This window comes from Prionailurus viverrinus, chromosome B2 (assembly GCF_022837055.1).
Source record: "Prionailurus viverrinus isolate Anna chromosome B2, UM_Priviv_1.0, whole genome shotgun sequence".
NCBI classification, from domain to species: domain Eukaryota; kingdom Metazoa; phylum Chordata; class Mammalia; order Carnivora; family Felidae; genus Prionailurus; species Prionailurus viverrinus.
This window is the reverse complement of record NC_062565.1, coordinates 17,428,180-17,673,222: the sequence shown is the minus strand read 5'-3', so window position 1 is coordinate 17,673,222 and position 245,043 is coordinate 17,428,180. Positions and strand designations below refer to the sequence as shown.

The 245,043-nt window shown below is 41.1% G+C and overlaps 3 protein-coding genes and 1 pseudogene across 3 annotated transcripts; 1 reads left to right on the top strand and 3 right to left on the bottom strand.

Moving 5' to 3' along the window:
- Positions 1-37,081: 37,081 nt before the first annotated feature.
- Positions 37,082-45,082, bottom strand: GCM2 (glial cells missing transcription factor 2). The gene is made up of 5 exons (XM_047858035.1): positions 44,993-45,082; positions 40,405-40,657; positions 40,180-40,292; positions 39,663-39,788; positions 37,082-38,017 (listed from the first exon to the last, which is right to left on the bottom strand). The coding sequence occupies exons 1-5, from the start codon at positions 45,080-45,082 to the stop codon at positions 37,082-37,084; spliced, it is 1,518 nt and encodes a 505-aa protein (XP_047713991.1).
- A 4,176-nt stretch (positions 45,083-49,258) lies between these two features.
- SYCP2L (synaptonemal complex protein 2 like) lies at positions 49,259-164,472 on the top strand. Its single transcript, XM_047859581.1, has 31 exons — positions 49,259-49,267; positions 51,278-51,346; positions 53,200-53,337; positions 53,714-53,833; positions 56,781-56,885; positions 58,168-58,192; positions 71,173-71,258; positions 71,376-71,464; positions 73,638-73,672; positions 74,527-74,669; positions 76,694-76,746; positions 77,354-77,399; positions 79,278-79,370; positions 79,468-79,528; positions 94,878-95,023; positions 97,184-97,277; positions 97,786-97,886; positions 98,627-98,684; positions 98,782-98,860; positions 126,020-126,068; positions 127,618-127,765; positions 128,385-128,434; positions 130,782-130,911; positions 131,925-131,998; positions 132,169-132,238; positions 146,165-146,266; positions 147,334-147,440; positions 148,335-148,426; positions 150,430-150,529; positions 157,649-157,711; positions 164,335-164,472. The coding sequence occupies exons 1-31, from the start codon at positions 49,259-49,261 to the stop codon at positions 164,470-164,472; spliced, it is 2,673 nt and encodes an 890-aa protein (XP_047715537.1).
- LOC125165537 (tetratricopeptide repeat protein 19, mitochondrial-like) lies at positions 82,895-90,584 on the bottom strand (annotated as a pseudogene).
- Positions 164,473-174,897: 10,425 nt separating the features above from the next.
- Positions 174,898-242,382, bottom strand: ELOVL2 (ELOVL fatty acid elongase 2). The gene is made up of 8 exons (XM_047860770.1): positions 242,258-242,382; positions 196,737-196,800; positions 191,934-192,121; positions 187,313-187,390; positions 183,551-183,722; positions 180,513-180,637; positions 179,892-180,026; positions 174,898-177,887 (listed from the first exon to the last, which is right to left on the bottom strand). The coding sequence occupies exons 1-8, from the start codon at positions 242,258-242,260 to the stop codon at positions 177,762-177,764; spliced, it is 891 nt and encodes a 296-aa protein (XP_047716726.1). The 5' UTR covers positions 242,261-242,382; the 3' UTR covers positions 174,898-177,761.
- Between the last annotated feature and the right edge of the window lie 2,661 nt (positions 242,383-245,043).

Sequence of the window (245,043 nt, the reverse complement as noted above, 5' to 3'; positions counted from 1 at the left end):
CCCCATGCTCGGAAGGACACTGGAAAATAACAGGCCAGAAACAGTGAAGGAAAAGAAAGTAGGAATTCAGGAGGAAGACAGTCTAAGTGGAGCTCCCTTACGAGAATGAATTCCTTACTTCAGAAATTCAATGGGATGATAGCATCATCTTTTCTTTCATGTTAATACCTCACTGAGGACAAGCACCGAAGGTCTGATGGGCAGGAAGTAATGTAGGCAATTCTGGAAAAGGACATATTGCGTGAGAAAGGAATGAAAGAGGGAGCTGCCCGGGTTGGAACAGAAAGGCAGAGGTGAGAGTGTGCAAGAAACAATAGTTAAAATTCTCCCTCGCGGTGACTTAACCCCCAAAAGTGGAATTAATCTTTCCTTTCCCTTCCACTGTTAAGACCAACCACCACCACCATCACCAGTGTTATTAGCATTACAGATCATTCACTCATTGATGACTTTCTGCACTGGCCTGGAAACCCCAACCGTTTTTGGAATGGAAGCTATAGAAACTGCATTCCAAGCCTAACCAACCACGTTCCAAATAAACACTAGAAACACAAGTTTGTTTGTTTGTTTTGGTTCTGTGTGGGGGGGGGGTTGTTGTTGTTTTTGTTTTTTTTGAGAGACAGAGCACATGCACGTGGGACAAGGGGCAGAGAGGGAGAGAGAGAGAATCCCAAGCAGGTAGCATGAAGCCCGACATGGGGCTCGATCTCACCGATGGTGACATCATGACCTGAGCACAAATCAAGAGACACTTAACCAACTGAGCCACCCTGGCGGCCCTGGGAACAGTTTATTTCAAGTGAAGGTGGCTATCCCATGGGGTCTGCTTACATTCAGGGAAGAATGAACAAGGGACTTGGCCGTTTCCCAGCCATGGGGTGAGTGACGAAGATTATGGCTATCACATTGATTTTCAAAAGGTCTGATTGGTGGCTCTCAGAGCCTCTGTCCAGTTTGAGCCCTGCTTAACCTTTACATAAAATTTTAGAAAGGCCTCTTTGGGTCATTTGAATTGGAAAATAAATAGTTCTCCAGAGTCAGAGGCTGACCATTCCAGCTGTCCCCTTATCTTCCCTGAAAATACAAAGACAAGGGCCTAATGGAAAGAGGCACAGATACAAGGCGAAAGGTTTTTCTTGTTTTTTAAAATAATTTCCCCCATGTATCTACTGACTGATAGCACGTAAACAACTGCTTTCATCGGTGTAATGTAGTAAGGTCCTAAACGAATTACTAGTCAAAAGCAATAGATATAACTTAAGAAACATACATTGCCTATGGTCCCCAGTTCACACACAATAATATTTCTCCGTAGGTTACATTTATTCTTCTCTGTTCATCTATAGAAGACTAATCCTGCAAGACAGAGATGTATCAACACATCTTATGTATGTGAATATTTCCATCTGTAGGGTTGACTCTTGAACACGTTTCAACTGCACAGGTCTACTTACATGCAGATTTGTTTCTGATCAATACCATACAGTGCTGTAAATGTATTTTCTTTATGATTTTCTTGATAATGATTTCCTTTCTGTCATTTACTTTATTGGAAGAATACAGCACACAATACATATAACGTACAAGGTATGTGTTGATTAACTCTTTATGTTACCAGTAAGGTTTCTGTCAACAGTGGACTGTTAGGTCTTGGGGGTTTCAACAGTTATACTAGAATTTTCGACTGTTGGGGGCTCACACCCCTAATCCCTGTGTTGTTCAAGGGTTAAACTGTGTATATATTTCCATATGTATGTATATATACACAGCGAGGCAGAACACAAGTAAACATAATACAACTACGATCCTTATTTAACAGAACTGTTAGGAACTTGGAATTTTTTTTTTTAAATTTTTTTTTTTTTTTCAACATTTATTTATTTTTGGGACAGAGAGAGACAGAGCATGAACGGGGGAGGGTCAGAGAGAGAGGGAGACACAGAATCGGAAGCTGGCTCCAGGCTCTGAGCCATCAGCCCAGAGCCTGACGCGGGGCTCGAACTCACGGACCGCGAGATCGTGACCTGGCTGAAGTCGGACGCTTAACCGACTGCGCCACCCAGGCGCCCCTGGAACTTGGAATTTTTTACAATAAGGCTACGATATTTAGTGACTTTCTATGGCTAAGCAAACCTTATATTTTGATTTAAAGAAAAAGACTTAGAGGCTCAATTACAGACCTACATTAAGTAAATACCCTTATAATTTCTCTCCCATTATAGTTTTCGTATTGTTATTTAAGTGTACAATTACTGTAAACTTAAGCCGGATTCTCAGGAGCTTCTGCCAGCTAACAGGGATTTAGATAGGATTAAAGAAGATTAACATAGAGGGTAAATGGAGGGTAAAACTTGTCTGCCAATCACTGAACAGATAACCTTTGGAAGTCTGCAACTTGTCTTTGTAGAACCTACTGTAATTCTATCACTCCAAGGCTGGCATTACTTATATTTAAAAAAAAATAAAAATAAATAATAATAACGTCTTAAAAATCACTAACTTGTTTGAAGAGCAAAACAGGAAGGAAAAGAAAGGATCTCAAAGTAAGACACGTATTTACAGAAATTAAAAGGAGAGTTTTGCAATGGGAAAACAAAGCTGCCAGGGTTAAAAAAAAAAAAATCGTGCCGTGTGCTAATATTCACCAGGTATTCCCAAATTAAACTAAACAAAGCAAAGAACCACCCCAACGCGGAGATCGAGCATCCTTGCCCAAGGCCAGCTTCGCTGGGGCAGTTAAGTGGCCGCCTGGGGGTGGAGGAGGAAGAGGGAGCTTCTCCCTTCCCCAGTCGCCGCGGTGAACTGGGGGGTGGGGTCACAGAGGAAAACCGAAAGGCTGGAGAGTAACTCGCTCCTCCTCCGAGGCTTTGACAGAATGAGCAGTTTTCTGAATGAAGGAAGTCCCACAACTCTGACTCTAGGAGAATTTCGTTGTCCTCGGGACAGATGTTTGTCTGCTCATTAAAAATGATCACTTTTAAATATAATGAATCCCTTTGAGAACGGAAACGACAAGCCCCTAAAATCAGTTTTGTTGCTCCCCCCCTCCCCGCCCCCGACTCTGTCCCTAAATTTGAAAATCGTATCTGCAGGAGGAAAGTTTTCATTAAGCCGAGTCTCGTCCTTTTTCGCTCACAGCGATTTAAAGCCTCCTGGGGCGGGGGTCCTGCGGGTGTGCGGGGAAAGGGGTCCGTCCTGGGGCCCTGCGCCGGGATCCCGCTTTTACCTGGGAGTCCCTTGGGGTGCACGAATGAGGGCGGAATTTAGACCCAGTTTCTTTCTACCGCCTTTTTAATTTTAGTCGTTCGGAACTCAATTCGGCTGCCTTCCCGAGACCCGACCCCGCTTCTCACTCGCGAAAGCAGTTTCCCCTCCAGACTGGGGGTGGAGACTGGGGGAGTTGGGGGCGGGGCGAGTAAGGGAGAGGTTTGGGGGCCGGGTCCCTCAGACCGACGGATGCCCGCCGTCATCCTCCCACCCCGAACCTTCCCCGCCGTCGAGGAGCGCGGAAAAGTGGTCCGGGGGGCCTGGGGAGCACGGATCGCAGCAGACGCAGAAGGACCCCTGCCGCTCCACCCCCGCTCGCGGATCCTCCTCCCCGCCGTCCCTCCCCCTACCAGTGTCCAGGCCCCTTCTCTCGGCGGAGGTTGGCCCTCGTAGGACAGGGCGCGGAGGGGACATGCCGGGCAGGCCTCGCCGGACAGGCTGGGGCTGGGCTCGGACGGAGGGTGGCAGCCCCGCCGCCCGCTAGGGATTACCTGCCCGCACCGGCCGCTCACCTCGTAGGCTCCCTTGTGAAGCTCTGGCGCCTTGTGTGTTTCGTCTCCTAGGAAACCGCAGGGGTGCGCGGGCTGCTGCGCGGCCCGCCTGCTTACGCCCCGCCCAGAGAGGGCGGGGTCGGTCCGGACAAATCCCGCCCCGCACTTCAGGCCCCGCCTCCCTTGGGGCGGGGCTTCCGTCAGCACCTGGGCGCCTATTGAGTGAGCTAGTGCTCTCTGCCATTCGTATTTGGGGCTTGGGAAAGTCTTGATTACCTTTTCAGTGCTTTGTAGGAGGTTGGTTTGCCCTTTATTTTGTCTTGGTTTTGTGTGGATTCATTCCAGAAAAGAATTTGATTCATTAAATCTGGTTCTCGGACGTGGAGAGGGCAGGAGAAAGATACAGGTTGCCTGTACTTATATTGGTTTATGCATATACCACCTGGGGGAAAAGTTGCTCTTGGAGTACAGTCCTTTATATTAGTCAATGCTTCATGTATGTGTTACCTCCTAGGCCACACTTCTAAGTTTGTTTTCATTTATTCATCCAGAGAACCTTCTATGTATCAGTTACAGTGTTAGTGGTAATTCCAAGATGGACTAATGAAAGTGTGAATAAATGAGTAAATAGTAATTAGCCTACAGTTGTGCGAGGAGGGCAGACTGTTGTCATAGCAAAAAATGTCCAGATTGGCTAGGAAAAAGGGTCCATGAATCAGATGGATTGAGATGAGGCAGTGATGTACCCATTTAGTAATTATCTGTGAGGTCTCAGCCCTGGGCTTGGCACTAGCCAAAGTAAACAAGATGGATATGCTCACGGCCTTCTTGCAGCTTAAAGAAAAATAGGCAGGAAAGTAAAAAGCTTTTTAAGTTAGTTCATGGAGGTCTCACATGCCCAATTATGAAACCTAAGATTTACCATGCATTAATGGGAGAACCGATGAGCAATCTTCCACAGATTCTTCCACATTCATATCTGCATTTCAGAAAGATCACAAAAGCAGCATTGGGTCAGGCAAATTTCAGCAGTGAATCTGGAGGCAAGAGAAAGAAAAGGAGGCAATTGCAACTCATCAGGAAGTAACAATGAAGATCTAACTACAGCAGTGATGATAAGCACAGAGGAGAAAGAGAATTCAAGGGCTATTTAGGGCCATCTGGCTTCGGTGAGTGGTGGATAGTGGTGTCCAAAAGTTGAGAAACGTTGGCAGAGAAGCAGATTTGTAGGTGGAATATGGGGGAGATCATAAAGCCAGTTTTGAAAATTTTGAGTTTGAGGAAAATCCAAATGGGGATTATGAGAGGGTAATTTGAAATATAGATGTATCATTTAGGGTTATGTCAGAGCTAGAAGTACAGCTGAAGTCCAAGCGTGTAGATGAGATCAACTGAGAAGGAAGGAGAACATTCTGGAAAACCCCATACTTGAAAGAGTGGGGAAGAGAAATGGAGGTGAGGGAGTGAGAAGGACTGAAAAAGAAAACTCAGAGAAGTAGCAGATCCCCGGAAAAAAAAAAAAAAAAAGATATTTCGGAATGAAAAAAGGTAGGTTAAAAAAAAAAAAGAAGAAGCAAGGAGGGAAAACAAGAAGAGGGCGGGATGGTAGACTAGATCCTCTGAAGAGTCTTCTTGATTTGAAACAACTCCATCATGCTTAAGACACAACTTTTATCTCATCGTTGCAGTAGGAAGAATGGAAGATCACCAAGCACTCCCAACTCCTTCTAAGAGGTACCTGATCCTCGACTAGGAGCAGTAAATACATGTGAAGGCAAAACTGGCCTGAAGGCAGGTTCACTTTCAGCACAGCAACAAGAAGACGAAGCCGTGGACCAGTGGCCATGGGGCCAAGCTGAACCAGACACTAGAAAATCAACCTGAGAAACTGGGAAGGGGCCAAAGTGGTCCCAGGGCAGTAGCGTCATCTAAATCCCAGAAGAAATAGACATGAACCTTCTCTGGAGAAAGCATCTTCAGTTTAGGCGTCCAGGTTTTTCACAAAAATACCAGCCAGTAGCCACATGAAAAACGGAGCTCCTTAAATGCACATTAGCAAAAAAAAGCAATAATATATTTAGGCTTTCGAGGATTTCAGACATTGGAGATATCAGCTTGAGTATAGAATAGCTATGCAGGCAAAGCATACAAGAAAGCATACAGAATCACAAAAATGAACAAAAAATTGAGCCGGAATATTAGAAAAAAATAGTTAAAAATAAACATAACCATTAATAACATACTTAAAAAAAAACCAAACAAACAAGTGAGTTAAACAGCATGTTAGAACCAAAGAAAGAATTATGGAACTGGTCCAAAATCTGCAGAAACCACTCAGAATGTAGCACAAAGAGATGAGAAAGGAGATTTTAATGACAGACTAAGAGATGGGATGGAAAGGCCAAGAAAGTCTAATATATATCTAACTAGAGTCTAAGAAGTAGAGAATAAAGAGATTAGAAGAGAGGCAACTTTTGCAAAATCATGGCTGAGTATTTTCTACAACTGATTAAAGACATGAATCCACAGGGGCACCGGGGTGGCTCAGTTGGTTGGGCGTCAGACTTCGGCTCAGGTCGTGATCTCAGGGTTCCTGGGTTCATGCCCCGCGTGGGGTTCTGTGCTGACTGCTGGGAGCCTGGATCCTGCTTCCGATTCTGTGTCTCAGCTGCAAAAAGAAAATATGAGCAAAGAAACTGACGCATGTATAAATGGAAAAGCATTCTCCGTGTAAAATAACAGTTATTCATAATTAGTAATAATAATTTTTGGAGTTGAAAATATGACCCACAATACAGGTTTCCCCTGCTATACAAAAGTAGAGTGTTCCCCTGAAAAGTTAAGCCGAAATGGCATAAAACAAAGACACGATTACCATTAATTTATATGGAAAAAAATTTTAAGAATTCCCAGACCAAAAAAAATAACCTTTCTTAGTTAGGCTTTTCTGATACTTTAGGATACATCTTGCTGACGGAATAAAATGTGTTCATTAGAATTGTTATTTAGAATTTGCTGGTGGCCTCAGGGATGAATATTTCAGTGGAGACGCCTGGTTTGGTTGAAGGTATGCAGACTTTTGTTTTAATCTCTCTACCACCTCTAACTGACAATGTTTATTATTTTTCTCTGGGCGAAGTATGTAGGATCTCTGATACTCCATGTTTTGTTTTGTTTTGTTTTTCTGTGAAATGGGCTAATGATGCATCACTTTGAAAGTTGTTAGAGGAACTCAAATACTGCCCAGCTCATACTAGTCAGTCCTTAATATCTATCATGGCCCTTACAATTAACATCATCATCATCATCATCATATCATCATCATCATCATCATCATCATCTCTCTCTCTCTTTCAAAATAAATGAATAAATATTTAAAAACTTAAAAACAAAATCACTTTCTCCATGAAGTGCTCCCGGACCATCCCAACTACCTCACTGCTAATACTCCATGCACTTTGCTTTATTTTTTCTTTTTAGCATCTCTTACCATTTAATATACATTTTACTGGCTTACGTTGTTTTCTTTCTCCCTCTCCCACTGGAACAGAAGCTCCCTGAAGACAGAGATTTATGTATTTGGCCAACAATGGATTTGTCCCTTAAGCAGTCCCTGTCACACACCAGGTGTTCAATAAATATTTGTTGAGTGAGTAAAGGGGTATTTCCTCTGGCTGCTCTCTGGGGAATGAATCGTAGGGGGGCAAGCGGGGAGTAGGGATGCTGGCTCATCAGGAGGCATTTGCCCTTGAATGGCTAAGATACGATGGTAGAATGGACAAGCGCAACAGCAGTAGAGACAGGGAGACTTTGCAGTGTCCAATAACAAAGTGATCCATCGATTGATTGATTCAGTGGATTGATTGAAACCTTAGCAACCTTAGAAATGCAAGTCTTTGAACTTCCTATGACAGAACTCACTGTCTCCTGCAATCTCAATTTGGGATGGTTCCAATGCTTTACATTGTCCTTTTATTGAATGGCAACATGTTACTTTGTAGTTCCTGACCATACTCTGAATTTTACCCTGTATGATCTGCAGTGGATCCCTTGTTTTTGCCTATCTAGCATTTACTCCTTCCTGTCAGGTATCCCTCAATATCCCCCTGGGGAGACACCTTGATCCTTTTGTCACTGTGGTTCAGCTTCCGGGATGTCATGTGAAGCCACTCAGTCTCAGAGATTGGCTTACGTAGATGGGCACATGATTCTGAGATACTGGGGAAAAGGTACCCTTTCTGCGATGCATCCTTAGCATAAAACGAGGGCCCAGACTGGCTGGGGGCCATCTTTGCTGCGTGTCCTTGCTGAAAATGAACACAGTCAAATGCAGAGATGAGAGGGAATGAGACCATTTCCAGACAACATTTGAGTACCTGCAGAAAGCTATCCCTGAATCTATTCTTGGTCTTTTCAACTGTAAGAGCCAGAAAATTCCTCATATTGCTTGCTCACTTGATTTTTCACTTCCATTTTCAGTTGAAAGCATTCCTTAATTATACAGGACCATAGAGAAGACTTACTTTGTGTCTCACATGTTGACCCTGCCAGTATTTGAAGTTAGCTGCTCCATCTTTCCATGCTTTCCCCCTGTCACCCTGGAATTCAGAGTGCGGGGACATCCAGCCCCCCTATTCGATCCCTCCCTCAATCTCAATGCCAAGTGTGTAGCCCTGAAGTTCAACGAATGACAAAGGGATCAGAACATTCCTGATTCAATACGCTTTTTACCACGCTGTCCTGTTTAGCTTTTTTCTCAGCTCCCAACTCTGATCCAGCTAACCTCAAATGATTTAGATTTAAATGAAATTATTTTCTAAAGAAACTTATCAACTATATAAGATCATGGTCAAATTTTAACGAAAGTCAAAGCAAATTCTACATGGTCATAATTTTAAGAATGACCCCACTCGCTTTATTTTTCTTTATAGCACATTACCACCTTGTAATATATGATATAATTAATTATTCACTGTGCCTATTGCTTGTTTTGCCCTCCATCCCCGCCAGATTATAACCTTCACAGGGCAGGGATTTCATGTGATGTGTTCATTGTTGTTTTTCTAACATCTGGAAGGGTGCCTGGCACGTAGTACCTGCTCAGTAAACATTTGTTGAATGCATGAATGAATGAATGAAAGATACAGATTCTGTCCTTGAGCAGTTCATGTTCTAAAAAAGGAATTTGCAGTTTTCCAGAAGAGCGTACCGTTCGGTAAGTGCTACATCTTTTAGGTTTGATTCAGTTGCATTTTTGTAGAGATATTCCTAACAAATTGTTTCTTGGATTTGTTTTTCTGAGCAACTGCTTTGCATTAGAAGCACTTAAAATTTTATCTTAAAAAAAGATAACATTTATGTTCGCTTTCTCAAATATAAACCAATTGGAAAACTCGGGGCCAGCTTAAAAGAAGAAAATAAGTATTGCTGTTTAATATTTTGCTGGATTTCTTTCCACTTCGTTTTTAAAGCAAAAATTTTATTACACAAAAAAGCTGGTATCACTGAAGAAACCAGTTCGTCAAGCAAAGAGTTTCCACTCTAAACAAAGAAAACCGCTCTATATCACCATGTAAGCAGATTTTCCACTATAGCAAGAATATGTGTGGATGTGTTGATTTTTCCCTGTGTTCACAGCCTGCAGCTTTTTACCAGAGCAAGGACATCGGTGTCATTCAACGATATACAACAGCATCTTGGCTAAGTGCACCTACCTCTGGGAGGTCCCAGGAGTGGCCAGGGAGGGCCCACATCTAAAAGATCAAAAGACATTAAGCCCCAAACACTTGATTGGAACTTTAGTCACAAAACAACCTGTGGATGACCCTAGCTGTCTCGCAGGGCCACAGGGCAGGAATGGGAACCTGAGATCCGGCCTGTCAAGAAGCAGCCGCTTGACTGCATGATGTTTAGCCAGACTATTCAGTTCACTTTGTTTCTTTCATGAGTAAGTCTAGAGGCTGTGGAGGAAGTAATAAATTATATCACTTCAAGTATGTTTGCTTTCTGTCAAATGGATTTGTGGAACAGATCTTTATCAATATGTTTTTGGGTCCAGCAACTTTGTTTATATGTTTTATTCACTGACTTAGAAGATTTTATCGTAAGATGATATATCATCAAGTTCCTGCCCCCAAATGAAGTTGAAAAAAACCTCTGAAATAAAAATGTAAAAATACTAGTGGGACATCATCAAGACAAGTGACTACTGACATTCCAAATTTCATTCCCAGCGTCTTTGGTTTTTTAAAAATGCATACTTCTTGATTTGGGTCACATTTAGGGGGTAGATTATGTTAAAAGAAAAAAAAGTCAAGAAACCAATGCAGGGTTTTTTTTAGGCACAGGAAGTAAATTTAAGCTTCATATTTTAAAAACACCACACAAGTCTTTGATTGGTAAGTATAGTTTTCAATCAACTTCATAAGGAGATTTTAGAGGTATTTATTTTTATATGTGTTTATTTGTCAAGACTTATAGTTTTGTTTTGTTTTTTAACAGAAAAGAGTTTGTTCAGTTATGAATGAAAAGTTAGACTTAACCCAACCCACTTGGGATTTTAACAACTCATGCTTATTTTTTGTTTACTTGTGAACAATCTCACAAAGCCTAAATCTTGGATGAATCAAGAAAAGTAAAGTACTTTTTCCTGAGGATAAACGTTCACCATTCCAGGAAAAACTGTAACTTCAAAGACTGTCAGAGCAGCAGAAAGCTGATTTACACTGCCAAATTCAGATGAAGTTCAGCCATCAGATGTTTCGAGGGACCCCAGAAAGTGGTTGGAGTGGGGCTGAAGAAAGGAGGATTGGCTGAAAATCCAGAAAAGAGGGGCACCTGGGTGGCTTAGTAGGTTAAGCATCTGGATCTTGGTTTTGGCTCTGGTCATGATCTACTAGCTCGAAAGTTAGAGCTCCACACTGGGCTGTGTGCTGACAGGGAAGAGCCTCCTTGGGATTCTCTGTCTCTCTCCTTCTCTCTCTCTCTTTCTCTCTCTCTCCAAATAAGTAAATAAAATTTTAAAAAATTAAAAAAAAAAAAGAAAAGAAAATCTGTAAAAGACCCTTAGATCTTATTCTCTAGCTCCCAACTAGAGACCGCCCCTCCCTTGGACAGTCGAAGGCGGGACACTGCACCTGTTGACCTAGGCAGATTAAGAGTTACTTGGATTCTCAGGAAGGAGACCTTAGGCCACTTTCTTTGCTGGGTTTCCAGAAAAATGGCCTCTGCCTTATGCCATAGGTAATAGATGAGAACATTACTCTCTGGGAAAGTGGATTGGAACAAGAAGAAATCCTGCAGATCCTGATAGTTAAATCACCTAGTTCACAAGTGCCACCCAACCAAGGAATGTGAGAAACTTGACGGAATTATCTGATTCAGAAGAAAGAAAAAGAACACAGGGAACGTTAAAAAAAAAAAATAAGCAAAACAAACCAAATGACTAATATTGTCCAAGACGCAAATGGAAAGTGATGTGTCTATGAAACAAAGATGATTCTATAAAAAGTAATAATCAGAAAACAAAGAACTCTTAGAAAATGAAACTAAGATAAGCAGAAATTAATAAAATAGTGGAAGATACATTAAGAAAAACTCTTGGGAATCAGAACAAAACAACATATAGTTCAAACATAAAATACACAGGAGAGAAAGGATTAGAAAATAAAAGGATCAAGTCTCTCATCTGATTAATGAATGTGGAGAAGAAAGAAAAGAGGAAACAGGATCAAAGATCGAAGAAATAATGCAAAATTATACAGAATTGAAGGACACTTGTTTTCACATTGGAAGATCCCAGCAAATGCCCAGTAAAAGATTTGGGAGTAGGGACATGAAGATACATCACTGTGAAATTTCAAAAAACAAAACAAAACAAAAAACTAGTGACAAATGAAAGATTCTAAAAGTTTCTGCAAAGATAAAAAACCAAAACCAAACAAACACAAAAACAGGTCACAGGGCGCCTGGGTGGCTCAGTGGGTTAAGCGTCCAACTTCAGCTCAGGTCATGATCTCATGGTTTGTGGGTTTGAGTCCCACATCAGGCTCTCTGCTTGGGATTCTCTCTCTCTATCTCTCTCTCTGCCCCTCCCCCACTTGCATGCATGCTCCACATGGGGCTTTGTGCCCAGGGCAGAGTCTGCTTGGGAGTCTCTGTCTCTCTGTCTCTGTCTCTGTCTCTCAAAATAAACATTAAAAAAACCAGACAAACAGGTCACACACATATGATCAGAAATCACAGTGACAGCTGATGCTGGAAACTGGGGAAATATCCAAGCAAACAAAAGACAGCAATGTCTTCAAAATCTCAGGAAAAATTGATTTCCCCCTTGAAGTTGACACTCTAGTTTGAGATGTGTGCTCTTTCTCCTAAAGAACGCTCCTATGCATCCTTTCTCAGGATGCTAAAAAATGTGAGCCACTGAAAGGAGAGATAAATCAGAAAAGGAGGTATAGGATCCTGGAATAAGAGAATCTAACACAGGAGAGAGGAAAAAACTCAGGAAAATGGTAGAAGGAAGAAATAGCAGTATAAACCTGTAGTTTAGAAATATGGTAATGCCAGAAGAAATACTTGAAAGATTTGAAAATGGTTGCTTCACGGTAGTGGGAATCAGACATAGGGCAGGGTAGCTCAGGGACTGGTAAGCTTATTATATATTTAAATATTAATATATTAATATTTTATACCATTACGTATAATAAAATATAATATATAATACAATGTACACAATGTACATAGCATATATGATATATTCTCTCACTACATATATATAAAATATATGTATTTTGTGTATATATTATATAAAGGAAAAAATACTTTTAGAAAAAAATAAAATTAGCTTTCAAAATGTAATGGCTTACGTGTAGGAGAATGAAACTGGACCACTTTCTTACACCATTCACAAAAATAAACTCAAAATGGATAAAGGACCTGAATGTGAGACAGGAAACCATCAAAACCCTAGAGGAGAAAGCAGGAAAAAAAACCTCTCTGACCTCAGCCGCAGCAATTTCTTACTCAACCCATCTCTAAAGGCAAGGGAACTAAAAGCAAAAATGAACTATTGGGACCTCATCAACATAAAAAGCTTCTGCACTGCAAAGGAAACAATCAACAAAACTTAAGGGCAACCAACGGAATCGGAAAAGATACTTGCAAATGACATATCAGATAAAGCGTTAGTATCTAAAATCTATAAAGAACTCACCAAAGTCCACACCCGAAAAACAAATAATCCAGTGAAGAAATGGGCAGAAAACACGAATAGACACTTCTCTAAAGAAGACATCCGGATGGCCAACAGGCACATGAAAAGATGCTCAACATCGCTCCTCATCAGGGAAATACAAATCAAAACCACACTGAGATACCACCTCACACCAGTCAGAGTGGCCAAAATGAACAAATCAGGAGACTATAGATGCTGGCGAGGATGTGGAGAAACGGGAACCCTCTTGTACTGTTGGTGGAAATGCAAACTGGTGCAGCTGCTCTGGAAAACAGGGTGGAGGTTCCTCAAAAAATTGAAAATAGATCTACCCTATGACCCAGCAATAGCACTGCTAAGAATTTACCCAAGGGATACAGGAGTGCTTGATGCATAGGGGCACTTGTACCCCAGTGTTTATAGCAGCACTTTCAACAATCGCCAAATTATGGAAAGAGCCTAAATGTCCATCAGCTGACAGATGGATAAAGAAGATGTGGCTTATATATACAATGGAATACTACTTGGCAATGAGAAAGAATGAAATCTGGCCATTTGCAGCAATGTGGATGGAACTGGAGGGTATTACGCTAAGTGAAATAAGTCAGTCAGAGAAAGACAGATATCATATGTTTTCACTCATATGTGGATCTTGAGAAACTTAACAGAAGACCATGGGAGAGGGGAAAGGGGAAAAAAAAGTTACAGAGAGAGAGGGAGGCAAACCATAAGACTCTTGGATACTGAGAACTTACTGAGAGTTGAGGGGGAGCTGGGGAGAGGGGAAAGTGGGTGATGGGCATTGATGAGGGCGCCTGTTGGGATGAGCACTGGGTGTTGTATGGAAACCAATTTGACAATGAATTATATTTAAAAAAATGAATAAGATCGGGAAAAAATAATAATGAAAACATTTTAAATTACTAGGAAACTATTACACTCTTACACTTTGCTCGGAAGACTTAAAATGGGAAAAGATATGTAATTTTGCCTAGGTTCTTATATGAAGCAATTTGTAAAAATCAATTATTTAAATTATAACACGCTTTAGTTGTAAATTCATGTTAATATTATAATTGCATAGCTTCAAGTATTAACATAATATAAATCTAAAGTTTCTATAAAGGCAAAGATAGTACGTTTAAAGAATTGCCACCAACGTGACTTTAAAATATGCCATGAACTTTCATTTTCTAATATTCTATAGCTATTCCTCAACATGGGGTTACATCCTGATCAACCCATCATAAGCTGAAAATATCTTATGTCCAAAATGCATTTAGTACACCTAGCCTACCGAACATCATAGCTTAGCCTAGCCTACCTTAAACGTGAACACTTACATTAGCTTAGAGCTGGAAACAATCATCTAACACAAACCCCATTTTGTAATAAAATGTCGAAAAAAAATGTAATGGCTTCTGTCACATTGCCAATTGCAGTGAGGATGTCAAAATACCGATTCTAAGGGATTCTTTATGTTGTCTGGCTTCTTAGTGAACCATCTTAGAGTAAGCTGAAGTATGTTTAGAATTTGAATCCTGGAAATATTTGCCGCTGAGCTAAGCCTACCCTGCTTCTGCTAGCTAAAGATAATTACAACATAAAGCAAAGGTGGCCCACAAACATTCACTTACGAGAAATGAGAGTTTGGAAAATGTGTTGCTTTTGTTTTTATTAGAATCGGAGACGGTAAACAATTCAACAGCTCCCCACTTCCCCACCCTGACAAACGCAGTTCCAGATTTTTAACTTTGGGGCCACCTGAATTATATCAACAATGGCTTCATTTCCACATTCGCTTTGTAAATACGGATTTAATTTATGCTTGAAGTCAAATGGGAAATGTTGGAGGAGGAATATCATTGAGTATGATCAGTGGGTTTCACTTGCTTTAGAAAGATCATTAAAAAAATTTTTATTTTTTTTTTTAGTTTTTAGAGAGAGAGGAAGCGAAAGGGGGAAAAGGGACAGAGGGAGAGAGAGAATCTTAAGCAGGCTTCATGCTTAGAGTGGAGCCTGATGTGGGGGCTGATGTGACAACGAATACATCTTTTCATGTATATACTGGCCATTCACAGGTTTTCTTTTGTGAAGCACAGATTCCAGTTTCTTGGCAATTTTTTTATTGCACTGTCTCGTTACTGATCAGCTTGAGTTCTTTACATATTCTACATATAGGTTCTTTGTCAGATACACATTTCGCAGATATTTTCTCTCTGTGGCTTGCTTTTTCATTTCCTTAACAGTGCCCTTTGATGAGCAGAGGTTTCAGATTTTGATGATGCCCCATTTATCATTTTTTGCTTTAGCAGCTAGTGGTCTTTGTGTTTTCAGAAATATTTACCCACTGCAAAGTCACAAAGATATTCTCTTGTGTTTTCTTCTTGAAGCTTTATTGTTTTAGCTCTTACATTTAGGTCTCTACTACATCACTAATTAGTTTTCATGTACAGTGTGATGTGGGGGTTGCGATTCATTTTTTCCCCCAGGTGGATATCCAGCATACATCAATTTTTTCAATGTTAAATCAAACTTAAATGGGGATAATGCTTTACTTGAAAGTGATGTGTTACACTTTTTATACATTGCTGGATTCCATTTAATGATATTTGGGGAAGGATTTTTCAATTATGGTCATAAGGGATATCGGCCTGAAATTTTTTTCTTGCAGTGTGTTGTCAAATTATCATATTGTGGCCATGCTAGGCTCATGAAAACAGCTAGGAAATGTTCCCTCCTCTTTTGTTTCCTGAAAACATTGGAATAGACTGGTTTTATTTCTTCTTTAGAAGTTTGATACTCTTCATCAGCGAAATCCCCAAGGCCTGGAGTTTTCTTTGTGAGACGGTTTCTAATTACAAGTTCATCTTCTTTAATAAACATAGAGGAATTCATAAATTTTTATTTCCCTTTGCATTAGTTTTGGTAAGTTTGTTTCCCAAGAACTTTTCTCATTTCATCCCAGTTGTATAATATCCTGGCTCTTGGTTGTTCATATTTCCTTATTATCCTTTTGGTGCCTGTAGGATGTGTGCTTTCATTTTTTAAAAACATTCGTGCTGGATGTAGAATTCTGGGATGACACATTTTTTTGGCCTCTTATAATTTTGCAGACATTATTCTGTCCTTTATTATTTCTGATGAGATGTTAGAAACTACACTGATAATTTTCCTTCAATTTTTATCTGAGGATTTTAAGATCTTTTTAAAAAATTTTCAGCTATTTGACAGTCCTGGGCCCAGATATGGTTTCCTTCATATCTGTCCTTTCTGAGATTCACCAAACTTTTTGGATATGTCTCTGTGTGTTTTTCACCTGTTTTAGGAAACCTAATAGAATGTCAACTTTTGCTTTACGTAGTCAATTACATTGCCGACTAATTACCATGAACTTGTGAATGCTTGGTATTACACTTTTAAAGATGGGTTTATTTTAGTTTTGCCATTTGTTTTAGGGTAAATTCTTTAGAACTAGGATATAAGCTTTACTCCCTGTGGCCCTTCTAGGGTTTTGGTGGAAAGCCTGCAGTGTTGACCAGACCCTTCTGACTGGATAGCAGAGGACTCATTCCTCTTTCCAGCTGTCATTCTATGTTGGTCTACTTGGTGTCTCGTCTAGGCAAGTACAGCTCAGGGTTCAGGCAAGAATTTAAAGTGAGTTTATATACAGATTTGGGGCATTGTCTCTGTGGCTCCTTATTTTCCAAGACTCTGTCCCCATTTTCCAGGACTCTGTCCCCAGAGTCTTGTAAAATAAGGAAGCAGCCCCCAACTGCTTTGTCAGCCCCAGACTCCATCCTCTGAAAAGCCAAAAACATTGCAATGTTATGCTCTACCTCTAGATGTTCCTCGTCATGTGGACTATGGTGAGCTCTCAGGAGAGGAGTTGTATAAGCATGAACCACAGCCAGTGTGGTTCCTTTCTCTCAAGGGTCAAATGCCCTCCAATATCTACCTAAATCTGTTGAGTTTCCAGGGCCTTCAAATAATGAAATTTGATATTTTCCCAGAGTTTAGACCTGTTTACCAAGAGTTAGTCCAACACAAGCCACTCTACCATTTCTAGAACTAGAAATTCAAGAATTTACTTTGACATATTGATACTTCAAAAACTTCACAACAAGATTGTATTTTATTGACGCCCAAATACTTCTCTTTGGACTTTTATGAACTGACGTGTAGATTATGTAAAAGCAAATGTGTATTCTGCTTCTCAACATAGCATCAAGATTTCAGTGATTGAATAGAATCAGTATTCTTGGAATTCTCCCATATATTCTCATCCTCATGTTTCCCATGTGTTGTTTCATCCTCAAATCATTGTCTTTTCAGTGGTTAAAGCCCAGTAGAGGTTTCGTTCAATTCTTTTCATGGGATAGAGTGTTCTAAAGTGTGTATGTTTTTAACTACCAGCATATTTCTTATCAAAGATTGGCAGTATATCCTTCAGTACATGATTACTATCAAGACAATGGCTGATCTAGCAGCTTCATGCTCCTTTAAGACTGTGCATTTCACATTTGAGCTTCTCGGTCCCTAGGAAGATAAGCATTCTTGAAGAGGATGCCATTACATGGCCGTCTCAGAACTTCCAGTTGATAATACTTGGCAAGCCTAAAGTTAATTAGGAAGCTCTCAACTTCTTAGCATTTAAAACCAGCAATAAAGTAGCTGGGAAGTAGAACAAGAAAAAATTACCCCTTGCATGTACCCTATTTTCCGGAAAGAAAAAAAATTGTGTTCTTTTAAACCAGTATCTTTTAAAAAATATCTTTGGTGATCCGAACAGGGGTTGGTGGGGTAATGATTGCTGTTGTGTTATATTCACGAGGAATTGCTAAGTAACAATGCTGTATATTGGAATAGCATTTTACAGTCTATAAATGCCTTCTATCACAATATGCTGATGATTCCCAAATTTTTATATCCAGCCTGTGCCTCTATCCTGAACTCTAGGCTCATATAACCAACTGCCTACCCAATACTTCCCTTAGAAATCAAAAAGCTTGAAATTAACATGTTCAAAACTGAGCTCCTCATACTCTCTCCTTCCGCCATTTCCCCAAAGTGCTCCTCCTTCTGCCTTCCCCATCTCAGCTAATGGCAACCCCATGATTTTAGCTGGCAGATTAATTATTTGATGTGTCATGCTCAAATCTTCTCTCTCTTACTCTTCGCATTTGCAAAATTCATAGGCTTTAATTTGTGATATGTCCTGAACTCGATCATGTCTTACCACCCCTGGGACCCGTAATCGTGGTCCAAACCGCCATAATTTCTCACCCATATTATTGAAATAACCTTCTAACCTGCTTCCCTGCTTCTACACTTACCCCTCATCAATCTATTCCCAACGTATCAACCAGAGCAATTCTGATAAAACACGTATTAAAACCCTCCGCTCAAAACCCTCCAATGTTTTCCTATGTCACAGTTTTTATGAAGACTTTCAAGGCCCTACGTTACTTGTACTATTATCCCCTTACTTATCCAGGTACAGAAAAATGGCCATTCCAAACATGCTGAACAGCCACTGTTTTCTCTGCGGGAATGCTCTTACCTCATATATCTACGTGGCCAGCTTTGCAATTTCTTCTGATTTTTAACTCAAAGGGCTCGTTCTTAATGCCCTCTCCATCTAAACGTGCATACCTCCTACCAACACATGCTTCCCAATCTCCCTTGTCGGCTCTGTTTTCTTACTTAGCACTTAGTAATATATGCCATACTAGATAATTTCTTACTGAGGTCCTGTGTATCATCAACCTCCATAACTGGAATGCAAACTCAGTGAGGGCAAGGATTTGAGCTAGCTGTCCTCTGTTCTATCTCTAGTGTCAAGGCAATGTCTGGCACACGCTAGGAGCTCCAGACTTATTTGTTGAATGAATATACAAAGCATTGCCATAGCTGATCCTTCCAACAATACAATTCTATCTCCAGATTCTACTGAGGCAGAAAGTACATTCAGAGTGATCATATGACTTAGTAAAAGGCAATAATTATACACAGTTGTTTTCCAGAGGTATTTCCATAACCCTAGGTTGCTCCACCCCAAGTTCAAGAACAGTGTGACTCCTGAATCTGAATCCAATGAGTAAACATAGACGTTGTTTTCTATAAACCAGTAAGAGAAGGATTCTTGGGCATCTCTATTTCCATATTATTATAACACTTCCTCTGAATTAGTAAAACCGATTTTTTAAAAAATTGAGTTGATATTTACATAATATAAATTAACCATTTTAAAGTGAACAGTTCAGTGACATTTAATATATTCGAGATGTTGTGCAATCACCACTTCTAGAAACACAAGATTTTCCTTGTATTCCTTCCTTCTTTCCTTTCTTTCTTTTCTTCTTTCTTTACTTCCTTCTTTCTTTTCTTTCTCCCTCCCTCCTTCCTCCGTCCTTCCTTCCTCCTCTCCTCTCTGTTTTTCTCTTTTTTCAGACTGTGCTATGACAAATATAGAGAATAAAGCCAGAAGACAACTTAGAGAACCCAAATTCTTTTCTGTGGATCAGTTGCTTCTTTTCTAAACACTAATATTTTTCTACCATGTTCACTAGACTATTCCTAGGCTCTAGTACTTTTACGGTTTGAGAAGGAAACAATGCTATATGCATTTTTGATGTGTGATTAGTTATTACTATTCACAGCATCTTCTTGATACTTACATTAGAATTACCCATAAACTTTAGTTCATATTATCTGGTGTTTGCTAGGGCTTTCCTTAGTCTGTAGGCTTTCCATAAAACTTTAATTTTACATTTACAAAGTCAATTTTTATAATTTTATTAATTGTATATTATATAATATATTAGTATTTTATATAAATACCATCTATTCTTGTGAATTTGTCTCAAGAACATGCCATGCTCTGTCTTGTCTTGTGGTCTCTGAGAAGCCCAGTTTTCCTAACGGCCGTCTCTGTCCTTCATCTGTCAAATTCGCTCCATACCCCAAGGCCCAGGCTTCCTTCTTCTGTGAGGCTCTTACCAGCAACTCAAAGGGCTACTGATTTTCTTACCCTCTGAATTTCTTTTATTGTTCTTATTGTCTGCACCACGTGATTGATGATCACTCAATCACATTCTGTTCCGTCTTGTTCGTTATCATTTCATCACTGCTCTGGGACCCCACTGCCTTTTCCATCAACGGAGAGGAAGTGCCTAGATGCCCTTGAAACTTTCTTCCAACTCTGATTTTGATTATGTGAAATAGTTTTTTTCTTCTTGGATTATAAACTTCTTGAGACAGATACATACATGTGTGTATATACATATATATATATATATATATTTTTTTTTAAATGTTTGTTTTGAGAGAAAGAGAGAGAGGGTAAGCAGGGGAGCGGCAGAGAGAGAAGGGGACAGAGGATCCGAAGCAGGCTCTGCACTAATAGCAGAGAGGCTGATGCAGGGTTTGAACACACGAACCACGAGATCATGACTTGGGCCAAAGTCAGACGCTTAACCGACTGAGCCACCCAGGCACCTCACAGATGCCTCACAATCTACTCTGCTCAGCACAGACAGGTGTTCAGCAAATTTCTGGTAACCATAAAGAGGCATTTTCTGTGTATATAGGAGGGTGATACGGCTCCTAGAAATGATCATTATCTGTTCAATCAAATTAATAGGGTTATAACATTCGGGTCTCCAACGTGGCATTTTTGGTACCTGGAGTAGTGTGTTCCATTCTGGCAGGCTTGCCTTAAGATAGAGATCTTGGGGCGCCTGGGTGGCTCAGTCGGTTAAACGTCCGACTTCGGCTCAGGTCACGATCTCGCGGTCCGTGGGTTCGAGCCCCGCATCAGACTCTGGGCTGATGGCCCAGAGCCTGGAGCCTGCTTCTGATTCTGTGTCTCCCTCTCTCTCTGCCCCTCCCCCATTCATGCTCTGTCTCTCTCTGTCTCAAAAATAAATAAACATTAAAAAATTTTTTTTTTTTTTAAAAAGAGATCTTTCTGTTGGATACAGACAAATTAGGGTAGACTCTGGAAACCATAATATAGGAGGTGTTGAAGGCACGTAGCCTGGATAAGAAGCAATTAATAAGAGCCCCACCCCCCCAAAAAAAACCCCAACAACAACAAACAAACCCACAACTGTATCCAAATGCTTAAAGATATAGAATGAAAAACAGTATTTGGGTGGTCCGAAAGATAAGTCTAGGACAAGTGAATAGCTTTTCATAGAATGGTGATTTTAGGGGCGCCTGGGTGGCGCAGTCGGTTAAGCGTCCGACTTCAGCCAGGTCACGATCTCGCGGTCCGTGAGTTCGAGCCCCGCGTCAGGCTCTGGGCTGATAGCTCAGAGCCTGGAGCCTGTTTCCGATTCTGTGTCTCCCTCTCTCTCTGCCCCTCCCCCGTTCATGCTCTGTCTCTCTCTGTCCCAAAAATAAATAAAAAACGTTGAAAAAAAAATAAAAAAAAAAAAGAATGGTGATTTTAGCTTAGCATAAGTAACAATTTTTTGTAAGTTTCTTATAAATTAGCTATTTAACAATGGAATGAGTTATGTGCCTCATTGGCTGTATTGATTAATTCTAAGATGTTCACTGAATGCCTGCTCTATGCCAGTACTGTTTTTGACATAAGCAAGTGATGAATGTGATAGTCAGAGTCCTGCTGTCATAGAACTTATATTCTGATGGGACATAAGAAGCAATAAGAAAAGGGGCACCTGGGTGGCTCAGTTCGTTGAGCGTCCGACTTAGGCTCAGGTCAGGATATCACGGTTCATGGACTTGAGCCCCCTCTCGGGCTCTGTGCTGACAGCTCAGAGCCTAGAGCCTGCTTTGGATTCTCTCTTTCTGCCCACCCCTGCTTGAGCTCCATCTCTCTCTCCCTCTCTCTCTGATGAATAAATGTTTTTAAAAAATCTCATTTTGGGGCGCCTGGGTGGCTCAGTTGGTTGAGTGTCCGACTTCAGCTCAGGTCACGATCTCCCGGTTCATGAGTTTGAGCTCCTCATCGGGCTCTGTGCTGACAGCTCAGAACCTGGAGCCTGCTTCCGATTCTGTGTCTCCCTCTCTCTCTGCCCCTCCCCTACTCATGCTCTGTCTCTTTCTCTCAAAAATAAATCAATGTAAACAAATTTTTAAAAAAAGAAACAATAAGAAAAAACAAAGAACTCCACAAAGAAAAGAAAAGAAAACAGGGCATGGTGATAGAAAGAAGGGAGGTGGGAAGGGATCCAGGCAAGAAGAGAGGGGGTGGTCATGGAAACCCCTGTGAAGATGACATTTGAGATGAGACTGAAATGAACAGAAGAGCCAGCCACATAAGTATCTCAGGGAAGGGCATTCCACGCCATCATGCAAGCGTGGGTGTTGGAGGACCCACAGCCAATGACCCTGTGACGGTTCAGATGTGTGTGTCCACTGGGTTAGGCTCTGGTGCCCAGCTGTTTAGCCAAACACTAACCTGGATGTGCCATGAAGGCAGTTTGTAGATGTTACTAACATTTCCAATCAGTTAGCTTTTGAAGGAGATTATTCTCCAAGATGTGGGTGAGTCTCAACTAATCAGCTGAAGGCTTTAAGAGCAAAAACAGGTTTTTCTGGGAAGAAGGAATTCTACCTCAAGACCACAGCATCGAATCCTACTGAGTTTCCAGCCTCTCAGCTGTCAGCCCACTCTACAGATTTCAGACTTGCCAGTGCTCACCATCACTCAAGGCAATTCCTTAAAATAAATGTGTGTGTGTGTGTGTGTATACAGTATATATATATATATATATATATATATATATGCACACACACATACATATAGATGTATATCCTATTGGTTCTGTGTCTCTGGAAAACTCTGACTTATATAGACCCCTTCCTGGGAGCTTCTGTATTTCCTGGCATGAAGGGTCTGTGAATCCATAGCTGATTGTGTGGGAGTGGGGAGTAGACTCTAACAGGTTATGATACCAGAATTGTTTAGGGACCAAAAAAGGTATGAATGTAACTCGTAGAAAGCATTCCTACTTCACAAATATCCCTGTTGTCTGTTGAATCCTACAGTGTAGGAGGGTAGCCTGCCATTACAAATGTCCGATAAAACATGGACATTTCATTCCTTACTCTATTTCTACATTTTAGAATTGATTCCTTACTTTAGAATTTCCCTTGAAGCGCAATTTAAAGAAGGGGTAATTAGGGGAGCCCAAATGAGATCTTTCCATTCTTTGCTGGATTATTTAAAGTAGACCTATTTATGTGTTTTGGGCTATCTGTACAGCCCAAAGACTAATCAAGAAATTCAAGGTGAAGTGCATGATCTTCTCAGCCAGCAGCCATTTTTGATGTCTAATCTCTGACAAATACCTGAGAAATCACCTTGAAATTATTTTCCTGGCATTTGCACAACTGATACAGGTCACTGATAGCATTTGTTATTCTGTCACCACCTGCTACTCCCTTCAAGCTCAGCAAATGCCTCATCAAACATTTCACAGACTCGAGACAACTTTCTCACCAGAGAACCAAACCTCCAGCGTCTCTTGGCCATCGCTGACAGGCGAACCTCCAGTATTTTCCACCAGCGGTGCAGAGTGCAGAAGAATGTCATTAATTCCCAGATAGCTACTGGCAGAGTGCGAATTACAGATTACCATGGTAAACGCACCATTTTGATGAGTAGACAAGGCCTTTATCATTAACTTTGCAGATTATCAGTCCTCTTTTCTTCTCCATATAAAATGTGTTTTAGTTTTTTTAAATGCCTAATCGTTTAGAATCTTAAAATATGCTAATTAAATTTTGTCAACATAAATCCAAACTTCAGAGTGTGAGGAATCTAAGCTGTGTTCTATGGGTAGGCAGTTTGTAGGTTTGAACGAAATTTTTGTCCCGAATGAGTCATGAAGGAACGCAAAACAGGGGATGTGGGATGGAAATTGATATTTGGAACGTTGGAGTCTCCCCTCGTATCTTCCTTCTAAGGATGTGCTGAGTCCCGTATTCATAGGGCTTAGCTTGATTCATGGATTCCGAGGCCCATGGAAAAGGCTCTATGATAACAAAATGCTTTGCTTAATCTGATGCATTTTTCTCCACTCTTTTCTTCTTTACTTTCGATGGGTTGCTTCTGCGGAAACTTCTAGACGCATCCTGTTTTCTGTCTCACCGGCACTATTTCAGATTATAGAACACATATTTCGTATGTTCCCATACATGTCTTCCAAGTAACTTAGGACAGTTGTCCACAAGCATGGAGGAGAGATGCCAGGTACCCCCGAGGGGAGGGAGCTGTCGCCCTCAAGTCGTTCCACAAAAGGAACTGCCTACTCCATCTTCGCAGTGTACAGAAATGCTGGGTCCAAACACCAGCCCCTAAACAGCTGTGTGAGCACTGGCAGGATCCTTTCTTATGCTCACTCTTTGCAGTGTTGTCTGAAGATCATGCCCCCAAACTTCACATACTTAATCCCATCTCTGCGTGTAGTACTTAATCCCATCTCTGCGTGAGCTTACGTCTAAGTATCTCTAGACTTTACCATGTCCCGTCTGAGTCTTTTCTTCTAGCTAAATATTCTTGGTCCCTTGAAACTAAGTGTCCCTTTATCAAGTGTGATGATTAATTTTATGAGGTAACTTGGCTGGGCTGCGGTCCCCCATGGTCCACCATTATTCTAGATGTTTCTGTGAAGATATCTATAGATGCAGTTAACATTAAATCAGTGGACTTTGAGTAAAGCACATTACCCTCTGTCAGGTGATGGGCCTCATCCAGTCAGAAGAAGGACTTAAGAGAAAAGAGGAAGGTTGCCTGGAGGTGCAAGTTGGCCTCAAGACTGCAACGTAGAAACCCCGCCTGAGCTTCTAGCCTGCTGCCCCGTGGAATTTGGGCTTAAGACAACCGCAACATCAGCTCTTGCCAGAATTTCAAGCCTGTGGGCCCATTTGACAGATTTATGACTTGCCAGCCCCCACAATCATGTCTGCCAATTTCCTAAAAGCTCTCTTTCTCTCTCTCTCTCTCTCTCTCTCTCTCTCTCTCTCCTTCTCTTTCTCTCTCAATCTCCCTCTCATATATATCTAGAAATGTACCTATTGGTTCTGTTTCTCTGAAGAACCCTGACTAATACACCGAACGACAAACTATTTTCATTTTTCTCATCCTCCTCATTATTTCTGAATATGCTCCAGGTTACTAACACCTTCCCTAATATGCACGAGGTGTGATGAGAACAAGGTTGAGCAGAATTATTTCCACCGTATCCTAGCTCCAGTATCAGTCCGTGCACACCTTAGTAGTCCCTAAGAATAGAGCCTTGGCAATAGAGAGAGCTGGATTTAACTTAACAATTTTATGACTTAAACAAGTTACTTCTTTCAGGTTCAGTTTCTTAAATCTCTGGATGACGATAGTAACTACCTCATGGTATCTTGTGGTGGGAGAATAAAAAGATAGTCTACTTTAAGGAAAGAAACAGTTGTTCTTTGGCTTTAGAAACAGGTAATCACCAGAACCAGGTTTAAACCCATCGTAATTGATCAATGACAACTTGCTACAGTAACAGGAAGCCAACCGGTGACAGAGCAACGCTTCTTAAAAACAGCCAATTAGCAACAGCCTCCCAGCAATGACCATACTTCTGAAGGTCAGCCAACCAACAACCGTCTTACTTGAATAACTCCATTTCCAGGCCCAAATACCAACTCATCCCTAAGGCCCCTGCTTGCGCACACGCTTGATCCCTGAACTTGACGTTTGCTCAAACCCCGTACGAGTGCAGCTGTCTGCTTTGCTCAGAGACACTGCATTTTATAAGTACAGCGCTCCCCTGTTCAGCAATAATTTCAACATTTTGTTTCAGGCATTGAATGGTGGTCACATCTTTTGACAGAGGATAAAGTTGGAGCATATGTGAAAAGTATAGTGCCTGGCATAGAATAATCATTTGATGAATGTTAGCTGTTTTCTTGAGTGTGTAATCTGTTGATGTCCTCTAATGTTGCTCTGGCTTTTTTGATAGCAAATGCTGCCAGCCCGGGAATGATATTTTGATTGTTTGGCATGCCTGCACACAAAATGGGCATGTCTGGGGCATGAAATCAACATCCACCTAGGCCTGTGACAAGGAAAAGGAATGCCCTAACAAGCAGGATGATCAGGACAATAGTGGCTCGTTGGAAATATCCATGACCATGGCTACACCTTGTCCAGCCATACTCCCGTCTGCTTCACAAGCTGCCGTCTGAGCCTTGCTACATTACAGTGTAGACTCACAGTGTCCACTAAACTCCAGGGTTCTCTCCACAGGGGCTACTGATGACCCATCAATTCCCAGCTGCATGTATTTGGTTTTTTTAAGACCCCAAAAGAGCAGGGTAAGACCTTTATCACATTCAATTTCATCTTGCTAAATTTAGTCCAGTGCATCAGTCTGATCAAAATCCTAGATGGGAAAATGCCTTCGAATATACATCGAAGTGGGAAACACTAAGGTTTTAGACACATAGAAGGATATTTTTGCCTTCCTAGTGAAAGGCTCTGCTCTGTCATCACTTTGTGCATGAGATTCTGCTGTTAAAGATGGGATCCAGGAAGGAGGAATGTTTATTTTTTACTTTATATAGACATTATTTCTTTAGCGTTACAGAAAATTATTGAGAAACTAGTAAAGAGTTCATGTATGCCAACACCCGGTTTCCTCTATTATTAACATCTTACATTCATGTGGTATCTTTGTTATAATGATTGATACATTATTGTCAACTAAAGTCATACTTTATTCAGACTTCCTTAATTTCTACCTAGTGTCCCGTTCTTCTCCAGGATTTCATCCAGGATACCATATTACTGTTAGCTGTCTTTTCTTTTTAGACTCTTCCAGATGGTGGACCTTTCAAACTTTCCTTGCTTTGATGACCTTGACAGTTTTGAGGGTTGGCCAGGTATTTTGTGGAATGCCCCCCAAATCTGTGTTTTTTCTCATGATTACATTGGGATTCTGGTTTTGGAGGGGAGGAAATACCCAGAGGTGAAGGGCCATTTTCATCACATCACATCAAGGGCCCGTACCATCAACATGACTTATCACTGTTGATGTTGGCCTTGATCACCTCACTGAGGGAAAGTTTGTCCGACTTTTCCCCTGTAAAGTCACTCTTTTATTCCTTTTTTCTATAGTATTCTTTGGAAGGAAATCACAATGCAGAGCCCACATTTAAAGATTGGGGAGTTATGGTCCATCTTCTTGAGGGAGGAGTGCCTAAATGAATTATTTGGAATTATTCCGTATGGGACATTTGTCTCTTCTCCCCTGTTTGTTAGTTTCTTTATTCCATCACGTATTTATATCAGGATGGCCTCATGGATTTTTAAAAACATTTTGGATTATAATTCAAAATAATATAATTCAAAAAAAATTTTTTTTAAATTGTGCCAGCTTTGACCATTGGGCCCTCTTTCAGTTGACTCTTGTACCCTTTTGACAGGATCCCATTGTTAGGGGATCTCATTTGTTGTTTGGGGTTTGTTTGCTTGTTCAAGCACTTATTCTCCAGCAGCACAAAATGCCCCAGGCACATCTTGTCCACCTGGGAGTAGAGGAGACCTGTCTTACTGAAGTTGTGTAAGACACCGGCAGGCAAGCCGTGGGCTGAGATCCCTTTCACCAAGTCTAACAGCGTGGTCTAGAGGCTCTCCTCCACTTCCAGACTGACCACGGTCAGACTTTGTGTTCTCCTGTCCTTTCTCTTCTTTTGCAAGACAAGGTCTCAAGTGTCTCAGGTTCAAATGGGGGAGGGGGTGGTCCCCAGTGGATGTCCAGTGCAAGATGGTAGGATGGACAGGAGTGAATTTCTTCAGGAAGGACATTCGCTGAAAGCCAATTTCCCCAAAGGCCAGTTCTCTGCGTTTGTTTTGTTTTTTAAACAATGTATAAAGTTTACAACAATTACTATTGATTGGGATGTGTGTGTGTGTGTGTAAGTTTTGAAGATTTCTGCAAAATTTTGGTGGGCTTATTTCATTTTATGTTCATAATAGCATCTTCAGGAATATTCTGTTGAATATGTCACAATTTTTTCAATCACTTTTGCAGATATATTCTCTAAGATGAACTTGATTTTTTTTTTAATCACAAAATCAAAACATAAGGTTGTACCTGTATTTTACAGGGCTCTCTTGGAGTCCCACGGCGATTGTGATATTCTTGCAATAAGGATAATAACACCCCAAGCAGAAATGGATTGGTTCAGAAGCCCGCGAGGCCAGCAGTCGAGCCTGAAGTCAGAGACCTCAAGAGATGACTTCTATACATCCCTTTCTGGTGTCGCAGTTCTGGGTGCCCTTGAATTAAGGGGTTTTATTGCTACATCTTGACAATAGCCAGAAAAGATCTTTAAAAGCATAGTGCTTAGAGTAGCTAAGAGAAGGAATTCAGATGGCTTATGGAAACCTGGATCAGTAATATAGTCTATTAAACAAGCCATCTGAGGGCAGAAGCCTTTTTCAAGTGGGGTTTTCAAAACCTCCCCCGTAAGAAGCATTAGAAAAGAGAATGTTTATTTTCCACATGCAGAGGCCTCCATAGGCAGCCAGGTGGCATTTTTACTCAGTAGTGGCCTTTGGGCACATCAGTCAGAGAGTCACAGGTGGCTGAAGCCACGGAGGGGCTTCTTCAGCCTCTTCTCCCCACACCCACAGCCCCAGAATGCCTCATGTTTCAAAAGATTTATCAAACCATAAAACACAAAGTTATATGGGTGGCTCAGCTGTCTGAGTGTGGATCAGAAGCTCTAATGGGCTGATTCATGGAAAATCCATTACCGATGTCAGATATGAAGAATTTTGTTGTTGTTGTTGTTGTTGCTTTAACCAAGTGGCCTGGAAATATGAATCAATATGGTGACTGTCAGCTGAAGAAGTTATTGGTAGGACCTCTGGTTGTAAATAGAAATGTTAAAGGGTGGTTTTTTGCTTTAGAAACATTTATTAAGTTTATCTATGATATTTATGCTTTAAAGGATTATAAAAATATATTCTCTCCCATTAAGTAGACTACTTCGTTAAAATAAATATTATTTCCCCGTAGAAGTTCGGCAACCAAATCATTTTCTGTAAAGACATTTTGAATCTCCTAGTTCATCAAGTGTCATTTACCATATTTTGAACAGTGAAATTATAACATCCGAACCAAGTAGGAGTGCCAGATGAAGGATACCCAGTTAAGCTTGAATTTTAGATAAACAGTGAATATTTCTCGTAGGTCCATGAAATATGTTTAGGATGTATTTTTACTCAAACTTTACTTATTTCAAATTTAACAGGGAATCCTGTATATTTTTTGCTAGCTCTAGCAACCCTCTCACCAAGGCAAATTTCCCTGGAAGAAATTTGAAGCTATCCACGTAATTTCTAATCAAGCACATCGGCTTTTATTTACACCGTGATATCAACTTTACACAATCCATGGAATAGACGTGTGTCCGACACCTTGCAACTCATTGGCTCTCGGCCCATTCCGATCCACCTCACAAAGCCCCATCGCACCAGAGAAATGGCTTTTGTCACGGCCACCAGTGATTTCCATGTTGCCAGATCCAACGGACACTTTTTCGTCCTCCACTTCTCAGCAGCTTCCAGCGATGTTGACCTCCCTCCAGCTTTTGAAAGAGCTTTGGCTTCTGTGACCCCTTTCTCTGTCCTGCTTTTCTACCTACCTGACCACTAATCCTCATGCCTCAGTCAGATCCTCTTATATTCTAACTACAAATGGGGAATTCCTGGGGCGCCTGGGTGGCTCAGTCGGTTGAGTGTCCGACTTTGGCTCAGGTCATGATCTCATGGTTCATGGGTTTGAGCCCCATGTCGGGCTCTGTGCTGACAGCTCAGAACCTGCAGCCTGCTTCGGATTCTGTGTCTCCCTCTCTCTCTCTGTCCCTCCTCTGCTCATGCTCAGTCTCAAAAATAAATATAAACATTAAAAAAAAATTTTTTTTTAAATTGGAAATTCCTTATGGCTCCATACCAGGTTCCCCTTTCTTCTCTTTCTATACCAACACCATCCGATAGAAATTTCTGTGAGGATGAAAATATTCTATATCACTTATCAATGCAGCAGCCACTACCCACACGTGGGTGGCTGAGGAAATGAGGCTAGTTATGACCGAGGAATTCAATTTTTATTTAAAAATGTTTTAATGTTTATTTATCTTTGATATAGAGACAGAGAGATAGTGTGCAAACAGGGGAGGGACAAAGAAAGATAGAGACAGAATCTGAAGCAGGCTCCAGGCTCTGAGCTGTCAGCACAGAGCCTCGCATGGGGCTCAAACTCACCAGCCATGAGATCATGAGCTGAGCCAAAGTTGGATGCTCAACCGACTGAGCCACCCAGGTGCCCCTGAATTTTTTATTTCATTTGATTAATTTCTATCACGACATATAGCCAGCAGCTACCATATTGGATAGCACAACTCCAGGCTGCCTTACAAGGCTGAGCTATGATAAAGCAGCTTTAGACTTAGGACTTCCTGGGTTTTATCTGTAGCTCTGATCTCCCCACGGAGCTACAGTGTTATATTCATCTGATAACTCAGATGACTCACAAGCATGGACTGATCATAGCTGGTTTTTTTCTCAGCTGCCACTATTCGGAGAATGGCACCACCAGCCACTCGGTTTGTTGAACCTGGAAAATGAGAGTTGTTCTTGATTTTTTTCCCTTTTCCTTACTATCTCACGTCCACACCGTAAGTGACTTCCATTGATTCTACCTCCGACTTGCATTTTGCGTCTGTCCACTTCCTTTTATCTCTGCCGCTACCTCTTAATTCGAGCCATCATTCTGTCATGCCTGAATAACTTGCAATAATCTCCTGGCCTCTTGAACCCCACTTCAGCCCCCTGTCTAAACATGATCGTCTCAAAACATGAATTGGATTGTGTCGTTTTTCTGCTTATAATTCATCCCCGGTTCGCCTCTGCTTTGGGAATAAAATGTCAATTCCTTGTTTTGGACTTCAAGAACCTGGACCCTGCTTTCCCTTCCAACCCATCTAATACTGTGTGTCCTCTTGTCCCTTTGACTAGGACTTCTGAGGCCACATACGCTCTGCTGCCTCAGGGCCTTTGCACTTGCTACTTCTCATCCGCAGCCTCTTCCCCACCCATCGACCTGGACAGCCTTTTCTTACCCTTTGGTTCTTTTTTTTTTTTTAAGTTTTTTTTTAATGTTTATTTATTTTTGAGACAGAGAGAGACAGCGCATGAGCAGGGGAGGGTCAGAGAGAGAGGGAGACACAGAATCTGAAACAGGCTCCAGGCTCTGAACTGTCAGCACAAAGCCCAACACGGGGCTCGAACTCACGGACTGTGAGATCATGACATGAGCCGAAGTCGGACAGTCAACCGACCAAGCCACCCAGGCGCCCCTTACCCTTTGGTTCTTGACTACGTACTGCAGGGAGCTCTCCCCTCACCACTTATCCCAATGGGTTTCGCTTCCATTTTCTTATTCTCTGTGTCCTCATATGGACCGTTTTCTCCTTCATGGCCCTCCCCATCTGTAGGTACATTGTGTGCTTGCTTCCTGAATGTCTGTGTAGCCCACCAGCCCACATGCTCCAAGAGGGCAGAGGCTTCTATTTCACTCACTGAACATATGTAATACTTGCACATCACTGATGCCTAGTGGAGTTCAATAAATATTTGTTGAATGTATGAATGAATGAATGAGCTCATGCTTTGACTTATAGGCAGGGTACTATATCTAATTTTGTCACTTTCAAAATCCAATTTTTAATTCGTATTTTACAGTGCAAATGACACGACTCCTGTCAACTTCCTCCCTTTTCCATTAAATGAACACAATAACGGCATCCAGAGAAAAGTCAGAGATGATAGAGCTTAATTACACTGAGAATGCTGTCTTTCTTTCAAGCCTCCATGAGACCATATTGTGTTGAGCTTCCTGGAACGGCTTACACTAAAGAGGTTTCCAGTACTATTGTGGCAAATTAGAGACCCTGGTTGCACTTTGAAATCATCTGAGAAGCTTTAACGTATCCTGGCTGGGTGTCAGCCCTGGAGATTCTGATTTAGTTGGTCTGGGGTGCACCCTGCATACTAGAACCACTCAAGCTGCCCAGGAGATTCTAACATGTGGTCAGGGTTGCGTCTCGCAGAGGGAAGTTGTGGACCGAAGAAGGACGAGTGCAGTGAGAGACTGTCTTTCAAATCCTTTTGTCAGTTGTGAATTCTGCCATGGTGCTCTTAGTGCCACATCTCACAGATTAGTTAACGGTGTCTTATAAGATGTTTTTATTATGATAAAAGCCCATTGGCGTTTCTGACAAATGTCCCATTGAAACTGTCTGTCAGAGGTTAGATTCACTATTTTAAGACTTTAAGATTCTTCCAGGTAAGTCTACTTCCAGACTATTCATGAAGGGGAAAGAACGATTAGCTAGTGAATAACTTGTGTTTCTGTTTAGTGCCTCTTGGCACTTGGCAAGTCCAATGGTGGTCGTCTGCCTCGATCGAAGGTGTCAGTGGCCAGCCTGGCCTCACCTCTTGTGCTTTATCTCCCTCTGTGCTCAACAGCTGATATTGTCATGGCTCTTGCCGCAGGCTTGGGCTCCTCCTGGTTCATAAGGTGAGCAGAAACTTTGGCTGCTTTAACTTACACTCCCTATGTTTGAAAGCTAATAATAAGTGAATAAGCAAAGATCTATTAATAGCTAGCATGAATAATTAATATTACTATCCATTAATAAATTAATCAATAATGTTAATCATTTTCATGATAAATATTAATACTAATAACAATATGACAGCTAGGTCTTTGCGAGTTTCCTACTTTCATTCATTTTCCACAAAGCTTTTTTGCCTCCTAATCAGTGTTTCAGAGCAGTAGATATGACCCAGAGTCTAAACCTTCCTGTGCTTTCCTCAGTTGGCCCAGTTTGCAAGAGCTGATCTGTGCTGCATAGTCACCCACCCTGTAACCCCTGGTTCTTTGGAGGATGGCATGGCTGGAAGCCCTGGCCAACACTTGGGGTATGTTTCTGCACCCGCCTCTCCTGGGATCAACTCCCACATCCTGGCTCCTGAGTACTGCCCACCATCCAGACCCTTCGACACTGTGGTTAAACTTCCAGAAACCAAAAGTCATGTTTTCTCCATTGGCTCCAGCTTTATACAATCTCTTTTATTGTCAGAACCATTTATCCTTTGCACCTGAGCCCCCACTGTCCCCATGCTCTAGGAAAATGTGTCTCATTATTCAGTAGTTCTCACCCATTTTGATAATCTTTCAACATTTCCTTGCAACATCTGCACTATTGGCTGCATAAATCTTCTTAAACACCCCCAAACTATCTTTGTCTCGGCAAAAATAATTTGAAATCATAGGTTTGATGCGTTACTTGTATCTTTCCCTATTACACATTAAAATAAATCCAGGGGCGCCTGGGTGGCTCAGTCGGTTAGGCGTCCGGCTTCGGCTCAGGTCATGATCTCGCAGTCTGTGAGTTCGAGCCCCGCGTCGGGCTCTGTGCTGACAGCTCAGAGCCTGGAGCCTGTTTCAGATTCTGTGTCTCCCTCTCTCTGACCCTCCCCTGTTCATGCTCTGTCTCTCTCTGTCTCAGAAATAAACATTAAAAAAAATTTTTTTAAATAAAAAAAAATAAATCCATAACTATTCATATAAAGTATTTGTGGACTATTTAGAATTGCTCTGTAACCAGGGCACCCTTGTACCACACTTTGGGAAATGTTCGCCTCAGGGCTCCCACCCCGGGTGTGCTCACTCCCATCCCTGCCCTGCCCCTTTCCACCTGTCCTACGTGGATCCCTCAGGCCCCATGTTGGGACAAAAATACTTAGAAGTAGTAAAAGTCCCTGCTTGGTGGAAGGTGCACACGTGTTCGGCACAAATGGAATCAACGTGATATGCTGGTTATGAGCACAGACTCTGGAGGGGACCTGAATTCAAATCCCAGCTGCTGCTTACTGCATAAGCCACTACACCTCTCTTAGGTAGCTCAGGGAAACGCTGGGAGGGTTAAATAAATTAACGTATATTCAGAGCTTGGAACAGTGTCTGCCCCTGCAAGTGCCATATAAATGGTAGATATTATTATCAACTGTATGTTCGGGCGACGGAAGTCTAAAGAAAGAAGTAGTCCATGAGTATACTACGCATCCTTTCCTCTGAGAAAGAGTTGACTAGGGAATCACAGGAGTATACTCATCTTTTTTTAATCTTGAGGTTAGTACTCCATGTATTTATTGGGGTGGTAAAATACATATATAACACTCAATAATTTAAAATGGTATCTATCTGACGTACTGAGATTTAGTGATACAAATTGAGTATTCTATGCAACGAGAATACTCCATTCTTAAAAAAAAATTTAGGTACTTTGTATTAATTTGAAAACTGAATGATTTTAGTAAGTATTGGAAGCTATGCAAAAATGTGTGTGTGTGTGTGTGTGTGTGTGCATTCTGAATATTTTGAATTGGCTTTCTGTTATTAGCATAGCAAGTAGTTCTTTCTAAAGTAAACTACTGGAATACATAGAAATAAATTTATCTGAGAAAGTGAAAGACCTGACCCACACACTGAAAACCATAAGACATTAATGAAAGAAACTGAAGACATAAATAAATAGATATCCCATGTTCATGGATTGGAAGAATTCATATTATCAAAACATTCATATTACTCAAGGCAATCTACAGATTCAATGCAAAAATTCCTATCAATATTCCAATGGCGTTTTCCACAGAAATAGAAAAAACAATTCTAAAATTTGTCTGGAACCACAAAAGATCCCCAAACAGCCAAGGCAATCTTGAGAAAAAAGAACAAAGCTGAAGGCATTCTGATCTCTGATTTCAAACTATATTTCGAAGCTGTTCGTAGCTAACAATATGCTATTGGCATAAAAACAGACACATAAATCAATGAAATGAATAGAAAGCCCAGAAATAAATCCATATATAAAAGGTCAATTAATTTACAATGAAGGAGGCAAGAATACACAATGGGGAAAGAACAGTCTCTCCAACAAATGATGCTGGGAAAACTGGACAACCACATGCAAAAGAATGAAACTGGACCACTGTCTTATACCATACACAAAAATTGACTCACTTGAATTAAGAACTTAAGTATAAGACCTGAAACTGTAAAATTCCTAGAAGAAAACAAAGGCAATAAACTCCCTGACATTGATTGATCTTGGTGATGATTTTTTGGATTTGACACCAAGAGCAAAGGCAACAAAAGCAAAAATAAGCAAGTGAAATGACATCAAACTGAAAGGCTTTTGCACAGCAAAGGAAATCATCGACATGAGGCAACTTACTGAATGGGAGAGAATATTTACAAATCATATCTCTAACAAGGGGTTAATACCCGAAATACATAAAAAGTTCATACAAGTCAATAGCAAAAGAAACAATCCAATTTAAAAATGGGCAGAGGATCTGAAGAGACATTTTTAAAGAAGACACACAGATGACCAACAGGTACATGAAAAGATGCTCAGCACCACTCATCATCAGGGAAATGTAAATCAAAACCACAATGAGATATCATTTCACATCTGTTAGAATGGCTATTATTAAGACGAGAAATAATAAGTGTAGGCGAAGATGTAAAGAAAAGGTAACCCTTGTGCATTGTTGGTGGGAATGTAAATTGGTGCAGCCACTGCGGGAAACAGTATGGAGGTTCCTCAAAAAATTAAAGATAGAACTACCATGTGATCCAGCAATTCCTCTGCTGGGTATCTATCCTAAGAAAAGACAAACACTGATTTGAAAAGCTATATGCACCCCCATGTTCATTGTAGCATCATTTATAATAGCCAAGACATGGAAACAATTGAAGTACTTGTCTTCCTATGGATGAATGGATAAAGAAAATGTGGTATATAGATATGATTGAATATCATTCAACCATAAAAAGGAACGAAGTCTTGCTATTTGTGACAACATAAATGAACCTTGAGGCATTATGCTAAGTGAAAGAAGTCAGACAGAGAAAAGCAAATACCATATGATCTCACTTACATGCGAAATGTAAAAAATAAAAAACAGAGTTCATAGATACAGAGAACGTATTTTTGGTTGCCAACAGTGGGGGCGAGCAAAATGGGTGAAGGGAGGCAAAGGTATAAAAAATAAAATGAAATAAACTATAAAACTGTCAAATAAAATGAATATGGTTTTATATATTATAACAACTGTTTTCCCAGGTCATAATATGAACATTTTTTTTCCTATTTCTATTTCAAAATTGCACAAGCATCAGCTACATTACTTTAAAACTCCTTTATTACATTTAATTGAACATTATCAATGACATTTATGAGGAGTAACAAATGAACAGTAAATCTGTGTTTGAATAAAACATCTCAGTTCTAATTCTGAAACCGAATCAGGAAAAAAACCCATATTTTAGCACAATAATAATCCATTAACTACACATCACCGTTAGGTTGTGTCTGCAATGAAAACATTCATCAATGTCAAGAAAAGGTATTCCGATGATACTGCAAAAGAAGATTCTCTTAAAAACGATGGCATCTTATCACTGCAATACTGTAGATTTTTTTTTAAAGCAGTAGATCTATACTTGGGATAAAATGATCAAATGTATTTCCTGAAGCTCTTTTAATAGATTATAAAATTTCTATTTAGCACTTACAAAGTGACTCGGGAGAGAAGATTGTAAATATTTCTTCCTGACGCTATTCTGACAACTTCTAAGGCCAGAGAAGGATTTGTGAAACTCTCTATGGTCAACTGGGAAAGGCTTAGAAGGAGAACCAGGATTCCTGGCTTCTCCTCCAGTGAATTTAGCTCATTGATCATCATGGTATCCAGTTTGCTTGTAGGTTCATTTGGGAGAGTCACATTTCAGACCTAATTCTATGTCATGTGATAGGTTTTAAAATGCTGTGCAAAATTTCCCTATACTTTCTAAACACCCCCAACCCATAATTTTCTCAACTGATCAACATTTTTATTATTGTATGTGTCTCCTAGGTCAATCTTCCAACTCAACAAGAGATAGTTCCTAGTCCACGTTTCCTGCCTGCATGGACACCAATACTATGTCGTGCCCAGGACTATGGTTCAAAAGTCCTCACTGCCATAGCTAAAGAATGGACTAACCCCATCCGAATAACTGATTGCCGACCCCAACCTAGGTGGACACACGTCCCAAGTCTCTGCTCCGTCTGTCCCGGAGGGAGCCGACTCTTGAGGAAAAGCCAAAGTGGGTCTCATGGCTCTGCAATCACCTGGAATTTTCAAAGGCAGTGGCCCTGCTGGAGAGGCCCTGGCCCCTGTGGTCGGCAAGTCCAAACCTTCCGGGTAGATGGACACGGGGATGTTTTCAGAAGCATAGTTACACCCCGAAAGGCTCTTAACTTCCTTTATGTTGTCACAGTATTTCAGAGCAGGGGGCTGGTAGGCCTGGTAGGACACTTTGGTGGTGGTGGTGATCACAGTCTGTAGTGCTGGAGCACCTGCGGAGGGAGTCGTGAGGTACCGACAGGGAAGCTCCGTGTTACAATAAGGGTGAGTGGACGCGGCCTGGAACTGTCCATGGTCCGTCCTCTCCCCAAGGCCAGGTTTTCCAAGAGCTGGTTTCCAGCCATGTTGTTTACTGGCGAAATCAAAGCTCCTCTCAAGGCTGCTGTATGAGTTGACATTATATTGCAGTGCATTTAGATGGACCCAGTCTGTGTCATTTGGGAGATTGCTGGAATTTTTACAAAGGGTGGGATGTGTGTTTGGATTTGTGTAACTAGGACCCGCCAATTCGTAGCTGCAAGGTGCCCTGGGCAAATAGATTCTTGGGTTTGGATATTTCTGAAAGGGTGGCATTATGTCCGCTTGAAAGGTGGCAAGGTCACAGGTAGCTCTGTAAGCATCCGAGCTCGGGAAGGAAAAGCAAGGCTGTGCTGGAATAGGGAAGCCGGTGTCAGTAATTATATCAAAGTCTTCTGAATCTTCCAAGGAAGATATGTTGTTGAAATGTCCACTGTTGTCTTGATTCTCCCCCACCTAAAAAAAAAAAATGATATAAATTTTTATTTGTAAATAAAAATGTAAATTACATGGGCAAGCTCATCTGTAAGAGTAGCCAACCACCGAATAAAAACAAATTCCAGGGGCGCCTGGGTGGCTCAGTCGGTTAAGCATCTGACTTCAGCTCAGGTCACGATCTCATGGTTTGTGAGTTTGAGCCCCATATCGGGCTCTCTGCTATCAGCACAAAGCCCGCTTCTGAACCTCTGTCCCCTTCTCTCTCTGCCCCTCCTCTGCTCTCTCTCTCTTTCTCTCTCTCAAAAATAAAAATAAAACCATTAAAAAACCCACTTCCAATTAGTGGGTTCTGTGCCGTGTTATAGCTGCTCAGGTACGTGATTTGGGCACACGGGTCCAAGAGCTGTAGAACTTAAGCTTGCTCGGGCATGAATAGCCTGCTGAATGAAGAGGGTTCATCGGTAGTTGGGAAGGGTGGGTCTGAGTGGTAGACGGTTCTGTGTTTCCTCATCCTATGTTTATAATCATAGAGACACAGACCTGGGTTCAAATCCTGCCTCTGTCCCTCATGAGTTGAACAAGTTACTTAACCTCTCCGAGCTTCAGATGCCTAATTAAAATTAAAAAAAAAAAGAATTAAGACAGTTGAAGAAGAAAAAATAAAGTTAGCACAGTTGATCTGGTGTCTTTGCGCATAAATAGAAACTTTTAGCCTCCCAGAGCCTCTTACCCCTACCTTGCAAGTGCTGAGAATTGCAGGCAACTCTAATTGGACAAATAAAATTAAAGTTAGTACGGGAAAGATAAGTTCTAACCAAAGGTAGAATTGGCAAAACCGCAAAAAAAACAAACGGGGCTCAAAAATAATAACCTTCTCTTTAGGCTTTTGTGACCATTTCGTGCGTGAAAGCTCTTAGACCCTGTGTGCCTGGCACATAGAAAGTGCTCAAACATCACTTTCTCCTACCCCCAGACTAACATGTCTGCTTGGCATGCTTTGGTTGAAAAGCCAAACTGGATCACTTTGCTCCAAGAAATTTTATCTGTTCTATGTAAATAAGGCCAAGGACCCTACCCTCTTAAGGATGTGCTGTTAACTCACTGTTGGTATGCACATGTTTCTCTCGTTATTAAAAATGGGTAATTGCCCTTGTATATGGATGTCCACACACACCCTCACTGTATCATTGACAGTAGAGATGGTTTGCTTTTTTTTTTTTTTTTAGAAGAAGAAATTAGAAACCCTGCCTGAAAAAGGGTGTCTCGGTGGCTCTGTCGGTTAAGCATCCAACTTCAGCTCTGGTCATGATCTCATGCTTTGTGAGTTCAAGCCCTGAATCGGGCTCTGCACGGACAGTGTGGAGCCTGCTTGGAATTCTCTCTCTCTCTCTCTCTCTCTCTCTCTCTCTCTCCCTCCCCCCTCCTTTGCTCTCGGCCCCTCCCTCCCTCTCTCTCTCCCTCTCCCAAAGTAAATAATAAGTAAACTTAAAAAAGAAAAGAAACCCTATCCAAAATGGTGACTCAATGACATTTTGTGGGACATATAATTTTCACATAAAATCAAACCTTTCTAATTAATTTATGACATTCATGTTTTACACAATCAGTGTATTTTCTGATGACAATGAACACAGACTACAGCGTAATGGCAGCTCCCCATTACCTCTGGTTCTCGAATTCTCTTTTTCTGGGGTTGGTAAAAAGAGGCCATTTGTCTCTTGATGGCACTTCTTCTAGCTTCCGTCTCTGATTTGCTCTCCGGTCTTGGGTGATCGTGGACTCCCTTGGCCTGCATCAATAAGGAAACAAATCATACGTTTGTTCCTCGGAAGGAAGTTTGCTGTGTTTGTCAAAAATTGACTGCGCCTTTCCCAAGATCGCGAGTTGTTTTTTGTTTTCTCAAAACAACAGAGGAAAAAACTATTGAGCAGCGTAACAGAAATCTTAAAAGGTTACTTAGCAATCCTTTCACCGTATTAACTCAGCTATAACTATAATTTGGCTCAGAGCCCTTAAAGAGCACACACAAGGTGAGCTCTTTTCCCCAGCACCGACTTCTGGCCACGGCGCTGCATTTGGGTTAGTCCCGAGTTTCTAAGGCACATGGCAGGTGGTCGGGTCCCTAAGCAGGATGAAAAAAATCCACCACACATTGGAACACCCCCCCTTCCCCCACCTACTTGAAAAAATATCGCGTTGCCATCAAGCCTCCAGAAGTTGGTTACAGGGTACCCACTGTGCCCTCGACAGGGGATCAGCTCCAAAGCCGAGTGGCAGTTGGGGCACGCTTTCTCTGCAAAGCCAGAGGGAGTGAAAGATTAATAGCAACTCGGACTCGGCTGCTTTGGAAGGAGGACAGGGCACAGGTGTCGGGAAAAGGGATCTCGAGGCCACAAGGCCCTCACTCTGTTGCTTAAGCCGCGCCTTGTCGCAGATGGCGGGCCGCAGCTGCAGGCGGGAGCCGTCGGGGAGGGCGCAGGCCCGGGCGCACACCACCACACCCAGGCACGACTTCTTGAGGATGTGGCCGTTGTGGTTGTTGGTGTTTCGCATGGCCCAGCCGCTCAGGTGGCGCTGGGCCTTCTTCTCGTCGCTGCGGTAGATGAAGCGCACGTAGCCGTCGGGCCACTCGCAGAAGTGGTCGAAGTGGGCCGGCTCCTGGAAAGGGGAGGGAAGGGCCGTGGAGTTGGTCCAGGCCGCACCTGACACACCACGCTTTGCATTTGTCCCGAGCACGGCAGCGTGAAGAAGGGCCCCTTTCCATTCCAGAGATGTCAGAAACCACGGAAACTGCTATCACACAATGTCACCTGCCGTTCTGTCGACTGGCTGTTCATCGATTATCCTTTAAATGCTGTCCATGTACTAGTTCATCTGGCCTTTCAGAACCCACACGACAGCAGGTACTTTTATTGTCCCAATTTAAGCCCATAGTACACGGAGACCAGAGAGGTTATTTGCCGTGCCCCAGGTCACACAGCTAGTAAGACGTGGCTCTAGGATTTTAGCCCTAACAGTTTGATTACAGAGCCTCTTTGCCTTACCATCGTGGTATACCACTTCCGGGTATCTTTAAATGTTAAATTAAAAATGAAGACATTTTGGGGTGCTTGGGTGGCTCAGTCAGGTAAGCATCAGACTTCCGCTCAGGTCATGATCTCACAGTTCATGAACTTGAGCCCTGCTTTGGGGTCTGTGCTGACAGCTCAGAGCCTGGAACCTGCTTCGGAGTCTGTGACTCCCTCTCTCTCTGCCCCTCCCCCACTGTGCTCTGTCTCTCTCAAAAATAAATAAACATTAAAAAAATTTAGATAAATACTGAGCACTAAGCAAAATCAGTCAGAGAGAGAGAAATACATGATTTCACTCATATGTGGAATTTAAGAAACAAAACAGATGAACAGAGGGGAAGGGAAGGAAAACTAAGATAAAAACAGAGGGGGAGGCAAACCATAAGAGACTCTTAAATACAGAAAGCAAACTGAGGGTTCCTGGAAGGGTGGGGGGTCGGGGGTGAGCTAAATGTGTGATGGGCATTAAGGGGGGCACTTATTGGGATGAGCGCTGGGTGTTATACGTAAGTGATGAATTGTTAAATTCTACTCCTGAAACCATAAAACAATAAAAAAATAAAATACTGAGCACTGCTTCGGTATTCGTGGTTGGTGGTCTTTGCCCATGATACATGGTATGGATACTGTAATGTCTTTCTCGCACAGAAGTTGAATATAAGATTGCCCTTTACCAAGCACTTAGTATTTACCAGGTCCTGTCTGGGGCGGGGGTCGGCACACTTGGAGCCCTTGGCCAAATCCAGCTTGTCACTTATTTTGGTACACGACTCACAAGCTAAGAAGGATATTTATATTTTTTAATGGTTGGGGGGAAATCCAAAGAATTATATTTTGTGACACATGAAAACTATAGAAAACTCAGGGGTGCTTGGGTGGCTCAGTGGGTTAAGTGTCAGCCTCTTGATTTTGGCTCTGGTCATGATCTCACATGGAGCCCTGTCGAGCTCTGTGCTTGGCATGGAGTCTGCCTGAGATTCTTTCTCTCCCCATCCCCCTCTGCCCTCCCTGGCTTGCTCCAACTCTTCCTCTCTCTCTCTCTCTCTCTCTCTCTCTCTCTCTCTTCTTCCTTCCCCTCCCAAAAAGGAAAATTATATAAAATTCAAGTATCAAGATCCATAAAGAGAGTTGTATTGGGACATGGCCACGCACATATGTCTACGTATTGTCTAGGGCTATTTTTTGTATATGGCAGAATTGGGTATTTGGCACAGAGACAGTGTGGCCCACAAAGCCACGTTACGAAGTATCGATGATCCTTACAACAACCTTCCATGACGGGCATCCATACTCTTATTTCGTAGACAAGGAAGCCAATGTTAGAGAGATAACCTTCTACAGTGGCATTACTCGTATTTAAACAGATCTGTGGCAGCCAGACCCAACTGGCTTCACCCGCAGGGTAGAGGCTGGAAGAGTATTATCATAGTAATAAGCCATTTGCACCTTCTGTCTCTCCCACCACCCCCAAGTAACGAGATCTAACATTTGCAGAGCAAAAACTATTCTCGGTCCGACAATTCTGACTTGGCTACATTGTTAGTATTATAACATTTCAACAGTAATAGGTAAATGGGCAGTTTGGGGTTCCAGTGGGTTCTAAAACCACAGGGATATTGTCGAAATCATCGTTATTACAAATAGGCATCATTTATCTTTTCTCAGAAATATTGCCATTGACATAAATTAATATGCTGACTTAAGGTAAGTCACAAATGAAATATATAATGGTGTACTATCAACTCTAATATCTAAATGCTAATATCTTTGTTTTTATTTTTATTTTTTTTTATTTATTTATTTATTAAAAAAAATTTTTTTTTCAGCGTTTATTTATTTTTGGGACAGAGAGAGACAGAGCATGAACGGGCGAGGGGCAGAGAGAGAGGGAGACACAGAATCGGAAACAGGCTCCAGGCTCTGAGCCATCAGCCCAGAGCCCGACGCGGGGCTCGAACTCACGGACCGCGAGATCGTGACCTGGCTGAAGTCGGACGCTTAACCGACTGCGCCACCCAGGCGCCCCTCTTTGTTTTTAAAGCGAACACTTCAATCTAAGGATGTTAGTAAAATAGACAATTTTCCAGAAGAGAGGATTCCATCAGCGTCCCCCCGTAGGGATAGAGAATCATGCCCCCCCCACCCCGTCTCATGCCAGCTACCAAAGCGGTGACACTGAAAATGAAGCCGCAGAGACCATGTTTTAAAATCACAACAAGAACAGAGGACTCCAGGATTGAGTTGCATTTGTTCAAATGTGTCAGCACATGTGCACATGCAGTTGAGCATGCACACACTGAACTTGACAGGAAATCTGGATGACAGCTTAAGATTGTTATCTAGTTCCACCACCTGATGACAGATCGTCTTAGCCTGAAACTCAGGCAAATTCAGGAACTATCTCAAGGTCATCCAGCCAATGTCACTCTTGCCCCTTCAGTTAGCCAGAGCAGGGCCAGGATCCTGTTTCTCCACTTCTACTTCCCAGTGCACCTGCCCTTTTAAGAGGTTACATGCATGCCCTGCTTAAGAACCAGTCTCCCAAAGGAAAAATAATTCACATTTGCATCGCAAGTCTAGAAAATGCTTGAAAGAGGAACCATCTTCCCATTATTTGGAAGTGGCTCTTTTCTGAAATGCAAGATTCTATTTTTTTTTTTCCTATGAAGATTTCCGGATGGAAGTCAGTGAGAATGAGGTGTCTTTGCTATGCCGTGGTCCACTTTCACACAAATGGTACCGGTTGACTGTAAGGTAGCAGGCTTTACAACGAGTTACTACAGGGGCACCTGGGTGGCTCAGTCAGTTAAGCATCTGACTTCGGCTCAGGTCATGATCTCATGGTTCATGAATTCGAGCCATGCGTTGGGCTCTGGGCTGACAGCTGGGAGCCTGGAGCCTGCTTTGGATTCTGTGTCTCCCTCTCTCTCTCTGTCCTCCCCCACTTTCTCCCCCCCCCTCTCAAAAATAAACATTAAAAAAAAACCCTGAATTACTATACATATATACATCCAAAAAAGCGCTGATCTCTTGCAGAGGCTACTTGACTTTGCTAATGAATTGCTATCCATCTGAATATCAATATGGCAGATCATAGATGTTGAATAAACACCATGTCTCTTACCCCTAGGCCACAACATTGCTAGAAGTCCACCTTTGCAAATTCTTGGGAAGCTACTCCCCTTTCCTTCTACCTAAACCCAAGACTTCAAAGGCATCTCCTCAGCTTTTGCCCCAAGCCAGTAACTGCCCAGCTCGTTCCCTGGACTTGACCCTAAACTACTTTGTTCCATTAAAACAAAACAAACAAAACAAATCCACCCTAACAGAAGGTGATTTCCTTGTCATTAGAAAAGTAAGCTCAGAAGTTATGTCCAAAATCTGGATTCCAGAGTCTCTCTGTGCACCTATGGTCTGGTTAGCATGACCATGCAGGCAGCCACGGCGTCTGAATAAATCACCCAAGTCATGCTATTTGTTTAAGATTCGAGCCACCCCGATTTGTAGTCGCATCTTGTAGTTTTGCTGCGTGAGAAGCAATGGAATCCGCATTTGTTGAGACTCTCTGCTACCCTTCTCATGAATTTCAAAGAACGGATCAAGAAAGAATCACCTGATTTCTATCTGGGATGAAGGAAAGTGAGAGACAGGCATCCTGCTGTCGTCAGATGACTGGGAACCCAGGTCCTGACAGTCTCAGGGCTATGGGTGTGTTTCAAATAAGCGCAAGGAAAGAGCTGGGAGAAGGCAGATCACTAAAGCCAGCTCTGCCCTTTGTGGGGTCCCTCTAACCATTGAGGACTCTCGGGAGATGTGGGGGTGGGAGGGGGAGTCTCTCCTCGGTCCCTACAAGAACTTGAACGCCACCAGCCCTTTTGTGGATGGCCAGAGCCACATGCGCGCCCACACCGGTTTCCCGCACCTGAGGCATCTGCGGATCGTTGATATCCCAACTGAGCTTCATTCCGTAGGAGCACACGGCGTCCTCCTTCTGCCCTGCCTCCGCCAGCATCCGCCCCACCTCGCCTGCGCTCTCCGCCAACGATCCTGAAAAACAGAAGAAAAATCTAGAGATGTGCAAGGTGATGTTTTCCTCTTAAAAAATGAATTGGATAGAGACAGAGAGAGACAGAGAGAAATTTATTGAGAAATCCGGAAGTGGTGACCGCGGTGTAAGAGCCCTGTTCTCAGCCGCGGTGCTGAAAAGTCTCCACTCGGACCGCGGCGTGCGCGCCTGACCGCTGCCCGCGCATTTATAAAGACACACCTCCCCCTGCTCCGCCTTTCCCAGCTCCTCGTCAGCTCCCACGCTCCCGGCACCTGCAAGGCGGGTCACCGCCTCCCGGACAGAACTAGGAACGGAGGGGCAGGTGGACCCGAGCCCTCGGGAAAGGGAAGCCAAGATGTCAAGGGGCGAGGGTGCAGGTGGGAAGTTGGAATGTCTCTTTTAAGTTGAAATCTACCCCCCCCCCGCCCCCCACCTCGCCTCGCCTCTGCGGTTTCGGATTGGGTTTAGATGGAAGGTTTTGAGACAGACGCTTTCCAGACAAGTCCTCTGAGAACCGATACTCAATTCCCGGGCACCTTATTTAAGACCTTTGCTGTCTGGGTAACTGCGCCCACGCCAGCTAGCCTTTGGCTCGCGCGCTCCAGGTCTCGCGCTTTGTCGTAGCTGTTGTGAGCGTCCGGGAGTCCGTGCTCGTTTTTAGGGAGTAGTGGTGTGGCGTCCGAAGGAATGCCGAAGGTCCCCGTGAGCTCGCGGGCCTAAGGTGTCCTTATACTTCGGAGGGACTGCGCAGGGACGTGGCCTGGTGGGACAAGAGTCCCGGAAAGTGAGCCCGGAGAACCTTAGGGAAAGACGGGCTAAAGGGAGCTGGACGGGGAGGGGGATGGTGGTCTCTGCGGGCCCCGGGAGCTTAAGCTCCTGCAGGACACTTAGCTCGCTCTGGCGCTCTCGGGCGCGCGCTCTCGCCTTCTGTCTCTCTCTCTCTCTCTCTCTCTCTCTCTCTCTCTCTCTCTCCTTCTCTCGTCTAGGCTCTCTCTGAGCGTAGTTTCCTTATCTGCTTAAACAGGGGATGGGGACTCTCAGTTCTTAGTCGCCATCCACCGGAAAACAACGTTTTAAAGAACGTCTTTACTGGTATTGTAGAAGTACCCCCATTCCATCTGGGGACGTTTTCTGGAGAATGCTGAAGCCCGGTGACGGGCCCAGGACGCTGTGGATTCCCCAGGACCGAGACAAGTCGTCTTCATCTGTTCTTCCGCCTCCGTAGGGTGATTCCGGTACCTGGAGGCGCCCAACAAAAGAAATCGATTGAAATGACTGACTTCGCTCTTTGGCCACGCTGGGCGGAGGCCAGCCAGAGGCGGAGAGAAGACGGTCTCCGGAATGTACTCTCGGAGCCTTTTTCTGCAGGCGGCACACTTCGGTTCCCAGCCCCATCCAGAGAAGGGCCGTCCCCGAAGGCCAATCACTGTTAGAGGGGGATTCTCCGACCTATATCCGTCGGAACCCCGAGGCCCGAGCGTCCTAGACCCAGGCATCGCCCTGCGCGCTCGGGGCGCGCTCACTGATGCTGCGTGGGACGCGCCGGGAGCGCGCAGGCCACCACCTCTTGCCGGACCAGTGTCTTCCTCTGGCCAAAGACAGAACAAAGCCGATGCGCGCTAAGCTCACAACCTGCGCCAGATAACTGCACGCTCGCGGTCTTCTTACCTCCCGGTCAAGGGCACAGTCAGGTTTGTTTGGAAAGTCAATTCCGTGGTGAGATGCTTTTCGGGGCCACCAGCCTCTGACCGCGGACAACGCCCGTGACGGAAAATGCCAGCTTTGGGCAGTTTCACGAACTTTCTTCTTTCTCTAGTTCCAAGCTGGATTCTCTCCCACAAGCAGAGGCAAGAGTCCACGCAGAGGAAAGTGACTCACTCGTCCATCCCGCAGTCTCTCCCCGCCTCTCAAGTTCTCTTTCCGATTAACATCACTCTCAGGTAGTCGCCACGAGGATCGGGGAGGAAACCAAGAGCGTGTCCACTCTTCCCCCAGGGATTTCGTCCGCAGGTTTTCATCATATTAACCTACTGCCAAAAGTCTGACCACTCTTGGCATTCAGTTGCGTTTTATGTCGTTTGTCTTCCAAACGTTAAGGTTATTCATACTTTTCTTTTACAAATAGTCCGTTAATTGTGATAGGTTAAGATATGTATACTTTAAAATATTTAAACACAGCTTCAACACTAACTTAGGGGCTCCTGGGTGGCTCAGTCGGTTAAGCGTCTGACTTCGGCTCAGGTCATGATCTCACAGCTCGTGGTTTCGAGCCCCGCGTGGGGCTCTGTGCTGATGGGTCAGAGCCTGGAGCCTGCTTCGAATTCTGTGTCCCCCTTCTCTCTCTGCCCCTCCCCAGCTCACGCTCTCTCTCTCTCTCTCAAAAATAAATAAACCTTTAAAAAAATCAAACTAATTTAAAATCACCTCTGAGACTACATAGGAGTTAATTCCAGGTCTTACTGTAAACATTTTTTAGAATTGTTCTTGTCCCTCTAATCTTAGAATGTTCCTGGAGAGTCTTTACCCTTTAAAAATACAAACAAATATGATTTTTAACGTTAAAGCCAAATCAACAAATCACATACTTTTTTTCTAAATGGATTCTGGTGTCCAAAGAAATGTCATAGAGTCTCCATCATAGTTTGAGCAAAAGTAAAGCATATATCTCAAGTTGCTCTAAAATTATGTCTCTGTAAATAAAATAGGTTAGCAAAAGAAGTTAGTCAAAGTGAAAATATAAAAATAAATAATTAGTGGTGTTGTCTATTGTATTGTCTCACATTTCTCCTGAAAATTCCACAACAACCATGTAGTTTGGAAGGATGAATATCCCCCCCCCCTCAAATTCTGTAAATGATTGATTATAAAGATTTTGCCTAATGTTAAGAAAACTAATTTTATTATGTTGTTTATCATATTCTTATTTTATTCTCTAAAATAAAATGCACTTAAACTGTATTTTGGTTATTGTTCGTTACCATCCTTGAATTTTTTTTACTGCATTTGTATTTTTATTGGTTCAGAACACTTTATTGTCACAGCTGGCTCTTCCTTGATTACAATTTTGGTAGAGTAAAAGCCCACTAATTCAAAAGCAAAGGAAGAAGGCTTTGCATTTGCTAGGCTTAGATTAAAATCGGTAAATTAGTGTAACTATATTTACATCCTGTTTGTCAGGGAACAGCTATCAAGATCTCTGAAATAAGTATCACTTTGAAAGCACCGCAAAGACAGACTGGGCTTTGACACAGATTCGGGTGCTATCAGGTCTTGCTTGGATGCAAAAAAGTATCTTCTGTAAATGTCGTGGCACGAAATATTCGTAGCTTGTAATTAAAACACAAATAGATTTTTACACGAGGAACGTTTGGATCTGAGGGGTCGTTTGTTCGTTTGTTTTTTGTTTTTTGTTTTTTGTTTTAAGAAAACGCCAGTCCAACTTCCTTTTGCCAGGGTGTTCGCGCAAACAGGCTAGGCTACCTAGTGGCTGAAACCTGGCCGTTGGTACACACTCTTGTCGCCTTAAAGCAAGTAGATAGAAAACAAGCAGACTGGATGAAAACATTTGTTTGCCTTTTTTGGTTTTGTTTCGTTTGGTTTTTGACCGACTACACCGTCGTGTTCAAAAAGGCACAACACCTTCTTTTGTGATATCAGGAAAATTGTCACCCTTGCAGGCGCAAATCAGCTTCCAGTGGGGAAAGGCCACCTTTAGTCCGTATCAATATCAATGGACCAAAGACAGCCCAACCAGCCGCTGAAGGTGGAGAGGAAACCCCTTCCCGCAAAGGGGAAAGCCAGCAGTTTAGAATTTCGCCAATAAAGAATGCGTACACATTCTTTATGTAAAGATGTAAAGAATTGTTCACATCGGCCGAACAACCGCTTTAAGGTGTGCGTGCGCGCGCGCAGGTGGCCTGAAGACGATTGCTAGTTACTCGCAAGTAACGATGTTAGTGAATTTCAGGTGCAGGTTCTTTGATTAGCGTTCCCGGCGAGGATTGGAATCCAAACGCGGCGGGGCTGCGCGGGTCCTCACCGCAGCGCTGCCCAGCCCGCCCTGGCTTCGGGTTGAAGAACCGCAGGAGGGGGCTGAAGGCGGCCCAGCGGCGAGGCGCGCCACGGGCCGGGAGCCTCGGTATGCTGGCGGTGAGTGACCCTGGGCGGGCCCGGGCCCCCTGTGGTCCCCGCGCCCTCTCCGCGGTTCCAGGCGGGCGCAAGGGCGCACGCTCCGTCGGGCTGGGGTTGCAGAGGCTGGCGTGGTCGCCCAGAGACGCGGCACCGGCTAACACCCCGGACGCCGCCGGGAAACGAGCTGGACGCCGGGGAGATAGCCTGGGGGTGCGGGCTGGCTTGAGCGTTTCAACCTCCTTAGGTTTGCTGGGCAGTTTATTGGGAGCTTTCAGTGAGGCGGCCGGGCAGGATAGAAACCTCTGGTCCCTTGCCCAGTGAAGGGGAGACTAGAGGATTAATGTTTGGAAGGCAATGAGATGGCTCTTCTCAATTTGCCCTGGATGTTTTCCCAGCCCATTTCCCCTCTTGCTGCGTAGACCATGCAGTGACCTTCACCCATGTGGGCCCCAGACTTATGGTCCCAAGCGCTGGGACTTCAGGCTACCTGAACTGTAGATAAAGGTCCCTAAGACGCCCGCGGCCCCGGACTTGGGGGGTGGATTGGTCCCTCCAGCGTTCCTACCTCTCAACGTTCGTTTCACCGAATACGCTGCTGGTGGAAAAAAATAAACAAGTCTGGATTTGGGACTTTGAATTTACCCAGTTTTTCATATCTATAAATAATGACGATAATATTGCAAAGTATGCTGACCTTCAAGGAGTTTGGTCAAGTCCATATCGAAGTAGGACTGCGCGCCCAAGCTATACTTTAAAAAAAACAAAAAACAAAACCTCTTTAAGGGCGCCTGGGGCTCAGTCCGTTAAGCGTTGGACTTCTGCTCAGATCATAATCTCTCTCACGGTTCGTGAGTTCGAGCCCCAGGTCGGGCTCTGTGCTGACAGCTCAGAGCCTGGAGCCTGCTTCAGATTCTGTCTAGTCTGTCTGTCTCTCTCTGCCCCTCCCCTCCTCGCGCTCTGTCTCTCAAAAGAAAACATTAAAAAATTTAAAATAATTAAACCTCTTTAGAAGACATTAAAGGATGTTTTTTTGTGTATTGTACTTTTAATTAATTGTTGGGATGCGGTGAGCAGAGGAGATGCTGTTACGTAATGTAGCACAACGTTCGGTGAAAACCAAGGTGGTAGACCGGGATTGCCCTTGAAGAGAAGTGTAACAATCCTCTATGTTTGGTGAATTCTCTTGCGGTGGTGGTTGATATTTGATGCTTGGAGTTGCGGTAAAAGTCCTAGAGGAAGACTTAAAATTCGTGCAAGTCAGAAACCTAAAGCTTAAACTCCTGATTGGGCTTGAAACCCACTTTCCAAACCTCTATTTACGAACTCCCATTCTACAAATAGTTCATTAATCCGAAGCCTTCTGTTTCATCGTTGTCACTCCAATTTGCTTATTTTGTGTGACTGCTTATTCCAACGATGTTTGTTTTGTTTCTTGTGATAGTCTGTAGGTGTCATAGATGGTACTAAGGAAGGTTGGAGAGATTGTTTTTAAGTAGTAATTTACTTTAGACCCGTCATCAGTGGCATGGGGAACAAAGTTTTTGTTCAGGATGACAACACGAAGCTTCGTTTCTTTTATTTTCTAAAGTCCTTTAAGTTAAAGTTAACATACAATGTAGTGTTGTTTCAGGAGTAGAACCCAGTGATTCATCACTTACATACAATGCTCAGTGCTCCTCACAAGTGCCCTCCTTAATGCATATCACCCATTTTCCCCATTCCCCCACTCCCCTCCCACAACCCTCTATTCTCAGTATTTAAGAGCCTCTTATAGGGGTGTGTGGGTGGGTGACTCAGTTAAGCTGCCAGCAGGGGACTTTGGCTCAGGTCAGTATCGCCTAGTTCACAAGTTCAAGCCCCCTGGGTCAGGTTCTGTGCTGACAGCTTGGAGCCTGCTTCAGATTCTGTCTCTCCCGTTCCCCCCCCCCCCAAAGAAATAAAAACATTTAAAAATAAAAGTATTTGATGGAAACTTGAAAATGCATTTCTTTGAAACATTTTTTTAAACAATATTTTTATTGCACACAGGAAGAGGACGATCCTTTGCAGTCCCTTCAGGAAGAAGATGGGAGCAGAATTGCCCCGGATGCTTTCTACGTAAAGATCAAGCTTCTTTCCGCGGGTGGGGGAGGGTGTGCAGGCGTGCTCTTTCTAGTTCGGTGTTTGCCGGGCTGTCCCCGCAATCGGTTTCTCCAGTTGCTCAAGCCAAGCTCAAGGTCAAGAGGCAGAGAAACCTTGCTCCTTCTCCTTCCCTCATCTTCCACATTCAGTTTATCACCATGCTTTCCACTGTCCTACCAGTATCTTAGTCTAATCTATCTTGGGCCAGGTACTAGTCTAGGTAGACGGTATTGAACAAAACAAACAATTCCTGTCCGCAGGGAGCTTACAGCCTGGCAGAAAGCCAAAGAAACAGGTTACCGACCAAAGGGAAGGAGTAGGAAGAAAAGAGAGTATCATGTGGAGAGAGGCACTTGCCTTACTTGAGATAAAGTCCCGAAAGATAGGACTAAAAAAGGTGATCTGGAAAGATGAGATTAGAGGATAAGGAGCCAGCTAGGTAGAAAGTGGTGGTGGTGGTGGTGGGGGGGGGGGGGGGGAGCGGTCCAGCTTCTTGTGCAAAGGCCCTGAGGCAAGGCACAATTTTATTTTTTAGGACTTAATAGGGAAGTCAGGCAGAAGTTGACAGATTAAAAAAAGAGAAAAGTTGATCGACCAAATCATGCAGAGCCCTAGAGACCAAGGCAAAGGGTTTGGATTTATACTGAGCACAGAGAAGCCAGGTGGAGTTTTAAGCAGGCAGAAGTCTAAGTTTCTGAGTCTGAGAATCTGACTGTAAATCTCAGCTGAGGGATCTCGTGCAAGTTCTTAAGCTCTCCCAGCCTTGCTGCTACCCCCAGATAAGGAATCTGTCCTCTCCGGGTGGTGGTAAGGATTAAATGGGAACATCTGCAGAACACTCAACACAGCTGGCACAAAAAGGTTCACTTGTAAATGTGCTGTTGGCACGTTTAATTTCAAATGCTAGCTTTCCATTTGCCAGTAGTGAGAATAAGTGGAATTTGGGGCTGTATGCACTAAACTGCTTCCTTATTAAAATAATATTGTAGGGGCACCTGGGTGGCTCAGTCGGTTAAGCGTCTGGCTTTGGCTCAGGTCACGATCTCACAGTTTGCGGGTTCGAGCCCCGCGTTGGGCTCTGTGCTGATGGCTCAGAGCCTGGAGCCTGCTTCAGATTCTGTGTCTCCCTCTCTCTCTCTGCTCCTCCCCTGCTTACACTCTGTCTCTCTCTCAAAAATAAGTAGACATTTAAAAAAATTAAAATGATCTTGTATATTGGTAATTTAGCATGTAGGATTGGACTGAACTGAATGAAAAAATCCTATCTTTATAGTACAGACATTTAAGGAAGTGTCTCTTCAAATATATGTATTTAGAAGTATATCTTCCTAATGTTCAGGCAGAAGAAGAAGTGCATTCATTATGACAATTTGCATCCTTAGTCGACTTCCATCTGTAATTGTTGAGTTCATTTTCTTGTATTCTGATCATTTAGGTTGCTTTTAATAGGTTTGAATTTTTTAGTGTTTTAGAATTTCTAACATGACTGAGGATAAAGTCTCTTCTGCAGATACCTGTACTTAAGTATAATTCTCCTTAAGTCAGTGGCTCTCAGAGTTAGCATGCATGAAGGCTTCTACCCTAGAGTTTCTGATTACTAGTAAGTCCCCAGGTGAAGCCCATGCTGCTGGTGGTCCGGGAACCACATTTTGCAAACTGCTATCTTAAACCGGCAAACTCAACCATTGGCTCAATGATTTACTGTTCAGGAAATAACGATCTATATTTGCCCTCTAATTTTCACACTGAATTACTATTGATAATGCTAGAAATGTTGCTATGAAATGTTCTTGGGGGAGGGAATAATTTGCAAACTATCAACTCTCCAGCTTCAGTCGCTTATTATTGATGCCTTCCATGGTAAAGGATTTCAGAAAATAAAAGACTATTTTCAAGAGGGAGCAAGCCACAGTCCTCAAAAATACAATCATCTTGTATTCTACCATCTTCATAGGTCAATAACTAAGGCAAGTAAGTTGTTTTGTGGGTGGAACAACAATGTGTAGTTATTTGTAAGGCTTCCCCCCCCCCCCCATTGAGCTATAATTGACGCACATTATGTAAGTCTAAGCTGTATGGTACAATGACTGGGCTTGTTGTGGTAATCATTTTATAATGCATGTAACATCCGTCATCTCCTGTAGATACAAAATAGATAATATTTCCTTGTGATGAGGGGCACCTGGCTGGCTCAGTCAGAAAAGGGGTTGTCAGTTCTAGCCCCACGTTGGGTGGCGAGATAACTTAAGTAAAATTTAAAAATCTCCTTGTGATGAGGCCGCTTAGGATCTATTCCCTTAACTTGCATTGTAAGGCTTTATCTTTGTGTGGTCTAATACCCAGGAACTGGATAAAAAGGAATTTCAGTATGTTTCGCTGTTGCTGAAATGTATTCAGCGATTCTGCATTGATGGTGTCAAAGAAGATGAGCCTTTGCTAATTCAGCAGGGACTGATCCCAAAGATAAGTGTCCTGTTTTGATCTTGTGTGGCTTTGGGTAATTTAAACGGGTGTGAAATCCGTTATCTAGTTTGGTGTTTTCTGTTCCTTTGAAATCAAATTTGAGCCGAAATTGATAATGTGCGTACTGCCTGTATCCATCAAAAATTCTGCATAGGTTTCCTGATGTATGTGCTGGGCAGGGCACTTGGGGAGTGTGCAGGAATGAGTCGGTCATACTCTCTACTCCCCTTGACAAGCCAGTTGCTGTAATAACATGTTTAAATTGGTGAACTGAACTTGGAAATACAGGATGAGCAGGGAGTAAGCTATTCTCCATCCCCCCCAACCCCCCACCAAAGGCTCTATAACTATTTTAATAGAATTAGTAACCACATTGGACCCGGATAAAGGATCAAATACTTCCCCTCGCCATAGCCCACTTTTCCAACTTCAGAGATCTCAGTTGAGTCTGAAAACACAAAGAGCAAACACATTTTTTTGTTCGTTCTAAGTCCTGCAGTTGTGAAATTTTATCCTGGTTCTTAGGGGTTAACCAGCGGGTACTATTATGAGTGCCTTTATATTATTATGTTGCTGGAAGCAACACAGACTAGGAAATCTCTTGGTGCCTCTCCCTTTTATGAGATGAGATTCTGCAGCTGTTAGATGTTCCATTTGTTGGTGAGGAGGGAAGGGAAGGTAGAGCGGCAAGAGGGTGATCTGGCTGGCTCTAAAATCTTTGATTTTTTTTTTTTTTTTCTCCCACCCCCTGGACTCTAGTACCTGAAGTTTATTAAAGCCAGATTGGCTCAGGGAGATTGCTCTGTTTTGTTTTTGTTTTTGTTTTTTTCTTTACTGTAAATTCCTCTCTGTGGGAAGGAATAAAGATCTCTTGGTGGAGACCAAGTAAAGACCAGGCTTTCCTTAATTCCTCTCAGGGACTTTAAAAGAGCTTACAGGGCGGGGGTAGATCTAAGGATTATGCTTAGGCAAATTGTATATATTTCATTTTGCATGTAGTGCTACCTAATTCCTTCCTACACTTACCAGTGCAGATAACAGGAAATGGGGAAAAGGAGGTAAAACTTGAAAGGAAATGGAGCAGGATGTCTCACGGGTAACTTGGAACCACGGGCCGATGGTTTTCTTTGGGGGGGGGGGGTGGGGCGTGCGGAGGCAGGGGGATGAGTTAAGAACTATCCCAACCTGAATTTCCTATTTAGATTTTAAAATACCCTTCCAAGATTTAAAGAGTCCAATCAAATAAGTCTCCACTGGAGTTTTTGCAATCCGAATTCCAGTGGAATATGGAAATTTCTAATTGGTGATGGAAATTTCTGAGCCGTAACTTAGACACATTCTAAAGCATGTTTTGTTTCATGTAGGTGTTGGTCAAGGAAAATACATTGGTATGATCAGAGGGGCTGGGATACTAGATTCTGTACTTCTAAAGCCAATTATGTTTGCAGGTCAGCACAAAATATACTGGGAAGTTATTTCTCTAGAATAAGAATTTCCCATGGAAAGGAACATGTTTAGTCCTGTACCCTAGGATCCAGGAGGATTAAGCAACTTGTTCTATACCGTGTGCATAATGAATACTAGCTATTACCTCTGTAAATAACCATTTTGTCTCGTGTTTCTGGTAATCACACAACTGTGGGGGAAACTGGTGAATCTGTTAGACCATGTATGATCATGGCACATAATGGGTCCAGAGAGTGACTTCTGGTAGCAAGTCTCAATCAAATACTGTGGCTTTTCCCTCACATCTCTTTACCTGTACTCAGTGTATTTTGTGGGCTTGGGAGGGGGATACGATTTGGGTTGGTAAGTGGAGTGGTGACAAAAATGCACTTAAAAGCATAAAATTCTGCCTATGAATATAGGAAGGGGGAAATGTGGCATTAGCGGTGAATTTCATTGTATAGAGGGACACTTTTCAGGCTATCAGAGAAAAGTTTGCCCCAGCAGGTGGACGATTCAGTTTAATGCAAATCTTTGCTTGGTGTGAGATAAAAGGAGCATCGCTGGGAGCACAGCAGTGGCCCTCCAACCTTGCTGTACGTTAGAATCACCTGGAAAGCTTTAACGCGCACTGTCTGTGTCCCACCACCAGCAAGTCTGATTTCCTGGGTCTGTGAGGGGCCCCAGGCATCAGGGTGTTTCAAAGCCTCCCAGGTTTTCCTAATGTGCGGTCAAGGTTGGGACCTGATTGCTATGTCCATGGTCCCCAGCTGGGGGTGCTTTGGGTTCTTGGCTGCCAAGTGGACGAAGTTTCCAAGGCCTCACTCCTGTAAGCGTTTTTCATCACAAACTCCTCCTACTCCACGTTCAGTTGCGGATTTCAAACTATGCCCACAGGATTTTGTTGTTGTTCTTTTTTCTAAGCAAAAATAAAAGTGGTCCAAAGATGGCCTTCGCTTTTTTGAATCAATGTTGTAGGAGTGTATCTTAAATCCTACCAATCCTAGCCGCTTAATATGAACTTGCATATACGTTCCTGTAGAAAAACAAATCTCCAATTGGCTGGACGCTTTTGACAAAAGAAAGGCTTGAGGCATAGTTACTGTATTAACGTACTTCTCTAGCATGTTCCGAATTCTGCGCCTCCTTTGATAGTACGTTTTCTACAGCTTTCAAGACAAGAATTGCTCCTGTGTGGGGAGGCTCATTTATCTCTTAATCTTTAATCACTAGCCCCCCGCCTATGACTTCCTGGCATCCCTCTTGGCCAAATCTCCAACTCTTGCTGGTATCTGAGAGCTTCTTAGTGCCACACTGTAACAATAGGTCTTCATTCTGGAGAGTTCTAGACGGAGGTCTTAGAGCCAGGTCGAATCAAAATGTCCTAGAAAAACCTTAAACTATTTTGCTCTAGTTCTTACTGGAATTATGAGACGGTATTGAATAAAGCCTAGAAGTTTGAGTCTTAGAAGGTTGAAACTGTGTTTCTTCTCTTGTGTACATGGTTTCCTGGTTTGAAAGAACAATAGAATTTCTGACCATGGCAGATCCAGTGTCTGACCCATCCCTGATTAATGTGATAGAAGACTTCTTTGACACAGCCTTGGTAAGGATGGGGGTGGATTCGTCACTGAACAGATACCATTGGTAATTTGCAGGAATCTTCAAGTTATTTATAACACTTGTCTTTTCTTAGATGTGGGTTTTACCAAGACTCCTATCTAGTATTTAGAATATTATATGAAATTGGGGCACCTGGGTGGCTCAGTTGGTGAAGCATCCGACCTCAGCTCAGGTCACAATCTCACACTCCATGAGTTTGAGCCCCGTGTCGGGCTCTGTGCTGACTGCTCAGAGCCTGGAGCCTGCTTCGGATTCTGTGTCTCCCTCTCTTTGACCCTCCCCCGTTCATGCTCTGCCTCTCTCTGTCTCAAAAATAAACATTAAAAAAAATATTATATGAAATAGAAACTATGTAACCAATGCTATGGAAGAAAAATTATTTATTTTCATATATACATTATTCACCTGTTTAAAGATGATATGCTGATTTTAATAGTGCCTGAAGGTCAAATAGGATTTCTCTAAACTTTAAAACAATTTTTTTAATGTTTTATTCATTTTCTAAGAGAGAGAGAACAGGGGAGGGGCAGAAAGAGAGAGAGACACACACACAGAATCCGAAGCAGGCTCCATGGCCCAGAGCCTGATGTGGGGCTCAAACTCAGGAACCATGAGATCATGACCTGAACTATCGTTAGACATTTAACTGACTGAGCCACCCAGGCACCCCGGATTTCTCTAAACTTTTAAGTTTATTTATTTTGAGAGAGTGCGAGCACACAAGTGGGGGAGGGGCAGAGGGAGAGGGAGGTGACAGAGGATCTGAAGCAGGCTCTGCACTGACAGCGGAGACCCTGATGCGGGGCTTGGGCTCGTGAACCGTGAGATCATAATCACGGAGCCGAAATCAACAGTCGGACACTTAACCCACTGAGCCATCCAGGCACCCCTAAACTTTTTTTCTACTGGATTTAAAGTCAAGTCCAGGGGTGCCTGGGTGGCGCAGTCGGTTAAGTGTCCGACTTCAGCCAAGTCACGATCTCACGGTCCGTGAGTTCGAGCCCCGTGTCAGGCTCGGGGCTGATGGCTCAGAGCCTGGAGCCTGTTTCCGATTCTGTGTCTCCCTCTCTCTCTGCCCCTCCCCCGTTCAAGCTCTGTCTCTCTCTGTCCCAAAAATAAAATAAAACGTTGAAAAAAAAAATTTAAAAAAAAATAAAAAAATAAAGTCAAGTCCCGCCTGTTAGAGAAATATCAGCATTAATGGATTAAAGTTATAGTTGATAATGCTTCTGAAACATAATATAAGGCTTTTCTTTTTTTACTAGGTTATTTCCAGAAGTAGTAGTAAAGGTAAGTATATTATTTGCCACTGATTGACTATCTTTCATTAGTAAAATATTCTGGCATACAGTAAATAAATATTTGCCTAAATGACCTATAAAAGTACAATAGGTTTAAGTACATGGATGTATTGACCATCTAATGGTAGCCATATTGCAATGCAGAGATTTTGTTGTAAAGTATGTCTCTGCCTTTTATTTAGTTTTAAATATTGTAAATTCCTATTTTTAGTAGAAATACAGCTGACATAATTTCAGGTGTACAACATAGTGATTTGACAGTCACGTACCTTATTTGATGCTCTCTGTGATGAGTATAGTCTCTCTGGCGTCCTACACCATTATTGTAATGTTATTGAGGATCTCCTCCAGACCAAGAAGGTACTCTAAGACCAAAAAACAAAGCAAACCACTCCATCCTGTTTACATAGTTTTAATCAGAGTAACTTACCAGGGGGGACTGGGCGGACAAACGATCCCTGAGCTATGTGGCTATTATCCGCCAAGTCCGGACCTTAATCCCCAGCTTCTATAGGGTGAGGGGCATGGTGGTGTGGTCACAGGGTGGTTATCTGAAGTGGGGTCTTCTGTGCGCCACTTCAGGGAAGGTCAGAGAAAGACTTCCTGCATTCTGGTCAGGTCACGGGGCACGTTAATCTCCTCGGGGCACGTTAATCTCCTCAGGGCATGCAACACGTAGCCTTGAGCGAGGTCATGGTGTAGATGTGGACAAGATGGAGGCCAGAGATGGAATTAGCGTTGTCAGCACTCTTACAAAGCTGTGCTTGTGACTCTCTGTCACTTGTAACTGGGAGTTTGTAACTCTCAATCCCCTTTATTTTGTCTGCCTCCCCAATTCACCTTCCCAACTCCCCTCCCTTCTGGCGACCACCCATTTATTCTTTGTACTTAAGAGTCTTTTTGCTTGTTTGTTTCTTCATTTGTTTGTTTGTTTTTTAGATTCCACATAGAAGTGAAATCCTACAGTACTTGTCTTTCTCTGACTTATTTCACTTAACATAATATGCTCTAGATCCATCCATGTTGTTGTAAATGGCAAGATCTCCTTTTTAGATGAGTAATATTCCATAGTGTATATCATACCCTTTTTATCCATTCATCTACTGTTGGACACTTAAGTTGCTTCCTGATCTTGGCTCTTATAAATAAACATAGAGGTGCGTGTATCTTTTCAAATTAGTGTTCTAATTTTTTTTTTTTTTTTTGAGTAAAGACCTAGTAGTGAAATTACTGGACCATACGGTATTCCTATTTTTAGGTTTTTTTTTGAGGAATCTTCATACTGTTTTCCACACTGGTTTCTCCAATTTACATTTTCACCAATCGTACACAAGGGTTCCCTTCTCTCCACATCCCCAGGAACATCCACATTGGATATTCTTGCCTCCTTGGGTGTAGATTGACTAGATAAGCATGGGTTTATCCTGCGTTTTCTCTTCTGTTCCATTGCTCTATGTATCCGTTTCTTGGGCTTGTACCACACAGCTTTGATTACTGTAGCTTTGTGATATAGTTTGAAACCTGGAAGCATGATGCCTCCATCTTTGTTCTTCTTTCTCAAGATTGCTTTGGCTGTTTGGGGTCTTTCTTTGGTCCCATACAAATTTTAAGACTATTTTTTTCTAGTTCTGTGAAAAATACCACTGGTATTTTGATAGGAATTGCATTGAAGTTTTAGATCACTTTGCATAGTATGAACATTTTAACAATATTTTTTCAGTTATATCTTTCTACTTATTTGTGTCTTCAGTTTTTTTCATTTATGTCTTAGTTTTCAGAGTACAGGTCTATCGCCTTAGTTAAATTAATTCCTAGGTATTTAAAAAATGGAAATTATAAATAGGATTGTTTTCTCAATTTGTGTTTTCTTCTAGTTCATTATTAGTGTGTAGGAACAAATTTCTATATATTGACTTTTTTTTTTAGCCTGAAAATTTACAAATTCATTTTTTCTAATATGTTTTCTGATTTCCAGTTTCTTTCTGCCTTTTATTAAAAAAGTAATTCCAGGGGCGCCTGGGTGGCTCAGTCAGTTGAGCATCTGACTTTGGCTCAGGTCATGATCTCGCAGTTTGTGAGTTGGAGCCCCACGTCGGGCTCTGTGCTGACGGCTCAGAGCCTGGAGTCTGCTTTGGATTCTGTGTCTCCCTCTCCCTCTGCCCCTCCCCTGCTCATGCTCTGACTCTGTCTTTCAATAATAAATAAACGTTAAAAAAAATTTTTTTAAGTAATTCCAGTATAGTTAACATACAGCGTTATATTAGTTTCAATAGATTAGTACAATATAGTGATTCAACAATTTTATACATGACTTAGTGTTCATCATAAGTGTGCCCCTACTCCACTTATTTCACCCATTCCCCACCCACCTCCTCTCTGGTATCCATCTGCTTGTTCTCTACAGTTACCAGTTCATTATTTGGGTTTGTCTTTTCCCCCCTTGTTTGTTTCTTAAATTCCACATAGGAGTGAGGTCATCCGGTATTTGTCTTTCTCTGACTTATTTTGCTTAGCATTATGCTCTGTAGATCCATCCATGTTGTTGCAAATGGTAAGACTTCTTTCTTATGGCTGAGTAATAGTCTACTGTATATATGCCATGTCTTTATCCATTCATCTATTGATGGACACTTGGGCTATTTCTATTAAGTGGTTATTGTAAATAATGCTACTGTAAACATAGGGGTGTATATATCCTTTCAAATTAGTTGTTTTTTTGGATTCTTTGGGTAAATACCTAGGTAGTGTGATTACTGGATCATAGGGTAGTTCTATTTTTAATTTTTTGAGGAATCTCCATACTGTGTTCCACAGTGAGTACACCAGTCCGTATTCACCAATAGGGCAAGAGAGTTCCTTTTTCTCCACATCCTTACCAACACTTGTCTCTTGTGTTTAGCCATTCTGACAGGTGTGAGGTGATAGCATATTATGGTGCTGATTTGCATTTCCCTGATGAGTGATGTTGAGCGTCTTTTCATGTGTCGGTTGGCCATCTGTATGTTGTCTTAGGAGAAATGTCTGTTCATGTCTTCCTACTTTTTTAATTGAATTATTTCTTTGGTGTTCAAATTTTCCATATATTTTAGACACTAACCCTTCTTGGGGATAGGTCATTTACAAGTGTCTTCTCCCATTCAGTAGGTTCTCTTATAGTTTCATTGGTTGTTTCCTTCACTGTGCAGAACCTTTTTATTCTGATGGAAGTGCCAGCTGTTTATTTTTGCTTTTATTTCCCTTGCCTCAGAAGATCTGTTTAGAAAAATGTTATGGCTGACATCAGAGACCTTACCACCTGTGCTCTCTCTCTTCTAGGGTTTTAATGGTTTCAGGTCTCACATTTAGGTCTTGAGTCCATTGAGTTTATTTTTGTATGTGGTGAAAGTGGTCCAGTTTCATTCTTTTGCATATGGCTGTCCAGTTTTCCCAATACCATTTGTTACTAGACTGTCTTTTTCCCATTGCATGTTCTTATCTCCTTTGTCAAAGATTAAATAACTTTATAATCATGGATTTGTTTCTATGTTTTCTGTGGATCTATAGGTCTATTTTTGTGCCAGTACCATACTGATTTGTTTACTACAGCTTTGTAGTATAACTTGAAAACTGGGATTGTGATACATCCAGCTTTTCCTTTTTCAAGATTGCTTTAGCTATTTGGGGTCTTCTGTGGTTACCTACACATTTTAGGATTGTTCTAGTTCTGTGAGAAATGCTGTAGATATTTTGATAGGGATTGCATTAAATGTTTAGATAGCTTTGGGGATACTATGGACATTTAAAAAATGTTCTTCAAATCCATGAACATGGACTATCTTTTCATTTGTGTCATCTTCAATTTTTTTCGTTGGTGTTCAGAGTACAGGTCTTTTACCTCTTAGGAATAAATTTAACCAATTTTGTTTGGTACAATTGTCGACAGGATTGTTTTCTTTGTTCCTTTTTGTCACCTCATTATGAGTATATAGAAATGCAATGTATTTCTGTATGCTGACTTTTGTATCCTGTGACTTTACTGAATTCATTTATCCATTCTAGTTTTTTGGTGGAGTCTTTAGGGGGTTTTCCAATATATAGATAGCATCATGTCATCTGCAAATAGAGTTTTAGTTCTTCCTTACCAGTCTGGATGCGTTTTATTTCTTTATGCTGTCTGATTGCTGTGGCTAGGACTTCCAATACTATGTTGAATAAAAGTGGTGAGAGTGGACTTCCTTGTCTTGTTTCTGACTTTTAGGGAAAAAGCTCTCAGTTTTCCCCATTGAGTGGGATCAGTGTATCCCAGGAATAAATCTTACTTGATCAGGGTGAATGATTTTTTTTTTTTTTTAAGTATCCTTGGATTCTGTTTGCTAGTATTTTGAAGATTTTTGTGTCTGTGTTCATCAGTGCTACTGGCCTGTAGTTCACCTTGTTGTTTGTTTATCGTTGTCTGGTTTTGGTGTCAGGGTAATGTTGACCTCTGAGGATGAATTTGGAAGTTTTCCTTCCTCTTCTAATTTTTGGAATAGTTTGAGAAGAATAGGTATTAACTATCCCTTAAATGCTTGGTAGATTCCCCTGTGAGGCCATCTGGGCCTGGAATTTTGTTTGTTGGGAATTGTTTGATCACTGATTCAATTTCCTTGCTGGTAATAGTCTGTTAAGTTTTCTATTTCTTCCTGATTCAGTTTTGAAAGTTATGTTTCTAGGAATCGATCCATTTCTTCCAGGTAGTTCAATTTGTTGGCATATTATTTTCCATAATTTCTTATAATCATTTGTATTTTTGTGGTATTCTTTCATTTGTGATTTTATTTAGGTCCTTTTATTTGGATGAGTCTAGCTAGAGATTTATCAATTTTGTTCTTTTCGAAGAACGAGATCCTGGTTTCAATCTGTTCTATTGGTTTTTTTTTTTTTTTTATTTGTTTTGGTTTGTTTCAGTTTGTTTTATTTCTGCTCTGATCTTTACTATTTCCTTCCTTCTACTGGTTCTTGGTGTTTTTATTTTCCCCTAGCTCTGTCATTTGTTTGAGACTCTTCTTCTTGAGGTAGGCCTGTATTGCTAGAAACTTCCCTCTTAGGGGTGCCTGGGTGGCGCAGTCGGTTAAGTGTCCGACTTCAGCCAGGTCACGATCTCACGGTCCGTGAGTTCGAGCCCCGCGTCAGGCTCTGGGCTGATGGCTCAGAGCCTGGAGCCTGTTTCCCATTCTGTGTCTCCCTCTCTCTCTGCCCCTCCCCCATTCATGCTCTGTCTCTCTCTGTCCCAAAAATAAATAAACGTTGAAAAAAAAAATTCTTAAAAAAGAAACTTCCCTCTTAGAAGAGCTTTTGCTGCATCCCAAAGATTTTGGACCATTGTGTTCACTTTCCTTTGTCTTTTATTTCTTCTTTAATTTATTGACCCATTCATTGTTGAGTAGCACGTTATTTAACTTCCATGTATTCTCTTTCCAGATTTTTTTGTGGCTGATTTCTAGTTTCATAGTGTTGTGTTCAGAAAAGATGCATGGTATGATTTCAGTCTCTTTTGTATTTGTCGTTTTGTGGCCTAATATGTGATCTATTCTGGAGTATGTTCCATGTGTACTTGAAAAGAATGTGTATTCCATTTTAGGACAGAATATTCTGAATATATATATCCGTTAAGTCCATCTAGTCCAGTGTGTCATTCAAAGCTACTCTTTCCTTGTTAATTTTCTGTTTTGATGATCTGTCCATTGATGTAAGTGGGGCATTAAGTCCCCTACTATTGCATTACTATTGATTCTTTTATGTTTTCTATGGATTGTTTTATGTATTTGGGTGCTTCTATGTTGAATATATAAATATTTACAATTGTTATAAAGGAGACCATCCAACAAGGAGACAAGATTATAAGGTGTCCTTCTTTGTCTCTTGTTATAGTCTTTGTTTTAAAGTCTATCTTTTCCTTTTTTTTTTTTTTTAATTTTTTTTTCAACGTTTTTAATTTATTTTTGGGACAGAGAGAGACAGAGCATGAACAGGGGAGGGGCAGAGAGAGAGGGAGACACAGAATCGGAAACAGGCTCCAGGCTCTGAGCCATCAGCCCAGAGCCCGACGCGGGACTCGAACTCACGGACCGCGAGATCGTGACCTGGCTGAAGTCGGACACTTAACCGACTGCGCCACCCAGGCGCCCCTAAAGTCTATCTTTTCCTATACAAGTGTCGGCACCCTGGCTTTCTTTTCACATCCATTTGCATTATAAATGTTTCTCCATCCCCTCACTTTCAATCTGCAGGTGTCTTTAGGTCTGAAATGAGTCTCTTGTAGACCGCATATAGATGGGTCTTGTTTTTGTTTTTGTCTTTTTTCCATTCTATCACCCTGTGCCTTTTCATTGGAGTGTGTTGTCCATTTACATTCGAAGTAATTGATAGGTATGTATTTATTGCCATTTTGTTACTTTATGGTGTTTTTTGTAGTTTTCCTGTGTTCCTTTCTTCTGTTCTCACAATTAGTTGGCTTTCTTTAGTGATACACTTAGGCCAAAATAAAGAGAAAGGAATCTATTTCTAGTTTTTGACTTGTGGTTTCCATTAGTTTTGTGTATAACATCTTCATCATATAGTGGTCTATTTTAAGTTGCTGGTTGTTCAATTTTGAACCCATTCTTTATTCCTCTTCCTGCAACCCATGTTTTAGTTATGAGTCCTACTTTACATCCTTTTATTTTAGAAGTCCCTTGACTGATTTTTACAGATACACTTATCTTTACTGTTTTTCTGTTTCCTCCTTTTATTACTCCTAGTCTTTGCTTTCTATTCAGAGTCCCCTTTATCATTTCTTGTAGGGAAGATTTAGTGGTCATTAACTCCTTTAACTTTTGTTTGGGCAAACTCTTTATCTCTCTTTCTATTCTGAATGCTAGCCTTGCTGGGTAGAGTATTGTTGGCTGCAAATTTTATCCTTCAGCACTTTGAATATATCCTACCACTCTTTTCTGGCCTGCAAAATTTCTGCTGAAAGATCAGCTTATAGCCTTATGGGTTTTTTTTTTTTTTTTTTAATATGTAACTTTTCACTTGTTGCTTTTAAAATTCTCTTGATCATTACTTTTTTTTTTTTTTGCCATTTTGATTATTGTAGGTCTTGGTGTAAATCTCCTCGGGTTAATTTTCTTGGGAGCTCTCTGTGCCTTCTGGATCTGTTTCCTGCCCCAGATTGGGGAAATTTTCAGCTATTGTTTCTTCAAATAGGTTTTCTGCCCCCTTTCCTCTCTTTTCCTTCTGGGATTCCTATAATATGAATGTTAATGTTTGATGGAGTTGCTGAGTTCCCTCAATCTGTCTATTCTCATTTTGCATAACTTTCTCACCTGCTCTGCTTGACTACTCTCCATTGCTCTGTCCTCCAGCTCACTAATTCACTCCCCTCCTTTCTCTAGCCTGCTGTTTATTCCATCTAGTGTATTTTCAATTTCATTTATTGTGTTCATCTCTGATTGGTTCTTTATCTCTTTGTTAAGGGCCTCCCTGATGTCCTCCATTCTTAAGTACATGGAGTATCTTTATGATGGCAACTTTAAATTCTCTATCAGGCATATTATTTATATTCATTTTGCTTACGTCTCTTGCTGTGGTTTTTCCTGTTCTTTCATTTGGAACATTCCTTGGTCCCCTCATTTTGTCCAATTCTGTGTCTGTTTCTCTGTGTTAGGAAAGTCCGCTATGTCTTCTGATCTTGAAAGTAATGGCCTTGTGAAGAAAAGGTCCTGTATTGCCTTGCAGTGCAGTGCCCCCTGTTTACCAGAACCTGATGCTTCAGGGATTGTCACTGTATGTGTTGTGTGTGGCCTGCTGTTGTGTCCTGTCTACTTTTTCCTTCGGTACAGTTATCTGCAGAGGCTCTCTTTGTTGTGGGCGGTGTTTGGTACCCCGCCAGGATGGGTCCTGCAGTTTTGACCAGGTGTGTGCCAAATTATTTATGAAATGAGACTGGCAGCTGCTGCTGGGACTTGGGTGGCCTGGGCAGATCCACAAAGTGTGCAAAGTGGGCAGGGTGTGCAATTTTAACAAGGTGTGCCTCCAGCTTCTGCTGGGCTCCCCACCACCACCACCAGGACCAAGGCCCCACAAAACATTTAGGTTGGGAGTCGTGGTGTTGGCAAGGTTTGTGCCAATCTTTTGTGGGAGGGGACCTGCAGCATTGGGACTGAGGCAAGCCTGGCAGGGGGCAGGGTGTGGTGTAAGCAAGTTAGGTAGTGAATGCTGGTGCTGTGCTGGTTCCTTCAGGTAGCTGTGTGTTTATTCTGGGGGGGGGAGGTGGGAGTGGAGGAGGAAGATGGTGCCTTCCAGCTCCTTTGTGCCTGGAGAGACCCTCATCAACCCCTGCCATTCCAGGACATGCTCCAAAATATATAAACTACTCTTTCCCGTATTTCTCAGGAGTTTTTCAAACTGCTACTTCTATGCTATAACTCCGTGGACTGTTTGTACTGTCTCTTTAAGGGTGGAGACTCAGCTTTCTAGGGCCTTCCAGGCTCTCCCAGAACAGAGTCCACTGGTTTTTATAACTCCAGGCTTTAAGTCCCACTGGTCATAAGGCTCACAAAGTTTATCCCCTTTGCTCCCAAAGCCAGTTGTTATGGGGACTTGTCTTCCTGGTGTGGGATCCCTAGCAGGACAGTATGTTTCTCTCTCCTCTCTACTTCTGGCCCCCCGCCCCAATGTGGATGGCTGTGATCTGTTTTGTTTCCCACTGCTTCTTTGCCCTTCCCACCCTCTTCAGTAAGGCCTCTTCTATACCTTTTACTTATGGTGTTTGTTGTGCCAGTCTTTGGGTGGTTTTCTGGATTATCTATGCTGTTGAGTATGATCAAGTTGTACTGTGGGATGAGGTCGCCTTAGGGTTCTGTTACTCTGCCATCTTCTCCGTGATGGAAATAGTCCATTTACATTTAACGTAATTTGAGAGGGATGTGTTGGCATTTTGTTCGTTGTTTTCGGGTTGTTTTGGTAGCTCTGTTTCTTCTGGCTTCTTTCCTTGTGGTTTGAAGGCTTTCTCTAGAGTTACCCATACATAAAAAATAGAAAGGAACCCAAGTGTATCTGTTAGAGGTTTTTGATTTGTGGTTACCATTAGGTTTATGTCATCTTGTGTGTATAGCAGTCTTTATTAAGTTGACAGTCACTTAAGTTTGAATGCATTCTAAAAGCACTAAATTTTTACTCCCCCACCCCTGTTTTATGTACGTGATGTCATATTTTTATCTTGCATATCCTTGACTGTTTTTTGAGATATGACAAACTTTATTACTTCTGTGTGTGAACTTCCATACTGGCTTTATAAGTGATGAATATACTACCTTAATAAAAGGTCTGTTTTTACCTGTGACTTTTTTCCTGTTGTAATTTGCTTTTAGTTCTAGCCTTTCTTTTCCACTCAAATAATTCCCTGTAATTCTTGTAAGGCTGGTTTAGGGGTGATGAATACATTTAGCTTTTGTTGGTCTAGGAAACCCCTTTTCTATTCTGAATGATAACATTGCGAGGTAGAGTATTCTTGGTTATAAATTTTTTTTCATATCATCACTTTGTATCATCCCTTTCCCTGCTGGCCCGCAAAATTTCTGCTAAAAAAAAAAAAAGCTGATAGCCTCATGCGGTTTCCCTTGTATGTAGTTGTTTTCCTTTACTGCTTTCCGAATTCTTATTTTTGCTATTTTTAGTTATTATGTGTCTTGGTGTAGACCTTCTTGAGTTCATCTTGTTAGGAGTTCCCTGTGCTTCCTGGATCTGGATGTTGGTTTTCTTCCCCAGTTTAGGGAACTTTCCATTTATTTCTTCAAATAAGTTTTCTGCCCCTTTCTTCTCTCCTTCTGGGATCCCAATAATGTGACTGCTACTACGCTTGATGAGTTCCCTTACCTATTTTCATTTTTTTTTTTTTTTTTTTTTTTTACTTTTTGCTGTTCAGCTTGGCTCTTTTCCATGACCTTGTTTTCCAGATCCATGAGCTGTTCTCTTGTCTCCTCTAATATGCTGCTGATTCCCTCGAGTGGTTTTCTTAAATCTTGTTTTGTTTTTCCAGTCACTGGATCCTTCATCCCTGACTGTTTTATATTTTCTGTCTTTTGCTGACCTTCTCCCTGAGTTCATCCACTCTTCTCGCAAGTCCAGTGAGTATCTTTGTGACCATTGCTTAGAATTCTTTAGTGCTTATCTGTTTCTTCCAGCTCTTGTGTTGTGATTTTTGTCCTGTTCTTTCATTTGGAATACTGACTCATTTTGTCTGTTTCTATGTGTTAGGGAAGACCGCTACATCTCCTCCTGATGAAAGCAGTTGCTTTGTGTAGAAGAGGTTCAGTGGTTCCCTGTAGGGCTGTGTCCCTCAGTCATCAGAACCAGACAATCCAGGGGTGTCTCCTAGACAACCCTACAAGTGATGGGCTGAGTTACTATTGTGTCTCGCTGTGTTTGCTTGTAGCCCGGTCAGCGGCAACGACCCATTTTGCCTACCGTGGGCACACTGGGCAGGGTTTGGTCCATGCCGTGATAAGGGGCCTGTGCAAGGCCACTGGGCTCCTATATCGGCAGGATCAGCAGTCAGGCTAGCTGTCGGCAATTAGCCTCTCTGTGTGGGTCTATCAGATGACTGGGCTTTCTCCCCATGTGGCTCACAGGGCTTTTATTGGTGGATGGGCTGGTAGTCAGACTAGGTATCTGCAATCAGCGTCCTTGCTGCAGTCACTGCTTTCTTTCTGCGTGACCAGCTGAACAGTTTAGCTGCTGGAAACGGGGGCGAACTGGTGTGCGAGATTATCTCCTCTTCTCCCCAGGGCAGTACACACTTTGGAGTGGTGCTGGTCCCCACCGGGGCTGCCTGCCTGGTGTCGGGGCAGGACCCACTTTGTAGGGATGGCTGCTGAGGCAGGCGGGTTGGATGGAGCAGGTCCGTAAGGGAGCTTTGGGGGTGGGGCATGGGGTGCTAGCAAGATTGAGAGGGTCGCTGCTGGCTCCCGTACGTGTCCAGCTGTGTAAGCTGGGAGTGGGGAGAGAAATGGTGCCCGCCGGCATTTTTATTCTTGGAGAAATTTCCTAAAGATACCTGCCCCTCTACCACACATTCTGAGATTAGTAAGTAAGTCTCTTCAACATATAGTCCCCTCCCCCCAGGTGCTTTTCACACTGTTGTGTCTCAGGCCAGGTGATTTATTATGCTGGCTCTTTGAGCGTGGGGCCTCTCTTTCCTGCGCTTTGAAGTTTTTTGTGACAAGATGCTTCCTAAATTTTTGTTTCCTGAAGTAAGCACTTTTTTGAAAGTCCCTCTTCTGCTACGTGATGGCAGTGCCCCCTCCTTCCTTTTTTGTAGCGCTGCGTTTGTCAGTTTCTCTTTACTATTTAAAGGCAAAGATTGGCATCTGGTATTTGCTAATTAACCTGGTACATAAAGGTCTTTAGGATCCCTGCTGTCCATCTGAAATCTCAAGTTTTTTTTTTTTTTTTTTTTTTTTTTTATGAAATTTATTGACAAATTGGTTTCCATACAACACCCAGTGCTCATCCCAAAAGGTGCCCTCCTCAATACCCATCACCCACCCTCTCCTCCCTCCCACCCCCCCATCAACCCTCAGTTTGTTCTCAGTTTTTAACAGTCTCTTATGCTTTGGCTCTCTCCCATTCTAACCTCTTTTTTTTTTTTTTCCTTCCCCTCCCCCATGGGTTCCTGTTCAGTTTCTCAGGATCCACATAAGAGTGAAACCATATGGTATCTGTCTTTCTCTGTATGGCTTATTTCACTTAGCATCACACTCTCCAGTTCCATCCACGTTGCTACAAAAGGCCATATTTCATTTTTTCTCATTGCCACGTAATATTCCATTGTGTATATAAACCACAATTTCTTTATCCATTCATCAGTTGATGGACATTTAGGCTCTTTCCTCAAGTTTTAAGCTGGCAGGCAAGTTGTTGGCTCAGCCATTAGCGAAATTTCTGGTTCCCAAAGATCATCTAGCAGTATCCATCTGGCTTGCTTTTTTTTTTTTTAAATTTTTTGAGAGAGAGAGAGCACGTGCGAGAGTGGGCAAGTGTGTGAGCGAGCTGGGGAAGGGCAGAGAGAGACAGAGACAGAATCTATGACAGTTTCAGGCTCTCAGCTGTCAGCACAGAGCCCGACGCGAAGCTCGAACCCACAAACTGTGAGATCACCACCTGAGCCGAACCGAAGTTGGACGCTCAACTGCTCAGCCAACTGAGCCACCCAGACGCCCCTGGTTTTTGTTTTTGTTTGTTTTTTGTTTTTTGGTTTTTTTTGATGAAAGAGGAATCTCTTTTCTATTTTCTGGTTTGGGTTCCTATAGTTTCATGAATTATATGGGGGTTGAGTATATTACCTATGATAATACATACATCAAAATTGCACGTTCGAACCTAGCAAAGTAATGCTATCACCTTACCATAAATTTTTGCACTTATCAGAAGCTTGTAAACTACCACCATCATTTTATATCTTGATGTGCATAAATGAAATCGCAAATCTAGTTTCATAAGCATGAAGGATAACCACATATTCATTTTACCATGCACTGACATAAGTAGCTGTTGAAATTTCTATGATTGTGCTATTTCATAGAGGCCAACATTTTATTAAAAGCCTTCTGTTTGAATAAGACATTACAAATATCTATTTTTTAAAAATGCACAAACGTAAGCAACAACAGAAAACTGTGTGTAGGAGCTGCCCTTTGTATATTTGTCCCTCAGTCTGGACCAAAAAAAGTATCTTTGCTTGAGATAGGATAATCCCACACAGTCACACTTCGTGGATGCTGCTGTTTTGCTGAATGAGAGTCTATGCAATGCCGGTGCGTTTTGTCCAGGTTTTATTGCCCAGGCTGTTTTAATTCCTAACATGTTTACTGCCCTCACGGCTTTTCCAGTCTTTGCCTCTTCCTGTCGTGTGGGAGTCTCCTTATTTGTCTTAGCGTCAGTTTGATTCTTTTAAAATTGTCATTTCAGGAAAAATTCAGATGCTGAGTTCCTTCATATTTACCTTAGGATTTCTGGTGACAGAAAAGACTGTGAGTCATTTGATTCAACAGGAGGTGAGTTGCGAGTAACAAATCAGTTGTTAACCGTTGCTCTAGAGACCTTAGAGAAGGTTGTGCCCAGCTCTCCATGTTTGTGTCTTCCCCGTGAATACTTTCTCCAACTCCAAACAGGCTCTGAAGACTTTGAACTCCATTTTGCATGCTGTACCTCGGGAAGAGAGAAAACAACTCCCCTTGTTGGAAGGCCCATGTCGTCTCATGTAAGTGAGGTTGTACTCGATGATGGAATGACGGAAGGGCATTGTACAATTGTACAATCTCTGGATTGTACTACCTCAACCTTTGTTCTCCTTAGACTTGACGACTTTATTGCTTCTTTTCAGTAAATGCTTTGTGCACCTACCCTATATCAGGCACTATGCTAAGTAGTGAAGGAGGACTGGACTTTGCTAGGCTTTTCTTTTTTAGTAATATGTTTATCAGGTTTGTGAGCTGAAGTGCTTTCTTGGGCTATAGACCATTTTTTCCCCACTGTGAATGTGAATTAGTGACTCACGTGTTCAGGGTACAGACTCTGGAGCCAGACTGTGGGGCTTCAAATCCTGGTTTTGCCCCCTTTGTTTGCTCACCTGCAAAGTGGAGCCTTGACTGACAGTTTTTATACAGGTCGAATCCGGCAAACCATTGGCAGTGATGAGCCTATTATCTGGTAAAGAGCAAATGCTCAAAGGCTACCGACTTTGAGCTACGCCAGTAAAGCGTGGAATTTATATTGTTTTTCAACAATGAAATCAATGGATTCTTAATTTTTTTGACTCTGTTACAGTTCTGTAGTTCTTGGGACATTGACATTTGGGGGTAAGGTTGTACTGTGTGGCTGCGGAAAGGGGAAAACGAGTACCCTATTCTAAAATGTGAACCTGTATCCGTGACCGTGCTAACCGCTACTAACCAGCATCGCTGACCTCGTGCGGCACACCCTCATTCCTGTGACATGCAGCCGTGACTGGTGAGATGAAGGGCAACCAAGTTTGCCATATTGTAGGCCCAAATGAGGTTATCGGTGACCATGAGCCCACCTCTATCATGTTTGTCTGTTAACTAGTGCATGCAGGTTGCAGGGTATCTACTAATTCCTAAAAAAAAAAAAAAAAAAAAAAAAATTCAACTACATTCATTTAATCACTATTCTCAGCGATATATTTAGATTTGGAGAACAGCTGCCCTGATCCTTTTCTCCTAAGTTTTCAAACTAATCCTATGGTCCCGCCTTATTGTTTGTATGTGCTAGAAAGTCTGGAATGCTCTGGACTTCAGGTCAAATATAAAGTCTGCAAGCACAAAGCAGTGGTCCTATTTAAGGCCTCTTTTTAATATTCTTTTTAATTGATCTGTTTATGAGAAACTGAACTAAAAGATTTCTTGGCCAGTCTATTTAAAACGGGTGTTATTTCAGATAAGAAAGATCCACATCCTATATGTTGATATTTAATTAACTGAAATTGTTAAAGGAAGATATAATATGGGGGTCTATTATAATTCAACCAGTTAACCCCATTACATCTAATAAAAGGGACACATTTGTCAGTTTTTTAATGCTTCTCTATTTTTGAGAGACAGGAGAGAGAGGCAGGGAATCACAACCAAGCTTCAGGCTGTCAGCTCTGAGCCCGAGGTGGGGCTCAAACTCCCAAGCTGTGAGATTACCACCTGAGCTGAAATCAAGAGTCGGACACTTAACCGACTGAGCCACCCAGGTGCCCCTCTCCATTTGTCCATTTTTAAAAGTAGTTCAGAAGCTCATTAGATGGGGCGCCTGGGTGGCTCAGTCGGTTGAGTGTCCGACTTCGGCTCAGGTCATAATCTTGCGGTTCGTGAGTTCAAGCCCCGCATCAGGCTCTGTGCTGATGGCTCAGAGCCTGGAGCCTGTTTCAGATTGTGTCTCCCTCTCTCTGACCCTCCCCCGTTCATGCTCTGTCTCTCTCTGTCTCAAAAATAAATAAATGTTTAAAAAAAAATCTCATTAGAAAGATTTAGTACTTGCTGTACCATTTTTTTCCAGGTGTCAACTGTATTTTTTAAACAGATTATATAAGAAATATATCCTCACACGTTGATGGGGTGATTATAAAATTGCAGACTCTTAGCATTTGGTAAATCTTCAGACATCATCCAATTGAATTCATTTTATAGAAGGAGGAATAGAAGCTCAGAATCTATAACAACTCTCGCTTCTTTTAAAAAGTGCATTTAAGTCAATATATAAACTGTGTTTCCATAAAAATGTATTCTTGACATTTCAGAAATTTTGATGCTGAATTTGAAATAATTTCAAAAATCTACATCTTGATTTTAAATGTTAATGTCAAAACAGTAAAGTTTTATGTATGTTCATTCACTTCAGTAAAATGTTAATTTATTTAAATGTTTCAGGAAAGACCTTGCAAGGACAATCTTGACTGTGGGTGGTAAGAAGTGTTCAGAATTTTAAATGTTACAGTATTACATATTGGCCACTTGGGGCTTTATGAGCATCTTGGAACTGTGGATAATAAATTTTGGTCAAGCTGAAAATAAGAATTAGCATTTTATTTGTAATTTATTGTGAAAGGTTTTAACATGCTAAAAGCCATAAAGAATAATTCACGAATACTCATTTATTCAACCAACCAACCAACCAAAGTCAGATTTTCATTTTGCTGCATTTACTTAGTCTTTTTTATGTAGAATCAGAGTTCCATGTAAAGCCCCCTGTGTACCTGTCCCTGGTCCCATTCTCTCCATTGGTAGAGATAATCCTTGACTTAGATTTGGTTTTCATTCAAAAGTAGGTTTTTATACCTTTATTTTATGGATTCATAAGCAACATATATTATTTTACAAATTTTACAAGCATTCTGTAAATGTCTTTCTGTTGTGTACATCCAGCTGCGATGTGACTTTTAAATTATTCAAAATTGAAACATATAGATTTTTATCGGTTGTGAAATACCACAATTTATCTTGGGCTTTTATTTTTGTAGTAACACTTTTTAAGGCTGTTTGAGGAGCTGCTTCTTAATATTTTAATACTTCTAAAATATAAAATGCAAAGAGTTTTTTAATTGTCATATGGTAGCTTATTTAGATTTCCTCCTGATGTTTAAATATTGAGTTTAAATAATGATCCAGGTTACATTATAATGCTTATAGCATACAATGTTAGTCTTCCAAGATGGAATTTCTTACAACAGTGCTAATTTGGAGAACCTTTTTTTTGTTTTTTCTTTTGCTTTGTGCCCATCCCGGAATGATCTAGGTCTATCATGCTTTTAATCTCTAGATTATGACCAGCAGGTTGCTCTTTCTGAAGCATTGTGTAGACTGACCTTGAAAAAATCCAGGGGGGACCTTGTCCATCAGTGGTTTGAAGATGACATCATTGCTGAAGCTTTCAAAGAAATTAAGGATCGAGAATTTGAGACGGTGCGATTCTTGGTCATCAGAATTCCATTTAATCAATGCATCCTCACACTGTTTTCCTGAGCATTGGGCTCAGGGGAGGAGTTTTTCTTCAAATGTGATTAAGTTGCCATTCTTAAGCTTCCTGTTCTCCATCTCTGTGAAATGATTTGAGGACCATGTGAACACCAGATTTGTGGGCCAAATCTGCACATACAGATAAGGCTGCTTTATAGGTAACTTGTACTGGACACAGAACAATGCGAATAGGATGGATCCAGTTAGAGAAAACATGGAGTAGGGAGCCATTTTAGCGACCCTCAGATGGTGGTCAGAGCTGTAGAAGAAAGAAATGTGCATTTCAGTCTTGCATGGAGCAGCTGGGAAGATGAGGGAAGGCTGAAATTGGCATGGGGTGCTCTACAGTTTTGAGGAGTAAGAATTTTCAGTGCTTTCCACGCAGTCTGGCTCGCCGTGGTTATATCCTTGAGTAGCACAAAAATAGCTCATAGCTTGGCTGCATATTCACCCACATCTTAAAATAGCTAAAATATTTTCCCTCTTTTTTCAAAACACTCTTAAAAAAATTTTTTTTTAACGTTTTATTTATTTTTGAGACAGGGAGAGACAGAGCATGAACGGAGGACAGTCAGAGAGAGAGAGAGGGAGACACAGAATCTGAAACAGGCTCCAGGTTCTGAGCAGTAAGCACAGAGCCTGACGCGGGGCTCGAACTCACGGACAGTGAGATCGTGACCTGAGCCGAAGTCAAACGCTTAACCGACTGAGCCACCCAGGCGCCCCATCAAAACACTCTTAAAATGAGGGGTAGGCCCTTGGGAAAAAGTAAAATTCTTAATAACCATGAAAGCGTTGAACCAAGCCTTTCTAGTCAACACTGCTATGTAATTAGAATTTTATTAAATCTGAACTCTTAAATATCTTATTGAAAATACATTTAACTTTGAGCCTGTTGCCAGATACACAGTAGTTGTCTAGCCAGTTTTCCGTTTGATCTAGATGGAAAGCCCATAAGCCTCGGGTTCGAGTACTACCTCCCTGGCTTACAAAAATGCATACATCATGTAAGGTAGTTGACTTATGAAGGCTTAGGGTTGTTATCTGTGAAATGGGAATAAAAGCCACCTTAAAATTGTGAGCACTGAATGAGAGAAACCAAAAGTGCCGGGGATGTGGTGGGCATTCAGATGCTAGTTTCCTTTTTCCTCTGTGTCATTCTCTCCTCTGCAGGGAATTTTTGTGAAAATCGGTCAAAGGTAGTGTTTCTCAAAACCTCTTCCCCACAGAGCCATGCACTTCTTAATTGAGCTACTTTGAGGTCCAGACTTACATTACTGCTGTCTACTTAGTGCTGAATAAATGTATAAAGTGTGAGGATGTACTACAACAGCCAGTCCTTGCTAAGAAAAGGGACAAAAGCCTGGGTCAGTGTCTGTTCAGCTTTAGCATTTTGGAGGCAACAAATTTACCTTTCTACTAGCTTCTGGTCAGGAGAACTTTAAAAAATAATCCTTATTCTCTGAACTTGTATCAGGAAAGAGAAACTAGGAAGGAATAGGCTAGAGAACTCCTCATAAGGAAAAATGGCAACGGGTAACACACCCAGATAAACTCCAAGTTGACAAGTTTATGGATTTGTGGTTGGCTTGAGCTGGGCAGATGTTAGCAAGATGGACGCCCGGTGCGTTAGCGAAACGAATCTAGGTCACTAGTTAAATGTATTTCTCTTTCTCTTAACCCAATGAAATGTGACTGTGCCTATAACTTTTGGAGACTTAAAGCATTCCTCTGCTGAAAATCTGCTGGCTGGGGGTTCCTTCCAGAATTTGGGTCTGAAGCTGCCTCTTTATAACACGAAGCATTGTTTTAATTAACCTGTAATAATGAATCTTGGTGAAACCTTGAGATGTTACTGGGTCCTGGGAGTTTCAAAGCAAACACTAGCTTCTTCATGCTGGCAAAAATAGTATTTAAATAAGACCTCTGGTTTTTTTTTTTAATTAAAGTTTGCATTATTTCCTTTGAAGGATAGTAGACGATTTCTCAATCACCTAAACGACAGACTTGGTGATGAAAGAAGGTAAGATATTTCTCTGGGTGTTATTTTATTGACTAGTTTTCTGAAAATGTCTAAACTAAAGAAAAATCTAGGATCTGTTTTATTTCAGGAGAGAATATAGGATACATGACTTATTGATCACTAATGGGTTATCCATTGAATAGAAACATCAGAAGATTAGATCCCTTCTCCCTAGTGATTCGTTTGTATGTGTTTATCTCTATCAGTATTTGAGCACATTTACTTATAACTTGGAACATTTTTTAACATGTCCAGAAGATTTTATGAAAAGTGACTTCCTGAAGGTTTGAGGCACTGGAGATAAATTTATTTCACAGACACAGTCCTTGATGAGAATTTTCTGAATTCACTCCTACCATTGGGAATCTTGCCACACAACTGGGCTGAGATCTAGTACCGATAAACCTGACTTATAGACTGCCAGATGGAGATTGGAAACCTACTCATAGTAGTATCCATTTGCAGGCTTGAGACCCTTGTCCATACTTTGTGCTAAGCGACTTAATTGCCCACCCTAGTTACAAATTCTTGTTCCAGAACATCTGTAGGTTGTATTGAGGCTCCAGCCACGTTTTATTTTGCATTTTAATTGTGAAGTGTTTTGCAGGGTCTATTCCTTCCCGTGTATTGCTGCTTTTGCTGATGAGCATGAGGTAAGTTTACCTCTGGGGGCCCTGGGAGTGGTATATAATGTAACCCATAGTTCGGCCAAACTGCTCTCCCCACACAGAAGGGCTTTTTAAAGAAGGAAGTTTACGTCTAGAGGCCGCAACTCTGAAGTCTTCTTTCTCCTGTATCCTATCCGACCATAACTGGAATGCATTACTAATACGTTTAAGGACCCTACTGTTACTACTAGATGCAGGAATTTTAGGGTTGATGCTGCGTTCATGAAGTCAATCAGAGGAATCTGGCCTTATTTTACCCTGTTAATGAGTACCATTGTTCATGCCTAGACTGTAGGAAAAGGGCAATTCCCTTTTTTCCATCCAATTGATATTCCCCATTTTATCCACAGAAATTGGGAGCACTCTGTTTTTTCTAGATCATTCTACCTTGTACTTTATAGTCTAAGGGTAAGGTCTCTTTTCACCACCTTCTTTGCTTCCTAAAGGAACAATGTCCACCTATAGCACCTCCATTGGGGATAAAATCTTCAAAGATCTCTGAACCTTGACTCCGTTGATGTTTCCTGGATCTCGTCTTCAAAATACCCTAATTAACCATTTCTCTGTTTTGGGTTCAGAGCCCCTTTCTTGGGCTCTGGGAGCTAAGCCTTTAATGCATGACTATACCACAAGTTTCTCCTCCCTAGGATCTCTCTCCCTGATTTTAGTAGCTTCTTTGATTCCTTTATCTCCATTCTTTTTCTTCCTGGTTATCTGAAGGCTCCAACATCTGCTTGGTGGTTCTTCAATTTTTTTTTTTTTTCCACTTCTAAATTTTCATCAGTTTCAATCAGGGCCCTAAACTGGCTTCCAGTAACATACATCATAGCTTAAAACTTTCATTCAACTCTATGGCTGTTAAAGAGTAAGCACCTATGATGGAAAGATGTCTAAGAAATGCCATTTTTGGAAAAGCAAGTGGTAGAGTAATAAATCTAGTTTTTTTTCCATTGTTAAGGAATAAAAACTCTTTATATATTTCCTGATAGGTCTAGAAAACAGCTGAGAGGAAATAAAGGCATTGGTAACGTGCCTTCAGAAAGGTACCTAGGTGGAAACTGAAAGCCAGAGAAGGACACATACACTGTTTCTCTAAAGGTCATACTGTTAGAAGCTTTTTTAAAAAAATGTTCTTGTAGTAATCAGTTAAAATGAAGGTAATTTGAACTTAAGTCTTAGCTCTACTTTAATGGATACGTTAAGTTGGATAGCAAATAATCACTTATATTTGATCATAATACCTCCTTCTCTAGAAGTTTCCGTGCATCTGCAGTAAGGATTGTTACTGCTTCAACATATGACTATTTTCTCATGATTCTCACCGGGGGGGGGGGTGGGGGGGGGATTTGTGTGGAATAGAGTCCTCAGACACATTTAAACATCTTTTATTTATTTAAAAAAAATTTTTTTTTTCAACGTTTATTTATTTTTGGGACAGAGAGAGACAGAGCATGAACGGGGGAGGGGCAGAGAGAGAGGGAGACACAGAATCGGAAACAGGCTCCAGGCTCTGAGCCATCAGCCCAGAGCCCGATGCGGGGCTCGAACTCCTGGACCGCGAGATCGTGACCTGGCTGAAGTCGGACGCTTAACCGACTGCGCCACCCAGGCGCCCCTAAACATCTTTTAAATGTTAAGCTAAGGATAGTGGTTGTGTCCCCCGCCCCCTGAAGAAATAGCTTAGTTGTATAAAGTTGAGACCTACCTCTCATTTTGCAGAAAAGATTAAGACCATCAAGACATACTATAATATTAGGGTAGTGTTTTTTCTATAAAGAGCAGAAGTTGTTTTTAGTGGAATAATTTTCATCTGACCCTTTAACATGGTATCTATACAATTTATGCCTTAATTATGTATTATAGATGAGAAAACCAAATGATGAAAAACTAGAGAAATTTTGGATTGATTTCAACCTCGGAAGTCAGAGTGTAACTTTTTATATAGACAATACTAAGGTAACTGCATTTGAATCCTATTTAAACCTAAGTGCTTAGAAATCGTTCATATGCAGGTATATTATGTGCTCACGAATTTAACTTATTTTTTTCCAAGAGTGCTCTGTGGGACTCAGTAAGAATTTTGAAGGAAGCAGTGATTAATTTCAGCATAATAGGTAAGATGATGAATTCTACCCCACATTTAGTTCTGATTCTAGAGGAGACTATTCTTTGAGGTGGAAGGGAAATGGTATAGCGTGGTGGAAGGAACACTATGTTCAGGGCCAGGATGCAGAGGTATGGGGTTGGTGACTCTTTCACTCTGTGATTTTAGGATTTGGTTACGTGCCTGGTTTTCTCATTGTAAAAATAGTTACAGTTTTTGAAAACCTTAAAAATAGAATCACCATATGAGCCAGCAATTTCACTTCTAGGTACACATATCCAGAAGAAATGAAAGCAGGACTTGAGCTATTTGCATACCGGTGTTCATTGCAGCATTATTCACAATAGCCAAGAGGTGGAAGCGACCAAAATGTCCATCTACAGATGAATAAAGAAAAGTGTGTGTGTATGTATATATATGATGGGGTACTATTCAGCTTTTAGAAGAAGTCTGACACATGCCACAACATGGATGAACCTTCATGACAGTATGCTAAATGAATAGGCCAGTCACTAAAAGACAAATATTGTATGATTCCACTTTATAGGGTATCTAGAAAAATGAAATTGATAGAGACAGGAAGTAGAATGGTGGTTTTCAGGCGCTGTGGGAAGGAGGAAGTTCTGGAAATCTATTGTATGACAATGTGAATAAATTTAATGCTATGAACTAGCATACTAGTGCTATGAACTAGCATGGTTTACATGGTAAACGTTTTATACCACAATTAAAAAAAAAAAAAGGTGGTAGTACCTGCCATCCTTCCCCCAAAGATTTATAGTAATTATTGATGAGTTCATGTAGGCATATCCACTTATATTTTCTTTCTTCTAGGTTGGTAAGTAATGTTGAGGGGCATGAAATCAGGAGTTACCCTTTTTGAGTGGGGGGCCATTTGGACATTTGGGCTACTTCAATAATTTGGCTATTGTACATAATGCTGCAACAAACCTAAGGTGCATATATCTTTTTGAATTAATGTTTTTGTATTCTTTGGGTAAACACACAGTCGAATTACTAGATCGTATGATAATCCAATTTTTAACTTTTTGAGGAACCTCCATACTGTTTTCCACACTGGCTGCACCACTTTGCATTCCCACCAACAGTGCAAGAGAATTCCTCTTTCTCCACATCCTTGCCAATACTTGTTTCTTGTGTTGATTTTAGCCATGTTGACGGGTGTGAGGTGATATGTCATTGTGCTTTTGATTTGCATTTCCCTGATGAGTGATGTTGACCATCTTTTCATGTGTCTATTGGCCATCTGTAGGTCTTCTTTGGAGAAATGTCTGTTCACATCTTCTGCCCAGTTATTAATTGCATTATTTGTTTTGTGGGTGCTGAGCTGTATCAGTTCTTTATATATTTTGGATACTAACCCTTGATCAGATAGGTCATTTGCAAATATCTTCTCCCATTCCATAGGTTGCCTTTTAATTTTGTTGATTGTTTTCTTCTCTGTGCAAAAGTTTTGTTTTGTTGTTTCCCTTGCCATCAGAAGACCTAAAAAAAATGTTGGGATGGCTGATGTCAGAGATCTTACTGCCTGGGCTCTTTTCTAGCATTATTATGGTTTCAGGTTTCACATTAGGCCTTGAATTCATTTTGAAAGCAGTCCAGTTTCCCCAATACCAAGTGTTGAAGAGTGTCTTTTTCCCATTGGATATTTCCTGCTTTGTTGAAGATTAATTAACCATTCAATTAATATAATCAATTGATCATGTAATTGACCATATAATTAACATAATTGACCATGTTGTGGGCTCATTTCTGAGTTTTCTATTCTGTTTCATTGATCTATGTGTCTTTTTTTGTGCTGGTACCATATTGTTTTGATCACTACAGCTTTGTAACACAACTTGAAGTCTGGAATTGTGATGCCTCTGGCTTTGCTTTTCTTTTTCAAGGCTGCTTTGACTGTTTGGGGTCTTCTGTGGTTCCATATAAATCTTAGCATTGTTTGTTCTAGCTCTGTGAAAAATGCTGTTGGTATTTTGATAGGGATTGTGTTAACTTTGTAGTTTGCTTTACGTAGTATGGATATTTTAACAGTATTTGTTCTTCCAATCCATGAGTATAGAAGGTCTTCCCATTTCTTTGTCATCTTCAATTTCTTTTTTTCAATTTCTTTAATCAGTGATTTTTTTTTTGAGAGTACCGTGAAAGGATTCTTGCAGTATGTACACAAGAAACAAAAATATCTGTTTATCATTCCCATTCACATCCTTACCCCCAAAAGCTTACGAGCAATAACAGTGTTCCCTTATGGTGCTTATAAAATTGCCATTCCGCTAGGCAAAGAGCTCTTTTCCAGACTGCTAAGGTAAAGACCTCCATCTGCCTATCTTGTATGTATATACTTTTGAAGCAGTGTGATAAAGATCTTTCAACACAGTAGTCTATTAAGGTCAGATGATTAAATATGTTCTCCCATGGCTACCATCTCCATCCCTACTTTACAGATGAGGATATTGAGACCCAAACTCAAAAGGCCAGGACGAGGATCCAGATTGGTACTAGCAGTACCTATCAGAATTACTGCAGATATTTTGCATGTTAAATTTGTAAGGCCCTACCCTGAGACAGAAGGTTTGGGGGTGCAGCCTGGGCATGTGTGTCTTTAAGAGCTCCTCAGATGAGTCTGTTCAGGGACCTAGGTTGCAGAGGAAATGGAGTGCTCAAATAGCATTGACAGGAGTTTGTAGCATTCCTTTCTCCCCTTTTTCATAGTTGTATAGAATCAGATATAAAAACAGATAGTCCCTTTCATTTATAATGAAATGGCCATATTTTCAAGGTCCTAATTCCTACTTTGAAACTTCATGCTGGACACTGGTGTAAACCAAGATAATACTTTGGGTCCATTATGCATTAGATCCCACACTGGGCTTCGTGAAATAAGAAAACTCACCATTTCTTATTTTTCAAATAAGAAAACTCCCCATAATCCCCCTTTGCCATGAGACATAGCTGTGATCAGCCAGATATTGATAAAATAAAGGGTGGCAAGTCAACAGACCAAAGTGTTAGGATAGAGATGCTTGGGAGGGGGTATCACCACACACCCATCCCAAGGGAAAACTGGCCCATCTCCACCTATAGTTAGACCAGCACAGCTAGCACCTAACTATAGGTTACAACTGAAAGCATCACTTATCTGTCCTTAGAAGTCAAAATCAGTCAGGGCTAAAAGTTGTTGTTCCTTTTTAAAAAAACAAAAGAGGTAGTGTCTACAACTAGTCCTTCACCATAGGTAAGTTGATGACACTTGAATATCAAGGAAAAAAGATTTAAGTCAATGGTTTGGGTGCCACTGAGACTGACATAATAGCTGTTGCTGAAAATTCCCTACAATAGAAAGGGAGTTACTGCTTCATAAAATTAAGTTAAAAGGTCTACTTTTTCTTGACAGCTCAGCCAACTCTTCCCTGAGGTGCTGTATGGAAACCTCCTCTCTTTTCAGCTCTGCTTGCTTTAGTGTTTCCTGGAAGATCTCTTTTGCTTATGCGTATCCTTCTCTGTGCATCAGAATTGCAGCTAGATTCCTGAGCAGCATGGATTCCTGAGCAGCTCAGGATGTTCTGTCTCACCGGATCTGATGCCCATTGCACATAAACACAGGCCTATCGAAGTGGCCCTGTGCATCCAGGGTGGTAGCCATGGCACTCATCAGCATGACGGTCTATGGGTGTCTTCCTCCTAGTATCTCTTCAGAAATCTGCAAAGCTTTTTCAAACCTGTTCTATTTCACACATCTTCTGTTCTCTGCTTGGAGAATAGAAGGTAGCAAGTATAGGTGTCTAAACACATGCCAAGGAGGAGGTGGGTGTTGGCTTTCTCTTTTGCCGACAAAATGTCTTCTGCTAATTCCTTTCCTCTTTCAGTTTTTCCCTCTAGAGTTGACATGTAGAATTCACAGATGGGAATTTTCTCGTGCTGGCTATCTTGAGCAGCATAGGTAGCGGTCAGCTTTAGAGAGATGTGAATTATTGCATTGTTTTCCTATTGTATGTCCCTTCCAAGCAGGTAACTCATTATTGCTTTAAAAAGCTTTTCAGCATTTTCAAGCTGGCCCCATATAAATGCTAAGTTGGCCATCAAATCGGAAGTGTAAGTGATGGCCTTTCCATTATTGGTCTGCTAGGCAAGATGAGTGTCATGTTAAATTAGCTCAGCCCTTTCTGGCTCATCTTTGGTGATGCTCAGCTTGGCTGTGTTCAGGAGCTGGATGATCTCAGCCTCCTCCACTGTGCCCTGGGAGGCAGCACTGCCTGCTCCCTGTCTCCTTTCTCTCTGTTGCAGTAGGCCTCGAGAACTAGGTGAGCACTGCCAGAAGCCACAGCAGGCCTGGGCCAGTGGTGCAGCATGCCTCGGGATGAGGGCACCCCCACTTAAGACGCCTGGTCTCTTGCTGCCCCAGGAGCAGGGATGTGGAACGGGCCCTGTACCACCATCTCCCAGCCCACAGGAGGTCTCGATCCAGGCGCAGGAGCTGGTATATGCTTACATAGGGGGCTCAGTGTCTCATCAGGGTTTCAGAGTTTATAGGTCTTTCACCCCTTTGGTTAGGTTTATTTATAGGTGATGAAGTTTTGGGGTGATGGTAGGGTTCGGAGCTGATGGCCAAGAAAGAATTCTTGAAAACCTCTTTGGTGCAAGAAGGTGATTTTGTTGAAGCACAAGGACAGGACCCGTATGCAGAAAGAGCAGCACTGGGGTGGTAAAGAGTGACTAGTTACATATTAAGGTGTTGGGGGAGATAAAGTCAGGAGGAAGTTTCTTAAAGGGATTTTCATATGCTAAAGACTCCCAGATTACTGAAGGTCTAGCTATTGTCAAACTAAGGTTGTTTTCCCTCTAGTAAAGCATTAAGACAGTAGGGAGTACCTGGATTTTAGGCCATTGATAAGATTGACCTTTTTTTGGTAATTGCACTAAGATATTTGTGAATTGATGGAGACTCTTAACAGTTTAACTATCTGTTTTCTGTCCTTTCCTTTGTTCTTGGGTACCAGGAGCTCCTATAATATTTTAGTACCTTGGGTGGGGGGAGGGTGTGTGCTAGCTTGTGCTTGGCCCTCAGCTTGCCTTATGGTTCCTCATCATAAGTATCTTATTGTTTTTGGTGCAATTATAAATGAAATTGATTTCCTAATTTCTCCTTCTGCTGTTTTATTATTCGCATATGGAAATCCAATATATTTCTGAAGGTTGTTTTTGTATCATGCGACTTTACTGAATTTGTATCAGTTCTAGCAGTTTTTGGTGGTCTTTTGGATTTTCTATATAGAGTATCCTGTCACTGGTGAATAGTAAGTTTGACTTTCTTGCTAATTTGGATGCCTTTTATTTCTTTTTGTTGTCTGATTGCTGAGGCTAGGACTTCTAGTACTATGTTAAATAACAGTGGTGAGAGTGGACATCTGTGTTTTTCCTAACCATAGTGGAAAAGCTGTTTTTCCCCATTGAGTATGATGTTGTTAGCTGTGGAGTTTTCATATATGGCCTTACTGACATTGAGGTATATTCCCCCTAAACCTACTCTGCTGAGGGTTTTTATCATTAATGTGATGTGTGCTGTTCTTTTTCAAATGATTCTTCATCTATTGAAATAATCATATGGTTCTTATACTTTTATTGATGTGATGTATCACGTTGATTTGTCAATATTGAACCACGCTTGCATCCCAGGAATAAACCCCACTTGATTATGGGAATGATTTGGGATATTGGCCTGTAGTTCTCTTTTTTTAATGGGATCTTTATCTGGTTTTGGTATCAGGTAATGTTGACTTCACAGAATGAATCCAGAAGTTTTTGTTCTATTTTTTGGAATAGTTTGAGAAGAATAAGGTTTAAATCTTCTTTCAATGATATAATTCATCTATGAAGCCATCAGTCTCTCGACTTTTGTTGGGAGTTTTGATTACTGATTCAATTTCTTTGCTAGTTATCAATCTGTTCAAGTTTTCTATTTCTTCCTGTTTTAGTTCTGGTAACTTGTTTCTTGGAATTTATCCATTTTTTCCAGGTTGCCCAATTTATTGGCGTATGGTTTTTTATAATATTATAATTAATTTGTTTTTCTGTGGTGTTGGTTGTTATTACTCTTCTCTCATCTGATTTTATTTATTTGGGTCCTTTCTCTTGTCTTTTTGATAGAAGTCTCAATAGGGGGTTATCCCTTTTGTTAAGTTTTTCAGAGAAGCAGCTCCTGGTTTCATTGATGGGTTCTAGTGCTTTTTTAGTTTATATATCACTTATTTCTGCTCTAATCTTTATTATTTCCTTCCTTCTCCTGGCTTCAGGTTTTGTTATTCTTTCTCTAGCTCCTTTAGATTTAAACTTAGGTTGGTTGAGCTTTTTCTTGAGGTACCCCTGTACTGCTATAAACTTCCCTCTTAATACCACTTTTGCTGGGGGCGCCTGGGTGGCGCAGTCGGTTAAGCGTCCGACTTCAGCCAGGTCACGATCTCGCGGTCCGTGAGTTCGAGCCCCGCGTCAGGCTCTGGGCTGATGGCTCAGAGCCTGGAGCTTGTTTCCGATTCTGTGTCTCCCTCTCTCTCTGCCCCTCCCCCGTTCATGCTCTGTCTCTCTCTGTCCCAAAAATAAATAAACGTTGAAAAAAAAAATTAAAAAAAAAATACCACTTTTGCTGTATCCCAAAGGTTTGGGACCATTGTGTTTTCATCTTCATTTGTTTCCACGCATTTTCTTATTTCTTTGTTGATTTCCTGGTTGACTAATTACTTAGTAGGATGTTCTTTAATCTCCATGCATTTTTGGTCTTTCCAAATTTCTTGTGGTTGATTTCAAGTTTCATAATGTTGTGATCAGAAAAGGTACATGGTATGATTACAGTCCTTTTATACTTGTTGAGGCCTGATTTATGTCCTAATGTGATCTATTCTGGAGAATGTTCCATGTGCACTTGAAAAGAATGTGTATTCTGCTTTAGGATGGAATGTTCTGAATATGTGTTAAGTCTGACCCAGTGTGTCATTCAAAGCCATTGTTTCCTTATTGATTTTCTGCTTAGATGGATCTGTCCTTTGCTGTAAGTGGGGTGTTAAAGTCCCCTACTGCTATTGTATTAATGATTCTTTTATGTTTGTTATTAACAGGTTTCTGTATTTGGGTGCTTTCATGTTTGGTACATAAGTATTTACAATTGTTATATCTTTTTGGGTTGCTCCCCATTATGATTATATAAGTGTCTTTCTTTATCTCTTGTCATAGTCTTTATTTTTATTTTATTGTTTTTTATTTAAAAAAATTTTTTTTAATTTACATCCAAATTTGTTAGTATATAGTGCAACAATGATTTCAGGAGTAGATTCCCTAATGCCCCCTACCCATTTAGCCCATCCCCCTTCCCACAACCCCTCCAGTAACCGTCTGTTTGTTCTCCATATTTAGGAGTCTCTTATGTTCTGTCCCCCTCCCTGTTTTTATATTATTTTTGCTTTCCTTCCCTTATGTTCATCTGTTCTGTGTCTTAAAGCCCTCATATGAGTGAAGCCATATGATATTTGTCTTTCTCTGACTAATTTTGCTTAGCATAATACCCTCTAGTTCCATCCACGTTGTTGCAAATGGTAAGATTTCATTCTTTTTGATTGCCGAGTAATACTCCATTGTTTATATGTATCACATCTTCTCTATCCATCATCCATCGATGGACATTTGGGCTCCTTCCGTATTTTGGCTATTATTGATAGTGCTGCTATAAACATTGGGGTGCATGTGCCCCTTCGAAACAGCATACCTGTATCCCTTGGATAAATATCTAGTAGTGCAATTGCTGGGTCGCGGGGTAGTTCTATTTTTAATTTTTTGAGGAACCTTCATACTGTTTTCCAGAGTGGCTGCACCAGCTTGCATTCCCACCAACAGTGCAATAGAGATCCTCTTTCTCTGCATCCTCGCCAACATCTGTTGTTGCCTGAGTTGTTAATGTTAGCCATTGTGACAGGTGTGAGGTGGTATCTCACTGTGGTTTTGATTTGTATTTCCCTGATGATGAGTGATGTTGAGCATTTTTTCATGTGTTGGTTGGCCATCTGGATGTCTTCTTTGGAGAAGTGTCTATTCATGTCTTTTGCCCATTTATTCACTGGATTATTTGTTTTTTGGATGTTGAGTTTGATAAGTTCTTCATAGATTTTTGATACTAACCCTTTATCTGATATGGTGTTTGCAAATATCTTCTCCCTTTCTGTCAGTTGCCTCTTAGTTTTGCTGATTGTTTCCTTCGCTGTGCAGAGCTTTTTATTTTGATGAGGTCCCAATAGTTTATTTTTGCTTTTGTTTCCCTGGTCTCTGGAGACGTGTTGAGTAAGAAGTTGCTGTGGCCAAGATCAAAGAGGTTTTTTGCCTGCTTTCTCCTCGCGGATTTTGATGGCTTCCTGTCTTACATTTAGGTCTTTCATCCATTTTGAGTTTATTTTTGTGTATGGTGTAAGAAACTGGTCCAGGTTCATTCTTCTGCATGTCGCTGTCCAGTTTTCCCGGCACCACTTGCTGAAGAGACTGTCTTTATTCTACTGGGTGTTCTTTCCTGCTTTGTCAAAGAGTAGTTGGCCGTATGTTTGTGGGTCCATTTCTGGGTTCTCTATTCTGTTCCATTGATCTGAGTGTCTGTTTTTGTGCCATCATAGCCTTTATTTTTAAGTCTTGCTACTCCAATATAAGCCTTGCTACTCTGGCTTTCTTTTAACATTCGTTTGTGTATCAGTGTTTCTTCACCCCCTCATTTTCAATCTGCAGGTGTCTTTAGGTCTAAAATGGGACTCATATAGGTAGCATATAGATGGGTCTTGTTTTTAATCCATTTCGACACCCTGTATCTTTTGGTTGGAGGATTGATCCATTTACATTCAAAGTAATTATTGATATGTATTTATTGCCATTTTGTTGCTTGTTTTTGTCAATGTTTCCGGAGATTATCTCTGATCCTTTGTCACTTTTGGTCTCTCCTTTGCACTCGTGAGTCCCCTGTAATATTTCCATTAGTGCTGGTTTAGTGATCATGAACTCCTTTTAGTTTTTGTTTGGGAAACTTTATCTCTCCTTCTATTCTGAATGATAGCCTTGCTGGACAGAGTATTCTTGGCTGCAGATTTTTCCCAATTAACACATTGAATGTATCATGCCACTCCCTTCTGGCTTGTCAAGTTTCTGTTGAGAAGTCTCCAGCTAGCCTTATGGGTCTTCCCTTGTATGTTAAGGACTTCTTTCGTCTTACTGCTTTTAAGACTTTTTATCACTATAATTTGCAAATTTATTTACAGTATATCTTAATGTTGGCCTGCTTTTGTTGATTTTGATGGAAGTTCTCTGTGCCTCCTGAGTCTGGATGTCTGTTTCCTTCCTGAGATTAGGGAAGTTTTCTTCTATTATTTCCTCCAATAAATTTTCTGCCCCCTTTTTTTCTCTTCTGTGACTCTAATAATATGAATGTTATTATGTTTGATGAAGCCGTTGAGTTCCCTAAGTCTATTCTTGTGATTTATTCTTTTTCTCTTGTTCAGCTTCATTACTTTCCATTATTTTGTCTTCTAGGTCACTAATTCCTCACCTTCTTCCAGCCTGCTGTTAATTACATCAAGCCTGTTTAAATCTCATTTTATTGCACTCTTCATCTCTAATTGATTCTTTAACTCTTTTATCTTTGTGGTAAGGGTCTCTCTGATGTATTTTCTCCAACCCAGTGAGTATTATGATTGTTGCTTTAAATTCTCCAACAGGAATGTTACTTACGTGATTTACTTAGATCTCTGGCCATGGCCTTATCTTGTTCTTTCATTGGGGATAAATTTCTGTCTTTGCATTTTGTCTAAGTCTCTGCCTTCTTCTTTGTGTTAGAAAAGCCAGTAATGTGTCCTCCTGAAAGTAATGGCTTTATTAAGAAGAGGTCATATAGTGTCCAGGGCCTGGTGCTTCAGAGAGTGTCTCTGGTGCATGCTTCATGCACTATGCTGTTGTGTTTTGGCTGTTCTATCCTTCAGGCCAGTCATCTGCAGAGGCTCTCCTTGTCTGCTGTGGGCAGTTGTTGTAGATTAAGTCTAAAGTTCTCTCTTGTTTAGCAAAAGAGTGCGACACAGGATTGAAAGCGAGAGATGGCTAATGTCCAGGAAAAGACAATAGCCCTGAATAAGGGTCCTTGCCCCGTTTTTATTAAGATCAGAAGGCTTACAAACATGGCGATGGATATGAACAAAGGGACAATGAATCTGTGAATGCTAACTTGTGGGTGTGAGGGAAAGGGGATCTTGAGGATATTTGTGGTTAGGGGTTTGGGTTAATATAAAACAAAATCCGGGCACCGGGCAGTCAGGAGGAGGGTTGTTTACAGCGGACATGAGGCAGCACCTCTGTTTACCTTAGCTAGCCTAGGGGATAAGACAGGGGGAATAACCTCAGGGTTGACAAGGCACCTTTTCTGCTTTGTTAACCATTTCTGCTCTGGGCAGCTTTGCCTGCAGCGCAGCAGTCCATAGTCCAATTCACCAATTTACCTAACCTAGCCCTATCCTCCTGTGAAAGCAGCTTTTCTGCTATAGTACTAAATTGGGAGTGCTTCCACCCTGAACATCTAATCTTATTTATTTCATATACCTATGTATTGGGCACTTTTGCACTGTTTCTGTTTCAGGCCTTTGCCTCTCCCTCTCTGTTTTGGGGGCTCTGCACCCCCTCTTTATTTTGGGGTGCCTTTGCACCTCCCTATTCCTGGCACCTTTGTGCTTCCCTATTCTTGGGGTGTCTTTGCACCCCCCTATTCTTGGAATGCCAATCTGTTTTACCCAAACTCAGGTGTGAGCATTTTATGACTTTGTATTTCTTTATGCCTTGTCAACCCATTGGTGTAAGCCTGGGGGGTTCCTAAGCTTATCCCCCACAGGCAGTGTTTGATCCCTGACCTGAATGTGGTGACTTTTAACCAGGTGTACTCTGATCTACCTGTGAAATGATACTTGATACTGCTTACACAAAAACTGAGACCCTGCAAAACTCTGATCAGAGATGTGGTTTGGGCAGGGGTTTGTGTGGCCTGCCATGTTGTAACTGAGGCAGGCTTGACTGAGAAGGGTAGTGCCACCAGAGCACAGGAGGTGGGGCTTGGTGTAAGCAAGGTAGGAAGCCAGTGTGGGCACCATGCTGCTTCCTGCAGGTGTCTCTGTGTTTATGCTGAGAGGCAGGGGAGGGAAATGGCACTGGCCAGCTCCTCTGTCCCTGGAGAAACATCTCCATGAACACTACCTCTCAAGGAAGTGCTCCTAGAATAGTGAATAATCACCTTCTATGTGTCCTAGGTGTTTTTCAGATTGCTGTTTCCAAACTGCCCCTAAGTTGTTTACCTGCCTTCTTTCCAGGAGCAGTCAGTGCCCTCCACGCTCTATTCAAGCCAAGCCCATTGACTTTTAAAACTCCATGTCTTAAGCCCTGCTGATTTCAAGAACTCTCAAAATTCAACCCCTTTCATTTTCCAAGTCAATGGCATTAGGGAAACATTCTCCCTGTGTGTTCCCCTGTGTGCTCCTCCTTTTCCTGCCCTTGTTTATGGCCCCCTCCCTTCTGTGGCTCCTGAGATCCATTTCTCCCCTAAATCGTGGCTCCGCACTTTCTACCTTTCTCTATATGGCCTCTTTTCTCCCTTTAGTTGTGAAGTTTGATCTGTCCATGTTCAGGTCAATTTCTTGGGTATTTGGGATGATTTGGTATTTACCTAGTTGTGTTTGTGAGACAAGATGAGCCTCGGGCCCTCCTAATCTGCCACCATCTTTTCCCCCCACTGAGCATTCATAGCATCATTTATCAGATCCTGGAGAAAGTACCCGGTATACCCCAAGGGCCACATGGAAAGGTCAAGGCAGAATGCGGGCAGAGCCAGTCTTTCATGTCTTTTTTTTCCAATAGAAGTATTGTTACCCCAGCTTTCTTTTCACATCCTTTTACATGATAAATGCTTTTCCATCCCTTCACCTTTAATCTCCATGCATCTTTAGGTCTGAAATGAATCTCTTATAGGCAACATATAGATAAGTCTTGCTTTTTATCTATTCTGTTACTGTCTGTCTTTTGTTTAGTCCATTTACATTCAAGGTAATTATTTATAGGTATGTACTTATTGCCATTTTATTATTTGTTTTATGGTTGCTTTTGTAGTTTTTCTCTATTCCTTTCTTCTCATGCTCTTTTCTTTCAGTTTTCTGGCTTTAGTCAGATGCTTGGATTCCTTTCTCCATTATTTTTACAGATCTGTTACTGATTTTTTGATTTGTGATTACCATTAGGTTTGTATATAACATTTTTTGAATATAGTAGTGTATGTTAAGTTGATGGCTGCTTAAGTTTGAATCCGTTCTTTATTCTTCTCCCCACCATGTTTTAGGTATATGATGTCATACTTAACATCCTTTTATTATATGAATCCCTTGACTGATTTTTATAGATATGCTTCATTTTACTGTTTTGTGTTTACTTACTCTTTTGTGTTTTCTTACTCTTAAGGTCTTTCCTTTCCACTCAGAGAGTCCCCTTTAATGTTTCTTATAGGGTTGCTTTAGTAGTCATGGATTCCTTTAACTTTTGTTTGGAAACTCTTTATCTTTCCTTCTATTCTACATGATAGCCTTGATGGATGGAGTGTGCTTGGTTGTAGGTTTTTTTCTTTCAGCACTTTGAATATAGCATGCCACTCCCTTTTGGACTGAAAAGTTTTTGCTGAAAAATCAGTCGATAGCCTTATGGGGTTTCCCTTGTATATAACTGTTTTCTCTTGCTGCTTTTAAAATTCTTTATCACTACTTTTTGCTATTTTAATTACAGTGTGCCTTTGCCTGGACTATTTGGGCTAATTTTGTTGGGGACTCTCTGCCTCCTGGATCTGTAGTTGTTTCCTTTCCCAGATTTGGGAAGTTTTCAGCTATTATTTCTCAAATAGATTTTCTGCACCCTTTTTTTCTCTCTTCTCCTTCTGAGATCCCTATAATGCGAATGTTGTTACACTTGGTGGTGTTGCTGAGTTCCCTTAGTCTATTTTCATTTTTAATTTTCTCTCTCCTCTTTAGCTTGGCTGCTTTCCATTACCCTGTCCTCTAGGTCACTGATCTGTCCTTCTGCTTCCTCTAGTCTACTACTTATTCCATCTGGTATATTTTTAATTTTGGTTGTTGAGCTCTTCATCTCTGATTGGTTCTTTAGGTTTCCTGTGTCTTTGTTGAGGGCCTTACTGAGATCTTCCACCCTTTTCTCCTGTCCAGGGAGTATCTTTATGACTATTACTTTAAATTATCTATCAGGCATATTACTTAGCTCATTTTTATTTAGCTTTCTTGCTGTAATCTTATTTTGTTCTTTCATATGGGGCATATTCCTCTGTGTACTCATTTTGTCTGTTTCTCTGTGTTAGGAAAATCAGCTATGTCTTCAGTTCTTGAAAGTAGTGGCCTTATGAAGAGGTCCTGGAGTGCCCTGAAGGGCAGTGTCCCCTGTTCACCAGAATCTGGTACTTCGTGGGTGGCTCCTTTATGTATTGCATGCACCCTACTGTTGTGGGTAACCACATTTTTGCCTTCAGTACAGTTGTCTGCATTGGCTCTCTTTGCCTGTTGGAGGCAGGGATTTTAGTTCTTCTGTTGTTAGTGGGCCAGTCTGGGGCCACATCCGCGTGAGTTGAGTCAGACCAGGGGTTTGCAAAATGCCAAAGCACCAAAATGCAGGGCACTTTTCCTGTGTTGTACCCTGAGAAGCTTTCATTGGTGAGTGGGGCCTGCATTCACACTGGATGTCTCTTCCCCTGTCCCTGCCCATGGTTGGGGCCTGCAGTGGGTCTGGTGTATGTGGTTATCTTTTCCACCCCCACTCCCCAGAGCAGGAGTCCCTTTGGAGGAGTCATGGCTCCTATTGGGCCTGCTTGTGTACTTCCAGGCTTGTGGCACCTCTTTGGATGGACTGCAGCCAAGGGCATATTGGAGGGGGGTGGGGGGGTGAGGGCAGCTGGAGGGGTGGTGCCATCAAAGGAGCCACATATTTAAAAATCTTATAGTAGTCCATTAAAAAAGGTAAAAAGCAAATTTTAACATATTTTACCCAATATATTCCAAATATTACTATTTTAATAATCACTATAAAAAATGAGAGATTCTACCTTTTTGTGTGTGAAGTCTTCACAAACTGATGTGTATGTTATGCTTCTAAGACATGCCAGTTTGTACTAGCCAGGTTTCAGGGGTTCAGTGGTCACAGATCCAGGCCCCTGTGTGTCTCACTCTTCTCTCCATTCTCCTTAATCTGTGACCCTTAGTTTTGTCTGCCTTTTCAGGGACTTTCTTGCCTGGTGCCTCTGACTCAGCTTATAGTTTTTGTGGTTTACTCTTGAACTCTCCATGAATTTTGTTCTATCTTGTTTTCTGAAACCAGTTGTTGTTCATCAGTAAAGAGTTGATGTCCTGGTAGGAAGCCCTCAAGGTGACTGTTGTCTGAGACACAGGTGCCTCTAGGATGTTTTAATTTCTCTTTCTTACATGGAGTCTATTGAAGTAAGATTATTTCATTTTTGCATATGGGGAACAATGAATTTTATTTCGAATTTTAGAAGTGAGATCTGAGATTAAGAAGGAGAATGAGTGTTGTGGTTTATACGTTGGGTGGTAAAATACTTACTGCAGGTAAAACTTTGTATTCACAAAATGATCTTTAAAAATCAGATTGAAGGGACACCTGGCTGGCTCAGTTGGTAGAACACACAACTCTTGATCTTGAGGTTGTAAGTTTGAGCCCCACATTGGGTGTAGAGATCACTTAAAATTAAAAAAAAAATCAGATTGGGGCTCCTGGATGGCTCAGTTGGTTCAGCTTCCGACTTTGGCTCATGTCATGATCTCACAGTTTGTAAGTTCAAGCCCTACATCAGGCTTGCTTCTGTCAGTGTAGAGCCCACTTCGGATCTTGTGTCTGCCACCACCACAACCCCCCCCCCCCCCCCCCGATCCACCACCCTTTCCTGCTTGTGCTCTGTCTCAAAAATAAATAAATCTTAAAAATTAAAAAAATCAGATCAAATTTTAGAAGCCAAAACCATCTCCACTGCTTGGCTGCTAAGATAAGTAACTTCCTGTCTTTGCAGGATTAACTACATAATCATACTGTGTGTATTTGTATGTGTAAACACACAAATGTGCTTCTAATAAAAATGAGTTCAAAGTAACTTTAACACAATTTCTTTTCAACTTCTTTTTGCAGACAAATCTGAGCAGTTGACAAATATCCCAGTGCGGTTGTTTACAATTCTAAAATCTTAAAACCTTTCAGTGTGTTGATATGCATTTGTATACTTTGTTTTTTGTTAGAAACTGGAAATGTGAAGATGCTTATCATTTACCTGAAGAAGCCTTTGAATATCAGCAACAAAGAAGTGATGAAAATAGAAATCCATTTTGATTTGCAATTCAACATCTCACAAGCTTCTATCAAAGCTTTAGGAGAAGACAAACAGGTGGCAAACTTAATTCTTTTGGATCGTTTGGAAATGTTTTAGCGTGGTTTTTTAAATTTTTTTTAATGTTTTTATTTTATTTTGAGAGAGAGACAGAGTGTGAGCGGGGAAGGGGCAGAGAGAGAAGGAGACACAGAATCCGAAGCAGGCTTCAGGCTCTGAGCTGTCAGCACAGAGCCCGACGCGGGGCTCGAACTCACAAACTGTGAAACCATGACCTGAGCCGAAGTTGGTCGCTCAACCAACTGAGCCACCCAGGCGCCCCTCTTTTAGCATGTTTTTATGTCTTTAACTTTCTTGTTGGGTTTTGATGTGAACATCTGCTCAAGCAGATAGCTTGATCTTTGGAATATTCTGTAACAAGCACACGTAGGACACAAAACCCCTTTGTGCCTCAAAATGCTTTTCCTCCACTTATTGTGAACAGTTAAAAATCTTCTAGGATAACATTACCACCTCGCCACATTCTTCCTGAAGTTCTGAGGATACTTGCTGTGGGCTTCTTAGTATTTCCTTCTCTCTCCCCTCCTTGAGGACCGAGGGGAATCGCTAGAAATCGTGTCTCTTAGGGAGTTCTGAAATTTTATCTCCTGGTCTAATGCCGAAATGGTTTATACCTCTTCTAGACTGATACGGCCTCCAGATCATTGACTGTGATGTTTCCTGTTGACACACAGCAAAGATCACAAAGATTTTCTCTATCACAGATGATAGGCAGAGCAAAGAAATTAGTGACGAGACCTATGATATTATGGTAATGGCTGATAGGAGGTTGAATTAAGAAGTCGGGGGTGGGGGGAAGACTTGGGCCCATTTGCTTTTGGCACTGAGTTGCATATGAAGACCTCTCATATACTGTTAAGTGCTCTGTGGTAGTGTTCCCAAAGACTCACCCTATGAAAAGACCATTTCATGGGTGAGGACGAGAGAAAGAGAATCATTTACTGAAAAATTACTTCCTATAACATATTACATATGAATTGGCCTAACACTGAGGCTACATAGGCTAAGGCCCCCACAGAGACGGTGTATAGACCCTCACCAAGAGGGTTCTTGGCTTTATGGGAGAAAGAATTCAAGAGAAAACCATTTAGAGAAAGGGACAAAGATTTGTTAAACCTAGAAATAAGAAAAGAGCTACTTCACGGACAAAGTAGTGGCCCCTCCTCCAAGATGAGGAAAAGGGACCCTGCTTTGCCTCTGGAAAAGGGTTTTATGTTTTTAAAATTACCTAACTCTATAGGGAGGGGCTGTGAAGCTTTGGATTTATCATTTACACTGGGAAGTAAGTTTTTTCCATTTTCCTAGGGTCGTGAGATTACCTATAGGGACCAATTTTAACAATGGCCTCCGCCTTTTACTGCCGGTTGGAGTGGAGTCTTACAGTCTTCTATGAGTCAGATCTTATGACTCTTCTTATGACCTGCTGACAGGTTAAGGGTCAGTGGAAAACCAAAATGACTTTGCTTTGGTGAATTAGTCTTCTGAGCCTCCCTTCCTTTCTGCCTCAACATTAGAGGTTTGCCTTTATTTGGTGAAAAACCTCAGGGGGCTCCTGGGTGGCTCAGTCCATTAAGCATCTGACTCTTGATTTCAGCTCAGGTCATGCTGTCCCTTGTTTGTGGGTTCAAGCCCCACATCGGGCTCCACGCTGACAGTGTGGAGCCTGCTTGGGATTCTCTCTCTTCCTTTCTCTCTGCCCCTCTCCCGTTCATTTTCTCTCTCTTAAAATAAACAAACATTAAAAAAAAAAAAAAAAAGAAAAACTTCAGAATTGTATGTATTTCCATGTCTCCTGAAGTGAAGAAAATGTTTCGGGGTAGAACTAAGGTTTTCCTGTGATTAAGCTGCAGTTCCTAGACCGTGAGGCCCTTGTGAGGAAGGAGTGGGGATTGGAGAAATCCCACAGTTGGGAACTCACTGCAGGCTGTGAAGACACGAGGATGGAGTGAGTGAAAGAAGGGAAGTGGTCAGCCAGGGCTAGTCCTGGAGGGAAGGGGGTCAGAGAGGTGGAAACAGTAACATTATCCTTCAAAAGAGGACAAACCAAAGACTAACTTCGAATTTATCACTTTGCTGTGTTCTGAGCCTTAGCTTTTCCTTAAATTTTTAAGAGTTTAGTCCTTTTAAAGGTCATGTGAATTTTGGCTTGCATTTCAGATGTTGCCTGACCAGAAAAGAAGCTCCTCCGAACTTTCTGGTAAATTTGAGAAAGCAGACACTGACATTCCTAGCAGTCATGAAAGAGAGACAGGTATACTGGGAAATAAAATTTCTTACTCTGAATTCCCTATAAAGACAACAATAAAACCTTACTTGGAAGAGGTCACTGAAAACCTGTGGTCCTATAAGAGTAATAAATGTTCCATTGTACCTACAGAGAAAGAAAAGTTGCTAACATCTTATATTATTTTCCCAGTCTGATACATTCTCTTGTGGGTCAATGGAAATGGAAAAAGGAGAAAATATGATAGGGGTGGCTGGAGGCAGAATATGGGGGCACGGAAAGGCCTGGCCACCCCCAAAGCTGACCCTGCATAGATCCTGTATCTATTAGGAGTCCCATCCCAAAGCTGTTTCTTTCTCAAAGTGCAGGTAGATTTCGGACTGGAGATTTGAGACAGGATGTGATTACCAGCTCTTACCAATAGATGGCGATGTACTGTCAGCATGGGGTCCCATGAAGAACGATGGGAGAATGTGGTCACCATGGCATATGGTTATTGTTTCCACTTTTAATGTTCTTTTCTCTATGTGTATAGACCAGACAGAAGAATCCACTAAGCTGGCAGAGGTAATGAGTGCTGGAGATGACCACTGCTCAACAGCTCTCCCCGTAAATGATCAGTCTAATGAGCCTGTTGTGAGTATGGGATGCTGGGCACAAAGTTTTGAACTGTATCCACCAGGATGCTGACAGGTGGAAGGCATCTCTCCTGGCTTATAGTCCATTTTTTCCCTGACCAATGGATCTCCCCCTTTTGAGGGGGGGGGCACTCCTCTCCTTTAGATTATTTTTGTTTGCCATGTTCATGGGTTCTCTGCTTCCATGCAACTTGGCTCTCCAGAGGAACATGTGACTTGGCTGCCTCTGCCTTGTTTTCTCACGGAGACTGAGACTGTAGGGAAAAGATTATAGGGAAAAGAGTCTAATGTTTGGAGTCGGACCTGGTTTTCCCTGACTAGATACAGGAACTTGGGGAAATTAACATCACTGAGTCTGAGGCTTCTCAGCTATAAGATGGGGGTAATAGCTGGTTCATACTATAGCCCTCCTGGATGCTAGGCATACATTTTATTTTCATCCTAACACACCTCTTGGCATGTACAGGTATTCAGTCCGGTCCCCATTTTGTTTATATTTGATTACATGGAGATTATATAGAAGCGTAATGATCGTGTTTTTGCGAGTGGCAAATCTTTGCCTAAGAGTGAATATCAATTTTTTGGAGCAGTCAGCAGTCATTAGGAGCAAAGTCTAGCGAATGAAAAGCCTGGTATCTCATTCTTTAGTGGAAATGCTTTTCTGTGGATGTGTGAAGTGGCTCCAAGAGCATTTCAAAAGAGGGACCTCAAAGGCACTGTAACTATTTTTTTCTACAGCAAACAAATACAGGAGATGGTTCACCTGAAAAATTGAAACCGGATGATGTGCAACAAGGTCAGATTTTTTAAATGTCTCCTAAGGCTTTTGAGTATTATTCTTAAGTGTTTACTTGAAAAGCTTAATTTTTGTTTTTAATTTTCATGATTGGAAGTTACTTCAAAATATGAATCTGCAGATTTACAAGAACCATCAGTAAAAATTCAGGATCCTAAATTAAATGACAAATCTAGGTATGTGACTTTTTTTTTAATGTTTGTTTACTTTTGAGAGAGCATGTGCACAAATGGGAGGGGCAGAGAGAGAGAGAGGGAGGCACAGAATCGGAAGCAGGCTCCAGGCTCTGAGCAGTCAGCACGGAGCCCGACGCAGGGCTCGAACCCACGAACCATGAGATCATGACCTGAGCCGAAGTTGGACATTTAACGGACTGAGCCCCCCAGGTGCCCCGCAATTTTCAAAATTAATAAACCATGTTGATTGCTATTAGGGTGACTAGTTAATATATATGTCAATGGCCTGGGCTCTCTGTCTTTTCTGCATCTGACCACACCCACGCAAGGAGAGAGTATTGTGTGCATTTTCCACATAATGATTTGAGCTGTGCTGGATTGTTCTCCTGACCTATAGATCTCTACCATTATACCTCCAGTGATATGCTTGGTGATGTCTTTTTCTGCAGCAAAACACTGAATATTCCCAGCCCAGGAAACATATATCCATCTGGCCATTAATTTGTCACTTTTCCATATAGGCCTATGAAAAATGGGTCATAGGACAAGTACTTTTTATACCTTTATTGAAATCATTGGAATTAAATAAACTGTACGTATTTAAAGTGTGGAATTTGACTTTTGACATATGTCTACACTGGGACCATCACTGCAATCAAGATAATGAACAGAGCCATCATCTCCAAGATACTCTTGCCCCTTTGAAAGCCTTCTTCCCTTTCCATCCCCCTCACCTGCCCCTTGCAATCACTGATCTGCTTTTTGCCAGGATAGAAGAGATTGCGTTTTAAGAAATCTATCAATGGAATCAAAGAATAGGCACTCTTGGGTGCCTGGTGGCTCAGTGGTTGAGCGTCTGACTTTGTTTGGTTCAGGTCATGATCTCACGGTTTGTGAGTTCGTGCCCCACATCGGGCTCTCTGCTGTCAGCACTGAGCCTGCTTTGGATCCTCTGTCCCCTTCTCTCTGTGCCTCCCCCGGTGACGTTTGCTCTCTCTCAAAAATAAATATTTTAAAAAGTACGCACTCTTTTCTCCCAGCTTCTCTCATTCAGCATAATTATTTTGAGATTTATCCACATCGTGTGTATCAATAGTTCGCTTTCATGTTGCCAAGTCCTAGTTCCTTCACGGATATACCACGATGTGTTCAGCCAGTCGCCTGTTGATGTGTTTCCAGTTTTGTGTTATAAGTAAAGCACTTGGGATCATAGATAAGTCTTTGTACGGATATATATTTTCTCTGGAGTAAATACATAGGAATGGAATGACTAGATCATGGTTGGCGTACATTTAACTTTTAAAAAGCTGCCCAAACAGTTTTTCTAAGGTGGTTAAACTATCGAACACTCCCAAAGGTCTATGTGAGTTCTAATTGCTCACATTCTTGCTAGTACTTGGTCATGTTAGTCTTTTTTTTTTTTTTTTTTTTTTTAGTTATATATTCTGAGAGCACATGTGCAAGTGGCGGGGGTGGGGGAGCAGAGAGAAAGGGAGAGAGAGAATCCCAAGCTGATAGCGTGGAGCCCAGTGCAGGGCTTGAACCCATGAACTGTGAGATCATGACCTGAGCCGAAATCAAGAGTCACATGCTTAACCTTGAGCCACCCAGGTGTCCCAGTAATGTTAATCTTTTTAATCTTAGCCATTCCAGTGGGAGTGTAATGGTATTTCATTGTGGTTCTGATTCGCATTTCTGTAATGACTAATGGTGTCGAACATCCGTTCATGGGTTTATTATCCATCTTTCTGTATGTTCTTGGGTAATACATCTTTAAATCCTATACTATTAAAAATGGGTTATTTGCTTTCTTGACCGGAAAGTTCTCTTTATAGGGGTGCCTGGGTGGCTCATTTCAAGTGTTGGACTCAACTTTGGCTTAGGTCGTGATCGCATGGTTTGTGGGTTGGAGCCCCAGTTTGTGGCTCCAAGCCTCACGTTGAGCTCTGTATTGACAGTGCGGAGCCTGCTTGGGATTCTCTCTCCCCTTCTCTGTACCCCTCCCCTGCTCGTTCGCTCGCTCTCTCTCTCAGAATGAATAAACTTAAAAAAATTTTAAGTGTTCTTTGTATATTCTACATACAAGTCGTAAGTCCTTGATCAACTATGTTTCGTGTTTATTTTCTGTATGTGGCTTCCTTTTTATTTTTATGTCTTTTTGAAATTTCCATGCGTATTTATTTCAGGCCTGCTGGTACATAGCTAATACAGCTTAGATTTTAGACTAAATGCTAAATGCATTTACTAAAGGCATTCACTTCCATAGGTTAGTCTTCACCCTAAGGAATATCCCTAAAGGAATGTATTATTTTTACCTCCCTTTGCTAAAGGAAGACACCAGAATGACTCAAGGGTGTATCCCTAGAAAGTTTTGGCTTAAATAGAACAGTGTCTTTAAAGAGAAAAAGTTCTTTTAATTTTTTTAATGTTTATTTATTTTTGAGACAGAGAGCATGAATGGGGGAAGGGCAGAGAGAGAGGGAGACACAGAATCAGAAGCAGGCTCCAGGCTCTGAGCTGTCAGCACAGAGCCCAACGCGGGGCTCGAACTCATGGACTGTGAGATCATGACCTGAGCTGAAGTTGGATGCTTAACCGATGGAGCCACCCAGGCGCCCCAAGAGAAAAAGTTCTTAATTTTTATTAAGCCCAATTGATTTTTTTCTTTTATACTTCATGCTATTTTTGTGACCTGCTTAAACAATCGTAGGCAAATCATGCTCAGTCATATGTTTCCCTACATTTTCTTCTAGGAGTTTTACAGTTTTAGATCTTATTTCAGTTATGAACCATTTTCTGTTAATTTTTATATATTGTGTGAAGTAAGGGTTGAAATTTCTTTTTCCTTTTCCCTCCCTGCCTTCTCTTTTCTTTCTTTCATATGGCTGTCCAGTTATTCCAGATCATTTATTGAAACAATTACTACTTCCATTGAATTTTCCTGGAAACTTTGAAGGAATAAAAAAAACATATGTGTAGCTCTTTCTAGACCGTGCACCAGCATGCATGTTGCACGTTCAGTTCCAGATCGCCACAATAAAGTGAGTGTTGCAATAAAGCAAGTCAAATGAATTTTTGGTTTCCTGATGTATATGGAGGTTATGATTACATTAAACTATAAAGCATGCAATAGCATCATGTCTGGACAAACACTGTATATATCTTAATTTAAAACGTTATTCCTAAAAAAAAAAAAATGCTCTCTGAGCTTTCAGGGAGTTATTTTGTTGGGAAAGGCTCTTGCCTCCATGTTGGTGGCTGCTGAAAGTGGGGTGGCTGTGGCAGTGTCTTCAAATAAGGCAACGGTGACGTTTCCCACGTTAATTGATACTTTGTTTTATGAGCAATTTCTCTGTAGTAGAAGATGCTCTTTCATAGCATTTCACCCACAGTGAACTTCCCTCCAAATTGGAGCCCATCTTCTCAAACCCTGCTGCTGCTTTATCAACTAAGTATATGAAATGTTCTAAATCTTTTGCTGCCACCATAACCATCGTCACAACCTCTTCACCATGAATAGATTCCATCCCAAGAAACCACTTTCTTTCCTCATCCACGAAGATCAACACCTTGTCTGTTCAAGTTTGATCATGAGGTTGCAGCAATTCAGTGCATCTCGAGGCTCCACTTCTAGTTCTCTGGCTGTTTCCACCCCACCTGCAGTTACTTCTCCACTGGAATCTTGACCCCCTTCAAAGTCATCCATGAGGGTTGGAATCAACTTCTCCCCAAATCCTGTTCATGTTGATATTTTAACTTATTCCTATGAATCATGAATATTCTTACTGGCATCTGGAATGGTGAATCCTTTCTAGGAGGCTTTCAACGGATTTCCCAGATCCATCAGAGAAATCCCTGTGCATGGCAGCAATAACCTTATGAAATTCATTCATTCATTCATTCATTCATTTATGAGAGAGGAGACAACATGTGAGCAGGGAAGGAGCAGAGAGAGAGAGACACAGAATGCAAAGCAGGCTCCAGGCTCCTAGCTGTCAGCACAGAGCCCGATGCAGGGCTTGAACCCACGAACTGTGAGATCATGACCTGAGCCGAAGTGGGACGCTCAACCCACTGAGCCACCCAGGCTCCCCATATATTCTTAAATAAGGCTTGAAACTTGAATGACTACTTGATCCATGTGCTGCAGGATAGATGTCGTTAACAGGCATGAAATAACATTCATCTTGTTGTATATCTCCACCAGAGCTCTTGGGTGACCAAGTACATTGCCAGTGAGTATTAAATCTTTTGAAAGGAATCTTTTCTTAGTAGCAGTTCTCAGTGGTGAGCTTAAAATTTTCAGTGAGCCATGTTGTGAACAGATGTGCTCTCATCCAGGCTTTGTTGTTCCATTTATAGAGCACATACAGAGTAGATCTAGCATAATTCTTAAGGGATTTTGGGATTTGGGAATGGTAAATGGGCATTGCCTTTAAGTTAAAGTCAGCAGCTACATTACTCCCTAACCAGAGACCCAACCTGTCCTTTGAATCCAGGCATTGACTTCCCTAGCTATGGAAGTCCTAGATGGCATCTTCTTCCAATTGAAGTCTGTTTTGTCTGCCCTGAAGATCTGTTTAGTGTAGCCACCTTCAGTAATTACCTTAGCTAGATCTTCTGGATCTTGCTGCAGCCTCTGTATCAGCCCTTGCTGCCTAACCTTACACTTTTATGTTAGGGAGATGGTTTCTTTCCTTAAACCTCATGAACCAACTTCTGATAGATTCCAGCTTTTCTCCTGCAGCTTCCTCACCTCTTAGCCTTCAGGGAAGGCTGAAGGGAAGGTTCTGGCTGGCTTGATCTTCTATCCAGACCACTAAAACTTTCTCTAGATACGCAATTAGGCTGTTTTGCTTTATTATTTTTATTTTTATCTTTTTAAATCACTGATCACTGGAATAGCACTTCTAATTTACGACTTTTCCTTTGCATTCACAATTTGGCTGACTGCTGCAAGAGGCCTAGCGCTTTCAACATGGCTTCCTGAGAAAGTTTAATCATTTCTAGCTTTTTAAAGCTTTGAGGGAGAGAAAGTGTGCCTCTGCATATGAGTGGGAGAGGAGCCGAGAGAGAGGGGGGGAGAGAGAATCCCAAGCACCCTCTGCACTGTCAGTGCAGAGTCCCATGAAGGACTCAATCTCACAAACCATGAGATCATGACCTGAGCCTAAATCAAGAGTCGGACATGTAACTGACTGAGCCACCCAGGCACCCCTAATCATTTATAGCTTTTGATTTAAAGTGGAAGACATATAACTCTTTCTTTTACTTGAACACTTAGAAGCCATTGTAGGGTTATTAGTTGGCCTAATTTCAATATTGTGTCTCAGGGTGGCCTGAAGAGAGATGTGGAAGCGGATGGTTGTGGCATGGGTTGTGGTGCCCGGAAACAATCATGATAGTAACCTCAAAGCTCACAGATCACCAATAACAAATACAATGGAAAAGTTAGAAATATCGCAAGAATTACCAAAATGTTACACAAAGACCTAAAAGAGCAAATACCATTGGAAGAACAGTACTGAGAGACTTGCTTGATTACAGGGTTGCCCCAAACTTTAAATTTGTAAAAACAACAAAAGCCCAGAGTATCTGTGAAGGGGAGTAAATCCAAGTGCAATGAAGCAAGTGATGCCTATATTCTGTAACATTGATCTATCGATCGGACTTTACATATCATCTGAATTACTGTAGCTTTACTATCTTAACTGTATCTCATTTTGAAATGAGGTAGGGTTAGTCTTCCAACTTTTTTAAGTTGTTTTGACTATACTTAGTCCCTTTCATTTCCGTATAAATTTAATCAGTTTTACAAAAACAGTCTTATAGATTTTGACTGGGATTGTATTAAATTTGTAGATCAATTTGGGGAGAATTGACAGTGTAAGACTTTTCATGGTCTCAAATCTGGTGTATGTCTTCATTGATGTAGGACTTTCCATTTAAAAAAATTTTAACATTTACTCAATTTTGAGAGTGAGAGAGACAGAGCATGAGAGGGGCAGAGAGAGGGAGACACAGAATCCAAGGCAGACTCCAGGCTCTGAGCTGTCAGCACAGGGCCCGATGTGGGGCTCGAACTCAGGCTGTGAGATCATGACCTGAGCTGAAGTCGGACGCTTACCCGACTGAGCCACCCAGGCCCCCCTATGTAGGACTTTTTAAATTTTGTTCAGTAATGTTTTATAGTCTTAAACCTATAAATCAGGGGTAAATTTAAAAAAATATATAAGTTTTCCATACTTTTATGTTCTTTTAAAATTTCAATTTCTGGTTGCCTATCCTATAGAAACACAGTTGATTTGTATATATCGATCTTAGATCCTACAACTTTACTAAACCAACTTAATATTTTTCATAATCCACCTGATAGAATTTTATTTAACATCCAGCTCCTCGTAAAATTATAACTGCCTTTTCCTTGTGATGAGAACTTCTGTGGTCTACCCTTAGCAACTTTCAAACATACCATGCAGCAGCATTAACCATAGCCATCATGTACATTACAACCCTGGTATTTGTCTTCTAACTGGAGGTTGATAACTTTGGACCATTTTCCTCCACTTTTGACCACGCCCACCCTCCCAACTTCCACCTCTGGTGACTACAAAACTGGTCTTTGTTTTCTCTGGGTTTGAGTGCGTTTTTATTTACTTTTGTTTTCATTCAAGTATAATATACAGGGTTAGGGTAGGTTTGGGAGTACTGTATAATGATTCAACAATTATGTACATTTCTTAGTGCTCATCAAGATAACCATACTCTGAACCCCCTTTATCTTTTTCACTCCTCCTCCTCCCCACCTCCCCTCAGGCAACAACCAGCTCTTTATATTTAAGAGTCTGTTTTTTTGTTTCCTTTATTAAATTCAACCTACGCGTTGCAATCATACAGTATTTGTCTTTCTCTGACTTCCTTCACTTAGCCGTATACCCTCTAGGTTCATCCATGATGTTGTAAATGGCAAGATTTTATTTTTTTATGGTTGAGTGATACTCCGGTGTATATTTACACCACATGTTTCCTCATCTATAAATGGGCATTAGTGTTGCAATTTTAAGTTGATTTTTTTTATTCCATATATGAATAACATACTATAGTATTTGTCTTTGACTTATTTCACTTCGCATGTCTTCAAGGTCCGTCTGTGTCATTACAAATAGCAGGATTTACATTTTTATGGCTGAATGGTGTCCCACATCTTCTTTATCTGTTCATCTGTCAAAAGGCAGGTTGTTTCCATATCTTAGTTATTGTCAATAACACTATAATGCACACGAGGATGCAGATATCCCTTCCGCAGTGATTTTATTTCCTTTGGATATATATCCAGAAGTGGAATTGTTGGATTGTATGGTAGTTCTATTTTTAATTTTTTGGAAACCTCCATACTAGCTATTCAGTCTTCCATAGTGGCTGTATCAGTTTACATTTCCACTAATAGGGCACCAGGGTTTTCTTTCTTCCGCATCCTCACCAACACTTGTACTCTCTTGTCTTTTTTTTTTTTTTTTTTTTTTTCTTTTTTAACGTTTTTTTATTTATTTTTGAGACAGAGAGAGACAGAGCATGAACGGGGGAGGGTCAGAGAGAGAGAGGGAGACACAGAATCCGAAACAGGCTCCAGGCTCTGAGCGGTCAGCACAGAGCCCGACGCGGGGCTCGAACCCACGGACCGTGAGATCATGACCTGAGCCGAAGTCGGAGGCCTAACCGACTGAGCCACCCAGGCGCCCCTCTTGTCTTTTTGATAGGAGTTCTAACAGGTGCGAGGTAATACCTCATCGTGGTTTTGATTTTTCTTTCCCTGAGTAGTGGTGTTGAGCACCTTTGCATATACACATTCGCCACTTGAATATCTTCTCTGGAAAAATTTCTCCTCAAATCCCCTGCCTTATTTTTAAATGAGGTTGCTTGTTTTTTTCTGTTATTGAGTTGTAGGAGTTCTTCATATATTTTGGATATCAACTCCTTACCAGAACAGGATTTGCAAATACTTCCTTCCTTTCTGTAAACCGCATTTTTTATTTTGTGTTTCTTTTGCAGTGCACATGCCTTTTAGTTTGATGTAGTCCCAGTTTTTAAATATTTGCTTTTGCTGCTTTTGGTGTTCCATACAAAAAAATTGTTGCAAAGACCAATGTCAAGAAGTTTTCTTCCTGTGTGTGTGTGTGTGTGTGTGTGTGTGTGTGTGTGTGTGTTTTCTAGGAGACATGTGGTCTCAAGTCTTACATTTAAGTCTTTAATCCATCTGAATTAATATTTGAGTATTGGAAGAAAGGGGTCCAATTTAATTCTTTTGCATGTGGCTATCCAGTTTCCCTGCATCACTTATTGAAGAGACTGTTTCCTCATTGAGTGTTCTTGGCCCCCTTTTCAAATATTAGTTGGCCAAATATGTCAGAATTACCTCTGGCAATATTCTTTGTTCTGAAAACTATTTAGTATGATGTTAGTATGCTTTCTTTTTATTAGTGTAACTATGGCAAATCTTTTCCTATCATTGTGCTTTAAACCTCTTTGGGTCTGTATATTTAAGGTGGGTTTATTATAGGCAGGATTTGGTTGTGCTTTGCTATTTATCTCAGTATGACAGTCTGTTCTTTGGGATAAACCATTTACATTTCATATGATTATATGGTTGTATTTGTATTCTATTACCTTGCTATTTGTTTTCTATTTGTCATGTCTGTTTTTTGTTCCACTTTTCCTGATGTGTTTTAGATAAATGGAGTATATTTAATGACTCCATTTTATCTCCTTTGTCAGTTTATTTGGTACAACTTTGGTGGTTTTTAATAGTTTATCATCTATATACACATTTAACTCACCATCCTCAATCTTCAGGGAATATTATATTGCTTTACACATCAGCCTTAAACATGACTTGAGTTTTTGCTACTTTTATCATGCAATTTACTTCTACATAGGCTATAAACTTCTAATTTTATTATTATTTCTAATTGTTATAATTTGTAAAAACTTTAAAAGTAAGAATTTATGTTTTGTCACATACTAACTAGTTCTGCTCTTCATTCCTTTGTACAGGTAGAAATTTTGATCTGTTATTATTTCCCTTTAAAGATTTTCAATATTTTTGTGCAGGTCTGTTGCTGATGAATTCTTACAATTTTTACATGTCTGATAAACTCTGCTTCAACTTTGTTTTTGAATGATATTTTCACTGGATATAGAATTCTAGGCTGAGTTTTTTATTCCAATAATTTAAAGATGCTGCTGCATTGTTTTATCACTTGATTGTTTCTGATGAGAAGTCCGTTATAATTCTTATTTATTCCCTTATGTGTAAGGTGATGTTTTTCCCCGATAGTGCTTTTCAGATTTTCTCCTTATTAATAATTTTAAACAATTTCATTGTGATGTGTCTTGGTGTAGCTTTTTGTTTTTGTTTTCATGTTTCTTGAGCTTAGGGGTTGTTGAGCTTCTTGGATATGTTGGCTTATAGGTTTTTTTTTTTTTATTAAATGTAGGAAATTTTAGCCATTACTTCTTGAAAGATTTAGTCTTATTCGCTTTTTCCTGTCCTTCAAGGTCTCCAATTCTATGTGTTAGCCTATATTGTACAGCTTACATATGAATTTTTAATTTATTGTGATTTTTTTTACTGTTTGTTTTTTAAATTTAATTTCAAGCTAGTTAACATACAGTGTAGTCTTGGCTTCAGGACTAGAACCCAGTGATTCATCTCTTACATATGACACATAAGAGATGGTTTGCCTCTTATGGTTTGCCTCCCTCTGTTTTTTCCTTTTCCTGTTTTTTTCCCTTTATCTTATTTTTTTCCCCTTCCTCTGTGTTCATCTGTTGAGTTTCTCAAATTCCACATATGAGTGAAATCATATGATATCTCTTTCTTTGACTGGCTTATTTCACTTAGCATAATACCTTCTAGTTCCATCCATATTGTTGCAAATGGCAAGATTTCATTCTTTTTTCATCACCAAGTAGTATTCCAGTGTGTGTGTGTGTGTGTGTGTGTGTGTGTGTGTGTGTGTACATACATACATACATACCACATCTTCTTTGTCCATTCATCAGTTAGTGGACATTTGGGCTCTTTCAATAATTTGGCTATTGCTGATAGTGTTGCTATAAACACTGGAGTGCACGTACCCTTTCAAATCAGCATTTTTGTATCCTTTGGATAAATACCTAGTAGTGCAATTCCTGGGTCATAGGGTAGTTCTATTTTTAATTTTTTGAGGAACCTCCACACTGTTTTCCAGAGTAGCTACACCAGTTTGCAGTCCCACCAACGGAGCAAAAGTGTTCCCCCCTCTCCACATCCTTGCCAACATCTGTTGTTTCCTGAGTTATTAATTTTAGCCTTTCTGACAGATGTGAGGTGGTATTTCATCGTGATTTTGATTTGTATTTCCCTGATGATGAGTGATGTTGAGCATCTTTTTGTGTGTCTGTTAGCCATCTGGAGGTCTTCTTTGGAAAAGCAGCCTTTGATGTCTTCTGCCCATTTCTTCACTGGCTTATTTGTTTTTCCGGTGTTGAGTTTGGTAAGTAGTTTATAGATTTTTGGACACTAACCCTTTATCTGATATGTCATTTGCAAATATTCTTCTCCCATTCCATCATTTGCCTTTTAGTTTTGTTGATTGTTTCCTTTGCTGTGCAGAGCTTTTTATCTTGAGGTCCCCATAGTTCATGTTTGCTTTTATTTTCCTTGCCTCCAGAGACCTGTCAAGTAACATGTTGCTGTGGCTGAGGTCAAAGATGTTGTTGACTGTTTTTTCCTGTAGGATTTTGATGGTTTCCTGTCTCACATCCATTTTGAATTTATTGTTATGTATGGAATAAGAAAGTGGGCCAGTTTCATTCTTCATGTCGTTGTCCAGTTCTCCCAGAACCATTGTTAAAGGAACTGTCGTCTTCTACATTAGATATTCGTTCCTGCTTTGTCAAAGACTAGTTGGCCATATGTTTGTGGGTCCATTTCTGGGTTCTCTATTTCATTGATCTATGTGTCTGTTTCAATGCCAATACCATACTATCTTGATAACAATAGCTTTGCAATACAGCTTAAAGTCTGGAATTGTGATGCCTCCAGGTTTTGGTCTTCTTTTTCAGCATTACTTTGGCTATTCAGGTCTTTCCCTGAATACAAATTTTTGGATTGTTTGTTCTAGCTCTGTGGAGAATGCTGGTGTTACTTCAACAGGGATTGCACTGAATGTGTAGATTGCTTTGGGGAGTATTGACATTTTAATAATATTTGTTCTTTCAATCCATGAGCACGGAATATTTTTCCATTTCTTTGTATCTTCTTCAGTTTCCTTCATAAGCTTTCTATAGTTTTGAGCACACAGGTCTTTTACCTCTTTGGTTAGGTTTATTCCTAGGTATCTTATGTTTTTGGTGCAATTGTAAATGGGATTGACTCCTTGATATGTCTTTCTGTTGCTTCGTTATTGGTGTATAGAGATCAACCAGTTTCTATACAGTGATTTTATATCCTGTGACTGTGGAATTCATGTGTCAGCTCTAGCAGTTTTTGGGTGGAGTCTTTTAGGTTTTCCATGTAGAGTATCGTCTCATTTGCAAAGAGTGAAAGTTTGACTTCTTTCTTGCCAGTGTGGATGCCTTTTATTTCTTTTTGTTGTCTGATTGCTGAGGCTAGGACTTGCAGTCCTATATTGAACAACAGTGGTAAGAGTAGACCTCCCTGTCATGTTCCTGATTTTGAGGGGAAAGCTCTCAGTTTTTCTCCATTGAGGATGATGTTAACTGTTTTCATATTGGTTTTTATGATGTTAAGTTATATTCCTTCTATCCCTACTTTCTTGAGGGTTTTTCTCAAGAAAGGATGCTGTATTTTGTCAAATGCTTTCTCTGTATCTACAGGATCGTATGGTTCTTATTCTTTCTTCTATTAATATGGTGTATCATGTTGATTGACTTGCAAACGTTGAACCAGCCCTGAAGACCAAGAATGAATCCCACTTGATTATGGTGAGTAATTCTTTTAATGTACTGTTGAATTCGATTTGCTACTATCTTGTTGAGAATTTTTGCATCCAGGTTCATCAGGGATATTGGCCTGTAATTCTTTCTAGTGAGGTCTTTTTCTGATTTTTGGAATCAAGGTAATGCTGGCTTCATAGAATGAGTTTGGAAACTTTCCTTCTATTTGTATTTTTTGTAACAATTTGAGAAGAATAGGTCTGTTCTTTAAATGTCTGGTAGAATTCCCTTGGGAAGCCATCTGGCCCGGGACTCTTAATTGTTGGGAGACCTTTGATAACCGATTCAATTTCTTTGCTGGTTATGGGCCTGTTCAAATTTTCTAGTTCTTCCTGGTTGAGTTCTGGTAGTATGAGAGTGTCTAGGAATTCGTCCATTCCAGGTTGTCCAGTTTGTTGGCATATAATTTTTCATAGTATTGTCTTATAATTGTTGGCATTTCTGTGGTTTTGGTTGTGATCTCTCTGCTTTCATTTGTGATTTGATCTATTTAGGTCCTCTCTCCTTTTGAGGAGTCTAGCTAGGGGATTATCAATTTTATTTATTCTCTCAAAGAACCAGCTCTTAGTTCATCTGTTCTACTGACCTTTTTTTTTTTTATTCTGTATCATTTATTTCTACTCTAATATTTATTTCCTTTATTCTGTTGGCTTTGGACTTTATTTGCTTCCCTTTTAGGTATAAGGTTAGGTTGTATAGTTTGGGACCTTTTTGCTTCTTGAGATAGGCCTGAATTGCCATGTATTTTCCTCTTAGGACTGCCTTTGCTGCATCCTAAAGGTTTTGGACTCTCATGTTTTCATTTTCATTTGCTTCCATGTATTTTTTAATTTCTTTAAGATCCTGGTTAACCCATTCATTATTTAGTAGGATGTTCTTTAACCTCCATATCTTTGAGGGCTTTCCAAATTTTTTTCTTGTGGCTGATTTCAAGTTTCATAGCATTGTGGTCTGAAAACCTGCATGGTATGATCTCAGTCTTCTTGTACCTGTTGAGGGATGATTTGTGACCCAATATGTGATGTATTCTGGAGAATTTTCTCAGTGCACATGAGAAGAATATGTATTCTTGCTGCTTTAAGATGAAATGTTCTGAATATTTCAGTCAAGTCTATCTGGTTCAATGTGTCATCAGAGCCATTGTTTCCTTATTAATTTCTGCTAAGATGATCTATCCATTGTTGTAAGTACAGTATTAAAGTCTCCTACAATTATGGTATCTTTATCAATCAGTTTGTTTATGTTTGTGATTAATTGGAAGCACCCAAATATATAAACCAAGTTGGGAGTACTATTTTACAATTGTTAGCTCTGCTTGATGAGTAGACTTCTTAATTATGATATGATGCCCTTCTTTATCTCTTGTTACAATCTTCATTTTAAAATCTAGTTTGTCTGATATAAGTATGGCTACTCCAGCTTTCTTTTGACATCAATTAACATGATATATGGTTCTCCATCCCCTCACTTTCAATCTGCAGGTGTCCTCAGGTCTAAAATAGTCTCTTGTAGCCAGCATGTAGATGGATCTTGTTTTTTTAATACATTCTGCTACCCTATGTCTTTTGACTGGGGCATTTAGTCCACTTGCGTTCAGAGTGATTAGAAGATATGAATTTAGTGTCATTGTGTTGTCTGTATATCTCATGTTTGCAGTGATGTTTTCTGGTCCTTTGTAGTCTTTTCTGCTTTCCACTCAGAGTCCCCCTTAGGATCTCTTGCAGGGCTGGTTTGGTGTTTACAAACTCCTTTAGGTTTTGTTTCTCTGGGAAAGCCTTTATTATTCTGAATGACAGTCTTGCTGGGTAAGGATTCTTGGCTGCACATTTTTCCTGTTCACACTGAATATTTCCTGCCACTCCCTTCTGACCTGTCAAGTTTCAGTGTACAGGTCTGCTACTACCCTTGTGTGTCTACCCTTGTAGGTTAAGGACCTTTTGTCCTTAGCTGCTTTCAGAATTCTCTATCCTTAGATTTTGCAAGTTTCACTATGCTATGTTGTGGTGTTGACCTGGTCCGTTGATTTGAAGGCTGTTCTCTGTGCCTCTTGGACTTGAATGCCTGCTTTCTTCCCCAGATTATGGAAGTTCTCAGCTATAATTTGTTCAAATAAAACTTCTACCCCTTTTTCTGGCTCTTCTTCTGGGACTCTTATGATACAGATACTGTTTCATTTCGTGGAATCCCTTGGTTCTGTAAGTCTCCCCTCATGATCTAGTAACTTTCTTTCCCTCTTTTTTTTTTCCAGCTTCATTATTTTCCATAGTTTTATCTTCTATTTCAACTATTCTCTCTTCTGCTTCTTCCATCCTCGCTGTCACTGTATCTAGTTTGTTTTACATCTTAGCCATAGCTTTTTTTTTTTTTTTTCAATTCATCCTGACTAGTCCTTACATCTTTGATCTCTGCAGAAGGGGTTTCTCTGGTGGCTTCTATGCTCTATTCAAGCCCAGTTATTAGTCTTATGACTGTTGTTCTAACTTCTAACAGTAAGTCCCTGGTTATGATTTCTTGACCTTTCTTTAGGGGAGAATTCTTCTATCTTGTCACTTTGACTAAGCTTATGTCTTTTGTGTTTTAAAAGCTTGTTATGTGTCCTGCACCTGAGAGTACTACTATATTAGAAAGGGGTTATACGCTGTTCAGGGCGTAGCATTCCAGGAAGTGTTTCTGTTGTATGTTGCGTGCACTCTGCTGTTGGGTTTTGGCTGCTCTATCCCACTGGTCAGTCCTCTGCAGAGTTTCTCCTTGTTTGCATTGGTAGGGTGTTTGGACTTTTAATTAAGTGTACTTTTATTTATTGAAATAACCCTGGGGAAAAAATGGCGGTGAGATGGGGAGGCCTAATCCCATAAAAATAGACAAGGAAAGGGAACAACAACAAAAAGGGAATCAAAAAACTTTAAGGCTGATTTCAAGGAAAAGAAAGGGAAAAAAAAAGAGATAAGAAGGAAAGAGAAAAGAATAAAAAAGCCCGGTCCAAGGAAAAAAAAAAAAAAAAGATAAGATGACAAAAAACAAATCAAACTATGAGCCTGACTGCAAAAGAAAAAAATGAGGAAAAAAGAAACAGCTGTCTGTTGGTGCCTAGGGATGCTCATTGTGTTAGTCTGAAGAGGAGGTTGGCTATGTTGGCTCTGTCCATCTCGCCCCCATAAATAAGCAGTTGCCAGACATGGAGGGGCAGGGTTTGATGTAAGTGGATCCTGCCTCCGCTGGGGTCCACTGTGCTCCTCCCTGAAGTACCACCTTTTTGGTTTTGAGAAGGAAAATGGTGCCACCCCACTCTCTCATCCCTAGACCAGGGCTCTCAACCCCCACTGTTCTGGTAGCCCTCCCAGAATAGCAAGGGCAGTCACCTTGCCTGCATCACAACGATCCTGTACTTCCTCTTTGGCACACATCAGGGATTCAAAACCCAAAATTTTAAAGGACTTGGCATGGATCCATTCCTCTCCTGAGTGGAGCCTCTCCACGCTGCTGATGAAAGGCCTTTGGCTGACACCTGCAGGGTCTTCTGTCTTTGGGGAGGCAATAAACAGTCTCCCAAAGGTACTCCAGGAAGGGGACTGTTCTCTCCCAGTGTGCCCCAGAGTTCTCTATACCACGCTATGCACTGCATGGCCAGCTCCCTCCTTACCAACACGCACCATGGCGCCACTCTGGAGAGTCACGCACTTCCGAAACCTCAGAGTTTGATCTCCAAAAGATGTTTGCAAAAATGAACTAGGACATTAGCACTTCTTGTTCCCCAGTCCATGCTCCAGAGAGGTTTTCCTCCTGTGGTAACTATATGCCACACTTTCCCAATGCCTCCTTCACTTGCTCTCCCTTTTATCTCTCCATAGAAAGGATTCCCTCCCCTCCATGGCTCTGCCATTTTTTTTGCCCAATTCACATCACATACCTCGCTCCTGCCAAGCTATCTCTCTCGAACTGTGGAGATCCTTCTGCCACTCCACAGATCTATTTCCTGGGTGTCCCAAGTAATCTGACCTCAATACAGCTGTGTTTGAGGGACAAGGATAGCCCAGGGTCCCCCTAATTCTCCACCATCTTAGCTCCTCTTTGTCTCTACCCCAATTCTCTCTTGCTGCTTTAATTTTTTTCTTTATAGCTACTTTTGGTCACTTTAATTAATATGCATCTTGTTGTGAATTTTAGGTGATTGAATTTTTGGGAGGGATCTTGGGTTGAACTTAGGATGGAATCTCTGTACCTCCTGGATCTGGATATCTGTTTCCTTTCCTTGATTAGGGAAGTTTCCAGACATGATCTCTTCAAATTTCTGCCCCCTTTTCTGTCTTCTGGGATTGCCATAATATGAATGTTACTATGCTTGATGGAGTCAGAGTTCCCTAAGTCTATTCTCATTTTGCATAGTTGTTTTTCATTCAGCTTAGACTTTCTATTCTGTCTTTCAGGTCATTAATTCATTTTCTGCTGCATCTAGACTGTTATTTATTCCATCAAGTATATTTTTCAAATTTCATTTATTGAGTTGTTTGTCTCTGTTCTTTTTAGTCTCTGTGTTAAGGGTCTTACCGATGTTCTCCACTCTCAAGTCCTGTGAGTATCTTTATGATCATTACATTAAATTCTCTATAAGGCATATTACTTCTGTCTGTTTTGCTTTGGTCTCTTGGTTTTGGTCCTATTCTTTCACTTGGGAGATGTTTCTCTTATTTCGTCTGACTCTGTGTCTATTTCTATGTGTTAGAAAAGTCAGCTACTTCTCTTGTTCTTAGGAGGTTCTGTTCTGTAGTGCCCTGTACTACAGTGTCCCTTGTTCCCCAGGGACTGGGACTTCAGGGAGTGTCTCTTATTTGTTTTGCATATGCTCTGCTATTGAATCTTGGCCTCTTTTACCTTTAGTCCAGATCTCTGCAGATCTCTCCTGCCCTAATGTGGGCCAGCAAGGTGTCTGGTGGTCTGCTTGCAAAATGAGACCCACCCATGCCGCTACTGGAACTGAATTCCCACAAAATGTGGGAGTCAGGAGATGTGGTATTGGCGGTGTTTGTGCTGGTCTTCTGGGGAAAGCGGTCTGTCGTGATGGGGCTGAGACCAGAGTGACTCAGAAAGGCTGATGCACTGAAGTATGTGGGGTTGGGGGTATGGGATATTGTGGTTTGGTGCAAGCAAGTTAAATAAGGAGTGCCAGGGCCACTTAGGTGACCATTGTTTATGCTGGGGCATGAGGGAGGGAAATAGCATCTGCCAGCTCCCTTGTTGTTGGAAGGGTACCCTCATGATCCCTGTCCCTCAAGGCTGCTCCCTGAAATGAGCAAATCACCCTCCCACCTGCCCCCAGCATTATTCATATTCCTAGTTCTAGCTGTATATACACAGGCTTTTCCCTCCTGTTGTCTCTTTAATGCTGTCTCTCTAATGTCATCTGGGCTCCCCCAGATCCAAGCTTGCCAATTTTTAAAATTCCAGGCTTTAAGTCTGGCTGATTTTACAAACTTATAAATTCAGCTTCTTACTTTCAAAGGCAAATGTTACAGAGATCTGTCCTCCCTATTTGTGGGCTGCCCAGTGCCTAAGTCTGTTTTCTGCCCTTCTCTGCAACATTGGTCCTATTCCTGCTGCAGATGGCCACTGTCCGTTTTACTCCCAGAACTTGTCTTTGCCTTTCCTACCTTTGATGTGGCCTCTTCCCTACCTTTAGTTGTGTAGTTTGTTCTGTCAGTCTTGGAGTTGTTTTGGGGGTTTATTCTGACATGGTTCTTGTCCCCTTGTATCCACGGGACAAGATGAACTTAAGGTCTTCCTACTCTACTATCTTCCTAGCCAAGCCCCCAAACTGATGGTTACCAGAGAGGAGATGGGGGAAATAGGTGTACTCTTTAATCCCCATCCCCTATCGAAAAGTACGTTTATTCTATATGCTAACTAACTTGGATATAAATTTAAAAATCAATAAAACAAAACAAAAAATACATTTATAATGATGAAAAAATAAATGATACTAGATATAGAAAACCCTATAGTTTCCACCAAAAACTACTAGAGCTGATAAATGTAAAGTCAATATACAGAAATCTGTTGCATTCTTTTACAGTGATAATGAAGCAGGAGAAAGTGAAATTAAGAAAACAACCCCATTGACAACTACACCAAAAACACTAAAATAGGCAGGAATAAACTTAACCAAAGAGGTGAAAAACTTGTACTCTGAAAACTATAAAACACTTGTAAAAAATTTCAAGTTGATGCCAAGAAATGGAAAGACATTCCATGCACATGGGTTAGAAGGACAAATATTGTTAAAAACGTCTATACTACCGAAAGCAATCTATACACTTAATGCAATCCCAATTAAAATGCCCATGGCATTTTTAATGGAGCTAAAACAATTCTATAATTTGTATGAAACCATAAAAGATAGTGAATATCCAAAGCAATCTTAAAACATAACAAAACTGGAGGTATCACAATTTCAGACTTCAGGTTATATTACAAAACAGTAGTGATAAAAACAGTATGGTGCTGGCATAAAAATTGACTCAGATCAATGGAATAGAACAAAACCCAGAAATAAACCCACAATTATGTGGTCATTTAATCTTTGACAAAAGAGAAATGGATATACAGTGGGAAGAGGACAGTCTCTTCAACAAATAGTGTTGGGAAAACTGGACAGCCACTTGCAAAAGCATGAAACTGGACCACTTTCTTTCACCATACACAAAAATAAATTAAAAATAAATTCAAGACCTAAATGTGAGACCTGAAACCAAAAACCTCTAGAAGAGAACACAGAGAGCAATATGACATTAGCCATAGGAAAATTTCTGTTTGTCACCTCTAGAGGCAAGAGAACTATGGAGTAAAAATAAACCATTGGGACTACTGCAAGATAAAGTTAGTGTGTGGTGAAATGTTCAACAAAACCAAATGATAACCTACAGAATGGGAGAAGATATTTGCAAATAACGTATCCAATAAAGGGTTAGTATCCAAAATATATAAAGAACTGATAAACTTCAACACCCAAGAAACAATCCCATTTAAAAATGGGCAGGTGCCATGAACAGACATTCCTCCAAAGAAGACCTCTGGATGGCCAACAGACACATGAAAATATGCTCAACATCACTCATCAGAAAAATGCAAATCAAAACCAGAATGAGATATTACCTCATACCTGTCATAATGGCTGAAATCAAAAACACAAACAGCAGGTGTTGTTGAGAATGTGGAGAAAAAGGGAACCTCTTGCATTCTTGGTGGGAATGCTAATTGGTACAGCCATTGTGGAAAACGGTATAAAGTTTCCTCAAAAAAATTAAAACTGAAATACTATATGATCCAGTAATCCCATTACCGGTTATTTACCTGAAGAAAACAAAAACACTAATTTGAAAAGATATATGCACCCGTATGATTATTGTACCACTATTTACAATAGCCAGGATATGGAAACCAAGTGTTCATCAACAGATGAATGGATGAATGTTAAAAATAAAACTATCCTATGATCGAGCAATCACCCACCTGGTATTTTCCAAAAACACAAAAACACTAATTCAAAGTTATCTATGCACCTGTATGTTTATGGAAGTTATTTACAACAGCCAAACGATGGAAGCAGCCCAGGTGTCCTCTTGTGAACTAATAAGTTTTAACATAAAATTAAAAAAAATTTCGAATATGCAGAACAAAGAAATGGTTGAGATAATTTTTAGTGTATACTTCAGTAGCATTAAGTACATGTACTTTGTACAGCCATCCCCACTAGTCAATCCATAGAACTCTTTATCTTGCAAAACAAACTCTTTACCCATTTTTGTATAGTTGACATGCAGTATTTCAGTTGTACATCCTAGTGATTCAACAATTATATATGTTTATGTATAAATTGGATACGTTATATAAATCACATAGTATTTCTCTTTCTCTGACTTCTTTCACTTAGCAGAATACCCTCGAGTTCCATCCATCACAAATGGGAAGATTTAATCGTTTTATGGCTGAGTAATATTCCATTGCATATTGTACCATATCTTCTTTATTTTTTTAATCTGTCAGCGGACACTAAGGTTGCTTCCATATCTTCGCTATTGTAAATGTGCTGCAGTAAACACAGGGCACATGTGTCTTTCAAATTATGTCTTTGTTTTATTCAGGTAAATACCTGGAAGTCGAATTGCTGGGTTGTATGGTATTTCTGTTTTTAATTTTGAGGAAACGGCATACTGTTTTCCATAATGGCTGCACCAATTTACATTCCTACCTTTTCTCTACATCCTCACCAACACTTGTTATTTCTTGTTTGATACTAGCATTTCCAACAGGTGTGAGGTGATATCTCGCTGTGGTTTTGATTTGCATTTCCCTGATTAGTGGCATCTCTGCATGTGTCTGTTGGTCATCTTTATGTCATCTTGGGGAAAGGTCTATTCAGGTCCTCCACGCATTTTAGAATTACTTGTCTTTTTGGTGTTGACTTATATCAGTGCTTCATATATTTTGGTTATTAACTCCTTACCCGATAAATCAGTTACATATATCTTCTTTCATTAAATAGGTTGTCTTTTCCTTTTGTTGATGGTTTCCCTTGCTGTGCAAAACTTTTTATTTTGGTGTAGTCCCAATGGTTTGTTTTTGCTTTTGTTGCCCTTGCCTGAGAAGACCATGAAAAATATTGTTATAGCTGATGTCCATGAGTTTACTGCCTATTTCCTTCTAGGAGTTTTATGGTTGCAGTTCTTCTGTTTAGGCCTTTGTTCCACTTGAGTTTATTTTTTTGTATGGTGTAAGAAAGTGGTCCAGTTTCATTCTTTTGCATGTACCTGTCCATTTTTCTCAACACCACATATTGAAGAGATTGTCTTTTCCCCATAGTATGTTCTTTACTCCTTTGCTGTAGATTACTTGACCATATAACTGTGGGTTTATTTCTGGACTGTCTGTTCTATTGATCTGTATGTCTGTATCTGGGCCAGTACCATACTGTTTTGATTACTAAAGCTTTGTAATATAATTTGAAATTTGGGACTGGGATACTGCCATTTTCCTTCTTTTTTTCTCAAGGTTGCTTTGGATATTGGGGGTCTTTTGTGGTTCCATACAAATTATTCCAGTTAAAAATACTCTGGTATTTTGATGGAGGTTGTATTGAATCTGTAGATTGCTTTGGATAGCATGGACATTTTAACAGTATTATTCCAATTCATGAGCACAGTATATCTTTCCATTTATTTATATCATTTTCATTAGCTTTCATTAACATTCTACAGTTCTCAGAGTATAGGTCTTGCACTACTTTGGTTAAATTTATTTTTAAGGTGGTTTTTTTTGGTGTAATTTTATATGGGTTGTTTTAACAACTTCCCTGGTAGTTCATTATTAGTGTATAAGAATGCAACAGATTTCTGTACACTTTGTATCTGCAACTTTACTGAATTCATTTATTCTAATAGTTTTTTGGTGGAGTCTTTATGGTTTCTACATGCAGTATTATGCCATCTGCAAATAGTGATAGGTTTTTTTTTTTTTTAATGTTTTATTTATTTTTGAGAGAGACAGAGAATGTGAGTGGGTTGGGGCAGAGAGAGAGAGAGGGAGGCACAGATTCTAAAGCAGGCTCCAGGCTCCGAGCTGTCAGCACAGAGTCTAACACGGGGCTTGAACTCACGAGCTGTGAGATCATGGCCTGAGCTGAAGTCGGATGCTCAACCAACTGAGCCACCCAGGTGCCCCGAATAGTGACAGTTTTCCTTCTTCCTCATGAATTTGTGTTTATTTCTTGTCTGCTGCAGCTAGGCCTTCCAGTACTATGTTGAGTAAAAGTGATGATAGTAGGCATCCTTATTGTCGCTGATCTTAGAGTAAAAGCTTTTGGCCTTTCACCATGGTGTAGGATATTAGCTGTGGGTTTGTCATATGTGGTTTTATTACGTTGAGGTATGTTCTCTTTAAACTTACGTTGAGAGTTTTTATTACAAATGGATGTAGAATTTTGTCAAATGTTTTTTTCTGCATCTTTTGAGATCATCATATTACTTTTACCCTTCATTTTGTTAATGTGTGTATCACGGTGATTGATTTGTGGCTATTGTCCCATCCTTGCATTCCTGAAATAAATACCACTTGATTGTGGTGAACAATCCTTTTCATGTGTTACTGAATTCAGTTTGCTGATATTTTTTTTGAGGATTTTTGAATCTATGTTCATCAGGAATATTGGTCTGTTTTTTTTTTCTTTTTGTAATATAACTCTGTACCATTAAACTATAGCTCCCAATTTCCCCTCCCCCATCCCCTAGTCTGAATTTGACTAGCATAGGTATACCATATAAATTTGTCCTTTTGTGTCTGGCTTATTTCACTTAGCATAATGTTTTCAAGATCCATTCATGTTGTAACTTTTGTTAGAATTTCCTTTCTTTTGAAGATTGAATATACATACATACCACATTTTGCTTATCCATTTATCCTTCAGTGGACACTTGGGTGGCTTCCACCTTTTAGCTATTGTGAATAATGCTGCTATGAACATGGGTGTTTGAATACCTGTTTGAATTCCTACCTTCAATTCTTTTGCATGTATCCAGAAGTGGAATTTATGTAAAACAGTCTAGTTTTAATTTTTTGAGATTCTCCGGAACAACTGCATCATTTTATATTCCTACTAACAGTGCACAAGGGTGTAAATTTCTCCACCTCCTTGCCAACACCGTTGTTTTTGATAATAGTCGTGCTAATGCACGTAAGACAGTATCTTTCTGGGGGTTTGAGTTCTTTTATAATTACTGATGTTGAGATTCTTTTCATGTGCTTATTGGCCACTTGCATATGTTACTTGGAGAAATGGCCAAGTAATTAAATTTGCTTATTTATTGTTGAGTTGTAGGAGTTCTTTGCATATTTTAGATACTAACTGTATCAAATATGTGATCTGAAAATATTCCACTCTATGGGCTGTTTTTTCACTTCGTTGATTATATATCTTGGTGCACAGAAGTTTTTAATTTGATAAAGTCCAATGTATTTTTTTCTTTTGTTGGCTATGTTATTGGTGTCATACTCAAGAAATCGTTGCCGGCAAGGTCCAATGTCATTTAAGTTTTTCTCTGTTAGGAGGTTTATTGTTTCAATGATTATGTTTCAGTCTTGGATCTATTTTGAGTTTCTTTTTGTATTTGTAGAAGGTCCAGCTTCATTCTTTTGAATGTGAATTTCTAGGCTTCTCAACACCATTTGTTGAGGAAATTATTCTTTCCCCCGTTGAATAGTTTTGGTATCTTTGTCAAAAAATCATTCGGCCATACGTGAGAAAGTTTTTTTTCTGTGCACTCCCTTCTATTATTGGTCTGTATGTCTGTCTTCGTGGCAGCACTGCAGTGTTGTGACTGTCATTTTGTAGTAAGTTTTGAAATCAGGGAGTGTGATGTATTCAGTTTTGTTCTTGTTTTCCAAGACTTTTTTTTTTTTTTTTTGCATTTCTGAGTTCTTTGAGATATCATATGACAATTAGGATGGGTTCTCTTCTTTCTGAAAAAATTAGGATTTCTATAAGGATCGTATTGAATTTGTAGAATGCTTTGTGTAGTGTTGGCATCTTAATAATATTGTATTCTAATCCATGAACATGGGATATCTTTCCATTTTTCACCTCCTTGAGTCTATGCCTAAATAATTTGTTTTTGATGCTGTTGTAAATGGAATTATTTTCTTCATTTCCTTTGCAGATTGTTCTTTATTGGTGTATAGAAACACAACTGATGTCTCTGTGTTCATTTTGTATCCTGCAACTTTGTGGAAATTATTTTTTTTATGTTGATTATTATTTTTGAGAGACAGAGACAGACATAGCACAAGTGGGGGAGGGGCAAAGAGCGAGGGAGAATCTGAAGCAGGCTCCAGGCTCGAAGCTGTAAGCACAGAGCCAGACATGGCACTCAAACTCACAAATCATGAAATCATGACCTGAGCCGAAGTCAGATGCTTAATCGACTGAGCCACCCAAGGAGGGAGCCCCTGGTGGAAATTAATTATTAAAGGACTAATAAGTAAATGTAACAAAATTGAAGCATACAAGATTGATATAAAAAATCGTTTCTTTCAATCAAATTTTTTAGCATCACCATTTACAATAGTATTAAAAATGACATAGATAAGGATTAATTTGGCAAAAGATTTGCAAGACTTTTACACTGAAGAGTACAAGGTATTGCTAAGAGCTATTAAGGAAGATCTGAATAAATGGAGAGAGATAACTCTCTCTCATCATGGGATGGCAGCCTGAATGTTGATAACATGCCAATTTTTCTCAAATTGATCTCTAATAGGTTTCATACAAACCCAGTTCAAATCCCAGCAGAGATTTGTGTTTTTGTTTTTAGAAAGTGGCAAGGTATTTTTAGATTTCAGATGGGAATTTAAAGAACCTGTAACTCCCAGAACAAATTTCAAAAAGAAATACAAAGTGACTAATATGTTATGTATTTCAAGACTTGGTATAAAGCTAACAGTAATCAAGAGAGTATGTTGTTGCCATAAAGGTAGATAAGTGGAACAGAGCGGGAAGTCTTCCTATGCCTATATGGACAACTGCCATGTGACAAAAATGCAAAGACAATTCAGTGGAGAGATCACTTTTTCCAACAAATGGTGCTAGAACCATTGACTCTCTGTATATGCAACAAGATCGATGGTATTTGGGCTTTACATGCCACCACACACACACACACACACACACACACACACACACAAATAACTAAAAATCAATCATAAATCCAAATGTAAAAACCTAACTGAAAGAAAGCATAAGAAAACATCTTTGTGACCTTCCATTAGGCAAAGATTTTTTAGATATAACACCAAAGTGCGGGCCATAAGAAAACAAATTGATAAATTGAACTTAATCAAAATTTAAAACTTTCAAAAAAAAATTTAGAATGAAGGGAGCGGATACACACTTGCAGAAAAAATTGGTAAAACCTGTACTTGTTAAAGGACTTGTACCCAAAATATGTTAAGTACTCTCAAAATTCAATAACAAAACTACAACCCGGTAAAAATATAGGCAAAAGATTTGAACAGCCACTTCAGTAAGGAAGATCTACAGATGATAGCTAAGTACTTGTTCAATGTCATGAACTATTAGGGAAATCTAGATTAAAATTATGCGATACTAGCACACATGTAGTACAGTGATTAAAATGAGAAATACAGACTATACCAATTGTTGGTGAGGATGAAGAACAACTGGAACTTTATACACTGCTGGTAGTTTTTTAAAATGTTAAATATGTACGTGTCTTACAGTCTCGCTTCTCCACTCCTAGCCATCTACCCGAGAGAAGGAACAGCATATGTCCACACAAATGAGTGTTTAGAGCAGCTTTATTTGTAATTATCCTGAACTGGAAACAACCCAAATGCCCATCAACAGATGAGTGCATAAACAGATTTTAGTATATCCACATGACGGACTACTACTCAGGAATAAAAAGAAATAAAAAGTTGATACACACAACTGAATAATCTCCAAATAATCATGCCAAATGAAAGAAGCCAGACAAAAAAGAGTACACGTTGTATGATTCCATTCATATAAGATACTGGAAAATGCAAACTAATTTATAGAGGCAGAAAGTGGATCAATGGTTACCCAGAAATATGGTGCGTTAGCTTTTTCGTTTGTCTTTGATTTTGGTTTTCATTATGACAAAAACACTTAGCGTGAGTTCTACCATCTTGACACATTTTTAAGTGCAGAGCACAGTATTGTTAACTGTAGGCACAGTGTGAAACAATGGATCTCTAAAACTTATCCTGCGTCTTACACAATGTTATACCTATTGAAAAATAACTCCATATTTCTCTCTCCATCTCCTTTCAATAACCTCTCTATTGTTTCTATTGTTTGACTATTTTGGGTATCGGATATCTAAAATATCAGATATGTAGATATCACGTTAGATATTCTAGAAGTAGAAGCATGCTCTATTTGTCCTTTTGCGGCTGGCTTATTTTATCAAAATGTCTTCCAAGTTTATCCATGTTGTTACATATTTCAGGATTTTCTTTTAATACTGAATAGTATTTGTGTGTGTCTGTCTGTAAGTAATGTATATAACACCACATTTTATCCATATTGTCTCCATAACTTGACTATTGTAAGTAATACGTAAATGAATATGGGATTGCCAGTATCTCGTCAAGCTCTTGATTTTAATTCTTTTGGGTGTATACCCGGAAATACAATTGCTGGATCATACGATAGTTCTACTTTTAATTTTTTGAGGGATTTCTATAGTGTTTTCCATGGTGGCTATACCATTTTACGCTCCTACAAACAATTTGTAAGTGTTCCAATTTCTCCGCATTTTCACCAACACTTGTTATCTTTTGGGTGTGGTTGTTTTTTTTTAAATCACAGCATATATCCAATAAGGAGTTAATTACCAAAATACCTAAGGAACTCCTACAACTCAATAGCCATAAAATCAGCCCAATTTAAAAAGCAGGCAAAGAGGTCACGATCTCACGGTCCGTGAGTTGGAGCCCCGCGTCGGGCTCTGGGCTGATGGCTCAGAGCCTGGAGCCTGTTTCCGATTCTGTGTCTCCCTCTCTCTCTGCCCCTCCCCCATTCATGCTCTGTCTCTCTCTGTCCCAAAAATAAATAAACGTTGAAAAAAAAAATTAAAAAATAAAATAAAATAAAAAGCAGGCAAAGGACTTAAATAGACACTTCTCCGAAGACCATAAATGGCCAGCAGGTATATGAGAAATTGTTCAATATTCACTAATTATTGGGAAGAACTTTCTTGTTGAGCTTCCTTGTTGATTCTAAGGAAGAGCCAGGCAGGAAATGCCATTCTGCAGCATTGCCACACCTCCCTGCTTCCCTGCTGGTTTTAACTTGGCCTTCCCAGTTCTCTGTATGCCCGGCAGAGAAGAGTCCAACAAAGATTCCTTTGCTTTAAAGAACCAGTTGTTGTCTGGTAGAGAATCTATAGAAATGGGTTATAAGATAAGAATTCGGTCTGCAGGATTGGGGGTGGGGGGTACCTCCCACGCACTGGGCTCACAATCAGACAAAGGGCACAGAAAGGGGGGAAAAATGTCTGGGCTGGGCAGTGAAGGGAGGGAGAAGGCAGTGTTGATACAGTTCTGTTCATCTGACCTATTTTGTTTTAGGGCAGATTCTGCTTCCGAGGCGGAGAGAAAGCCAGAAACAAGGATGTCGGTAATGGAGTAACTTTACTTGTCTTAAGGCAGTTACTTTCAAAATTTCAGTTATCTGCAAGTCTTCTTCAAAATGTGTCCCCGCCCTGGTCCTTCATTATCTCTAATTAAATTGATCTGAGACTTATTATAAAAAAATTATTTCACTTTTAAAACGAAAGTCCGTTCTTGCTTTGTTAAAAAAGATTAAGTAGGAGAAAAGTGTTAAGGACCCTCTAGCACCTGTGATTTATTCTGAATTGAATCAGAAGTGTTGATGAACTGAAATGAAATTATTTACTGTGAGTCCATAATGTGGTTTTTTTTCATTCCTATTTGCACCAACTTACACCCTTTCTGTGTGCCTCTCACTTCAGGAAGCACACTGCTCCAAGTCCATAGTCAGTGCATTTTAAAAACTCTATAATGAACATTAAATGAAATTTTTTTAATTGAGATCATGGGCTTTCATCAAGTTAAGTCTCCATCTGGCTTGCTTTTAGCAATGGTCCTCACTCTCTGCTGCTCAGTCTTTGAACTGGAAACACGCTAGGAAAGCTGATGAGACTATTGGAGCCTGGGTCCCTTCCCCCAAAGATTCTGACTTAACTGATCTAGGGTGATATTTAGGCCCTGGAAATTTTTAAAGCTCTCCCACCCCCATGATTGTAACATGCAGCCAAATTTAAGAGCTACTGCTCTAGATTTTTGTTTTGTGAATAACAATACCTTTTTACATAAGCTAAAGAAACTGGCCAAGCCTTGCCGCATGGTTTTTTAATTCTGTGCACGAAATGAAGGAAAGCTTGCTCTTGTTTTTAAAACATTTTTTAATGTTTATTTATTTTTGAGACAGAGTATGAGCAGGGGAGGGGCGGAGAAGGAGACACAGAATCTGAAGCAGGCTCCAGGCTCTGAGCTGTCAGCACAGAGCCTGGCCCCGGGGCTTGAACTCACGGACCATGAGGTCATGACCTGAGCTGAACTCACGGACCATGAGATCATGACCTGAGCCGAACTCACGGACCATGAGGTCATGACCTGAGCCGAACTCACGGACCATGAGATCATGACCTGAGCTGAAGTTCGATGCTTAACCAACTGAGCCACCCAGGCGCCCTAGGCTAGTCTTACTTTCAAAAATACTTTGAGGTTTAAATAGAAATTATTCCCTTGTTTGACTTTACTCTAAATGACATGCTTGTCATTGAAAAAAGTATTTTTATAAATTCTTCTGTCACTTGCAATAATATTTTGAAGTTAAAAGTGTTGGGATGATATTCAGGTATGTCAGCTTCTGAACAGTCACCTATGGTCTCTTCAGTTGCAACTATTTTTGATGAGAGAGGACTCCCATCCCTCACAACAGCAGTTTGGTTGAGAACTGACTGATGAAACCTGTTCTTTTTCTCCCCTCTTCTTACTTCTCTGCCTTTACACTACAGGAGAGCCCAGTCTTCTAGAAGGAGTTACTGGTCTTTTGTCTGACCCTGTAGCGATACGTTTAATTGTACATAAAGGACACTAACACCCTGTGAATAGGGCTCATTTCTCATCTGTGCTTGTGAAAGTTTAATTACAGGAAACACCTCTTCTCAGAGAGTGATCAGGATTCGAGTACTGGGACCAGTGAACGATCTTGGACCAGTAACCAAAAAAGGAAATCCCTAAGACCGTATTCCGGGAGAAAAAAGACGAGAATTAGAAGTAGTGTGAGAAGTGAGTTTGGTCCGTGTCTTCTTTCAAGTCGTTTTTCCAATAAATCAGGCATTTTTCAGTTATGTGACGGAAGGAGGGAGGGTACCAAAGACAAACTGATGACGTGCCCTCCCTTCCCTGCTACGATTACGTTGGAAAGGCCAACATGTACGTCCACGAAACCATACGAGAGAATGTAGAATTGACCGATAATTAAATATGAGCTGCAGATAAATGGAGTAGGAGTTCAGATAAGGATCATCTAGCATGAGCTAGAAGAAGGAGCTAGGAGAAGCTTCAAGGAAGAGGCAGGTGGGATTTGAGCGAATCCTTGGGAAAGACCAGCACTCAGAGAGGTGTGCAGAAGAGGAGATGTTTTAAATGAGGTAAAATTACGAGGACAAATTGACGTGAGGACAGCATCAGAGGTAGGGTCTGGAGCATAAAATTCATGTCAGGGGGTGAGGTCTCAGGAACAAGGCGGATATTAGAAAGGGATCTTAAGAGCTACACATGTGAGCACGCTTCAGGATGTGGGAATCACTTCTAGTATGGGCATGTATAACTGGGAGAGAGGGAGAAATGAATTTTTGTGTGTCTCATAAGCAAACTTCCCTGTTGTACACTTCTTTTCTTTTAGTTTTGCCATTTTCCCCTCCCAGCAGCGGCAGTGACCATGAGAAGGACGAAGTAAGTAAATTTGATCTGGGCTGCCATGTGCCCCTAGGGCATCAGCATGAAACAGTTCAATCTGTTTAGGGTTAAATGTCATTTATTTCTCCAAAAAAAAAAAAATCTTCTTTCAGGAATAGGAGAATAACCAGTAGTTTGTTGGTACATAAATCGCTGTCAATAGAAATTGCAAGGTCTTATAAATGGTTATTTAGTGTGAATCTTGGGTAAACAGTTAAGGATCTTTGTTCACTGTTGCCAAATTTGTTGAAAGATGTTTATTACGAATGATGCTAAAATCTGGGCTATCCTGACTTCCTGTAAATATACGCTCTCTGAATTAACACTTGGAAATAAACTTCTTGGTTTAATTCTTCCCTTGGTTTTCAGTTGGCTGACCTGTTATTTCTAAAGCTTTTAATGACTTAAACATTTAAATCTTTGTAAGTGGTTGAAATGACTTCAGGCTTACATAAATATTGAATAAACCCTCAAAGTTTCTGAATTCACTTTGGTTATTCTTGTTTTAAAGTAACATAGTTAAGGGGGCACCCGGGTGGTTCAGTCGGTTAAGCGTCTGACTTCGGCTCAGGTCATGATCTCACAGCTTGTGAGTTCCAGCCCCGTGTCGGGCTCTGTGCTGACAGCTTGGAGCCTGAAGCCTGCTTCTGATTCTGTGGCTCCCTCTCTCTGCGTTCCTGCCACCCCTCTCACACTCTGTCTCTCTCTCTTTCTTTCTGTCTCTCAAAAATAAACGTTAAAAAAATAACAAAATAACATAGTTAAAAATATTGGACCCTGGGGCATGTGGTTGGCTCAGTCAGTGAAGTATCTGGCTTCAGCTCAGGTCATGATCTCGCAGTTCGTGAGTTTGAGCCCTGCATTAGGTTCTGAGCTGACAGCCCAGAGCCTGGAGCCTGCCTCAGAATCTGTGTCTCCCTCTTTCTCTGCCCCTCCCCCACTCATGCTCTCTCTAAGAATAAATAAACGTTAAAAAAAAAAAAAAATTGGACACTAGTGTTGTCCAGACAAATTCAAAGCCAATTTTTCCTGTTCAAGCTGAATTACTCCTCTAAATAGTTGGTTTTTGTTCTTTGTCAAATGAACTATATAGGCTACACATATAGTGCAAAGTATATGAGTTTTCTAAGGGGAGGGCTTCTGGGATTCTCAGGGCATCAGCAGCACCCTGCCCACCCGTGCAGAAATCTAATGTGCTTAGTACTCCCATCACAGCTAGTTATCTGTCCCCACCTGCCCCTTCCATCCGCTGTCCTCTGTGAATCTAAGGGACTGTCCTGTTCTACACCGACAAAGATAGTTCATAGTTTAAACCTGTGAGCCAGAGTGAGGACCTAAATATTTGTTTGAATAGTTCAAACTAATAGGAGTTATCCGTTAGCAATAGGCCAAAAGAAAAATTTAAAGTACATACAGCTTTTGTTTGAAATAACCTCAAACATCAAAGCTTTGAGAATCCATACATTTAAGCTCTGCAACTGACAGGAAGTCTGTTTATTTTCCGGCAAGGGCGTTACTGAGTTTGTACAAATATTAGCATCCAAAATTCATTTCTCTGTGTTGGAGTATAAGAGGATAATTTAGGGCAGGAATCAGCAAACTTTTTCTGTGAAGGGTTAGATGTAAATATTGTTAACATTCTAGACACAGAAGATTGTAAATATTTTCTGTGGTGACTATACATCTCTTCCACCGTAGCATGAAAGCAGCCATGAACAATACCTAAAGTGAATGGGCGTGTTGCGTTTCAATAAAACTTTATTTATAAGACATGGTTCTCAAACTGTAGGGATCATCAGAATGACCAAGAAGGCTTGTTTAAATGCAGATTGCTAGGTTCCATCCCATTGTTGCTGACTGAGTAAATAATAGATGGGGCTCTGGAATTTGCATTTCTGTCAAGTTCTGGGGTGCTGCCGATGCTGTGTTCCCTACTTTGAGAACTTTGATTAGACTTATCTTTGAGTTAGAATTATGAATTGATATATGACCATGTGCTTCCAATTCTAGGATCTTATGGTCTTAGTGTTTATTTTCAAATGGAGCAAATCCAACACTTAAAGCATTTAATTTTTTTTTTTATTTTTTAAGTTTGTTTATATATTTTGAGAGAGAGCGAGTGAGCAAGTGGGGAACAGGTAAAGAGAGAAGGAGAGAGAGAGAATCCCAAGCAGGCTCCACATTGCCAGCACAGAGCCCAACACGGGGCTTGAACCCACAAACCATGAGATCATGACCCAGGTGCCCCCTTAAATTATGTTAAAAGTTATTAGAAATGTATTGGAATTTCTAAAAACTATTTTGAGGGCAATGTTAACACTCTTAAAAAGGTACTATATTTTAGGCTAAACTTCTAATACCGCTATGGAAAGATACCTCCAACCAAAATAATTCCATACCTCCAAAAATTTCTGGAACAAAATTTCAGAGTGGTTCTGCCCTTTTAACTCCTGAAGATTCTGCCCAGAAAGCAGGTACCTGATTTTCTGTTGATTTACATAGAAAAAAACTTATATTTTAGGAAAAATACTTAGAACTAAACAAAAAATTGTTTTGAATATCTGTTAAAAGTACAAATACTATCTTTTCTTTAATTTACTCATTAGCAAAAAACAGAGGATATTGTTTTAATTTTGCTTTAACATTTGAGATTAGCTTGTGTTCATCTTTAAAGAAGCACGAAAACTCAGGTGATGACTTATAACAGGGATTGGTAGACCTTTTCTGTAAAGAACCAGATAGTAAATTTCTTTTTTTTTTTTTTTTTTTTTTTTTTGCTTTTTGGCCCCTATAGTTTCTGTTGCAACTATTCAACTTGGCAGTTGTAGCCCCAGATGAACCACAGACAAGATGTAAACCAACGGGCATGGCTGTGTTTCCATAAAACTTTATAAAACCAGGTGGTAGACTGGATTTGACTTGAGGGGCCAGTTTGCCAACCTTTGTTCCGCTAGGTGTATCTTAACCTCCACTGTATTTTATTAAAAACTATTCACATCTCTTGTAAGGCTAGGGATTTTGGTTTGTTCTGCTTGATCAATTCTGCAGCTTAGCACGTTGCCAAGCACATGATAGCAGTCCGTAAGGACGTGACTGACAACCTCTTAGCTTGGCCGCCACCAGGACGAAAGGAGTAAGGAGAAGAGAAAAAGAAAAATATACTGTTAGAGAGTAAGAGGAAATAAGGAAGTGGAACTATGAGAGGAGGAAGAAAGGTCACAAACTTGAGGTAGTAGGAGCCTTGCCTGTATATTTGGGGCCAGGTGGTGGGCAGCTATGAAAGGGGCTGATTTAGTTGAGGCTCTTGATTTTATCTACAGATCTACAAACCTAATAACCATACATGCCCTGAAAGGTGCAAGTTTTTTTTGTTTGTTTTCATTTAGTACCATTTTTTGGATGGTCATATTTAATATAGAGACTGACGTTTATTACCTGAAGTTGCTTCTAAGCTTGTTTATTCCCTTGAAACTGTTCTAACACTCAGAACTTCAAAGTCCCCACCCACTGAGCGATCTGTCTTCCTTGGAGCACTCAGAAGTTGAAGAAAATGTATCTAAGGTACTATTTAATTGTTATTCAACTGGTTTTCCAGAACTAATATTATACTTGCATAATGTACTTATTCCTTCTTAAGGGATGATGTAGCACCATTTGTTTCTTATTTTAATAGACATTTATGGCCTTTTTCTTTTCTTTTCTTTTCTTTTTTTTTTTTTTTTTTTTTTGAGACGGTGGACCAAGAATCGTTGACGAAAAGTACTGGGTTCAAACATAAGCTGCAAAACTTGGAAGACAGAGGTGAGAGAGCACTAAAATCTTTGCAGAATAAAGCAAAATTAATTTGCTTTTGACAGGCTGGGCTGTTATTCTAATTGCAGCAGAGAAAAATCACTCTACAGAGTGTTGGAGAGAGCACTGTGATCTGCTTACCTGCTCAAAAAGTGCATGAAGGTCAAGGAGACACGGGGGCGGGAGGTGGTTTGTTCAGGACCAAGAAGTTTCAAGAAGCATATAGCTTGGGGCCAGCTACCTCTTCTCCAGCCTCAAAGGAGGCCTCAGTGGGGGCACTTTGCTAAGGATCTGGTCCAGGGGTTCTTTCCACTCTCCAGTAAGTTGGTCACTTACAATTTATGATAAGGTTTTCAGGCAGGCCTATTCACAGTGCTGTGAATTAGGATAGCACCTAGCCACTCTTGATGATGTTCCTGAATAGTTTGTTTTCTCCTTACATTTTAAATGAGGTATCCGGAAGATTCAAATGGCTATATATTGTACGTAGCGTATATTATGTGCGGTATGTCAACGCAACAAACATCTGTGAATCAACATCCAGGTTAAGAAAAAGAACATTGCTGTCTCACGGTCTTGGTAGGTGCCACCCCAAATCCATCCCTGCCCTTTCCCCCTTCATGGGAGCCCATTAGCCTTAATTTTGTGTTGGATTCCACTGCTTTTCTTTTTTTTTTCATTTCTACATCGTGATACATATCCTACCCTCAGAAGAGAATGTAAAATATGTGCACAGTTTAAAGAATGGTTCTAAAGCGAACGTGTGTGTAACCCCAACCCAGAGCGAGAACTAGAATATTGTCGCTGACCTAGCATCTTCCACACCTTCCACACTGGATCATGTGCTGTTACTTCCCTCCATCCCTTGAAGAGATCATGACAGTCCTGACTTTCGTGAAAAGGTTTCTGTTGCTTTTCTTTATTATTCTTTCTTGGTATGCATCCCTAAATAATATGTAATGTAGTTTTATCTCACGTAAAATACAAACAAGTGTAAATTTCATGTGGCCTGCTTCTGGTCAATATCATTTGTAAAATCTATTCATGCTGATGGGTGTGGGTGAAAGCGTATTCGTTTTAATCACAGCATAACGTTTGGTTATATGAATAGAGCATATTTCATCTGTCCTAGGGCGGTGGCACATTTGGATTGTTTGCAGTTTGGGTTGTTTCTAAATAATGCCACCGTGCAGAATTGCACACGTTTCTCCTGGTACCTATGTGTAAAATGTTCTCTAGGTATATTTTTGGGAATAGAATTGGTAGACCACAGAGTTTATATATCTTTAACTATTGAAGATGTGCCAAACCGGTTTTCCAAGCTGGTTGTATCAATTTGCTTTCTCGTCAGCTGTGTACAAGAGTTGTGTTGCTTCATGTTACCCAACCCTTGGGATTTTAAAATTTCTGTGTGTGTTTATGTATGTACACATGTTGAAGTTTTCATTTGAATATCCCCGAATAAGATTAAGCATCATCTTGTACGTTAGCCATCTGAATTTCCTCTTTTGTGTAGTGTCTAAAATGTCTTGCCCACTTGTCTAAAGGATGGTCTTTTTATATCTCTTCCTAGGAACTCTTTGTATGTTGAGGACTTGGTTATAGGTCTTGTAAATGTCTTCTTCCACTATGTGGTTTGCACCTTCTCTTTTTGTGATGCTCTCACTGTAGGTTTTTATGGCTGGTTTTTCGGATAAAGTTTTTAATTTTGATGAATTCTAATTTATTAATCTTTTCTCTATGGTTAGCACTTTTTAGTCTTGAGAAATTCTTCCCTACCAAAAAGTCAAAGATAGTCTCATACATGATTTCCTACATTCTATATTTTTAATGGTGTACATTTCTTATCATTATAGGTGAGTGCCACACATTGTAACATACATTATCACTTTGAAGTATTTTCTATTTTTAAAATTTTTTTCTTTGACCCAAAGATTACCTGGAAATGTATTTCTTTTCTTTTTTTTTAAAGTTTATTTATTTTGAGACAGAGAGAGAAAGAATGTACGTGAGCAGGGGAGGGGCAAAGAGAGAGGGAGAGAGAAAATCCTAAGCAGTCTCCATGTTGTCAGTGCAGAGTCTGACTCAGGCTCTAATCACAAACTGTGGGGTCATGACCTGAATTGAAATCAGGAGTCAGATGTTTTAACTTATTGAGCCACCTAGGTGCTCTGGATGTGTATTTCCTGATTCAAATGGTAGGGGATTTTCTTTTAGCTATGATTCTGTTACTCTTTTCTGGTTTGTTTGCATTGTGGCTAGAGGACACATTGTGGCTAGAGTCTGTATAACTTAATCCTTTGAAATCTTGAGATATACTTTTTGACACAGTATATGTCAACCTTTTTAAAAAGCTAACTTGTTAAGAGAGTATATTTCACAGTTACTGTAATGTCTATACAAATGTACATCCATTAAGTCACTTTTCTTAACTATGTTCTTCAAATTTTATATTCTTACTAATTTTTTTCAGTCTAATTGTTCTATCAGTTGTTGAGAGTAGTACGCCAAAACCTCTTATTATGTTTGTGGACTCACCAATTTCTCTTTCTGGTTCTGTTCAATTTTGCTTTGTATAAAATATATTTAGGTTCTTATGAATATAAAATGGTGTATCCACATAATACTGAAATTTTTATTACAAAGTGACTGCCTTTATCTTCAGTAATGTTTTTGTCTTGAAGTTTCTTTCTTTTGTTAAGCATTGGCATGGTATAAGTTTTTTATCCTTTTATGCGTAACATATATATACTCATGTTACAGATATCCTTTGTAAGCAGCCTATAATTGGACTCCCCCAGCCCTCATATAATAGTATGCATTTTTACTGGAGTATTTAGTCCATTTACATTTAATGTAATACTCCTGTATTTGGGTTGTATCTACCAATTTATTTTGTACTTTCTGTGTGACCCAAACATTTTGTTTGTTTCTCATATTATTTTGCTTGAGTGTTTCTCATTTTGCTTAAGCATTTTATGTATTTTATTCTTAATTCTATTTCTTCTTCTAATCATTTATATACTCTATTTCTTTTCATTTACTGGTTGACTTAGAAATCATAACATGCATAACTTTTTAAAGTCTAATCAATAACATTATTTTCCTCCTAGATTATGTATAGGAACTTAAGACTCTTGAATCCCATTAGCCTGCCCCAACCACAACATGTGGTAGTGTCCTTTATTTTAATTTTAAACCTTAAGACATTGTTTTATGTAGTAATGTCCATTTTTATACACCTATATATTTACCATTTTGCTTACATTTTTCCTGTGTCTTACACTTCCACATTTTGGGGGACCTCTTTCTGCCTAAAATATATCTTTTGTGAAGGTCTGCTTGTAGGAATGAATGTCTCAATTTTTGCTTGTATGAAAATGACTCTTATTCTTGAATAAATTTTCACTGGGTAGAATACACATTGATTTGATACACTTATATATTGGAAAATGATTACATCAGAGCATTTACCATTTTCTTTTTTGTGGTGAGAACAATTAAGACCTACTCTCTTAGCAACTTTCAAGTATATAACACTAAAATCTGACCTGAAATCGCCATGCTGTATATTGCTAACTAAAATCACCATGCTGTACATTAGATCCCCGGAATTTCTTAATCTTATCACTGGAAGTTTGTACCCTTTGACCAATATCTCCCCATTTCCCTCACCTTGTAAAATGTTTAATACTCAACTTTTGTTTATATATGTTCTTATAAAATAGTAAAGCAAATGCATGTAATTTTATGTAAATAGTATTGTTATATCTCATTTCTTATTTTACTCAGCAGTTTTTAAGATCTATGTTCATTGCTCTAGTACTCCTGTTATGTATCTACTACACTTTGCCTATCCTCTCTCCGTAATGGATACCAATGACTTTTAATTCCATGTCATCACCAAAAGTAATGGACACCTTATGTGTATCTTCTTATGCACCCTAATGAGATTAATTGCTCTCCTGAATGGTATGATTATAAATTCCCACAAGAAGTGCAAAGTGTTTCTAAATTTCTGTACCCCCACTAATAGTTGGCATTACGCAGCTTTCCAAGTTTTGTCAGTCTAATAGGGCAACCTGGTATTTCATTGTTTTACATTTCCATTTCTCTGATAACTAAGCTAGATATCTCTTTATATGCTTGTGTGTCTTTGGGGTTTCTTCTTCTGTAAATTCCTTTTGATATCTCTTGCACTCTTTTTCATTGAGGTTTCTGTCTTGTCTTTTTTTAAAGTAGCTGCTTGAATATTCTAGATGTCAATCTCTTTTGCTTTATCTTTTTGTATCTGTTTGTAGTATTGCAAACATCTTCCAATCTATTGTCTGCCTACTAAAATTGTGTTAAGTTTCTTTACAGGGCAGGATTGCTCAACTTTAATGTAACCCAATTATTTGGGTTTGTTTGCTTTTTTTCTCCCCTTTGGTAATGCTTATCTGTTTCCCTAGATAACCAAGATACTCTTTTAATTTTCTTTTAATTTTAGACTTCTGTCTTACACACTGAAATCTCTTATCCAGGTGGATTTCTTAGTTTCATATGGCTTTAGTAATGATCCAGATGTTAAAATCATTTAGTGATTTTAAGTCTTTTGTGTCACCTCTAAATAATTTTTATTGTTCCCCTGGTGTTAAAATGCTTTCTGTCAAATATTAAGTTCCCATATAAATGTAGGTCAATCTCTGGGAGCTCTTTAGCGTTTCATAGGTCTGTCTGGATTATCACACTAATACTATCTTTTTTTTATTACTCTAATTTCATAGCACATCTTGCTATCTAATAGGGAGAGTTGATCCTCTTGACTCTTCTTTAAGGTTGACATAGTTGTTCGAGGAACTTTTATGCTTCTATAAATTTTATTTTCCAGCTTTATTGAGATTTAGTTGACAAATAATGAATAAGGTATACAATATGATATATGTATATGTTGCAAAAGGATTACCACAATAAGGTCAATACATAGGTTACTTCAAATAGTTTTTTTGTGTGTGAGAATTTTTTTAAGATCTACTCTTTTAGCTACTTTCAAATATTCAATGCAGTATTGCTAACTGTAGTCATCATGCTATACATTACATTCCCCAAACGTATTCATCTTATAACCTCATTTGACCATGAAGTATATGCCATTTGACCAACTTCATCCATTTCCTCCCTACCCCCACTATTGGAAACAAACAATTCATCTTTTGAGCAGTTCGGTTTTTTAGATTATACATGCATCATCATATAGCGATAGAGATCATACAATACTTTCTCTATCTGGCTTACTTAGCATAGTGCCTTCAGGTCCAACCATATTGTCACAAATGCCAGGATTTCCATCTTTTAATCACTGAATGATACCCCATAGTGTATATATGCCACATATTCCTTGTCCATTCATCTGCTGATGGACACTTTCATTATTTCCATGTCTTGGCTATTGTTAATAATGCTGCAGTGAACATGAGAGTGAAAATATCTCTTAAAGATAGTGATTTGTACCTTGTTGTGATACCTCCAGTTTTGTTCTTCTTTCTCATGATTGCTTTGGCTTTGCAGTCTTGCATGGTTCCATATCAACTTTAGGATTATTTGTTCTGAGATGTGTGAACAATGCTGTTGCTGTGTGGATAGGGATTACACTGAATCTATAGATTGCTTTGGGTAGTATGGACATTTTAACAAATATTAATTCTTCCAGTCCATGAACATGGCATATCTTGGCATTTATGTTGTCTTTAATTTCTTCCATCGATGTCTTACAGTTCTCAGTGTACAGGTCTTTCACCTCCTTGGTTACATTTGTTTTACTAGGTAAGTTCTTTGTGGTATAATTATAGGTGGGATTGCCTTATTAATTTCTCTTCTACTTTATGAGTGTATAATAAATGCAGAAGATTTGTATATATTCCGTCTCTGGAAACTGCTAAATCTAGTCATTCTGAGCATATTTGGTAGAGGTTTTGTTGGGTTTTCTATATACCTAGTATCTTTGATGCCATCTGTGAGTAGAGTTTTATTCCTTACCAGTATGGATGCTTTTTTTTATTTTATTTTTTTAATTTTTTTTTCAACGTTTGTTTATTTTTGGGACAGAGAGAGACAGAGCATGAACGGGGGAGGGGCAGAGAGAAAGGGAGACACAGAATCGGAAACAGGCTCCAGGCTCTGAGCCATCAGCCCAGAGCCTGACGCGGGGCTCAAACTCACAGACCGCGAGATCGTGACCTGGCTGAAGTCGGACGCTTAAGCGACTGTGCCACCCAGGCGCCCCTGGATGCTTTTATTTCTTTTCCTTGTCAGTTGTGACTGCTAGGGCTTCCAGTGCAGGGTTGAATGAAAGTGGTAGGAGTAGACATCCATGTCTCATTCCTGATCTTAGAGAAAAAGTGTTCACTTTTCACCATTGAGTGTGATGTTAACAGTGGGTTTTTCATGACCGGCCTTTGTGATGTGAGGTATGTTCCTCCAAACTAACCTTGTTGAGACTTTTTAACATGAATGGATGTTGTATTTTGTCAAATGCTTTTTCTGCACCTGTTGAGATGACCATATGGTTTTGATCCTTCCTCTTGTGAATGTTACGTATCCTGTTGGTGTGCAGATATTGAACTGTTGCATCCCTGGAATAAATCGTGCTTGATCATGACGATCATTTTAATGAGTTGGTAAATGCAGTTTGGTAATACGATGTTAAGGAGTTTTGCATCTATGTTCATCAAGTACACTGGCCTATAATTTTCTTGTGGCCTCTTTTTCTGGTTTTGATATTATAGTAGCACTGGCCTCATAAAATGAATTTGGAAATGTGCTCTCCTCTTCTGTTTTGGGGGAAGTGTTTGAGAGGAGGATTTATATTCTTTCCTTTTCCAAATGTTTGTTTATTTTGAGAGAGAGGGAGAGACCGCAAGCAAGAGAGGAGCAGAGAGAGAGAGAGAGGCAGAGAGAGAATCCCAGGGAGGCTTCCTGCTCAGCTTGGAGTCCAATATGGAGCTCAGTCTCACAATAGTGAGATCATGACCTGAGCTGAAATCAAGAGTCCGGTGCTTAACCTATTGAGCCACCCAGGCACCTCAAGGATTAATATTCTTTGATAGAGTTTACCAGTAAAGTCATGTAGTCATAAAGTTTAGCTTGCTGGGAAGTTTTGGGCTACTTGTTTGATCTCCTTACTTGTAATCAATCTTTTCAGATTTTCTCTCTTCCTTACTCAATTTTGCTCAATTTTATATTTCTGGGCATTACCCATCTCCTGGTTTGCCCAATTTGTTTTCATAGAACCTTTTATAGTATTCCTTTATAATTTGTTTTAATCTCTGTGGTGTCAGTAGGGTTTTTTTTTCATATTTTTCAAGTTTTTTGATGTGTCTTGCTCACGGTTTATCAATTTGTTTGTCTTTTCAAGGAACCAATTCTAGGTTTCAATGAGCTTTTAAATTTTGCTTGTACTTCATTTATATTTGCTCTAATCTTCCTTTTCTGTTTACTTCGGTCTTTATTTTTTCTAGTTTCTTTAGGTATAATCTTTCATTCTTTGAGATTTTTGTTGTTTTTTTAGGTAGATCTATGCCACTATAAACTTCCCCTTTAGAACTGCTTTTGCTGCAATGCAAAAATTTTAGATTCTTGTGTTTTCATTTTTATTTGTCACCAAGCATTATTTGAATTTTTCTTTGATTTCTATATGGAGCCATTCGTTGTTTAATAGCATGTTATTAGCTTCTATGTGTTTGTTTTTTCTATTTTTCCTTATTTGATGTAATTGATTTCTAGTTTTATACCATTATAGTTGGAAATGACATTTGATATGATTTTCATTTTATTTTTTAATCAAAAGTGTTTAATAGAACTTTTTTATTTTAAATTCCTGTATAGTTAACATACAGTGTTATGTTAGTTTCACATGTACAATATAGTGATTCAACACTTCCATACATTACCCAATGCTCATCATGACAAGTGCACGCCTTAATCACCATCACCCATTTCACGCATCCCCCTACCCACCTCCACTCTGGTCACCGTGTTTGTTCTCTATAGTTAAGAGTAGATTTCTTTTTTTTTTTTTTTTAATTTTTTTCAACGTTTATTTTTGGGACAGAGAGAGACAGAGCATGAACGGGGGAGGGGCAGAGAGAGAGGGAGACACAGAATCGGAAACTGGCTCCAGGCTCTGAGCCATCAGCCCAGAGCCTGACGCGGGGCTCGAACTCCCGGACCGTGAGATCGTGACCTGGCTGAAGTCGGACGCTTAACCGACTGCGCCACCCAGGCGCCCCAAGAGTAGATTTCTTCATTTGGCCTTCTCTCTCTCTTTTTTTTTTTTTTTTTTTTTGCATGTACCTCTTTCGAATTAGTGTTTCTGTATTTTTTCACAAATACCCAGTAGTGTGGTTACTGGATTGTAGGGTAGCTCTATTTTTAACTATTATTTTATTTTAGAGAGTGTGTGCAATCAGGGGAGAGGGTCAGAAGGAAAGAGAGATAGAATCCCAAGCAGGTTTCATGCTCAGTGCAGAGCCTGATGTGGGGCTCAATCCCACGACCCTGGGATCATGACATGAGCCGAAATCAAGAGTCGGGCACTCAACTGACTTAACCACCCAGGCCTCCCTCTTATTTATGTGTATATGTATGTATGTTTGTATGTACGTATGTATGTATTTATAACTTTTGGGGGAACCTCCATACTGTTTTCCATAGTGGCGGCACCAATTTATGTTCCCACCAACAGTGCAAGAGGGTTCCTTTTTCTCCACATCTTCGCCAACACTTGTTTCTTGTGTTAATTGATTGTAGCGATTGTGACAGGTGTTAGGTGATACCTCATTGTAGTTTCGGTTTGCATTTCTCTGATGAGTGATGTTGAGAATCTTTCATGTGTGTGTTGACCATCTGTATTTCTTCAGAGAAATATCTGTTCATTTCTTTGGCCTATTTAAAAAAAATTTTTTTTTTAGTCTTCTACACATAGGGTTTTTATTGCTACCGTAACGAGTTACCGCAAACTTAAAACAACTCAGATCAAATACATGCTTGGAACCATACAGATCTTTTATCTTACAGTTCTGTAGATCAGGAGGGTGGGGGGGCTGCCTTGGGTTCTCTGCTCTGGGTTTCCCAAGGCCGAACAAGGTGCCAGAGGATGAGGTTCTGGAGGAAAATCCACTTGAAAGCTCATTCAGGTTGTTGGCTGAATTCAGTTCCGCATAGCTGGAGGATTTGGTCTTCTGTTTCCTTGCTGGCTGAGTGCCGGGAGTCCTGCTCAGCTCATTTCTTCTGCCCATTTTTAATTGGATTATTTGTTTTGGGGGGTGTTGAGTTTTATAACTTCTTTATATATTGTATTTTTTATTTTTTAATTTAAATTCAAATTAGCTAACATATAGTGTGATAATGATTTCAGGAGTAGAATTTAGCGACTCATCACTTACATATAACACCCGGTGTTCATCCCCACAAGTGTCCTCCTTAATACCCATCACCCATTTAACCCATCCCCCGACCCCTCCAGCAAGCCTCAGTTTGTTCTACTTAAGAGTCTGTTATGGTTTGTCTCCCTCTGTTTTTATCTTATCTTTGCTTCCCTTCCCCTATGTTCATCTGCTGTGTTTCTTAAATTCCACATATAATATACACACACCTCGTACCTTCCTTATCCATTTGTCTATTGATGGACACTTAGGTTGCTTTCATTTCTTGGCTGTTGTAAATAATGCTGCAATAAACATAGGGGTACATAGATCTCTTCCAGTTTATTTTCTTTGGGTAAATGCCCCTCAGTAATGGAATTATTGGATCCTATGGTATTTCTATTTTTAATGTTTTGAGGAACCTCCATACTGGTTCCACAGTGGCTGTACCAGTTTACATTCTCACCAACAGTGCATGAGGATTCCTTTTTGTCCACCTCCTCGTTGACACTTGTTTCTTGTTTCCCTGATTTTAGCCAATCTAACAGTTGTGGTGATAGTTCATTGTGGTTTTGATTTGCATGTCCCTGATGATGACTGATGTTGAGCATCTTTTCATGTGTCTGTTGGCCATCTGGATGTCTTCTTTGGAAAAATGTGTATTCAGATCCTCTGCCCATTTTTTAAATCGGTCTATTTACATTTAGCCATTGATAGGTAAGGAATTCCTAATGTCATCTTATTGTTCTCTGGCTGCTTTGTAGTTCCTTTGTTAATCTCTTCCTCTCTTTTGTGAATTGGTGATGCTTGTATATTCCCTTTTGTGTAGGTTTTGCTTTGTCATTGCTAGGAGGCTTACATATAAGGTCTTAGATATCTAATAGTCTATTTCAAGCTGGTAACAACTTAAGTTTTATTCCATACAAATTCCCCCAAATTTTATGTTTTTGTCGTCACAATTTATCTCTGTTCCTGTTGGGCACACATTACATTATGGGTATAGTTATTTCCGATATTTTCATTCTTTGTACTAGAGTTAAGTGATTAACATACCACCATATTACAGTATTCTGATATTGACTATATACATACTTGAAAGTGTGACATATTTTCACATGTTCTCATGTTACTAATTAGTATCCTTTCATTTTTGTCTTGATGAAGTACTTTCAGCATTTCTTGTAGGGCAGATCTTGTGGTGATAAGCTCCCTTAGCTTTTAATTGTCTGGGAGCGTCTTTATCTCTCTTTCCATTTTCTGAAGGACAACTTTTCTAGGTCAAGTATTCATGGTTGGCCTTTTTTTTCTTTCAGCACTTTATACATAGCATTCCATTTTTCTTGGCCTGCAAATTATTTGATGAGAAATCTGATAGATAATATAAAATGATTATACCTGTAATACCCAAACTGCTCAATATAAACAGAGGTAAACATTATGGATGTTCTCCTTTTTTTTTAAGTTTATTTATTTTGAGAGAGAGTGCATGTGAGCAGGGGAGGGGCAGAGAGAGACGGACCGAGAGAATCCCAAGCAGGCTGTCTGTTGTGAGCACAAAGCCTCCTAATGGTGGGGCTCAATCCCATGACCCTGGGAGCATGGCCTGAGCTGAAATCAACAGCTGGATGCTTACCGAACTAAGCTACCCAGGTGCCCCAGTTTGTTCTCTATAGTTAAGAGTCTGTTTCTTAGTTTGTCTTTCTTTTTTTTTTCTTTACTCCTTTGTTTCTTAAATTCCACATATGAGTGAAATCATATGAAATTTGTCTTTCTCTGCCTGATTTATTTTGCTTAGCCTTGTATTCTCTAACTCCATCCATGTCATTGCAAAAGGCGAGACTTCATTCTTTTTTATGGCTGATCTTTTTTATGGCTAATATTCCATTGTGTGTGTGTGTGTGTGTGTGTGTGTGTGTATACACCATCTCTTCATTAGCCACTCATCAATTGATGGGCACTTGGGTTGATTCCATAATTTGGCTATAAACATAAGGGTGCATGTATCCCTTTGAATTAGTGTTTTTGTATTTTGGTGGTAAATACCCAATAGTGCTATCACGGGATCATCAGGTAGTTCTGTTTTTAACTTTTTGAAGAACTCCCGTACTGTTGTCCACAGGGGCTGCACCAGTTTGCCTTCCCACCCACAGTGCAAGAGGGTTCCTTTTTCTCTACATCCTCAGGCGTTGTAAGTAGAGGGCCACCCCGGCAGGATAGTTGAAACCGAAGTGGGTGCAGACTGGGGTGTCCTGGGTGCCTCCACGCAGAAGGTACTCTGTTGGGGCAGCCGGAGCCGAAGCAGGCAAGGGCCCGGAGGTTTCGGGACTCTCCGTGAGGGGGAGAAGTTGAGGGAGGTGCCCCGGCAAGTTGTCTGGAGGTGAAGTGGTTCAGGCCTGGAGTGTTCCAGGGCGTTTTGCGTCTTGGTGAGACCGCCAGAGCTGTAGTGCCTGCTGATCAGGGGTGTCTGCTGTGTGCTCCACTGGCACCCCCTTGATGGGAGGGCTGGGGCTGCGGCTGGTGTGGAGGTAGGTCAGCTCTGGCAGCCCAACCCCGCTTCCATCTGTGCTATCAAGGTAAAAGGGGAACGTAAACCATGGCGCTCACCAGCCCCTCTGATCCAGAGTGAGTGGATCAGCAACCCCCGCGCCCCCTCTGTTTGGCAGGTTCCTAGGGCTAGATCTTTTATATTCTAGCTGCCCTTTTAAACCACAGCTTTTATTCTGTGCCCCGGAGCAGACAAATCTGTTCCCCTTCCCTTAGTACTTTCCCTCCCCACTGCAGAGGGGAGTGCCTTCATTACTGTGTCTCCCTCTCTCTTGCTGTGCAAAAGCTGTTTAGTCAGCCCACCATTCTTTAGAAGGAATTGCTCTGGAAATGTGTGTGTGTGTCCATGAAGGAGGGAGTTCTGGGTCTCCCTCTGTTGCCATCTTAGGAACTCCTAAGGTATCTTACATCTTTTTTTGTAGGAACTTAGATATTTTTGGCATTCGCTTATTTACGCATTCAATGAACATCTCCTGAGTGTCTGCTACAGACCAGGCACTTTGCTAAGTGTTATTCTGATGGGAAAAAAAAAAAAGACAACATGCCCCCTTTCAGTGGAGCTTACCTTCCAGTGTGTGTGTGTGTGTGTTGGGAGGAGGGGCGGGGAGGGCAGATAATATACAAGAAAAGTAAAACACGCACTGTGTTACGTTGTGATAGAGGCTAGGAAAAACATGGAAAGAGATTTCAAAGCTGGGGGGGTTGTACTGAAACTTTACGTCGGTCGCCCAGAGGAAAGCTCAGGGCAGATCCGTGAGGGAAAGGATTCAAGTCCGAGGAGCAGCAAGAACCAAAGACCTTGAGATGAGAACATGGGTGGGGTGTCTGAGCCCCCCCCCCCCACCCCGCCAGGGAGACCACGTATAGAAGCAGAGCACGGAAAGAGAAACTCGTGTCTTTGCTTCTCCCCTACAGCACCATATCGTACAGCTTGTTACACACAGTATTTATTGAGTAATGAATTTGGATTTTTCCACTTCAGAGGGGAAAAACAGCAGTGAGGAGAAGGGGCAAAGCCACATGACTTCACAGCTAAGCGGGGCTAAGTGCACGGTGGGGAAGAAAGCACTTGGGGTGGGAAGAATAGAATAGAGTGGGTTTCGAGATGGAGTGGTTGACCAAGCAGTTGGAAACACAAGTTTGCTGCTTCGTGGAGCTCAGGGAGGAGAGAGATTTGGGAGGCAATACCGTTGGAGGCAAGAGACTGATGAGGTCCTCCGGGGAGGATGGCCTTGGACCAGGGTCATGGTGTGGGAATGTAGAAAGAGGGATGGGTTCATTCTGTATGCAGGACCTCGATGATGGAGGAGACGTGGATGGTAAGGAAACACAGGAGTTGAGCCTGATTCGAGGGTTCTGTTGACAGGGGTGGTGCCACTGCTAAGACTGGGAGGGCTCAGACGGAGCAAGGACATGTGTGGGATGAAAGCGGACATCAGATAGAAAATACCGAGTAATTGCCAAATTGAAAAGAGGATCTATATTTACATCTCAGAAGCTGAAGGTCTCAGAGTCACGGCAGCTAGTGAGCAGCCAAGATGGCCTCCTCTAGGAGGCGACACTCAGCGCGGCAGTAAAGCTCCAGCGTCGCCAGCAGGTGGCGCGCTCCGCGGGGCCATCTGATGAGCTTCTGAAGGCCTATCTGCTCAGATTACCTTGCTACCTCCCGTTTAGCCTGAGCCCTGGCAGCGTTTCTGATGCTAACCACTGCTGCTTTTCATTTGGATCAGCCTGTCCCTTGCTAAGCGGGCCGTTCCTAAATGTTACAGGGCTTGTCGAAGGGGTGCCTGTTCCCATGTGTCCTCTTTCTGGCATCAGTACGCGTCATGCTTTGATGCTGGTGCTGTCATGGGTAAGTAATGAGTCACAGGGAACAAGTGTCGCTGGCTGCTCACCAAGGTTGGGTATTAACTGGTAAGAAGAGGAAGAGATAAAATTTGGGACAGAAGGAACGGGTGTGCCATCATTAATGTGCTGTGCTTGCTTTTAGACCTATCAGGAGGCAGTTTTGCTAAGTCCAAACAATCAAAACTGGAAGAAGGCGATGCTCTGGAATCCCCCTCCTCGGTGACGGAAGAAACGGGCTTAGCAGGTGACATTATGTGCCCGGCCAGCCATTCAAGCAAGAATGGGACAGATTTGTGAGCACCGAATGCTCCTGCGCGCACTCCAAGGGGGTTACGGTTTGAAGATCACAGTGGCTTTTGCCTTTCAAAGACAAGCATTTTGTCCTTTCAAAGCATTTTGAAGCATTTTGTCCTTTCAAAGACAAGTAAATTGTTGCACAAATTAGAGATCAAAGCAAGTACTTCTAGCATGTGCTAGTCCTTCTAGCAGGTTGATGTCTGCCTCTTTACTCTTCTTGATGGCAATTTTCAGGGCCTAAAACTCCTAAAATTATAGGTCTCTGCTTTAGTTGGTAGCTATTAGCTCGGTTTTTGTGTTAGAGATATCCACTCTACCCCAGTGAAGGATGGCCTTCTGCGTAAGTGAGGCCACCATATTTCAAAACGAAAGCCTCCAAGAGAGCAGACTGGGAAGCCCAGAGATACTAGAGTTTGGTGGTTAAGTGCCTCTGGTCTTCCCAATTGGCTCTCTTGGAGCCTTTTGTTTTGGGTTCCAATCCTGGCACTGTTGGCGTGAGCTTGCACAAGTTACTGGACCCCTCTGTTCAATATGGGGAACAACGGAGCCCATTTGACATGGCTTTTGTGAGGCTGAAATGAGCTACAACCTGCCAGTCCCTTAATAGTGCCGGAGTCCTCGCAAGCCCTCCTAAAACTTGGGGCGCCCAGAAGCCATCATGCCAGTGTTGCCCCATAGAAATGTCCCACCCATCACATCCTCTTTAAAACCTCTTACAACACCTCTCTCTGCCTGCTGCTTAGGCAGAGTTGCTCTGATTTAAAATTCTGGCAGAGTTTGGAGGAGGTGAACACTTGAGTGAGGTTCGGTGGGAAGCGGCATGAAGTGCTCACGACGAGGACTCTCAGATCAAGCTGGCCTTATCGGCCAGAGTCAGCCAGGCCCCCGTGGGACTTCTGTGGCTTGTATCTGTGCTTCTTAGCTGCCTGTCCACCTCTGAGCAGCTGATAGACTGAGCACATCTACCTCGAGCACTGTGTTCGTTTTACCCGATGTTCTCTCTTTATTGTTCAGAAGGCATTTCCACTCCGTCCCCAGCAGTTGCGCCGGAGAACTCAGACGGTTCTGCTATTATCGCAACCCTCGAAACCTTCACTAGAGACCTGAGAAGAAAAATTGAGGTAATTTTCCACTAAAAATGAAAAGCTAGCTTGTTACGAGTTTAACAAGTTCCTGTTATCCATCAGTACCGTTGATATCCTTCATGTGTGAGGGTTCTCTGCACTCTTTTGGGGAGGTACGTTTGCCTTAGCCATGGTCACTGATTTCAGTGCCTTTGTGAATTATGGCTTGTATTTATGAGACTGCTATTACCTGTGCATTTGCTACGGTGGGACCAGATGCACCTCTATGGAAATCAGACTCATGGTTTGGTTTCATTGGTAGTGTTCTCAGACAACTGAACTACCAGAAGCAATGATTCAGTTATAATGATAGACGGGAGGAGAGGGGAGCGGGGGACCATCTGGATGAGAGAGGCGTCTGGGATAAGGGCGGAGGTGGGCTTTGGGTAGATAGTCAGCTGAGTGGTGGCATATCTTTGAGCGATGCGCACGTAGGCCATCCCGTAATCTTGTCTGCAGGATGAACTCTGGAAGAATTTCAGTTCCCTCCTTTGATGTCCTATTGTTCCTAAATCCCTAAAGAGTTATTTCTTTGCACATTTGGGAAGAATCTCTTACCCTGACATACATTCATTTAACTAACATGGGAAGCCCCCACAGTCTTATATTTTCTTCGATACCAATGTAAGCTCACTTATAATGGCAATTTGTTCATAATATTCAATATACGTTGTGACAGGGAGACTATAGGTTTTCCTATTTTAGCTTATTGTTCTTTATTGGCACTGAACCTGAGGTAATGCATAGACCGCGTGTAGCATGGTGTCTCATCACAATCGTTTAGCAGTAACGTTTGCTATGCAACGTCTTTTCCACGCAACACCTGAACTGAATTTATGTAGTTATGGTTAACTCAAATGTGATCATTTTGCTGTTGTTGTTATGGTTTAGCTTAGGTACAAAGGGAGTCCGCTTGATTCAAAAAATGCAAAGCAAGCACCAGATTGCTTAATCCAACTTTTAAACCAGATACACCAATGCAGGTAAGTGTTGGGCTTCAGAACAAGTTTGTGAAAGTGGGATCGCTCACAAGCTTTTGTGTCATGACCACTGTGCTGGGGTCACGAGGAGCCGAAGCTTGAGTGGATGTGTGAGGTTTGCTCCCTCACCTAACCTTCCTAGGTTTCTCCTTCCTCCTTCATAACATGATGGGTTAAAGCCTTCTTGAAGCCTCTTCATGGTCTCCCATTGTATGATCCTAAAACACTCTTTTCAAAAAATTTATAATCTGGTTGTGAAGACAGAGGAAGCACGGGCATCTATGTAAAAATGCTGGATAAGTGCTATGTGTTAAATACATGCAGTGGAATATTATTCAGCCCTAAGGGATGAAATTCTGACACGTGCTACAATATGGATGAACCTCGAGGACATTATGCTCAGTGAAATAAGCTGGATCCAAAAGCACCAGTCTTACACAATTTCACTTGTAGGAGGTACCTAAAAGAGGCAAATTCATAGAGAAGGAAAGCAGAGTAGAGATTACCAGAGGCGGAGGGAGTGGGGAACGAATTGTTGTTTAATCAGAACGGAGTTTCTGTTGGGATGAGGGAAAAGTTCTAGAGACGGATGGTGGTGACAGTTGCACAACGTTGTGAATGCACTTACTGCCACTGCATTAGAAATGGTTAAAACGGTAAATTTTATGTTACATATATGGCCACAATAAAAAGTGCTGTGCACTCGTGCATACACACACGCGCACGCACACGTGTACAAACATATCTTGATGACCGTAGAGCAAGAACGACAAAGGCATAAGATTTCAGAGAGATGTGAAGGTTAGGAAAGGTGAGCGGAGATGGGATTCTGTAGTGATTAGAGTTAATCCAGAGCCATTACAACGGAAGTGCTTCTGTAGTGAGGTTTTGGAAACAAAGGTTTGAATGGTATAAGGAAGCTATGTGTAGAGATCGTTCCTTGTTGAAGAGAATGACCTGTGAACGAAGGAGAGGAAGACAACAATGGCGGGTCGGTTTGCTTAACTGAAGGAGGATGTTTCTTAGGGCAGAAAATGTAATGTGAGTAGAAATTTATGATGTTTTTCAAACTTGCTTACATGCAATGTCATTTGGTTCTCAAAACGAGCCCATGAAGGACTTTGGACTTCTAGAACTCCCATTGTCTTTTAGGGGTTATATATGCATGCATTTTTCATTCGGCAAATGCACGCTGAGTGGCACCAGGTGCCAGGTCCCGTCTAAGTGCAGGAGAGCAGTGACAACAAGCTTTGGGAGCTTCTTGCCTTCATAGAACTTCCAGCCTAATGGAGCAGACAGACCATAAACAAGGGAAAAAAGCAGTTTATGGGGTCGTTAGAAGAGCAACTGTTGGAAACTTTAGAACTAACATGTAGAGGAGAAAAGAGTCTATTAGCCAATTTCAGCCTTCAGGACCAGCTTAAGGCAAGAGAAAGGGGAGAAAATGGAAGGTAAGAAGCGATGGGGAGCCATGATTGGTGGTCTAGTAGCTTGCAGGACAGCTCTGGCCTCCATGTCCTTTTCCCTGGAGTTATCTCTTCTTTGCTCTGTAATACTAGCTTTCTCCAGTCTTCTGTTGAAAGGCTAATCAAAGTTTGCAGAACTAAGGGATGAGGATGGTTAGTGAGGGAAGAGGAGATGGGTGTTCTTTTTTTTTTTTTTTTAAGTTTATTTATTTTGAGGGCAGGGGTGGGAGAGTGGGGGGGGGGGAAGGGACAGAGAGAGAGTGCACAAGTTGGGGAGAGACAGAGAGAGCATCCCAAGCAGGCTCCGCTCTGTCAGCCTGGAGCCTGACGTGGGGCTCGAACTCACAAATAGTGAGATCACGACCTGAGCTGAAATCAAGACTTGGACGCTCAACCTACTGAGCCACCCGGGTGCCCTGAGTTATGTGTCCTTAAAACAAACGTCTGGAGAAGAATAAGAAGTATCTTTGCAATAAGAGGATTGTCTTTTGTCCTATTCAAGCAGTCCCAATGAAATCTGGTGCTTTTTACTTTCATCAGACTGAATAAACTAGAGAAGTTTCACAGTTTTGTCCTTCAAGAGCTGAGCAATCTTGAGAAGGATATTCAGGCTCTGAAACACCTTGAGAAGGATGCCCTGGTAAGTCCTTTTCTTGAATATCCTCTGTGACTTACGAGGATCTGTTCCAGAGTAGAGTAACGGCCAAATACTTAAAACTTTTGTTCAATTCTAGGAATTTTGGGGGAAACAGTCTGATGCCCTGAAATCATTCTGTGATCTGCAAGTGCTGAGGTATTTTTTCAAAGTATTCCTTCTAGAAGTATCTTAGTTGAAGAATGAGGGTAGTGCGCTGGCTGTAGTATGGGTGATCGATGTGGGTGAAACTGCACGGAAGCAGCTATGTAGCTGCATCCTTTCAAACCAACTACTTTTGTGGCACTCCCTGAGCAGAGAGTGTGGCTTAGGGCATTCTAGAAGTGTCAATTTTGAAAAGCATAAGCAGGATCATACAAATGTCCGTGTTTTTGATCCAATTTGTTTTCTTTTAAGCAATAATTTTAAAAAATTGAGTCCATCCTGAGAAAAACACTTAGATATATAGTGAATTGTGGTATCGTAGGTTATATTCTCTCTCTCTATATTCTTTGGGCAGTATGGAGATTTTAACAGTATTTGTTCTTGGGGTCCCTGGGTGGCTTAGTCAGTTAAGCATTTGACTTCAGCTCAGGTCATGATCGCAGGGCTCATGAGTTCGAGCCCCACGTCGGGCTCTGTACTGACAGCTCAGAGCCCGGAGCCTGCTTCAGATTCTGTGTCTCCCTCTCTCTCTGCCCCTCCCCCACTCATACTCTGTCTCTGCCTGTCTCTCTCTCAAAAATAAACATCAAAAAAATTTTAAAAACCAGTATTTGTTCTTCCAATCCATGAGCATCAAATATCTCTTTGTGTCTCTTCAATTTCTTTCATCAATATTTTCTAGTTTTCAGAGTACAGATCTTTCACCTCTTTGGTTAAGCTTATTCCTAGTTACTTTATTATTTTAGGTGCAATTGTAAATGAGATTGTTTTCTTTCTCTTTCTGCTGCTTCATTATTGGTGTATAGAAATGCAACAGATTTCTGAACATTGATTTCGTATCCTGCAACTTTACTGAATACGTTTACCTAATAGTTTTTTGGTGGAGTCTTTAGGGTTTTCTGTATATAGTATCATGTCATCTGCAAACAGAAAGAGTTTAACTTCTTCTTTACCAATTTGGATGCCTTTTATTACTTTCTCTTGTCTGATTGCTGTGGCTAGGACATCCAGTACTATGTTAAATAACACTGGTGAGAGTGGACATCCTTGTCTTGTTCCTGAGTTTTGTATAAACCTTGTTCCAAGGTTTTGTATAAACCTACTTTATTGAGGGGCTTTATCGTGAATGGATGTTGTACTTTGTCAGATGCTTTTTCTGCATCTATTGAAATGATCATATGGTCCTTATCCTTTCTCTTATTGATGTGATGTATCACATTGACTGGTTTGCAAATATTGAGCCATCTGTGTATCCCAGGAATAAATCTCATTCAGTCATGAGGAATGCTTTTTTTTTTTTAACGTATTGCTGGATTATGTTTGCTAATTTTGTTGAGGATTTTTGCATCTGTGCTCATCAGAGATATTAGCCATAGTTTTCATTTTTTTTGTGGGTCTTTATCTGGTTTTGGAATTGGGGGAATGCACAATTATATGGTCAGTTAATCTTTGACAAAGCAGGAAAGAATATACAACGGGAAAAAGACATTCTATTCGATACTTACATGCAAAATAATGAAGCTGGACCACTTTCTTACACAATACACAAAAACAAACAAAAAATGGAGTAAGGACCTAAATATGAGATCTGAAACCATAAAAATCCTAGGAGAAAGCACAAGCAGTAATTTCTGACATTGGCCATAACAACATCTGTAGATATGTCTCCTGAAACAAGGGAAACAAAAGCAGAAATAAACTATTGGGACTACAGCAAAATTAAAAGCTTCTGCACAGTGAAGGTAACAGCCAATACAACTAAAAGAAAACCTACTGAATAGTGGAAGATATTTGAAAATGACATATCTGATAAAGGGTTAGTATCCAAAAAATATAAAGAATGCATACAGCTCAACACTCAAAACCGAAGAATCCAGTTTAAAAATGTGCAGAAGACATGAACATTCTTCCAAAGAAAACATCCAGATGGCCAACAGACACATGAAAAGATGCTCAACATCAGTCATCATGGATGTGCAACTCAAAACTACAATGAGATATCACCTCATACCTGTCAGAATGACTAAAATAAAAAACACAACAACAAAAATTGATGAGACTGTGGAGAAATAAGAACCCTCGTGCACTTTTGGTGGGAATGCAAACTGGTGCAGCTACTGTGGAAGACAGTAAGGAGGTTTGTCCAAAAATTAAAAATAAAACCACCCCATGATCCACTAGTTGGATTACTGGGTATTTACCCCAAAAATAAAAACACGAATTCAAAGGCATACACACACCCCTACATGTGTTGCCACATTATTTATAATAGCTACTTTATGGAAGCGACCTTAATAAAAAAATGAAATCTTGCCATTTACAATAACATGGATAGATCTAGAGTATACTGCTAAGCAAAATATGAGGCAGAGAAAAACAAATACCATATGATTTCACTCATATGTGGGATTTGAGAAACAGAACAAACAAAGGGAAAAAATAAGAGACAAACCAAAAAACAAACATAGAACAAACAGATGGTTAATGGGGGGGGGGGGGGTGGGGGGGATGGGCAAAATAGGTGAAGGGGGTTAAGAACACACTTGATGAGTGCTGAGTAATATATGGAATTGTTGAATCACTACATTGTACACCTGAAATGAATATAACACTGTGTGTGAAAAGAGCCCCAACAAACATAAGTCCAGGACCATATGGATTTACAGGTGAGTTCCAACAACATTAAAAAAAAAAATTAATACCATTCTTAAATTATTCCAGAAAATGGAAGAGAAAGAAAAGCTTCCAAATACATTCAACAAGGCCAGCATTATTGTGATACCAAAATTAGGCAAAGATATTACAAAACAAGAAAACTACAGGCCAATATTCCTGATCAACATAGATGTGAAAATCCTCAAGAAAATATTAGTTAACTGCATTCAACCATACATTAAAAGGATCATTCTCCAAGATCAAGTGGGATTTATTCTAGAGACTCAAGGATGGTTCCATATCCACAAATTAATCCACATGGTATGCTGTATCATAAAATGAAGGATAACAATCATATCATCTCAGTAGATACAGTAAAAGCATTTGACAGAATTCTAATTCTGTTACTGATAAAAACTTCCAATGAGGTGGGTTTAGAGGAACCTACTTCAACGTAATAAAGGCCATATATCTCAAACCCACATCTAACATCATGCTCAATGGTAAAAAATGGAAAACTTTTTCTCTAAGATCAGGAACAAGATAAGGTTGTCCCCACTCACTGCTTTTATTCAGCATAGTAATGAAAGTCTTACACAGCAATAGGAGAAGAAAAAGAAGTAAAAGTCACCACATTGGGGAGGAAAAAGTAGAACTGTCACTATTTGTAGATGACATGATACTATATCCAGAAAATCCTAAAGATCCCATCAAAAAACTATTAGAACCTATAAATACAGTAAAGTCACAGAATATAAAATTAATATACAGAAATGTTTTACATATATTTACACTAATAATGAAGCAGCAGAAAGAGAAAGTAAGAAAACAATCTCATTTACATCACCAAGAATAAGATCCCTAAGAATAAACTTAACCAAAGAAGTGGAAAAAAGACCTGTACTCTGAAAACTATAAAATCTTGATGAAAAAAATTGAAGAGGACACAAATGGAACTATATACATACTTATGGACTGGAAGAATTAGCATTTGTAAAATGTCCATACTACCCCAACCTACAGATTCAATATAATCCCTAGCAAAATACCAACAGCATTTTTCACAGAACTAGAACAAATAATCCTAAAATATATCCGGAAGTATAAGAGACCCTGAATAGTCAAAGCAATCTTAAGAAAGAAGAACAAAGGTGGAGGTGTCACAATCCTAGTGTCAAACTATATTACAAAGCTATGGTATTCAAAACAGTATGGTACTGGCACAAATATAGACCCATAGATCAATCCATGCTTTTATGGTCAATTAATATATGACAAAAAAGACAAGAATATACACTAGGGAAAAGACCATCTCTTCAATAAGTGGTGCTGGAAAAACTGGACCACATTCTTACACCATGCATATGAATAAACCCAAAATGGATTAGAGACTTAATCCCTTGTGAGACCTGAAACCATACAACTCTTGAAAGAACACACAGGCGGTAATCTCTTTGACACAACCCTGTGTCTCCTCAGGTGAGGGAAACAAAAGCAAAAATAAACTATTGAGACTACATCAAAATAGAAAGGTTTTGCACAGCAAAAGAAACCATCAACATAATGTAAGGCGACCTACTGAATGGGAGAAGATATTTGCAAATGATATATCTGTTAAGGGGTTAATATCCAAAATATATGAAGGGTGTAGATAGCTCCATACCAAAAAGCCAAATGTTCCAATTAAAAGATAGGCAGAGGACCCGAATAGAAATTTCTTCTAAGAAGACGTACAGATGGCCAACAGACAGATAAAAAGATACTCAACATCACTAATCATTAGAGAAATGCAATTCTAAATCACAATGAGTTATCACCTTCTACCTGTCAAAGTGGCTAGTATCAAAAAAGCAAGAAATGACAGATGTTGGTGAGGATGAGAAAAAAAGGAACCCTTGTTGGTAGGAATGTAAGCTGGTGCAGTCACTGTGGGAAGCAGTTTGGAACTTTCTCAAAAAATTTAAAATGGAAATATATGATCCCGAAATTCTGCGACGGGGTATTTAATGAAAACAAAACCACAAGTTCAAAAGGATACATGCGCCCCTATTATTTACAGTAGCCAAGATCCAGAAGCAGCCTAGATGTCCATCAACAGGCGGATGGGTAAAGATGTGGGGTGTATGTGTGTATATGCATATACACGCACAACAGATTGTTACTCAGCCATAAAGACAATGAAATCTCCCATGTATGAAAACACGGAGGGACCTAGGGGGTATTCCAAGTGAAATAAGCCAGACAGAGAAAGACAAATACCATATTTCACTTGTATGTGGAATCTAAAAAACAAAACAAATCAAAGAAGTCCTAAGTCCGGAGAACAAACTGGTGGCTGTCAGAGGTATGGGGGTAGGTAGGGGTATGGGGGAGCGGTCAAAATATGTGAAGGGGAGTGGGAGACACCTGCTCCCAGTTATGGAAGGAATAAGTCATGGGGATGAAAGGTACAACAGGAAGTACAGTCTGTGGTATTTTAGTAGCATCTTATGGTGACAGATGGTAGCCGCACCATGGAGAGCATAGCATAACCTACAGCGTTGTTAAAGCCACTGTGTTGTATACACCTGTAACTAATGTTACATTGTGTATCAATTATACCTTAAAAATGTGGAAGAAAAACATTTAAAAAATAGAATTTGACATAAATAACTCAGGATAATACATAATTTCCAATAATATTTTTATGTTAAATTAATATGTATACATATTTATTATATATTATGTTCGGGAGGTTTTTGTTGTTTTTCTTTTTTTTTTAGTGGTTTTTGTTTTACTGGTATGGGTTTATCCTGGGTTCACTCTCCAAAAGTCTTGTCATGATATATGTAGCTCACAATTCAAATGATAATGAGTTTTTTTCACTCATGGCTGAACGTATTCAAAAGACTGGTTTGTAAAAATACAATGACTGGGGCGCCTGGGTGGCTCAGTTGGCTGGGCGTCCGACTTCAGCTCAGGACATGATTTCACACTCTGTGGGTTCGAGCCCCGCGTCAGGCTCTGTGCTGACAGCTCAGAGCCTGGAGCCTGCTTGGGATTCTGTGTCTCCCTCTCTCTCTGACCCTCCCCTGTTCATGCTCTGTCTCTCTCTGTCTCAAAAATAAATAAACATTAAAAAAATTTAAAAAAATACAATGACTAATGAAAAAAATAACAAACTTTGCATATTGATATGAGTAATATATTTTTATGAAAAATAACCAGATTTTTCAAGACAAACGTGAGAAGAATAGCATTGGGTTGTGTTTGCAAATTTCTTTAATATCAGGCTTCACCGAAGATAGCTGTATTCTCATATCTGCTTCTCAGTTCAGTCTGCTGTGATATCACATATCTTGTAGCCTCTGGAAGACACTGTATATTTGTGCAAGAAAGAATGAAAAAAAGCAAATGATGTCTTATTATTACTTATCATTATTACCAAAGCAGTTTTGGACTCACGGAACCTTTGGAAGCTTAGGGGTCTCCAACTTAAGGGGTCCTTTAGGGGGTCCCAAAGGTTCACACTTTGAGAACTGCTGATATAAAGCAATACTAGATTAAGAAGTAGAGAAGATTATACCCCCTAGATTTCTGAAACCTGGAGAATTCACTTATTTTGACTAAACCTCAGCTTTTAGACAACTGTCTTTTCAGTTCATACAGATTACATTGTAGGAATAGTTACAATTTGCTTTCACCTCCCTTGACAATAGGCCCTTTGTATGACTTTAGAATACTCAAAAAAAAAAAAAAATCCCTCCAAAATACACATCTCCCAGGGTTTTGCCTTTGCTCTCCACTCTTCCAGTCACCTAAGGAAACCACCCCGTGGCTTGTAGAGGAGAGATGATAATGATGCTCTTAGCTCATGCTGGGTGCTTACTGGGCACCAGGCTGGACTTGGTCAAGATCCAGTATCTGGATCTGATTGGTACCCAGTGGCTGCCCTCTTGGCATGTTTGTGCATCAGTGATGGTTTTTACATATTTTGCTAGGGAAAGGAGAAGGCCGTTCCTCAGACTAGATTATTTCAGCCCCTAGCGCAGTGCTACAAGGAAGTAGGGATTAATACTTTGAATGGTTGTCATGAGATCCCTCTACCTATGTTTCGGGCTAGTGGTGTTGATAGATGCAGTGCCTGAAATAGGATCAAGTGAAAATATCAATTACTTAGAATGGTATTCTGGATTGGCCATTGATTCTCCTCAGCTGACATCCAGGAATGTAACGATCTATGAAATAACCTTATGATGTATGTATGTACGTTTGTGTATAGTCTTAAATTGGCCAAATATAATGAGATGGATCCGTTTTTTCCAGGCTCAATCCAGATCAGTCTTCATGAGGAAAGCCAAAGTCCTGTGTGACGACTGCATTCCTGGGGTAGGTGCAAAGGATTGCTTCGATGGAATTGGAATGGGGGAAAGTAAGCAGTGAAAGATGTTCTAACGCTCTGGGCTCCAAGAAGCTTTCTCCTCTTTCATAATATTCTCCATGCTAGAAATTATCCTTTTGGATCTGGTCTTTCATTGAACAAATATTTATAATTGAGTGCTTGCTCTGCATCGGGCAACAGGCTAAACATGGAGCTACAATTGGCAACACACAGATATGTTCCTGCCCCCGTTACAAATAAATTCCTTGAAGAAAGACAGAAAGAGACAAGTGAGCAAATAAACTAAGCACAAGTTTACAAAGTGCTTTTGAGGGATACAAGTGCTGTGGCCGAGAGCAAGGGTGTGCAGTTTCAGATAGGATGGTCATCAAAGGTCTCTGTGGGAAAGTGACATTTAAGATAGGGTTTCAAGAATAGGAAGGAACCAGGGGAGCCTGGGTGGCTCAGTCGGTTAAGCATCCCACTTCAGCTCAGCTCATGTTCTCACGGTTTGTGGGTTCGAGCCTCGTGTCAGGCTCTGTGCTGACAGCTCAGAACCTGGAGCCGGCTTCAGGTTCTGTGTCTCCCTCTTTCTCTGACCCTTCCCCATTCATGCTCTGTCTCTCCCTCAAAACTAACATTAAAAAAAAAGAAAAAAAAAAGAATAGGAAGGAACCAGACTTAGGAACAGTTTAAGGCAACAGGATTGGGTAGGGGAGAACATGACATATTTGAAAAACTGAAAGTTCTTAGCTCAGAGTGGTGTTTGAGGGGACAGTTACTTGAAAGGAAGCTGGGAGCATGACTGAGTCTCATTGAGGTCAGGGCCTCACTGAACAGGCTGAGGAGCTTGAATTTCGTACTACAGGTGAAGGGAAATATGGGTGGGTTCGAGCAAAGGCATTGAGGGTGAGGGTACTGTGATCTGATTTATATTTTAAGAATCCCATCCTAGCTGCCTTGTTAAGAATTGACTGGGGAAGTGAGAATAGAGGAGAGGAGCTGAACTGGATGGGGGGCCTTTGGAGACGGTTAGAAATGGGGAGACACCAGGGGAGACACACTTTTGGGGCCAGGGTTTATAAATCATTGATAGATGGAAGTGATGCATAAAGTAAGGATGACTCCTGGGATTCTGTTTTCTAGCAGTTGGATGGATGGCGTTGCCAGTTAGGGAGATGGGGGAGACCTGGGGTGTAAGGAATGTGGGTCAAGCAGGAACTAGAGTTTATTTGTTCATGTGTTAACTGGTTTTGATGAGGACTTGGAATCATGGGCAATTTTCCAGGAAACTACAATTTAACAAAATGGACTCCTGCAGGGATGGGAACTATTCATAGAAGAAGTGGAGAGTCAAAAAGAACTACTATGGAGATGTGTATGGTTCAGATTGTGCACGAAGTTCTTCTATCCTTCAGGAAAGGATAACTTCGGTGCTGTTGACTAAATGGTACTAAAGGGTAACGTTAGTACTGTTCCAGCACACAGAAGAATAAAAATTACCCAATTTTTAAATGAACCTTGTGTGACAATGCTAAAATCCAACAAGAATTGCACAGAGAACCATAGAACAAATCTCCCTCAAAATAATTAAGGCAAAATTCTAAGCAAAATATCGGCAAACACCATTTAGCACCTTATGAAAGGAATAATGTGTCATGATCAAGGGAGATTTATTCCAGCAATACAAAGATGGTGTGATATTAGGGAATCTATCAATACATTGATTGCTGATAGACCTAGGGAGAAAAATCATTGTGATTCTCTTTCATAGATTTCAAAAGGTGTTTGAAAAAAGTCTACATCTGTGTCTGAATTTGTATAAGCCCACATAAAATAGTAGTAATGAGGTACTCTGTAGTATGATAAAACAGTCCAGAAGCCAGTATCATGCTTAATGGAGAAACTCTAAATGCATTATTACTAATTTCAGGACCAATAGATGGGGAGACTCAGTAACATAAAGATGTCCGTTCTCACCAGGTGGAGAGCAGAGAATGCAAACTCTGTCCTGATTCTTCTAAGAGCACTAATCCACTTGTGAGGGCTCATCTCCTGACCTCATTTCATCCTGATTACCTCCCCGAGGCTCTGCTTCCTAACACCATCACATGGCGGGAATGGGGGGAGTTTCAGCAATTGAATGGAGTGGGGGTGATACAGACATTCTGTCTATAAATAATGTCAATGGATTGACAGTTTCCGTCGGATCAAAAGTTAGGACAGTGAGGGAAGGAGCACAGGTGGCTGGGAAAGGCCCGAAAAATGCAGTTAGAAAACGGGATGTTATGAATCAAGATTTGTAATGATAACATCCGAGAGAGTGTAGCTATGGTGAAATGGAAGAAAATCCTATACGAGGTGAGGAAGTGAAAGAACTGAGAAGCCAGAGAGTGAAGGTGGGTCCCTCATGACGGAGTTTCAGTAACTACTAAGGCTTGACAGGAAGCAGGGCCAAGTGAACAGAGGGGCCAAGATGATGGGTGACGGATGATAATTCAGATGGTTGGCATAAGCAGCAGAGAAGTGTCTGCAGGAGAGCAATTCCTGTATTTGGCATTTTGGAGCAAGGAGAATACCTGTTTCTCTGCCTGGCCAGGAAGTAATGGGATAACAGAGTTAAAAAGAACAACGGCAATGACAAAAACTTTTAATTGAGAAGACGGTGTTGGGGAAGGTGGCACCCTCAGAAGTCAACCACATTTTAGTGAAAAGGAGAAGGGAGGGAGACATTTTCTTTCAAGAAGAGGCCGAGGATATTGGGAAGGCCGAGGATTGGAGACAGGATGGGATGGATTTGGAGAGATTTTTCAAGGAAGAAGTTTATAGAAGTATTACTATGAGCCCTAATGCTTCTCTAGATGGCCCAGCAGCTCGTGGGGCTACCGCCCTGTGAGCTTTCTGGAAGTATTGTGAGGCCCACGGAGTAAACAAATACGGAATGTGCTGAACAACTACGAACTATCCTGTTCTTGGATGCAGTTGCTTTAAAGATAGCAACCTCTCACCCGGTTGGGTTCTTTGAATACTGTTTGCTTCTTTCCCACAGCATTTAATAATGGGGCTTTTTATACAGTTATCGACTTGAAAATTTCAATTTAGAGGTCTAAGGTAGATTCCCTAAGTAGAACATATAATGAAAATATATTCATTAAGAATGTAATTCCATATATCTTAGAGTATAGTAGTTAAAAAAAAAAGTGGTTGATTTTTAAGAACTCCTTTGGGATCCAAAGTTGTGCTTTGTGATGTTTGACCTGGCAATCCCACTTCTAGAGAACTCTCTTAAAGATTAAATTGGACGGCGCAAGGATATGTAGAGTAGTATGTATAACAGTTCTGATAAGGAGCTGTTGGAAAGTGCCTGAATGCCTAGCTGGAGCTTGGTTAAATAGATCGATACACTTACAGGATATGTCGCATTGCCATTGAAAAGAATTAGATTAGATTGATTGATTCGGGAAGACACTTGATCGTGAGTAAAAAGTTAAAAGCCTCTTGAAAAGCATTGTATATCATGTGATCCCATTTGGTTTTTTTAATTTTATTTTTTTAAAGTTTATTTATTTATTTTGAAATAGAGAAAAAAAATCCCAAGCAGGCTCTGTGCTGTCAGCACAAAGCCCCATGTGGGGCTCCACCTCCTGAACTGAGAGATCATGACCCGAGCCAAAATCAAGAGTCGGATGCTCAACTGACTGAGCCACCCAGGCTCCCCAGATCCCACTTGTTTTAAATGTTCAATGAGGGTGTATTATGTTCATTCACTCCACAAACTGCTGCATCTATTAGGTGCCAAGTATTGTCTTCAATGCTGGGGTTAGAATGATACCCAAGAGGTCCTTGACCGTCTAGAGGGTACATTTTAGTAGGATAGACAGAGAGTGAAGAGTAAATAGATAAAAATTCGTGACAGTGGTAAGAAGAAAAAAAGTGTGATGAAAGAGACTGATTCGGTGTGGAAAGAGTCCAGTCAAACTTCTCTAAGGAAGTGACATTTGAGCTAACTTGGAAGGTGGGAGGGAGCCAGCCGTGGGGAGAGCAGGGAAGGGCATTTCAGAGGGAATGGCCAAGATGGATGTCTGAGGCCATATGCAGCTTGGTATGTTCCGGTGGGGGCCAAACAACAGGAGTGAGGCAGAGTAGTATGAGGTTGTGTGATGGCAGTGGTCACGTCATGGGCTATGGAAGGGGAACAGGATTTTAATCCAGTGAAAAGGGTAATAGTAAAGGACTCCTCTTAATGCCCTCTGTGTGTTGGGATGGGGGATTGGATGACGCAGGCAGCAGAGAGGCAGCTGGAAGGCTGGCTGATGAGTTAGATGTGGTGGGAGGGGTAAAGGACCACATCCAGAGTTGGGGTTTGAGCAGCCTGGTAAAGATTGGTGTCGTTTAATGAGATAGAGAAGACTGGGAAAGGTCTGGTTTTGCTGGGAGGGCAAAGGGGAGGTTGTGGATAGATATTAAAAGTTTAATTGGGAACATATATTCAGTGTGTGATTTCAGCATCTGAATGGAGTTGTCTAGTGGGTGATTGGATATTTGAAACTGAAACTCAGGGCCGAAGGCTGAGCATAAGACTGGCTGAATTGACTTAGGGACTGAGCATAGAGAGAACGGCCAGGACAAAGCTCTTGGGCTGCTCCAGGGAGATGAAGCGAGAAGAAGAGAAGAACCAGTTGACCAATGAGATAACAAGGAGAATGGTGTGACAAGAGAGTTTGCGCATATGTACGTGCATGTATACACAGTGAGAGGTCTAGATTCTAGAAGATATGCACCAAAACTGGGGTATTTCTGTGTAGTGACATTTTAGGTGAATCTTCTTAGATTACTTCTGTATTTTTCAAATTTAGTCCCGGATACGAATTACTTTTGTGGAATAAACTCAAACAGCATAACATTTATAAAGAGTTATTTTTCCCCCCTTTCCTTAACCCTCCTTCTTACCTGTGGTCTAGAAGTAACCACCTCTTTATAGTTTGGTATATGTTCTTTCAGACACTTTGTCAATACTTATAGAAGAATGTATACAAATGTCTGTATAAGTATACATGTGTATGTCTTTGAGTAACATAAGTGTTATACTAAATATTATGTGTATTTTTGTTCGTTCTCTGAGCAATAAAAGGATCCTTTTCCAAGTCCAGAATTATTTTTTAATAACTATAAAATATTCTGGGTTATGGACCTGCTACAACTTATACATTTGATTCCCTATTGATGCACATCCAGGTTATTTTAAATTATTATTACAAATAATTTTGTAGTGATCATCCTTTTACTTATATCTTGAATCACTTGACCTATATCTTGAATCACTTGAATTATCAGGAAAAAATTTGGGAAGGCTCCCCAAAATTTAGAGAAACAAAAATAACAAATCTTCACATCAAAATAGCACTAAAAGAGGATATAGGAAAAAGACAAATCTGGGCTAAGAATATTGGCCTAATTCCCAGCTCTACTGGAGAACTGGATCAAATGTGAATTAAATGTACATGTTACAGTTGGTCACATGTAACAGGAATCAGGCTGCAGCAGCTACACCAAATAGGGGTTTTATTTTTTCCCTGTAAGCGGCAGCCCAGAGGGAGGGAGGTTATCCAGGGCCAGTGATGCAGTAACAGTAAGCAGCCATCAGAGACCCAGGTCCCTTTAGTTTCCTGCTCAGCCATCCTTCATATGGCTTTGGACTCGACAGAGTGTCCACTCTGCTTCTGGGTATCTCTTCTACACTCCAGGTAGGAAGGACGAGAATAGGTGAAATGTGAAAGGTCAAAGACGTGTGCCAGGAAAATCTACCTTCCCCTTCCGTTTTTTTCTAAATTAAGAAAACTGGTTTCGTGGAAGCCGAAACCAACAGAAGTTTGTCTCCATCTTACTGACTGGGTCAGTAGCCCACCCTGGTTGAAAGGGAGTTGGGGGAGAATTTAACTGTTACTGTCTTCCTAACAAGTGGGGTTCTGTAAATAAGGAAGAAAGGGAGAACAGATGTTGGGTAGATATCTAGTACTGTCTATCATGCCCAAGTCAAATTACCCGAGCTGAACACAGAAAAAAGAGAAATAACTTAAATCACACAGGTGATTCTCTCTGCCATTCTTTGCAGATGAGCCTGCGCCTAGGACGCTTTAGGACGGGGAAAATCAGTTCCCTCGTTGATATCAGCTCTTACCTACATCTTGTTTTATGAGCATCACGTTGGGCTCAGTCCCAATCTGTGTATTAACAAACATGCATTTTGCACACAGCACGGCCCCGAAAGCCAGCCCAGCCACTGCCTTTGGTATTCCACCCAAGAAATACTGGTCTTTTCTTCAACACGGGAGGAAAAAAATAACTTGCTGTGCTGGACTGTTGAGAGATGGCGGGCACATCCTCGAAGCGTCACTCGTTCGAGACATTTTTGCAGGGTGATTTTTGACTCCAGCCAGTTCTCCCGCAATGAACTGACTTTAGCTTCCAGTGGCCATGGAAGACAGAACTTTGCTGGATATCTGAGTTAGGGACGTAGCTGATAAAACAGAGTGACATTCATGTTGGCTCACCGAGTTCTGAGGGACCAAGAGCTGGGTAGTTCAGGCTCAACTAATTGCTGTTCTTTTTTTTTTTTTTTTCCCCCCACCAGTCTGAGCCACCTGAAGATGACAAAGCTGGCTTGGGTCACACAGCGGTGGCCCTGGCTTCTTCATTTTGCTCTGCTCCAAATGGCATCCCTGAGAACTGCAGAGTTGGAAATAGGACAGGATACGTTGGTAGTTTGTAGTTGTGTTATTGTCCAGTTGTCATAAATGTTAGCGTTCTGTATCAAAATTTGGTCAGAAAATAAGCTCAGGATGTTTACTAACTTGGAGTGTTGCTTTTTTTAAATGATTTTAAAGTAAAATCAGTCTTTTATTTGAGGTGTCCTCGAGTTCTGTGGGGGAAAAATCTTAGCATCTGTATACCTGCTGTTGGTCTGTCTCCTAGAGGGAAAATTTAATTTGTGATGCAAATAGCTCAGATGAAAACAGTGTTATATTTTGAAATAATTATTATTTCATTGGATCTGCAAATATTCTAGTTTCTTCAGCACTTAAACAAAATGGCCAGCTTTGGCAGAGGAGAGATGCCTATGTGACAATTCCTAAGTGCTCTAATAAAGTCTGAATGCATGAAGTTTGCATGCACAGTTGAGTGGATTTATTTTGGAAAAATAAAACCTATGTAATTTGAGGCCATCTACAAACGAACTCTGTTCGTAATTGGATGAGTGCAGTTAAAGACTACGGACTGAAAACAGTTAACTTATATAATCGTGACATAATATCTTCTGTGTTGTGTAAATTTAGTCTGCCAAAACAAATGTTTACAGCCTCAATTTAATGGTCATCTTTTTTCTTTAGAATTTTTTAATGAGCTATGGTTTAGTATATTATTGTAAGCTTTATAAAAGAGTATAAGAACACTTTTTAGTTAAGTCCATAAGATCTAATTCACTTCATCCCATGTGGGTATATCCAGTTTAGGGCTTACAGTTCCTGGTGACCTGGAGTTTTGTGGATTTCAGTGCCATTACATTGACCATCTTCAGTGAACAACATCTAAAGAATGTATATGACTTCTGGTAACTGGTAAACATATATCTGAGAGCTGTTCCCTCCAAAGCCTTCGGTCAGCTCCCAGGGTAGGATGGTCTTAGCTAGTAAGAAGTTAGTCTTAAGACACCAGGTAACTGAAAAATCTCAAGGTTGTGTGTGACAAGGGTCCTAAGTGAAGTGTAAACTGGGCACGAGCAGGGTTGTGAGGAGGGAGAGGTCATTTTTGTTGGGGTGATCAGGGACAGCTTTTCCTGGAGGAAAAGTGCCATTATGAGATCTTGAAGGATAGGGTGGGTTTCTCTAGGGTTAGCACAGAGGGAATAATGTGAATCCTGGAACAGAGGCAGAGAAATGCAGGAATGGTCCGAGCCTGTAATACTATGGAGTATTAGTGGAAATTAAGTTTGTCTAGGCCCAGGGGCACCTGGGTGGCTCAGTCGGTTGAGAGTTCAACTTCAGCTCAGGTCACGATCTCCCGGTTCATGAGTTCGAGGCCTGCGTCGGGCTTTGTGCTGACAGCTGGGAGCCTGGAGCCTGCTTTGCATTCTGTGTCTCCTCTCTCTGCCCCTCCTCTGTTCAGGCTCTGTCTCTCTCTGTCTCTCAATAATAAACGTTAAAATTTTTTGAAAAAAAGTTTGTCCAGACCCAAATCGAAGCGTCTTTACTGGCTTGATTAGAAGGACTTTATGAGAATGACAAATGAACATGGTAGCTAAGGAAGAGATTTTTTTTTTTTAACGTTTATTTATTACCGAGAGACGGAGAGACACAGAGGGTGAGCAGGGGAGGGGCAGAGAGGGGGAGACACGGAATCCGAAGCAGGCTCCAGGCTCTGAGCTGTCAGCACAGAGTCCGACGCGGGGCTCGAACTCCCGAACTGTGAGATCATGACCTGAGCTGAAATCAGTCCCCAGCCAACTGAGCCACCCAGGTGCCCCTGGTTCCATACAGATTTTAGTATTATTTGTGCTCGTTCTGTGAAAAATGCTGTGGTATTTTGATAAAGATTGCATTGAATCTGTAGATTGCTTTGGGTAATGTGGATATTTTGACAATATTAATTCTTCTAATCTATGAGTACGGAATATCTTTCTGTTTGTGTCATCTTTAATTTCTTTCATCAGTGTTTTATAGTTTTCAGAATATAGGTCTTTCACCTCTTTGGCTAAGTTTATTTCTGGGTGTTCTTTGTGGTCCAATTGTAAATGGTATTTAAAAGAATTTCAACTTTGTTGTTAATTTCTAGAAATGCTACAAATTTCTGGGTATAAATGTTGTATCCTACCATTTCACTGAATTCATTTCTATGTATGGTATCATGTCATCTGCAAATAGTTATAATTTAACTTCTTCTTTACCAATATGGATGCCTTTTATTTCTTTGTTTTGGCTGATCCTTTGGCTAGGACTTCCAGTATTATGTTAACTAAAAAGTGGGAGTGTACATCCTTGTTTTGTTCCTGACGTTAGAGGGAAAGCTCTCAATTTTTCACCACTGAAGATGATGTTAGCTGTGGGTTTGTCATTTATAGCCCTTATTATGTTGACGTATGTTCCCTCTAACCTCATTTTGTTGAGTTTTTATCATGAATGAATGTTAAACCTTGTCAAATGCTTTTCTGCATCTACTGAGAGGATTATCGATTTTTTTTATTCTTTGCTTTGTTGATATGGTGTATGATGTTGACTAATTGGGGAATGTTGTACCATCCTTGCATCCCAGAACTAAATTCCACCTGATGGCGATGAATAATTTTTTTGTTGTATGTGGCTTGCTTGCTCCTATTTTGTTGAGGATTTTTGCATCTGTGTTCATTAGAGATATTGGCTTGTAGTTTTCTTTTTTTGCGGTGTCTTTGGTTTTGGTATCACAGTAATACTGGTCTTACAGAATATATTTGGAAGTTTTCCTTCCTCTTCTATTTTTTTGGAGTTGTTTGAGGCAAATAGGTATTAAATCTTCTTTAAATATTTGATAGAATTCGATTGTGAATCCATCTGATCCTGGACTTTTTTTTTTTTTTTTGGTAGTTTTTAAATAACTGATTTAATTTCATTACCTGTAATCAGTCTATTCAGATTTTATATTTCTTCCTGGTTCAGTTTTGGAAGATTACATATTTCTAAGAATTTATCCATTTCTTTTAGGTTGTCCAGTTTGTTGGAATGTAACTTATCACAGTAATCTCTTATAATTTTTTTTGTATTTATGTGATGTGAGTTGTTACTTTTCCTCTTTTATTTCTGATTTTATTTGGGTCCTTTATCTTTTTTTTCTTGATTTGTTTGGCTAAGAATTTGTGAATTTTGTTGATCTTCTGAAAGGACCAGCTGTTTGTTTTACTGATTTTCTTTTTTAAGTGTCTATGTCATTTATTTCTGCTCTGATCTTTATTATTTCCTTTCTTCTGCTTACCCCAGACTTTGTTGTTCTTTTTCTAATTTCTTAGGCTTAAGATCAGATTATTTGAAATTTTTCTTGTTTCTTGGGGTAGGCCTGTACTGCCATATACTTTGCTCTTTGAACTGCTTTTGCTGTGCCCCAGAGATTTTGGACTATTATGTTTCCATTTTCATTTGTGTCCATGTGGTTTTTTTTTGTTTTTTTTTTTTTTTATTTCTTCTTTGTTTCATTGGCTCATTGGTTGTTTAGTATCATGTTGTTTCGTCTCCATGTGTTTTTATTTTTTCCAGTTTTTTTTTTTTCTTGTGAATTATTACTAGATTCACACTGTGGTGGTCAGAAAAGATACATGGTTTGATTTAAGTCTTCTTAAATTTATTGAGGCTCGTTTTACGGCCTAACATGTGATCTATTTTTCAGAATGTTTCATGTGCACATGAAAAGAATGTGGATTCTATTGTTTTGGGGTTGAATGTTCTGTATATATCTGTTGTATCTATCTGGTCCAATGTGTCATTCAAAGACATTGTTTCTGGGGCGCCTGGGTGGCGCGGTCGGTTTAAGCGTCCGACTTCAGCCAGGTCATGATCTCGCGGTCCGTGAGTTCGAGCCCCGCGTCAGGCTCTGGGCTGATGGCTCAGAGCCTGGAGCCTGTTTCCGATTCTGTGTCTCCCTCTCTCTCTGCCCCTCCCCCGTTCATGCTCTGTCTCTCTCTGTCCCATAAATAAATAAACGTTGAAAAAAAAATTAAAAAAAGACATTGTTTCTTCATTGATTTTCTGTCTAGATTATCTATCCATTGATGTGAGCAGAGTGTTAAAGTCCCCTACTTTTGTATTATCATCAATTTATCTCTTTATGTCCATTAACATTTGCTTCATGTATTTAGATGCTCCAGTGGTAGGTGCATAGATATTTACAGTTGTTATATTCTTCTGTTGGACTGATCCCTTTATCATTGTGTAATGGCTTTCTTTGTCTCTTGTTAAAATCTTTGTTTTAAAGCCTATTTTGTCTAACATAAGTATTGCTACCCTGGCTTTTTGATCAGTTCCATTTGCATATGGAATGTTTTTCCATCCCTTCACTTTCAGTTTGTATGTGTCTTTACATCTGAGCTGAACCTCTTGTAGGCAGTGTATAGATGGGTCTTATGTGTTTTTTGTTTTTTTATTTCTATTCCACCACTCTGTCTTTTGATTGGAGCATTTAGGCCATTTACATTTAAAGTAATTATTGATAGGTATGTACCTATTGCCATTTAAAAATTGTTTTTTGGTTGTTTTTGTAGTTCTTCTTTCTTCTTTTACTCTCTTTCTTTGTGATCGAGGAATATCTATAGTGTTTTATTTGGCTTTCTATTTTTTGTGTGTCTATCATATGTTTGGGGTTTATGGTAACCATGAGGTTACCATTTACATCCTAACTAAATGGCATTCCATGTTAATTTGATGGTCATTTGAGTTCAAACACATTCTTAAAAACAAAAACATTCCCCCTTCTCTTTTTACTTGCTTCTCCACATTTTAAGTATATGTTGTCATATTTTACATCTTTTTATTCCTCTTTTATGTATGTCTAATTATGGCCACTTCTTTTCCACTTAAAGAAGTCCTTTTAACATTTCTTGTAAAGCTGATTTAATGGTGAGAAACTACTTTATCTTTTGTTTGTCTGGGAAACTTTCTCTCTCCTTCAAATCAGAATGATAACCTTGCTGGGTATTCTTAGTTGTAGGTTTTTTGCTTTCAGCACTTTGAATATACTATGCTACTCTCTTCTGCTTGCACAGTTTCTGCTGAAAAATCAGCTGATAGCTTTATAAATTTTCCCTTGTAAGTAACTGTTTGTTTCTTGCTGCTTCTGAGATCCTCTCTTTATCTTTAACCTTTGACATTTTAATTATTATGTGCCTTGGTGTGGACTGCCTTGCGTTCATCTTCTTTGGAACTCTCTTTGCTTCTTGGACTTGGGATATCTATTTCCCTCAAGTTAGGGAAGTTTTCAGTTATTTCTCTTTTTAAAGTTTACTTATTTTTAATTAAAAAAAAACACTTAGTTTTGCAAGACAGAGCATGAGCAGGAGAGGGGCAGAGAGAGAAGGAGATACAGAACCTTCAGCAGGCTCCAAGCTGTCAGCACAGAGCCCCACGTTGGGCTCAAAGACATGAACCGTGAGATCATGACCTGAGCGAAGTTGGATGCTTAATGGACTGAGCCACCCAGGCGCCCCAGTTTATTTATTTATTTTGAGAGAGTGGGGGAGAGAGACAGAATCCCAAGTAGGCTCCACGCTCCGTGCTGAGCCTGATGCGAGGCACGATCCCACCACTGTGAAATCATGACCTGAGCTGAAATCAAGAGTCAGACACTTAACCGACTGAGCCACCCAGGTACTCCTGCAGTTTTTATTTCTTTAAATAAGTCTTCTAGACCTTTCTCTCTCCTTCTGGGACCCATATAATGCAAGTGTTTTTTTCACTTGATGTTGCTTAAGAGCTCTCTTAATCTAACCTCATTAATTTTGTTTTCTTTTTGTTTAGTTTGTTGCATTACTCTTTCATATCGCTGATATGTTCCTCTGCATCCTCTAATCTGTTGATTCCCTTTAGTGTTTTCTTATTTCAGTTATTGTATTCTTCAGCTCTCCTTGGTTCTTTTAAGTTTATTTATTTATTTTTTTTTTTGAGAGAGAGAGAGAGGACTGGTGAGACAGGCAGAGAGAGGGAGACAGAGCATCTGAAGTGGTCTTTGCTGACAGTGGAGAGCCTGATGCGGGGCTTGAACTCACACACTGCAAGACCATGACCTGAGCTGAAGTTGGATACTTAACCGAATGAGCCTCCCAGGTGCTCTCCTGCTTAGTTCTTTTTAATATTTTTTTTGGTCTCACTTCTTGGAATGAGTTCTTCCATTCTTTTCTCCAGCCCAGTAATATCTTTACAATCATTACTTCAGTTCTTTATCAGACATATTGCTGATCTGTTTCATTTGGTCCTTTTTCTGAGTTTTTTTTTTAAGTATATTTCTCTGTTTCCCCATTTTGCTTGACTTTTTGTGCTTTTTACTGTGGACTAAGCAAAACGGCTACTTCTCCTACAGTTGAAGGAGTGGTCCCCTGTATGGTGTTCCCTATGTAGACTGTGTGTGCTTTGTGACTTCTGCTGGATGGCTGGAGCTGTGGCTGGATATGCCAGCTACTCTCTTAAACCATGGCTTTTTACAGAAAGAATAAAGGGAAAAAACAATGAAATTAAAAAAAATTTTTTTTTTCAACGTTTATTTATTTTTTGGGACAGAGAGAGACAGAGCATGAACGGGGGAGGGGCAGAGAGAGAGGGAGACACAGAATCGGAAACAGGCTCCAGGCTCTGAGCTGTTGAAATTTTAAAAAGAGTAAACTAAAAGAAAAAAGAAAAAGAATAAGACCAAAAAGAAAAAAATACAAACAAGACCTGACAAATTTTTAAAAGGAAAAGAAATAAAAATCCCACAAACCCATAGCTTGTGTTTTCTGTGCCCCAGCACCACAGGGGAGCTGGTGTGGGCTTGTGAACACTGGGCTTACTGAGGTGGCACACTCACCATGAGCCGGACCCTGTTCTCGTCTGGACTTTGAAGGTGGAGGGGAAGAGAACCTTCCCACAGTTCCTCAGCCCTTGTAAACCTTGGCTTTTTATTTTCTGTGCACCATCGTGGCCAGGGCTCCTGTGGGCTTCAGGACTCTAGGATTTCTGAGGTCACAAGCTTCCTATGATGATCAGACCCACCAGTTATGGTACCAGGGCCCTCCAATATGGCGTCCGAACCCACCCCCTATGAGCAGCCAGACCCTGCTCCAGGCTGAGCCCTTCAGATGGAAGGGAGAGGGTTCCCATAGTTCCTCTGCCCTTTTAAACCATGGTTCTTTTTCTGTGTTCCAGCGTGTCTAGGGCTGGCGTGGGCTTGTGGACCCTGGGTTCACTGAGGTCACAAGCCCACCGACACAACCAGACCTGCTCGCCATGATGGCTGGACTCTGTTCCAGTCCAAGCTCTCAAGGTAGGGTGGCAACATAAACTGTGTCATTCTCTGGTCCCTCTGACCTGGAGAGCGTTCTTGTGGTGACCCTGCTGCTTGGCAGAGGTCTAGTGTTGCTGTCTTAAGCCTTGGGTTTTTTTCTGTGCCCAAGGACAGAGAGGGATCTGTTCCTGATTTCTCAGTACTGTCCCTCCCCGCTGCTGGTCACAGAGTTGGGAGTGGGGGTTCCCTTTGTTACCATGTCTCCGTCTCTCTTGCTGGTTTCTTTGCCTGGGGTTGTTTAGTAGCCGTTCGGTCAGCCCTCGATCGTTCTTCAGGAGGAACTGTTGAATTAATAGATGTGATTTGGTGTGTTCTGTGGGGGAGGCGAGTTCAGACTCTTCCTACGTTGCCATCTTGAACTGGACTTTGCAGTTTGAGACACAAGTTGGGCTCTGTGGGTGCCCCTCCCGTCTTCGTATCTCTCCCACCCCTTGGCTCCTTCTCACCCTTCCTGTGGCAAAGAGAGTGAGGCCAAGTGTTGCCCAAGGGCAGGACGCCCCTGGGCTGCTTTCTGCGTAGGGTCCGTTCAAGGCCATCGATGGCTCTCAGGTGATGCAGCAGTGGACTCTGAGTAGTTTTCCTGTGGGAACAAAGGGAGGGGCCCGACTGCCCGATCCTTCCCCTCAAGCTGCGAGGTCATTGGACTTGCCCTCTAACTGCAACTCACTCAGCCTCACTCTCTTTTAGCAGCTAGAGCTCTCCCTTCCTGTTTCCAACTCTTAGACATTATTTTTATATGGCTTGATTGGCGGGGGGTGGGGGGGAGGGCTTCTCACTAACTCTAAAGCCCCTGAAATCTGCTAATTGCCTCCCATTGACCAAACCTAATGCCCCTTTTTTCCCCCAGCATTTGCCCAGCTGATAACCTTGCAGCATCTGAGTCTGTTTAAATATTCTCTTGGCCTCTGGGACACTACTTCCTCCTCTTTCTCTCAGTGCTTCTTAGGACTTCGTTTCTGGCTAAGTCTCTGGCGGGGCCAGCTTTCTCCTCTCCCTTTTTTAGACACAAAGGCTTCTTGACCCCAGTGCATGTTTGTTAATGTGAATAGCACATCTTACAGAGCGTGGTAAGTGCTTGTTTTCCCTCTAGAAGGTGCCCACTAGGCATGAGCTCCTTAAGAGCAGACTGCACGTCTGTTCTTTTTACCATTTTATTCCAAATCCTGGGACAATGCTTGGCACATAGGAGGCATTCAAATACTTGTTCAAGTAATGGAATCCATTGGAATCCTAGGTGTTTAACCTCTGGAATTTTTTTGAACAAGGTCCCTTCCTTGTCTATATGGACAATTTCCCATCCATCAAAAACTAAGCTCAGGCATTATTGCCTCCTTTAGGAAAGTTTTCTTGGTAAGCTGTTGTTTTTATTATTTTGGAGAGAGTGTGTGGGAAGGGCAGAGAGGGAGGGAGAGAATCCCAAACAGGCTCCCCACGGTCAGCGCAGAGCCTGATGTAGGGCTCGGACACACAAACTGCGCGATTGTGACCTGAGCAGAAACCAAGAGTCGGACACTTAACTGAGCCACCCAGGTGCCCCCACTATTTTTAACGCATCCATTATTTTCTAACTAAACATTTCTCCATCTACTTAACCAGACTATGAAGGCTACGCGCAGGATTTCACCTGGGGCGCCTCTGTACCTCTAGTGTAATACGCAGTTCAATGTGGGAGTCACAGACCCACGTGCCTTTCGGGGGGCGGCTAGGTTTGTTGACCGAAGGCAGATGGTAACTGTGGCAAAAACAAGCTCACGGGCCCATCTCCGGGCTACAGACGGCGGCGCCTGCAAACGGCACGGGTCGGTGCCACGAGCTTCGAGTGCACGGAGGGAGCAGAGGTCTGCCTCACCCGGGCTGCCGAACGTGACCTGGCCGCAGACACCTTCCTCAAGGGCTCCCCGTGAGCTGCTCCGCAGATCCACGATGACCTGTGCTGACAAGCTGCCCGATGAGGGTACGAATTTCAGATTTGCGCCCTCCTGCTCTTATTCCAGTGTCCCCTCTACACGCTTTAACAGGGCAAAATGACCTACACGTTGATCGCGTTTCCTCTTCTCCATGACTGAAGGTGAAGAAGGTGAAGGGATATCTTAGGTGACCGTAGTCTTGTACGAGTGCTTACTTCTTTGCCTGGGAAGACAGCTGTCCCCTAAGTATGTGAATGTAGCTGATTTTGAAGAAAGCCTGCTGTAATAAAAACACATGGCAATCTTCTTTGTATACAGAAACTGGGAAATGTGTTTAGGTGAATGCTTCCCACATGTCAGGCAGCTCTTTCACTCTGCAACGAATTAGGCCTTGCCACAGAGACAAAAAGGTTTCTTTTTACACGTGAATTGGTTCCACCCACTGTTTAAAATGAAGCCTCAGTAGGTTACAAAGAAACTTTTTAAAATGTCCTCTCCCTCCCCCCCCCCCCCCCCGAAAACTCGGGTCCCCGTTCAGATAGCGAAACTGAACCTTCTCCCCTTCTGTGCCACCTCCCGTACCCTTTCTCCCACCCCTGCCCCATCCCTGTTACCATCCAGGAATTTAAGCCATTTAGTAAACAGACTTTGAGCACGTCCTTTGGGCCTGTCTTGTTCTCTTTAATGTAACCGTTCAAAACTCTCCATTGATGCATCACCCATCGGTGATCCTGCCCCATGACCTTGACTGACGTGTCTTTCTTGGGCTTCCCCATGGTCAAAGCTCACATCCCACTCCTGAGCGGAAGCAGCACCCTCTCTGCTGGTCTGGGCACTCTACAGAGCCATGGTCGGAGGCTCCAGAGCACTGTATGGTGTTTCTGCCTAACATCGTCCCCTCAACCAAGCCAGTGCTCCCACACAGTAAATTTAATATAACCATTATATTAAACCATTAAATTTAAAATAGCCATTATAGCCTCTACTTCTCTAATTGGTCTTAAGTTTTTCTTGTAATGACCATTTTCTGAAATAGTTTTACCTAGTATTTATATACTAATAATGCTACATAAAAGGCCGTGCACTTTTTATTGAAATGAAGAATTGTCTAAAATTAATTGCTAAAATATCCCTTTATTAAAAAAAAATTCCTGAGTAAAATTGGTCATCTGGAATACCACACAGGCACACGTTTTAACTTCTTGCAACCAAATAAGAATAATCTCAACATGCTTTGCTTTAGTGTAAAAATCAATTTATTATACAACAATCATACAGAATGCTTTTTATCTGTCTACAAAGAAAAATGGCTTCTCCTGCTTCCCTGTCCACCCCAATCATGATATTATGTTCTCAAGTACTTTCAAAAGAAAAAAAAGTGATATCCTTATTTTCCAAATAAGGAAGACTCTAGAAACATCATAAAATGATACAGAAGTATCAGAATGGTCTCTTACAAAGTGCGGTTCTGCCCATCACAGTAAATATCATTTTTCCTTACCAATAAAAATAGATACCTCTGACGGGGATAGGGAGGACCTTATCTTTCAATAAGCCTAACTGGTTCAATGTATAATTTTGATGGGTTGAAAATGTCTTTTCATTTCCATTTAACACTCCATTTTGTTTAAAAAATTGAATTTGTAACATGTGCTTATAGTATTAAATATTTTCACTCTTATGAGTAAAAGGAAATTCGGGCACAAAAGTTTTTAACAGATTAGAGAGTTTTTTTCCTGGTTCTAGGAAAATCACATTAAATGTAGACATTTTTTTTTTTTTTTTAAATTCCAACGCTTAAAGACAGGTTAAAATATTTACCTGATTCAGTTTTTGTGGCTAAGACTTCATAGCTCTTGTATCAGCCCTTGAATGGTTTAAGGCTAGAAGTGTTTGGTCGGCTTCACAAGAATGAAAGCCCCAGTGGGAAAATAGCATCCTAACGCCTCTAAGTTGAGCTTGGAAGTACCAACTACCCACGTTTTTCCCTTCGATCTAAGAGGTTTCCAACTGCCTCGTACTTACAGCTGTCTGGCTTTGCCATTCTGCCGAAGGCTGGCTTCCCTCCTTGCTCTGCCAGTATGGGGTCCGTGAGGTCACCAAAACTGCAGGTGTGATGCAGAGTCTGAGACTTCAGGGCCTCACTGACATTTGAGAATAAGCTGCTTACGATGAACGACGAGTGAGGTCTGGCTTCCCTCTGTGTCTCATTTTTACCTGGAATGAACTTCGGCCACCGATTTCAGCCCTTTTTTGGGACCCCAAACTGCACTGGAGTCCAGCTCGTGTTTTGTTACAGAGGAGAAATAACAGAACTCCTGGAAGCTAGCCCTTGTTTTGAAACAGGTTTCTGGGAGAGGACAATACTCGTAACAACACTGTTAGGATGGGATGGGAGGAAGTGGGGGTTAGGCACCCTAGAAAAATCAGCTTTAGAAAACTTAGAAAAATAAATCCAAGAGTAAGTGGGTGTCTGTTCGGTAAAAATGGACCAAGTGCCCACATGTGACATGCACGCATCTGCACAGCACGTTTCCCACGAAGACCAGCTGAGGTCAGTCACCTTCCGCAAAGCAGGCCGGGGCCTGAGAGGGTAGCGGCCACGAGCAGGAAGTGGGAGACCTGGATTGGTGTCTGTGGTGCAATGCCGTCCCCAAGTCCGTGCTCTTTTTTAAAGGAAATAATTTTCAGACTAGAAAGCAAGGGGGGAAAAAGGACAGAGAGGCACTCCCAGATTGAACACTGGGTAATGGCGAGCATGCCTTTCTGGCACTTCCGTGTTTGACCTTAACATTATGACCTCAAAGTTATTTTAAAGGGAAGAGCGGAAAGAAAAAGCATCAAAGTTGGCAAGTCTTTTAGTTTCATTGGGTATAAATCTTCCTCACATCTTCAAAACATATTGTTTCCATGCTTGATGCAATTTAGTAGTAAAAGTCCAATATTTAGGGAGGAAAAAAATATGTTTTCCTCCACTTTTGTGCTTGTTCTCAGGAGAACTCGTGTTACCTGGGCAGGGGTAGGATATACCGGGTTTGCCAAATTGGCACTTTTCACTGTGGCTCATTACCAGCCCAAGGCTCATGTTGGGATCTTTCCACAGTCCTCTTTTTCTTCCTGTTTTCAAAAACTTAACCTGAAAAGAGTGACAGCAGGTATTTGGGGATAATACAAGAGTGGACAAATTCAATGTCTATTTTGCCCCAACTGCTCTGATTCATAAATATTCCAGTGGCTTAGTCTTCCAAGGAGAAGGGAAGATTCCTTGATCAGAAAGCGGGCAGCCAGATTCAGATGCTGCTTTTAAAACCGATCATGGTGTCCATTTACGACCTAAACTGGGGTAATTTAACATGGGAGGTTGACAGGACTACGTGAATAGTTAAGGAAACCAAATTAAAAAGTGAGAAACTACTCCTATCCGAAGCCCCTGAGCTATGAGGATTTGGCAGAAGAGTTTTTCTTCTTAGGAAAAGTAATTGTCAAAATCAAATACAAATTTCATTACCATATCACTAAGTTGAGACAGTGTAGGAATTTGACAGACTCTACCCTAAGAGAGAAAAGTTGTGCTAGATTTTCCTGTCTTCCATTTAAAATCCATTTTCATATTTTCTGGGGTCAGGTCCTAATGGAACAAATGGACTGATTACACACTGGCGAGCAGTGCTTAATATAGATTAAGACACCCTGTAGTTAGAAAGGTAATTAACATTTTGTTTTAAACACTTCAATCTGAATAAAACTTTTTATTTGAAGACTGGCTTCGGAAAACAAGGCTCCGTGTTTCCTGGCTTTGTACGTGTATAAGGCGTTATACCGACGGTTCTGGTGAGGGGGTCAGTCTGTGGGGAGGAGACAGAGCCGCACCAGTTCTGAGGTCTACAGAGTTCGGTGTCTGAGGTGACACATATGTTGACGGAAGCATTCAGTTAACAGATTAACCTAATAGCAATATATTAATACATTCCAGGTACAAATGATTTATAAACTCAAAAGAAATTAGTTTATGCTAAAACATATATAACTTTCAATTCAGTCTTTGCTTTAAAACAAGCGAATCTGTGAGGCTATTATATATGCTTTGTCTGTTACTGGGCATTTACTGTGCTTTCTTGTTTATTACCCCATTAGTTGCAGCGAAGCAGGCTTTGGAGAAACCGTTCTTAACTTCTTTCCCTGCAGGTGGCTCTTGCGTATTTTTCTTCATTGGCTTTTTTCGGTACGTCTGTTGGATGCACATATTTTGAAGAGAGGGAAAAAAGGATTCTTGAATAAGACTTCGACATGGCATATAATCTAAAACAGTTCATGATTTTATTGGGTATTGGACAGGTAAGAATTTGTTTTATCTATTTGGAGAGAGGGAGCACAAGTCGGGGGGGGGGGGGGTGGGCAGAGAGGGAGGGAAAGAGAGAGAATCCCAGGGCTTGAACTCACGACCTGTGACCTGAGCGGAAATCAAGAGTCTGATGCTTAACCGGCTGAGCCACCCAGGCCCCCCACCAAAGAAGAATTTTTGTCTGACAATTTTTAAGCTAATGGTTAAAACTAAAAATAGGGTAAAAACCGAGACGGATATGAATGAATTCCAATGAAAGGTTGTTTCTGTCACCTTCTCTACACTGGTTAGGATTTATGTATTACAGGACTGGCATTCAAATTATTCTGCATTAGTTGCTTACTTGCATTTCCTAAAAATTAGATCCTTTCCAATTCAAGTTGGAAAAAATGCTGTTATCTTAAAAGTACCAGTATCCAGGATTCTGGCTTGATTTGGTTTTTGGCATATCCTTCTTATTCTGTCCAAATACCTGATTTTGTCTCATTTTTACTTTTTTTTTTTTTTTAAAGCACCTATACTAACAAGGGTCAAGCCTGAAATTATATACTCAAGTCTAAAGGAGTAAGACTCTGTGTGAACCAACAAGTAGGGTCAACATTTTGAATGCCCACTGCCCACCCTGCCGGCTACCTGCTCATCCTCAAGGTTCAACACCAAGTGCCACGTTGACTCACTTAGCTTTCCTGTTAACAGTCAGTTTTGCTGTGTGAGTTGTTTTTGTTTTTTTGTTTTTTTGGGGTTTTTTTTGGGTGGCTTTGTTTGGTTCCATCAATGGTTATTTCTTCAGAAATTCTCAAAGGAAACTTCTATCTGTTATAAAAGACAAAGCCTTGGGGCGCCTGGGTGGTGCAGTCGGTTAAGCGTCCGACTTCAGCCAGGTCACGATCTCGCGGTCCGTGAGTTCAAGCCCCGTGTCGGGCTCTGGGCTGATGGCTGTTTCCGAGTCTGTGTCTCCCTCTCTCTCTGCCCCTCCCCTGTTCATGCTCTGTCTCTCTCTGTCCCAAAAATAAATAAACGTTGAAAAAAAAAAAAAAAGACAAAGCTTAGCCAGTCCAATGGCGCTGAAAAGACTGTCAGCAGTTCACTTTCCCACAGTTGTACTTTGTGAGAAGCCACCACAGGTTAACCTTTAGCAAATGCCAACTAAAAAAAAAACGAAGCATTTATTGTCTAAAGAAAGAAATACAGTTGATTTCAATTTGGAAAGTACTGTTTGGAATAGAAATGTATGTTCTCATCTTTTTTTCATGAAGCTTACTTTCTATTTCCCCAGCCCACAAAGGAGAGCAATTTAAACTCTACCACCACCTGAGGCCTGCACTCTGCTCCCCCCTTCATCAGTTTTTGTATTAATGGAGTTGCTTTGATGTCGTGTTTTGGAGCCCTGTTCCATTTAAATTGTTGATTAAAAAGAAAATGGCATTTAGTAAAGAAGAAGCCAATGTGACCTTTCCACGGTGGCTTGCCTTAAAATAATTTTTTCCAGATAGTGAGGTTACAACATCACCGTGCTGATATAGAAATGATTTTTTAATATTCAACTCATTCAGCCTAAGTTCTTCTCCATTTGTATAGAGGCCCTGGATTCAGATATAAGACACTTGTTTCATGTTTTTGTCCCATGTTACCAATGTGTGACTTCATTCAACTTTTTATGCATGCACTGAAAAATGTTTAATAAAATGCCCACTAAGGCTATTCAGGGTGGTTTTCCTTCAAGGGGAGGGCTTGGGGGCGGGGGGGAGAGTTAGTTTTCACTCTCTACTTTGTGAGCCTCCATCACCGACCAGCACGTGCTAGTGGATTTCCTCAGGCAAATTAAACACCAATGTAAGGCGAGAGCGCAGTCTGCTATGTTCCGCCACCGGAGATGTACATTTCACTTACCTGAACATAAAAATTTAAGAACAGGATGACTAAGGTGAGCATGTAGGACGACTGGAAGATGAGACAGCCGAAGGGGAAGCCACAGGGTTTCACCACCGCGCTCAGCGTGTGCGTGATGGTCAGCACGAACTGCACCTGCGGGGGGGGGGGGGGGGGGGGGGGGGGCGTCACTGGGGGGCGGCCAGGCCGAGCCACGCAACACACCATTTGGAAATACGAAACATTTAGAAGTCGACTCCTGTTACTCCCTAGGTTTTGCAGGAAGAAAGCAAAACTGCGGAAGCAGCCCACTATCCTACCCAGAAATTTCGCTTGAAACGATGCTAGTCAGTATATTTAATTGCCCGCTCGTTTTCTCATGGAAGAGTAGCAGTTGCACTTATTTAGATAAAAATGAATCTTAAAATTAACGTCTATGTTAAATCACTGTCACTTCGAAGCAAGGAATAAGGTAGCTTATTTCGACACACTAGATTTTAATCCTTAGAAGGTTCTTTTTAGAGGAAAACAGGCAGCCTCCTCACACACAGCAAAGCCTCTGCCTACAGGGACAGATTTCTTTCCTCCATGAGGATATCCGATGCTTCACAGGGAGAGGAGCTGAACGAAGGGATAACATACCAGCTGAGCCTGCGTGAGGTATTTCTTCCACCAGAGATACTTGTGCATAGATGGAAATACAGAAAGGCCATAGTAGGAGTACATGAGAATGTGGATAAAACTGTTCAGTGTGGGTCCAAAGAAACCTGTAAAAGTATGGGATAAAAATTATTGCTCATTCTTCATCAAAGGAGACGGATTCTTCCTGTGCAGCACGGCTGAAGATGAGTCACACCTGTGGCACTATCATCTGCCACAATCCACACGGTGAATTCACCCTCGTTTCCTCGCTCTTGCTCCAGGATTCCGCAAAAGTCACCGAGATAGGACAAAACTGGATGGTTTTTCAGTCAGAGTGCCAACCAAACAGGTAATTCCTGATTTGCAAAGGCTTTACTGTCCCTTAAGCTGTTGTTACTATCGAGTGATCAGGGAGAAAATGAAATGTTAGCTTCAAACCGGTGGCAGAATTCCTTTGAAAGAGAAGTGTCTCTGCTTCCACTATGCCTCTGATGAGCCATTCCGACTGTGGAAAGAGGGCCTTCGGTATAGGGCTTAACAAGGTGCTAAAGAGTCCAGGAGATCAGGCTGCTCTTTACATTTAATAAATTCTACCTGAAAGGGACCTCGAACCAGGAGAGCTAGAGCAAGGCGAGAGAAGGTGCAGCAGGAGAGAAGGCTGGGACAGGATGGGGCTAGGGAAGGGTGGGGGGACGGACTGGCCAGTGAGGCTTCCCAGCGGCTGGACCATCTCATGGACTTCTAGGACAAGGAATATCTAAAATCCAATTGCAGGACATTTCTGCACTAACTTGTGCCGTTATCACTCCCCTGCCCCTGCCGCCACCTTTGTGAAGTCCCTGTAGCTTCCGTCAACGTGGGCAAATGGTGTTTCAGGAAACCAAAGGAAAAAGAGAGAAGTTCTATGTTGCTCAGCTAAGAAGCAAAAGGATTTAGTTTGAAGGGGTGAGATGTCAGAGACGGGTCTATTTGTTGGAAACTGGGAACCCACTGTCATGAGGATTAGACCAATCGATACACACAAAGTGCTCACGACAGTGCCCGGCAAAGCAAACACTACCTCTGTTACGTTGGGATCCAGATGGCTGGGCTGTGAGCTCTCAGTCCTGCATGGAAGGGGCTGTGGGGCTGGAGGACCCCTATCAGCTATGTCCCCTTAGATACGTTAGTTTTACTTTGTAAATTTTGATTCTGTCACCTGGGAAATGGGCAGGACAGTAACTGGCTCTCTGGGCGGTGCTGGGATTGAGTGCATAATGCTATGGAAACTGAAAAGTGCAGTACCTACGCTGGCTAATGAATTTAAACTCTGTAGCCTGGTTTTCCCAGTCTAAATCAAGGTCTGGTTAGATCCATGCCAATCAATGAATGAGAAGCAGGGGTGTCTGGGTGGCTCAGACACCACCGCCAGAATCTAGTAAGTACTCAGCAAACACTGGCTGGAATAGCCAGTTACAGCAGTATTTCTTTACCACGTGAGCTTTCATTACCGTGATTTAATGGGGTATGATTAAAAAATTTTTTTTAATGTTTATTTATTCTTGAGAGAGATAGAGCATGAGCAGGGGAGGGGCAGAGAGAGAGGGAGACACAGAATCCCAAGCAGGCTCCAGGCTCCGAGCTGTCAGCACAGAGCCCGATGCAGGGCTCAAACTCACGGACCGTGAGATCATGACCTGAGCTGAAGTCGGACGCTTAACTGACTGAGCCACCCAGGCGCCCCTGGGACATGATTTTTATATTTTAGGTTGACTGTGAATTGTCACACACACACACAGCCTTTCATCTACAAGAATCCCAGGTCTTTACATGGGGATTATGTAAGAAGGAGGTTTAGATGTTTAGTGATTTGTAATGAAATTGTTGACAATCACAAAAAATACTTAACCTTGATAATTGCTTGATATTGATTATGGTCTGTATATTGATGACAGCATTAAGTCTATCATAGTTTTAATCACTAAACTCAAGAAGCCAGATTTGGTCCAGGAGAGAGTTAAAATAAAAACATCTTTCTGACCACTTCATCTCCAGCACTTTCCTGCTTCACACTCTGGTTTTAATTTGCATCTTCATAGTCACGGATATATTCCAAATATCCTTGACATTTTATTTATTTTTTTAAGTTTATTTTGAGAGAGAGGGAGAGAGAATCCCAAGCAGGCTCCACGCTGTCAGCACAGAGCCCGACGTGGGGCTCGATTCCACGAACCGTGAGACCGTGATCAGACGCTGAACCGACTGAGCCACGCAGGCGCCTCTCTCCTTGACATTTAAAAAATATCTCTAAGATCCCCAAATCATTTTGACTTAAGTTTTACCTGTTCTGAGTTTTCACAGAAGATTTTTAAAGCTGGGGATATAAGACAATCACATAGAAAGTACCACTGTCTGCACTGCAGGTCAGAAGGGACCCATTAATGACTGTGAAATCAATGCAGTGAGAGCGGTCATCAGCTTTTTGAAAAAGTACAACAGAATTAATGAAACGACAACAACAAAAACCCAAAGTGCATCACAGAGCTATGGTAAATATCTCCTGAAATTTCTGTTCCACATAAAGTGCATACACGTAAAGAGGCTGTGATATAAGGCGCATTGTAGCTCTCAGTTAAAACAAACGTTGGAAGCCACACAGAGATGTGCCTTTAACTTTTCAGAATGGAAAAAAAAGTCCAATCTATAGGACCGCCGAGTGATGACCTCCACCAAGCAGAAGGTGCTGCATTTGTTTTGACAGGAGTCCTTCAGCCCCTGGTGCTGGAGTAAAATTACTCCAGCTGGGGTGTGTGCTTCTGGCCCGCAGACATTTGGTGCAGGGGGAAAACAAAATGTATTTTCACAATTTAAGGTAACGCTCCCATTCTGCAGGAACGAAAGACGCGAAACTGGTCACACGGGCAGCCGCGTGCTGTGCCGTGTGCCTCCCTCTTCCGTCTCCAGAGCCACATCAGTACAACAATATTCAACCCCAGGCACCCACTAGAGGCCTCGCGAGACCCATGACACGGAACTGAAAAAGCAACAACAGAACTTACTTTGCCCGCAAGGTATCCAGTTCAAAACACACCACCAGATGTTAAACATGGAGGCATGATGGTATACGTGAAGAAAAGTAATCTGACTGGTTTTTTTCCGCAAAACAAAGAAAATTGTGTCCAGGAACTCTATGGATTTGGAGAAGTAGTACCACCACAACACCTTGGCTACCTGTAAGGATGTTAAAACAGGAAAAAGAAAAGGTGAGCGAATGAAAATGCTCCCCTGGCTGCGCCCCACCCCCAGCAACCTGCGTGATGCCACACTTCACCAGCGGGCGTTTCTGTCTCAGGCCATCACCAAAGCACCTTCCTGGCATCTCTGCCCCCAGCTTCTCCTCATTCCCAGCAATCCACCCCACTCTGGTGAAAAGGAGTTGCCCCTCCGACACGTGTGATCTGATCAGGTGACTCCCCTGCACCCGCCGAACATGGGCTCGTTCCCCAGCCTGCGCTGGCAGGGATTTCCAGGACCCTCTCTGAGCACAGCACGGGGCGCCATCAAGGCTGTCTGCTCCCTCTTCCGGCACTCGCCGCCGACGGGGCCCCTGGGCCTCCTGGCACCCTTCTCCCCTCGTCCACCCTCCTTTCCTACCGCACGCCTGGCATCCTTGAGGAACACCCTTAAAGGCCTCCTCCTAACCCCCTCCTCGCCTTTTCTCAGGCCTCATCAGCCACGTCTTCCTTTGCATTTGGAAACTGCTTTATGTCTCTGCTTGCAGTAACCATGGCTGTGTAGTGAGGGTTAATGCGACCGAGGGCAAATCACACAAGGCAGGGGCTGTCTCATCTCTGCTCAGGGCTCAGCTCTCAACAGATGGCTACTGCTCGTTACACTAGGTCTTAATTTTTTCTCTGGTTCCCTACTGTGCGCGTGTTTGGTCTCTTAGCTGTGCTGGAGCCCAGGAGCCGTCTGTAAGTGGACGACTACTGCTTTCGTGTCTCCTCCTCCTCGGAAGATTTGAAATCCAGGTGCTTCCAGGTGTCATATGGAGTGCTGAATCACTACCTCGTACACCTGAAACTAGTATTACACTGTATGTTGGCCAACTGGAACTTAAGCAAAAGCTTAAAAAAAAAAAATCACGATGCTCCTCCCTCCTCACTGACGTGGCTGGTGGGTCGGGATTCCTACTTTCCCTCCTGAGCCCCTTACAAGTCTCAGCCACAGGGAAATACTTTAACGACAGTGTTTTTAGCACTAACATTTAAACGTATGCGGAGAGTGTGTGTAAAAGGAACTCTGAAGTCAGAATATCACGCTCTATTGTCTGCCTGCCAAGAAGACAAGGAGGTGTGCTGCTTTCCATCTTAATGTTTGAGAGTGTGATTCAACTTCACAGATATTAAGTCAAATACAAATGTAAGACGACAATGACCTTTAGAGAATTGTATGGTAGCCCAAAGTGCGCTGCTCTGTGATAATACATTAGAAATAAAATGGGTGCAGAGAAACCTCTATATATACTTTTTTCATACTATGGCTTTGAAGATGTTTTTAAAAATGCATTCTGAAATGTACGTCTTACTATGAAAGATTTTCATTAAAAGATTTCTGCTAATAAGCATGTTTTTCATTATAGAAAATTTCAATCAAGGAGAGGAAGTATAAGGAACCTGTGTTACCTATCACTAAACTTCAAAACTTTCAATATGATTCCAATTTGTTGGATCAGTTCTATTTCTCAACATTTTTAGGGGCTGTACAGCATATTCTAAGCAAAGGCAAGATATCATTTCATCTATAAAAACTACCAACAGAGAGGAAGGAAACTTTTACTTCACCATAACCACGATGTCATTAGCTAATAAAATCAGGGACTCCTTAATATCTACCAATAGCCTCATCCATGGTCAAAGCGTCTTAAAAATGGCCTTTTAGAACTGATTTAAATCTGGATGCAACCAAGGTCCAGCTTGCACTGATTTGATAAAGTTTGTTAGTCTTTTCTAATCAGTAACAGTCCCCTTTCCTTGCTTCCCCTCTTCCTGTCTTTTCTTCACGAAAACTAGATCAGTTGTTGCATGGAATTTCTAATATTGTGAATTCCTAATGTTATTTAACTTCTCTATCCCCCACATTTTCTGAAGCAAAGCAATGAGATTTAGAGGCTTGATGGGCTGAGACTTAGGGAATTTGGCAGGAACTCTGAGTCCATGGTTCTGTGTACTTCCTGGCACATCACGCTGGGAGGGCACATCATTTCTGGTCGTCCCGCTGGCGTTCGTGATAGAGTTCAGGTGTTAACAGCTAATCCAATTATTATGAAGTTCCGTTCAGCGTCCACCCAACAGTTTTATCCCTTATGGATGACGGCCGAACAGATCCATGATTTCACTAGGAGTTGCAAAAGGGTGATTTTCTAGTTCTCTCGTTACTTATGCACTTTTCTATAGAGAAGAGCTCTCTCTCTTCCTCTATTTGGAAATTCACACGTGAAAGGCAAAGATCAATGTTTGATTCTTTCCCTTTAACATTTTTCCCCTAGAAAGAGCTGGTGTTCTAGCAACTTTCAGAAGGCAACAATGTGTTTTTTAGTATCATTTTAAACTCATGGGTTTTTACTAAACTTGGTATGCTTCAACCCATTCCAGTCAGTATTCTTTTTGAATTGTCCCATCTTGCACGCCGGGAGTCCCTTCAAGATGGCTCCTCGGTCTTTTTGTCATGACCTGGGTAGTCTGGACGGCTTATGTGCTGTCACAAGATGTCCTCGATTTTGCTTATACACATTTCCCACCCCAACCCAGGAATTGGCCAATTCTCTAAGAATCCTAATCCCTTCTGGTGGAAAATTATATTTAGAAAGCACAATCTGGGTATTCACTCCTCACTGCACTGGGCTGTCAGAGACTAACTAGGCCTTTTCTGTAGATAGAGCTAAATAACACATTTGTTTTTAGAAAGAATAAAGCTAATTCTGATATTTCCAATTTGAATCTATGATCAGTGTTCGCTTGACTTTTTAATTGGTATCTCTTTTCTAGGTCTCAAATACTAGTTGTAATGATATTAAGATTATTAAATACTTAACTTCATCCTACAGTGTACCTTTAACAGTCTCAGAGAAGCAACACCAGTATTTTCATTAATAGCAATCAAAAAAATTACTGAATACTGTTAAGATACATCCCCGAGGGATGGTCAGTCAAAACACCATGTTTTAAAGTCACTTAATACACGGGTATATCCATTTCTTTGAGTTTCCAAGTTTTGGGAGGAAGGCTGCCTTGCTTTCTTTTTAAAATTAATTTTGTTTCAAATAATGTAAAACACTTAATGGTTCCAAAATCAAGTATTCCATCCCTACCACCTCTGCCCAGTTCCTTCACCCAAAAGGAAACACTTTGTTGGGTTTTGGTTTATTCTACCATGGTTTGTTTTAAAAGCAAACACACACACACACATATATTCATATCACTTCTTACACAGAAGGTACTATATTATAAACACGGTCTGCAAGTTGTTTTGTGTTGTTTTTTAACTGAGATCACATCCCAGAGATTACTCTGTAACAGTATAGAGATCTTCGTCATTCCGTTTTGCAAAAGGAACCATTCCTGGACAAGCCATGGTTTATTCAATCAGCTCCCCCATAGTTGGACATTTGAAAAACATTTTTGTTACCAAGTATTTCTATCAGAACATGACTCCCTTTCTTATGTAATCCCAGCCCCATCCTCATATCTGGAAGGATAAGGTCTCCTCTCCTTTTCTAGGAGAAACGGTTACAGATGGTCTATTAGCTTCTCAAGACTTACCCGGACATCGGCTTCCCCTGCACTGGTGAGATCTTGACACTGTAAATTGTAGCCTCCTTCCCAACTGGAGAGAATAAGCTGCCAAAGAAACAGAGGGGGAAAAATTAACACGAACATTTGAAAGAGGACTAGATTTCCCATTCATGTTCCTGACTGGCGTCTGTCTGTTCAAGGTCTGAGTAGAAACTTCCCAGCATCTGACTTTCTGGATCCTGTCCCCAAACATGTGATCAAAGGAATTAATTCTTGCTGTTGAATAGATACCAATAGTTGGTATGCTTTAATGGGTATAATTTACTTCTGAACTTTACATTGGCCCAAAGTAACAGAGTTTAGCTATCATTTGAGTAACAAAATATTTTATGTAAGGAATCATCTAGTCGTATGTTTCCACAGGTAAAACACAGAATTAAATATAAACAAATGCAAAAACTACACTAAAATTTTAATAATACTTTATATTGGTTTGTATTTACCTTAGCTGATCATCTCCATAATTTTATTACGTACATATTTATTACCATTTTACAGATGGGAAAACAGGGCTCAAAGGTTCTTAAATCATTTTCTTCACTGTATTTATGCTACTTGGTACTCAACCATGTGTGTGATTATAAATGATTAATATTTATATCCCTCATTATGTTCAAAAACCAAAAGTCTCCATAAAGATCTGTGTGTTTTTTGCTCATCTTTGAATTCACCATTCCTTGCCCAATGCCCAGCACATAGAAAACACCCAATAAATTATGAGAAAATAAGCTTTTTATACTTTGTGGAAAATTCTGCCAAAGAAGTTCTCTCTCTCTTCTTTCTGGCCAATACTGTAAAAACTTAAGATTCTAGAATACAAAGCAGGTACAGACGGTATTTTTCCCCTTCATCAAATTTTATTTATAGGAAAATGTTTAACCTTTCCAACTTCAGGAATAGTAGGCAGTCGTTTACAATTGCTGAATGAAAACTATCTCTGGATATAAAAAGAAACCTATGCTCCTGACAAGTTTGCCAAGGACTTCTGCATATTTGATATTTGTGTATATTGTTAAATGATCACCATGAGGAGTCTAGTTAACGTGTTACATAAGGTATGCAAAGGCCTACTATTTGTGGCTGCTCATCAGAGATGTGTAAAGATACACCCTGCAGAGAAACACACAGGGGGAGTGACAGGATGTTAAAATTGAACACTGAAAGCCGTCAAACTACTAAAAAAAAAACCATTTATATTGTTTAAAACTGTCTGACAATTTAAAACCTAAATAGAATTAAGCAGCCGCTCTATGAAAGACTCTGTGTGCCTTGCACAGGTCCATTGCTTATTATCCCCTGGCGGGTTTGGCAGACGGGAGCCATCCATCCTGGGTGTTGAAGGAAAGGAAACCAGGCTGTTGGACAGGGTTAGCCTCAGGAGGTGGAGCCTAGCTTGCTCCAAAAGAGGTCTAGGATCCCTCCGCTTCTCCCCATTTCCAACTCCTCAGTCCAGGCCACCGGCATCTGTGACAACAGCGCTCCAACCATCTCCTGGACTCTGCTTCCGCTCTTGCCCCCAGCTCACTGTCCCAGTTCATTTTCCAAGTAGCGGACGCAACCATGTATCCGAGATGGAAGATCGATCACTCCCCTCATTAAAATCCCCCAGTGGCCTGCCACGATACTCAGAATAGAAGCCAAACTCTTTACAAGGCCCTCTATGTTCTGCCACTGCTCTGCCTCGTCATGAACCATCCCCTCCTCTGACCACGGAGGTCTAGCTGCACTGTTTCTTTTTTGTGGTCTTTGAACATCCCAAGCTTGTTCCTGCCCCAAGGCCTTTACGTTTGCTGCTTGTTCTGCACGAACACAGTTCCTTCAGATCTTCATATGCTTGATTTCTGCTCAAATATCAGAGGTCTTCCTGCCCCCCCACCAGCCCACCACTGGTCAGCGTTGCAAGGGGAAAGGCGGGGTTGTAGAGCCTAGAATAGAATCTGACACACTGTAGAAACTCCATACGTATTTGTTGAAAGACTCTAAGTAATTTTAGCAGTACCTTCCTGGCCCAAGCAAACATCTGAACTGGGCTTAACAAGTTAGCAAGGTTCAATCAACCCATCATCAACTAGTAGCTGTTACACATACCCCAAAAGTGTCTAAGACCGTATGCCTGCCCTGGAAGAGGCTACAATCAGAGGACAGCAGGAGGCAATCAACAGCGGTAACTTTGAACCGAGAGCTATAGGAGTGTGAGAAGAGCACAGTGGACAAGCAATGGATAACATTCTTGTAGGGAAGGGACTAAGTACCGACGTCTCCCTAAAAACGGGTCGAAGCCATTTACTTGTCCAAACACTACTGTTCTTATTCCTGTTAATGGTGAATAATATTCACCTTAATATTTACACAGCGTGTTCATACTCATGAACTCCTGCTGTATACTGGTCTATGAGCTTTTCAAGTACAAAAATCACATGTCACCCATCTTAATATCTCCTTGGCTGAGTATACAATTCACAGCACCTAGTGGATGCTCACAGAATGTTGACTGAACAGAACTGACTAATCCTTCTAGCAGACTCATGAGTTAAGTAGAACGAGGACCAAATCTCCACTTGACTTCTATTTTTTCAACGTTTATTTATTTTTGAGACAGAGAACATGAGTGCAAGTGCGGTCGGAGCAGAGAGAGGGAGACACAGAATCCGAAGCAGGCTCCAGGCTCTGAGCTGTCAGCGCAGAACCCGATGCGGAGCTTGAACTCACGAACTGCGAGATCATGACTGGACACTTAACTGACTGGGCCACTGAGGCGCCCCCCATATTTCCATTTTAAAGACAAGTCGTGTAAGGGTCAGAGAGCCTAATTAACGGCCCCAGAATTACAGACAGTGACACCTGCATTCGCATCTGCTGACTCCAGTACTCCGAAGTCTCCAGCTGGTATTCGGGCTTCCGGTGTGGTCAGACATTCGGCTGCCCTTCTGACGCAGGTGCTGCTTCTGAAAACAATCTAAGGAAGAATATCTTTCCCTTTGTTTCTTCCCCAAGAAACTAACCCTGTCAATCACTGTCTCGCAAGCTCCTCTAGTGAACTAAGATTTACCTCGTTGAAAACCTACATAAAAATTCCCCTTCCAGGGGCGCCTGGGTGGCGCAGTCGGTTGAGCGTCCGACTTCAGCCAGGTCACGATCTTGCGGTCCGTGAGTTCGAGCCCCGCGTCAGGCTCTGGGCTGATGGCTCAGAGCCTGGAGCCTGTTTCCGATTCTGTGTCTCCCTCTCTCTCTGCCCCTCCCCCGTTCATGCTCTGTCTCTCTCTGTCCCAAAAATAAATAAAAACGTTGAAAAAAAAATTAAAAAAAAAAAAAAATTCCCCTTCCAGAGTCAGGTAAATTAGGATCACTGATGCGACAGGACTATGGGGGGGCTTTCTAGACCCTGAATTCCATCTGCACTCGGATCACGGAACTGTGGGCATCGGTGTTGTAAGTCATGTTAAGTAATGGTTATTAAGCATCTTCAGAATGGTGCACAGCAGAGCAATGCACAGATTGAACTCTGTGGCCGAGAGGATCTATATTTTACGTGAGGATTTATCTTCTTTTAGAATTCAAGGACCAGGAAGGCAACTATACTTGTGCCATTGTCAGCCATTTGTAACTGACATGAATGATTTTATCCTGTTCCCTAAGAAAGGTTTTGTCTTGTTTTTGTTTTCCCTCTGCTCGCTGGAGCAGGTTTATTTGGCACTTGTTGATTTTCCTTTGTGGCAGGCAGAGTGAAGCAGGCTTTGGGTTGTACAGAAAGCGCAATTGTTACTTGTTCCCTTTCTTGTAAAATGACTTGGGTTTGGCACATTACAAAGGAACGGGCGATGCATGATGTAATGAGGGCAGCAGGAGCGGGGCTGGAATCTCAGCCTGGGACTCCACAGTCAGTCCTCAGAAACCGCGATGCCCCCGTCACGGGGGACCAAAGATGGAGGGAGTAGTCTTTAAGGGACCGTGTATCTGTATTTCCGACGAACTGCATTTGATTTTTAACTTAAAAACTGCTCTGTCCTCAAGAGCCGTCTATTCTCAGGCAAGTCATGCAACTTTTCCAAGCCTCAGTATCATCATCTGCAAAAGGAGAAAACTAGCACATATGGGCTTTAAAGGCCCATTCAGATCTAAATTGTGACTTTGAATTATAGTGAAAGACTAAGGATTCAAGAAATAGGCCTAGGGGCGCCTCGGTGGCTCAGTTGGTTAAGTGACTTTGGCTCAGGTCACCATCTCACGGTATGTGGGTTTGAGCCCCGCGATGGGCTCTGTGCTGACAGCTAGGATCCTGGAGCCTGCTTCAGATTCTGTGTCTCCCTCCCTCTATGCCTCCCCCCTGCTTACGCTCTCTCTCTCTTAAAAATAAACATTAAAAAAAATTTTTTTTAAAGAAAGAAACAGGCTTAAATTGGGATGAGAAAAATTCTCAGAAACAAAGATTTCCCCAAGATTTTCTGACGAAACAGTATCAGACGCTGGAACAGCTCCTGAGATCTTGAGGAACGGTGCTGAGAGCAGCGCCGGATAGTTCTGGAAGGCCAGATTTACTTCTCAGAGACGCTCACTTACCAGACTCCAGCGTTCCTACATAGACACTTACCTCTGCCAGCATATATACGGAGAGAAGTGTGATTCCGAGATTATACAAGGTGAGGATACCCCTGAGGGAGAGAGCATGTCTGTTCTTCATGTATTTGTTACCCAGCCATATTGAAAGCAGATACAGGACAGTAAGAAAAAAGGTAGGAAGGTAAGAGTCCAACATGAACCATCCTCTGACTCGAGAATCTGAAAGGAAACACATACAGTGAGAATCCTAAAGGGGGGTGCTTCTGTTTAGTTTTAAAATATTATCACATGTATTTAAAAAGTTTTGGGGTTTTTTTTTGTTTGGCCTTTTGTTTTTTACTGAGGTAGAACATGAGTTTCAGGAGCACAACACGATTCAATATTTGCACACCCTACAAGATCATCACCGCAATAAGTGTACTTAATATCCATCACCTTACATAGTTACAAAAATTTTTCTTGTCATGAGAACCTTTAAGACCTCCTGTCACATATATTGTATGTTCCACACTGGATACAACAAATAACAATACGACAAGAACCCACAAGAACCCGAGTAATAAGCCGCGATAAGCAGGACTGGAGTTACAGTTCTGAAGAAGAAACCCCCGGGGTGGGAGGAGTTAAGGAAGATCTCATGGAGCAAACAGGGCTTAGGCTGAACCCTGGGTGACGGGGACAGGTGATCAAGGCGGGCGGTAAGAGTTCTAGCGTCTTCTCCGGAACAGTTACTATGTTTATTCATTCTAACTCTGTAAACAGGATGTGCCATCATGCCGCTCTGTGGATGAAAAACAGCTCAGAAAGCTACAGTAACCTGCCGAGGCCACACAGCAGGGGGCAGCAGCGTCAGGATCTGAATTCACCTCTGCTGCCCAGCACGTTCCACCCGGTGCTGCCTTCCTCGGTGGAGTCTGGAGTAGGCAGGAGAGAAGGGGTATCGACAGCGTATACTGGTTCACACACCCCACACCCCGCAGCTCGGTGAGGACCACCGTGCGGTAAACCAGGCAGAGTTTAGAGCTCAGCTGAGCCAGAGCCGTGGGACTGAACCCAACAACCACGGGAAGCTGAAGAAGGCAAAGCCTTGGGGGCTGATGATTCAGAGGTGAGGGCAGAAAATATAACCGAGGACTGAAACCTGACCATGGACTAGAAGTATCAATAGCTAGGAGGCAAGAACCAAGATACAGCAAGTGTTCCTTGCTCTGGAGGATGAAAACGTAAAAATCTACATAAAACACACATAATAGATCTGTAAGATAATTAGTTAACATCTGAATAGAACGGTAGGCACAAAGTGATTTTAGTTCTCTGTTCTGCTCTTTTTTGTTGTTTCAATAAAGCAAATAATTTGGCCCACAATGATAAAAACTGGCACGTTGTTTTTAATCTCTGTAAATGCGGTTGGAAGGAGCTGGTTTCTCCAGTCGATCATGCCCTTTCCTCCCTCTCTCTGCTCTCCCCAGGCCTCCGCCCCTCTTTCTGCTCCACTCTACCCCTCGCACGCCAGCCCCCCCTTACTCCACCCCACCTGACGGACAGCACAGAGGAAAGTGCCTTCTCAGGCTCTGTCCCATCACCTGTTCTGTAAACTCCTCCAGTTGTGATGGAGAGAACACGGCAGGCGAGGGGCCCACCTCAGCATTCGTGTGACTAGCAGAGACCTACCTTCACACAACCTGCAGGAAATCACTGGTCGGAAAAGTCTGTCCCATGTGCCACTTCCTAATGTTCACCTCTGAATCCAAATCCTATGCACCCATGGGGCGCCTGGGTGGCTCAGTAAGTTGAACCGACTCTTGATTTTGGTTCAGGTCATGATCCCAGGGTTGTGGGATCGAGCCCCGTGTTGGGCTCAGTGCTGAGCCTGCTGAAGATTCTCTCTCTCCCCCTCTGCCCCTCTCCCCCACTCGTACTCTCTGTCTCAAATTAAAAAAAAAAAAGATAATAAAATAAAATACATCCTACGGTTCCTCTAAAAACCAGATAAATGTCCTGCCGTTGGAAGGGAGCTGCTTCTTCTTACCCTTTCCTACTACTCTCCACCTGTGTAACAATGTAATTATAATTTTATAATTAATGTGTTATTATGGCTGGAACACTGTTATCACAATTTATATTTACTGAACACTTATTCTGTGCCAGGCACTGTCCTAATAAAGCTTTTTACATGTATTGACTTAATTCCCAAAGTAATCTAATTATATAGTTGATATCTCAAATAGTTTTGAGGTATAACTAACTGATAAACCTGTACATATTTAATGTGTATAATTTGATGGGTTTGGACTTATGCAAACTCCCATGATGCCATCACCACAGTGCAGGTAACAGATGCATCCACCATATAGGTGATGTAATTATTGCCTGTTTATGTTTGAGAACAATTGAGCCACAGAGAGTGAAACAGTTAAATATTTGCACTAAACTGCTACCCCACCTCCTGTTACGGTGTTATGGATTGAACGGTGTCCCCCAAAAGATATGGTTAAGTCCGAACTCCTGATACCCGCGTGACTGTGACCTTACTTGGACATAAGGTCTTCACAGGTCTGACCCAGTTAGGAAGATGTCGTACTGGACTAGGTGGGCCCTCGCTGTGACCGGTGTCCTATATTACAAGGGGAGATGTGGACACAGGGACACGAAGAGGAGAAGCCATGTGCAAATGGAGGCAGAGAACAGGGAGATACATCTCCGAGCCATGCAATGCCAGAGATTGCCGGCAACGCCAGAAGCTGGGAGAAAGGCAGGGAGCACTCTTCCCTAGAAACTCAGAGGGAGCACTGCCCTGCCAGCTCCTTGATGTCAGACCTGTAGCCTCCGGACCGTGAGAGAATCAACCACTGTTGCTTTAAGCCACGTGGTTTGTGGCACGTGGTTACTACAGCCCCGGGAAACCAACACACGTGGTCTGCTTCACTGCTTTGCAACTACCGTCGAGGTGGCAGTCTGACCTCCCGCCTAGAGACAGACCCCAGGTCTTACGCTCCCACTGTGTCTCACCCATACCTCCACTGAGTTCTGAGTCATGCAATCTAGGCCAACCGGCAGGATGAGCCCAGTACAAAATATAGCACCTCCAGTGGTTTGTTTTCTTTTGTCATGGTCCTGTAAATGCTTGCCGCTTTTGTCAAGGAGGAGAGTTAACTGTCCCAGCCCAGAGAGAAGAACAAATACTTGCAGTAAGATTTATCCTACCTTTGGGACGTTAATGGTTAACTGCATCTGTGTCGGGTATCTGCCCAGGACAAGATCCCCTGATGCCAACGTGGAAAAGGTGACTACAGAAGAGACTTGGGGACACCCGGGAAGTCTGCTAGGTGGCCTGTCAGTCAACTTAAGCTTGTGCCACTTTTGGGAAAGGGAAAGGGAAAGGGATGCTGGACGGCCCAGATGCTAGATTCCCTGTCACCGTGGAGGTCACCCGGCCCGGTTGTCAACTGTCAATCTTCCCATCTCCTCGCCACAAAGAACCTTCCATAAACATGACCAGAGCTGAGTAAACAAACTGCAATCCTCTCCGTACGTGGACCCCTATCCACATAGTTCCAGATCACAGCAATCTTAGCAAAGGCACAGCTCGGTGTGAACAGAGACACTGTTGTTCCACGCTCTGGTGCAAGTGTCCAATAGAAGCCACAGTTGCCAAGAAACCCTGCGTGCCCTCTACGTGAACCATCCTCCTCTGCACCCACAAGAACTGTGAGGCAGAGAACATATTCAAGAAGGGAGCTTATGCGATACACAGATCCTGCCTTGCCTACCCCACGGGGTCACCACGAGGACAAATGGTGGTGGGTGGGGAGCCGGGGGGGGGGGCGACTGAAAATATTTTTAAAGCTCTAATAATCACACAGCACCATTATATTAAAATCATACAAACAGTCGTTCATCAGACGTTTATAAAGCCTAGGCAGAGACTGGAGTGGTCTAAGTAGTCTCTAAACGATGCTGTTTGGAGGTTTTTGAGAGACAGGAAAACCTCATTTCCCTCCATTTCCCTAACCCAACAGTGCTGAGGAAAGAACCCGGAGAGAGGCACAGATTCGCCAAGGTTTGTGAACCAGCGAGGCCTAAGTGAAACGAAACACGTTGTTTGGAAAACATCCACTTGTTTGCGAGCTATGCAGGGTGACTGAGATGCCCAGGGAAGCGTAAGAAGCGCTGCAGGGGGACGGCACGCCGCAGTGAGTCTAAGTGACGGGTGACACACAAAAGGGGGTGCGCAGGGGCTCCAGCCCACAGCACGCGCGGAGTGAGCTCACGCCCCCAGACACACGAGGGCGGAAAGAGGGGAGGTGACTGCGCGGGTGAGGAAGGTGGAAGGTGTGTGGGCGGTGGCGCCAGGAGAGAAAGTAGTCCCGGTTAGCAGGTGGCTCCGGTCTGCTCTGGTGGCCCGAGAGACACCGAGGGGAAGGGCTTCGCTGCATTCTGCCCCTGCTTGTGGCTCCTGGAACTTTAATCCCAGGAAGGTTGAGCAGGTGCACTGAGGCTTTCTAGATGTTCTGGAGAAGGATATCAAAGGGGAGGGAAGTTAGATCTCTAAATGTTAAGTACCATACTGTCGTCAAGGTACCAGAGGGGTGCCTGGGTGGCTTAGTCGGTTAAGTGTCCGACTTTGGTTCAGGTCTGTGAGTTCGAGCCCTGCGTCAGGCTTTTTGCTGACAGCTCAGAGCCTGGAGCCCGCTTTGGATTCTGTGTGTATGTCTCTCTCTCAAAAATAAATAAACATTAAAAAAGAAAAAAAAAAAAACACCAGAAATGACAAAACCCTCTTGTGCAACTAAATAGTTTCCTTCCACATGAAATTCTCAAGTAGCTTACTCACCTCGAGGTCCAAACATATTGTCCAAAAAAGCATTGATTTCATCATCAAAAGCCTTTAGATGCTCCTGAAAAGATAAAAGAAAACATTATTTAACTCGGTTTTTTGGGAAATTCAAAACAGACATGTAGTTGCCAGAATCTCCAAGTCCTAGCTTCAAGGACTTTCGGCTGCAAACACTTCCGGGAAGGGGACCAGTTAAACGCAGTCTCATCCTTCACAAGCTTGTGTGGATTTAGAAGGAAAAAATTCTGTTGCCTAAGGAAAGGAAAGAGGCAGTCCTGAAAAACAGGCTTGGTACATTTTTAAACACTGAAGGATTATTGACCTTAATTCCATTTCCCTCTAAAATGCTTAGAGGCAGAAGCTTTTCCATAAGCAACTTCTATTGTTGCAATTAACAGGAGTCACATGCAAGCAACAGGGAGGGTCTACACCTGCGGGATATAATGTAATTGTTAAATAAAAATTCAGCTGAACTGTATTTCACAAAGTTCAATCTAAAGCTTTAAAGGGGACTTATTTTTCAAATAAGGCAATGAAGCACTATAGCTAATTTTTCCATAATCTAAAAACCTTTATATTTTGTTTGTTTTCAAAACCTTTCTTATACATGAATATATATTTAATATTACAATAAACAGCATCTCTAGGGTACATCAGGTGATTACTTCCACTTTAACTGGATTCAGGATAGGAGAATTTCTGCTAAGAACCTTATGGTTGCTAAACTGGCTACAGGCTCTGGATTTAGCTCCTGTTCATTCTGGTGTGCTATTATGTTGCTCAAAATACCTGTGACGGTGTTCCCTAACCTTGCCTACAATGGTCTAGTGCACCTCCTCAGGCAAAGGGAAGAAAAGACAAATTTGCCCAGTGTTCGTGGGAAAGGGATCTTTGATGATGATTTGGGGCTGGTGGATTGGTGAGGTGAGCGTCATCTCTCAGGATGTTCATCTAGAACATTCTCTATAATCAGCCACCGGAGTGCAGTCACAGCATCTCATTTGCAAAGAAAGCGTAAGTGCCAAAGAAGAGAATTAATTTGCTGGCATTTGAAAAGAAGACCTGCAGGTTTGGTGATCAGCCTCTACCATTTAGACCTATTTCTTACTTGTCATTTTGATCCTGAGAAAATTTCAAGGAAACTTAGGTATTTGCGGACTTTAGGAAGCTCGAGAGAGTGGAAGAAGATTTAATGATGACATCTGTTAGCACCTACACCTGCTGGTCATGTATTAGGACCTTTATTATATCATAGTATCTCTATAAAAGGTATCTGGGCTAAACCAAGATTGGAAATTTGTAGAGTGTTTTGGTTTCCATGAAGGATACCTCAGGAGACCTCTAGTCTTGAAAAGGTCGCTAACCTCACATTTCAGTGTGACAGAGTTAAGATTTGTGTTGCCTTTACAACAGAGAAGATCTGTCCTGAGGCCTCTCATTCTTGAGCAAAGAATGTTAATCTCACTGATATATCCACCTTCATAACAAATACCAGTGAAATCTTCCTCTCATTGCTACATCCACCCACACATGTTTAAAGGTTTTCAGTCTGTTTGCTACAGTCCAAACTCCATTTTCCAACATCTGGAGGTCTAAGAAAACTCTAAAGGTCACAAAGCTTGTATTCGTTCTACAATGTTGCAGAAACTAAGTCACAGTAGAAGACCAGAAATAAAAGAAAGCAGAGGGGAAGATAATGAAGAGAGAGCAGAGAGTGAAAAAATGAATAAGAAAGGGCATTCTACACCAATACCCTGATAATAAAACCAGACAAAGGCACTACAAAAACATGACAAAACAAACAAAAACTACAGGCCAATAGCTCTGATGAACATAGATGCAAAAATCCAACCAAATATTAGCAAACTAGATTCAACAATACATTAAAAGGATTATTCACTACAATCGTGTGGGGTTTATCCCAGAGATGCAAAGGTGGTTCAATATTTGCAAAGCAATTGATATATCACATTAATAAGTAGAAAAGTAAAAACCATATGATCATCTCAATAGATGCCAAAAAAGCATTTGACAAAATACAACATACATTCATGATGAAAAAAACTCTCAACAACATGGGTTTAGAGGGCCCATACCTCAACGTAATAAGGGCCATATTTGAAAAACCCACCAGGAGCTAACATCATACTTGACAGTGAAAAACCGAAAGTTTTTGCTCTAAGATCAGGAACGAGACAAGAATGTGCACTCTTACATTTATTCAACATGGTATTGGGAGGTCATAGGTGCAGGAATAAGAAAAGGAAGTAAAAGGAATCCAAGTTGGTAAGGAAGAAGTGAAAGTGTCACTATTTGCAGATAACTAAAATAGAAAACCCTAAAAGACTCCCATCAAAAATCATTAAAACAAATAAATAAATCCAATAAATTTGTAAGATACAAATTAATGTACAGGAATCTGTTGCATTTCTATACACTAATAATGAACTAAAAGAATAAATTTAAACAATCCCATTTACAACTGCATCAAAAAGAATAAAATATCTAGAAATAAATTTAACCAAGGATGTTAAAAGATCTGTACTCTGAAAACTAGAAGACACTGATGAAAAAAACTGAAGATAACAGAAACAAATCTAAAGATACACCATGCTCATGGATTAGGAATTAATATTGTTAAAATGTCCATACTATCAGAACAATCTACAGATTCAATGCAGTCATTATCAAAATACCAACAGTGTTTTTCATGGAAATAGAATATTTAAGTATTAAAATTTGAATGGAACCACAGAAGACCTCAAATGGCCAAAGCAATCCTGAGAATGAACAAAGCTAGAGCTACCACAGGTCCAAATTTCAAGATATACCACAAAGCTGTAGTAATCAAAACAGTATGGTACTGGCATGAAAACAGACACACACATCAATGGAAAAGAAAAGAACCCAGAAATAGACCCAAACCTATATGGTCAATTAGTCTATGACAATGAAAGCAAGAATACACACAACGGGAAGACAGTCTTTTCAATAAATGCTGCTGGGAAAAATGGAGAGCTACAGGCAAGAGAGTAAAAGTGAACCACATTCTTACCACCATACACAAAATTAAAATGGATTAAAGACCTAAATGTGAGACCTGAAGCCATAAAACTTCTAAAAGAAAACATAAGAGGTAATTTCCTGGACACTGCCGTTAGCAATATATTCATGGATGTCTCCTCAGGCAAGGGAAACAAAAGTGAAAGTAAACTGCTAGGACTATACCAAAATAAAAAGCTTTCGTACAGCAAAAGAAACCATCAACAAAACGAAAAGACAACCTACTGAATGGGAGAAGATATTTTCAAAAGATATATCTAATAAGGGATTAATATCCAAAATAGATAAAGAACATGGACAACTCCACACCAAGAAACAAATATTCCAATTAAAAAATAGGCAGAGGACATGAACAGACATTATTCCAAACAAGACACACAGATGGCCAAAAGACACGTGAAAAGATGCTCAACATCACTCATTGTCAGGGAAATGCAATTGAAAAATGCAATGAGATACCACCTCGCACCTGTCAGAATGGCTAGTATCAAAAAGACAAGAAATAAAAAGTGTTGTTGGTAGGATGTGGAGAAAAGGGATCCCTCATGCACTGTTGGTGGAAAAAATATTGGTGCAACTACTGTGAAAAACAGCATGGAGGTTCCTCAAAAGATTAAAACTGAACAATCATATAATCCAGTAATACCACTATTGGGCACTTACCCAAAGGAAATAAAAACACTAATTTGAAAAGACATACGCACCCCTATGTCTACTGTACCACTATTTACAACGGCCAAGACATGGAAGCAGCCCAAGTGTTCATCAACAGATGAGTGGATCAAGAAGATGTGATGTATATACACACTGGAATATTAGCCAGCCATAAAAAAAAAGTGAGATCTTGTCATCTGTGACAACATGGATGGACCTAGAGGGTATTAGGCTAAGTGAAAGAAGTCTGACAAAGAAAGACAAATACCACATGATTTCACTTATATGTGGCATCTAAAACACCAAAGAAAAAAATATACTTAAATACCGAGAACAAACTGGTGGTTGCCAGAGGGGAGGTGGGTGAGGGGACAGGCAAAATACATGGGATTAAGAGGTACAAACTTCCAGTTATAAAACAGATAAGTCATGGGGATGAAAAATACAGTCAATAATACTGTAATAACATTGTCTGGTGACACACGGTGACTATTTATCATGGTGAGCACTGAGTAATGTATAGAACTGAAGCAATATGTTGTGTACCTGAAACTAATAGAACACGGTATCTAAATTATGCTTCAGTAAATAAAAATAAATAGGTCAGTTTTTGTGGAATCTAAAAAAACAAAACAAAAACAAAAATCCCAAACTCACAGATACAAAGAACAGATTGGTGGTTGCCAGAGGCAGTGGCGTGGGGAGGGTGGGCAAAATGGGTACACACTTCTGTGTAAAATGAACAAATCATGGGGACATAATCTATAGCATGATGACTATAATTAACACTGTACTGTATATTTGAAAATTGCTAAGGCAGTAAATAGATCTTCAAAGTTCTCATCACACACAAAAAATTTGAACTGTGTATGTGAATCAGACTTAGTGTGACAATCATTTTGCAATATATACAAATACTGAATTATTACGTTGTACTCCCGAAACAAACAAAAGAACATAGAGGTAGGAAATTTAATATAGGTCTCTTAAAAACAGAAGCCTTCCAGAAGGAGATGCTACTGCTGTTGAGTTCTGAAAGACTCTTAGGACATCATCTAGATGGAGAAGGGAAGAAAGAGCATTTCAGGAAGAAGAATCATCATATACAAATAGACTGAGATGGGATTCACTCAGGAAATGTTTATAGCCAGGGTCTCTACTGACTCACATGATAGGTGGAAATAAAGTCAATACTGAGAAAATCAGAAACTGGAATAAAAACGACCTCTTTATTTCTGGACTATTTAATACAGTTAGCAAGGATACGATGTTAAGAGACAATGAGGAGATAAGAAGAACAAATGGAAATTTACCCTAGATCAGTAAACCTAAGTGTAGTAAGTACAGAGTCGGGGTAGCATTAGTCAACTAAGGATGAAGGCTTAGCACAGCAGGGTAGAGCACCTCTTGGGTGATGGGTTAATAGCTGCTGTAAACGTCAAAGCATGTTTTACTGTAAACGTAAAAGCATGCTGGCTGATGTCCCAACACTAACACAATAACCTCGGAGCTAAGACAAATCAGCAAACTACAGTACATGCAGCACGTCAGTCATTCAGCCAACATTTTGAACGGCCATTATGTACTAACACTTCGTCAGACATATGAGGACAAAAAAGGCATAGTGGTCAACTCAAAAGCCTACAGGCAAACTGGGAAAGTGAGACCTACAGAGAAAGGCAAACAGCAAACAGAGAAGAAGGTACACAGAACTGCCACACTGATGGAAGACACTGCAGGAGTGAGGACTTAAGGTGGTTAGAGTTTGGACAGACTGGAAGAGAAGGGAACAGCACTGTCATTAGACCCATGCAAGGGGCATGCTGTCCTGAACTCATACTGCAGAGGGCCCCATGCTGGCCATCCCAAGGCCATGCCCCTCGACACAGGAAATCCTATGAGCCAAGGGAGATGCCCACCCCTGGTCACAGCTTCCCCTTCAGACTATGTTCCAAGTCCCCCAGGCCACAGAATTCCCCGCCAAACATTCTCCAATCCCACTTATAGAACAACCTCAGGGATTTCCCCTTGCCCACACAGTAATAAAGTCCACATTCCATGACTTTATTTTATTGAAGTACACTTGTTACATCAGTTACAGGTGAACAATGCAGTGATATGACAAGACAACTCCATAGGCTACGTTGTGCTTACAAGTGTGGCTCCCATATCACCATCCAACGCTATTACACTATCACTGGCTACATTCCCTAAGTGGCATTTTTCATCCCCATGACTTACCCATTCCATAACTGGAAGCCTGTGTCTCCTACTCCTCTTGAAGCATTTTGTCCATCCCCTCACCCACCCTCCCTCTGGCAACCATCAGCTTGTTCTCTGTATTTGTGGGTCTGTTTCTGCTTTTGTCTGGTTGGTTTTTCAGATTCCACACATAAGTGAAATTATATGGTATTTGTCTCTCTCTCTCGGACTCTTTCCACTTTCACTCTAGGTCCATCCATGTTGTCACAAATGGCAAGATCTTGTTTTTTAAGGCTGACTAGTATTGCACTGTTGATATAGATCACATCCTCTTTATCCATTCTTATCCTGATGGACGCTTGTGTTGTTTCCATAGCTTGGCCATTGTTAACAGTGGTGTGCTAAACATAGGGGTGCATATATCTCTTCGAATTAGTGTTTTTGTTTTCTTTGGGTAAATACCCAGTGGGATGTTCCATGACTTTCAATTTAACTTATGGCTGTGTATAACAATATCTGGAGGATGGAAAGATTGGAAGTACAGCCTTCTTTAATTGTGTATTCCTGCGTGCTTACCACAGCTGCTGAGAATGTAAAATGGTGCAATCACATTGAAAATTTAGCAGTTTGGTAAAAACACATGATCTGGCATGCTACTTCTAGGTATATTTACTCAAGGAAAAATAAAGCATATATCCTTGCAAAGACCTGTACACAAATATTTATGGCAGCTTTATTTTTAATAGCTAAAAATGGAAACCGCCCAAATGTCCATCAACAGGTGAATGGGTAAGCTCTGGGGTATCCATACAACGAAATATAACTGGGCAAAAACAAAGAACTATCGATGCACAGACAACACGGACAGATCTCAAAAGTATGATGCTGCATGAAAGCTAGACCGAGAGAGAGAAAGAGAACATACGTGTGTTTCCATTTACACAAAACGTGAGGAAATATGAGCTTACATATGTGACAGAAAGCAAATCAGTGGCTGCTCGGGGACCACAGGCTAGGAGGACAGAATATCCTCCAAAAATGAAAGTGAAATGAGGACGTTTTCCTATTACGCGTAAGTGAGAGGCTCTGTAGCCGGCAGAACCGCACTGCAACGTGTGCTGGCGATGCGCCTCGTGCCAAAGGGAGAGAATTCCATATGGGAAGGATTTACAGAAGAGGATCAAGAACACCAGAAATGGAGTTATCTCATGGAAGAGCCAGAACTCAGAGCAAGCCAGCCTCCACCACCTCATTCCCAGCACCGTACCTGCCATCACCGCCCCTCACACCACGCTCATCCCTGCCAGCGGGCGCAGCGCTGCAGAACACCCACGTGATGTCCTGCACCTGCTCCTTGCTCTACTCCCAGCAGGAAGACCAGCGCTTGGAGGTAGCGGCGACCCACCTGAGGCAAACCCACTGGACTGACTCCTTACGCGAAGCCGAGGTGGTCTTCCTAGCTATGCGCCGTGCAACTCCCAGTGCCGGTGGACACGCTCACCGTGCGCTCCTGCCTCGGCTGCCATTTTCTGAGAGAACCTGGCAGCAGGAGAGCCATGAAGAGCACGCCTACTTTTTTGCCACCACAATGCTGATTGGGACTCCCACCCAGTCCTGTGCCCGTGGAACTCCACTCCTTCCTCCCTCTCCTTCCTCTTCCTGTCTTCCTTCCCCCCCTTCCCTCATTCCTTCTCCGTGTTCCTTCCTTTATTTGTGTTTCTGGCATTTTGTGGGTTTTAGCATTATCTATCATGGGTATTATATCGTATAACACAATGACTCAAGATCTTGGTGTTGATACAGTTTTGTCGATACGGCTTCATGGAAGCATTAAAGACCCTTAATTCGATCAGAACAGTCATTTCCCACCACCAACTCCTTCCTCATTTCTTTTTAAAATGAGCAAAAGTCATTAAAGTCATGAGACAGACTATTAACTTTGTAAGAAGACACAGTCTCCAAATCCTTACCTTTAAAAAAAAAAAAAAGTTTCGGAGAAGATGAAATCGGAAGCATTTGATGACGGCAGGCTAGGATATGGGATCCAACCAGCTCAGGAATGTGTCATTCTCACACTAACCAGACACAATCTGAAACATTCCTGGGACCCTCAAGGTCAAGGCTGAGTTGTACAGAACTGAGAGACAGGGAGCTGGCATCTCCTTCCACAGACAAGGGGCACAAACCGGATTACTGCCACGCAACGAGGTCTCTGTGTTGTTCCCAGGGCTCAGGATGGCTGTCTAATGTTGCCAGTTCTTTTGACGGACCCTGAGGGATGGTTGCCAGCCCGTCTCTCGTGTGTTTGAAGAATCAGAATGTGTTTACATTTGTGAATAAAACCAGAAGGTTTAGAGAACGGCTAGAAGCGAACACATGGAATTCTTTGGCTTTCATGCAGCTGACGTCACATCATGTAGATTTACGTGTATTTTATGCTGAAACACCTGCCGGCTCAGCACCTACCTCCCAGCACCGTGCTCTGGAGGAAGCAACTAAGTGAGACTGAGGATATGAACTAGGTAGGGAACTCTTACTCATTGGTAGGAACTCTGAATTGTTATTATTTGTCTTACGAAGTAATCTTCGTGAGGCTGAAACCATCTAAGCCAGGTATTTGAGGCATCTGGGGGAACATATTTGGTTACCACGGCTGGAATATAAATGAACTGACCATAATGGTGAAGAATAGCAGTAGCACCTGCCAATCAAACACTCATGCGCCGGCACTGGATATATATTATCTAGGACTTTCCCGGTAGTCATACAAGGTGCGTAGTCTTCCCAGTTTACAGATGTGGAAATGGACACCATGAGCTCAAGACTGGCACTGTTGTGTGAAATGTGAACAAAGTGCAGTAACAATCGGCAGTTTGATCCCTTCAGAGTGGGAGGTTTCAGAGCTGGGGTGGCAGAGGAAGGACTCTTTGTGGAGCTCCTGCTTACGTTTCCTGCGCTGCCCTACATCCCAGGACAATAAGCTGACAAAAAAAAAAAAAAAAAAAAAAAGGTCGATTTTATCTGCATCCTGGGGACCCCTGAGGCCTCACAACAGTTTCGCTCAATTAAGGAGATGAAAGGTCTATTTAGAGCAAGATGTGTGAGTGCAGTTTTGTTTGCTGCGTTCCATTTCCCCCACGCGGCTCTTTGTCTCATTTCGTTCAGTGTCTGGTCAAATGGCAACTCCTGAGGCGCTTCCCACAGCCATCTCTCTCGGGCCTAATTGCAACGGAAGGAGGAAAGCGTCTGCCTTGTGGTGTCCTGGTCTGTGATGCAGAACCAGTCTCCATCTCTTTGCTCTATTTTTTTCTTGACAGCACCTCTACAAACTTTCACTGGCGAGTTTGTTTATTGTCTGGGTCCTCCAATGGGCCTCCAACAGGCCGCTTTATCCCCAATTCTAAGAACAATGCCTGGCACATAATGAGCACTGAATACGTAGTGAGTGAATGAACGCAACTCTCATTGTTCTAAACCTTTACGGTATTCATTTGATACTTACATTCATATTACTTTGCATTCCTACCTATATTTTCCTATGTGCAATCTCGTTTCCAGTACATTGGGAAAGATCTCCAACGCTCTTTTAACACCTGCTGTATCATCGGGGTATACTGGACTCAATTTTATTTTTTGAGTTTTTCAGAAGATTCTTTCTTTCTTCCAAAAAACAACGGAAAAAATGTGTATATTTTTAAAATAGAATGAAACTTATTCTGTTTTGCAATTAACAGGAGTCCAATGGACCCTATTATAAACCTGAATATCTTGTGGGATCTTAGTAATCTTATACTTTCTATATTTTCAAAACATTTTGCTATTTAATCATCCCAGAAATCAGCTCATTAATCAATCATCTAAATTTGTGCCAAAAAAAAAAGATGAAAATGTAAGAATGACAGAAATGTCTAGAAGGACAATGAAATAATCACATAAGCCATCACTACTGCACTGTTCTGCATTTTCCTTATTCTCTACCCAAGAAATGGCACCACTCTTTAAGATAAGAGACACTTAGAGACATCTTCATAGCTTTTTAAAGCTTTCAGTGAACACACCTGAAAGTTCACAATTTTTCCTGCTCTTAAACTTTAATTATCTGGGAGGGGGCCTGCATTTCTACCAAACTCCCAGGTGATGTCGATGCTAGTGGTCTACAGACCACACTTTGAGTAGCAAGGATTCAGACTAGGGTCTCTTGAAATGTGTTTGGAGTATAATCAAGGGATTAATGATTTATGTCCTTTTGTTTAAAAATACCAAGTTCTTGCTTACTTGCTACAAACCCACTGAGTCTTTTATTACATATTCTGCTCGATGAAATTTACACTTGCTATGCATTATTATACCAACATTCACTTCACAGGCATTTTAGTAACTAACTCTACAAACTCAGACAGTATCCACGTTATTCCAAACAGAAATAAAACCACTGGTTCAGTTGTATTCTCCTTATGCTTGCTGTACCTGCATACGGTATTCTGAAAGCGGCCTACTCAGGAAGAGTACAGAGAGATCATGGCCTCTTCTGAGGCTGTTTCTACTGAGGCATCAGGAGATTGCATGCACACACAGTGCATCAGTCAGTACTTGTCAACAAGCATCAACAGGAGCTTTAGATGTTAACTGCTGTCCTTATACATCCTATACTTATACAACTCATTTTGTTGTTGTTGTTGTTTACTTAAGTGGGATTTTAAACTGTGGTTCCTTTTATCTTCTTTGTTTCAGCTCTACCTTTGCGCTCTGATAAGATTATGCAAATTCTGGCCTTCCAGGGAAAATGGTGGAGTACAAGGACCCAAAACCCACCTAGTCCCAGGGATACAATTAGATAACACCCGCATCAGTGTAACAAACTGGAAAATGACCCAAAGACTGGCAGAACGGACTCTTCACAGACAGAAGAGGCCACATCAAAAAGGGTAGGAAGGGCAGAAACGCAGTCAGGAGCAAAACTGACTCACGAGACTGTCCTCGGGAGGAAGGGACACCACAGGTATAGAGAAGGGAAAGGAGCAGAACCCACATCAGGCACCCCAGGCACAGGGGACCCACACTGGGAAGACAAATCCTCAAAACACTTGGCTCTGAAAACCAGAGGGACTTAACTTCATGAGTTCTTACAGTCAGTGGGGCTTAACACCTGAAACTTTAAAAGTCAGCAGGCTGGCTCTGGGAGAGCTAGGGGGTGAGAGGAAATGGAGTTTGCATCCTTAAAAAGCACAACCAATAGCCCGCAGAGATACAGTATAGAAGCAGCAGTTTGAAAAAACCCCTGGGACATACTGGGGGGAAACTTTTTTTTTAATGTTCACTTATTTTTTAAGAGAAAGAGAGATAGAATGCCAGCGGGAGGGAGGGGAAGAGGTGCAGAGAGAGAGGAGACACAGAATCGGAAGCAGGTTCCAGGCTCTGAGCTGTCAGCGCAGAGCCCAACATGGGGCTTGAACTCATGGACCACGAGATCATGACCTGAGCTGAAGTCGGATGCTTAACTGACTGAGCCACCCAGGCGCCCCTGGGGGGAAACTTTGCACTAATCTCAGAGCATGTGCTGGTGGGGCAGGGATCTTTGGGAGACTTCTCCAAGAACAAAAGAGTTGGCAGGTGCCATTCCCTCCCCCCACCCCCTCATTCTCCTGTGGACTTGACCCCTCCAATATGCCCTGGGTCAGAACGCATCCGAAGTGGTACCACAAGCTTGGCACTGTGCAAACAGCCTCAACAGGGGCCAGTAGCACTCCAGAGTGACTCCTGCACTGGGATTGGGGAGAAGATAACCGCACACACCAGCCCTACTACAGCCCCAGCCATGGGCTGGGGGCAGACATCTGGTTTGACTGCAGATCCTGTACACATACAAAAGCCTTTCAGGGGACAACACAGGGAGAGCACCTGCAATTTGGTGCTAGTGAATCCTAGACATATGCCTGGTCTGACTCAACTCAAGCCCAGTGAGGTCGCAGACTGGCCCACTAACAACACAGGGACCAAATTCTGCCTATGGCAGGCAAGGAGAGTCACTGACGACAGCTGAAGGCAAATGAGGCTCAGCCACAAGAGCAGAAGGCACGCAACACACAGAGGAGACACCCCTGAAGTTCCAGGCTCTGATGAACAGGGGACACTGCACTGAAGGGCACTACAGGACTTCTTCATGAGGCCAGTACTTTCAAGAGCAGGAGACACAGCTGACTTTTTCTAACATATAGGAACAGACACAAGGAATTAGACAAAATGAGGAGATAGAGGACTATGCTCCAAATGTAAAAGCAGGTCAAAATCACAGCAAAAGAACTAAACAAAATGGAGGTCAGTAGTATGCCTGAAAGAACATTTAACGTAATGATCATAAAGGGGCACTTAGGTGGCTCAGTCGGTTAAGCGTTTGCCTCTTGATTTTGACTCAGGTCATGATCTTGCAGTTTGTGAGTTCGAGCCCCACATCAGGCTCTGTGCTAGCAGGGTGGAGCCTGCTTGAGATTCTTTCTCTCCCTCTATCTCTCTCTGTCCTTCCCCCACTCATTCTCTCTCAAAATAAATAAATAAACAAGAAAAAATTATAAAATAATGATTATAAAGATACTCACTGGGCTTGAGAAAAGAGTGGAGGAACTCAGCGAGACCCTCAACAAAGAGATAGAAAACACGAAAAAGAACCAATCAGAGATGAAGAACTCAATAACTGAAATTAAAAATAGACTAGATGGAAGAAATAGTAGACTAGAGGAAGCGGGAGGATCAGTGGCCAGAAGGACAGAGTAATGGAAAGCAATCAAGCCGAACAAGAGATAAAAAAGAATAACGAATGAGAATAGATGAAGGGAACTTAGCAACACCATCAAGCATAATAACATTCCCATTACGGGGATCCCAGAAGGAGAAGAGAGGGAAAAGGGGACATGCATTGGAAGCAAATGCATTGGAAGAAATAATAGCTGAAAACTGCCTGAATCTGGGGAAGGAAACAAACATCCAGATCCAGGAGGCAGAGAGAGCACCCCCCCCCCCCCCAAATCAATCCAAGGAGGTCCACACCAAGACATATTAGTAATTAAAATGGCAAAAAGCAGTGATCAAGAGATAATTTTATTTATATTATCTATTTAACAGGAAGTTAATTTTCTGCAAGAGTAAAATGATATAGCTTTATTTTTGGGGCCAAAGAACATTGTAAAAGATCTATATATTTCACCCCATCCACCTGCCTACCTCCCTTTTGGCAACCATCAGTTTGTTCTCTATAGTTAAGAGTCTGTTTCTTATTTCTCTTTTTTTCCTTTTGCTTGTTTTGTTTTTTTCAATTCCACATATGAGTGAAATCATATGGTATTTGTCTTTCTCTCTGACTTATTTCATTTAGCACTGTACCCTCTAGCTCTATCCATGTTGTTGCAAATGGAAAAATTTCATTCTTTTTATGGTTGAATTATATGTATGTGTGTGTATATATTGATCTATCAATAAATCAATGGATAAAGAACATGTGTATATGTATACATATATACACACATATATATGTACATACACACACACACACACACACATACATATACACATGTTCTTTATTCATTGATATATCAATAGACACTTGGGCTACTTCCATATCAAGGATATAAATAACACTGCTATACATACAGGGGTGCATGCATCCCTTCGAATCAGTATTTTTGTACCCTTTGGGTAAATACTCAGTAGAGCAATTGTGGGATCTTAGGGTAGTTCTATTTGAACTTTCTGAGGAACCTCTGTACTGTTTTCCACCATGGCTGCACCAGTTTGCATTCCCACCAACAATGCAAGAGTGTGATAAAGAGAGAATTTTAAACACAGCAAGAGAACAGAGTCACACACAAGGGAAACCACAAGTTTCCAAAACCTTTGAGAAGAGCAAAAGCTCTTTTTTAGAGGCAAGTTTATAACAATACAGGTCTACCTCAAGAAGCAAGAAAAGTCTTAAATAAGCAACATAACTTGACACCAAAAAAAGCTATAAAAAGAAGGAGAGCAACAACAGCAAAAACCCCAAGCCAGTAGAAGGAAGGCAATAATAAAGATTAGAGCAGAAAGAAAATGAAACTGAAAGCAATAGAACAATGAAACCAGAAGTTGGTTCCTTGAAGAGATCAATGAAAGTGATAAACCTTTAGCTAGACTCAATAAAAAAAATAAAGGGGGAGGGGGGTGGAATGCTCAAATAAAATCAGAAATGAATAAGGAGAAATAACAAGTGACACCACAGAAATACAAAGATTATTACAGAATACCATGAAAAATTATATGGCAACAAATTGGATGACCTAGAAGAAATGGAAAAATTCTTAGAAACATATTACCTCCCACAAGTGAAGCAGGAAGAAACAGAAAATTTGAACAGACTGATTACCAGGAATAAAAATTAAGGAGTAATCCAGGGGTGCCTGGGTGGCTCAGTCGGTTGAATGTCCAACGTCGGTTCAGGGCATGATCTTGCAGTTCATGAGTTCGAGCCCCACATCAGGCTCTGTGCTGACAGCTCAGAGCCTGGAGCCTACTTCAGATTCTGTGTCTCCCTCTCTCTCTGCCCCTCTCCCACTCACACTCTATCTCTCTCTCAGAAATGAATAAATGTTATAAAAAAAAATTAAGTAGTAATCCAAAACCTCCCAACAAACAAAAGTCCAGGACCAAAAGGCTTCCCAGGGGAATTCTACCAGACATTTAAAGAAGAGTTAATACCTATTCTTCTCAAACTGTTCCAAAATAGAAGAGAAATGAAGACCTCCAAATTCATTCTATAAGGCAAGCATTACCCTGGTACCAAAACCAGATAAAGACACCACAAAAAGAGAGAACTAGCCAATATCCCTCGTGAACATGGATGCAAAAATCCTCAACAAAATACTAGCAAATCAATTCCAACCATGCATTAAAAAAATAATTCACCACAGTCAAGTGGGATTTATTCTTGTGTTGCAAGGGTGGTTCAATATTCACAAATCAATCAATCTGACACCTCACATCCACAAGAGAAAGGATAAAACCATTTGATCATTTTAATAGATGTGGAATAAGCAGTTGACAAAGTACAATACCCATTCATGATGAAACCTTTAACAAAACAGGTTTAAAGGGAACATACCTCAACATAAGAAAGGCCATATATGACAAACCCACAACTAACATCATACTCAATGGTGAAAAACTGAGAGCTCTTCTCCTAAGATCAAGAGCAAGACCAGATGTCTATTCTCACCATTTTCATTCAACATAGACTGGAAGCCCTACCCACAGCAATTGGAGAAGAAATAAAAGGCATCCAAGCTGGTAAGGCAGAAGTAAAACTTTCACTGTTTGCAGATGTCACCATACTATAGATAGAAAACCCTAAAGACTCCACCAAACTATTAGAACCGATAAATGAATTCAATAAAGTTACGGGATACAAAAATCAATATACAGAAACCTGTTGCATTTCTATACACTGATAACGAATGAGCAGAGAGATAAATTAAGAAAACAATCTCGGGGCGCCTGGGTGGCTCAGTCGGTTGAGCGTCCGACTTCGGCTCAGGTCATGATCTCACAGTTCGTGGGTTCGAGTCCCGCATTGGGCTCTGTGCTGACAGCTCAGAGGCCGGAGCCTGTTTCAGATTCTGTGTCTCCCTTTCTCTCTGCCCTTCCCCTGTTCGCACTCTCTGTCTCAAGAATAAATAAACATTAGAAAAATTTAAAAAAAAAATTAAAAAAAAAAGAAAACAATCTCACTTACAATTGCACTAAAAATAATAAAATACCTTGGGATAATCTTAACTAAGGAGATGAAGGACCTGCACTCTGAAATCCATAGAACACTGACTGAAGAAAATGACGATGACACAACAAATGGAAAACTATCCCACGCTCATAGAATTGTAAGAACAAATACTGTTAAGATGTCCGCACTACCCAGAGTAATCTACAGACTTAATGGAATTTCTATCAAAATACCAATAGTATTTTTCACAGAACTAGAACAAATAATTCTAAACTTCGTATAGGAAGTATAGAACCAGAGGAAGACCCCAAAGAGTCAAAGCAATCCTGGAAAAAGAAGAACAAGGCTGGAGGTATCACAATCCCAGATTTCTAGATATACTACAAAGCTACAGTAATCAAAAAAATATGGTCCTGGAACGGAAACAGACATATAATTTAGATCAATGAAACAGAGCAGAGAGTCCAGAAATAAACTTATATGGTCAGTTAATCTGTGACAAAGAAAAAATATGCAATAGGAAAAAGACAGTCTCCTTAACAAATTGTGCTGGGAAAATAGAATAGGTCCATGCAAAAGAATGAAAAGTAGACCACTTTCTTACACCATAAGGAAAAATAAACTCAAAATGGATTAAAGACCTAACGGGAGACTTGAAACCATAGAAATCATAGAAGAGAGCACAGGCAGTAATTTCTCTGACATCAGCCACAGCAATATTTTTCTAAATATGTCTTCTAAAGCAAGGAAAACAAAGGCAAAAATAAACTACTGGAATACACCAAAATAAAAAGCTTCTGCACTGCAAAGAAAACAATAAACAAAACAAAAAGACAGCCTCCTGAATGGGAGAAGATATTTGCAAATGATATCTTTGATAATGGGTTAGTATCCAAAATATACAAGAAACTTCTACAACTCCACGCCAAAGAAAAGAAAGAAAGAAAGAATCCAGCTGAAAAATGGGTGGAAGACATGGACAGACATTTTACAAAGACAACATACAGATTACCAACAGACACATAAAAAGATGCTCAACATCAGTCATCATTAGGAAAATGCAAATCAAAACCACGATGAGATATCACCTCACACCCATCAGAATGGCTAAAATCAAAAGCACAAGAAACAACACGTGTTGGTGAGGATGCGCAGAAAAGGGAACCCATGTGCACCGTTCGTGATAATACAAACTGGTGCAGTCACTGTGAACAGTATGGAGGTTCCTCGAAGAAAGTAAAAATGGAATTATCGTTTGGATGTAAATTAAAAAAAATATGGAATTATCATAAGATCCAGTAATTCTGCTACTGGGTATTTACCCAAAGAATACAAAGGCACTAACTCAAAAAGATATATGCACCCCTATGTTTATTGCAGCATTATTGATAACAGCCAAATTAGGAAGCAACCCAAGTGTCCATGAACAAATGAATGGATAAAGAAGATGTGGTACATACATACAATGGAATATTACTCAGCCATAAAAAAGAATGAAATCTTGCTATTCACAACAACATGGATGGATCTAGAGGGTGTGATGCTAAGTAAGGTGGTCAGGGAAAGATAAACACCATATTTCACTCACATGTGGAGTTTAAGGAAGAAAAACAATCAAAGAAAAAACAGAGATAAACCAAAAACCAAGCTCTGTTTAACCAACAGGTGTTAACTAACACCTTGCTGGTTACCAGATGGGAGGTGGGTAGAAATATGGGTGGAATAGGTGATGGGAATTAAGGACAGTTTGCTCTTATTTGCTCTCTCCCCCAGCCATGTGAGGGCACAGCAAGAAGGCTGCTGTCTCCAAGCCAGGAAGAGCACCTTTGCCAGAACTCAACCATGCTAGCACCAGATCTCTGACTTTAGGCTCCGGAACTGTGAGAAAATAAATTTCTATAGTTTAGCCACCCAGTCTATGCTATTTTGTTATGACTGCTTGAGTTGGCTAAGACACTGAGTAAAGGAAAAAGAAATAGCCTCAGAGAATGTCCTTCTTTTTTTTTTAATTGTTTTCATATTTATTTATTTTTGAGAGAGTGAGAGAGAGAGAGAGAGCGAGCGAGCAGGGAAGGGGCAGAGAGAGAGGGAGACACAGAATCTGAAGCAGGTTCCAGGCTCTGAGCTGTCAGCACAGAGCTCGACATGGGGCTTGAACCCACGAGCGGTGAGATCATGACCTGAGCTGAAGTTGGACACTTAACCAACTGAGCCACCCAGGCACCCAAAGAATGTCCTTCTATAAGCCTTACAGAATGACTTTGTGTAAGAAATCATGGCTTGAACTCATCTAACGTAAAGTACAATAGAAGCTTCACATGATCAGGTTTCATTTAAATAAACAGTTTAACAAATGTCAATCTATCGGTCTACGCAGGTATATGATCAAATATATATATGCATAGGAAAAATTTTGGAAAGGGACACATCAAATTGTTAACCGCAATTATCTCTGAGGGGGAAAGGAGAATGACAGGGGCAGGGAGATTGGAAAGAGAGAGATTAATTCTGGATACGGCTAATGTCTTAGAAATCACTAACAATATATTAATTATGTAATTAAAATATTACAACTATAAGGGAAATATTGTTAATGAAACGGCTATCAAGAAAGTTGTACAATTTCCTCAAGTCTTAACCAAAACACCAATCACAGTTTTGGATAGGCTGGTTTCTTCCTATTCATTTGAAATAAAAGATGAGATGAATAGGTATTATGATATAAAATGATTAAAAAATATAACCTTATGTGAAATTCTTGACTAAGTATATGACAGGTCTAAGTTTTCATCAAATATATATTTTAATATTTTGTAGTGATACAAAAAGATTAGTGATTACAGTAATCAGCCCAAAGCTATGTTTTCAAAAGGTAAACAAAATTAACAAAACTTTAGCTAGACTAACTCAGGAAAAAAAAAAAAAAGACAACTCAAAATCAAATCATAAGTGAAAGAGGAGACATCACAACTCCTACCACAGAAATACAAGGATCATGAGAGACTACTCTGAACAATCATACACTAACAAACTGGATAACCTAGAAGAAATGGATGCATTCCTAGAAATACAACCTACCAAGACTAAGACACGCAGAAATGGATAGCTTAACAAACTAACATGAGTAAGCAGACTGAATCAGTAATCAAAACCCCTCCATCACAGAAAAGTCTAGGACCAGATGGTATCACTGATGAATTCTACCAAGCATTTAAAGAAAAATGAATGCCAAGCCCTCTAAAAAATTTCCAAAAAATGACAACAGGGCACTCACAAACTCATTTTTACAAGGCCAGTATTATCCTGATACCAAAGCCAGATAAAGAAACTACAAAAGAAGGGGTGCCTGGGTGGCTCAGTCGGTTAAGCATCCAACTTCGGCTCAGGTAATCTCATGGTTTGTGAGTTCGAGCCTCGCGTCGGGCTCTGTGCTGACAGCTCAGAGCCTGGAACCTGCTTCAGATTCTGTCTGTCTGTCTCTCTCTCTCCCCTCCCCACTCAGGCTCTGTCTCTGTCTCTCAAAAATAAACAAACATTAAAAATATTTTAAAAAAAGAAATTACAAAAGAAGATTATAGACCAATATCCCTGTAGAATATAGATGTGAAATTCTCAAAACAAAATATTAGCAAACTGAATTCCACAGCACAGTAAAAGAATCATACATGATCAAGTGGGATTTATCTCCAGGTTGCAAGGATGGTTCAATACACACAAATCGACAAATGTGACACACAACATTGACAGAAGTTAAGACAAAAATCGTATCTCAACAGGTATAGAGAAAGCCTCTGACAAAATACAACGTCCTTTTATGATAAAAATGCTCACAGTATTGGATATAGAAGAAGCACATCTCACCACAATAAAGGCCATTTATGACAAGTCCACAGCCAACATTAAACTCAATGGTGAAAGGTTGAAAGCTTTTCCTCTAAAATCAGGAGCAAGACAAGGGCGTCTACTCTCACCACTCTTATTGTATATAGTACTAGATCCTAGCCAAAGCCATCAGGCAAGGAAAATAAATAAAAGGCATCCAAATTGGAAAGGAAGAGGTCTTTGCCTACAGATGATATGATTTGATATGCAGAAAATCCTAAAGACCCCACCAAAAAACTGCTAGGGCTAATCAACAAGTTAGTAAAGTTGCAGGATGTAAAATCAACAGACAGTTGCATTTCTACACACTGACAACAAAACAACTGAAAAAGAAAATAATCCCATTCCCAATAGCATCAATTATAATAAAATACTTAGGAATAAATTTAACCAATAAATATATGTACACTGAAATCTATGAGATTTTGATGAACTGAAGAAGTGGCGAATAAATAGACACTCCAAGTTCATGGATCAGAGGAATTAATACCGGGGCGCCTGGGTGGCTCAGTAGGTCAAGCATCCGACTTCAGCTCAGGTCCTGATCTCATGGCTCATGAGTTCGAGCCCCACGTCAGGCTCTGTGCTGACAGCCTAGAGCCTGGAGCCTGCATCAGATTCTATGTCTCCCTCTCTCTCTGCTCCTCACCTACTCATGTTCTGTCTCTCAAAAATAAATAAATGTTAAAAAAAAAAAAGAAGAATTAATACCATTAAAATGTCAATACTCTCCGAAGTCATCTATAGATTCAATGCAATCTCTGTTAAAATTCCTATGGCATTTTTCACAGAAATAGGAAAAAAAAATATTAAAATTTATATGGAACCACAAAGATCCCAATTAGCCAAATTAATCCTGAGAAAGAACACCAAAGCTGCAGGCATCAGACATCTTGAACTATATACTACAAGCTATACTACAAGGCCATAGTAACCAAAACAGTATGATAGAAGCATAAAAACAGACGCACAGCCAAATGGAACAGAATCAAAAGCCTAAAAATAAACCCTCACATATACAGTCAACCAACATTTGACAGGGGAGCCAAGAATACTCAATAGAGAAAGGACAGTCTCTTCAATAAATGGTGTTGTAAAAACTGGATAACTACATGCAGAAGAATGAAATGGGACCTCTTACACTCACAAAAATTAACTCAAAATGGGCTAAAAACTTTAGTTTTATGTTTTATGGCTAAAACAAAATGGCCATAAAACTCCTAAAAGAAAACACACGCAGAAAAGCTCCTTGGCCTTGGCAACATTTTTTTGGATGACACCAAAAGCATGAGCAACAAAAGCAAAAATAAGTAAGTGGGACCGCATCAAACTACAAAGCTTCTGCAAAACAGAAGAAATAATAACAAAACGAAAAGGGAACCTACAGAAAGGGAGAAAATATTTGCAAATCATGGATCTGGTAAAGGGTTAAGAGCCAAAAATACATCGAGAACTCGCACAACTCAGAAAAACATCACCATCATCAACAACAAAACACCCGATTAAAAGATGGGGAGAGGAACTGGGCATTTTTTTCAGAGACACAAACATGGCCAAAATGCACCCCAAAACACCACTAATCATCAGAGAAACGCAAAACCATAATGAGGTATCGCTGTACCCCTGTTAGAGCCGCTCTCCTCAAAAAGAGTTAACAAGTGTTAGCGAGGACGCAGAGAAAGGAAACCCTCATGTGCTGTTGGTGGGAATGTAAACTGACACAGCCACTACAGAAAGCAGTACAGAGATCCCTCAAAAAATTACAAATAGAACTACCATACGAGCCTGCAGTCTCACTTCTGGGTAGGTATCCACAGAGATCTCTGCCTTCATGCTCACTGCAGCATTATTCACAAGAGCCAACATATGGAAACAATCTAAGTGTCCTGGCAACAGATGAGTGGATACCGATGACACGGCTATATATATTCAATGGAATATTATTCAGCTTCTATTAAATACACTAAGCTACCAGAATTCAGCTATCTTCAAAAGATCAGGAACACCCGCAGCTGTCTACTCTAACATTTCTCTACAGGTTTTTCAGAAATGTCTGGAGAAGAAGGGTACAAGAGGGCCTTTGAAATCTTTAGTCAGTCTACTCTGCTTTGTCCACTAACACACACCACAGGAAAAGACGTCTCGCTGAAGAATGACCTACTCCCACAGTAGAAGGACTTTCCCTCCATCGGAGCAAAGAAAACCAATAGGACGTCCCTCACTGAAGGTTTGCAGCAGTCTGTCCTCAGAGTACTGCGTCGGATTACAATTTAGTTAACAGTAAAAATAGGACTCTTTTTCCTCCAGGAGATTGTAATTATACAGAAGTGAAAGCCCCAAAGCAAATCTAGTGACAGCCTCATTATTTTCATCGTTGTAAGTGTTGTTACTGTTATTACCAACATTTCAATACAGTGCAAATAGAGAGCTCAGAGGAAGGCAAGTCCATTATATCAGAGGACTGCACGAAGGGAGTCGAGACGCACGTACTATGCATTTTGACCCTGATCCTTGGCATCGACCTGAATGTTGCCGAAGGATTTACAACTTGTTTGGTATAAAATCTGAAGAATTTCAAAAAATCAAAATAATTGTTATTAAATTCTTTGGCTGACTGGGCCACAGTCCAATCACCTCCACCCACTTCGCTAAGCCTCCTCTCCTTCCAGATGTCTATGTGCAGGTCCTTTGCTCTAGGCACATCCAAGTACCTGAAGTTCCCCCAATGCCCCATTCTCGATCTGTGCCATTGAAGGTGTTCCTCCTTCTGCCTGGATGACTCCTGGTAGTTTTTTGGTTTTCCCTGACCACTCTCCTCCCAAACTGGTCAAGATCCTCTGTGCCCGGCACACACGAGGCGCTCAATAAGCGTCTGTGGAATGCACGTGGTAAGAAATGAATGAGTTTGTCAAAATCATACCAGGAACAGGGTTAGCATACATCAGGGGTCTACTTTTGACCTCTTCTTTCTTTCACAACACTCTTCTTTGACAAGTTCAGAGAGTTCTCAGAATTATGAATATATGAATATACAATGGCGAGGAAAGAGTGTTGGGGAGTAGGAAGAGAGAATGGAAACACTGAAAGATCTGATAAAGTATCACTGTATTATTGAGCAGAGGGATATTCAGGCAGAAATAATTCCAGAATTGTAAAGAGAACCAGGATCCAGCGGAAATCAGCTAGCTAGACTCTAAAATAAAGTATTTTTGTTCCAGATTTTAAAAATTTATTTTGAGAGAGAGAGAGAGAGATCACAAGCAGGGGAGGGGCAGAGAGAGAGAGAGAGAGAGAGAGAGAGAGAGAGAGAGAGAGAATGAATCGCAAGCAGGCTCCACACTGTCAGTGCAGAGTCCAACATGGGGCTCGAACTCACACTGTGAGATCATGACCTGAGCGGAAACCAAGGGTCGGATGCTCAACCGACTGAGCCACCCAGGTGTCCCTGATCTAGATTTTTAAGCGATGGAGATCAGTGTTTAAAAGTTACAAATTTCAATGATGTATTTTAATGGTTTTCCAGAATGCTGTCAGGGGAATAGGTATGCAGTCACCTGCTATGTCTATCCACTGTGGGTGGTGCTTCCGGCTCACCTCCTGGCTTCAGAATCCTCTGCAAACTGCTGGGGCAGTCCACTTGGCACAAGAGCCTGAGCAGCATCTTGGGAGGAAACGCATCCTACGGAGGGTCACTGGTCAGATACTGACAAGGCTGTCTTGGTAACGAAGCTTTGCACACAAGAGTGGTAATGTTAAGGGTTGTCACTTGGGACTCTTCATGGTTCAGTCCCCTGTGGGTCCCAGGGAGAAAGAATGTACTCATGAAAAAAGAGGATGTGCTTAAATCTACCTAAGACATCGGGGTTGTAGGAGAGGAGTGCTCTGCAACCTCCCCAACACAGAGCAGAAAGCAACAGACAGGCCTTTTCAACTTTTCCAAGGACTGCTGTGTGGAATCTGGGCCCTGTGAGGCTCCTCTGCACTGGCAGTGGGGCCCAACGGAGTCTGGAAACCCGACGTAAGCACCAGCCATCTCTGGCAAGCAGTGACGCTGGCCATCAGCATCCTGCAGATTTAGCGGCGGATGTCTGGTAGCTGTGGTGGCACCGGCCCTCCCCAACAAAGGGGGATCTGCTCGAGAGGAGTATCCCCCAAGATGTCCTGAAACAACTGGCCAGAATTATCCATGAACGTGAACTACTGGAACTCTTGAAAGAATTGCCCAGGTATGGCTGTATGTCAAAGGTAGACGATACCGCAGGGAATGTGTGAGGAGCTGGGGAAGGAACTGGCAAGATGTAAAAACTAGTACAAAGTACCGCGAGCAAGGGTTCACGTGTGGATCTCTGGAGCACAGAATGGTCCCTGGTTAACAAAGATAGGAGACGAGTATATCCAAATTGGTAAGTTTCAAAAATAGATTTGAAACACCTTAAAAATGATTTGTGAATTAATTCACTGGTCCCATAGATATTCGCCAAGTTTAAGGAAACTCACATTTTACTCAACAAACGTATTCATAATGGTGAATATAATAATATTAGTTTATTTCCATTACTTTGCAAATTATGGCCTTCTCTCCAAGAGCATGGAAATAAAATCCAAAAACCCATTGCTTTCATAACATTCTGGGCTCATTAAAAGACACTGAATAACTTGCCAGTTTTGAGTGACTAAATGAAATCTGCACAAGAAAACAAAGAGTGTCAATTTCATAATTAGAAAATAGAGTCTTTCAGTGATTCGATACTGAATATGTAAGGAACAGAAAAGGCCAGTAACAATGCCATTAAGGTTGCGATTCAAGATACTTGTAATGATTATTACAACTTCTACTTCCACAGGAAGTAGTGAGTGAATATAAAACTCCTTGGAGATTTAATCCAAAGCCAGACAGTTGTATCCAGGACACCCTGGAACTGGACCAGTTTCTGAATTTGGGGACATGGGGAAGAATAAAGCTCTTTCACAATTAACAACAGCAATGAAAGGAGATTCTGTTCGTATGTGCCCTGGTTATCAAGTACGGACCAGAGGGGAAGCAGGTTGGTTATTCTGCATGTGTAAGTGGCATCCTTTTGAATGTGAGAACAGAGGAAAGCTTTTAATGATTTCTTGGAAAAAAAATGAGCCAGATTTTATTTCTAATTGTTTAAGCAATAATCATACCTACCTATATCTGTATGTTCTATTTTCTCCCTATATATTTTCTATAATATATTTCTATAATATATTGATTTCGGCTCAGGTCATGGTCTCTTGGTCATGAGTTCAAGCCCCGCATAGGGCTCTGTGTTGAGCATGGAGCCTGCTCGGGATTCTCTCTCTGCCCCTCTCCCCCACTCACACATGCTCTTTCTCTCTCTCAAAAAAAAAAAAAAAAAACACAAATAAATATTGTCTCTGTTATAATAAGATTATACAATAAAAATTATAATAGAGAAAATACAATATTTTATTTTTATTTTTTAAAGTTTATTTTTATTTATTTTGAGACAGAGACAGAGAGCAAGCAGGGGGAGGAGCAGAGAGAGGAGAGACAGAATCCCAGGCATGCTCCGTGCTGTCAGTGTAGAGCCCGATGCGGGACTCGATCTCATCAACGGCGAGATCATGACCTGAGCCGAAATCAAGTGTCAGACACTTAACCAACTGAGCCACTCAAGCATCCCCAATTTTTCTTTTTAAATATAGCTTTTTAGAGCTGTATCATTCTAGAAATGTTAACTGCTATAGTGTTTTCCCTCCCAACCTCTAAAAGGCAAGGATAAAGCCAGTAACATTAAGAAACAATGATTCTGGGCAAGAGAAGCAGTGGAGGAGAAACATTCCTGGGTTTTCTTCAAGAAGATTCTGGATGCAGACTTGTTTTTGGAAAGATACGGCGGAAGCAGCAACTGCAAGTTACAAGAGCCTGGCTTCCATTTCTGCCACCTGACAAATGCTTCTACTTGTGTCTCAAATAGTAGCCCAAATTAGCCTCTGGAGAAGTAAAGACTTAAGGAAAGTTTCCTAGTCTTACTGAATGAAAATAAACGTGTGTTGCATTTGAACATATTAGGAAAGTTAAAGAAGATGTCAGGCTACGAGGTTTTTGTTTTTTAAAGGAGAGAAGTCTGGCCAACTCATCTACATAGCTTTAAAACAGCCCTAGGGGGGCGCCTGGGTGGCGCAGTCGGTTAAGCGTCCGACTTCAGCCAGGTCACAATCTCGCAGTCCGGGAGTTCGAGCCCCGCGTCGGGCTCTGGGCTGATGGCTCAGAGCCTGGAGCCTGTTTCCGAGTCTGTGTCTCCCTCTCTCTCTGCCCCTCCCCCGTTCATGCTCTGTCTCCCTCTGTCCCAAAAATACATAAAAAACGTTGAAAAAAAAATTAAAACAGCCCTAGGACTGAAACTGGAAGTGACTCCACATAGGCTTGAAGGTCAGATAATGCTGTGCTGGGCTACACAGAGGGCTGGGCAGCATGTGGCAGGAAACGCTTTGTGATTCTCCTTGGCTGTCACAGGAGGAACAGGCCAACTCCCACATGAATCCCAGACTCAGGGATGAAGCGTTATATTGCAGATCTCTGGGACAGCCACCAGGAACCTGATTCTTAAGTAGACAGTCTCCTTTGTTTCACTAGACAAACTAGGAATTGTGGGAAAATGGGAGCTGTTTATTAGTATTTTCTTCATGCCCATTGTCTCATTAATATAGGCCTCTTAAGTCCAAGAGACTTAGAAGGTAGCAGCTGGTGACAATCAGAAGGAAAAAACCTTATAGTGCTTCCTTACAACTGCAAGGAAAACCTTATAATACTGATTTGCCACTTTTTCTAGCTCTTCCCTCTGAAGGACTGGAGTGAGTTGTTGGATTTTCACCTAACTGTTCATTCTAGCTTACTACTCCTTCAGTGTCTAGAATTCTCTAACATAGGAGTCACCCGAATAGGAGTCCCTTGAATGTATTCACACAGAGGGCTATTTAACTCCATGACAACAATGGTCACTTTGGCTTGCGTCTTTGAGAATAAAACACATTGATGTCAAACCTGTAAGGACAAGCTTGCGTGCACTTAGCAGGATGTCAGAATGTAGGATAAACTCAATGTTATATATGTATACATACAGATATGTACATATGTACATATATGTATATATGTATAGATATGTACATATATACACATGTACATATACGTATACATATATACATATATACACATATAGATATATATACATATGTATATACATATATACACATATACATATGTATATATGTATACGTGTATGTACATATGTACATATATGTATGTATATATATACATACGTTAATTAAAAACCCTATTGATCAAAAATGAGCTTTCCCAATTCCATGGGATCTCTTAAAGAGAATGCCCATACATTTAGCCACTTAGAAAACATAATTGCTTCATTATAATGTCAGTAACTGTCATAATGAAGCAGAATGTGAATTAAGAATGTGAATTAAGAAACCCAGGTTCTTGTCTTAACTCTGGCACCAACAAGTTCTGTCATCTTGAACCTCATTTACATAATACAGGGGAAAAAAACACCCTCCCTTCTTAAGGTGACTGAATTAGCTGCTGTTAAGTGCCATTTGCTTAGAAACAAAGATCTTATGACAAGTATTCGTGAAACACTGATATGCCTTAAGATGTCCTACTGTACTTTAGAATCAGTAAAATAAGTACACCTTTATCCATGTGTAATTCTAACATGATCAGTGGATTAATGAAATGAAATTTTTATCTTTAGCCACACACTTAACTCATACAAAATCGCCTCTAGCTTTGGACAACATATCAAAATTGAAGAAATAACAGGATTTACTGCCAGTTTATTAACTGTAGCCTGGTTTCTTCATATGAATTTTAACAAAGCTATAAGGAGTATTAATACTATATCTAACAGAGTAACTATCCCTCTAAAGAGGAACTGTCTTTCCTTACATGGAGATGTAATATCTTTAGGTAGAACAATTACATCTCCATTTCGCAAACTTAACATTTCTGTGTTTTGTGAAAAATAACTTTTAAAATATTAGAGTAAAAATTAACATATTGGGGTTCCTTTCCCATCACAAAGCACTACAAAGTCATAAAAATTAGCCCTGCATAGTCCAGAATTTTTGTTATGAATAGCCACATAGAAAGGAGAAACACGGATTGATGTTTTAAACCTCAGATGAATCAAGGGGCAGTGTACTGGCTCTCATAATATCAGAGAATCACAGACCCCTAACTCAACTTTCCACCCAAAGCTGGAAATAACTGCTTTCTACAATAATTCCAACAGAAGTTCACCCATCGTACTGGAAAAACTCCAGAGAAAGACTTCTCACTACTTTGCAAGGTAGCACATTCAGTTTTTAAAATGTTTTTTGTTTTTGGGGAACTCTTATTTTGAGCTAAAAAATCTTTCTGTATTCAAGTGTTACCCATCAATCCTGCTTCTTTCCTCTGACATCACACACAGCTAGTATTCTTTTTCACCTGAGAGCCCTTCAGACATTGACGACAGGCATTTCACACCATGCTTCAGCTTTCCTGGCTAACCAGCCTCTGTAAACCCACCTGCTCCCACCCTCCCTTCCTCCCCTCCCTCCTCCCTACTGTGTCCTCTGACCTTCCCTTCCTCCTTCCAGCCACAAGCATCAGTTGAATGTGTTAGGTAGTAGACATATGTCCATATATAGCACAAGAGCTCTAGACCCTTACACTCTTCGCCATTCCTTTCTGGATTTATTCTAGTTGGTCAACGTCTTAAAAAAGTGAGCCCTCAGAAGTGAACATTTCCAGAATGTGACAGAACTATTACCTCTTACTCTGAAAGCCATATTTCTATGGAAATAACCATTTCCTTTTGCTTGTAACTAGATAAAAACTTCCCCTCTGATACCATTTCTCCAAATGGACCTAATTTGGACTTTTTTGGAGGGGTGGGGAGAATCTACAGACACTTGGATTTCTCTTCTCTTCCATCCACCAAATGAGGGCTCTGAGTTTCTTTATAGCAATGTATAAATTGCTTTGGTTGCTCTGAGGATTTGGTTTTGCTTTAGATTTGGATGTAGTATTTTAACTCCATGATAGATTAAAACAGGTCCGTGTCGTGGCTGCCCTGAAAAGCTACTACTTGACTGAACTATTTACTGACTCCTCAGTCTGGCCACTTTCTGTTTTTCGTTTTTTTTTTTGTTGTTGTTTTTTAACATGAAATTTATTGTCAAACTGGTTTCCATACAACACCCAGCGCTCATCCCAACAGGTGCCCTCCTCAATACCCATCACCCACCCTCCCCTCCCTCCCACCCCCCATCCACCCTCAGTTTGTTCTCAGTTTTTAAGAGTCTCTTATGCTTTGTCTGGCCACTTTTTGTAAAGAGATTTTATCGTCAGTGAGAAGCAGGTATAGACAAATGGGCTGATTGTCAGAGGACTTCAGTGCAAAGTATCTCCCTCAGAAGACTAAACTGCCTCCAAGTTATAATAATGGTCATAGGCTTTTTCTCTTCCTTTATTTTCTTATTCATTGGTTTATGAAAAAAAGGATTAAATTCTCCCTCATGAGTTATCTACAGTTGCTATGAAGCTTGCTTTTTTAGGGTATTTTTTCTTTTTTTTTAACGTTTTATTTATTTTTGAGACAGAGAGAGACAGAACATGAACAGGGGAGGGTCAGTGAGAGGGAGACACAGAATCTGAAACAGGCTCCAGGCTCTGAGCTGTCAGCACAGAGCCCGACGCGGGGCTCGAACTCACGGACCGTGAGATCATGACCTGAGCCGAAGTCGGCCGCTTAACCGACTGAGCCACCCGGGCGCCCCATAGGGTATTTTTTTCTTAAAACAATACATCTAGGAGTTCCTAATTTCAGAAACAGCCTGCAATTTCTTCATTACAGGCTGATTGATTTCTTCATTACAGAAACTACTGGTGACAATAATAAATGAAAATTGTTAGAAAGTGCTTAGTGGGTACTAACTTGTATTTACTGGGCATATTAATATTACATCCTACTATCTCACTTAATTCTCTCAACTACTCTGCAAGATAGGCATTTTATCTCCCTTGACGGATGAGTAAAGTGGGGTTTAAAGAGGTAAAGCAAGGTGCCTAACTTCAGAGAGGTAGTAAATCATGATCCACCACTGTTTACAGGAATGCTCTGCCTTCCTGCCACTCACTCACACGGGTGTCTGGGGCTGGTGGGGGGGTGGGGTGTCACTTAAAGCTATGGTTCGAAGAGGTAGCCTGGCACCGTGTGGTCCGTTGCAAAGAATGAGAGTTCACAAGGGTCCTAGTCTTGATTCTGACACTCAGTGGCATTGTCTCCGAGCAGTATCTTTGCTCTCTATAAAATGAGAAGAGTAACCCTAGTTTCTGAGGATTGCAAAGACATCTATGATAGGCTGGACACTAAGAAGAAGCTAAATAGACAATCATTCATTCAGTGTCCTGCGTTTTCAAATCCCAATTCAGGGGCATACCTTATTATCTCCCACTGCCATCATACTTGGATAACCTAAAGGGAGTGACTACACACACACACACACACACACACACACACACACACACACACGAAATATCCCTTCTTTAATTCGTGCTTGTCTCAACAGTGAAAGAGTTCTGTACCTTGAAAAAGTGCTCTCCAAGCATGTGCTATTATGATGATCACCATCTGAGATGCTGCCAGAAGTTCCTCTGAAGGTGCTCAAAAATTGAAAGTGTAATTATTCTATTTTATTTGAAAATGAACTGATAGGGAGTCAAGCCATGCAAGACACTAGAAGTCTCCCAGATAGGAAAGAATTTTACGTTGGAGGGCATCAGGGACTTTGACCAGAAACCCAGAGACTTCATTGTGTTTGGTCCAAAGCAGTCCTCCAGCCTTGCTGGGACCAGTCCTCGATGCAACAACTTCACACCAGCCAGGCTGGCCTATTTGCGGCCCTCAACATGTCTGATGGCTCTTCTACTTTTCCCACCCACCTCATCTTAGTCTCTTCTAACACTTTCTCCTCCTAGATCGGGCAAAAAGTCCTATATTGTCCACTTAATTTCGTTTTTACCCATACACTTAAGTTTATAATCAATTTTCACTACTTCTAAACTGACAGGGGAAAGGTGGGAAGAAAACAGTAGGGAAACAAACATGCATTCTCTTTCCTCATTATTTCCAATACAGTCTACAAATCCAATTTGTATGGATTTAGATTATTATCCACTCTACATAAGGTTTTAGTAACTGAAATAATGACAATCCAGTGGGAAAGGCAGAGAGAAGATATGTTTTCTTATAGGGTAAATTTTTAAGGATTAAGGCATTAGATTAAGCACCATTAAGAAGCTCAAGACATAGGCAATTTGATGTAGGCAGCTGGGCAAACAGCTAAGGTTTAATCTGATTATGTGCAGCTCCCAGGATTTTCTCAAGTTATGATTCAAATCCATGCAACAATTTTCAAACTACATTCCGTTCCATAACATGAGTGCATCTATAGGTAAGAACTATTCAGCAGGAAAAACGGTTTTGAAACTAGCAAGGAGCTTGGTTTTTCATTTTTCGCTAATTAACAGACCCCATGCAGCCGGAAGAGAAAAGGAACTAAATATCAGAGAATGAAATTTTTATTACTCTTTCTTCTCTCCAGAAAAAGTCCTGAATGTTAAACTAAAATCCATTGCCACAGGAATATGAAGATTTTAAAAATGTACGTAAATGTAATCTAGTTTAACAATAACAACAACAAAATCTCTATTCCAGGCGCAGAGAAAAAAAAACTTAGGATTGTAAAGATGAATCTGATTAAGTTTCTGTGGGTAACAGCCCCAGTTTTGAGTATTCACTATCAGCTAGCTTAGCTTGCATATTATGAGGAACTTTGTATGTAGGTTATCTCATGTGACCCAATCTCCACCATGTGTCATTATACACATTTTATAGATGAGGTAATTGGAGTAGAGGAATTGAACCCACGAGTGTGTGGTTCAAGAAAGAAGTTTTTCAAATGTTGACAACGTGAAAACAAGGGAATACTGACATATTAGTTCGACCCCTTTATGACCTCCTTATCCAGGCTCTCCCAGCCCAGGTATTATGGAAATCAGGTTAATCTTCTTAAATGACGCTTTCATCATTTGACTCTCCACTCCAAACACTTCATTTACAAAATCTAGAAGGAACTTCTTAGATTCAAGACTCCTCAAAAATCTGACTTGACCCATCTCACAATGTTGGTCCACAGCCTTCGCGATTCAAGACATTTATTGAGCATCTAATGTAAGCTAGGCTCTGCGAGGATATAAGGCCCTGTCTGTAAATTGCTCAGAGTAGAGTATTTCTCAAATATATCTGTTATTGCTCTGTGGATCCTTACCCAGTCATCTCCCCTAAATGGAATGTTCTGCTTGACTCTACATTCACCCTTTTTCTTATGTATCAAAATCTAACCTAGTCAAGATCCAGTGTCGATCCCAATCCCTTCATGAAACATATGCTAACTATGTTTGTTAGTTCATTCCTCTGATCCCCTAGAATACCAGATTCCAGATTTACGTGGACTCGATTCCTGGAATGCAGATTCCAAAGCCCCTCGCTCAGAGATTCTGATTCAGTGGGTATGGCTTCATCCAGTATGGGAATGTGCATTTAAACACCTGTCTAAATTCCCAAGTTCTGGCCCCCATCTACCCATGTCACTTCCCAGACAACTGGTTTAATTTTTTCTCCTCTCACTGAATTGACTCATCTGAGTTCTCTGGTGTCACAGACAAAACCTTGGCTTCAGCCTTATCAATCCCGATGATTTTGGCTCCTCAATTACCAACCACCTCCTGGTCCTGATCACATTCTTGGCTCAATAAAGAAGTTAGCCCTGATGTAGGCTGAGACTATTTTTATTCTTTTTTAACTAGTACGGCTGCTTTGCACTGGTGAGCTTGAAACAGACTTCAGGCAGTTAAATCTCAAAAAAAGTTGCAGCTCATGCCATTTCTTTTTAGGAGTCTGAGTACAGAAAAGACCAAGGGGAAGGGGGGAATGCTTACCCTGAAACATTCAAAGAGGTAACAATTCCCTAGCCCATGGAGAAAGGGATGTGAATTGGCCTCTAAGGACAATCTTGACTGGGATGTCCTAGAAGTGGAACCGAGTATTTTCTGAGAGCCCAGCGCACCCTCTTTAAGCATAACTGCACCACTGACAGTAAAACAGTCACAAAATATGCAATTCCCCAAATCAAGGAAGCTGTGCTGGCTCCAAGAGAATGAATCTTCCCTGTAACAATTTAAGGAAAGCCCCTGGAATGAGAGCAGAAAAGGTCAAAGTATAGGCTCCTTCTTTGTCCTGCCATGTCTTGGGGAATACTGCACAGACCTCTCATAGGCAAAGAAAATAAGCTGTTCAGAACTTTTCCCGGAAAAATGAAAATGACCTAATTTTATTTTTGCATTATGGACAACTTCTGTTTTCTTCTTTAAAGGTTTGAGTTAATTTTTAATCTGACTCTAACTAACTCTATCTAACTTCAGTGTAACTTAACAGTCAATAAACCTTGGACCCTACTAAAAGACTCAGGGTCCCCAAGTGGCCTTAAAAGCTGTTAAACTCAAAGATTCTATTAACCAAATTCTGCTCAGCAATATGGAAAAATCAATAACTTAAGTCTTTAAGTATTGCAAGTCAACTCAAATGATAAACTGTCAATATGAAACAAAACTTATGTGCAAAGCTACCACTCGTCTCTCTGATCAGTGTCTTAATACTGAAGTCATTCTATTTAAAAACAGCAACCACTTTATTTAGTTGAATATTTATTACTTAATTGTCTACTATGAGTGTCCTATTTATTATGCTAAAAGATTACACTTGTAGAGTATGTATATGTACATACGTTGTCCATAATCACTTCCACTTACAAAAACACTTTCCCTTGCTGGCTCCACTTTCCACATATTTGAAATGGATCTTTAGGTTTTACATATTTGTGTATATACGTGTGTATATATGTAAGTACATACCTATGATCTATGTAATATGTAAATACAAATATTATGTACATAAATACAAACATATATTTACCTATCTATCTATCCATCCATCTATTCTTATAATTAATGGGGAAGAAACTACATGGGGAAGTCATTCTGATTTTCCTATTGTCACCTATGATAATGGTAAAAAGTACTATTGCTTTCATCAGATTTGTATGAGAAAAGTACATTTACACTGGCTCATGGATAAATCTATATGGAATACAATAGGTTATATTTTTGGAATCAGAAGGTTTATATGTGGTTTTGCTACCTCTAGTATGTGACTTTGAATAAATCACTTATCTTTTTTTGAAACTCAATTTCCTCACCTATAAAGTAGGTATACTGATACAGGACTTGCCTCTCTCAAAAGTTGTTTATAAGACTTCAAAAAAGATAAATGTTTTTTAATGCAATTATATACACATTAACTGATTAATAAATATAAAATAGTATTACCATGCTTATAGTGTATTTAAGCGACTAAAGCCAGAAAAGACAACATATATGTAAAAGCCAAAATAATTACTCAGTAAATCCACAAATCATAGGTTTGTTTATACTACTATTAGGATATTCATTTTTTTTTAATTTCGGTAAGAATTTAACACTGTTCTAGATTTCATTATGTAAAGATAACAACATAATCTAGCCTCATTGACAAATTATAACAAGCAAATGTAACTATAGAAATGGATACACATTTTAATTTCAATAAGTATTTATAATAAAATTATACATTTCATTACTTAAAAAGGACATAACCTGACCCCTTCCACAAATACAATGATTGTGAAGTATAAATATAGTTGTAGGAATACAGATGCCTTATTCACTGAAAGGTTACCCAAACATATGTGCATGGATAAAACAGCTACATTACTGAAACATGCCTAAGCTAAAATGTGATAAAAAATTGTGAATGCATTAAGAGATACTAGTCTTTAAAAGAACTGTACTGTGGGTATGTTTGCAAAGCAGACTGATGAGAAAAGAGCACTGCACTGGGAACCAGCACAACCGGCCTTCACTTTATCAGCAAACAACTGTTTAGCATTTACTATAGGTCAGGCATTAGCCTAGATGCTTGAGATGCTTTACTGAGCAAGGCAAACAAAAATCTGCCTTCATGAAGCTTGTAAACAAAGGGGGACATGAAGGGACAAAAATCATCTCACATAATAAGTAAACTAGTAAGATGTACAAAGTGCTATATAAATGAGTAGTCATTAGATTGTAAGTACTATGAAAAAATACAGCAGTGTAAGGGGATCAGGCAGGTGTGAATATGGCAGGGCAGGTTTTAGTTTTAAATAGAGTGGTTAGGGCAGGTCTAATTAAGCAGGTTATGAAGCAATAACTGAAATGAAAAATACACTAAAGGGAATCAACAATAGATTAGAGGATGCAGAAGAACAGATCAGCAATCTGGAAGACAGGGTAACGGAAAGAAAGCACCCAAGCTGAACAGCAAAAATCAAAAAGAATAATAAAAGGAGGATAGGTTAAAGGATTTCTTGGACAACACCAAGGAAAGGAACATTTTCATTATATGTGTCCCAGAAGGAAAAGAGAGAAAGTGGCAGAAATCATATTTAAAGCAGTAATAGCTGAACACTTCACTAACCTAGTGAAAGAAACAGACTTCTAGGTTCAAGAAGCACAAAAAGTTTCAAAGAAGATGAACAAAGGAGGCCCACGCCATGGCACATAATAACTAAAATGTTAAAGATTACAAAGAGAGAATTTTGAAAGCAGCAAGAGAGGAGAAACTAATTACATATGTTCATGGTAAATCTCAGGAGGCTGTCAGCTGATTTTTCAGCAGAAGCTTTGCAGGCCAGAGGGGAGTGGAATGATATATTTAAGGTGCTTAAAAGGAAAATGCTATGCTCTACCCAGCATCAAGATTATCATCCAGAATAGAAGGAACGACAGACAGTTTCCCAAACAAACAAAAGTTAAAGGAGTCATCGCTGTTAAACTGGCCTTACAGGAAATGTTACAGGGACTTCATTAAGTGAAGAAGAAACAGTCGTAATTAAGAAAATTAGGAACTTTTCAAAATTAGAAAATTATGAAAAGACAAAATTTCATGAGGAAAGGCAAACACACAGTAAAGAAAATAATCACTTATAGAGCTACTATGCATATAACAGAACAAAAGCAGCAAAGTCAATTATATATTAAAAATTAGTTAAGGGAACTCGTAAAATAGATGTAAAATATGACAACAAATATGTAAAACGTGATGCAGGAGTAAAAATAGTTTCCTTATAATGTGTGTGAATTTAAGTGACCATCAACTTAATATAGACTGCCATATATTTCAAATGTTATTCTGAACCTCATGGAAAGCACAAACCAAAAACCTATAATAAATGCGTTTAAAAAAAGAGAGAAAGAGAGCCAAACATAACACTAAAGAAAGTCCTCAAGCACAAGGAAAGAGAGCAGGAAAAAAAAAAAAAGAAAAGAAATAAAAGAACAGAGAACTATAAAAGAAAAAAAATCCCAGATAACAATTAACAATTGGGAGGAAGTATGTATCTATCAATAATTACTTTATCTTTATTTTTTTAATGTTTACTTATTTTTGAGAGAGAGTGAGAGAGACAGAGTGCGAGCAGGAGAGGAGCAGAGAGAGGGAGACAGAATCTGAAGCAGGCTCTAGGCTCTGAGCCGTCAGCACAGAGCCCAATGCAGCGCTCGAACCCCCACCTCGAGATCATGACCTGAGCTGAAGTCCGACCCTTCACCGACTGAGCCACCCAAGTGCCCCTATCAATAATTATTTTAAATGTAAATGGTCTAAATGCTCTAATCAAAAGATGTAGGTTTGGGGGGGGGGGGGGCTGGGTGGCTCAGTCAGTTATGTGTCCTATTTTGGCTCAGGTCATGATCTCACAGTCCATGAGTTCGAGCCCTGCATCAGGCTCTGTGCTGACAGCTCAGAGTCTGGAACCTCCTTTGGATTCTGTGTCTCCCTCTCTCTCTGCCTCTCCCCACTCACTTGCTCTCTCTCTCTCTCTCTCTCTAGCAAAAATAAACATTAAAAAAAAAAAAAGATGTGGGATGATTGAAAAAAAAATGATTCATATATGCTGCCCACTTCAGATCTAAAGACACATACGGATTGAAAGTGAAGGGAAAAGATATTTCATGCAAAGGAAGGAAAAAAAAAAGCCAAACTAGCAATACTTATATCAGACAAAACAGACTTGAAAACAGAGATGGTAACAAACAAAGACTGGCATTACATAATGATAAAGGGATCAATATAACAAGAGGGGTGGCAGAAGAGGGGGAAAGAAAAGATCAATGAAACCAAAAATTGGGTCTTTAAAAAGATAAACAAAATTGATAAACCTTTAGCCAAACTCATCAAGAAACAAAGGGAGGACCCAAATAAATAACATCAGAAATGAAAGAGATGTAACAGCCAACACCACAGAAATGCAGAAGATTATGAAAGATTACTATGAAAAATTATATGCCAACAAACTGGACAACCTAGAAGAAATGGGTAAATTCTTAGAAATGTACAGTCTTCCAAAAGTGAGTCAGGGAGAAATGGAAAATCTGAACAGACCAATTACTAGTAACAAAATTCAATCAGTAATCAAAAAACTTCCAGTAAACAAAAGTCTAGGACCAGAGGGATTCACAAGTGAATTCTACCATACATTTAAAGAAGAGTTATCATCAATTCTCAAACTATTCCAAAAACAGAAGAGGAAGGAAGCTTCCAAATACATTCTATGAGGTCAGCATTACTGTGATACCAAAACCACACACTACCAAAAAAAAAAAAAAAAAAAAAAAGAAAGAAAAGAAAAAAGAAAAAAAGAAAGAGAAAACTATAGGCCAATATACCTAATGAACATAGATGCAAAAATCCCCAATAAAATATTAGCAAACCAATTCCAACATCACGTTAAAAGGATCACCATGATCAAGTGGGATTTATTACAGGGAGCAAGGATGGTCAACATCTGCAAATCAGTCAACAGGATATACCACATTAACAAAACTAAGGATAATAATCATATGATCATGTCGATAGATGCAAAAAAGCATCTGACAAAATTTAACATCCAGTTGTGATAAAAATGTTCGACAAAGTGTGCTTAGAGGGAATATACCTTAACATCATAAAGGCCATATATGACAAACCAGAGCTAATATCGTACTCATTGGTGGAAAAACAGAAAGCTTTTCCTCTAAGATCAGGATTAAGACAAGAATGTCCACTCTCACCACTTTTCTTCAACATAATACTGGAAGTCACAGCCACAGCAACCACACAACGAACCAAAATAAATGGTATCCAAATTGGTAAGAAAGAAGGAAAACTAGTTGTAGATGACAGGATACTATCTATAGATAACCCTGAAGACTTCACCACAACACAATTAGAATAAGTGAATTCTGTAAGATTGCAAGACATAAAATTAACATGCAGAAATCTGTTGCATTTCTATATCCTAATAACAAAGCAGAAAGAGAAACTGTGAAAACAATTCTATTTGTAACTGCACCAAAAAGAATACTTAGGAATAAACTTTACCAAGGAAGTGAAAGACCTATGCTCTGTAAAGTATAAAACACTGATAAAAGAAATTGAAGACACCACAAACAAATGAAAAGATATACCATTCTCATGGACTGGAGGAATAATATTGTGAAAATGTCCATGCTACCCAAAGTAATCTACAGATTCAATGCAACCAACATTGAAAATGAAATACAACAGCATTTTCACACATCTCAGAACAAATAATCCTAAAGTTGCTATGGAACCACAGAAGACCTTCAACAGCCAAAGCAATCTCGAGAAAGAACAAAGCTGGAGGTATCACAATCCAATTTCAAAATATACTACAAAGCTACAGGAATCAAAAGAGTATGGTATTGGCACAAAAATAGACACAGACCAATGGAACAGAGCAGAAACCCCAGAAATGAATTCATGCTTATGTTGGTTAATTAGCCTATGACAAAAGAGGCAAGAATATACAGTGGGGAAAGACCATCTTTTCAATTAATGGTGCTAGGAAAACTGAACAGCTACATGCAAAAGAATGAGGCCGGACCACTTTCTCACACCATACACAAAAAGAAACTCAAAATGGATTAGAGACCTGAATGGGAGACCCCAAACCATCAAATTCCTAAAAGAAAATATAGGCAGTAATTTCTTTGACATCGGCCTTAGTAATATTGTTCTAGATGTCTCCTCAGGCAAGGGAAACAAAGGCAAAAAAACACTATATAAATAAAAAGCTTCTGCACAGTGAAGGAAACTATCAACACAACACAAAGGCAACCTGCTGAATAGAAGATATTTGCAAATGATACATCAATAACATAAAATTCAACACCAAGAACCACCCCCCCCCCCAAAGAATCCAATTAGAAAATGGGCAGAGGACCTACCTGAAAAGAAATTTTTCCAAAGAAGACAGACAGCTGGCCAGGACACATGAAAATATGCTCAACATCACTAATCAAATCGAGACCACAATGAGCTATCATCTTACGCCTGCCAGCATGGCTAGGATCAAAGAGACAAGAAATAACAAGTGTTGGAAAGCAAGTGGAGGAAGAGGAACCCTCTTGCACTGCTGTTGGCAATGCAAGCTGGTGTAGCCACTGTGGAAAACAGTATGGACGTTCCTCAAACAATAAAAAATAGAACTACCATATGATCCACTAACTTCACTACTGGGTATATGCCCAAAGGAAACGAAAACACTAATTCGAAAAGATATATGCGCCTTTTTTTTTTTTTTAACTACAACGTTATTTATAATAGTCAAAACATGGGAGCAATTCAAGTGTCCAGCAGTAGATATGCAGATAAAGAAGATAATGTGGGGGCGCCTGGGTGGCGCAGTCGGTTAAGCGTCCGACTTCAGCCAGGTCACGATCTCGCGGTCCGAGAGTTCGAGCCCCGTGTCGGGCTCTGGGCTGATGGCTCAGAGCCTGGAGCCTGTTTCCGATTCTGTGTCTCCCTCTCTCTCTGCCCCTCGCCCGTTCATGCTCTGTCTCTCTCTGTCCCAAAAATAAATTAAAAAAACGTTGAAAAAAAAATTAAAAAAAAAAGAAGATAATGTGTATAAATACACAACAGAATATTACTCAGTCATAAAAAAAAACAATGAGATTTTGTCATTTGTGACAACACTGTAGGACCTAGAATGTTACACTAAGTGAAATAAGTGTGACAGAGAAATACAAATACCACATGATTTCATGTGTACGTGGAATAAAAAAAAAAACAAAACACAAAGCAAATGAACAAAGAAAAGCAGAAACTGACCCATAAATACAGAGAACTGGCGATAGCCAGAGGGATGGGGCATAGGGGATGGGCAAAATGGGTAAAAGCGAGTGGGAGACATAGGCCTCCCTCCAATTATGGGATAAATAAGTCACAGGGATGAAAGGTACAGCATGCTGAATATATATGGTCAATGAGAGTGTGCTACTGTTGCATGATGACAGATGGTAGGTATGCTTATGGTGAGCACAGCATAACGTACAGGTTTGTTGAATCACTACGTCATACACCTGAAATTGATATAGCCTTGTATATCAGCTATACTTCAAAAAAAAAAAAAGAGCGAGAGAGAGAGAGAAAACTTCTCTACTGTTTCCCAAGACTATTTTGATCCTAAGATCTGTTTTCTCTCAACAGTTAAGAAAAAAAAATCATATATAAAAAAAAAAAAAACCAACAAGAAGAAGAAGGCATTCAGAAGACAGCCACACAGCTCTCTGGCAGAAAGATCCAGCCAGCCAGCCAGCGGGAAGAGCCAGTGTAGAGGCTCCACTGATTCTGCCAAAACGATCTCGTGAAAAAAAGAATACCCCATTTTGCAGGTGAGTAAACAGTGTCTCAGAGTGGTGCGATTAAGGGAACAGAGCTAGTCAATAACAAAGCCAGGACTAGAAAGAAACCAGGTTTCTTGACTCTTGGTCCAGTGCCCTTCTTCTGTCTCGTACCTTTGTTCACCAGGCTCGAGGAAAGTGTTCTGTCTCCTGCAAAGCCCCGAATAAATGTAAGGTGTCACCACTGCTGCGGTTGTTGTTGCTATTATTATCATTCATCGGGTCCACTGATATTTCTTGAAAGGTAGCTAAAGCTCAAAGAATAATTTCACTGTCCCTTCCCATGGTTGATTTTTCTCCTTCCTTTATCTGTGCATCATTCCGTAGGTGGGTCATTTCAATAACAGATTTTCAGGTAAAGGAATTACGTATCTTTGGATATTTGATAATGGTGTGAAACCCAGGAATAAGGTATAAAATAGAAAGTGTAACAACGCACAGAAGAGCCATGAGAGAATGGAAGAATGTGAAGCCCAGCACCTGGGCGGTCCTGGGCAGTAGAGAACTTACCTCTCTCCAGAGGCAGGAAGGAGGCACAAGGAATGGGAGCACAGCACAGGAAGGCAAGAGGGAAGCCTTGGAAATATATTAGGGCTAGAGCCCCCCACCTTTTGTTTTACTTTAATGTTTATTCATTTTTGAGAGATGGGGAGAGACAGAGCATGAGTGGGGGAGGGACAGAGAGAGACGGAGACATAGAATCCGAAGCAGGCTCCAAGCTGTCAGCACAGAGCCCGACACAGGGCTCGAACCCACGGACCGCGAGATCATGACCTGAGTCAAAGTCGGACGCTTAACCGACTGAGCCACCCAGGAGTCCCTAGAGCCCCCCCTACTTTTAAGCTACTAACTGAAAATGAGGCCTCTGGCCTTGAAATAATGGACCTCAAGGAAAAAGGTTAAAAACTAAGGGACCACAAAGGAGGAAACCTATTAAAAAAAAAAAAAAAGGCAAGACTAGTGGATAGGGGGTTGGAGAAGAGAGGAGACATAAAGACATTTTCAAGTAAAAATGTGAGATTCTACACGAAACAATAGAAGAAGGAGAGTGAGAATCAGATTTCAGACACAGTAGACTTGAGAGCTGGTGGAATTACTAACAGCCGAAGGGAACAGAGAGGACAGGGTGAAAGGCGAGTAGCTGACTTTTAGTAACACGAGGTTTAAGGTGGCAGTGCGATTCTCAGGAGCGGGGAGGGTCCGGCAGGTTAAGAGGGAAATTTGGAAGATGAGTATCATTTGGGGCTGTTTTGTCTGCACAGTAGCTTCTAACCACATGCGGCAAACCAGCACTTGAAATTGTGGCTAGCCTGAACTGAACGTGCTGTCGGCATAAAACACACAACCAGATTCTGAAGATTCCATGTGGAAAAAAAAAAAAAAGGAATGTAAAGTATCCAATTTTTTTTACATGATTACATGTTGAAATAATATTTGCATGAATTAGGTTAACAAAATATATATTTTTTAAGTTTACTCATTTATTCTGAGAGAGAGAGAACCAGTGGGGAAGGGGCAGAGAGAGAGAGAGAGAGAGGGTCCAAAGCAGGCTCTGTGCTGACAGCAGAGTCTCTGATGCAGGGCTCAAACTCATGAACCGTGAGATTATGACTTGAGCTGAAGTAAGACGCTTAACCAACTGAGACATCCAGGCACCCCATAAATAAAATATATTACTAAAATTAATTTCACAGTTTTACTTTTTAGTGTGACTACGAGAAAATTTAAAATTGCATATGCAGCTTGCATATTTCTACTGGACAGTGCTGATATAGAGCAATACTAGATACGTTTCAGAATCACGTAAAGGGACAAGAACCCTGAGGTGAATCACAGACATTATTCTGAGGTCTTTCAACCAGAAACAGTCAGATAGGGGAGAAAGAACGCATGTCATTATAAAAGATAATATTGTCTGAACACTCGAAGAACTACACTAGCCACATTTAATGCGTTATCTCATTTGTTCCTCCCAACAACCTTATGAAATGATATCATTCTTCTTTTTTTTTTTTTTTACAAAAAAACAAAAACAAAACAAAAGAAAAAAACACTAAGTTCTAAAGAAGCTAATCTGCCTAAGGTCACACCGTGAAATCTTGGTGTTGGGAGTTCAAATCCTTGACTGACCCCAGATCTCAAGGTCTAAATTGCCACACGAATTCCAGAACAATTTATACTTTGCAATTCTTAAATTGTTAGATTTTAAATGGTCATGTTGAAACTAACAATTTATTAGAATAGTCCGTTGTCAGGAGTCAGCGACATACCAGTGATGTCCCAATTCGATAAAGGAAAAATACAAATGTGTAAAAATTTTTAACTTCAGAATTTTGCCGAGCTACTCATGTTGGCATATTTTCACCCCGTTTAGCTGCAATAAGAGATTACTGGTGCAAACTCTTGCCTCTTATCAACATCTACTCCTAAAAATCCAAAACTTTCAAGTTAGATGGTACATTGTCCAAGGGAGATGATCCTGGGCACGACCCTCAACAGAAGGGCCCTGTTTTCTGAATATAACTAAATATAGGATATTGAGCCACTTATATTTTAAACACCCTATGGAGTATCTGACCCTCCCCAATGGTGATTACAATGTTTTGAAGGGATGAGTTATACAATTAAAAAAAAATTTTTTTTAAGGGAGCTGGATTAAATTTCAACCGTTTGTTGAAGGAACAAAAATTTAGCTTACCCAACAGGATAATTTCTACGCCTTGAAAATGCCATCCTTTGAGGAATAGAAAGAAAAAAAAATGGCTTGATTTTTTGACTGGAATCATTGCATAAAATCTCCTAGAAATATAAATTGGGATCAAAAGAATGAGGGGTCTTTCATGTATGTTTGGTGGTTGGATTTAATTTCAAAGACAGACATATTCCTTCCTTTACATCTTTACTTTTTACTACCTATCTGGCCAAGACAGCAATTATAGAACCGCTAAACTTGAACAGTGATGGCTATAATAATCACATCATTTTCAGGAACTTGCCCATGTAAATTTTACTACGCAGTTTGGCTCAGATTGTAAAAACACATGTATCCAGGCTTAAAACAAAGGATTGCTATCCATTTACATTATAGAAATGGGAAAACAAAAGGAATTTGAAGGAAAAATATTTGCTTTGGAATAAGATTAATTAGCAGACCTCGTGATAGGCTGTTCATGTTGGACTTAGATCCAAAACAGTATCCTTCTGAACGGACCTACTAGTTTATTTTTGAATTTAAACCCCCCCCCCCCCGGAAACCTTCCCACTCACAGCATCATTTTTTTTTGAAGTGTGAGGACTTGTACGTGGACACATATATAAAAAGATCTCCTCTGAAAACCCAAAGTTTCTGAAAAACACTTTCCTATAAAGGTAGCATCACAGTAGTATAGGGTAGTGTTTGTAACAGCTAGCCCTTTATTTCGGTTCTTTTAGATTAATTCCCATGACTCTTCCATCCAATTAAGGCGATATCCTTGGACTTGTGTCCTTACTCATTACAATTCATAATAATTTGTAACAAAGGCTCAGGCCCCCAAGGAGAGAGCCTGCTAGCACTAAAAATGCTTTGTCCTTCCCCGTGCAAAGGTGTTAAGAGCATGAAGTGATAGACCCAGGTATTGAGACGGCCAGCTATATTTTCATCATTGAGGGTCACCACGCTGAGTCCCTCCTTTCCAAGAGTATCCCTCCTCTCAAACTTCCCTTGAGATTCTCATCATTACAAGCGTCAACTGGATAATCCTTGTAACTGCCTTGCCGCTTCCCCTTTTGTACATCATCATTAGCATACTGTTTTATTCGGTTAATTTCCTCTTCGATGTACCGATCACACACTATGGGCCAGGCACCGTTTAGGTACTAGAAATACAGCAGTGAACAAAAGGACAAAAATCTCTGCGCTGACACATTCTAGTGGGGAACACGTTCAGTAAACAAGGTAAACAAAAGAGTGTGTTAAATAATACATGACGAAAAGAAAAAAAAAATGAAGCAAAAAGGGTAATATGAACTGTGATGGCTGGGGTAGGAAAGACCGAAATTTTAGACAGAGTGGCCAGAGAAGGCTTCACGTATAATAAATAGTAGATGGTATGCGCCTGAGAGGATAGAGAGAGCAAAATCCAGGACTGATCAGTGTCAGCTGAAGTGGGGAAAAGAAAGGAGATTAGCATATTTTAACATGCCCGGTAGTGGAGAAGAAACCATATGGAAACCACATCACTTTCTCTTTTTGTAGTCCCAGAAACAGGTTCTTCTGCCAAAACTCTCAGGCAGTTCACGGGATACGGAGGCACGGGGACACACACACGGACACACGCACCCCTCTCTGTCCAGGAACAGAGCTTAATGGCCAGCAGAAAGCGTTAAGAATTCAGAGTCAAGTACTGGCCTGGGAAACCGGGAACGAGAGTAGTTGTCGGAAAGGACACACCAGGACCCCCCGCCACCCCACCCCCCCCCATCCCCGTTTACAAAAGGAAACCTCCCCGACTCCGCGATGCAACCCCAGGGAGGCCGGGGCAAGCACGCAGACACACCCCCGGGATTGCAGGCACGGTGCAGGGAGGAGAGGAGGCACGGATTCAACCGTTAGAGACAAAACCCCAGAATTTCCCGAGGCAGGGTCGGCACCGCGCGAGGGAAAGGCCGTCCCCCACTCCAGGGGTCGAAGGCCGGGGGAAAGCAGGGTCCGGGGGACGAGCGGGAATGGCCGCCGCGGGAGCGGGGGGCGGTTTCGTCGGGCATCCCCGGCGCCCGGCCGGCCGCGTGCTTGCAACAGGGGGCTGGACGCGAGCGGGCGCCTCGAGGTGCCGGGGCGGGACCGCGGCCCCGGACAAAGATCCCGAGACCGCGGCCTCGACCCGGCCCGCGCGCCCCCAACCCAAACGTTCACCGCCCCCTCCCCAGGCCCGCCCGGCGCGACGGGTTCCAGCGGTCGAACCCGCAGCTCCCGCGCCGCCGCCCGCCCGGCCCCTTCCCGCCCAGTGCGTTGGTCGAGGAGAGAAAGGAGAAGGGCGCCGGCGGCGCGCGGCGCCCACTCACCATGATCCGCGGCGGCTGCGGCGCGGCGACCCCGGCGGGCGGCGATGCGCTGTCCAGGGTAGCCGGCGTCCCTCTGCCCCGCGCTGCCGCCGCGCCCGCTCTACTTACCCACGCCCACACCCACGCCCGGCGCGCGCACGCCCGCCCGCCTCCCCGCCCCCTCGGGCTCGCGCTGCTCCCGCGCGGCGCTCCGAGCTCCAGGGCCGTTTCGGGCGCCCGCCGCTCCCCGCCCCTCCCCTCGCCGGGGCCTCGCGCGCCGAGGCGCGAGGAGGGCGGCGGGAGCGGGGCGGGGGCAAGCGAGACGGAGACCCGGGCGGCCTCGCGCGCCCCCTCCCGGGCGCCCGGCTCCGCCCTCGCCGCCGCGGCGCCCCCTGCCGGGCGGGCGGCGATTTGCAGGCCCAGCCGGCGCCCGCCTCGTGGGATGGCCCAACGTTCGCAGAGACTCGGCGCGGACCCGCCGCCCGCCTCTGGCCGCTGCCCCCCCCCTACCCTACCCCCCCCCCCCCCCCCCCGGCGGCTGCGGCGGCTGCGGGGACCAGGGGGGCTGTAGAGGGCCAGGGCGCTCCTGGTCCTCTTAGTTGGACTCCGCGGTTTCAGGCACGCGTTAAAGGAGAATGGCCCGAGCCCGTGCAGGTTTGCGGGATGTGGGTGTTTTAGATCCAGGTCTATCGGTCGGGTTCTGTTTGGCATGAGGTCCGGAGTGGATCAGTCTGAGCCGGAGCCTCCTTGTCCCCCACGATGCTGTCTCCAGAGGGTCTTATTCCAAGGTCTTCTTAGCTAATGCCACCTATGGTTAGTTTAACCCTTAATTGTGAATAGAAAGTATGGCATCTTAGATCCTGGGCTTATAATTTTTTAAAGTTTTTGTTGCCCGAGTGAACGATGCTGAGAAAGGTAGACTTGTGATTAGCGTTAAGAATGTGTGCTTGCTTTTTTTTATGTGGCTGATCCGGTAAACTGAAATGCAAGCAAAGGTGAATGTGTTTGTTGACAGTCAGGAACACCGTATCTGCATGTGCACAGAGGTACCTGCAAATACGCCTAGTATCCATACCTGAAGTGTTGCAGATGTATTTGCAATTTGGTAAAGCAGCAAAGTGAATAACCAAAGATGTCAGAGCTAACTCTTGTCGTATAATCACCTAGTATTTAGAGTTTCCTGTAGTTGGAGTGTTAAACATCAGGTACATACGTGCTTAGAAGAGGTGGGTAACTTTAGACCATGAACAGATAGGTATTTATTAACCAAGGCTTCTAAAATCTCACCATTGGTGGGCTCAGGAGTCAGCCCTGCCTCATACTGAGTGATACTGGTTTAGTTGCCTAACATCTCTGTGCTTCAGTTTCTTGATCTATAAAATGGAGGATAAAAATGGCACATTATATATTGTTGTTGGGATTGAATTAATATGAAAAGGCACCGGAAAAATGCCTGGTGCAAAAGTATTAATTATTGATTTTGTTATTGACCCGACACCTGTGAAAATCAGAAAGTGATATTCCTTTTAATGCTGGAATGTTTTCATTAAAAAATGTCTGTAGGGCTGAACCCAAATATACAATTTGATGCCGGTTCGATTCATTCATTCTCTTAATTCATTCAACACAATTGCATTTACAATTGCACCAAAAAGAATAAAATTCTTAGGAATATTGTACCCTGGAAAGGTAAAAGACTTGTACCCTGAAAACTACAAAACTGATGAAAGAAATTGAAAACAACAGAAGCCAATGGAAAGATGTCCGTACTCCTGGATTGGAAGAATTAATATTGTGAAAATGTCTGTATTATCCAAAGCAGTCTACAGATTGAATGCAATCCTCACCAAGCTATCAAGAGCATTTTTCACAGAACTAAAACAAACAATGCTAAAATTTGCGTGGAACCACAAAAGCCCCCAAATAGCCAAAGCAATCTTAAAGAAGAACAAAGCGTGAGGTATTACAATCCCAAATTCCAAGATATACAACAGAGGTGTAGTAACCAAAACGGTATGGTACTTGCACAAAAATAAACACAAGGGCCCCTGGGTGACTTGGTTAAGTGTCCAACTCTTGATTTAGGCTCAGGTCATGATCTTGCAGCTGGTGAGATCGAGCCCTGCATCAGGCCCCTGCATCAGGCTTTGCACTGATAGTACAAAGCCTGCTTGGGATTCTCTCTCTCTCTCTCTCTCTCTCTCTCTCTCTCTCTCTCAAAAGAAAATAACTTAAAGAAAATAGACACATATATCAGTGGAACAGAATAGGAAGCCCAGAAATAAGCCCATTCCATAAATATTTGAGTACCTTTTATGCCAGGCTTTGTGGTATGAGCTGGGGATACAATAATGAACAAACAAACACAGCCCCTAACAATAGTTTTCAGAATCTTGTGATGATCCATATTATGATATCCAGGGACTAGAAGGAAATTCACTGAAATATTCACCAAATACTCAGAGTTCCCTCCCGCCCCCAATAACAGCAGTATGGGATAGTGTTTTTGGTATTTTTTATTTCTCAGGCTTTTTTTTTACATGTATTATTTTATATTTTTAAAGCCATAAAAATAGCTTCTACATTCTTTGGGTATTGATCTGTAAAAATACCAGATCTGTATTTCACTGTATCATGAATCTGATGTGGTAGAATGGGAATTCTTTTTTTTAAGCTTATTTATTTATTTTTGAAAGAGAGAAGCAGAGAGAGAGAGAGGGGGGAAAGAGAGAATCCCAAGCAGGCTCTTCGCCGACAGTGCAGACCCTGATGCGGGGCTCGATCTCCCAAACTGTGAGATCGTGACC

Excerpts from the sequence above, each read along its gene's own strand:
- GCM2 (XM_047858035.1), bottom strand. The coding sequence starts at position 45,082 with ATGCTGGCGGAGGCAGGGCAGAAGGAGGACGCCGTGTGCTCCTACGGA. Across the intron at positions 40,293-40,404 it reads GGCGCGGCTTAAGCAACAGA|AGAAAGCGTGCCCCAACTGC; the intron begins GTGAGGGCCTTG and ends CTGGCTTTGCAG. Across the intron at positions 38,018-39,662 it reads AGAGAATTCGAGAACCAGAG|GTGGGGGAGAATCAAGACAA; the intron begins GTAATGGGGAGC and ends TTTTTTTTTTAG.
- SYCP2L (XM_047859581.1), top strand. Across the intron at positions 79,529-94,877 it reads GATTAATTTCAGCATAATAG|AAACTGGAAATGTGAAGATG; the intron begins GTAAGATGATGA and ends GTTTTTTGTTAG. Across the intron at positions 95,024-97,183 it reads CTTTAGGAGAAGACAAACAG|ATGTTGCCTGACCAGAAAAG; the intron begins GTGGCAAACTTA and ends CTTGCATTTCAG.
- ELOVL2 (XM_047860770.1), bottom strand. Across the intron at positions 183,723-187,312 it reads CAGGGGAAGCCGATGTCCGG|GTAGCCAAGGTGTTGTGGTG; the intron begins GTAAGTCTTGAG and ends ACATCCTTACAG. Across the intron at positions 177,888-179,891 it reads TCTTAAATTTTTATGTTCAG|ACGTACCGAAAAAAGCCAAT; the intron begins GTAAGTGAAATG and ends TGCATCCAACAG.